This window comes from Cheilinus undulatus, linkage group 21 (genome assembly GCF_018320785.1).
Source record: "Cheilinus undulatus linkage group 21, ASM1832078v1, whole genome shotgun sequence".
Lineage (NCBI taxonomy): Eukaryota > Metazoa > Chordata > Actinopteri > Labriformes > Labridae > Cheilinus > Cheilinus undulatus.
The window spans coordinates 3,736,317-3,942,029 of record NC_054885.1 but is presented as its reverse complement, the minus strand read 5'-3'; the positions used below and the strand labels follow the sequence as shown (position 1 = coordinate 3,942,029).

General features: G+C 39.4%; 5 protein-coding genes across 8 annotated transcripts; all 5 read left to right on the top strand.

The window, feature by feature from the left end:
* The first annotated feature begins 45,692 nt into the window (after positions 1 to 45,692).
* On the top strand, positions 45,693 to 57,523 carry LOC121529049 (prostaglandin E2 receptor EP1 subtype-like). Its single transcript, XM_041816715.1, has 3 exons — positions 45,693 to 45,973; positions 52,494 to 53,377; positions 56,542 to 57,523. The coding sequence occupies exons 2-3, from the start codon at positions 52,550 to 52,552 to the stop codon at positions 56,815 to 56,817; spliced, it is 1,104 nt and encodes a 367-aa protein (XP_041672649.1). The 5' UTR covers positions 45,693 to 45,973; positions 52,494 to 52,549; the 3' UTR covers positions 56,818 to 57,523.
* A 2,101-nt stretch (positions 57,524 to 59,624) lies between these two features.
* Positions 59,625 to 92,820, top strand: LOC121529210 (interleukin enhancer-binding factor 3 homolog). Of its 4 annotated transcripts, none has more exons than XM_041816967.1 (18): positions 59,625 to 59,722; positions 63,444 to 63,530; positions 67,701 to 67,912; positions 68,014 to 68,188; positions 69,897 to 70,041; positions 72,476 to 72,567; positions 75,943 to 76,038; positions 79,729 to 79,840; positions 79,951 to 80,048; positions 80,132 to 80,243; positions 80,355 to 80,468; positions 82,923 to 83,128; positions 83,250 to 83,423; positions 83,507 to 83,788; positions 83,900 to 84,032; positions 84,645 to 84,692; positions 91,712 to 92,122; positions 92,206 to 92,820. In XM_041816967.1, the coding sequence occupies exons 2-18, from the start codon at positions 63,528 to 63,530 to the stop codon at positions 92,343 to 92,345; spliced, it is 2,553 nt and encodes an 850-aa protein (XP_041672901.1). In that variant the 5' UTR covers positions 59,625 to 59,722; positions 63,444 to 63,527; the 3' UTR covers positions 92,346 to 92,820. The 4 variants fall into 4 exon arrangements, with proteins under 4 accessions (XP_041672901.1, XP_041672900.1, XP_041672903.1 ...); XM_041816966.1 differs by having other exon boundaries at positions 63,444 to 63,536; XM_041816969.1 differs by lacking the exons at positions 91,712 to 92,122; positions 92,206 to 92,820 and adding an exon at positions 87,943 to 88,007 and having other exon boundaries at positions 63,444 to 63,536.
* A 29,059-nt stretch (positions 92,821 to 121,879) lies between these two features.
* On the top strand, positions 121,880 to 155,751 carry LOC121529586 (retinoic acid receptor alpha-B-like). The gene is made up of 10 exons (XM_041817525.1): positions 121,880 to 122,389; positions 125,990 to 126,220; positions 149,036 to 149,190; positions 149,569 to 149,710; positions 151,837 to 151,997; positions 152,078 to 152,254; positions 152,790 to 152,994; positions 153,091 to 153,158; positions 153,330 to 153,420; positions 154,149 to 155,751. The coding sequence occupies exons 2-10, from the start codon at positions 126,019 to 126,021 to the stop codon at positions 154,421 to 154,423; spliced, it is 1,476 nt and encodes a 491-aa protein (XP_041673459.1). The 5' UTR covers positions 121,880 to 122,389; positions 125,990 to 126,018; the 3' UTR covers positions 154,424 to 155,751.
* A 6,031-nt stretch (positions 155,752 to 161,782) lies between these two features.
* Positions 161,783 to 172,432, top strand: LOC121529533 (synaptic vesicular amine transporter-like). The gene is made up of 14 exons (XM_041817464.1): positions 161,783 to 161,786; positions 163,447 to 163,548; positions 165,932 to 166,175; positions 166,424 to 166,482; positions 166,756 to 166,839; positions 166,949 to 167,041; positions 167,430 to 167,519; positions 168,014 to 168,109; positions 168,216 to 168,297; positions 170,956 to 171,007; positions 171,141 to 171,204; positions 171,289 to 171,408; positions 171,493 to 171,626; positions 172,379 to 172,432. The coding sequence occupies exons 1-14, from the start codon at positions 161,783 to 161,785 to the stop codon at positions 172,430 to 172,432; spliced, it is 1,278 nt and encodes a 425-aa protein (XP_041673398.1).
* A 16,093-nt stretch (positions 172,433 to 188,525) lies between these two features.
* LOC121529532 (ornithine decarboxylase-like) lies at positions 188,526 to 200,503 on the top strand (the record flags this gene model as incomplete). Its single annotated transcript, XM_041817463.1, has 9 exons — positions 188,526 to 188,535; positions 194,073 to 194,155; positions 194,227 to 194,400; positions 196,782 to 196,954; positions 197,723 to 197,939; positions 198,250 to 198,333; positions 199,555 to 199,717; positions 199,974 to 200,092; positions 200,243 to 200,503. Coding segments are annotated over 9 exons (1,284 nt in total), but the record flags the coding sequence as incomplete, so codon positions are not given.
* Positions 200,504 to 205,713: the final 5,210 nt, after the last annotated feature.

The following is a 205,713-nucleotide window of genomic DNA, read 5'->3' as shown; positions in this document are numbered from 1 at the left end:
AGACAAGATGATAAATACGTCTTTTTTTTTTTTAAACATGTAGATAATTTAAATCACTAATAAAGAACAAACAGAACAGGAAACAGTGTCCCTGACCGCCTTAGAGAGCTCAGTCTTATATTTCACTGTCAGTAGTCCGTCAAATTAGAAACAGGAAGTTGTCCTGTAAACTGAGGATGTTTACAACCTTCAGTTTGAGTAAATAATTATATAACAGCAGCTGTGGTCAGAGAGATGCCCTTATTATCTCTGAAGAGTTTGGGTGCTTTATTTAGTCTGTCTGAAACCACAACAGTGATGGAGGGATGGTCACACCAGCAAGGACTGTGCTCACACTGTATTCAAATACACTGTAATGTACTTTAATATGGAGTTAGCCCCCTTTATGCAGCCATAACAGCCTCCGCTCTTCTTCATCAAGTTCTGATATTACTGGCACTTTAGCAGCATCCACGCTCATCTCTTCCACTATAATTACACTGGTCTCTTCTAACTACTTGCTTACGTCACGACTCCGCCGTGCCTGAAAGTACTGCCCCTCAACACTGATTGGTCCTGTCACTTTCTAACCGGGCCCAAACGGTTCAGACGGGAGCTTTGCAAGACGGATTCACCAGTGAGAAACACGGAAATGGGCGAATCCATCTGCTTTGCACAGTTATGATCTTGCAGTGCACAAAAAATATAAAGTAAAGCCAAAAAAGTCAAGCCTTGTGTTTATTGGGGACTTTAAAAATGTTATCTGATCATCAATTCAATTCTGCAGACAGGGCAGTACACTGATGTTGGCCCAGAAGGCCTGGCTCACAACCGTTCCACCTCATCCCAAAGGTGCTTCATAGGTATGAGGTCACGGCTCTGTTCGGGCCAGCCAAGTTCTTCCACACCAAACTCATCAAATCTTCATAGCCCTTTGTGCTCTGGGGCAGTCGTATTGGAATAGAAAGCTAGAAGCATAGCATTGTCCAGAATGTCTTGGTATGCTGAAGCATTGAGATAGACCTTCACTGGAGATCAGCGGCCTAGCCCAGACCCTGAAAAACAGCCCCATACCATTATCCCTCCACCAGAGTTCACAGTTGGCACAATGCATGACAGAACATGTTTCTACTGCAGGATGTACGGTGGCGTGGGGGTTAGCGCTGTTCCTGGTTTGCTTCCCGGTTAGGGCCTTTCTGTGTGGAGTTTGCCTGGTCTTCCCGTGCACGCATGGGTTCTCTCCAGGTACTCTGGCTTCCTCCCACCACCAAAGACACGCTCATTAGGATAATTGGTGACTCTAAATTGCCCGTAGGTGTGAGTGTGAGAGCGCCTGGTTGTCTGTCTCTACATGTGAGCCCCGCGATTGACTGGCGGCCAGTCCAGGGTGTACCCCACCTTACGCCCAATGACAGCTGGGATAGGCTCCACCCCCCGCGACCTCCAACGGGATAAGCAGTGTAGAAAATGGATGTTGCTTTTCTGCTTTACTGACTCCATCAAACGCTTGGTGTTTGACTCTGTGATGTGAGGCTTGTTTGCAGCTGCTCAGCCATGGAAACTCATTCATGAAGCTCTCGCTGCACAGTTTTAGTGTTGGCATTGATCCAAGTGGAGCTTCAGAACTCTTCAGCTATGGAATCAGCAGAGGGTTTTTTATGCACCATGCACCTTAGCAGTCGTTGACCTCCATTTTACTAACTTCCTGTTATGCTCTGGAGACAACCCTGAGTGCAAAGACTGACTAAAGAGTAAGCAATTATGTTTGCGGTGTGCCTCACATCCTCACCGTGCAGACAGAGTATGTGGAAATAATGGGTTAATTTAGTCTGCTTGGCCTCCCTGCCCTGTTGTTGCCTCAAAATTAAGGAGCCATTTCAATAAAACCAGTATCTCATAAGGGTTAGCTACTAAATAGAAGATAGGAGAATCTTTATATAAATAATTAATAAAAAGGAGGGAGAAAAGCTGTTAAGAGGTGCCATAGGTCAGGTGCTGATTCCCCTTTAGGATAGTTAGCGATGCAAAAATCAATCGTGATCTCCTGAGAGGTGATGGTCCACTCTGAACCATGACTGCTTTTTAACACACAAATTCTCCATAAAAGCATCCCTAAACGTTTCCCTGCAAGGCTTTTATGTGAACTCTAGATGGGAGGTAAATAGAGGAAGAGAGCAGGAGATAATTCAGTCTGAGTAAATAAACACACACACACCAAATATGGTCGGACTTCCTGCTGCAACAAAAGAAGAGGAGAGAAAAGCTCTGCTGGCTCGGTTTCTGGATAAATGGACGACTTTCAGCTCATTTCCACTGAAACACAAGTGTGTTTTCGACTCCCTGGATGCTTTGGGTTGTTTATATTAAAGCTTGAATGTTCACTCTAAAGTTAGTCCAGAGTTTCATCTGATAAACCAAAAATCAAACAAATGTTCTGCGGTTTGGTTTGAAACACGAATGTGATAAAACTGTCTGCGTTCCTCTCCACTCACTCAGAGTCTTTTACTGCGTTTTCATTTTCACACATAAACTCTGATTTTTTTTTTTAACGTCATCATCGGCGGGATTGAGAGCGTTTGTTTAAAGTAAGGCCAAATGTCTGCTGCCTGGATCTGGTTATGGAGGTTTCTCTGAGCCAAAAACAGAAAGAAGGCCCAGGTGTGAGGAGAGTTAGGTCGACAGATTCAGATAGACGTCACGATTGTGACACGACAGTTAGAGCAAAAAGAGGAGAAAGTGGAGAGAAATGTGGAGGAGCAGACGGACCAGCCATCAGTACATGACTGTGAAACTTATTTATGGGTACACGTCTAGAATAGTTGTGTTTTTACAACCCTGCTGCTGGCTAGGTGTTACAGTTCAAAGAGTGACCGTGCTAATTGATGACTCAGCCCAATCTGCTAGCCAGTGTCTCCACGTCAAAGACTGATTGTTTCCAACGAATCCAAGTTTTCATTAAAGCCAAGGGCTACATTTAAACATTTTAGAGTCTGCGGTTAGTCTAACTGCATGTTTTTGGTCTGAGGGAGGAAGTTGTACCAGGAGAGAACAGGGAAACTCCACAGAGAACCTGTGAGGCAACAGCAGCACCACTTAGCAGACTCTTAAAATATTAATATTAAAAAAACGGAAATAAGAAAATAGAAAAAAATAGAAATTTGTATTCAATTATGTCATTGTGTTTTATTTACTGAACTTTTATTTAACCACAGTGAGAGAGACAATGAGCCACCATACATACAAGCAGAATCGTAGTCTAGAAAACACGAGATAAGCTAATACTAGTCAAAACTGAACCAAAATCCTCCAACAGAGGCGTCTGCATCCTCTTACAGCATCCAGTGAGACCAAACATGATGTTTTAGTCTGTTTTTAAGTCATTACAAGAAATGATTTAATAAGAAAAACAAAAATTACAGTTACAAAATAAAGAGTCAAATAAAATGGAAAAAAACCTACAAAGAAGAATAACCAATCATTAAGTAAATAGCATTAATATATATGAAATAAAACAGTTATAAAAATAAAATGTTAGAATACATTTGAAGAAAAAATAAATTTAACAATAGTAAAAAAAACTGACAGTAAAATATCTGAAAAGAAATTAATTTATTACATTTTAAGATCAGTCAAATAATGTACGGCAATGTATAAAAATAAAAGAAAAGGAATATCTCAAATACAGTTCGAATAAATATTGATTTAAAAAATGATGGTTAAAATAAATAAATAATAGGCATCTTAATATCTTATTAAATAAATAGCATAAATATATAATAATAAAAACAACACAATAAAATTTTTAAAATAAGTTAAAAGAAAAAAATGAAGTGAACAAATCATTAAAAATGTATGCTATCTGCATGCAAAAAATGTCATTAAAAAGTAAATTTATCAGATTATAAAATAAATCAAATAAACAAAGTATGTCAATGTGTAAAAATAAAAGACAAGGAAAAAGATCATATGCACTTCAAATAAATATTCATAAAAAATGATGGTTGAAATACATGAAGATAAAAAATAATACATTAATAAATAGATTTATCAGATTAGAAATTAATCAAATAAAGTATGTCAATGTTTAAAAATAGAAAATTGGGAAAAATCAAATTCACTTCAACAGATAAAAACTAATGAGTAAGGAAAAAGTTAGGCCTCTTAATATAAAAAATATATAATCAATATTTTCTTATTACATTGAAATGTAATACATCCATAAAACAGAAAATTAATACGAAAATCAATTAAAAATGTCATGGCTGTTTGCATATCTGTTGTACTAATTAAGGTCCATAATTAGTGCATTAATTTTTTTATTGCATTTAATCCCATTCTTCACGGTCTGCTTTTTAATCCATTACAAGTTCCTTTTCCAAGGTTGTTCTTTTTCTTTCAAAATAAAGCAGGTCTGTATCTAAAGAGGAAGTCAGTTCCCCTCAGTTTTAGACAGTAGAAAATTAAACGCAGAATAGAAGAACCTCAAAATGGACCCAAGAGGGAGATTATCTGTGATAAATTAGTGAAATTCTGGAAGTAATCAAATTAAAAATGTTAATAACATGACAGCTCCTTTAAAAGGGAAAATTAATGAATAAGTGACTAAATCAACAATAAAAATCAAACCTAAACTGAGTAACTATAAATTCAGAAGTCTAAAAACACAATTAAACACAATGAAAGATAAACAGATGAATAAATGAAACACACTGACATAATCAGACAAACATGCTGACGCTCAGTGAAAGTTTTATGACTTTCAGCTCGTCTAGTCTCGCTCTGATCATGTGACTGACTTCTGTCAGCGTTAAATTCCTCTGTTTATTGTCGTTGTGATCATCATTAACTCTCTCCTCCACGCTGACATCACGTCTGCCTGGTTCATGTTTTCTGATCAGACTTTATTTAGAAAAAGAGTCATCTTCCACATGTTTGTGTTTGCTTAAAGCGTGACTCAGACTTCCAGCGTGTCTTTACTCCTGCTTCCCGCTCAGATACGCAGAGATCAGACCGGTTTAGGAGGAGATGTTTCACTCCTGACACCTATTATGTAGACGAGGAAACAGCGGAGACTCTTTAATGAGAATGATGTTTCACTGACAAACAGGCCGACCTGGAGAAAGGCGAACACCTCTGAGTAACAAGACATGAAAGAAAAACTGGAAAAAAAAAAGGAAACAAGACAAAATGTGGACAAAGACCAAAAACAGACCAACTACATGAGCAGTGACTCATGCATGGGGCGATGGGTTTGCTGAGCAGGATGGGGCATGGGTCTGGAGCAGGCCTGGAGGACCAAGGTTGATGTGGCGAAATGCCAAACCGGCATATGCTCTGATACCTGCCCTGATGTTGGAGTGGGACAGACTGAATTATATCATGCAAAAGAGATGATGTGTGCAAAACCCCGAGGAGAATCATTCTAGACCAGGGGTCATCAAGTACATCTGCACAAGGGCCGGATTTGGTCTCAACAGAAACTCTGGGGGCCGGACTTTCAAGTACACAAAAATTAAATCAATATTTTGGTCTGGCTAACAAAACTCAGGACATTTTTAGGCATTACCAGTGAGATCTATCTCTATTATCTATCATGCAGCAGGCCACAAGGAGACAGGCCTGACAACAGAACTAGCTGGGCCCCTGAAAACGCCAGAGAAGGGGCCCTCCACAACTGTGATTTAATACCAGTATTAGCTCATTTTAACCCCTTTTTGCCTCTTTAGCCCAATTTTAGCCATTCTATAAACTTTTTAACCACTTTTCCTGCCTTTTTTAATACACTTTGTGCCACTCTCATTGATTTTTGCCACTTTTTCATCGCATTTTTTAACAATAGTTGCAACTTTTAACCAATTTTTGCCAGTTTTCACCCATTTTTTGCTACTCTTTAACTCCCTTTTGCAACTTTCCTGCCAGTTATTTCCCTTGTGTGCCATTCTTGAACCCCGTTTCACTTCAGCCAGGCTATTTTGCTGTTTTTTTGCCACTTTTAACCAATTTTTGATAGTTTTTGCCCCTTTTTGCTTCCTTAACCAAATTTATGCCAGTCTTTAACCCATTTCAACCACTTTTCCCACATACTTTATCCCCTTTGAGCCACTCTTTTATCCATTTTTGCCACTTTTCTTATATCTTTGCCACTTTTTAATCCATTTTCATTGTTTTATTTAACTATTTTTGTAATTTGTAACCCATTTATGACACTTTATGCCCATTTTTCCCTCTTTAACCAATTTTTGCCACATTTGAACCTCTTTTCACTAGTTTATCCAGTCATTTTTGCAGCACTTCTGTCAACCTCAACCCTAATTTAAATATCTACTAATTATGACAGTAAATGTTAGTAAAAACAGATCAAATGTTAAGACTTTCCTCAAACTATTTCAATATTCATTGTTTGTGGGATGGATTTAACAGCTGCAGACATTTAAAGCCAAAGGATAATCTGAAAACCACAGCATCTTTTCTGAATTGAATGATCCTTCAGGGGCCAGACAGGAAGCTTTGGGGGGCCTGATATGGCCCCCCGGCCACCAGTTGATGATCAACGTACTAGAGAAACGAGGGCGCTTCTCCTGCAAACTGCTTGCATCAATCGCCCAAAACAGACAAGAATTTGGTCGATGTGCATCTTTCAGCAAGAAATCCCCCCAGAAATAAGTTTACTGGAGCAGATGGTTAATATTACTACCAAAGAAACACACTGGAGCATGCTTGAGAGGTTCCAGTAAAAATCAACAAATGTAGATTTTTACATTTCAGCCTCCTGCTCTCCTCGTCTGCCTCTTCACTTCCTCCTTTCAGAGGAAACGTCTGTCAGCGAGGGTTTTTGAGGGTTGCTGGGAAAAACAGATTACACAATCTAATGGCTCCAATGTAATGGATCCTTTCTGAGCCGTGATTACAGAAAAAAACGGAAGCGTCTCAAAAAATACACTTATCAAAGCTGTGATTGTCAGAGTTTATTTTAGGGAGGCTTATCTATTTATTTATTTAGAAGCTAAAAATTTCACATCAGGCTGGTGTTGTGGTTATAATCAGGAGAACATGCTAGAAGGGAAATGACCCATTAATCCTGAATGACCAACATCCACTAAAGAGGGTCACCATGGGAATAACAGTCAGGGTGATGATGCAGGCGGTGAGTCACAGCTGACACTAACACAAGAGAATGACTTCTAAGACATAAGAGGCGATATTCTCATCAGAGCTGGAGTTCAAAATAATCATTTACAAGAAATTTCTCCAAGAATAAACTCCAATCTATTAGTAAGAGCATCCACGTCAAATGTAGAATAAATATCAACTCACACATGGAGAGTTTTCATAGCTAAAACAACCATAATCCAATCTGGCAAACGGCTTCCTCTGTGAGGGTGAATTAGTGTTTTGTGTTTAAATAGACATCAACAAATGTTGGTGTGGTAAAAGAGAGGGAGGACCAGTGATGGCTGGTCAGAGGGGGAAGCTAGAACGCCATCACTCATCAGTCTTTCTAGAAAGATCAAGACAGATCTTAACTTCACCAAGGCTTACAATCACAACGCTTAAGGGTTAAACCACCGCCTTAATTATACTTTATGTTTACACCAATCGTTCGTCAATATTGAGCTAGCGCTAGGCTCAAGCTGCTAGCTGCTAGCTAGGCCGAGCAACCAGAGCAGTTGGCAGCAATAAAGATGCACTGTTTGAGTTGTAGCGTTAATTTCACATTTAAGTTGACAACAAAGAAGGTGGATAGTCCAGGACACTTTTGGGAGAAAGAACAGAAAATTTCCATCAAGAAAAACACCAAAAGGACGACAAAGAAGACCTCAGTCTCAGCTACAACCCCTGGCTAGCTTAAAAGCTACAAACAGTGGGGGCGCAGGTGGCCGAGTGGTTAAGGCGCGCCCTATGTACGCGGACGGACCGGGTTGGAATCCGGCCCGAGGCCCTTTACTGCATGTCTCTCCCCCGCTCTCATCCCTGTTTCCAACTCTATCCACTACCCTCCTCCATCAAATAAAGGCACAAAAATGCCCAAAATAAACCTTTAAAAAAAATGAGAAAAACAACTGGAGTGTGACTACGGTGTCCTGTATGAACGCTAAGCTCCATTTTGTTTGTAACTACTTTAAAAGCATCGTCACACACAGACAGTGGTGCTGCTGCTGGAAACGGACACACACTTTTTAGACATTTATTATAATCATGGACTCATACACAGCGCCGTCTTCAAAAGCGGTGTCGTGCCATTTTCAAATACCTCAGGAGACGGTATTACCGTAGGACTCACTCATGGCAAAAGCTTTTGAAAAGAAAACCATGGAATCATGTTTAAATGAATGGTAACTCAACCCCAAAAAGGCAAATCAATCTGTTGTTTACACACTATTTTGTGTGTTTTTGTCCTGATGTTGACTATATCTGTTGGTTTCTGTTTTTATTTTTCCAACCAAGGGATCTTTTCAACAAAAAGGCATTCTATGAGGTGAAAACGGTACAGAGGGATTAACACTCTGTGCATTTAACAGGCTGGATTTTTATCTGTTTACATTAGAATTTGGCTCCATACATCACTCTAGAGGCTTCCTGTCCTCTTATGACATTGTGAACATTCCTGCACTAAATGTACGGCTCATTTACATCTTAAATAAACTTAATCTGTAGAACATTTACGGTCTTTGAGTTTCCTGACAGAGGAATCCTTGCTTTACTCTTCCATCGCTACGTTCACTGTAAAAAATAAATATTTGAAGTGTTTAATCCAGGGGTGTCAAACTCAATCACAGCAGGGGCCGGATTCTGGATTTAGGTCTAAGCTGAGGGCCAAACAGGGTCAACATTTAACCATAAACTATCAATGTCATTTTCACCAGTAATAAAATATGAAAAAAACTCAGCACTGATGATAAATCATTTGGAAATTCAAAAAAGTAAAAACTACAAGTTCAAAGGCTCAAATCTGTGATAAAATTCAAATTTATTTGTTAGAAAAAAATCAGAACATGATATTAAATGTAGAAAAATGTTTTTAAAGAGCAAATATAAGAGGAGAAAGTTGAAATCATAAGTTTGAAAGTTCAAAATATGAGATCAAATGTGAAATCATGAGTTTAAAAGTCAAAATATGACTTAAATATTAAATTGTTAGTCCGATGTTTCCAAATATTGGATTAAAAAGCCAAAAATCAGGAGTTAAAAATGTCAAAATATGAGCTTGAATTCAAAATGATGACTTTAAAGGTTAAAAATATGACTTAAATTCAAAATTAGGAGTCTAAAAGGTGAAAATAAGATATAAAAACTAAAGATTATTCATTCAAAATGTCAAAATATGAGAAATCATGTTTTAAAAAGTCAGAATATGGATTGAAAAGCCAAAGTAAGGAGTTGAAAAGGTCAAAATATGACTTAAAATTTAAAATTGGGACTCTGAAAGATAAAAATGTGATATATAAAGTCCAAATTATGAGTTGAAAAGGTCAAAGTATGAAATGAAAAGTCAAATCATAAGTTTGAGTCGTAATCGAGATGCAAAATTTAAAGTATAAATAAAACACAAATTATTCAGATTTTTATGTCTTAACAAAGATATTTTAAATAAAAAAGTTGAAGTTACATTATCATAGTGGAGGAAATCTGCAGACCTCATACTGGTGGGCCAGTTGGAATACAAATATGTGTGATCTTGATCCACATATAGTTGTTCCATCACCTGGATTTGGCCCCTGGGCCTTGAGTTTGGCACCTGCGGTTTAATCTAATATTGGAGCAGAACGTCTGCAGGCTGCTGCATGCTCAGCATTACTATGGTTGTTCTATTGCTATGAAAGCTAATGCTATTTTGCATTTTCTTTATGCAGCTGTTATTAAACTGGACACTGTCTGCCTTTGTAAAATCCCAACAATCCCACCAAACATTGCACTACATTCTGTTTTCTCTCCATAAGGAATGGCTTTCATTTTCCTGCAAATATTCACAAACATTGGCTGTAATGCCTTTAGCTCCTGCAGCAAACTACTACAACAATCTCTGTTTTTAGACCTTCATCTGGACAGTTTGAGGCCCCTCATTACTCGCCATTATCCTGTCACTCCTGATCCAAATCTCCCCCCAAAACTACAGCAGCGTGATGACAAGATACCCTCAGAAAAAAAACAGGAAATATGTGTCGCCAAGATCCAGTAATCAGCTTCCACAGTCCAGACAACACCGGGAGTCTGCTGTGTGACATGTGGAGGCCTTGGCCCTTCACTTCAGGACAGTTTTTATATCCCAAGAGCCTTTATTGTACAGTGAGGATCCACAGCTGTGTGGGCTAGCGTGAAGCCGCAGCCTGACCACAAAAGGAGAAATACAGCTGGGACTGACAGGGTCAGACCGTAAATTAAAGAGAGCGAGAGAGGAGATTAACACGGCAGGATGAAGTCAGGCCTCAGTGATTAATGGATCTGTGATCGGTGAAGGAGTGATGTCTGCTTTCTTTAGAACATCCACTCTTCCCCGAAACTCCGAAATAGATCAGACTTTTATTTACTTGAAGCAAATCCACAGTCATTAACACGCTGGTTAATATTAGAACTATTTAAGGGCTGCTTTCTTTAGTTTTGATTATTATGAGTATGTGTATAGAGACGGAAAACATCTCTGCACACCCTACTGCTGTCCAAAATGATGCTGCACAGCAATCTAAAGCCCACGCTGCAAACTCCTGAGTCCTCCACACCAGTGTGCAACGCTAGCATTGGTATGCATGCTTGGATGAGGAACCAGAGAGTGAAATGAAAGCCTTAACCTTCCAAAAACAAACAAATGCTAAAAAGATAAACCAGTCCAAGCATCGATGTTAAAGATCCAAATGCATCTGTCCAGAGTCCTGGATTTGTTATTATGACACATCGATGGCCTGATTTTAACACTGTAAACTTGATCACTAACGCTCTGCAGCCTAATAGCTCATGTAACATCTGCAGAATGTCAAAACTCCATTTCCAAAAAGGTTGGGACGCTGTGTGAAATGTAAATAAAACCAGACGTTGATATATTTCTATTAAATTTTAGTAACAATAAGACATAAACAACATGACAGATATTAAAACTAGACATGTCAACATTTAATGAAAAATATGAGCTGATTTTGAATTTGATGGCAGAAACACATCCCAAAAGTAGGGACAGGGCAACAAAAGGCTGGAAAAGTAAATGGTACTAATGAAAAACAGCTGGGAATAAGATCCTGCCCCAGGTGGAGGAGTTCAAGTATCTCGGGGTCTTGTTCACGAGTGAGGGAAGAATGGAGCGGGAGATCAACAGGCGGATCGGGGAGGCGTCTGCAGTGATGCGGTCACTGCATCGGCCTGTTGTGGTGAAGAAAGAGCTGAGTTGAAAGGCGAAGCTCTAGATTTACGGGTTGATCTACATTCCTACCCTCACCTATGGTCACGAGCTGTGGGTAGTGATTGAAAGAACGAGATCACGGATACAGGCAGCCAAAATGAGTTTCCTCCGCAGGTGTCTGGGCTCTCCCTTAGAGATAGGGTGAGAAGCTCGGCCATCCGGGAGGGACTTGAGTTGAGAGGAGCCAGATGAGGTGGCTCAGGCATCTGGTCCGGATGCCTCCTGGACACCTCCCTGGTGAGGTGTTCTGTGCAGGTCTCACTGGGTGGAGGCCCCAGGGAAAACCCAGGACACACTAGAAAGACTATGTCTCTTGGTTGGCCTGGGAACGCCTTGGGATCTTCCGGGAAGAGCTGGACGAAGTGGCTGGGGAGAGGGAAGTCTGGGCTTCCCTGCTTAGGCTGCTGCCACCACAACCCAACCTCGGATAGGCATAAGAAGATGGATGGATGGAGCTGAAGGACAATTTTGCAACTAATTTGGTTAATTGGCAACAGTTCAGTAACATGACTGGGTGTAAAAGGAGCATTTTAGAGATGCAGAGTCTCTCAGAAGTAAGGATGAGCGGACGTTCACCAATCTGTGGAAAGCTGTGGGGCAATTTCAGGAAAATGTTCATCTATGTAAAATTATGAAGACTTTGAGTATCCCACCATCTACAGTCCATAATATCTTTGGAAGATTCAGAGAATCTGGAGAAATCTCTGTGAGCAAGGGTAAGGCTGAAGGGGCCCTCAGTGGTCAGTGCATTTAAAACAGGCATTATTCTGGATTCAACTTACTGGTATTGGCCTCATTTTTTCAAATATACTTTGTTTTTTTAGATATTGTGCAGATTTGTCATGTAGGATTCATGATAGAGTGGCTGATGCCAACCATGTTTGCATGCTTGGTAATGTAGCATTTTAATCTGCCACTCCTGTTTGGTGTTGGGGTTTAATGCTAGATTCTGGTTTTTCTTATTATTAAGATGTCAAACATTATTACAATTATTGTACTGGACAGAAGAGAGGAGTCCATTAAAGTTTCTTCCACGGTTCCAGCAAGTTAAAAGTCTTGTGGCGTCAAGATTAGGAGGACAGCAAGGCTTGCATCGTCTTTATAAGGTGAGAGAAGAGTTGTGTGTCCTTCTTAGGATACCAGTGCACTTTCTGCAGCACTTCTGATGTCTAAGGAAGGAGGAAAACTCTTTGTACTCGACCGTCCGACGGCTGCCTGTGCCAGACTTTAGGTGAAGCTGGGAGCATGAAGTACACACTGGTCTGCTGCTTGAGTAGTGGTAGAGAGGCCTGGCTTTATTACCTGTGGACCCCCTGCAGAGTCTCCTTCTATCAGAGAGCAGAGTGACATGCTGCAAAGCATGCTGGGAGGCTGCAACACTGCAATGTAGTCCAAGTCTTTGTTGCATGATATCAACCACAGGGCTGATTCCCAACATTGGTGAGTGAAATCTTGTGATGTTTATGTTAATATGTAACTTTCAGGACCCCGCTGCAAACCCAGTATCATAAATAAGACACAACAAATGAACAGGAGGTGGTGGACCTCTGAATTTTTATACGTGCATGGAAGATTTCATTGCATCTTGGTCTTAAAGCACCAAAAACAAAGTCTAAACAGGGTGCTCTGTATTTTCATGCAGGATTACCTGCAGCCTGATCTAACTTTGTTGTTATTTTGTGGTTCAGATTTCTTCTCCTGCAGTCTTCTTCTGTCATAAATTGATTGATTAAGGGTGTCTGGCTTCAGGCGGTTTTAATATCAACACGCCGAGCTATGTGTGTTTGCTTTTGTTTTGGTTCAGCTCTTGTATTCTAAGCTACAATCATTTAATTTTCAGGAGCCATGGGAAGCAGATAGGGTATAAAAAAAAACATTCACCACCAGAAGCAGCTATAAAGAACAACAAACACTGATATGGCTCCGATCCTCCCAGCTCACGTCTTTTTTTCCTCTCTCTCTGCAGCACAATAACTCAGAGCTGATGGAGGAGGCCTGCTCTCTGATATGTTCACTGATAAACAAAGGGAAGGGCAGGGCTGTCACTCACCACGTCTTTTTGTTTTGGCTGCTGTGGAGCTTGGTGACGGATGATAGCTCCACAACCTCAGGGTGAGGAGGACGGCGGGGTCAGACGTGTGAGTTTGAGCATTTCTGACAGGGTAATGAAGATGGAGCACAGGGACGAACGAAGCAAACTTTGATCATAAGCATATGCATCCAACAAGCTTGCAAACATAACAGCGTGAAGCATAAACAAGTAGAATCCTGCAGCAGCTTGCAGGAATCTTTAGATTCCTCATGCCTGCTTTTGTTTGTTTTGTTTCATCCAATCCAAATAAGAAATATTTACATTGAGAAGCTAAACTTTTTGATCCATGAGTACTACGGTGCTAACTTAGTACCTCTGTGTGCCACAAAGCTTCAAGGACCTGGAGCAGTTTGAAAGGAAATCTGTGCGATAGCCAGCAAAGCTCTCAGCAGGTAAGTATAAATTTGCACACAAGCCAAGCAGAAACAAACAGCTGATCTTATCTGTGGATGTGATGTAGTTATTTTCCAAAACACAGTTAAAGATTTACAGTCTAATCTTATCGTGAGTCTGAGTGTTTGTCTCTGTCATCACTCATTCCATGCTTCTTCATACGTCAGATTAAACTTTACTGTAAGGCTCAGAAACGTGACACATCACGACTGACACATCCACTGCCTGCAGCTGACGACGACTTTGTCTGCAGCAGGACGCTGACCCGGAACAACGAGGACTCAGACTGTGAGGATCTAAGCTGAAGGCGACCCGAGACTCTGACTTAGAGTTCAACAGATGCTGAAACCAAAACAGACTGTCTCTGAGCATCCATGTGACATCAGCAATAAAGAGTTGATTTTAGACATCAGAGAGAGCTACAGGCCACTGAATATTTCAGGATAAAACATCATCTTAATCGTTGTAAATGTGCCACATTTAGATGCAAAAACATCTTCTGTAGCTGCCTGAACACAGCTCGAATTGAGGATTCAGGATTTCAGGTCCCTCCTGAGATGGATTTCAAATGAGGCCCAGGCCAGCCTGGATGTCCCCTGGATCCACTCCTGTAGATTAAATCAGTGGTTTGGGATCCAAAAGTGGGTCACGGAGCAGTTTTCAGTGGTGTCTGGAAAAAAAATAGTGGCAAAAGTCCTGAAATCCTTATTGGACATGCATGGATACCTTTTATTCTACCCTGTTTTCTATGAAATTGGGTAAATGTAAATGTTTCCTAAATATTTCAACTAATTTATCTCCTCTTCTTGTAATAAATGGCTATTTTCCCCATGATAATGACGAAATTTCACAAGTTTATTAGAAAACTGGCAACAATTGACACATAATGACAGGGAAAGAGGGTATAAAATTTGTCAGTTTTGTCTCTTCTTTTTTATATTAGGTGTTTTGGTCCATTCATGCTCCAAACTGCAACATATTAAATTAAATAGACATGCGATGCTGAAAATATTTTGGAAACTTGGGTCGTGATCTGTTGTAAGACAGACTGGACCAGTTGAGAATCACTGGACTAAATAACCCGAGCTGACAGATAGAAGGTCGTCGGGTACATTTATGCAAGGGCATGGGGGCTGGATTTTCCAAATTAAAGTCAGAAACATCTGCTTTAATTTATCTTTTTTTCTCAGACATTTCTGACAGTCTTACTATTAGGGCTACATTTATGACATGACAGCATGAAAACAAAGCTGCTTTTTGCATTGCAATCACTTTGTGTAGAAAGCATGATCTATTAACTTTCTTTCAGTTTTTGTTTTATGTCAATAGGCCGAGTAAAACAGGAAATATGATCAGTTTCATTAGATATAAAATTAATGTTACACACGTGGGACAGTGGACCATGCTGCGCAGGACTGGCACTGTAAATTAAACTTTAAAAAATTTAGTTTTCATTTTATAAAGCTGAGGTCGTCTCAAGAAAGAGAAAGATTATACCAAACATGAACATGGTTTACATTTTCTGAGTGGTTTAATTTGTCAAAAGAAAATTAACCAAATGGCAAAATTATGTTATGCAGCTATCTATGGAGTTTACTCCTCGGTAGCAACTACGTCACGTGTTTTGTTGCTCTGCACTGTAAAACGCAACATCCATTTTACTCATAAACATTGAGTTGAAATTATTCAGTTCTTTGTAATCTGTTCTAAATACTCATTATAAACAAGTTACTTGTACTTCTTGGCCATAAAATCTAAAGGGCTCAATTTACTTTAGTTTACTTGGTTTAAACAAATTATGTAAAAAGGGGGTAAAATGGAGTTGTGTTAACTTAAAAATCCAAAACAGTGATTTCAACTCTATTTTTATGAGCTGATAGAACTCATTTTAGTTTTAAGTGAACAGTTCTCAAACAATTTAAGTATTTTTTGTTATAACTCATATTATTTGAGTTTTCCCAGAATGCCTTTGGGCACTAAACCTTTATGCACTCTGTTTGCTGCAGCTGTCTTGGCCAGGACACTTTTGAAAAAGAGATTTTTTACTCCTGGTTAAATGAAGGTGAAATAAGGTAAATAAATAAAATGCACCACGAGTGAAGTTGCTGTCTCAATTAAAGACGTCCCGCCCATAGGGGGCAATAATATTGTCAGTGAATGTCAGATAGCACTCAGCGTTAGTGGAATATCCCCTGCTGGTTCAATGGGCCACCAACAGCCACTGTTGCAAATGGTGGCATAAGATAGTCCACCTTAGGTGAAATGAAAAACTTTAACAGAGAGTACTATCTGATGTTCTAAGGTCATCAGTTACCAAAGATATTTTGAGTTCTATGAACTTATCGATATTTACTGTGCACTAAAAATATGAAGTATTGCAAACTCAAAGTAGATGATTTAGCCTAAGTCCTGCAAACTTAAATTAACATTTGAATCTCAGTTTTGAGAACTTAAAATAATCGATTTTAAACTAGTAGTGAGCACTTAAATAGTTCGTGTAGAAAAAGTACTGCACACTAAAAACAAACACGTTTTTTTAACTCACAAAGTCAAGTGTAGTTTATTTGTTATTTTTGAGGCAACGAGTTTCCATATGTTTTTTAAGTAAGCTCAACTAATTTTGTCTTACAGTGTGATTAAAGTAAAGATGTGACAGACAGAACGTTCATCCAATCACCCTCTGAGTTTTTTTTAAAAAGGCTCTGCCCTTTCCCAAACACCATCTATGAGTGGTTACCAATCTGCTCCATCATTCAAATAGCTGCAAAACTTGGTCAAAATTGGTCAAAAATGGGCAACAAGGGAAAAAAACATGCAAAACATGGCAAAAAAAGTTGCACCATTGTCAAAAAGTAAAAAAAGGGGGTGTAAAGCAGTCAAGAGTATTGAAAACCAGCATAAAGTTGTGAAAGTTTTTGCTGAAAAGTGGGAAGAATGAGTTAAAAGTGTCAACAAGTGGTGAAGAAGTGGCAGATAAGGGCTAAGGGTGCCAAAAATGGACAAAAAGAGGCAAAGATGTAAGCTGACATGCCAGATGGATGTGTTTCACACATCCATCTGATAAACCTTTCATAGATGGTGTTTGGGAAAGGGCAAAACCAGTAAACTCCATAGAAAATTGCATAATGCCAACCATGGCACTGTAGACATGTCAGTACACGACTTTTGTTGTTTTTGAACAGATAACAACTCACTGCTGTTCTTTGTTCTTCTTTTAATGAAGAAATGTCGTCAAGTTCTGATAGAACTGTACCAAAAGTACTGCCCCCATGTCGCTGATTGGCCCTGACACTTTCTAACCGGGCCCAAACGGTTCAGATGGAGCTTTGAAAGATGGATTCACCAGTGAGAAACACGGAAACAGGCGTATCCGTCTGCTTTGCAAGGTTAGCTGGTTGGTGGATAAAACTCATGCTGAGGCTGAAGATGTGCAAAACATCATTTCCATCATGATAAGCTTTCAGTGCTTTTCTTTCCATCAATCTGCTTTGAAAGGTTAGTGAAGATGGGTTACATGTGGGAAGAAAAGGGCAAACAGCTGGAAAAAATGGTTAAAAACGGGAAACAAGTGGGCAAAACAGGTCAAAAAGTCACAAACAAGGTAAAAAGTGAAAAAAAGGTTAGAAGTCATCAATAAGTGAAGAAAAATTGGCAAAACTGAGCAGCAAGTACCTAAAAGTGGCAAAGAGTGCGTTAGTTTTGGCAAAAAGTGGGAGAAAAATGTTTTAAAATAGAAAAATGTGCTAAGAGCAGCAAACAAGGGTTAAAAGCAGCAAAAAAGGCTCCATATAAAGAAGCGAAAAAGGGATAAAAATGTCAAAAATGGGCAGAAAAATTTCATATCAGAACTCAACAGCTTCACACACTTTTCAACTGGATGCTGGCACTAATGCTACTGATCCAACACAAATACTGTGACATTATCAATCAGCAGCAAAAAGATGACTTAGGACATGCAGAGAGAAACTAGCCACCATGTTAGGTTGTATTTTATGGTAAAGATTAGGGTTTTTAAGAGCTGTCAATCCCTGAAAAAGTAAAAATGTGCCACCTAAAAATCTTATGACATGTCACAGAAAGAGCAGGCCTTGTTCGTTTTTCTTTATTATGTGCATGTGCAGGAAACGTAAAGAGCCTGAGGTGTAAAGTTGGCAGCTTTAATCCAGAATGGTTGGGTAAATTTAGATCTAGCATGTCAGCTTACAGACATGTGACACGTAAGCACCTCTTTTTTGACTTACAGGTTTGTCGGGTTGAGGATTTTAATTTAGGCTTGAAGATAAAAAAGCAAATGTTAACAAAGGCACGCATTAAAACAATACTGGCAATGAAACAACAAAACAAAAAGTTGAAAGAGAACCACCAGTCCGTCCTCATTCTTAGATGTAGACACTAGGGCTGTATGAAACATCGTTTTCCACTGCTAATGTGCAGTAAGGCACAATGAAGGATGTGAAGGTCAGTCTGTGTTGGATAAAACCCAAAGGCGTGGGTTTTCTTGTTTCCTGGACTGAGTTAAAGTAAAATTCTGTTTGTTTTCACCATCAGCAGTCAGAGAACTGAGCTCTGTACGTGCAGAGTCTTAGCGTTCCTCATTCAGGCTACAGGTGACACTGCTGCCGTCACAGATACACCAGCATGATGCTCGAGGCAGACAGTCGTGCAAAGAGGCTCAGAGTGTATTTCCGTGTACTCTAGTACTGGTCAATGCTGTAGTCTGTTAACAGAACATATGTGCTGTAGATTATTTACATGACCGTTACAGCTGATGAACACAGCCAGCATCATTTAACTAGAAGTTACTGCATGCAGCACATAGAATCAGAGTGGTTTGAACTGTAATGAATTTTACTGCAGAGTTGTGAATGGATGGTAAGAGACTGGCTGTTGGTGGAGTGAGCAGGCAGATAGAGGAAGGCAGGTTGATGATATAGACCTGAGCACAGAAAGGGCTGTATTAGAATCAAGAATACAAAATACTGCAAACATCAGTCGTAAAGGCATTAGCTGTCTCCCAAAGTGATTGAAACAACAGCAGTGATTCATGGATGGAGGACCAGGCGTGATTTACTGCTGATCTTGGTGAGATGATGTGCAGATTTGAGGCGATGGAGTAAATCAGCACCAACCAGGATGGAGCCAAAGAGAGTCGCCAACGAGGTCCAGGGTGTCTGTAACCACGACAGTCAGACTCCCTGTCAGAGATCTGTCATGTCCCTGGTCTAGGAGAACCATTGGCACAGCATGATGCATGGCCCCATTTCCTTTCACTCCCAAGAAAGCCAGCAGAAGAGTTTACTTCAGAAATAAAAACATTAGTTATTGTGGTTTTAAGTGTAATACCATTTTTCCCTCCCATGTTTGCCCCTTTTTGCCTTGCTTGGCCCATTTTTGCCACATCATCTTATTTATGTCTCTTTTAACCCATTTTTTGTTCCCATTTTTGCCACTTTTAACCATTTTAGTCACTTTTTAACCACTTTTCACCATTTTTTCATGCCCATGATTGCTTTCTTAGCCCATTTTGCCACTGTTAACCACTTTATATCTCTTTCATGCCTGTTTTCACCATTTTTTTTGGCCACTCTTTATTTTCTTAGGCCATTTTTGTCACTGTCAACCATTCTTTGTCTCTTTTATGCATATTTTTGCCCAATTTTGCCACTTTCTAACCCATTTTGCAACTTTTAAATTTTTTTTCCAATCATTTTGCCCCTTTTGCTGTTCTGAGGCCATTTTTTGCTGCTATCCCTTTTTTTGGTCTCTCTTTACCCATTTTTGTCACTTTTTAACCGCTTTTCATCATTTCTGTCCTGCCATGTTTGTCCCTTTTTGCATTGCTTAGCCCATTTTTGCCACTGTTAATCAGTTTTTGCCATTTTTAACCACTTTTCACCAGTTCTCCAACTATTTTTGCCCCTTTTTGCTTTCTTAGGACATTTTGCCACTGTTAAGTGTTTTTTCTCTTTTATGCATATTTTTGCCAATTTTTGCGACTTTCTAACCCATTTTTGCCACTTTTTAGCCACTTTTCACCAGTTTTCCCCATTCATTTTTACACCTTTTTGCTTCTCTTTCCTTTTGCCATTGTTGCTGCTATCCGTTTCTCCACTTTTTAACTGCTTTTCACCTTTTTGTTCTTTTTTTTGCCAAACATGTTTACCCCTTTTTGGTTTTCTCAGGCCACTTCTGCAGGTATCCCTTTTAGCCTCTTTTTACCCATTTTTGCCACTTTTTAAACACTTCTTTTTCCTGCTCATGTTTTGTTCTTTTCGCCTCCATTTTTGCCACTGTTATCCCATTTTCACCACTTTTTACCCATTTTTCCCACTTTTTAACCACTTTTCACATTTTTTCCAACCATTTTCCCCCTTTTGCTTTTCTTAGGCCATTTTTGCTGCTTTCCCTTTTTTTGTCCCTCTTCACCAATTTTTGTCACTTTTTAACCACTTATCATTTTTATCCTGCCCATATTTGTCCCTTTTTGCCTTGCTAAGTCCATTTTTGCCAGTTTTAAATTTATTTTTTAGCCATTTTAGTGAATACTGGCACTTTTTAACCATTTTTCACCGTTATTCCCACCCACTTTTGCTCCTTTTTGCCTTTTAGAGCCTGTTTTTTGCTGTTTTGCTCCAATGTTTGCCACTCTGTAACCCAGTGTATATCTTTTTTGTGCCTCTTCTAGCATCTGAAACTCTTGGCATGGCATTATAAGTGACCACACACACCAGTTATTGTGGTTTTAAGAGTTAATGTGAAGATGTTTTTTGTTCTATTTTTAAAACAGTCTTAACTACTACAATCAAAACAACCCTTTTCTTAGCCATTTTTCCCACCCATGTTCAACCACTTTACCTTCCTTAACCCATTCTTTGCCACTTTTATCCCATTCTCGACTCTTTTAACCCATTTTTTAACAGCTTTTCACCATTTTTCTGTCAATTTTGCCCCTTCTTGCCTTTTCTCAGCTGATGTTTCCTGCTATCCCATTTTTGTTCCTTTTATCCAATTATTGCCACTTTTTGCATATTTTTGCCACTGTTATCCCATTTTCTACTCCTTTTTAACCACCTTTTACCCATTTCTAACTGCTTTGCACCATTTTTTTTCCTGCCAATTTTTGCTGCTATTCCATTTTTGTCCCTTTATCCCATTTCTGCCAGCTTTGGCACATTTTTGCTACTTTTTGTCAGCTTTTCACATTTTTTTTTCACCATTTTTTTCACCCATTTTTGCCTCTTCTTGCCTTTCTTAGCCCACTTTTGCTGTTATCCCATTTTTGTTACTTTTAACCTATACTTTGACCCTTTTTTTCAGCCTTTTTACTCACCTTTTTTGCAATTCGGAAATGTATTCATGTGATGGATTTACATCCAAAATATCAGTGTTAAAAACACACTTTAAAACATTTCTGACCCACGAATGGCTGCTGAACTAAAAAAAAAAAAAAAAAAAAAAAAAGAAAACCTGTACGGTTCTGGTGAATTGTGTACTGACCCATTTCTATTCTTTCCTTTGACCCTGATGTTGATGAGCATATGAGACAACTTTGTCTAACATTTAAAAACTAAGGATGTGCATTTTCATGAAAATTCTGGGCTTAATTTGTCACTTTGAAGGCACCCTTGGGCCCTCCGGTTGTGAAAGGCTGGGTTAACTAATGTTCATATTGCCTCTCATAACTGCCTTTTACTCCATAGATGCTGCAACAGCACACCCAGCCCTCGTGGCTTTCTCCAAGTATGCATACACCGCCCTGCAGTGATTTATTTAAGTCCTGTACTTCTGTAAATAAAGCTTCAATAACCAGACATGTGAAAGTGTTCCTTATTGTCTGCTGATCCATTGTATTAGAATACTCAAACTCTCCTCACAGAGAGGCCATTATATTTGGAGGCTAGAAGGAAACGACAGCAGGTGATTGTACGAGAGCTTTAGAACTGGGAATGATTACAAATCAAAAAATTTGACACTTCAAGGAAACAACCAAGGACTGATAATATCTTTGAATGGAGTTATTGTTCAGGATTGTTTCTGAAGGAAGGATTTTTCTCACCACTGGGGAATGCAGCTATTTATTCTCTTCACTTTATGAAGCCGCCATGAGTGTGCTGTGTAAGAGAAGTGGCGCATTAGATTCTGAATTACATCAGCTGATATATGAAGTGCAGCTTATAGATGCTCTGACCACAAGCCTGTTTGTGGTTTTGTCAATGCCTTCAGTGCGGGAAGTCATAAACGGCGGTTCCAGCATTGTGGTTGACTCAAGAATGAGTATGAGGATTTATTAATGGTGAGACTGAATCTGTCAGTTTAACTTTCCTTTATGTCAGTGTTAGAAAACAATCCACAAGATGTTCAAATCATTCAGAGCCAAATGTTGCATAAGGCTGCAGATAGTACAAACTTCCCCATTCTTTAAGGTTCTGTTAAACTCTGATCGCTTGTACGGATGTTAATGAGGTAAATATGAAGAAAGACAGAGCTGTGCACGCAGACGACACACGTGCAACAGAAGGGAAAGCTGGTACACTGTGAGCCGGTGCAGACTTACACAACAGTCACGCAGCAAACACACACCCGGTCTGAGACAGCCGTCAGGTTAACAGAGGCACAATCTTTATAGATCTAAATTACAGGGATTGACCTATAAATCCTAACATGGTTATACCCCTTAACCACCTTCAAGTGTGTTTACCCCGGTTTGGGCATCTCTGTGGGTTTCTGTACTTTTTCCGAGGAGGTAACGAGAGATGAAATGCAAATGTGAACCAGTGTCTTTGAGGATGTGATGAACAGATAGAGGACTATTTCAGCCTGACGTTCTGCTCTGCAGCATCTGGTCTCAATCAGCCGGCCGCAGGCAGGAGAGGCTGCTACACTCGGACTGGCACGCCGTGAATGAGACCTTTATGAGAGATGTGGACCCAGAGCAGCCGGTCCAGCCCTCCCTGTGACATTTAAATGAGTTTTTGGCCATGAGCTTGTCATGCTGCTACACATTTAGGGAGGTGAGGGAAAGTGACTTACAAAACAGCCTTTAAGGACCTAAAAACCTGCAGCTTCTGCTGCTAAAGGCCCGTGGAAGTTACTTAACATCAGTAAGCAGCAGAGGTTTCTGAAGTTTGATATGAAACTAAGCATAAAAACGTATGCAGATCAACACCAAACCAGTGGTGGTTGATTACACCAAAGGACAGGGTTTTAGTTTTCTACTGTTTTCTTAAATGCTTAAATTCTTTTCTTTGATAAATGAAAGTAAATTTTGGTTTGAGATGCTTTAACCTCCAACAAATATCCGATCAAAGTTGAACATTTCATCACATAAAAATATGCTGTGAATTTTGGAAATAATTTAATCTATATTGTTTTAAATTTATAAACAAAGTCCGACAGTTACCTTCAGGAAATAACTACATGACAAACTCTACAGACTAAGAAACATTTCATAAATTAAACAGAGAAAGAGGTCAGAGGTCAAATCTGGGATTAAATTATGTACAGATCTGTTTTAGAAGATTAAACAAACGGTGGCTCTATTTTGTTCTGTTAGTTTTAGCTGAAGCTAACATAGCTATGCTAACAAAGGTGAATCTAGCTAAGTTAGCTTTAGAAATATAGCTAAAGCTAACATAGCCATGCTAACTATGTACTGAACATTGCACAGAGGTGAATGTAGCTAAGTTAGCTTGAGCAACATAGCTAAAGCTTACAAGGCTATGTAGATAACCTACTGTTGCAGCTGACATAGCTGCTATGTGAATTGTTTAGCTATGTAGCCAGGGTATCTATAGCTAAGTTAGCTTCAGCAACATAAGCTTTTGCAAAAATAGCTTAAGCTAACTTAGCTATGCAAATAAAATAGATGTGAAGCTTACGCAGCTGCTTTTCAAACATATCTTTAGCTACATTAGCTAAGCAGCTTACCTATCTAGAGATAAGTTAAATTAAGTAATGTAGCTAAAGCTAATGTAGCAATGTAGATTATGTACCCTTGAATTTAACAGAGCTGCCTTGTGAATTTATCCACATTATCTACATAGCTAGGTTATCTACAGCTAAGTTAGCTTTAGTAAGGCGTCCTTAAGCAAAAGTTGCTAAAGCTAACTTAGCTATGCAAATATAATAGATATGTAGCTTATGTAGCTGCTTTGTAAACTTAGCCCTTAGCTATGTTAGCTATGTAGCTAAGCTATCTATAGCTAATTTAACTTAAGCAATGTAGCTGTGTAGTTTATGTACCTATGCCATTTACATAGCTGTGTTGTGAGCTTAGCTTTAGCTATGTTAGCTATGTAGCTAGGCCATCATAGCTAAGTTAGCTGTAGAAATGTGAGCTTCAGCAAAAGTAGCTTAAGCTAACTTAGTTACGCAAATAACATAGGTGTGTAGCTGACACAGCTTCTTTTTAAACTATCTTTATCAATGTTAGCTATGTAGCTAAGCTATCTAGAGCTAAGCTGAAATTAGCAATGTAGCAATATAGATAATGTACCCATGGAGTTGACAGAGCTGCCTTGTGAATTCAGCTACATTAGCTTCATAGCTAGGTTATCTGTAGCCAAGTTAGATTTGGCAAGGTGAGCTTAAACAAAAGTAGCTAAAAGTAACCTAGCTACACAACTATAATAGATATGTAGCTTATGTAGCTGCTTTGTGAACTTAGCCCTTAGCTATGTGTTCTACATATCTAAGTTATCTATAGCTAATTTAACTTAAGCAGTGTAGCTAAAGCTAATGTAGCTGTGTAGTTTATGTATCTATGCAGTTTACGTAGCTGCTTTGTGAGCTTAGCTTTAGCTATGTAGCTAGGCTATCATAGCTTGAGCTGGATATCCACTGTGTGATTTTCCTCCGATTCAGTTACGAATTTTGAGTCACATGACACGCTGAAGTCCGGACGACTTTCAAGTCATCATTCTTTATGCTGTATACAGGAGGGTACGGCGGCCAACCACGGCCTGACTATGACCTGATGACCTGCTGTTTTGGACGTACGACTCCAGAAACTTCACAGTGAGAGCGGAAACAACTTTTAGGGTATTCTTTTGTTTGTAAACTGTCAGACAAAATCCTAAATTACCATGAAAACAGCTGGAATGACTTCCTGATAACCCCCCCCCCATGATAAAGGAAACACACGAGCAGGAAATATTCCTACCCACAGACCTGCGGCTGACATGGATGGTGACGATTGTGTGCGTGGGACAGAGAGAGGTGGCGGGAGAGAGTGAGCAAGCGAGAGAGATAGAGAGTGGGGGAGAGCGAATTCAATTGGAAACACTTCGTCCTCAGTGTGTGAGACTTTTTAAAAAGTTAACTCCGTGGATTTCTGTCACAGTCCGTCTTGACTTCAGGTAGCTTACACAGCTGCTTTGTGAGGTTACCTTATGCCACGTTAGCTACATAGCTAGTACATTTTCTATGTAGCTTGTGCAGCTAACAGAGTTATGTAAGCTATGATGGCTAGCTTAGAGTGTTTTTTTTTTATAGAGGATGATGTTTTTTTTTCCTGTAATCAGACTGTTTGCTCACCATTATTAAATGTTTGGTCATCAGATTTATCAGGTCAGGGTTTATACTTTCTTTAAAGATTTTTTTGGCATTGTTGCCTTTATTCAGACAGGACAGCTGAGAGACAGGAAATATGAGGAGGGATAGACATGCACCAAACACAGCCTGTGCTTTGAGGACGATAGCCTGAGCTTACAGTCGTCTGCTCTACCCACCGAGCTACAAGTTTTTGGCTGCAAACATTTTGGTATCCTGTTACCTCAACCCTTACCCTAACCGTAAACAGATGTTTAATCTGATTTCATTCTAAAGTTTTAGCATGTATTTCCGTTCTGATGAAAACTCTGCAGCCAGACTGTTTTGTACACATGATCCAAAGTTTAAAACAAAACATGCACCTATGCTGACATAGGAGAAGATTTCTATTAATCCCACCACCACATAAACCACCACAGCTCTTCCTCCTTACCCTCCTTTCACTGCCTTGTCATTGTTTACCTCATAGAGGCGTATAATTACCAGGCTGTAATTCCAGTTATTTACTTCCTTCATACCTTTTTTTTTTCAGGCAAACGTGGGTCAACATTCAGCCTGTGCTGTCATGTATTTATTTAAATGATAAAGGATTCTCTCTCTTTGACTAATTGACGCTCTGCTCTATTTTAACAAAACTGTCCCGGTGAATCATCGTGTCTGTGTGTGTGTGTGTGTGTGTGTGTGTGTTCATGTTTTCTAAAATGAAGCAGAAAGGTGATTTTCCTGCACCCTGCGCGGACAGGCGTCTCTCTCGTTCAGAGAGCTCCAGCACTAAGTGCTCATTCATCATTTTAAGTGGACACAGTGGACGATAATGAGCATGTAAAAGGACATGTTTGTGCTATTATCAGCCTGGGGGGTGTAAATGTAATGCATGCAGCTGACTGGATGTTTTACTTGTAAAGGAGGGGCAGCAAACATGTAACGTGGAATGAATGGCACAGTGTAAACCAGATAATTAAAAATAATCGCCTTCATTAGCTTGATTTACGGTGAGGTGTTGACAAAGACTCTTATTTTGGAGGAATGAGCTGTCCTTTGGTGTGGCTGCTCTTTATTTGGAAAATATTTTGTTATTTCGCTGCATATTTTTCAACCATGTTCCTCCTGACTTCCAGGCAGCAATTGTGGTGTTAAAATTGACTTCAAAATCTTCTCCACAAGTTAAAGCTTACTGAAGGAAGAGAAACCAAAGACGATCTGGGGGTCCAACTCCAGTATTTCTGAGCAAACACTTTCAGGACAAAGGCTGGCACAATCTAAGGTTCATGTGATTCTGGGGTCTCTGGAAACTTCCATTAAAGAGAGAAATAGTGCAAAGGTAACACACAGGATGCATTTAAAGGAATGAGCTCAGCTGATGCTGCAGAGCATGCGTGTGCTGTAAAGGGAGTCTGTAAATCTGCTGAATTAGTGTAATGATGCAAAGAAGAGGCCGTTCTCTTTCTGCAGTTTCCCAGCAGTCCTGCTGTTTGGTCAAAACAACCTCTGTAAGAGTTCCTTCAAGAACAAGAACGGCCGTTCTGTCCACCAGATCTCCTGTTAAACGAGGAGAGTCCGAGCGGCAGCGCTGGGGGGGGGTTTACTGTACGGGGCGGGCTCAGCGAGCATCGATCAAACATGAAAGAACAGACTGAACTCAAAGCCGACTTCCAGCAACAGAGCTCAGAGCAAAATGCTTCAAAAACAACCTGGAAAAACAGGCTCTAAGGTCAGTCCGCTCTGGGAGGAATGAAGCAAAAACCTTTAAGGATGCGGACAAGGTCTCATAGTTTTACTTCATAAATGCGTAATATGCAGCCAAAGGTAACAAAACATGACAGGGATGCAACTAAAGATGTAAAGTCTGCAGTCGTCTACCAGTGATACTCAACGTGTGGCTCTTCTATGTCTGACTTTTTTAATATTATTCCCCAGAAAACCTTAAAAAAAGGGAAACTTTGACCTTAGCAATGATCAATTGCAAGTCACATTAATCAGTTTGTTTTCCACACTGTTACAGTAGGCTTCAATTGTCAACCTTTAATTTCTGTCTGTATATTTCCATTGCCCTTTTTTGCATTTTTTTGCTCCATTTTTCAATTTTTTGCCACTTTCAATGAATTTTTACTGCTTTAAGCCCACTTTTGACACGCCTTTGTGCAACTTTTAGCCCATTTTGTCACTATTATCCAGTTTTTGCTGCTTTCCTCCCGGTTTTTGACTCTTTTATCCTGCTTTTTGCTTTTTTGCCACTTTTCACAAATTTAAGCTGCCTTTTGCCATTAAATGCCACATTTTTCCCCTTTTTTTGCTGCTTTTTACCCATTCTACCACCTTTTGCTGCCCTTTGTCCATTTTAGTCAATTTTTGCTCTGTTTTTGTTTTTGCCACTTTTTGCCACCTGTACACCGCTTTCCACATCATTAAGCAAATGACATTTTTCCCTTATTTTCCAAAATATTTATGCAGATGACAGAGTATTTTTCAAGTCATCAGCCATTACAGCATAATTCAACAGACTTCATAATGATAACCGTTATTTTTAACCCACTATCAGATAGTGAAATGTGCTTAAAATGGGAAAAATTGGGTGTTAATAGTGCACTGATTCTTGGGAATTTGGATAAAACAGGTTTTAATTTTGAAAATAAAAAGTAAGTCAAATTACAAAATCTGCAGGTATATCATTAAAGATGAAGGTCTTGGCTGTTCAGCAATGAATCAGCGCAACCTCCTGATTTTGTATTTTTTTTTATAAAATAGGCGTTTTTCCGGTTATTACTTTGTTTTTGTCAACACCGTCAGACACACTAAAAAGGAAATTATTTTTTATTCATTTGGTCTAATATGTGTTTAGAGTTTTTAAATCATTATCTGGTATTCTTAGTACACATATATGCTGTTAAATGTTGAATATTCACTTTTTTTCAATTCTAATACTGTTTCACGTGTACTCCTTTAAAAGATCTAACATCATACGTTTACTTTTAGTCTAAATAGAAAAAGTAATGCTTTTTTATTTAACAAACATATTGTAGTATTAAAAGACACTATTATTTTAATAACTCAACAGCACAGAAGAAACATATTGTAAGCATATTCATTTAAAACAAATAAAACTCCCTCTGACGGTGGTGACAGTGGCCTCATTACAACATACAATTCTGAAATGTATACCACTCAAGTCAATGGCTTCTTGCTGAACAACTTTATTTAACTATTTGTTCCAAAAAATAACAATCCTGAGCACTGTAGTAAACAATTTTCAAGGAATATCAGTTACAATTAAGCAATATCATTATTGAAAGTACCCGTCCCCATATAATCAAATATCAAATCATCATAGTAAAAAATAAAGTCATTACCAGTAGGAATAAAAACTCACAGTTTTTAGTTTTTAATACATATTATAATTTACTCATTCATTTGGTAAAGATATTATTCAATTCAATTACTACTTTTTGTTTTTGTTATCAAGTTGAACTGATTATCTCCTCTCCGAGGAAAACTGGTTTTGTAGGCAATGGGCCAGCATATAATCATTAAATTAATAAAAAATAAAAATCAACTTCTAAAAGAACCTTACATATGTGCAAAGGATCCCCTGATTATAACCTTGATTCTTTTTGTTTATGAAAATGTTTTTAATTTCTCACAGAATTAGCACTTTTCTTAGTGGGACATGTTTTATCCAAATTCCCAAGAATCAGTGAGTGGGTAAAAGAGGTTATATATGGCAATAACAGGTCAACAGAGACAACATTAGGCTTAAGTGTTAAGAGTTGTTTTATAAGTGACAAAAACAGGCAGAAAAAAGTGGTGGAAAGGGTTTTAAATGGACAAAAACAGGTGTTAAATGGCAAAAAAAAATGTTAAAATTGGGGGGAGAAATGATGGAGAGGGGTTACAATTTGGTGCAAAGTGGCAACAGTGGAATGCAAACATTCCAGGTTTTTTTAGGGCATTTGTAGACCCAATCACAGTGTCTCACGACCCCCAAGGGGGTCCTGACCCCAAGGTTGAGAACCTCTGCCTTAAGAGAGGGCCATCATCTCACGGATTTATTTTACATGCAGAAATTTAAGGAATGATGAGGCGACATCTGTGAGTCTACAGGTGGATGCTGGGGTGGAGGAGGGTTGAAAGTGAAAGTGCAGTGCTGAATCAGATTGTGTGGATGGTTGCCAGGTGGTCTGATTATGATGCATGATGTATTACAGGCTTAGCTCCAAAATTTCACTTTGATAATAAATTCTGTCCTTCAGTGTTGATTTGAGAAATGCCAAGGCTCTAATGAGCACAGATAACATCTGAGGAACATGAATGTCTGAACGAAAGCAGAAATCAGTGCAAGATTTGTAATATTTAAGTCTGGGTAAAATGCCAATGTCAGTCTCCTCAGAGCCAAGCTTCCTCTGATGAACTGTTTGTTTTAGTAAAAATGCCTCTATTAAGGTCAGAGCTTTCTGATGTGTCACGGTTGCCTTTAGAAGTATTGAGATATGGTGGACAAAAACGCTCCAGATCAGACTTAAAAGTGAGCTGAAGACAAACAAGATGTAGTAGATAAGGACAAACAAGACTGTGAGAAACTCAGAGCCCTCTGAACTCACTAGCACCATTTATATTTGAATTTAACGCGCTGACTTTGCCTTGGACTTGAGAATATCAGAGAAGTGTTAAATTGACAGCATTTTCTCTTTAAAACTCAACATAAAGGTCACAGTCATTAAACCACCTTACCCAATAAGACGACGTTTCCAGGCCCTCCTTTCTCCGTCAGTTTGGAGTTTATGTTTGACTGGTGCTGAACATCCAGAGGCCGGCTAGAGACCGCACCTGTCAGTGGAAAAACACAGAGCAGAAAAAACCTTATAATTGAAGAGAGCAGAAAATTTGGACTTCACACTTGAATGAAAGTGTTCCCATGGTTTCTGAAAGGTCTTTTAGCTGTTATGGGAAGTCTGAGGAGAAACGCCAAACTCTAGTAGAGATGGAGACGATAATAAAGACAAACGACTTTGTATTGCATGGTTTGTAATCTCATTTATTCATTTTATGTAACATAAAAACTCCTTTCCACACAAGGAAAAGAATGTTTGTTGACCACTTTTACTTAAAAAGGACCATTCTCCACTACATGTCAAATGTTTCTTTATCTTATTTAAGTCAAAAATCATTTTTGTTGCTTTTTTGAAAGGGTTCTCCACTTTTCTCAGTGTTTGGATGAATGGGTGGAAAAGGCTGAGAAGCAGATAAAAAGTGGCAAAATTGGTAAAATGTGTCCAAAATGAGAAGAATAGCAGCAACAACAGGTGGCTAAAATAGAATCAGGCCTTAAAAAGCAGTGAAAACATGTTTAAGAGGTGAAAAAGGTTGAAAAATAACAAAAAATGGAAGAAAAATCATGAAAAGTGGAAACAGAACTGGATTCAGAGAAGCAAAAATAGATGAAAATAAAAAATACATTATTAAAGGAAAATAGGGGCCAAACTTGGGCAAAAAAATTGTGAAGAGTAGATAAAAATGGTAAAAAATAATGAGATGTGTCAAAATAGGCAAAAGTGAAAATAATGGATCACAGAAACAAAACAGGGCAAAAAAGAAAATCTGCATTAAAAACAGCATAAGTAGATTAAAAGTGAAAAAAGGCAAAAAGTGTCAAAATTTGGCAGGAAAAAATGGTGAAAAGTGGTTTAACAGCAGCCAAAAATGGGTAAAATGTTGTAAAAATGGATTCATAAGAGCAAATATTGATAAAAATGGAAAAGTAAAGAAAGGAAGAAAAAGTTTAAAAAGAATGTGTGCATAAATGGTGAAAAGTTGTTAAAAAGTGGCAAAAAAAGGTAGGTTGTGTCAAAACTAGGCAACAAGTGGCGGCAATGGGTTACAGAGGTAGAAATGGGCAAAAAGTGACAAAAATGGGCAAAAAAGTAAATAAGTGTTAAAAAAAAACAGCAAGAATTGGTTAATTTAAAAAAGGGGAAAAACTTGAAGTTGCAAAAATTGATGCAAAAAAAGCAAAAAAATGGGCTAAAATTGAAAAATAGGTTAAAGAAGGTAGACAGGGTCAAAATGGATGAAAAAAAATTGTGAAAAGCAGGTATAAAGTGGCAAAAATTGCTAAAATGTGGCAAAAATGGATTTGAATAAGAAAAAAAAATGGAAAAAATATGTTAGAAAAGAGGAAAGGTTCAAAAAACTTGGTGAAAAGCGAGTAAAATTGGTAAAATGTGTAAAACCAGCCAAAAAAAGGGCGGCAATGGGTTACAGAGGTAGAAATGGGCAAAAAAAGGTGGGATTAGGTAGATAGGTGTTAAAAATCAACAAGATGGTTAAGTGGAAAAAAGGGCAAAAACTTGGTGAAAAGTGGTTACCCACTGGCAAATGTGGGAAAATAACACAAAAGTGGCAAAAAATAATAAAATGTGCCAAAATGGGTGACTAAGAAACTAAATAGGCATTTAAAAGCACAAAGAATAGGATAAAAATGAAAAAAGGAGTAAAAACTGGCAGAAAAAAGTGGTGAAAAGTGGTTACACAGTTACAAAAATTGATTTAAAGAAGCAAAAAAATGGGTTAAAATTGAAAAATAGGTAAGAAGGTAGAAGAAAGAAATATAGAATAGTTCAAAATGGGTTAAAATTCATGAAAAGTGGGCATAAAGGGTCAAAAATGGGTAAATTGTGCAAAAATGGATCAAATTAAGCAAAAATGGATTAAAAAATGATTAAAACAGGTTAGAAAGGAGGAGAGGTTAAAAGAATGTGGTGAAAAGTAGGTAAAAAAATGGCAAAAATTGGTCAAATATGTCCACAATGGGTAAAAACTTGCAACAAAAAGTGTAAACAGTGGCAAAAAAGAATTCAAAGAAGCAAAAAAAATTGGTTAAAATTGAAAAGTAGGTTAAAGAAGGTAGACATGGTCAAAATGGATGAAAAAATTGTAAAAAGCGGTAAAAAAGTGGCAAAAATGGGTAGAATGTGGCAAAAACTGATTCAATTAAGGAAAAAATGATAATAATTGATAAAAATAGGTTAGAAAGAAAGAAATGTTAAAAGAATATGGTGAAAAGTGGGTAAAAACTGGCAAAAAAAAAAGGGTTAAATTGGAGCCAAAAATCAGGAAGAATACGGGAAACGTAGGAAAAATAAAGAAGTAAAATTGGGATAAAAAAAAAAGAGAAAATTGTTGAAGAAAAGCAAAAAAGGCTCCAGAATGAACATAAAAATGGTGAAACACGGTCAAAAGGGCAAAAGAGTTAAATGTTGGGAAAGAGGGAAAATATGGGTAAAATGTGGAAGAAATGAGGGTATTTTCTGAAAAAAGGGGGGTTAAAGAGTGTCACGAATATGAACTTTGAACAGCAGAACCCAACAACAGCCGGTCAGAATTTGTGTGGGTGAGTTAATGACATGACAATAAAGTTAAAGTTGAAGCAGGTGTGGAGGGTAATGCTATAAAATCAGTGCAACGAAGAAAACTCCACACAGGACTCGACGTCACACCAGAACTCTAGATAGAAAACCACAGCTGATGCAGCAGACCACAGATCTTAGATAGAGCTTGGCAGCAGAAGATGTTTACATGGTATTTTAGGATGAAGGTGAGAGCATTCAGTATTAGCTGTCTGACCTCCATTCATACCAGAGGAAACACTGATGTGAAAAACAGCAGCACTGTGGACCAGTCAGCACAGTTTAGGGCAAGGACAAGTCTGAGCATGATGACTGGCAGCCTGGAGCAGAGACTGAGGACAGGAGGCGAGTCGGGTCTAAAATAGCTCAGACAGAACATGTGTCAGAGTATTTTAGAGGAGGAAGCGAAGCTGTGGGACAGTCTGGTGTTGTCGTTTTCTCAGAGAGTGAAAATCCAGATGATTTTAGACTCGCGTACTGTCTGTGAGCTGAGGCAGCTTTACAGGAGGAAATATTCGTACGCCACTCTGTATACGTGACCTCAGTGTGTCGCAGCAGGACATTTTAGCGTCATTGTCCACCAGGCTGGATGATGAATCTCCCCCACAGGTTTACAGTTACATAACCACTCATTTCACATCAGCAGCCTCCTAAATGAACGCCACTTTAGACGCAACAGCAGAAAGCTGAGGCTGCAAACAGACAGACGTAGGCATTAAAAGGAGTCACGCATCGAGGTCCTCTGATACTGACCTACTGAGTGCCTTTCAGTCTGAATCCAGCCTGTTTTTTACATTTATATTCACTAATGGAATCCTCATTTGATTTATACTGAAACTGAATGATAAGTGGTCTGCGCTCTAGTGCTGCAGCTATTTCACACATCAGCGAGCCAAGGAAACGTCCCTTATTATCCACACTTGGTGAAAGACAGGAATGATAATTTGAGCGGCTCAGTGACTGTTGTTCATCTGAGCAGTGAGGATTACAGACGCACAGACAGGCAGACATGATGGACAGGAAGTAGATTAGGAAGTAGCCATATGAATGTGTTTGATGTTCAGTTCTTTGACTACAGACTAAATGCCATGAAATATCACACCATGACAGTAGTATTAAAACATGTCTGAAGTGCTTAAAGTAATCTTGATTATACAAAATATCTACTGTAAAATAACACACTTTACCCCCATAACCTCCCGAGACCCCAGCTTTTCTTTAAAATGCAATTTTAGTTTCACTCTCTCATTTAGGATGAGTAGGACCAGAAAAGTTAAAACAGCAGCCTTGTATTGAACAGGAATTTTCCATATAAATTCCACACAAATTCCCTAAAATTTTAAAGAAATTATTACAAAAATTTGAAACGATTCTTAGAGAACAAAACGGAGCATCAGACAAGATACCAAACACTGACATCACCAAAACACTCCATCCCTACTGTGGAGCATAGTGGTGGCAGCATCATGCTGTGGGGATGCTTCTTAGCAGCCAACCTTGGAAGCGTACAGAGAAAGCTACACAGAACTGGTTTCCAGACAACAAGGGGAATGTCAAGGATTGGCCGAGTCAAAGCCTAGGTATGGGAGCATATGCTGGTTCGACACTTTGCCGTGTCAACCTTGGTCCTGTACTGCTCTGGCCTCCTTAAGTCATCCTCCACGCCCATGCCCCATCTCTCCAGGTATCCTCCAGGCTGCCCCCTCCTGCATCTGGACCAGTCTTCTGAGCTGGATGAGGCCTGGGAAAGCACACCAGGTGTCGGTAAAAGGGCAGCTGCCATTCCTGCCACCAATCAATATCCAGGCCTCACAAGAGTCTAAGACCAGACGGACCAAGTACCAAAAGACTCCGGCTTTCATCCGCATGCGTGGATACCGGGAACGCCACACTGTCTTGCCCAGCGAACGCATCCCTCCATGTGTGAACCCAAGTCTGTAGTTAAGCTTAGGCTTGCATTTAGTGGATCGATGGATTATGCAGCCAAGGAAGGTGAGATGCTCGACAACTTCCACGCTTCACAGATTCGATGGCAGCATCCCTTATCCTTGTGTCAAAATGATCCCTACTACCTTATGTCAAGCAGCAGAAGTTGAGTGTCGACGTGTGAATACAAAAGGCCAAGTTTAAGGTGAACTAAATGTACAAAAGTAGTTAATAACACATGCCTTTTATTATCTGCAAGACAGGCCTCTAGTGTTTATATCCACATCTGCAGAAACTACTAAGCAAATGCTGTTTGTGTGGCTGAATGCACAAAAAAAAAATGTGTGGACTTAGCCATATTTTGCACACGCTTTCTCGCTGTTTTGAGGATTTATAGCAGTTCAATTTAAAATGTCTTATGTGCAACAATATTTTGGTGAGTTTGGCTGTCACACTCTGCTCGTTAAGATGACTCTTAAATCGTCATGGTGCAACCACAGACAAAAACCTAAGGTCTAACTAAGCTAGTCTAGATGTAGGGTTCGTGTGGATTTACACCATAGCTTAAGACATAACTTAAACACATCTGAAGCAACAGACGCCTGGAGTTTTTGAGGTTATACCCTCAGAACTCTTATGAAATTCCTCCCACAGTGAGAACTCCTCTTACTTCACCTCCTTTCATAACAGAAGTCAGGCTGTGCTGTTAGATGATGCTCTGATGTTCACAATCGGCCTCTTTGTTCTCCACACGCTGCAGCTGTGCATCGACATTTGACCCACAGCGAGGCGAAGATTCAAACATGTACAGTATGTCCTTATTTAAGAAAACAGCTGGTTTTATACTGTGGGTTAAAGGCTTTACATTGCCTTCTCTTGCCTGCATGAACTCGCACTTACAGTATGTAAACGGGCCAAAGACAGTCTCTGAATGCCTGTGAAAGCAGGTGCAGCTGCAGCAGTAATAGCTTAATGCATCCTGTTCATTCTGCTGTGCTGTTAAACCTGCAGCCAGGATAAAACTTCGACCGCAGTTGGTTAAATGTAAGACCTGAATGTTTGAGAATACAGCAGTGTTCTGCTGAGTGGACGGATTGTTTGCATTTGGAGTTTGGAGGAAAATCTTCTCTGCAAAGGAGCAAATGAAATGTTATGACTACAATCACTGTTCCCTGACGGAGAATGAAAAAGAGAGACACATATCAAACAACCCCAGTTCCAAAAAAGTTGGGGCGCTGTGTAAAATATAAATAAAAATAGAAGTCAGTGACTGTCAAATCTCATAAACCCAGATTTCATTCACAATAGAACATAAACAATGACTCAGAAGTTTGAAAATTCATTTCATGAAAAATATCAGCTCATTTTGAATTTGATAACAGCAACACATCTCAAAAAAGTAGGGACGGGGTAACAAAAGGCTGGAAAGGTAAGAGGCACTCGTTAAAGATTAGCTCCAGGAGCATTTTGAACCTAATTAGGTTAATTGGCAATGGCTCAGCAACATGACTGGGCATCAAACAAGCCTTTTATGGGTCGTTTCCACCAAGCGGTCCGGCTCAGTTTGGTGAAGACCGGCATGTATTTTCTTGCGTTTCCATAGAGCAAAAGTTGGAAAGGGTCCCAAAAAACTGACCTACGCTGTCCCATTTTTTGGCACCCTATCCGTCCCAAAAAGGTGGAGCTACACACACAACAATAGGAGGTTGTACTGACATCACATCAGTGTGCGACACAGCTGCTCGGTTCCGGGCTGCAAAACATGGAAGTCTCTGTGAATACAGGAGAAAAACAGACTAATGTCTGCATTAATCAGGGATATTTGGACTCAACAGAGATCCAAACTGTTTGCTGGTCCGTGGATGTTGATTTCTGGACACAAATCAAGTTTCCTGATGTTTATCTGGACCTTATTTTAAGAACACAAAGCAGAGCCTGAAGGCTCACATTAGCCTGGTCTATACACAATGGATGTGAAACTAAACTGTTGAAGTTTTGTGGATACGAAGCCTTAGATCAGTTCATACTGTAACTAGTTATTAATCTACTTCTTTCTTTAGGAAACCTGTGAAAACATCACTCTGTGGTTGTTGAACGTCCTCTGTAAACTTCGGGCTGCAGACTATTTTAAAACGAGATCAGTGCACCCTGGATTTCTGACTTAATCTAGTTTGATCTTAACAACAGCTGAACTTTTCCTTTATTTTTAATGTGGCGAATTCTCAGTACAGTACACCTCTAAACCTTCATATTTTGTCGTATAAACTGTTCTAGACTAGATATATTCAAATATTAATGTACAGTTACGACCCTAAACGTTTCTGTACACGTATTCGATCAGCTGAGGAGCTGTACTGACAACTGTTAACATAGTTACTTTGTAGTTACTTTTTTTCAAAAGCACTTTGGGCTGAAATAAAGCTGCTCAATGCGTTTTCCTTACTGATTTCTGTCACTTATCCTTTCTGTAACTCTATGGCTGGACCAGCAGACTCATGCTGCATGTGATGTCATATGCATAGCCTTTACAGCCCGCCCACCGAGTGAGGGCAACACAAACTATTCCAAACTATAAGTGTGGAAACGCAAACTATTTAGGGGTTTAGTGTACCAAACCGTACTGAATGAAACTGGACCCCCTGATGGACACAAGGCTTTAGAGAGCAGAGTTTCTCAGAAGTAAAGATGGGTAGAGCTTTACCAATAACTGTGTCTAAAAATTGTGAAACAATTTCAGAAAAATGTTCCGTAATTTTAAATTATAAATCTTTGAATACCCCACTATCTACAGTCCATAATATCACGAAAAGATTCAGAGAATCTGAGGAAATCTCTGTAAGCAGAGGACAACACTGAAGGTCAATATTGAATGCTGCAGATCTTGGGGCCCTTAAGGACCACTATGTTAAAAACAGGCATGGTTCTGAACTGGAAATCACTGCAATAGTTTGGGAACACTTCCAGAAATCATTGTCTGTCAACAAAGTTGGCCAATCCATCCAGAAATGACACTTAAAGCTTGATCATAGAAAGAAGAAGTCAGAAATGCCACCATGTTCTCTGGGCCATAGCTCATTTAAAAATGGACTGAGGCAAAATGGAAAACTGTTCTGTGGTCAGATGAATCAGAATTTTAAATTCTTTTTTAGGTGGTCGGGCATATGATCAGTATGCCTCCCGGACGCTCTCTTTGGAGGTTTTCCAGGCATGCCCAGCTGGGAGGAGACCTCGGGGTAGACCCAGAATGCACTGGAGGAATTATATATCCTGTCTGGTCTGGGAAGGCCTCAGCATCCCCCAGCAGGAGACAGATGTCTAGGTTGACTTGCTGAATCTGCTACCACCGTGAGCCCCGGATAAGCAGGAGATCGATAGATGGATTTTTAGAAACCATGGATGCCGTGTCCTGTGGACTAAAGAGGAGAGGTAGCATCCAGCTCGTTATCCTGGCTGTTCTAAAGCCTGCATCTCTGATGGTCTGGGATTGCATTAGTGTATTTTACACTAACATGATGAGTTTTTGTATTCCTGTATGGATTTTCTGCACAACTAAAGCTGTATTGATTTAAATGACCAGTCTAACTTGAACTATGGTTTTAATGTCAGAATCTACTCTTTCTAAAGTGTAAAATGATAAATGTGCATGTGCACATATTACATGGTGCATACGTGCACATACACATAATGCTTTGCAGGATGCATGTGGCTGTAAGTTCCCATGCTCCTAGCTTGTACAGTAGGGAGGAAGCTGCGGTTTACTGGTCACTTGTTGATGCAGCAACAAATATCCCATGTGTTTGAATTAACTCCCAGGGTGCCTGAGCGGGACATGCCATCTGCTGGAGAGATTCCTCTGAGGAATGCAGCTTCATAGACAAATGTAGCTGCAGCTGATCCGTAGATCTGTGTTTTACTTAAGGCCCATAAAATTGTGTTTTTGTGGTTTCTATACGTGCAGAATTCAGATTCGTCAAAGCAATAAACGATGGGATGAAAGCAATAAATCATGAACCGTTCTCTGCACAGGGAACGTTGCGTACCTCAAGGATGAATTTTTGGTCCTTTTTTTGTTTTCTGTTTTCCACCACTGGGTCAAAACATCAACGTCATTATGCTGTTATGCAGATGATACACTGTTTTACTTAGGGGAGCTGTGGATTAGTGGTAAAGTTAGTCAATTTTTCAACCAGGTTTGTGGTTTAAAGGAGGGATAGATGTATTAGATAGGTAGGTAGGTAAAGACTTCATACCTGGAGGTACTTATGGACAGGTGAGGGAATTAGGACAGCTGAAAACAATTTGGGTGAGCGCGAAATTGACAGTTTTCAGGAACTAGATGCATTTTCTAACGTAAAACAGCTCATTCTGATAAGTTAAGAGTTGTCTGTGTTTTAGATTATCCTTTAAAGAAAGGGGTTTATATATACAGACCAAATAAGGCAAACTAGAAGAGTCCGTATCTACTAAAAGGCTTTCAGTGAAGTGAATTCTTGGGGCAAAAACACATTTATCTTGCACACTGAGCTCATGTTTTGTCTGATTAAAAGGTTTCCAAGAATCCTCTGGTAGGTCTCTCGAGCTTATTAGGGTGAGCTCAAGCAGAAAAGAAGGTGAATTTTCCTGAAAGTGGCCTGCTGCATGCACACGTCCACTTGCCCCAACTTCCAACAAAAACTTTCATCAACACAATCAGGATCAGCGCCGTTCTGCACATTCCTGTGTATCGAGGAAGTCCAAAGCATCGCTGCGGATGAGGCGGTGCAGCTGCTCTTCGGTGGTTGAACCCAGTTTTGTTGTTTTCCAGTCAAGTTCAATATAAAACAATGTGTGACAGCTGTTTTGGCGTGCGCGCTCCTGTTTTTATGGTGTTCTCTGCAGTGCAAATTAAACTGTCAGTCCCAGCAGCTAAATAGGACCCATGTGGAGCTAAGATGCAGCAAAAACTGGAAATCTCCGAAGAAAGGATGTTTTTCTCCTCAGAGGCAGTCAGAGAAGAGGCTGAGCTGGTGATGGTTTCACAGCAGACTCACACAGACATTTAAATCTTTGTTTCAGATTTTAGAGGCCTTTCATCCAAACATTTTTCACCTTTTACTCCACTTCAAACACGTCGGTTTTATACTGTTAGGTCTACCGTCTAAAAATATTTGGCCTGGTTTTAAAATCAGCCTGACTGTTTTTATTTTAATGTGTTTGTTCAGAGACTTGCTAGACTCCAGGAAGAATAGCGGCTGCTATGCATAGTCTAAGATAAAACCTCTATTCCAAAAAAGTTGGGGCACTGTGTAAATAAAAACAGAAATCAATGATCGTCAAATCTCATAAACCCATATTTCATTCACAACAGGACATAAAAAACATATCAGATATGGAAACTACAACGTATTACAGAAATGACCTCATTTTGGATTTGATGGCAGCAACACATCTCAAAAAAGCTGGAACAGGGCCATGTTTCCCATTTTGTAGCATCCCTTCTTCTTTAGCAACAGTCTGAAAACGTCTGGGAAGTGACAGGACCAGTTGTTGGAGTTTTGGGAGAGGAATGTTGTCCCATTCTTGTCTAGGCACCGATGCAACCCCAGCTTTTGAGCTGTGCACTGACAAGAAGCTGGATGATCCCTCTCTTCTTTGGCCTACAAGACATGACATCCTGAAAGAATTTCAAATGTTCATTCATCTGACCACAGAACAGTTTTCCATTTTGCCTCAGTCCATTTTAAATGAACTTTGGCTCAGAAAAGACAGTGTTGTTTCTGGATCCTGCTCTCAAATGGCTCTTTTTTTGCATAATAGTAGGGACAGGGTGATGTTTACCATTGTGTAGCATCCTGTCTTCTTTTAACGACAGTCTGTAAACATCTGGGAAGTGAGGAGACCAGTTGATGGTGTTTTGGGAGAGAAGTGTTGTCCCATTCTTGCCTGATGAAGGATTCAAGCTGCTCAACAGTCCTGGATCTTCTTTGCTGGATTTTTCCTTTTTCTGTTGACAAAAAAACAACTCTTTAATGTCAATATGAAAATAGATTTATACAAATAAATGTCAAATAAATAAAAATCTGTACTGTAAAATGAAGGACTGCATAAATATTCACCCTCTTGAAGTCAGTATTTAGAAGTCAGCTTTGGCTGCAATCACAGCTCTGAGTCTGTGTGGATAGGTTTCAATCAGGCTTGCACATCTGCAATTTTCCTCCATTCATCTTTGCTAAACTGCTCAAGCTCTGTCAGGCTGCACAGGGATGAGGTGTGAACAGCTCTTTTCAAGTCCAGCCTGAAAATTCTCTACTGGACTGACAAGGGGAGCAAGCTGATAGAAAGCAGCCCCGACAGCTGAGGTCATATCCCTGGAAAAATTATGGCATCCTCCTTCCTTATAGCTTACCTGAAACCCAGGTTAAATGTTTATAAGAAAAAAGAAAGATGTAATAATTTCTAAACAGGATATTTCTATCAGACAAAATGTTTCACTTTGAACACATTTTTTTCCCAGTGTTCATTGCCTTTCAAAACAAAACCTCTATTTCGTATTCCACAATTGAATGCTTGCAACACCCAAAAACCAGCGACAGCTCAGTTCACACTGCTGCAAACTCTCACTGCTATTTCTCCAACACTCTTGTTGGGCCGTGGATCTTTGCTCTGGTTTGAGTTTAACAGTGCTTTTGCTATTTCATGAGGCCAAGATGTTTTTGAGAGGACAGGATTATTTTATAAAACAGAGGTGGAAAACCTTCGTTTTCATTAAAACCAACCTTTGAGTAGACTCGGCCTGGAGCCTGCAATTTATGGCGAGTGTAAAATAACAACAGTGACAAAGACGACTGCTGGAAAAATCAACAGCAGCATGAAGTAATTTTACGGTATGCCGATGTTGGACAAATTAAACCGTCCCCTCCGGGGGAAAATAAAGTTGGAGTTAAAAAAAAGTCATGATACATTTCTGAGGAATGCGACACAGCTGACTGCTAACAGTCTCTATAACGCTCTGCTCCTCAACACAATCACATGACTTTTCTAGGATTAAGGTTTAATATTTAAGCTGTAACCTCTGCCAGTGTTGAAACTATCTCGACTGGTGCAGCACCATAAATATTTGAACGTATACGTAGTGCAACCCCAGTGTAGATTTCATCGTCTGACTCTGATGCTTTAATAGTTTTTGTGTCCAACTTGTGATTTTACTGTGCCAGAAAACAGGGATTTTGTTCATTTTAAGGGGTGTTGTGCTTTTCCTCACTTGGACCAGACCTGTTGTATTGAATCATGTTTCATGGTCTGCCCAGCCTCTAGGGGATTAGTAAAATCTTTGTAGTCACAGATGCAGCTACAGGCTGTACCAGAGATGTTTGTAGTGATGGCTGCAGGTATCGGCATCGACGTGGCAAGGAAAGGAGCGAACAATTAACAGAAGAAGGGTCTACCTAGCAGCAACACTGGGTATTTAATAAATGGCTTTAAAACAGCTCGGCTAGTTTATGCCTTTAATTTCGAAAAGATCAATGTGGTGTTGATCCAGACTGCCAATATACTGGCCGCTGCGATATGGAGTCATTTCAGCTACGTCAACTCTCATAACAGCAACTTCAAAGAGGCTCATTCCTGCAGCCTGAGACCATGGACGGCCGTTTAAGCATTTAATGGGCTAGTTATTACTGAGAAGTATCTGTAGTTCAATTTTGTCCAGTCAAAATAAGCAAGTCAGAAACATTTTAGGCCTTTTTAGGACTCTGAAGAGTCAACTATGACTAAATAAAATGTTTTGTGACATATATGTCATGAATGAGAGCAGTCAGATGCCACTTTCTGCTTGTTAAAGCCTTGAAACACAACGCCTGATGGTTAGTATTACAGGGACGATGACAATCGATTGGTCACTACTTTATGCAATGCATTGTGGGATCTAATGAGCGTACAATAAAGGGTATAATGATGCTTGCTCAGAATTTAAACATCACTACAAAATGGCATATTAACTCCGTCTGACCATTACACCAACAGGGACTGTAATGACATTGCACTCAAATGCATGTACTTTAATATGGAGTTGCCCCCCCTTTTGCCACTTTAACAGCCTCCATTCTCATTGGAAGGCTTTCCATAAGATTTGGGAGTTTTTCTGTGGGAATTTGTGTCCATTCATTCTGTAGAGCATCTATGAGGTCAGGCACTGATTGCCTGACTCGCAATCTCTGTTCCAGTTCATCCCAAAGGTGCTGGTGAGTGTTAAGGTCAGGGCTCTGTGCAGGCCTCATCAAACCAGGTCTTTATACCAGTGTTAATTTTGCCGAATACAACTATGACTAAAAATGTTCGTCGACAACCTTTTAATCCATGACAAAAACTAGACTAAAACTAACAAATATAGATCTGTGATGACTAAAACTGACAAAAACTGAGTCTAGTTTTCATCAAGATGACTAAAACTAAAACTAGACTAAAATGTAATTCAAAATCTGTGATATTTCTCCACTGTGGGTAAATCTGTCAAAAAACAATGCATCTGTATCTATTCTGCCTCTCAGCTGTAGAAAGCAGGGACCCCAGGTTTGGCAGGGTGCAGAGAACACACTACCATGATTTGGTACCAGATTTAGGAAAGAAAATAAATGCTTGGACTAAAAGTAAAGACTAAAACTAAACTAAAATCTTTTGAGTTTCGTTGACTATAACTAGACTAAAACTAAAAAGGCTAGAAATGACTGAAATGTAACTAAAACTAAAATGCATTTCATTTAAAGACTAAAACTAAGATTAAAATTAAAAATAGCTGCCAAAATTAACACTGCTTTATAGTCCTTCTTCGTGCACTGGGGCACAGTCATGTTGGGCTTTCCCCAAACTGTTGCCACACAGTTAGAGGCACAACATTTTCCAAAATGTCTGCTTGCTGAGCATTAAGACTGGCCTTCAATGGAGATAAGGGGTCTAGCCCAGACCCTGACAAACAGCTTTATACCATTATCCCTCCTCCACCAAACTTCACAGTTGGCACAACTCCACTCCATCTGAGGCTTACCTGCTAACCTGGCCATGGAAACCCATTCAAGAAGCTCCTGCTGCAGTTTTAGTGTTTACATTAATGCCAGTGGAGGTTCAGAACTTTTCAGCTATGGAATCAGCAACTTTTATGCACCTCAGCAGTCATTAGCCATGTTTCCATTACAGTGTTTCGCAAAATAAAAGCGATATTTCATAAATTTTGACTATGACTGCGCTTCGAATGTGTTTCCATTGAAGGGAGTTTTGGGCACGAGCCTTGCTATTCTAGTAAAATCTCATCTCCTGAGACTCAGCTGCAAGAAAGCTTGGCGTTCAAAACCTGTCGTATGTTGGTACGGTTATCTTTTGCGGTTGCCTTGGTCATTTTGAACAAAAGACAAAGGCAACGGATGATCGTTCAGAGGCAAAGTCTTCATGTATGGTGAAAGCCACGTATAAGGGTATAAGTATATTAAGAAAAGTCTCGTCTCTTCTTCTGTCCACACGTACTGCGCCATGTTGTCTTGGAGTGAGTTGGTCATGTGACACCGTACGTAACGTCTTGTGACATGTAAATGTGGAAAAAGTGTTTCTATTGCACTTTGCGATATATTTCTGTGTGGAAACATCTGAAAAACCTCCTCATGAGAGCGTAAAAACTTTTTTGCGATATTTGAGAGGTTTCTTGAAATCCAGGTGTTTCCATTACCAGTTTTTTGTTGCGCTATTTAGATTTAGCGCATTTCTAAGGGTAATGAAAATGCAGCTAATGACTCCCTAACCCAGGGGCATCCAAACTACGGCCCAGGGGCCAAATGCAGCCCGCAATCCAATTTTAATTGGCCCACATAGAAATAAAATGAAATACAGCCCATATTGAAACATGAAACTTGTGCCTGACTTTATTGTACTTTGTAGTTTCAGCAGAAGGCACTACCTTTCCAATTCTATAAACAAACATTTTGACTAGACAAATTTATTTTTTGGAGACTAAATTGAGACAAAACTGTAAATTATAAACACTAGACCCCACCAGGGTCTCCTGACATCTGATTGGCCTCCCCAAAACCCTTAAAATGATTTGCTATTTACCTTTAACTTGCCATTTAGGTATACTCAATCAGTAAACATATTTTAACCTACATTAGATTGATTTATACTAACTTTAATATGCTCAAGGTGAGGTCTATGAAAGTGGCCCCTCTTTCCAAATGTATTTATGTATGTGGACCCCAGTGGAAAAAGTCTGGACACCCCGCCCTACCCTAATCCTTGCTGTTTTTCCTAAACTCTTACATTTTCCAATAATATCACTAATAGTTGACTGTGGAATATCCAGCAGGGATGAAACTCCACCAGCCCTCTTATTGCAGAGGTTGAATCCATCCCAGTACCCCACTTCAAGTCACTGAGCTCTTCAGAACAACCCGTTTAGGATCACTAATGTTTGCTAATGGAGACGGCATGGCTAGGTGATGATTTTATACACCTGTGGGTCTGTTCCTAACTACTCAATTCACTGATTAACAGATGTTGCCAAATACCTTTGTCCTATATAAGAAGTCAAATGCCAGCGTCATGTTTAACCTTTGCTTGCAACATTTCTACAAATCACTAAACTTCAGAAAACACCACAGCACTTCTTCTTGTCCCTACACTGTTTATTCAGAGTTTGGCAATTGCATATCTCTTAGAGGCTGATAACTGCTGGGTAGTAGTTCCTGGTACCACTGAGAGTAGTGAGAAGTGCAGCTATGACTATCTAAAATGCAATTTTCCTGTTCGGGTAAAATGTTTAAATTCATCCATATAAGGTCGCAGGAAAAACAAGATTAGGATGTTTTCCTTGCTCCAAATATAAGCACCTCTTTCTCCTAATTGGCAGAGGAGGAGGACTCAGCCGGGCGTTAAATATCCATCCCCTCAGTGGGATTTCCTCAGGGAGTCTCTGCTGCAGAAAAAGGCTGACACTGAGACACCCAGAGGTTTAGTGAGCTCGGTGCAGCCCGGCCGTATAAAAGCAACCGAGCACGCTCAGACTGAGAGAGGACGCGCTTGTGCAATGTTACAGAAGAGCAGTTTGTTCTGAAGAGGAAGAGTTTCAACATAAATTCATGAAGAGGAAATACTGCAAGGGAAGACGAGGTTATACTCCAAAAAACAGAAGATTTTAACAGGATTATTACACTTCAAACTGCTTCAGTGATGAGTTACTGTGAGAATCAGAGTGATCCGGATCATCTCCATAGATTTATTATTTCAAAGGTGAGTGGGAATTTATGTGAGCGCATGGGGATGCCTTAAATCTGTGTTTTCTCCTATTTTTTATCATGTTTCAATTTTTATTTTACTGTTTTGTTATAAATATAGTCAGAAAATGTGCATGAAATTAAAAATTTGGCACTTTTAGCATTAAAACATGTATTATTTAATGCAAAAAAGGGAAAAAACTACTGCAACCTTGATTATAATTAATGCTTTGCTGATATTATTATGTGCATTATTCATTCTTAGCATTATTACTCGTCTAAAAAAAAGCTTCAAAAAGTGAAATATTTGCTTGAATTTACAACGAGGAAATGTACTCTGCAGTCAAACTATAACAGCTACCCTAAATTAAGTTGTCATTCATTTTGCACTTACTAATATTTATTGTTCCTAAATAATCCGCCCTCGTCTCTCAGAGCAGGCTAAAACTTTCCACGTTCCTCTTTTCTCTCAACACTTAAACACAGAGTCACTGTCGTGCTTTTCAATCATCTAGTTCTAAATGAACACAGTAACGTGGACGTCTAACACCCTGAATAGCTGCATGCCTTCTGTTTAAACTGCATGTTGTTGTTGGTTTAAAGCAGGGACAGTTTCAACATGCTGCTGCTGCATAACCGTCTCTTTAGAGCAGGAATGTGTGGAGAGAAGAAACTGTCCAAACTTGTTCAGACAGCGAGTATGTGAGGAGAAAGTGAGACTGTGTAATGAGGAAAAAGATGGGGCAATGTTGAACTAGGTAAGAAGGCTATTTGAAGACAGGGAGGGGATTCATTTGTATTAGTCATGACTTTTTAGAGCTTTTTACTTCATTTACAGCATAGTTTACTAATTGGTCAAAGAGTAACAAAAAGCCAGAGAACAGCTTTTTTCAGCTAAAATTATTTATATATGGGTATTTATTGATGTTTTTGATCAGTCAGGGTCCAAATTATTAGAGTTCTACTTTATATGTAAAGAATATAAATAGTTATTGCCCTGTACAGACTGAAACACCCGTCACTGTAACTGTTTTTTTTCTACTGGCTGATCTGGAGGCAGGTGATGTATCTGGTTCCTGCTTCATCGCCAGACCTCAACAATTTTTATCCACAATATTGTTAACTTTAGTAGCAGGCAGCAGTGGGCCCAACCAATCAGAGATGTTGCCGTGACACTCCAGCATCATAAGGAGTGTAGTTCTTTTACCAAAAGTAGCCAATAAATCTTATTTTTCTTTTAATTTAGGTTGATAACATCTGAACTTTGGTCATTTACAATACATGGTTTAAAGCCCGACTTAAGGCTAGATTCCTCCCTGACCCTCACCCCCTAAATCAGTGGTTCCCAACCTTTTTCAATGAGCCCCTTCTTCACATATCTGGGAGCTGTGCCCTGCTGCCAAGATCCATACAGAAAAAAGGGCTAATTGCTGTCTGAAATACCCAATAATTGGAATTGTTTTCATCATTTACGCAAAAAAAAAAGCCAAAGCACAAGTGGCTTTACCAAAAAAATTTTTTTATAAACCATTCATGTGTTTTCTCATGATTTTAGCTCGTTTGAATGACCCCAATTTTAACATCTTCAGAGCAGACAGGCCTCCCCAAACCTAAAATCCCTGGCACCCCCAAAGGGAGGTTGGGAACCAAGGTCCTAAATGACCAGAGGGGCGTAGCCAGATTCACTGCTTTTATTTCCATCCATTTTCTATACCACTTATCCCGCTGGGGGGGCTGGAGCCTATCCCTGCTGTCACTGGGCGAGAGGCAGGGTACACCCTGGACTGGTCGCCAGCCAATTGCAGGACTGACACATAGAGCCAGACAACCAGGCGTCCAATTTAGAGTCACCAGTTAACCTAATGAGCATGTTTTTGGTGGTGGGAGGAAGCTGGAGTACCCGGAGAAAACCCACACATGCACGGGGAGAACATGCAAACTCCGCACAGAAAGGCGAACCAGGGACCTTCTTGCTGTGACAACAACAGCGCTAACCCCTGCGCCACTGTGCATCTTTTATTATCTATGAAATATTATTTCATTTCATCTTTATTTCAGCAGGTATAATCCCGTCAAAGAGAGTCCTGACTAGGGCTGAACAATTTGGGGAAACAATCTAATTGCTATTTCTGTCTCCGATATTGCAATTTAATATGCAATTATTTCTGAAGTTCCTAATCTTATGTATTTAAAACAATAATAATAATAATAATAATAATAATAATTCTATATCAAAATAATGAACACAATATTTGGCAGATTTAACTAAGGCTGAACATTTTTAAAAAATAACTAATCAAGATTATTTTGACTCATTGCAAATTCAACATTGTTGACTGATGCTCCTGTATGTGTCTCATTTTTAATAAAACAAACATACAAAAACAAGGGAACATTTTTGCAAATTATTCTAGAAACATGGCACTTGGATGTTTGCATGATGTGTAGAGTATAACACCTCTGCTGCTAAAAATGTACCAAACTGGTTTTCTAAAGTACTTTTCAGGTTAAAGAAATATTGCACCTTCTGATGTTTCGATTAATTTTCAAGCTCTAGTCTAGACCTAGGTCCAGACAGCAGGGCATCAGTGCCCAGCAGATAACCCTGCATACACTGGTCAAATGTACCTTTATTATGACTGCATAACTCCCAAATCAATAACCCGACACGCCAGATAGACTGTTTCATATGTATTGCATGGATATACTTCACATTCATCTGGAAAACCTCCCAAACAAAGTGTTTGGGAAGGGCAGGACTTACAATAGGCGGACTCACGCAGCTTTTGAAGCCAATCTGCAACAGCTTCCATATCAAAATAGCTGTCTCAACGGAGCTTTGGATCAACCGAACGGCAAGCAAGAGCCCGCCAACTGAGCCCGACTTCCTGTCCGCTAGCTTGCTAGCATTCTGGTTGACAAATAGGTAGCTTCTGTCTGTCAAGCTATCTGTCAATCAAATGCACCAATCTGTGCACAGTGAGGTTTAATCTAAATATAATCTAAATGATTGTGGTACAAAAAATTCAACCTCCGTACAGTGAGAGCACATAAAGACATTAGCTAGTGAGTGTTGTGTACGTGAACTCCAGCGTTCCTGCAGCCGGCCTCAAGTGGACATTTTCTGTATTGCAATTTTTTGCACTTTTGCATTGGCTTCATTTTTCGGGACCGGGGGTTGTTGCTTGGGAAGTAGGTATGCACCACTCTGGTTGCAACCTGAGCTTGACAGGCAGGCTAGTTGAACATTCCACCTAGTAGGTGGATAAAACTCATGCTGAGGCCGATCAGGACTCGGGAGAAGTGCGAAAACATCCTCTCTGCCTGGAATGCCTTCCTGTGTGGTTCTTTGCTCCTCTGTCAGTAAAAGCTGTAGCTACATCCAAGCTAAACGCTCCACTGTCATATATTCTGGCTCACAGTACAACTAAACCCCACCTGTAGCTATAGCAAACTCATGCAGAAGCAGATCAGGAGGAAAGTAAACACATCTTTTCCACTGAAAGCTTTCAGTGCTGTTCTTCGCTCTTGTTTTAACAAAGAAATGTGGTCCAGTTCTGATAAAACTGCCACTCTACTATCGCTCAGTGGTTCCCAAACTTTGTCTGCTGGGCCTCCCTTTGCTAGATGAAAATATTCTCAAGACCCCCACTCTTTTAACAGCATATCAGCATTAAAACAAAAGTCTTATGGATGAACCCAAAGGCTGGATATAGAGATCGCCTCACAAAATTTGCCATGCTTTTGTAGCAACGCAAAAGAACAGCAAGACTGGTTTGGTCAGCTTTTAGACTGGGCACAATCATTTCAGATTGCAGCTTTGCAAGATGGATTTACCTGATAACAAACATGGAATCTGGACAATCCAGCCACTATATTTGAGGACAGGAGCATGAGGGTTTTTGTTGTGCCTTGATAAAGGCACCATAACCCTCATTCTGATTCTGATGATTAACCTTTTCTTCAGTGTATCTCGTAGTTTCAGTTACATTAAAAAAAAGCTGCCTCATTGTTATGTAACTGAGCCATTGCATTGTTTTTATGACAAACAGCCACAAGCATCACTTCTCCCATAAAGAAGCTCTAATTGAGCTACTAGGATTTTATTTGACTGCATTTCAGTCTGGGTGTGGTGGATTTATTGTGGCTCAAATCCCTCTCTCCCTTTAGAGCAGCGGTCTAAGTCTCGGGTCACTCAATGCCAGAACAAGTTAGGACAGAAAGTAGCTGCAATATTCAAGGTTTGTTGTTATTGGAGTTAAAGCGGCTCACTCCCATTTCCACTGCATACTTGTGCATATTTAGGAGAGATATTTCTCCACAGATAGAGCAGCTTTTATCAGGGTTTGGGATTAAAACAGTCCTTCAGCTTGCTTTTGGGGATATTGCCGTTTATAAACACCAAGAAGAGGGTCCAAAAAGAATATTGTTGTGATAAAAATATGAATCTTTTTCAGGATTTTAACAACTGTTCCGGTTCAGTCCTGTTTTGGAGCTGTTTAAGGCTACAGGAGGTTCAGGAGAAGATATCACAGAAAACAAACATGAAGCTTTAATGTCATTAAACTAGTGTTCAAGACGACTATCGATACAGATGCAGAAGGGCAGAGGTTAGTAGAAATCCCCCTGAGGATTGTTGATGATAAAATATTGTAACTGACACTAAAACAAGCTGTATAATCCAGGGATGCACAACATAACTTGAATAATAATGGCATCTTGAAAAAATAGAGATTTTTGCCAATATTGGCTGTAAATATTGGCCTTTAATCAGCTTTTAATATCTGCATATATCTCTATTGCCAGTCAATATCAGCCTAAATCTGCTGCAAGCATTGGCTTATATATGCTCAAATAAATCAACCCATATCATCCTACAACAGCTGTAAACACAGCTTACATTGTTGGTAAGACTAAGCCTATATCACCTGTAAATATAGGCCTTTATTGGCTGTCTATAATGGTGTATGTTAGCTGTAAATATCAGCCTATTTTAGATGTAAATATCAGCCAAAATCCGCCAAAATATCAGCCTGTATCTGCTGTAAATATCAGCTTAAATCTGCTGTAAGTATTGGCTTATAAATGCTGTAAAATATCAACCCATGTCAATTAAAATTATCAACCTACAACAGCTGTATACACAGCCTACATTGTAAGTAAGACTAAGCCTATATCAGCTGTAAATATAAGCCAATTTTAGATGTAAATATCAGCCAAAATCCACCAAATACCAGCCTGTATCTGCTGTAAATATAAGCCTAAATATGCTGTACGTATTTGCTTATATATGCTGTAAAATATCAACCCATATCAGCTGTAAATATCAACCTATCTAACTTGTAAATATCAGCCTACAAAAGCTGTAAACACAGCCTCCATTGGTTCTAGGAATAAGCCTATATCAGCCTTAAATATTGGTCTGTATTGGCCGTCAATAACAGTCTATCTTAGCTGTAAATATTGACCTGTTTTAGCTGTTAATATCTGCATGTTTAGATGTAAATATCTGCCCAAGTCTGTTTAAGTATCAGCCTGTATCTGCTGTAAACATTAGCCTAAATCTGCTGTAAGTATATCAGTCTACATTAGCTGTGAATACAGCCTACATTACCTGGAAAAATAAGCCTTTATTATCTGTAAATATTGGCCTATACAACTAGTAAATATCAGCGAACATCAGCTGTAAAAATCGGTCTATCAGCTGTTTATATAGGATATATTAACTATAATCATTGGCCTACTTTCTCAATAAATATTGGTCCATCTCAGTTTTTAATATTAGCCCACATCCAATGTAAATATCGGCCTATATAAGCTGTAAATTATCAACCCATTTCAGCTGTATTTAGCAGCCCATAATGCCTGTAAATATCAGCCTACATCAGCTGTAAATAATGGTAGCTACTAGCCTATATCTGCTGTGAATATCTGAAATAAATATCAGCCTTTATCAGCTTTAAATACAAACTATATCATCAGTAAATACTGGCTTATGTCAGCTGTAAATATCTGCTGAGGTTGGCGATCAATATTTGCCTATAAAAGCCATAAATCTTTGCCTCAATCAACTGTAGCTATTTGCCTTTTTTGGCTGAAAATATCAGTGTATATATCAGCGGTAAATTTCAACTATATCATTGGTAAAAAATGGCCCATCGCTGTTGTAAATAAAAGAAACTTGTATGTAATTTCCATGTAGATTCTTTCTAATATTTAGAGTTTTGATATTTTATAAATCTCTCTGCAAACCGGCTTCCATTCTGCTTCATTTGGTTCTTATTTAAAAGTCCATTATTGCTACCCTTTCAGTCTTTAGCATTGTATTTTTGTCCCTTATTTTAATACTCAGTCTCTTATTTTACAGGTACTGAACTGAACTCATTCATTAGTTTCTGAATAATTCATACTTTGCTGTATTTCCCTGCCTTCTTGACCATCATATTGCCCTTTCACACTACAGTCCCAGAGATGTTTTTGCTCTTTCTTTAAAAAGAAAATTAAGATTCCCTAATCAGTCTTCTATCTCCTCTCAGTATCTCCCTGAGCAGAGGACCCAGATCATGCCCAGAGCCCCGCGGTGACGCTGGCCATGCAGCACAACTTCTCAGGCATGCTGCAGGAGCCTGAGGTGAAGGCCATGCAGCATAATGCCACCCGTTCACCCAGCAACCCCACATCTGCCGGCCTCACCATGACGCTGGGTATCCTGTTCAATGTGGTGGCCCTCATCATCCTCGCCAAGGCCTACAATCGTTTCCGCCGGAGGTCTAAGGCAACGTTCCTGCTCTTTGCTAGCTCACTGGTGGCCACAGACCTGGCGGGACACGTGATCCCTGGAGCCCTTGTACTGAGCAGATACTCATCACCAGGCACTGGGTCCACAGCTGATTCTAGCTCCAGTTTTCAAGCTGAAACTGCAGACCCGGACGCTTCTTGTCTGTTTCTAGGAGGCTGCATGGTGTTCTTCGGCCTGTGCCCGCTCTTTCTTGGGTGTGCCATGGCTGCAGAGCGCTGCCTGGGGGTCACAAAGCCTCTGCTGCACGCCAGGCTGGTGACCACAGCACGGACCAAAATTGCTCTGGCCCTAATCTGGCTTTTGGCTTTATGTGTGGCACTTCTGCCCTATTTCAGCCTGGGAGCCTACACGTACCAGCACCCAGGGACTTGGTGCTTCATTAGGGTGATGGAGGGCACCAGACTGACTGACCTGGCCTTTGTGGGGCTGTTCTCTGGACTCGCTCTGAGCTCTCTGGCCTCGGCCTTTGTGTGCAACACCATCAGTGGGATCACGTTAGTCAGGGCGCGGCTAAAAAGGTTCTGCTCCCAGCGCCGCTCGGCGCGCTCCCATGACACAGAGATGGTGGTGCAGCTGGTCGGCATCATGGTCACTTCTTGTATCTGCTGGAGCCCTCTGCTGGTGAGTGTGGGGAAAAACACTTTAAATGTATATTACAGTTCAAGAAGTCATGTTTTAAATGACTATATATCTACATCTGAATATCTGACAGCTGATTTCTCACATGTAGGTTCTATGTTGCAGGGAAACAAACTTTTCATAGTGCTTGTAGTTTTAACTCTATTTCAACATTAAATAATTACTAGTAATAACCATTCATTTAAACACATCACCTGAGTTTTTAGAGAGAAAACCACAAAAATATTGGCATGACATTTCTTCAAATAAGACACATTTTATGCATGTTCTGCAGCTTTTATGATAATTACAGCAAATATGATCATAATAATAATAATAATAATAATTATAATAATAATAATAATAATAATATCTTGAATTTATATAGCGCCTTTCAAGAAATCCATGGATGCTTTACAGGAACACATAGACATGGACAAACTATGTGAGGGGTAGGATGAGTGTAAGGGGTGGTTTAGTGAAGACTGTAGGCTGTGGTGAACAGGTGGTGCTTGAGCATTTTTTGAAAATGTCCAGAGATGGTATGATATTTATGAAATATCACTTCCAATTTTCATCCACAAAGTCTCAAGTTCTATTAATGTATGACTGATCAAATGTAGTCTCTAATAGTGTTGGCAACTAATCAAGTTTCAGTTTCACTCAGTTTTGGCTTCTCACGATTATGAAAACAAGATAGCACATTATTTTGTCCATAGTTTCTGCTATATAGTAAATGTTTTAGTGTTTTTTGCAATATTCTTGCCATGAAAGTAATTTTGTTGTTTATTCATGGCTATGATGTGTCGTTATTTTACATTTTAATGTTTCTTCAGTAATACATATTAATTTATGGCTTGTTTTTCAAAGAGTTAAAAGTCTTAGAGTAAGATACAGTGTTAATTTTGACAGCTATTTTTCATTTCTGTTTTAGTTAAGTCTTTAAATCAGTGATACTCAACGTGTGGCTCTTTTGTGATTATTTGTGGCTCTTTTATGTCCTAATTTTAAATATTATTCATAAAAAGGAGAAACATTTTGCCATTTTCACCATTTTTTGCAATTTTTCACCCATTTAAGCTATCTTTAGCCATTAAACACCCCCTCTTTCCAATCTTTTTGGCCATTTTGTAACTTCTTTTTTGGACTTTTCCCCCATTTTTTCCCACTTTTCTCCCATTTTTGCCCTTTTTCACCTTTTTTTTTTTTGCCACTTCTTGCCCATTTAAGCCATTTTTTGCCATTTAATACCCCCTTTCTTCCTATTTTTTTGCCCATTCTTGCTACTTATTTTTGACACGTTTTCTCAATTTTTCCACCTTTTTTTTTTGCCATTTTTGCCCCATTTTTAACCATTTTTTGCCACTTTTCATCCAAATAAGCTACTTTGGCCATTAAACACCCCTTTATTCCTATTTTTGGCCATTTCGCAACTTCTTTTTAACACTTTTTCCCCATTTTTGCCCCTTTTTTAAAAAATATTTTTACAACTTTTTGTCCAAATAAGCTAAATGCCATTAAATACCACTTGTTTCCTTTTTCCTACATTTTTGCCTCTTCTTCTTGCCACTTTTATTCCATTTTTGCCCTTTTTTAAACATTTTTTGTCACATTTTGCCCATGTACACTACCTTTTGCCATTACATATCAGTTGTTTCCTATTTTTTGCCCACTTTGTCAATCTTGACTGCTTTTTGCCCATTTTAGTCACTTTTCACTCATTTTTTGCCATGTTTTACTCATTTTTTTGGTCATTTCTCAACCAGTTTTGCTACTTTCTGACCGTTTTTTTACTTTTTCCTCCCCATTTTCACCCCTTTTTGCTGCATTTTGACCATTTTTGCCACCTGTCTCTTTAATCCATATTTGCCACTTTTCACCACCTAGTTGTGGCTCTTGCAAAAGTATTTTTCAACAGTTTGGCTCTTTGGTTGAGCAGGGTTGAGTAACCCTGCTTTAATATATTCATTAGTTAAAGTAACATTTTTAGTATCTCTGCCTTTTAGAGCTGTCTCTTTTAAACAAAGTTATTAATATTTCAGCTACAGAGGTTGCACTAAATCTGTTCAGTAAAATGTTAAAAGTTACACTAAAGGGGAAAAACTTTCTGTAATCATATGTCTTGGCTTTATTTTCTTACACTAGAATGTGACATTTAAACAAGAGACTGGACTATTTTATTCCAGCCAGTTTAATATCAAGGCCTAAAGTAAATCTATTTGTCTCATGCATTTGCACTGACATTTAAAATTACTCAATCTTGAAATTTTACATGTTTGGTACCTTAGGATCTCGACTAGAATATTTAAATAAAGATTTTAATAACATTAAGGCTGCACAACATCAGCTGCACTTTTTCACCATCATCTTGGAATTGGCTAAATCTTAAACTCTGTAAGGTTAAACTGAAACAGATTTTTCCATCGTTAGAGCTAAAATAAAGTTATAATGGCGTTATAACCAAACGTTATGTTTGTATTAAAGTGTTAGTGTACCAGTAGTTTACTTCCTCATAATGATTTTATAAAGAAAATGCTTTTGAACTCGTTTAAAGCCATTTTTGTAGTAATAAACCCTCAAATAAGTAACCTAGGGCAAAAAAAAAAAACATAAACTGAATATTCTTAAGCGACGGTTAGCTACGCCGTGTATAATAAAATTAAGCTAGCACAGCAAACCAAGATTGTGGAGAGCAAAAATTAGTTAAAACCAAATATTAGCATAACAAAAACATTTTTAAACGCTTAGAATTAAATTAAGGCATTATTTCAAACATATAATATCAAGAAATTTCACGTATACATTGAGAAATTACTTTACAAATATGTTTTAACGGTGTTCCTCGAGTCATCTTACCGTACTTCCGGGTCTGAGGTCCAGCAGAGGGCGCTCACGTGACACAACATACCTGTTAGGAACACACTGTACTCAAAACAGTAAATAATGAGTAATTAGGACAAATAAAGGCCAGTAGATTCATTAATTATGAAACTACTTTTCATTTATATAAAAGACCAATAAAGGTTGCAGTTTGATTGATTTTGTCACAACTTTTGTTTGTTTGTTTGCTTAATTGAATGTGATTTCAATCTTTTTTAAAGTATTTTTTCCCCAGATATTTGAATATATATAAATTTAACACACGCTTCTGTGTATTTTCATTTGAGGTATTTGGACTGATGTCTGCGACCCGCTCCTACAGCGGCTCCCTTGGCAGTGACATAGACACTTACAGGAGGATGATGGTGACGGGGGTCAGGATGGCCACCTGCAACCAGATCCTGGACCCATGGGTTTACATCCTGCTGAGACGAGCCATCCTCAGGAAGATCTACCGCATCACCAAGAAGCAGGCCAGTCTGAAGGGGAGCATGTTCCGCTCCAGACGCTGGGATATGGGCTCCTTTCAGAGCTCGGATAAAAAGAGTGTCAGTAAGATTTAAATGGACTCAAAGAGGGAGGGAGGAGACGTGTAAGCTCTCACTGTCGAAGGGATGCTCTTCAGAGTTCTGCAGGATCATTACTGATGGATAACAGTAAAAATGTTGTATGAAGTATAAATATTAGGGGTTGAAATATTCCTGAGCAGCTATTATAATTATGACTATTGGGTTGTTGTATGTTATACAGTACAAGCGGTAAAGAGTCAAATTTACTGTAAACAGCAACAGGTGTTTATCAGAAATAACATGGCTCATATTAGGCCATGTATGCACGGCAATCTGCCCTCTATGAGAGCAAATGTAAATACAATCTGACCAATCGCATGACTATGTGACTGTTTAAAAGTGAGCTCTGTGTCAAGTCTTGAAGCAAACATCTCAACCCATAAGATTCGTCCCTTAAAATGACATTTGTTCTGTTCTTTTACATTATAAAGGAGTCAAAGACTTGTACTCACAGATGAGAGCTGTGATTTTACCTCAGCTTTAAGATGTGAAAACACCATTATGAGTGTGTCTATTGTACAGTACTGTGACATTAATGTGAATATGTGTCTTAACTGTGTGGTTGTGAATGTATCTGCGGTATTTTCCCTGAGTTTAAGGGGACTGAAGTGAAGCTATGTGCTCAAAAAAGCTAAATGAATGTGATATTGTTAAGGAGGAATGTAAGAGCTAAAAATAAATGGCTATTTGTTCTCTTTCATTTTTTTTTTGTGTGTGCAATATTATTTCTATTTTTACAGTTTTCCCAAAGCATAATATATATGAAGACACGTGTTGTACAACCCCTTTTCCAAAAAAGTTGGGGTGCTGTGTTGTCCCATTCTTGTCTAGGCTCCAACTTTTTTTAAATTATAGTTGTAGTTGTCCTAATTACAATGGAGCTGTTAAAACAGAGAAAGGACAGGTACAAAATACAAAAATAAACTCAACAAAAATATCTTTAACTAACCTTAAGAAACACTGGTGAAATGAGCTTCTAATCCGCTCACCTTCCCTCTTTAGCTCTTGAAACAGAAGCAGGGAGTCATCAGTTAGCACGGTCACTCAAATAACCGTGACACGGTTGATTCAACAGCCATAACTAGTCTCAGGGTTCATCAAGTCCATCTGCACAAGGGCCAGATTTAGTCTCAACAGAAACTCTGGGGGACGGACTTTCAAATACACAAAAATTAAATGAACATTTTGGTCTTATTGAAATATTATTGCAGTAATATTTGTATTTTTCTTTAAACTACAGGACATGTATAGTCATTACCAGTGAGATCTATCCCTGTTATCTAGAATGCAGCAGGCCTGACAACAGGATTGACCGGACCCCTGAAAATCTCAGAGAATGGGCCCTCCCTTATTGTCATTTAGCACAAATATTAACCAATTTTGACACTTTTAACCCCTTTTTGATACTTTTTACCTCTTTAACCCAATATTTGCATGAGTTTAACCCCTTTTAAACTACTTTTCCTGCATGTTTTATCATCTGTGTGCCCCTCTTATCGAACTTTTCTTATATTTTTTGCCACTTTTTAATCCCTTTTATTACATTTTCTTCAACAATTTTTGCATCTTTAAAAGCATTTTTTCCTACTTTTAACCCATTGTTGATACCTTTTGCCCCTTTTTGCCTCATTAACCCAATTTTTGAAAGATTTTAACCCCTTTTAAACCACTTTTTCTGCATGTTTCATCCCCTCCATGCTGCTCCATTTTTCCCACTTTTTAACCCCTTTTCTTTACTTTCTTGCACTGTTTTTTGTCATTGGTAATCAGTATTTTATATTTTTAGCCCCTTTTTGCCTCATTAACCCAAATTTTGCATGATTTAACCCCTTTTAAACCACTTTTCCTGCATGTTTTTATCCCCTTTGTGCCACTCTTTCTCCATTTTTGCCACTTTTCTTCTATTTTTTGCCACTTTTTAGCCCCTTTATTACAATTTCTTCAACAATTTTTGCAACTTTAAAGGCATTTTCCCCCTTTAACCCATTGTTGATACCTTTTGCCCCTTTTTTGCCTCATTAACCGAATTTTTGAAAGATTTTAACCCCCTTTAAACCATTTTCTCTGCATGTTTCATCCCCCTCAAGCCACTCATTATCTATTTTTGCCACTTTTCTTCAATTTTTGCCATTTTTTAACCTTTTCGTTACATTCTCGCACTATTTTTTATCATTTGTAGCCAATTTTTGATACCTTTTGCCCCTTTTTTCATTCTTTACCATTTTGACACATTTTAACCTCTTTTCACAACTTTTTTCTGCCAGTTTTTGCAACACTTCTGCCAACCTTAGCCATTTTTAAAATATGGACTGATTTTGACAGTAAATTTTTGTATAAACAGATCAAATGGTTAGTCATGAAACTATTTCAATGTTAATTGTTTGTGGGATGGATTTAACAGCTGCAGACGTTTAAAAAAGGATACTCTTAAAATCTTTTTTGAATGTTGTGATCTTTCGGGGGCCGGACAGGAAGTTTTGGGGGTCCTGATATGGCCCCCGGGCCGCCAGTTGATGATCAGTGCTCTACACTAAGCCAAAAATGTGTATTTTTTGCTTTAGGTTTATTTTTTTTCGTGATTCTGAGAGAAGAACGGTGTAATATGATATCACACCTGTGCCGTGACCCCGTTTAAACGGCATTAACGGTTCAAAGCGAGCATTAAATCAAACCGCCAGATGCTGAGGGCAGACAATCGACTTCAAAGGCAGTATCATTTACCACGCCCCATACCTAACCACGCCCCTTCCATCTGAATGGCTACAAGTGGAGTCATACGCAACTTCCACCCAATGACCTCCCTCTCCTTGTCATGACGTAGGCATTCCCATTCGCACTCCTGCTGCCGAGACCGGGGAGCTAGCGTGCGGCACCGTCCTTTAGTAGCATTGACACCACGGTAAGTGAGGAAAAAAAAGGAATTTCAGCCCTAAAATGTACTGAAATTGATAGACTTGAGTGATTACTGCTAAAAAATACTAATAAAGATGGCTGGCGTGAGCTGCTGTGGTTATTTAACAGCGTTTAATGACTAATCAATTCGGCTTTGTTCGAATGAGCTAACCTGCTAACCGTGGCTGAGCAGTCAATGGGGTCTCGGTCAGTCTCCTCGACCATTTTGGTGTCTGATAAGCAACAGACCAAACTCTGACAACCTTTATCGCGATTCATACGCTTTCATTCTGGTACTGTATCGATTAACATGTTAAATAGGCGGTTATTTTCTGTGTATCTGTCGGGTAACATGTCAGCACGACACCGTGTGAGACGATGGCTGATGTGTTTCATTGTGGGGGATGTTAGCTAACTGTTGTCGCCATCCAGGCTGTGGACTGGATTAAAATGGCGTCTGTTTTAAATTCCCCTGATGGAGCTGGAGGGTCTGGGTCTAAAAACTGTCTGGCTACCTATTCACAGCATACTCGTACCTGTTAAATGACAGTGTTATAGCATTTTCGCTTTAACAGGTGTACAGGCTGTTCTATTGTTAGAGCGGCGCAGGTTTGCGTGATGCCTTCAGGGACTTGTTGATTAAAACTCAAAATAATTGGAGAAATAATTATTGTTTACCTCTTTAATCTGCAACTGAAGATCACATCATCTTAATAAGTCTGAGAATTAGGTCAAAGGTGATGGGCAGGACTGTTTCAGTTCTGTGGGTGTGCTTAAATAAATCAATATATTGACTGATTCTTTTTAACCTTTTGCAGGAAGTTACAGCCACAATCACAGCTTTAACACAAGACTTTAAAATACTCAGGGTTACACAACTGGGACATGAAGAAAATACCGGAATATGTTTTTAAAATAGACTAAAATTTACAGATGATGAATAAAGTAGATATAAGAAATGATATAAAGACTGTTAAAGTGCACAGTTTCTGCTTTGCAACCGCAGGGGTTGCATGCTTTGCATTTTTTGTCTGATATACAAATTTATTTTGGCTGATGCCAAACATCTATACTGGTATTTATATGTAGTTCAGACTAAGCCTGATCAATTAGTCTAAATTTAGATTGAATTGCAATAGTCCCTCTGCAAATTGAGCATGCAATGCACCTTTAACCTGAAATGAGATGTTATGCTCTACACATCAAGCAAACATCAAATATATTTCTTGTAGAATCATATACTGAAATCCTGATTTCCTTGTTTTTGCATGTCTTCTTAATCTTAAAAATGATTGACTAAGAAAAAGTATTAGTTTCTTCAATACAACAACTCATATTGCATTTTCCACATGACTCTGTATAACCACAATAAGATACAGTTTCAACATCATCCAGACCTAAAATGTCAGTCCTTAAGACACACAATTTAAAGTAGAAAGATTAACAAATATACAAAGTTCAGTCATTAGAACACAGTTTAAAATGTAAGAAATAATGATGAATAACGAATAAGACTTCAGCTGAATTGGGTCTGTTGGTCCAGCCTCAAACTCTCCAAACTTGTTTTTTCATTCAGCCAATATTTACAGCTGATATAGGCACATTTTCAAATCTGCCCATACGATACCATGTCAATAACATTATGCCTCCCTATAAATAAGTTATAAATCATATCCTATCTGCTTATTTTACCTGAACAATGGTACCCTCGTCCCCTCATCTTAGTCATTCACACAATATCATGGGAGACGCACCACAAACAAAAACTCATCCTACCAAAGAGTACCTACGCTTTCAGAAAGCTACATGTATTCTGTAACAAAGGAGCTTGAGTGAGGAATGAATCCATTAAAACTGCCAGGCAGAGCATCCTTTCAGCTCGGCTGATGGGCGGGCGCCTACACATGGTCTTAAAGTACTGAATGTCGCCTACTTGTTTGTGCCATTTAGATAGTGTCAAATCTTATGCAATATGTTTAACACCTGTATCACACAACATTAGGCCACTGGCTGATAATCAGCCCTGATTTTCACAGTCGTCCCATCTCTAACAGTCTAAATATCCCCTCTAAGGCTGCAGATAACACTGCTTTTCAGTTTTAGTTGATCTTTAGTATTTATTTTCTAAGGAATTACCTAAATGTTACCATTAGTAAGAGGGATGGATTGTAAAAAAAAAGGTCAAAAGTGGCAGCCATTTCCTCAAAGTTGATCAACCCCTCCTAGTCAGTCTATTTTACGGCTAGTGGATTAAAAAACCTTTGCAGTAATTGCTTGTGTTTCTTCTATCTCTTTGTAAAGCACTTTGTGACCTTGCTGTTCTTGAAAGGGGCTATATAAATAAACTTATTATTATTATTATAAGTGTGCAGGACTTTGCCTCCAATTTTGTTAACAAAAACAATAAAATCCAGAGTAGTTGGATGCAGAGATCTTCAATTTTGTTGCAGATTTATCCAAGCATGACAACCCTTTAGTGAATGATGTGCTTTACCAGCCCTGTAGTTTCTAATAGGTATGCTCAGATGGAATGGTTTAATGCCTGTATTGGCCATTTTGACAAACACTAGCCATCAGTAAATGATTTAGGCATGGACAGATCAGTTGCCAGCATTTATCTGTGTCATACCATATTGAAGTTTACTACTGAGCAGAAGATGTGACCTGTTGGACAAAACTCTGATCTGTTTTCATGGCCAAAGGTTTGAGGAAGTTTAAATTTCAAAACACCGGTTATAGCATGTCATGCTAGATGTGTATTTTAGGAAATCTAAAAGTAAGACACAAAGATGGCAAGAAAGTCAATACAACGAGGAAAATAGTTTGGAAAAGTCACTTATCTGTAAGCAAAGGATGCATCAAATTGTAGGAAATACAGTTTCCCATAGGTAGCATTCACAGACTTGGTATATATTCTCTATGCTTGGTAGATGACCATTTATTCATCTAGCTTAGTAAAAGCAACTTTCTCTTGCTTTAACCAGACAGACGTAGCTTATGATGCAGGTTTTGCTACTCTTATAGGTGACATTTCTAGGTTCCTTTGATAAACTGTGGGTTGCATATTTGTACAGTTAGATATATGTGTGCTACATCCTTTTCTTTGCACCATGTAATTTTCCTCTTTTTTGTACTTTTTTAAATCACATGATGCCCGTGCTTTGACCTCTTTTCAAATCAATCATTTCTTGTTGTGTGCTCCAACTTGCCCGCTCACTAAGCCATAGAAAAGAAGCTTTTAAGGGGTATAGCTATGCCCCGTGGACATGTAAATGTCTGTTTTTTGCAGGCATGAAAAGCTCATTTGATTTCAGTCAGATTTATCACCAGACATGACTTATCTGCCTCTGAGAGGACGGTTTAGTTTAGCCCCTGAGAACATCACTGGGCCAACAATATGCGATTATAACTGCAGTAGGGAGGGGATAACAGCCGGATTCTGGTATGAGTTTTTATTATTTGCTGTTATAATGTACAATGAATTTTAGACATTTTGCAGAAGATGGGGTCCCAACCAGAGCCCTGGTTTGGATCATGGTATCATAATCAGTAAAAATGAACATCACCTTTCCTATAGGTGATGATGTCTTTGTTTCACTTCTTCAGTGAGATTTCTCCCTAATGGACACGTGCATGCCCTCCATCCATTTTTGCTGCACTTCTCTGCACAGTGACGGTTGAATTCTTGCATGGTAATTTTTGGTGTTTGCATGTTTTTCTTGCCGTAGTGACGGACTGCTACATTGTCATCGGCTGTAGAGAGGACCGTTGCCATCACTGGATACAGACGACTCCGTTTTTTTAGATCAACAATGGTAATGGTAATGAATCTTGTTCCTGTTCTCGGATTTCTTCCAAGGTTTGACTCCCTTTAATGATTTTGTATCACCGATGATGGACAGACATGCAGGGCTCAGGGAGTACTGGTCTGCTGTTAACTGGGCAAATAAATGTGTCACGTCTAATTTAAGTCACAGGACGTGTGCCAGCGTTTCAGTCTGCCCGGGGCTTTAAGGGCACATGCTGCAGCTTCCACATCAACGCTCTCCTCTAAATAAATTAGCCCTGGCTGCCTGTGTGTGCTCTCTGCTTGTGTAATCACTGGTGTTGGAAGCTTGGCCTGGACACGAGACCTACTTCTTTAATTTTGTAATTAATCAAAGGGAAGCACATGGCAGAGAAGTAGGCCTTTTAAACTGTAGTAAGGCTTTTTCCAGGTTGGCAACAACTCATCCCACAAAACAAGATTAGTCAAGTGAGCTGAAGTGATTTTCTGAATAAATACCTGGGACATTTTTTGATCTGTAAAATGGACTGGAGCTGAAAGAGCTGCTTGATTTTATTCATTCAGCTTTCCCAGGTAATACAGGATCTGCTTCTTTAATAGGAATGAACAGACATGCACCAGCCAAGTGTGCATGTTCTCTCTAGCATAATCATAATGCCCATTTCTAAAGTCATTCTTGGGGCATACGCCTTTGTGGCGAATATAAGGAGATAGCCATCCCTATATTCTTAATATGCCGCTTTGGTTTGCTCCCATTCATTTTGCTTTAATTGATTATTTTAGTCCTCTTTATTTGGAACAGTTATAAGCTTTTGCAGCACTTTGGTCAGCTGAATGTACTACATAAACTTTGATCGGACTTTTCTGTCAGCACAACTATTGAGGACATGATAAAATAGTTAGAAATGAATTGAAGGTTGAGAGGGAAGGCCGGCAGCGACATACCAGATCGCACCTGCTCAGTATTAAAAGTCTGCATGTCTGCTTGTGTGCAATGATCAAAGTGTTATGTTTAGTTTACCATGAGCTTTTAATCATATCTGAATAACACAAACCCAGATCTTATCCTTTCTCCCTATTACCCCTGTGGGGTGCAGAGCTTACCTGAGACGAAGATGTCCTCAGGGAAAATAATGTTTAATTCTGCAGAAATAACTAAGAAGTAGAGCTGAAACAAAACTGGTGTATCAAGCTGCTTTGTTTTTCTTTCTTGGAACTCTTTGTCAATCAGTGTCTTTCACTGTTTGATAGAATTCCAGTGAAGCAGGTGGTTGGCATTAAATAATTTCCATGCAAGACTTCCTCTGAGTCTTGTGAAAATTTACAGCTGTATCAACACTTAAAGCTAAACTAAACACTTGCCCACTTTCCAACAAATATAATAATAACTGTGTGTATTCATGCAATCTCGTGTGTGGTTGGTTGGCATGTGCAGCTTTGTTTTTCTAACCTTCTAACACTTTCCTGTTAAATTTTTGATTACTCCACATCATCTGATTTACGTAAATGTGCAAATGCATTAATATGTGAATTAAATGAGGAACAAATGTTAATTTGTGTCATTTTTATGCCTTTACCCTCCATATAGAGAGTGGTAGTGAGCTTACCTGTGATAAAATGTGCTCCATATATTCAATTTGTATTATTTTTTGCAACATATTCACTGTAATTTCTTGGTCAGTAACATCCTGCAGTGGGCCTGAAGCATCTTTATCATCTCAGTTAAGTTCAGCAGTAGACTGCAGGTTAAACTGCTACTTCACTACGACTGACTTAACCAGTATGAGTCTGAAATAAGATTTTTCTCTGGATTGATTTCATTGACAGGAGATACAGTTTGCTGAAATAGCATCATGATACAAATTAGAGAAATAAACATACAAGCTTTAAGATGAATAATCCCATGATAGATTAATAAAAGCGGGAGATGGTTTGTTAGCATGGCTAACTGTCTGCTAGGCATGCAAAATATTGTCAGTATAATACTGGTACTGGCAAATAAAAGATGTAAATGTTCATCTCTATCAGTGGATAGAGACATCTCTGTACAAATGAACAACTGATATGTCATCTCTACACATTAACCTACATTGGCTGTATGTATGCATGTAGGCAGCCCATGTCTGCTGTAAATATCAGCTCAAATCAACTGTAAATATCACCCATATAAACTGAAAGTATGGGTCTGTATCAACTGCAAATGTCAGCTTAAATCAACAGTAAATATGGGCCTATATTGCCTGTAAACAGCAGCCTATTTCAACTCAAAATATGGACCTGAATCAGCTGTAAATGTCAGCTTAAATCTGATCTCAATATCAGCCTGTATCAACTGAGAAAAAATCAGCTGTTATTAGCTGTAAATACATACCTAAATCGTCTGTAAATAGCAGCCTATATTGCCTGTAAATAGCAGCCTATATATCGGCTATATAAGCATATATCAGCTGTAGATATTGACAGGAATTAGCTGTAAATGTCAGCTTAAATCTGATCTCAATATCAGCCTGTATCAACTGAGAAAAAATCAGCTGTTATTAGCTGTAAATACATACTTAAATCGTCTGTAAATAGCAGCCTATATATCGGCTTGACTTCGAAGTACATATAAGCATATATCAGCTGTAGATATTGACAGGAATTAGCTGTAAATGTCAGCTTAAATCTGATCTCAATATCAGCCAGAATAAGCTGTAAAAAAAGGCCTTTATTGCCTGTAAATAGCAGCCTGAATCAACTTAAAATATGGGCTTGAATCAGCGGTAAATATCAGCTTAAACTGTTTTTAACACCAGCCTAGAGCTGGGCAATTAAGCAAAAAATATTCTAAACCGACATTTAGAGCCTATAACTGATGAAAACCTGCCATACCAATTATTTCAGTTTTCTTCCCCTTTAATATCTCTCTCTACTAATGCACCACCCCCTTAAAAACAAACTACTAGCTGTGTAGTCACATGATAGGCAGCAAGATAGTTTCATTTCAGCTGTGTTTTTTGATTTCAGTTGGGGATGGAATAATCGTTCATTAATCGTAATCGAGTTAAAAAGCCCAGTTAATCGTGATTTTGATTTTTGCCATAATCGCCCAGCCCTACGTCAGCCTGTATAAACTGAAAATATCAGCCTATATCAGCTATACACATGACAGAATTAGCTGTCAATATCAGCGTGTATCAACTTAAAATATAAGCCTGAATCTGCTGTAAATATCATCCATAATTAGCTCTAAATACTGGCCTGAATCTGCTTTGAATATTGGCTTGGTTTAGCTGTAATATCGGCTTGACTCAGATGTAACTATAGCCTATATCAGCTGTTAATATTGACAGGAATCAGCTGGAAATGTTGGCCTATACTACCTGTAATTATCAGCCTATTTTGACTTGTAACATTGGTCTATATTGGCTCTAAATATTGACCTGAAACATCTGTAAATATCCATCCATGTAGGCCTTTATTGCATGCAAATATCGGCTTACATTGGCTGCTAATATCGACTTAAATCATCTCTTAATATGTATTGTATTAAAAGTCTAAATCGAGACCAACAGACCTATGTTAGCCTAACCCTTTTCTTTGTACGTCTTATTTCATAACCTTTAAAGTGTGTTTTAAGGACTGATATTTTAAGTATGTCGATATCAGCTAAAATAAGTTTGTAGATATTGGCCTATCTTCAAAAATGCATTGTCATGCATCCCTACTGTCCACCTCTTTTCTACTCTCTGCGTAGAGATTTTCTCCTACATGCACCAGAAACTGCCAAAACATGACTGGTTAATAAAGCTCAGACTACAGACCATGAAAAGTAGACTTCCATGGTGACCACCCAAACCTTCGTGCTCATAATCTACTTTCGTAGAATGTCTAATAAAACCTGAGACAAACTTTCAGAAATGCCGTGTGAAAATTATTAATTCAGTATTTTTTAATTAGACCATGAAAAGTTTACTATTTTTATGTCTTTTGCCAAAAATAAATCAACCGTTTGCTTGGCACATTTATAGAATGATTAACAAGCCTACATTTTTTTCATGCACCAAGGTGTGGCGGCGTCACTTTATATGCTGTAATTTGCTGCTGGTGGGAAAAAAATCAAAGTCAACTTCACTAAATCAAGTTTCTTGTCCTGTCCAATCACAGACCTCTGGGTCTGTTCTCCCAAAGTAACATTTTTGTGTCCTTCCTCCTGTAGCGCCACCGCAGCATGCGTGTCTTCATGAACGATGACCGCCATGTCATGGCAAAACACTCAATCATCTACCCGACCCAGGAGGAGCTGGAGAGCGTGCAGAACATGGTGTCTCACACAGAGCGCGCCCTCAAGGCTGTCTCTGATTGGCTGGATAAGCAGGAGAAGGGGACTACCAAGTCTGACTCTGACAGCGCAGACACAGATAAGGAAAGGTGAGGAGGAGTGAGAGAGTAGAAGGAATCTATTAAACCCAGCTCTTTGCTCTCTTCTAATCCGTCTTCTTCTTCATCCCCTGGCTGAATCTGCTGGACAGCGACCCCAAAGATCAGGCCACGCGTTCTCTGCGAGGCGTGATGAGGGTCGGTCTGGTGGCCAAAGGGCTGCTCCTGAAAGGAGACCTGGACCTGGAGCTGGTGCTCCTCTGTAAGGAAAAACCAACTATCAATCTGCTGAAGAAAGTGTCAGAAAACCTGGTGACACAGCTCAAGGTGAGAAGACGATAGTTCAGATAGTTCAAATTTTCTAGGGGTGTAAATCACCAGTTTCATCACGATATGATACAATATCGATTCTCAGAACAATGATTTGATATTTGCCGATATCACAAAATCTGCCACGATTCGATTCGATTAGGTTTAGAGGCCTGCGATTGATATCAGACAATTTTGTGAACCCATTTACCACAATATGTTACTTTTCACATAAAGGAAAAAAACACAATATTGATACTCTCTCTGCTGCTAGCCATTACCTGCTATCCACTCCTGGCGGTGTTGTGACTCATGGATGGGCGGAAACTGTCATAACCAAGCACGTGGGGGGACTTTCAAATTAAAAGCGCATGGTAAAAATGGCGATTAATATCGATGTTTATACTTTCAATCGATTTGACTAAATCATTGCTCAAACAATCGATATATCGATCCAGATCGATGAATCCTTACACCCCTATTATTTTCCCAAATATGAGCCCCAGTTCTCTGTGTGCCATCTTTTGTTGTTTTTAATGAAAACCGTCTGCAGACAGAGTTTACTTACTGGGCGTTTAATATCAGCTGTAGAACAAAAGCTGTAGCTGTTTAAATGTAATGAATAATCAGAGTTATCGTTAAGCTGCTGTTTTTTTAGGCCTAGTTTAACCTAAACAGAGTGTTGAAGCCATTTTATAGCATCTTTTGTCATTTTGTGTTTTTCTTTTTGATTATTTTGACCGTGTTAATGCTAACAACATGCATTTTGGAGGGTTTTTCAATGCAGTTTTGAAATTTTAATATCAAATATCTTTGGTTTTGTATCTGTGCATCCCTAATAAAAATCTAAGTTGTTGCTCATTCTGAATATATTCAAGGCTGTGAAGATCCCCCTCTAGGAAACCAAATTTGTGTGTAGTCTGCAAGTTATTTAGTAAATGGTAAATAGACTTGAGCTTGTATTTACACCACAGGTCACACCTAACCAGTCACACACGTACCCTCACTGATGGCAGAGGTTGCTGTGGAGAAGTGGCCATTAGGCTTGGGCGGTATCCACTTTTTAACACCGTCATACCCTCCCCAAATTTTACAGGGGTGTACGGTATTACCGCCAGCACCCCCCTGTCTTAATGACGGTAAATGGGTGCCCTGCAGTTCTCCACCCAAATGCTGCTCAGCAGGGCCTTTTTTTTAATGCCAGTTTCTGGTCCTTCTGCAACCTTTCCTGCTTGTTTTGGTACGGGAAACCACAGCAGCTAACACAGCATTTTAGAGCCGATAAATATTGATAAGCAGAGGAGGCCTCAGAGGAGGTTGAAAGTACGACTGCTGAATCAGTTGAAGCTCAGGATAAGGGAACAGTTTTTGCAGATGAGATTCATGTCTGATGTGTTTGGATACCGATGTAAGCTTGACCAGTTGTCATCTGCAGCCATTCATTTTTCACCAGAGTACACCTGATATGCCTGAAGGCATTACCCAGAGACTGGCAGTCATTAGTGCTACCCAGGGCTTGTGGGTTGCTGTACCTTGAAGCATAGTTACAATTTTGCATCCAGAGGATAATTCTGGATGGTTTCAGGGCTACACAGGCCTAAGATGTACCCTGCAGTAAAGATTCAAAGGAGAAGCATAGATGGACTTTAGCCGCTTTAAATCAGTAGCGTAAAGAGGGATTTTTTTTTCGTATTTATTGAATGTGTCTTAATACCTCTAATTACAGTCGACAGAAGAAAAATATGTGGTGACTCAGCACATCCGTGAGGCCAGTATCGTCATAAAGAACACAAAAGAGCCCCCCCTCACCCTCACCATCCACCTGACGTCCCCTGTGGTCCGAGAGGAGATGGAGAAAGCTGCATCCGGAGGTAAGCTGGCACGCCTGGGCCTCAGGGCCTCTAAAACGCCCTCCTCCAGCAGGGAGGACACCAGGTTAGACAGATATTGTTTATTGGGCCTTCAATGGAGCTAGGGGACAAGAATGCACTGTCACATAATGAAACTGCGCTATGCTTATAGCTCTATAGACTCTCTCGTAGTTCCATGTAATGTAACTGTACATTTTTGATGGCCCAATATACAGTATAGGGCAGGTAGCTCACTGACTGCAGAAGACATGGCTTTCTCTTGGTCACCAAAGAAATGAAGGCTTACTGAGAATTAACAAAACATTTAAAAAAAGAGAGACCACTTTGTTTGCATGTGTTTTATCATTGATGATGAACGGTTTGCATTGCAGCAAAAATGAGAAGCAAAACACTCGGTGAAAGCATCCTTGATTGTTCGACCCACATTGGGCTTCTGAATGTCTGTGATGTTCCTCAGCAGGGCGGCTCGGGGTCACAGATAAAGACAATAAAGACGCAGATTCTGCATGAAAGTCCAAAAAAAACCCTCCAAATCCAGCTGCTGATACACTATTCATAATGAAATATGTGTATCTTAAAGCTTAAGTATGCAGAGAAACATCTGCAGTAGTTGACATGTTTGGAACATGTTTTTAAGATGTGATTATCTAAGCTTTAGCAGGATGTTGACCTTATCTGTAGCCCCGAGCTCCCGGTGACGCCCGGTTTGGGTCTTTTGATTTAAAAGCCATCAGTTTTGCTGCAGTGTGGACCTGTTTGATACCCACTTTTTGTGCATCTGATAATTTCTGCCTGTGGTTCCAATTCTGATTGTCTCTGTCAAGCCTTCTAGTTTGTCAATTTTTAGGGACGCTGGACCTTTGACCAACTGGCCGCTCTCTGTCTCGGAAGGGGCAAAGTGCAGTGTACCCAGTATAGGGGCAAAGGGGAGGGGCTCTACCTCCTGTAAACGCCAGAAAAGAAAAGCACCCTTAAAGCAACCATGAAGAGAAAACCTCCAATTGTATACAAATAATTATCCCCAAGTAAACACTAAATAAATGAATGTAATAGCTTTTATTTTCACACTCCTACCTCCGGCTGGGTTCTCTATAGGGCTGCACGATATCAGGAAAAATGACTAAAACAGAAAGCTGCTGGTTTTTATGCAATTATGTAATTGCAGACATGCACATGCAGTTGCAATTAGATTATTAGTGCAATTTTATGCTGTAAATGTGCAGCACAGTAACTTCATGCTCTGTCATGAAGCTGTGTTAAACTGCATCATCGCTAAAATTACACACTTTTTAAAATGAGCACCCTGAGACAGAACACCTGCATTAATAGAACCAGTTAATAACCACAGGTGTGATACCTGATACTCTAACTGTAATTTCAGACTTTGTCAAGCCAGAAAATTCAAAAAGGCTTGGGTAAAGCGAGCCTGCCCCCTTCAGGTACGAACAATATGAAAGCATTCAAATAGGCCCAGTTGCCCTGCGCTGTGTAAGGCAAGACACTCGCCTGAATCAGCCCAACCAGACCAGAGCACTGTTGTCTCTTGTACATACATCATCACGTTGTAATTCAACCCCTGCTGGGTTTTGTTTACAAGAGATGCAGTCTCAGAATCAGCACAGCAGGAAATGGAGAACACAAATGAAGGCTGGCTCACTTTCAGCTTATTTAGAGCCGTTTTAGTCAGATACAGCCCTCTGACAAGCCTCTAACACTTCTGGATTTCTCGATTATTCGGTGTTTGAGATGGCACGTGCATGAGCTGATGAAGTCCACCTCTCCTCATTGCACAGTAAACTCATAGTTGTCAAACAAACAGGGCTTTTGGGTTGAACATGCTTGGGCACAGTAAAGATTTCCTAGGGTGACAGTGGCCTTAAAAGTTAACTTTCTGCATGCAACTCAATGCTCTTACATACGGCCACCTGTTGATAACAAACACCAGTGTGCATGCAAAGTTTTCAGATAGTTTTTTGCACAAAATCTGCATGCACAGCATTCATTTCAGTGAAGATCTGCACTAACATCATATCAGACAGACTTATCCTATAGTCATAGAAAGAAACTAAGTCTTGTTTTGCATTAAGCAACAAAAAAAAACTCAAACATATTTTTCAGGTCATGCTTAGAAATAGTAATGAATAAAGATAAAGCTATATAACTGACATTGTCCAGCTTCAGTGCATCTACGAAATATCCCAAAGGTTCGATGTCATATCGTGCAGCCTTATTTCTGAGTCTAACTCTATGCCCACATCACAAACCCTTCTGAGCTGGGAGGTAGAGAGTGTTTGGTGGTTCTTCAGTGGAGGGGCCCCCTCCCCTTCCCCCTCCTGCCTGTGATTTGGGAAAGCTGCTGTTGTTCCCCCTGGCCGGCTGACAGAACTCCCCTTGGTCAAACTGTACCTTGTCTTCTTATTCCACCTGCCAATAGAATCGCTTTCAGTCATCGATCCCCCGGATGTTCTGGACAGGCAGAAATGCCTAACTGCCTTGGCATCTCTCCGCCACGCTAAGTGGTTCCAGGTTTGGATCTTGTCTTTATTTGTCTCTAAAACAGAAGTAGTGTTGAGTTTGGTTTTTATGCTGTTTGTTCTTTTGTCTTTTCTTTGAACGTTAAGTGTGTTTTTTCTTTATTTCTCTTTGAGGTGTACTTCCTGTAGTAAAACTCGATGATCTCAATGTTTGTTTCTTAGGAAACCTTTGTCATTACTCTGTTGTAGAGTTGCTTTGCTCACTTTAACATGTTGTACCGCTACGTGCCTTCTTTAAATTCGTTCAGTGCTGCTTTTTGGAGTTCTGTAGTCTCCTCTCACAGCAAACAAATCTGGTATTAATACTCCATGCATACAGGTGCAATATTTCTCCAGTGCCAGTGTTGGTGTGTGTGAGTTATTGTTGTTATTTTTATGTATGTGCAAGCTACGTGTAGCGCTCTTTTCGCTGACACATTCTGTTAATGACCTGGGCAGTCAGCTAAAATATTTTTTCTGTGTTCATATTTTTTCTAATCATGATCTATAAATTCAGATTTTGGGTGAGTTAGAAATATATCCTGAATTTTTAATGACTGATCACACTCACGGGTAGTGATTAGACAGCAAAATCAACAGCATGCTGCAGAATCAGTCTTTTTCTTTGCTCTTTTAAAAGCAAAGACTCACAGTGACTGGTATGTTTGACAGGAGGCAGAATTAAAAAAAGGGAAGAAACACTACTTACCCATGCAAAGGTCAAGATCAGAAAAACTGAAGTAGCAATTTGTCCAAAAGTGCTTTATAGGAGCTTTAAATTTCATGCAACTCAGTTGGTCCAATTGCCAAATAAAAAGGTTATAACATTAAAGCCAGGTCTAGCAGACAAGTTTTTGCCTGAAGCAGAACTTCTGTTAACATTACCTGGATTTTTTGCAGAGCTCAGTATACGTAAGGGGTTTCACAATGCAAAATCTAATAATGTTCTTATTGAGGAGTTTCTCAACCACCAAAAATTACAAAACAAACTCCTGCATAGTCTAAATTTCAATTAGAATTATAATGGGTTCTGTTTTATGCGCTTTCTAAGTGCAATCTACTGCCAAAAGAGTTTGAAAATGTTTATTTTTAGTCACCTGTAAATATGAATGGACAATTTTTGCTTCTTTTTCCCTGTAGCAGCTTTGGGTTAAAAGACTGGCCAGCTGTAGTTAAATTTTAAATAATATCTGTAATTTTTTATACTATTGATCATCAAAAATATAAGTTTAGTTGGACATATTTGATCTTAGCTTGTTCATTTTAGGTCTCCCTCTGTGTTTATTTACCTAAAAGGTTAAATTAATTCACTAAAAACCCAAAGTCGACTTCCCCATGACAGTCAGTACATCTACATGCAGATAGAAAAGTCAAATTACTGCGTAACTGGACTTGAACTTGACTTTTTAAAAGCATATAAACATTTTTGTCCCAATGAAATCACAAGTTGAATTTCTAGCACTTCTAGATAACGTTGGAAATGAGTCAACCCTCAAATTCCACATAGTCTGTGATCCACACGTGAAGTAAACTCAGTAGTATATCACTCCCTTTCTAGTCATCTTTGCCATTGAATAGTATGTGCTCTGCTCTGCTCTGCTCTGTGTGGCACGTGCCAGTAGTTATTCCACTCTGCTCTGCAAAATATTCCTGCTTGTCCATTTTCTACAGACATCTGCTAGGAAAAAAGCATCGATCCACATAGAACAGGAATGAGAATGCGGGAATTGTCATCTGGTAAATTATAACATGCAACAAAAAGCACAGACTGTTGACTGAGAAACTAGTCATTATATCAACATTACATCCAATCCTGTGCCACAAGCCACATGTCATCAGTCGGTCACAACAGTAATATGATGCCTTGGATTAAGAAAAGGTCATTCTTTGCTTGGAAAACTTAAACCTTCACCCCTGGTAGACTCAAAAACTCTCTTAAATATCTAAGTGAACAGCAAATCAGCTTCAGATAGGCAAGATAACCTGTTGTTTACATGGCATTTTGTTGCTAATCTGGCATGAACTCCTAGATCTCTCATGATCTTGTGTTCTCTCCTCTCCTGCTGCTAAGGGCTGCACTCCTCATGAATGCATGCATCCAGACGGCAAGGATGCTTGCCATCAGTCGGAGAAAAAACACAGAAGTAGTATGTGGAATTTGAAGGCTACTCTTGCATGTATGCACCTCTATTAGACCCAAACTGGACAAAGTGTTGTGTGCATGCTCCACAGTTTCCCATTAAGCAAAGCAAAGCAGAGGTTGTGTTATCTGCCTCTGGATATCCCCACAAAATAAATGGATGTCGTACTCTGCATTTGTACTAGAAGTAAATCAGAGCTTCCACCTACCTTTAAGAGGTGTGCATTCTCTTGCCACTAAACCCAGTCTCCTGCTCAGCCTGTATACTGGGACAAGGGCAGAAGTCCAGTTAAATTTCCTAAATGAGCTTAAACTGAAACTTGACTTTACTGGGCATGTAAACGTACTGACTGACCCATGAAGGTGCAAACAAAGCTGCACCCTTTACTCCTTAAAGTTTCCTCTTTCTTTTTCTCCTGACACCCCCTCTCCTCACCCCTACCTTAAACGTTTCTCAAAGCCGAGTCAGCATTCATCTGGCCTTTTTATAAAATTTAAGACAAAACAGACTGTTGATATCTTTACTGTGATCGGCTGTTTGAGCTTTTCCTATTAATAAAATGTCCCGTTTATCAACTTTGATTATATTTCTGTCCCATGTAAAGATGGTTGGATAGCTTCGGCCAGCTCTGATTTTTTTAGAAAAAGGAAATCTGCTTTGTCTCCATGTTGAGAACTCATGATAGCTACACATCATCTTTGGCTTTCACAACTTAACAACCACCGCTCCATCTCTGCAGCTTTTATAGCAAACAGTATGTCGCCTCAGCTCCTCCTGCTCTCTGGCTGCTTCTGTGTGCCTCAAATCAACAGGAATATTGCACCTCGAGTAGTTAGCTTTGGCTGTCACTGATCAAATTTTAATACACACCTTTAAAAAATAGATCACTTGGTTCCCGTGCTCAGCAGGTGTTAATTCAGAAGTGACTTTTTTAACACTTTTAATACTGAGTGAATTCACCGTCCTACAAGCCTGTTTTTAATCTGAATCAGGTTCAGTAAAGATTTGCAGCCATAAATGTCAGTTATGAAGTAGAATCTGCTCTAAAGTGATCAAACATTATTCTATCATTGAATATTTCCATAATGACAAAGCTAAGCTGTTTTAGTCTGTGTGGCTTCATTTTAATTTCCTGTTCTGTATTTGGATGTTGTTGTTGCTGTATGTTTCAGTCTTCCTCTTTGACTTAAGGCCGCTCTCCTCCTCCTACCTCCCCCTTCCTCCCCCCTCCCTGCTTGTGTCCACAGGCCAGAGCTAACGGACTGCGCTCCTGCGTCATCGTCATCCGGATCCTGAGGGACTTGTGTGCACGGGTCCCGACGTGGGCGCCGCTTCGTGGCTGGGTGAGTTAAAAACCTTTTTTAGATTAAAAGTCCTTATGAAGCTATGTTGGAAGTCAGTAACTAATAGATAGTAGGGATGGGTCAGGATAATTTGAACACTTGATTTATTGAAGAAAAAAAAATCATGCAACTTTTTGTCTGATCCTGTTGTGATGCCGTACCACGGCTGGATGTTCAAACTAAAGACGCATGACAACACAAGTCATGCTGCCATATTTGTTGTAAAAGCCTGTCATTTCTCACCACTGCAACTGTGGGAGGCAAAGTATTGCCCCGTAGCAGTGACTCAAATATCACTCAGTTTAGAGAGGTTTTTTTTTTTTAAAGGTATTGCATCATAAATGTGTCTCGACAAGAAGCAGTATTACATATTCTAGTCAGTAGTTCCTGCATGAGGGTGACTGAGCTCTAATTCCCCTTTTAAAGATGCTGCATACATGTTACTTTTTATTAAACTCATGGCATGGCAGCACACTTTCATGGTACATATAAACACAAAAATGTTTTACTATCTCTGTCTTGTAATATCTTAATTACCTGCTGAAAATAACTAATTTTATTAGATAAATTAAGCTCCCACAGCCTTGAGTTTCTCGTGTGTGGGCTCATATAGCACCACACTTCCTGCTTTTCTGTGCAAAAAATAACAAAAAAGACACTTCCAAAAACTTGCAGCATGGTTTTATCTAATGAAATAATCAACTTAAATCAAGTATTTGTTGGAGCTCATTGCTTTTAAAAACAGCAAGTTCCCCATTTCTTATTTATGTGCAAGCATATCCAAAAAACAGTCCACTGTGATTTGACAAACTGAGCTGAGGTTGCTCGGCTGACACTGCTGCAGCTCCCTGCAACACTGTAAAACGGTCTTGTTGCATCGTGAATCTTTGGTCTGAACTGGACTCAAGTATTGATTCTACTGGCTTAGAACCAGGGATGCAGGATCATGGATTTTTGCCGATATTTAAAAAAAAAATTCAGCTGATACAGATATTTAAATGTAGTTCAGACTTAAAACACACATCAGACTTCAGCTCATGGTCTATTGGTCCAGACTAACTCCACTAACTTACTTCTTTGTACAACCAATATTTAAAGCTGATATAGGCAGATTTTAAAGCCAAATTATTATTCCTTTTAAATTGGCAGAACTTATCATACCTACATCACATCTGTAATATCGTGCATCCTTACTTGGAACCTCACCAGAGGTTTTAAGTCAGGTACAATCCTTATTTAAAGCAACCCTCCAGAACAAAAGTCAAAGTCTAAGTAAACCCTCAGGTCTAACTCTGCCCACTTTAGACTTTTTAAAAATGCACAAAAATGGGCAGTTTGGTACCAAGAGAAGGGAGGAGAAAAGAGCAAAGTGGTGGGAGTGACAGTGATGTTCCCTTGCCAGAAAATGGCACAGACAGAGTCCCGCAGAGCGATCTTTTAAGGTGGAGGATTTTCCCCTCCAGAGTGCCCTGAAGCAGGCGGTGGAGTGGGCAGTGTTTGAGCTGTTTGCTACAGCACCGGCGTTACTAAAGCTGGAGCTCTCAGAGCCGAGGCAGTGCAGGAGAGGATGGGAGTGGTCTCTGAATGGTGAAGTTGGTTAGAGGCAGTACGGTTCAACCTTTTATATAGAGTTTGTGATGTAGAAACCCACCATCACATAAGCCCCACCTTTTCAGTAAAGATTTTTCAAAGCAGATGTCCATTTGAGCTAATTAAAAGCCATAAAATGCAGATTTTTATCAGTTTGGGTAAAATGTCAGAAATAACACCAGCATTAGTGTGTTTTACCATTGTTCAGTGTACAGCTGAAAAAATGTTAGTGTTCACTGCCTCTGAAAATAGTGTTGTCAGGATACCTGCAATTTTGAGTAAAATCAAACTGTATTGATGCCTTTTTGAGCCTACAGCAACAAAACTTTAAAGATCTTCTACATTTTGCTCAAAAATTTGTGTTTTCATTTCTCATGAACTGCAGAAAACTCCTGCACTCTGTTTGAATTGCACAAGAATATTGCATGGGAACATTTCTGAGAAATGATGCTAATTTATTTGCACATTCTTGACTGTGTGCAGGAGTTTGCCCATAATTTAAAATTGGCACATCTGATCGATAAATACGACTAGGGATTAGGGATGGGAAATTAATCGAAAATTACATTAAATTGCGTTATGGCCTGCTGCAATTTTTAAATTGCAAAAAGTTATATATTTCTTTGACCTGATATTTGCAGAAAAATACCAGTTTTAAACTCTTTTTTTTTTGCAGCAGAGATGTTATGCATGGCGTGATATATTATGCAATCATTCAGGTGCCATTTTCTTCTTTTAGATAAGTCTACAAAAATCCTACCTTCTCCACTTTTTTCTTATTAAACATCAAAATGACAAAATCCCTTTAGTGCAGAAATTCATATCTGTTTTTCAATACAAGTCAAAATCATCAGATTGAGATACTTTTAAAGAATTGTTCAGCCCTTGTTTAGGAATAAAAGAAATTAGAGGAATAATCGCATATCCAATCCCAATTAGATTATTTTCCAAAATTGTTCAGCCCTACTAGGTATGCCGATATTATTGGCAAATCGGTATCAGCAGATAAAATTTCTGCTTACATTCAAAGCTGATAAATCAGCAGTATTAGCTATCAAAATCAGACACCAACATGGTACTGGTACACATATGGTACATATCTGATATGTACCAGACCGCATTACAACACAAATATCATTACTTTCTGCAATACCCTGCCACCCCAAATGAAAGACAAGAAATTGTTGTGGATTGTTTTTGATTTATGTGCGAAGTTGCACTATTTTTCTTTTCTTATTCCATGCATCTTTCTTCAAGTCCTTTGATACCCAGACAGCTTCTACTCCCCCACCAACTTTCAACACACTTTTTCTCTTAAAACTCTCAATTCAGGCACCGTATAAAAACTAGTGATTTAGCAGTGTACCACAAAAACCAACTGATGCCCAGCCCTGGTGGTAACATGTAAATAATACTGGAGCTCTGAATATCTTCATAAAACAACAACCAGACTGTCAAAGCCCCCTCTTTGCATAGGAGACACTTGTTCTTTTCCATTTGATTGTAGGTGTGTATTTATCGGTATCGGCTTAGATGGGTTTGAAAATGTTGGCATATCGGATATTAGCAAAAATCAAAATTGTGCATCCTTAAAAAAGAGTCGATTTCCAAGTTTTTTGTATTTTCTTACTCTCAGTCATTAGAGTAACTAAACCCTAGGGTTCTGGCTGAAGTGTAGTTAGTTTTCACCCGTAGAGGGCAGTCACTGTGCATATTTTTAGCACAAAATGTAGAATATAAATACCTAGATACTTAGATATGGGTCGGAATTGATCAACAACACTTTTATAATCTTCAGAAGAAGTTCTGCAGATAAAAACTGTTCTGATTTTTCTTTAATCGAAGTCGAGGAGCACATGTACCTGTGAGGCTTTGCTTTTTAATCCAGTCACTAAAAAAGTTTGAAGTTTTTCAGGTTAATTCGCCTCCTCTTCCTGTGATATGACCGTTGTACATGTGCTCATTGTGTTAGGAGTTCTTTCGTATATTTAGCTCTAAATCTGTCTAATGCAATGACCTAAAATCTCTGCCTGTTGGTGGCTGAGATTAAAAATAGCCCTCTCAAAACAAACTTCCCTCCCTCCCTCTTTCTCTCTGCAGCCACTGGAGCTGATCTGTGAGAAAGCCATCGGCACGGGGAACCGGCCCATGGGGGCAGGAGAAGCTCTCCGGAGAGTTTTAGAGTGCCTGGCGTCAGGAATCCTCATGCCAGGTATGTGAGTGGGATCTCTTCTCCTGGAGGCATAAAGGCAGATTAAAAAGGCCTCTCTTTGTTTATGGGTATTAAAGGTAATCTAAAGCTGCTGTTGGCATGTGTTGCAGAGGGTGCAGGAGTCTCTGATCCATGTGAGAAGGAGCCCACAGACGCCATCGGTCACTTGGACCAGCAGCAGAGAGAAGACATCACAGCGAGTGCACAGGTGGGTGCAGAGAGGGCTGTGTGAGAGGGACGACTAAAAATAAAAGCAGCATGTGATTCACATTGTGTTTGTGTTGTTTTCAGCATGCCTTAAGGCTGTCGGCGTTCGGACAGCTTCACAAAGTGCTCGGGATGGATCCCCTCCCATCAAAGATGCCCAAAAAACCTCGCAGTGAGACTCCTATTGATTACACAGGTAAAGCAGGCCGGCTTATTTTTAAATCCATGTCAACCCAACGAGGACGTTTGGTTCCATTTAGACTTGATAGCAGAGAGAAAATGCACATTTTGTGTTACTTTGTTTCAGTTCAAATCCCACCAAGTACAGCATACGCTCCTCCGATGAAGAGGCCCATCGAGGAAGAGGAGGGAACCGATGACAAGAGTCCAAACAAGAAAAAGAAAAAGCTGCAGAAAAAATGTAAGTAGTCTTTTTAAGTTGATAAGAAAGGAACATTTTCTCCCCAGAAGGCAAGCATTTCAATCAAGTGTTATAAAAATTCAAAGATCACTTCATTGGGTACACCTTTCAGCTTTCTGTTGGTTCAGATCCAGTTGCTGCTTCTTTCCTCACTGACTTGACTGCTAGTTTTAGGGCCTTTCCTCAAACTCCCATCCTCCTCAGGAGCTTGGACACTGAGGTGGCTATAAACCCCCTAAAGCTGACCTCAGAAAGAGGGGCCTTCATCTGCCAGCCCTGTGTTTCAGCCTCTGTTGCTAGATCTGCATATTTGAGCCTCTTCCGCTCTCCATCAACAGCAGCCTCCCGTGGCATGGTTAGAGAGGTCCGGCCTGAAGTTACTAATTATCTCTGGCAGGAAGATGAGCCTTCGGCCAAGTCGACTTGCATTTTCCAGCCCCAGGCAGCGTCCAGGATTGCGCCATTCTTGCAGGTGGTTTGCCAGGAAGTTGACCAGCTTTCACAAATGGCATGGCGTTATAGGAACTCTGCAATGGTGGTATCCTGCGTCCTGAGGTGACCACCAGTTGTTGTAGGGCCTTGTTGTTAGAAATAACAGCTTTATTATCATTGCACTGGTAAGACAATACAACAGAAACTCATTGGCAGCAGATAAAAATGCTCATGGCATGTGTGTTTTATATATCAGTAGTTAAAGGTAGTGATCAGAAGGCAGTCACAATATTGCACTAATTATGGCACTGTTGTGACTATCCAGGTCTCAGGTGTAGCAGTCTTGGGAGGGACTGATTGTTTAGCTGGTATGAATCTGTTGTAAAGTTGCTGGGGATTGGCAGAGGTGACATAATGGGTCTTCTCCAACCCACTGGTGTAAGATTTTGGGTCTTGGAATATCATTGTAGGCAGCCCTGATGAGGAACATGAGTTAGCTTTCTCCTGTCTCCCACAGGTCCCTCAAAGTGAGTTTGAGGTGCTCCAGGTTCTCTGTTTGGGCTGTGAGACCGCCTTTGCATGTCTCGCTGCCTCCTCTTGCCACTGGACTTCATGGATGTGGTCATCTGCCATGTTTGATGACATTTGCTAAAACAGGCTTAATGAACACATGCTCATTAGCCTGTTCTTGATTAAAGCTGCAGTTTTCCACATTGAGAGTTGTATTTTTCCTGCCAGAGAACCACAACAATGGACCAGTTTCCAGCCGCACTGTAGCATGAAATCCAGTGACAGACAACATGCAAACCCCAGAAATGTGTAGCCAAAATACGGTAATGGCCTCCTGGTGGTTTAGTGTAAGTGACTGGGACTGAGCTCTTTGCTGAAGGCAAACAGTTATGTATATTTTTAAAGGAAAATTAAAAAGAATTTTAAAAAATATGGGAATTGGGCCCAAATGTCTTTTATTCTACTTTTTGTGAAGTCCAGCTCCTTCACCATCTTCCTAGAAAAAAGCTGGCCCTTGTACAAATGTGCCAAATAACCCCAGGTATAAACAGACCACTCCAGTAATACTGGGCTTCAAAATCAAAATATAAATATATATTTAAAAAATGTTTTATTAGTAATTGCAAAATATCCAAATAAAATCAACTGATGACGTAAAAACAAAATCATAGTATAAAAATAAAATAAAATTACATTAAAATAAATAAATAATATAAATAGAATAAGGGTAAGAACATAAGAGGAAAAAGGAAATGGATAATAATGATGTTATTAAGAATTAAATTACATTACATTACAGAAGTACATGAAACACGTAGTCATGATGACACATTGATTAAAAAAACATGTATACCATTAAAAAATTAAAGAACTGCACTTATTAAAGTTAAACAAATTCTAATGGTAAAATACAGTAGTTAAAGATGACAAATCTAGAACAAATCATAAGAAATATAAAGTTAAATACATGCATGCGTACAAGACCAATATGCGTATATGATACACATATATAAGTATGTAAATATATAGGTGATGTCTTTTGCAATCAATGTTAAAGTTGCATTTGTCCATTTATAAGAAAAATAAAATTATAGTAAATAAAGAAACTAAACAGAACACATCCCACCCACCCCATTTCCCAGTATAGCTCTATATTTCCTTTAAAATAAAAATTAATATTCAAACTTTTACCATCACAGCAGTGTTATTTGATTGAACAATGAAAATAGACAGGGTCTATTGGCCACCTTGTTTTCTAGGGGAACATAAAACAGATTCTGCAAAAAATGCCACTCTGTTTTTAGTCCTTACCCTTAGTGCTGAATTGAGTTAAAACAGTTGAATTAAAGAGTTTTCTTCAGTCACGCTAAACATCATTACTGCGTTTCACGAACAGTTACCAAGTTGATCAAGAGAAACATTTCCTTAAAAATATTTTATTATTCAGCTTTCATGTTTAGCCTCTAAGGATGTAAAGCCCCTGACTTAATGCGGCTCATGTCGTCCCTCCAGCTCCAGAGGAGAAGGCTGAACCTCCACAGGCCATGAACGCTCTGATGAGGCTCAACCAGCTGAAGCCCGGCCTCCAGTACAAACTGGTTTCTCAGACCGGACCAGTTCACGTTCCAGTCTTCACCATGTCTGTAGAAGTGGACGGGAAGGCTTTTTATGCTTCTGGTCCATCAAAACGCACTGCCAAGCTGCATGTAGCCGTCAAGGTGAGCACAGTGACTTCTTTTTGATATTAAACTTTTGATGATTTCCATCGTTTCTTTCTAGTATTTCAGTTTTGGTGTTCCTCACAATGTTTAGACAACCAATCCATGTGCGTACTTGCAGGTCTTGCAGGACATGGGTCTGCCAACGGGAGTGGAACTGAAGACGGCTGAGCCGGTGAAATCAGAGGAGGCGGTTGTAGCTGCCACGGTGGAGGAAATGAGGCCGGTAGCAACACCTGTTGACACGACCACTGCCGCCACAGGAACAGCCAACACAGACAGCACTAACGCTGAGGTACAGAGACGCCCGCCGTGTGCATGGAGGAAGTTATTTTAGTTTGGTTTTTATTTTTACTGACGATCACCGTTTCCTCTCAGACTGCCCGCCAACAAGGACCAATCCTGACCAAACACGGCAAAAACCCGGTGATGGAGCTGAACGAGAAACGCCGCGGCCTGAAGTACGAGCTTATCTCAGAGACGGGCGGCAGCCACGACAAACGCTTCGTCATGGAGGTGGAGATCGACGGTCAGAAGTTCCAGGGGACCGGGTCCAATAAGAAGGTGGCGAAGGCATACGCTGCTCTGGCGGCTTTGGAGCGACTGTTTCCTGAAGGCTCTGTAGCCGAGGTGGCTAAGAAGAAGAAAGGTCCACCCATGGTAAGAAAACCAAGATAAACAAAAGTTGTTTTGGCATTGTAGAGTCTGGTTCAGTTACCTGAGGAGAGGAAGGAAAGCACAGAAATTATAACTCTTACATTTCTCTTTTAGCATCCTCCAGGCTTCGGCATGATGGGAGCGCCTGGAGTTGGAGATGCAGCTCCACCACGGGGTAGAGGGAGAGGCGGCCGAGGTCGAGGAAGAGGTCGAGGCTTCAATAACGGAGGAGGATACGGCCAAGGAGGTAAAAGAACTTTAAATGCAGAATATACTGTAGGTCACAACAGTTGCAGTCTGTTTGGGGGTCTCAGACAGAGGTTTGCTGAATGCAGTGAATATCATCACACAGGAAAAGTCAGAAATATGCCGTTTCTGTGCAACTGTGTAGCTCTTTTAATGCCATCATTGCAAGCAATAATACAGTTGTCTGGCTCTCAGCCTTCAGTGATAGTTGTGAGGTACAGACCCACAGCCCATGGCTCGCTCTGCTCTCTTCCTCTACTGCACAGGCTTTATTTACTGAACGGTACACCCACGCTTTCTCTACATGCAGATTAATTACCACATGAAAACAAAGATGGTTAGAGTTAGCAGTCGAATCCAGCAATCTGGTTTTGCATCGCTGCATCACTGTGAGCAGTGTGCTGCCTGCAGAAAACAGTGAATCAAATCAAAAGGTGTCATGCATTGTGATGACGGTGGCTGCAGCAGTGGACATTGCAGGGGGTTTTAGGTCGCAGACATCTCTTTAGATGAAGAAAAAAAGGAGTTAAAGGTGCATGTTGTTCTCTGATTTTTACAGTAAATGCTGCAGAAGGTGTCTGATCACCTCATTAACCCTGTGTTTTCCTCTCAGGTGGATTTGGGACGTATGGATATGGAAACAGTCCTAACTCTGGATACAGTGAGTTGAAATGTCCTTCTTTATAACTGCTTTAACTGGATGTTTGCTCTTTATCTGGGACACTCATAGACTTAATTAAGTGCTCTGCTGTTAATCAGAGTAGATTCTGTCATATTCTCTGTCAGGATGGTGCAGGACTGTGACAGAACCTACACAGGATTCTAGTGGGACTGGGCAATACAGCAAGCTTATGAGACCTGTCATTATATTTTTAAATAAGATGTAGGGTAAGGCAATATTAATATCAAATAAAAAGAGAGTTTACAGTAAGAGCTAATAATATGATACCAGAGCAACCCAGACACCCAACGCTGGATCTTGATCATTAATGGTTAACAAAATTGTGGGCAAACTCCTGCACACTGGACCCCTAAGTCCAGGCTCTAAGGTTATTTCTCTACATAACTGTGCCGCACTGTCAGGCATAGTAAAGTCCATCTGAAGAGGTGGGCTAGGACACGATTCATGCAGACTTCACAGGAACATGTCGGCCTCCTAGCTGAACAGTAGATTAGGAATGGGCGGTAAAATAGCCACGGTATTGCTTTAAATATTGTCATTAAGACGGTGCTTTGTGATGACTGATTATAATAGATTCCTCAAGAATATGTGTCCCTGTCACCAGCAGCACCACTATGTGTGAGGATGCTTTAAAAGATGTGACAGAACTCCTGTTAGTTTGGCGAACACTGAAGGCGGGCATATATACCATTGCATTTATACTCGTGTGTCATGGCCTGGCGTGGCTCTGGTCCTCTCTCAGGTCAAAGTGATCAGGTTTATTAATATCCACAGGTGTTGCATCCTTTTACAAGCTTCCCGTATAAAATGAACAACCCAAAAAAATACTTAGGGCCAATTTTTGTCCGTTTAAAAGCATACTGAACTTTTTGTACCATTCCCAGATCCTTTATGGTAATAGCTTCTTTCTTAGATCACCTTGAGGGATGATGGAGGAAAAAGAGCTTCATTTTATCCTCTGTCCCAATGTTGCTCATTTTACTTTACTTTGAAAACAATGCTTCAACCATCCTGCTCACATCGCCTCATAAACATCGTTGTTTCCTTTTTGAAGGAAGCCCGGGTAGAGGTGCACACCCTGCTCGCTGTTAATGTGTGTGCACGCCGGCAAGCGCTTAATTATTGTGATTTTTAAACACCTGCTAGTAATACCCTATACCTAGAAACACATGCGGTTAAACAGTTAAATTTCTTTATCAAATTAGCCGGCACGAGACTAACGAGTTGGTTAAACTAATTGCCTGTCATGTTTTATAAACAAAGGAACAGTGGGTATGGCAGTTTTTTAAGTAGTAAATGGAGAATAACTTGGTATGTAGACTGTTGAGGGTTAAGCTCACATATAACTACTCAACTGAATTGAAAAGAGGCCCCATATCAAAGCACGATATTAACCTGCAAAGAGGAAAAAAGGCTAGCTGCTAATGTTAGCCACACTGTAGAGATACCAGGCTAACATCACGCCCACTAACACAATGGCCGTGTGAGGAATTTGGCTGTTTTCTAAAGATTTTCTCCTTTAAGACGAGTCGGTTAAACAAAATTTAACTGAGCGTTTCGCCGAATGGGGAAATAGAGGCTTAGGAAACATCCCTATATATACCCGGGTTAAATTGGGGGAGGGTATGACACTATTAAAAGTGAATACCGTCAAATCCTTAAGTAGATATTAAGGTAGAAAAAGGTTTTGTTTTTTTTTTGGCATCTTGTAAATTAAAAAAAACCCATCCTCCTTTGTCCACACAGAGCATAAACAAATGCTGCAGATTCCACCACCTACTGTAGTTCCTGACTGTGTGGTGCTGGGGCATCAAACAGTGTAAGGAATCTAAACGCAGACCGGGAGGGGGGGGAGCAGTTGCGAAACTTAAGATTTAAGAACATTTCGACAACCTCAATATTCAATAATTTGCCCGTGTTTTCTACAGTTTTACTGTGTGTGGGAGTTTATCCGCAATTTTCATTTATCAAAAACAAAATGTGCCCAATATTTGGTGTCTTAAGACTCGTTTTCTTGTTGGCATTGTATAACGCTGCACAATTTAGTGATAATGTACAATTACACTGGAAAATATTTAAATTGAAAATGTTTTACTGTTAAAATACAAAAATAGTATTGTGAGTCCACTTGCTTGGTTATCAATGAAACTGCAGGGGAGATGGGACATTATGATAATAATAATGATAATAATAACAATAATGATAATGATAAAAGAATAATAAAATAATAGTAATAATAATAATGATTAAAAAATAATAATGATAAAAGTAATAATATTAATGATGATGATGATAAAATAATAAATATAATAATATAAATAAGAAAATAATAATAATGATAAAAAAAAATATTAATGATGATAAAAATAATGATATTAATGATGGTGGCTGTTAAAATAATAAAATAGTAATAATAATTAAAATAATATAAATAATTAAAAAAGTAATAATGATAATAATAATGATTTAAAAATAATAATAATGATAAGAGATAATAAAATAATATTGATGATAATGATGACAGTTAAAATAATAAATTATAATTAAAATAATATTATTATTAATAATAAAGAAAATAAAAAGATGAACAATGATAACAATAATGATGTGTGGATCATTACAATGATAATGAAGATAAAAAAATGTTTTGTATTGTAAGGGTTAACGGCGTTCTGCAGGCATTTTTGCAAACCTTTCAGGTAATACGTTAAACAAAAATAACTGCAGTTTTTTTATGTTATTGCACAGCCTGACATTAGGACTGCGATTAGATCAATCTTGCACCTCTCCCATGGTATTTAAGGTAACTAAGTAGTTAGATATTTACTTGAATCATATTAAAGTTTAAATTATGTAAATAAAATATGAAATTTGTATGAGAAAAAAATAACACCAAGCTGTGATATTTGGCCCGCCCAGCCCTTGCCTGTAGGCAGTGAGGTGAAACTGCTCACTCCAAAGGGTCCCTCCATCTGATTTTACATTTCTCTGCTTTAAGCGACAGGATTGAATCTGTTTGCCAACCTTCCCTCTTATGAGAAGACGTTTTCTTCCCTCTGGCAGCCTGTTTCGAGGACTGACCTACCTGAGCGTGACAGGAGCAGAGAAATCTAAAACTTTTTAAAGAAATTTGACCAAATGAATTTTTTACTGCCTCCTTCAGGGCAGGAAAAAAATCAGCATCTAATTTTGATATTTTTTTCTTTCTCTGCCCTGTCTCACTCTTTAGGTGACTTTGTCTCAGACTGCTATGGCTACCACGAGTTTGCGACATAGATCCTCCCCCCAGTCTTAGAAAAAAATCATAAGCAGACGTGTAGAGAGGATAAAAACGGACAAAATAGTAGTGATCCAGCAGCATCGTGATCTCCCTTCAACACCGAGTCTGCAGCCCCCAGGAACAAAAAGTCTCCACCCCCCTCCGCCCTGCGAGATGATCTGCCTCTGCATGCTCGTAGCCGTAAATCACCTCCTGTTGGACGATCCTGACCTCCTGGACTCCCCTAAACTTCAGGGCTGATTGTGTTAGAAGTGTTGATCAGAGTGCAGGGCTTTGTTTGTTTATGTAGGTCATGATAAAGAGAACAACACACTGCCTTTGGGATTCTAACCAACATCCTGCTGTCTCCATCTCTCTCTATACTGTTTACCTGGATGAAAAACTGTTTTTATTCCATTTTTATGCCTTTTGTATTATTTTAAATTCAACCAGATTTTAAGTTAGCGTTCAAACATGCCCACTGTGTCTGTCCGATCAGATGTTTGAGTGTCATCAGCTAAACTGTAGTCGCGAGGTGAGCGAGGCTGTTGGCAGTGAGTTTGCACGCACAGACGGCTGAAAAAGGATGTATGTTTTTAGACTGAAGACTTCTTGCTTTAGCTTTTTTTATTATGTCTTTTTTTTAATAAATGTGACATCACCATTCATAACTGTGTTCACCAGGGTCTCACTTCCTTTCTAGGATTTAAAAAAACAGCACATTAGCAACCAAAATGTGGTTCATTGACTCTCAGCTTGAAGGGAGAAAAAAAGACTAAGCTGTGCTGGCAAAAGCAATCATAGCGCTAACAGCCACAGTAGCACTACAGGATAATTTTCTTCCTCTTGCTTGGATCAGTTCTCTCAAACTTTGTAGGAAGCAAGGTTATAATAGTTTTCCCTTTTTTTTTTAAATTTCGGTTTAGTTTTAGTTTTTATTGCTGCTTTTCAGTTCAGTTTAGTTTTTATTTTGCAAAATTGCTTCGTTTTAGTTTAGTTTTTATTAGTTTTAGTGTTAGTTTTAGTTTTGTCGGCAATCAGGGATACCAGCCAGGAGCAACACCCAAAAGGTCTCATCACTTTTCACTGTAATTAATCAATTTTAATGTTGGTATACAGTTCAAGACCTAAAATTACCATTGTGTGAAGGTGAGGCCAATTAAATCAGGCAGTTTTACTCTCTCCAAGCTTGGGTGTCGATGTTAGTCAGTATGCTAGTATCGAAGACTAAAACTAAGGAGATTTTATACCTAATTCTATTTGGTTTTAGGTAGTTTTGTAAGCGCACCGTACAGTTTTAGTTTTCGTTTTATTTTTAAAGTTTAGTTTTTATTTAGTTTCAGCTAACTAAAATGATTTTTACATTTTAGTTTCAGTTAGTGAGTTAGTTAACTATAAATGAGTTCAACCATATGAATCCACTGTTAATTTGTGGTGAAATGGGTAGAATTAAAGTTAATTAGCTCACCTGAGGAGTGGGCATACTATTATATTATGATGCCTTCAAGGTCAGCTCAGTAAAAATGACAACTAGAAAAGCACTCAGAGAGCGCAGACCTCCGCCATTAGCCCTATCTCCCAATCGTAAAGAATCCTTTAAAAAATTCCTGGATCAAGACGGTGATCCGGATCACTCCCTAAATCTAATCAGTTTTTCCTTATGCCATTTCTGATATTTCCTGAAAATTTCTTCAAAATCCATCCACAACGTTTTGAGTTATGTTGCTAACAAACAAACAAACAAACCCTGCCGATCACATAACCTTCTTAGCAGAGGTAATGAGGTGAATGTAAGTGAAATGTCAATGTTCAGATTTGCCATCAAGAAACAAGAAAACTCAGTTTTTAACAAACTAAAATAAGAACATTAATGATTTTGTTTGCATCAACATGACCTTTTTAACTAGAGATGTACAGTATTTGACAGGATTTTTGACATGCCACTGTTTATGAATTGATTGTAGCCAGTACAGGTATTTAAATGTAGTTCAGGCAAAAATTCAGCTCTTAAAACACAACTTAAGTTAGAGATGACATAACAAATTTCAGTCCTTGAAAGAGGCGTTATAAGGAATAGGGCTGGGCAATTAATGGAAAATTAGATTAAATGACAATATGGCCTGCTGTACTTTTCAAATCGTAGAAGGTGCAATATTTCTTTGACCTGAAATTTGTGTTAAAATACCAGTTTTAAACTTAATTGCAGCAGAGATGGTATGCATGACAGCATGACACATAGAATTATTCCAGTGCTGTTTTTTTAAGAATAGTCTAAAAAAAAAATCCTACCTTCATTTTTGTATTTTCTCTCTTGTTAAATACAAGAATGACAAAAACCCTTCAATGCAATAATTCATATCCAATTTACAAGAAAGGTCAAAATCATCAGAATTAGATATTTTCAAAGAACTGTTCAACGCTTGTTAAGGAATAAAATAAAATTAAGAAATACTTGGATATCAAATCACAATATTCGGGAAAAAAATTGCAGTTAGATTATTTTCCAAAGTCGTCGAGCTCTGATAAGGATGATGAATAAAGAAAAAGACTTCAGCTGATGTAGATTTGTTAAACCAGCCCTTAAACTCCACTAATTTATTTTTCGTGTTAAAAAACACAATGACTTTCCAGATCACTTCAGAAAGAGTCCATAGTAGAGACGGCAGTCAGAACTGACTCCAAACGAGTCTTCATTAGGACATTTGTTGGAGTTGAAGCGCGTAGATATCCCTGTTAAAAAATAGATTTTTATTACATCAGAGTGCCACAGATTTTCAGTTCTGCCATCTTTATTATGGACTCTTTTGGAAAGTTATCTGCCAAGTCATTGTTCCCTTTTTTAACATTATATACTTGCCCTCTTATCCTGAAGAGCACCTGATCCTGGTTAAAAGATTTAAGCTTGAAAGTGGAAAAAATATTAATGTATATGATTCTTTAGCACTTCTTCTGCAGGCACCCATTTTGGTCCCAAGGGTCCTAAGTGTGAGTTTTTGATATAGACCTGTACTAATAACTTCCCCCAAAATATTCCACTCCGAAGTTCATAGATTATATTTTGTTTTTCTAGGTAAAATCGGGGAAACCATTATGGCAACAATGGCATGAAAATGTTAAAAGAAAAATTAAAAAATCAACAACATTATGGGCTTTATGAGGGCGGAATTCTGATTAGAGATTTAAGCTTTGAATTTGGAAAAAATATATAAATTTATGATTTTTAGAGCATTTTTTTCTGGAGTTTTCCTGGGGGGACCCGAAAAATTAAGCTAATATCTGCTGATGTTGTGCATCCCTACTCTCTTTAACACAAGCTCTTTTGGTCATATACCGCCTCAGTAAAAATGTATTGTAGTTTTATAAAAAAAATAAAAAAGGATTAATAGTAGTATTAATAAAGGCTGTACAGATTCTCATTCTCGTTTACAAGACATGGATCTCAAGATTGATCATCAACAATTATCTTTTATTTTTACATCCTTATCTGATATTTATAGAGGAATAAATCTAGTAGTCCCAATGCAGATTGGACCTTTAACTTTCATACTTGTTGAAATATATTCCTGGTGGTGTTTTAAATGTCACAGCTTTCTCAAAGTCACAGTTATGTCCCTCTAAAAGCAGCAGATTTTAAAATAACTATTTGTATAAAACTTTTAAAAAGTGCCTTGCCTTTAAGCTAAAATGTTTGCATTAAATTAAATGCATGCTGAGAATGTAACGTGCGGTTATTTCCTAGATTACTACAACAACGGCGGCACAAACGGAGGAGCGGGGGCGTCCAGCAGCCCCTCAGGGGGCCCCCCAGTCGGCCCGGCTCCAGGATCAGCCCCAGGCTCGTACGGCTCGTATTACCAGAACGACGGCTCCTACACTGCCACGCCCGCTGCCAAAAACGCCAAAAAGAAACCCCCCATGCACAAGGGGGGGAAGGCACCATTCCAAGGACCAATGGGGGGAAATGCTGGATCTGCAGGGGGGTACCAGTCCAGCAGCCCCCAGAACCAGGGCTCCTATAACCAATACGGCCAAGGCTACGGGCAGGGGAAGAAGGGGTTCAACCAGAACCAGGGGGGGACGGGAGGATACTCGTACAGCACAGCCTACCCCAGCCAGGTGACAGGGGGCTCTGGAGAATACAGCTATGAAGGTGAGAGCTTCTTAAGGGTTCAGACGTCTAAAACTTGGACCATGAGTCACGCTTTTCCTATAACTCTACCTTTTCTCTCTTAGGCTTCAACAACCAGTCGAGTTACGGCTCCCAGGGCGGCGGAAGCGGAGGAAACCAGGGCTTTGGAAACAACCACTCTCAGTACCACAACCAGTCGGGCTACAGCCGAGGAGACGGCAACATGAACTACCAGTACAGATAGACTGACTGTATGCAAGCTGTCCCCGTTAGCGTTAGCGTCTCCTCTCCAAAGATGGCGGCCTGACTGTGCTCTCTGCCTTCTCCATGTTGGTGATTTTCAGTTTAACCGTGGGCACAAAGTGAGACGTGCGAGCGTCGGAGCTGACTCTAGTCGTCCGTTTCAGTGCTTCGTCTCGTGTTTTTAGGTTTCTTCTTATTTTTGTTTTAATTCTGCTTCTCGTCGGCATCCTCGTCACTGAATATGAACGCTCCGTTTCCTTTTTTCTTACTAAGCGTCGTGTGGTGACAGACTTGATTTCTCATGTGGATTTAGTCCCAGCTCGTAGTTTTGAACTACAGAGGTTGTTGTATTTTTTGTATCTATTCAATAGACCCGAGTAGTTTGTTCTTTTCTGCTCTGCCTGTAATTTTGGCTTCTTTTGTAACCGTGTTATAGTTATTTTAATAAATGGTTTTTGAGATTACTGGAAAATTAAGCCACGGTCTTGTGTTTGATCCAGGTTTCTGCTCTGTGGAGCTCAGGGTCTCCTCTTTATATTTACCAAACTTTTGATAAATGATCTCTAGTTTAAGAGCAGGTCGAATCAGATAATTAGTTCAAGTTTAGAGGACGATCTGGTCTAATATAGTAAAGCGGAATTTCATGTCAAGAATTACCTTATTTTTCTATCATTAACTAAAGATTTCTCTCCACCTGACAACCCTATAAACGTTCACATTCCTGCTTCTAACTCGCCTTTAGATTAATGATATTTTTATCATCAATAAATGCCATTAGTTTGAAGGAATCAAGTTCTCCAGATAGTCTCGTTTTAAAGGAAAAAAATACAAATACAGTAACTTATACAACTATGACAACCTTAAAAAACACAAGTCCTCAAACATTTGTCTTTATAGTTTTATTATAATCCTTTATGGATTTTGAGGATTTAAGTTATTTTTAGTAGAATAAAAAAGGAAAATTACATTTTTGAAGACCTGAAATGATGCACTAGATTGTGGACTTAATAAATAACTCTATAAAGACTTGAAGTTATGGAGCTCTTAGTGTTGCAAAACTGTTTGCAAATACGCAAGTAGATCCACAAATGCATACACAGGTCAGTACACAGCTGTGCAAATACGTGCAAAGATTTTAAATTGAATACATAGATGTGCAAATGTGTACATAGATTTGCAAACGCGTAGACAGCTGTTCAAATGTGCGCAAATATTTGCAAATGCGTACAAAGATGTTCAATGCCTATATCCTCCTGAGACCTGAGCTTTTATTTATAATGCATTTTTAGTTTCACCCATTTCTGATTTATCAGTCAGATCATCTGACTAGTATTAAGTCTTGTCTTTGAACAGGATGGTTTTTACCAAAAAATTATGTCCGCAAATAAGGGCAACAGGCTTACCTTACAGTGTAACATACACAAAATATAGATTTTTAAAATTGTGTTTACATTTTGAGTGTGTTTTGGCCAGTTAATAGGAGGTTTTTCAGTAAGAAATGGTATCAGTCATTCAGAGACATACGGTAAAGTCCTGTTTCTGATAATGGACCTGATACCTGGCAGGTATAAACTAAATTTTGACTAAAAGTTCTGGAGAGCCTGGAAAAAAATCCCTTTAAAATACTGAGGGATTCCCAAAATATAAAAAATATCCCCTAAATTACAAAAAAATCTGTAAAATTTAAAAACTCTTTCAGAATTCCCCCAAATCTCCTCAAATGTTCCCCAAATGTTTCATTTAGCTTTTCTAAAAAGGCCTAAAGATTTTCATAAAGTTTTCACCTAAAATCCCAAGAAATTCCTGAAAAAAATCTAGAAAATTGCCCAAAAATTTCTAATCAAATTAACAGAAATTTAAAAAATAAATTCCACCCACATTTCCAAGGAAAAATCCCAAACATGTTCCCTCCAAAATCCAAGTGAATTCCCTAAAGGTTTCATAAAAATTCAGGAAAATTCCAAAGAATATCCCCTCCACACATTTCCAATCAAATCCCCCAAATCCTAGGAATAAATTCCTTAAATTCCCATAAAAAGTACCCAAAATTAATTCTCCAGATATTCCAAGCAAATAGCTTTAAACTTTTATGAAAATTCTGGACCAATACCTCTAAAGTTTGAATAGCAGAAATTGTTACCGTGTTGTAGGAAAGTCAAAATGCAATGATGTTCTCTATTGTGCACACAGGATCTCAGGAGGATATAGATCTGTAAATGTGCAGATAGATTTGCAAATGCATACATAGATCTGTACTTAGATCTGTAAAGGTGTGCAAAGATTTGCAAATATGTAAAAAAGATTTGCAAATATTACAGAGATCCACAAATATGTACACAGATCTGCACATGTGTAAGCCACTGTGTAACTTTAGTAATCATAACTAAGAAGGCTTCTGTAATTTTGCTTCAAGTCGTATCAACACCCATAAATCATTAGAACTGAAGAGAGCCTCACAGTTACACATTGGTTTACATAGGATTTGCTCATATTTGTACAGCTGTGTACACTTTAGCGGATCTACTTCCATATTTGCACATAGTTTTGCAACACGATAGCTCTAAAACAAGCGGATTAAATCAGTTTTTTCTAACTTCATTTGCAAGAAATCCAGCTTTTTCCTGAATTTTTTTATTTTTGTATAAGTTAAACTCTCAAACTGTTTGACTTAGAAACTTTTGCTTATTATTTATTACATTCAACTATTTATTGGAGCCTGAATACAGCTAATCAGTACAAGAATGCACAGAGATGCTCATAAAACAGTTATCTTTGAATTCCCTGAAGAAAAAGACAAAGCTCAGAATGAAATGTGTTTGGGTTTCCTTCACCGTCAGTCACCAGCAGAGGGCCCAATTGCACTTTCAAGAATGTAACATCATCCAGGAGATGAAAACTCTAAACATCATCTCCACAACAATGCACACGGTGATCTACCACAGAGAAATAAACTAATACTGACTTTGTTAAATTCATCAACATGAGCCTGTAGATACGGATCTGCTTTAATGTCTGAGATTTACAGGCGTGGAGGCTGTTTCATCTGAATGTGAGCTCTTTTTTTATTTACAGTTTCTAGTGCCACACACAAGGGATGATGCTTGAGAGGTGTAGCTTTAGGAAAATCTAGAAATCATATAACAAAGAAGCAACGATCAAACCCAACCCTCATTAACCATCAGACTGATAAAACTTTATTGACTCCACAACTGAACATGTTTCTCAGTGACAGACTCTCACCGTCAGACTTTAGTTCTCCTCATTAATCTAACAAACAGAAAATAAACGACCATTAAAGGAAATATTCAGATATTTAGACTGATGCTGTATGTTTGATGGTGAATCAGAAAACAAATCACAGATAACATTTAAAAGTGTCAGTTTATCTATCGTCTCTTTTACGTTCAGTTAAAACTCCACTGTGCTGCAGCATCCAATCAGTGAGTGATATCCAATAAGTGGGCGTGTCTTTCTGTAAAAAGAGGTCCAGGAAGCTTTCTCTTGCGTGTCTTCACTTATCGGTCCTTAGTCCTTGATCCACAGACCAGGTTAAGAACTTCTGATGGTCTTCAAGATGACGGGTCAGAAACTACACCGATCAGTTAAGAGACTTGGATGCACTGACGTGTCTTGTGAAGCCAGTCTTCGAGGAGTCACCAGATTATCAAGCTTTATTTTAAGATTTTGTTGTTGGAGAACAGGGAAGCAGGGACAGAGTGCAAGATGAGGATGTTGGAGAACAGGGAAGCAGGGACAGAGTGCAAGATGAGGATGTTGGAGAACAGGAAAGCAGGGACAGAGTGCAAGATGAGGATGTTGGAGAACAGGGAAGCAGGGACAGAGTAAGAAAAAGGTAGGATTAAGGAGAAGAAGAACAGAGAGCAAGATGAGGATGTTGGATTAGAGGAAAGCAGGGACAGAGTGCAAGATGAGGATGTTGGAGAACAGGAAAGCAGGGACAGAGTGCAAGATGAGGATGTTGGAGAACAGGAAAGCAGGGACAGAGTGCAAGATGAGGATGTTGGAGAACAGGAAAGCAGGGACAGAGTGCAAGATGAGGATGTTGGAGAACAGGAAAGCAGGGATAGAGTGCAAGATGAGGATGTTGGAGAACAGGGAAGCAGGGACAGAGTGCAAGATGAGGATGTTGGATTAGAGGAAAGCAGGGACAGAGTGCAAGATGAGGATGTTGGAGAACAGGGAAGCAGGGACAGAGTAAGAAAAAGGTAGGATTAAGGAGAAGAAGAAAGCAGGGACAGTGCAAGAAGAGGGTAGGATGATGGACGAAAAGAAAGCAGGGACAGAGCAAGATGAGGATGTTGTAGAAGAGGAAAGCAGAGACAGAGAGCAAGAAAATGTTACAGTGATGGAGGAGAAGAAAGCAGGGACAGAGAGCAGGTTTAGGAAGATAAAGGAGAAGAAATCAGTAACTAAGCAAAGGGACAAACTGAGGCTAAGCCCAAGATTTGAACTGGTCAAACTGCTCACAGGATGGAGTATTTCCTGCCCACCTTGACCTTTTAGGGAGATTTTTCTCAGAAGATGGCAGGGAAAGTCAAGATTAAAGTGGGTGATATTTTGTTTTCACACATCTGAAATGTTCAGGGGTTGAGTGCATGTGTGAAAACCTGCAGATTAAAAAATGGAAGAGTAGAAGGTGTCGAACATGTGCTGTTTCTCTGCATTGCTGTACATCTGTCGCAGTGACATCACCTTCATCTTTTTATCTAATCTCAATAAAGATGGCTCTTCGGGGTATTAGCGCTGTATTCATGGGGACTGGACTTCCTAGTTGTTCCCCTGAGACCATCCATCTCGTCCTGATACGGGCGTGAGTGTGAAAGCGGCAGGCGATCCGTCATTCGTGCTATTAGTTCATGGTTATCATCCACGGTGGCCAAGGCCATTAGCCCAGAGACATTAGCAGCAGCCATCAGCAGAGCCATTAGCCGCTGTGGCTGCTAAAAGGCTACTGTCCCTCACAAAGACTCATTAAGGAGAGGAGAGGCGCTCCTGAATGAAGACGGAGGGAATACGTGGAGAGAGCAATAAAGGAGGAAGTGAACACCTAGATCATGTTAATTGTTGAGCGTGTCATTTCTCTGCACTCTCCATCTGCAGTTAGTGTACCATGAGCACACATAAAGAAGCTGCAGTCATTTCACATTCTCCTGCATGGAGCTCAGACGCATGGAAAGACTGTTAATATTTAACCAAGGCCTCTGTTCCTCAGACACACGCCTCATACCTGGGCTTCCTTATCAGAAGACAAAGCTTCTATCACAAAACAACCCACTGAAAATAACTGTGTAGTTTAGTGTATCTACCCCTCCACAGACCATGATTCTAAAAAAGTTGGGATGACAATAGAAGAAAACAGTGATTTAAAAATCTTTCTCAACCTTTATCTAACTGAAAACAGCACATGGACAAGATGTTTAATGTTCAAACTGTTATTTTCTTATGCACATTCCGAATTTAAGGCTTCCAATGTATTCCAAAAAAGCTGGGACAGAGCATGTTTTCCACTTTGGTACACCCTTCTCTGAAGGTTAAAGGCACTCGTTGTTGAAGTATTCACAGGAGCAGACATACAACTCCAATTCCAAAAAAGCTGGGGCGCTGTGTAAAATGTGAACAAATAGAATGCAAATCTCATAAACTCATATTTTAATCACAATAGAACAAAAACTCTGCAAAAGTCTGAGAAGTGAGGAGACCAGTTGCTGGAGATTTGAGAGAGGAATGTTGTCCCATTCCTGTCAGATGTAGGATTCCAGCTGCCTATATTAGCTGTTGATGTTGGACTATGTCTGCTGTAATTATCAGCCTGTTTTGTCTGAAAATGCTAATCCAAATCTGCTATAAATATTGTCTTATATAGGCTGTAACTCTCAATCAGTATTTACTGTAAATATAAGCCAATACATACTATAAATACCAGTCTATATTGGCTTTGAATACTTACATATTTTGGCTAAATATATGATCTAATATTGGCTGTAGAAATCAACCTAAATAGATTGTAAATAAAGTTTTATTTTGGCTATAAATATCAGTCTGTTTCAGTTGTAAACATCACCCTACATTGCCTGTGAATAGCGGCCATATATGCTTTAAATATATGCCTGAAAAGGTTGTGTAAATATCAGCCTTTTTAGGGCTTTACAGCTGACATAGACCAGTATTTACAGCTGATATAGGCCAGTATTTACACCTGATATAGGCCAGTATTTACACCTGATATAAGCCAATATTTACACCTGATATAGGCCAATATAAACAGCTGATATAGGCCAGTATTTACAGCTGATATAGGCCAGTATTTACAGCTGATATAGGCCAGTATTTACAGCTGATATAGGCCAGTATTTACAGCTGATATAGGCCAATATAAATAGCTGATATAGGCCAACAATTACACCTGATATAAGCCAATATTTACACCTGGTATAAACCAATATTTACAGCTGATATAGGCCAGTATTTACAGCTGATATAGGCCAGTATTTACAGCTGATATAGGCCAATATTTACAGCTGATATAGGCCAGTATTTACAGCTGATATAGGCCAATATAAACAGCTGATATAGGCCAACAATTACACCTGATATAAGCCAATATTTACTGCTGATATAAGCCAATATTTACAGCTGATATAAGCCAATATTTACAGCTTATATAGGCCAATATTTACTGCTGATATAAGCCAATATTTACAGCTGATATAAGCCAATATTTACTGCTTATATAAGCCAATATTTACTGCTGATATAGGCCAACAATTACAGCTGATATAAGCCAATATTTACAGCTTATATAGGCCAATATTTACTGCTGATATAAGCCAATATTTACAGCTGATATAAGCCAATATTTACTGCTGATACAAGCCAATATTTACAGCTGATATAAGCCAATATTTACTGCAGATATAAGCCAATATTTACTGCTGATATAAGCCAATATTTACTGCTGATATAAGCCAATATTTACTGCTGATATAAGCCAATATTTACTGCTGATATAAGCCAATATTTACACCTGATATAAGCCAATATTTACTGCTGATATAGGCCAATATTGACTGCTGATGTAAGCCAATATTTACAGCTGATATAAGCCAATATTTACAGCTGATATAAGCCAATATTTACAGCTGATATAAGCCAATATTTACTGCTGATATAAGCCAATATTTACTGCTGATATAAGCCAATATTTACTGCTGATATAAGCCAATATTTACTGCTGATATAAGCCAATATTTACACCTGATATAAGCCAATATTTACTGCTGATATAGGCCAATATTGACTGCTGATGTAAGCCAATATTTACAGCTGATATAAGCCAATATTTACTGCTTATATAAGCCAATATTTACTGCTGATATAAGCCAATATTTACTGCTGATATAAGCCAATATTTACTGCTTATATAAGCCAATATTTACTGCTGATATAAGCCAATATTTACTGCTGATATAAGCCAATATTTACTGCTGATATAAGCCAATATAAACACCTGATATAAGCCAATATTCACTGCTGATATAGGCCAATATTTACAGCTGATTATGGCAGATATCTACACCTGATACAGGACAATAATTTTTATACATCCAATTACAGTGAGTTGCATCATCATACCAACGTGCAGTCACAGGACCCTGAGTAAATCTGACACCCAGTTTGATTTGAGTTTCATTCTTCTGGTTAACTAAACAAGAGCAAACTGACTTACATAAGCTGTAGATTATAAAAATGAGACCTTTTGATTCCCTTACACTTCAAATGGGATTTTTTTCTTGCTAAGTTGAATGATTTCACTGTACTGACCAAAGAGAGGAAGAAGAGAAGCTTTAGTGTTCGAGAGAGGAGAAGAGAGGGATGAAGAGGAGAAAACATGAGGGAGGTGAGTTTACCCTCTGACCCAACGTTCCTTTCTAGTCCAGAAACTCAGGGGCCCCGACAGACGCTTACGGCCTCACATGGACGCACATGAATGTACGCTACGCACACACGGTCAGGAGCTGATCCGTCATGTTTCTGTGTGGGTGCCTAATTTCATTAGCAGAGAGATCAGGGCGCTACAGCGTTAGCTCTCATCTCTGCCCCCATGTACGGCTCCTTCTCCTGACACACACAGAGGCAGAAACAGAGACATGCACTGATGTGGAGAGGTTTGTTTGGGAGCGAGGATCAGGTGCTTCACTATGTAGGTCAGAGGGAGAATAAAAGGAGAGAGAGGCCGAGTCTCAGTTTCCTCAATAATTCATCAATCCTGTTTCTTTCTCTGCCAAACACATGTAGGGCTGGGCGACGAGGGCTGAAATCATACCTCAATATCTCTGAGACGAATCGTGGTAGATGACATGCAACTCCAATTCCAAAAAAGCTGGGGCGCTGTGTAAAATGTGAACAAATAGAATGCAAATCTCATAAACTCATATTTTAATTACAATAGAACAAAAACTCTGCAAAAGTCTGAGAAGTGAGGGGACCAGTTGCTGGAGATTTGAGAGAGGAATGTTGTCCCATTCCTGTCAGATGTAGGATTCCAGCTGCTCAACAGCCCTGGGTCTTCTTTGCTGCTCCAAATGTTTTCTATTGGTTAGACGGACATTAGGTGTGGAAACAAACCATATCAGCTTTTAAAAGCCCTAAATATAAAAAAATAAAATGATAATTCCCATTAAAAACACATTTGAGAATTGGATTATCTTGCGGTCTGTAAGCACGTTTAAACATCTGAGCTTTAGGAGTTCCTTTAAAACATCCAAAAACCATCATAAACAATATCAATACCAATGAAATGGTCTTACCTTAAATCTTGTTTGTAAATGTACTGATATATCTTTAATTCTAACCCAGCCCTGACAAACACCTGTGTAGATGCTGGGATGAACGGAGGAGCTGTGAGGCATCAGGCGAACTGATATGAGCTGAAGGAGAGATAGACAGTCGATCATGAACAATATTATTCCTCCTGCTGGAGCCCTTAGCTCTGATTATCACCTCCAGGAGCTTTTAGCAATCTGCTGTCATCGTTGTGTGAGAAATTTGCAATTACGTGATCACGTTTAGGGAAACTTTTCTGAGAGTAGAGGAGCACGTGAGATCGGCAACAGAGCAGCTTCTGAGGAACGAGGAACCTGCTGAAGAAGAGTTGGATGTCCTCACTTTAAAAACGTAATTATTTATCATTCAGTAAAATACAATATGGAGTTGTTATTGCTGCAAAACTATTTGCAATATGCAAGTAGAGACAAATGTGACACAGATCTGCAAATGTGTGCAAAGATGTGCAAATCTGTTAAAAGAGCACAGTTTCCTATGTGAGGGTGCAAACTGAGCAGATCTGCAAATGTGTGAACCAGTGTGTAACTGTGAGGCTCTCTTCAGTTCTAACTGATGATTTATGTCTACTTTCAAGACTTCAAGGCAAAATTACTGAAGCACGTCTTAGTTATTATAACACAAGTCTACAAATACAATTTGATTTACACATTTGCAGTTCTGTGCACATATTTGTGGATCTTTGTAAAGTTTGCAAATCTTTTCACATATTTGCAAATCTTTGCACATTTGCAGATCTGTGCACATATTTGTGGATCTTTGTAATGTTTGCAAATCTTTGCACACGATGGCGAATCTTTGCATGCATTTGCACATCTGTGTACGCATTTGTAAATCTATCTACACATCTGCAGATCTGTGTTCAGATCTGTGTGCACATTTGTGGATCTACTTTTGTATTTGCACATAATTTTGCAAAAATAATCATTCCTTCCAGTTACTGCTATCAGGCAGATGGTACAAAGTTCCCCTGGCCCGGAAAAATATCTACAAAATAAACTTCATTCCCTCTGCAATAACCACTCTGAACAATATGAAATGAGTTTATCAGTTCACACAATGCTTGTTTGTTTTATCATCATCTATCTGTCTAGCTAGCTATCTAGCTAGCTATCTAGCTATCATCTATCTAATAGCTCCATAGTACAAAACATTACACTTTGATAATTATGATTTGACACAACACCATACAATAAAAAAATACAATATTTCACAATATAATGTGATCTGATAGCATATAGACTAGTTGCAATTAATTAAGGCCCACCAGTTTCACAGTTGATCAGGATTAATCTCCTGCTTTCTTTGGTTGATCCACATCAGAGCCTCCCTGCAGCCACATTGATGTAAAATCAGTCCACTGCTGCTCCTTAATGTCTCAATTCACTTTTCAGTCCAAAACAAAGTTAAAATCATGCCATAATATTTAATCTACCAATAGGTTCTTTGCAGATGATGCCATGCAGCAGTGAACTCTCCTTGGGGGGGGGGGGGGGGGCAGGAGGAGATTGACAGTTAAACTCAAGTAAAAGTACAGTTACTATAGATAAAATCTACTGAAGTAGAAGTGAAAGCAACAGAGTAGCTACTTATATATACAGTATATAATATATATTATATCATATAATCTTTCCTTGGTGTGCAATAACAACAAGAGAACATGAATCTCTGACCAGTTTGGTTTTTCTAAGGTGTGGCTTTACCTGAAGTAAAGTGCAACAGCTGTTTTGTGATGAACTGGGATTATTCTCTTGCTATTTAATAAAGACCGTCGTGTTTTCTAAAAGTCAAATTTCTGCCCACTTTCTCATAGTTAGCGGAAAGCTTGGACCTACTTGCTTTTGTAGGTTTTTTTTTTTTTTTTTTTTTTGTTATATTCATTTTTGGGACATTTTATGCCTTTATTTATGGAGGATGAGAGTGGAAAGAGTCAGAAACAGGGATGAGAGACATACAGAAAAGGAGCCACAGGCCACACTTGATCCTGGGCTACCCCAGCTTAAACACTGGGCCACCTGCACCCCTTCATTTTGGCTTTTAGTTTTTTTTTAATGCAGTATTTGAAGGGTTTTTAAAACTTAGTGAAGTACAGTTCTCCCCCTAAATATACTAATGTAAAAGTATTGATTAAAAAGTACACAAAACAGTACTAGCACACAAAAAAGCTCCTCAACAGCAGTAATTTGAGTAAATGTAATGAGTTACTTTCTACCCTGGCACACAACGCTCCTTTGTGGTCCGCTTCCACAAAGTGGTCCAGTTTGGTTCAGTCCCATTCTGTCCCGGTTTAAACTCTGATCTGACCCGTGTGTTCTCAGCTGATGTCTGTCCAGTCTCTCTCTTATTGTGACGGGAAATCTGACTCAGCTCAGAGAAGCTGGTTTCCCTTCATTCAGCTTCAGTTTGGCTTTTAAAATGTGGATTACATGACGGCAAAGAAAAACTGGCACTCAAAGAGGAGCTAGCTAAATTAAAGAGCTGTTTCGTTGCACCGGCTCCCTTCATCTGGATTGACAACACCAGATGCTAAGAGGCCTGCAGGACTGTTTGTGATATTGGTCACTTCCACGCCAGGTAAATCTATAAAGCTGTGGTAAAAATCACTTTTTTGGTAAAGAGCAAGGATCTCACTCAATGTATGTAGGAGTTTTCTGATGATAAATGCAGCGTACATGTCTATTTAGAGCTGTAAAGTACTAACTTTCACCTGTTTTCTTTCATTCTTAATGGCTGCCCCCCACTTCCTGATCCCCAATAGACATTTGAGGTCACGTGAATGCAAAGAACCAACAGAAGCAGACTTGTGTCCAATCAATGACCCCCAGTTTAAGACTAAAAACTCAAAATGACACAAAAACAGTGTGTTGAAGTTATAGCATGCAATAAAAGGATGTTAATGTTTGGCAGCCCTGGTTGGATTACTGTAGCGTATTTGGCCTTCATTATTTCAAAAGGGGAGATATTTATTCATTGATATGAAAAAGACTTAAACCTGGACCTCTGGCCATGAGGGGGCTTCTTTAGGACCCTTGAATCCCCCTGACTACAGGCCTCTTACTTACATGATCTAACTGATAGCCTGCTGGCTGCAGGATAAAAACCTCATCACCATGGCTAATTCACTCGCTCATGGATTTCCTGAATATGCACAAAACTCCAGGAGTGTGGTGCATGTGTGAAAGGAGCTATTGTCAGTGAAGGGAGGCAAACAGCAGAAGGGTCTCTGCAGCAATACAACAACTTCCAAACATGCATTTGAGCTTTAAAACTGCTGCTGTTATTCTCATGAAGAGTCTTGGAGGAAGAGGAGGTAGGAAACGAGGAAGGAAGGAGGCACAGGAAGTGAAGGGAGTGAGCAGAGAGATGGGGATGGAGGAGGAGTGGGCGGCTGGAGCCTGAAGCAGATGGGGAATAAAAACAATGGGGGAGCTGTGACATGACGGGATTCCCCTACATTCCCCTGTTTGTCTGAGAGCACGAGGGCGGCACAGAGCACGCCGTCATGTCTAACCGACGTTCTCACCAGAGACAGCGAGTGTTTCTGAGGCAGGAAATAAAAAACATTAGATGTACCTTTAAAGATTCTCGATGTTTGCTGGATTGGGAGCACGTAGCTGCTGATGAGATGAGCACAGTTAGGAACACGTTGTGTAACTAGTTGCGCAGTGCAGAGCTGCACGACCTTACACAACAGACCCAAATAGTTCCCCTGATACACACATGCGCTCATGCACACGCACACAGGCATGTTTTGGTGCACAGTAATGGGGTCAAAGAGAGCCGGCTCACAGCTCTCTCTCTCATTTTGTGTGTTTGCCTTCAGGCCTGATGCTGTCCCTCTCTCTCTCTCTCTCTCTCGTTCTCTCTCTGCAGCCTCAGGTGTCTCTCTTCCCTCACACATGTGCTGCAATCCTGAAAATTCACTGACATTACCCGGGCGTCGAGGATGCATGTGAGAACGCCATCCCAGGACGTAGAACACTTTCTAATCTGACATTAACTTTGGTCTTAATCTGTGGCACAGTGGGTCGACATGTGAAGGCAGCGTGTAACTGCCGATGATAAGAATGAAAGGGGCTGAATCAACCAACAAGCCACGTTGAGATACGTTTAAGGGACAAATAATTAAATAGTTGCAAAATAAAAGCAAAAATTTGTAAAGACAAAAGGGTTAAAAGTGGAAAAAACTGGCTGTGCAGCAGCACACCCCGACCCCTACGCTGGGGCGAAGCCCGGGTAATGTACGTCACCCCCGGCAGAGGTTTCGCCCCACCGTAGAGGTCTCCAGCTGAACGCCCCAGCGTAGAGGTTTGTTGAGGGCTGCAGCCAGATGCCTCTCAAAATGGGCAGTTAAAACGGTGAAAAGCAGTTAAAAAGTGGAAGAAAAACATTTTAACAGGCAAGAAGATGACTAAAAGTGACAAAAATGGGAGGTAAAAATGGTGCAAGGCATTTAAAAAGTGGCAAAATTTTGTAAAAAGGGGGCAAAATGGGAAGCTTAAGTTTTGGAAAGGATTAATAGTAGTCAAATTTGGTCGCAAAAATACACAGAAACTGAGGAAAAGGGCAAAATATTGCAAAAATGGGTATAAAGTGGCAAAAAAATTGATTGAAAGGGGCAAAAAGGGGTGGTAAAACTGGTGATAGCAGCTCAAAAGTGGCAAAAAGGCAAAAAAGGGCAGCTTAAGTAGTGTTAAAAGTAGCAAAATGTGGCTGAAGGGGCAAAAATTAGTTTCAATAGGGAAAAAGATGCCTAAAAGTGACAAAAAGTTCATGGTGAAAAGCAGTCAAAAAGTAGTAATCACTGGTAAAAAGTGGAAAAAATGTGTTGAATGTGAAGCAAAATAGGTGGAAACAGTGATGAAAAGGCAAAACATGGCAGAAATGTTGAAAAGTGGTTAGAAAGTGGCAGGAATTATAAATTTCAACATCAGAACCCAATAATAGCCTGGCACACTCTCAGCTCCAAAATAAAGTAACTGTTAGCCAGGATGCTAGCACCCATTCTCTGGGTTTATCAGGGGCCAGTCTTTGGGTTTATCAGGGGCCAGGCTCTGGGTTTATCAGGGGCCATTCTCTGGGTTTATCAGGGGCCATTCTCTGGGTTTATCAGGGGCCATTCTCTGGGTTTATCAGGGGCCATTCTCTGGGTTTATCAGGGGCCATTCTTTGGGTTTATCAGGGGCCATTCTCTGGGTTTATCAGGGGCCATTCTTTGGGTTTATCAGGGGCCATTCTCTGGGTTTATCAGGGGCCATTCTCTGAGTTTATCAGGGGCCATTCTCTGGGTTTATCAGGGGCCATTCTCTGGGTTTATCAGAGTCCATTCTCTGGGTTTATCAGGGGCCATTCTCTGGGTTTATCAGGGGCCATTCTCTGGGTTTGTCAGGGGCCATTCTCTGGGTTTATCAGGGGCCATTCTCTGGGTTTATCAGGGGCCATTCTCTGGGTTTATCAGGGTCCAATCTTTGGGTTTATCAGGGGCCATTCTCTGAGTTTATCAGGGGCCATTCTCTGGGTTTATCAGGGGCCATTCTCTGAGTTTATCAGGGGCCATTCTTTGGGTTTATCAGGGGCCATTCTCTGGGTTTATCAGGGGCCATTCTCTGAGTTTATCAGGGGCCATTCTCTGAGTTTATCAGGGGCCATTCTTTGGGTTTATCAGGGGCCATTCTCTGGGTTTGTCAGGGGCCATTCTTTGGGTTTATCAGGGGCCATTCTCTGAGTTTATCAGGGGCCATTCTCTGAGTTTATCAGGGGCCATTCTCTGGGTTTATCAGGGGCCATTCTCTGAGTTTATCAGGGGCCATTCTCTGAGTTTATCAGGGGCCATTCTCTGGGTTTATCAGGGGCCATTCTCAGGGTTTATCAGGGGTCATTCTCTGGGTTTATCAGGGGCCATTCTCTGGGTATATCAGGGGCCATTCTCTGGGTTTAACAGGGGCCATTCTCTGGGTTTATCAGGGGCCATTCTCAGGGTTTATCAGGGGTCATTCTCTGGGTATATCAGGGGCCATTCTCTGGGTTTAACAGGGGCCATTCTCTGGGTATATCAGGGGCCATTCTCTGAGTTTATCAGGGGCCATTCTCTGGGTTTAACAGGGGCCATTCTCTGGGTATATCAGGGGCCATTCTCTGGGTTTATCAGGGGCCATTCTCTGAGTTTATCAGGGGCCATTCTCTGGGTTTAACAGGGGCCATTCTCTGGGTATATCAGGGGCCATTCTCTGAGTTTATCAGGGGCCATTCTCTGGGTTTAACAGGGGCCATTCTCTGGGTTTATCAGGGGCCATTCTCTGAGTTTATCAGGGGCCATTCTCTGGGTTTAACAGGGGCCATTCTCTGGGTTTATCAGGGGACAGTTTGATGAACTATCAATGGTATTGAACTGATTTGATTCTTTGATAACTGTGAATGTGACCTGCAGTGTAGAAAGTGCTCTACTGTTTATGTGGGTGACCTTTGCGGTCGCTGACGGGTTGAATTGCTGGTGTGGCTGTCCACAGAGTTGAAGCTAAAGAAGGTATTTTTCTTAACTGACCCTCCGTTTAGGAAACAGGATGAAAATGGTCCTGGATAACGATGTGGGTATCGCCACAGCACACCTTTTAACCTTGTTAAAGGAGCCAAATTAAGGTCACAATTTCAGCACAATGCGCTGAAAATATGTGGCCCTGGGCAAAAGTATGTCAGACTGGAAGTTGCCTGCAATGGTTGCCATTAGAGGCGGCTCTCTGATTGGTTGGTTAAGGTTAGGTTGGGGATGTGTGCCAATCCCCCCCATTATTCCACCTCTTTCTCCTTAAATGTTGCTGATTGGTTCAAACATTCTCTCAGCAGGAACAAGAGAATCTGTGAAGCTTTGTAAGATACCTCCACCTAATTACAGAAACGGCATCTGGCCAATCCCTCAGCTTTAAGGTTACCTAAACGTACCTTCAGTCTGAGATCAGCTCTAGAGCAGACACAAATAACAAGCCCTTTTATAAGAGTGTCCTTTTCATAATGTGCTCCCTCCCTGAGCCAATCAGTCGCCCACACACACACACACACACACACACACACACACAGCCAAGCAGGATTCCTGAATGACTGTAGATAGTTGTGTGCTTCCTCGAATATTCGTCATGTTTAATTAGTAAATTCAGCTTGATCTGTTATGCTGCTCTTCTCACGCAACGGGCACCCCCCTCCCCTCCTCCCCCACCCCGCCACCACCACACTCACAGAGTGGAAATAAAAAGGATGAGCTTGTTTCTCTGTGTACTTCTAAGACCATGTGCACATATTTGTATGTGTGGACAGAAACACAGCCTGTGTTCATAATCCTGAAAATGTGATGATGCAGGGGCTTTTTTATCTTGTTGTTTTTCAGAATAAACCATAACCACCTTCTAGGGCTGTCACTATATCAGATACCATAGTACTAGCTAGCTCTGCAACAAAGAAATGCAACCTAACCAACAGGAAATCTGAAGACGAACCATCAACAAGGCCTTGGATAAAGGAGCCGGCATCTTACTGGATTCCTGAGAAGACTCTGTCAGGAGAAAACCTGAAACCTTAAGTAACATTTGGGGCCCTTCCTCAAGATTTTACTCCCCTTTCTGAGACAAACACATGAAGAATGAAAGAAGTGAAGGCCTCACTGACAACAGAGTGACTCTAGCTAAGTCAGATGTAAAATAAAGGAGGAGCTGGGGTGGAGGAGGGTTGCCAAAAGCAGCCTGCAGAGGGAGCAGAAAAGCATAGCCTGGCTGGAGCAGTGGCATGAGCGCAGTTAGCCAATAGCACGCTCAGAGCGAATCAGCTGACCGTCAGCTGATTAAGGCTTTTGGTAGATCAGCTGATCTCGATTGCATGGCGGTGCCCAGCTCTGTAGCCTGTCTGAGCTGATGTGATTGCTCAATTTTAAGAAAAATATTAGCTCAGTTTGAACTTGATGGCAGCAACACCTCTCAGAAAAGTTGGGACAGGCAACAAAAGGCTGGAAAAGTACTATGTATTGCATTTTGCAACTAATTCGGTTAACCTGCAACAAATCAGTAGCATGACTGGTTATATAAGGAGCATTTTTAAAAAACAGAGGTTTACAAAGTTGTTTGACAATAAGAGAAATCTCAAAACATAAGAACACAACAAGAGAGACAAAAACCCAACAGCAGAGGAACCGATGAGAAAGAGCAAAGGGGTGGTAGAGATGGTAAAGCAGTTTAATAGCGGCAAAATACGGGCAAAATGGACAGCTGAAGAAGTTAAAAGGGTGAAAAGTAGCAACAATTGGCTAAAGAGAAAAAAACTGGTTTAATGTGACAAAAATGTTGACAGGAACAAGAAGGGTTTGTAAAAATGGTGAAAAGCAGTTTTAAAAAGAGTACTTTCACAGGCAAAAAGATATCTAAAACTGGCAAAAATGGATTTAATGTGGAAAAATGTGGTAAAATAGGCGTAAGAAGTCATGAAACAGGTCAATCATTGCATAAATGGGTTTAAAGTGACAAAAAATGGTTTAAAGTAGCAAAAGAACAGGCAAATGGACAGCTAAAGTAGTTAAAAGTAGCAACAATTGGCTAAAGAGACATAACTGAATAAATGTGATAAAAATTGATTGAAAGGGGGAAAAAAGGGGCAAAAATAGGTGGTAAAATGGTGATAGCAGCTCAAAAGTGGCAAAAAAAAGAACAAAATGGGCAGCTAAAGTAGTTAAAAGTTTTAAAATTAGCAAAAAGAGGCAAAAAATGGATTCAATATGAAAAAATACTTGGTTGAAAGAAGCAAAAGGGTGGCAAAAATGATGATTAGCAGTTAAAAAGTTACAAAAGGGATTTTAACAGGCAAAAGATGGCTAAAAATGGGTGATAAGAATGGTAAAAAGCAGTTAAAAAGTGGCAAAAAATGGGCAGCATAAGAAGTGGAAAGAGTTCAAAGTAGTCAAAATTGGCTGAAAGTGGCAAAAAAAGGTTTAATGTGGTAAAAATGTTGTAAAAATGGGCAGAAGCAGTCATAACAAAGGTAAATCATTGCAAAAATAGGTTTAACGTGACAAAAATGGTTAAAATTGGCAAGAGGGTAACAAAAATCAGCCAGCATTGTAACTCCAACATCATAATCATCTCAGTGGACACATATAGAGCCCAAAACATGATAATTTTAAATACATCCTAAAAATTCAGATATGTAATATTCCAGAATAAAAGTAAAGGTCAAGAATAAAAACCCAGAACAATCCAGGGAACACAACAACATAAGAGGCAGAGTCTCTCAGAAGTAAGGATGGGTAGATGTCCATCAATCTGTGAAAAACTGCGTCTTAAAAGGTCTCCCGATTTAAAATTACAAAGAGTTTGATTCAAAGAATATGAAGAAATCTCTGTCGTCTGTCAGCACAGTCGGCCGTGCCACCCATGAATACAGCTATATGTGAACAGAATCCAGGAACACTAGCTAACCCTAACCGTCTTCTTGGGCCGAAGCTCATTTAAAATGGACTGAGGAAACATGGAAAACTGTTCTGTGGTCAGATGAATCCAAATTTGAAATTCTTGCCATGTCCTGTGGACTAAAGAGGAGAGGGAGCATCCAGCTTGTTCTCCTGGCTCAGGTCTAAAGCCTGCATCTCTGATGGTATGGGGTTGCATTAGTGCCTATGGCGTGGGCAGCTCTAACATCTGAAAGGAACTATCAATACAAGACAATGCTAAACCACATACCACATCTGTCACAACAGCCTGGCTTCACAGGAGAAGAGTCCACGCAACAAAAGATACCGGTAATCTGTTGTTGCTTGATTTGAAACATGTTTTTTTTTTTTAAAGATTTATTTTTGGCCTTTTTTAGATAGGACAGTGGACAGAGTCGGAAACAGGGAGAGACATGCAGGAAATAGTGCCACGGGCCGGACTCGAACCCGGGTCGCCCGCGCACACGGCGTGCGCCCCAACCACTCGACCACCGGCGCGCCTGAAACATGTTTTTTTGTGATATTTAAGCTATAGGTTGGCCCATTTAACTTAACTGTTCGGAGAGTAATGTCAGTGTCGGTAGCCGTGCTAAGACCTTAGCGAACTTTTTGCAGGAGGAGGAAAATATCAGCCAGGAGGCTAGAGGTAACGCTGCTGATCCAAAGTTCAAAGTTCAGTTTTGCATATGAGAATTTGGACTGATTCTCCAAGAAAAAAATATAATGAGAATAAAAAGCAGAATTTTCACCTCAAAACTGTCAGAAATGTCTTTTTAAAAATGCAGTATGGTCAACTTTTGATCCTTTAATCGTGTTTTCTAAGTGTGTTTATCTCTGGTGTATGCACGTCATCTTTTTAAAGGCACTCTCAGATTCAATACCTTTAATAACTTTATCGTTCTTCATCTTTGTGAAAATAAAGTCATACATAAAACGATGCTGACTGAATAGTTCCTGATGCAGTTTCTATATTTCTCTGATAACATCATAAAATATTCAAAGCTGCGTTTTTATAAACTCAGCCATGTACGCTGCACTTTTTACATCTGGGGTTTGCTCCTCACTGACCCGTAAATAACGACAACAAAGGGATATCCACCGGCAGGCCAGAGCACACAACACGAACACAGAGGGAGCAGCAGCATCGCAGACCGTATAGAAATAAGGCAGAGAGCCGTACACACAAATCCAGAGCAACCCGGTCATGACATGCAGAAAAACACGCAAAGCTGCACATCCACACATGACACAGAGTTGTCTCTTTGCATGTAGAAACACACAAACCACACACAGAGAAACCCACACCTACTTAGTGGCTGTGACTCACATGTCACACGCGATGCCATGAACTGTGTGCCCCCCCGCTGTGTGCAGCATTATACAGTGTTAGTGGAGCACGTCCTTCACAATAAAACCACTCATGTGCACTGATTTAAAAAAACTCGGAGGCGACACAGCGACATGCGGAGGCTGTAAATACGGCAGAGTTAAAGGCACAGAGCTGGTGGTCCGAGCAGTGGTCTTTGGGTGTGACCCTGGAAGGATTAGGGACGTTCTGGAGTGACTAACTCCAAAACCATGACACTGGAGTTTAAATGTAGTCTACTGGACTCGTCTAAAGGAGAGAAAACAGGAAGAAAACAGTTAAAAATGAACATCATTATGTCAGCCTGTGATCCTACTGCAGGTTCGTGTCTGCACACTCGTCCTATTTCCACATTAGTGAAGTTTTAGATGCATTTTTAGGCTTTTTTATACCTTTTTTTACAGATGATGACAGAGTTGGCACAGAGCTGAAAGACTAGGGAATGACGATGGGAAAGGAACCACGACTTCATCTGAGAATGATAGTTTGATAGGTTTTTATGCACATTTTCAATTTGCAGCTCTAATAACTGGACTGAAATGCTGCAAATTAAAAAAAGAAAAAAATGTAAATATTGCAAAAAGTTTTTTCTTGTAAAGGTGGAAAAGTTGGCCATGAGTTATGACCCAGATCTCTAAAAAAATACAATCCCTGTCACTCCAGAAACATCTAAAGGAGCCAGCTGAGACGGATCAGAAATCTAACGCCTCCTGGTTTCTCCCTTTGGAGGTCTTCCAGGCACATCCATGTGAAAGGAGACCCCGGGGTAGACCCAGAATTTGCTGGAGGGACTTTATGTCCATATGTCCCTGGAGAGAGAGAGAGGGAGAAGTAGACTGTCAGCCTGATGTGCACAGTGACCGTGGAACCAGGTTAGGCCAAGGCTCTAGACTCCCTCTGGGCTAGGCCAGGCTCAGGAGGGGGCAAAGATGTCCTGTTAGACATAGCAGCTATAGCTGTACCCTTCCCTCTCCTACTTAAGAACATCTTCCCTCAGTGCAGAACCACCGCACAAATTCTGAGGCTATTCACCCTGCAAAAGTCGCGTCTAACCCCACCTAACCCATGAAAGTAAACTTTTAATAAACATTATATCACTGTTTTCTTTCCATGTGTATTTTATGAGAGAGAAAAGCTGTTAAAAAGTGTCTCTGCGAGCCTGTTAGCACAGCGTTCAATTACAGACTTCATCTGATTATCTGCTCTAGTACAGCTCAGTTTAGCAAAGAAGTGAATGAAGATGTGCAGACTGTAGTCTCTGTTAACAGACCGAAGAGCTTCAAAAAGCTCTGTGCATTTAGTACACTGTGACATCTGCACGTCTGCTCCTCATCCTCACTGCTCTGATTACCATAAACAATGAAAAAACCTGAATGCAAGAGCCAACTTACTAAAAATGTCTGTTTTAAATCAGTTTTGGGCCGATTTAAATACAGTTAAAGGGACAGGCCAGACTAGGCTTGGATAGAATGTGCATAAGCTAAGCTAAGCTAAGCTAAGCTAAGATAAGATAAGCTAAGCTAAGGGCACAATCTAAGCTTTACATAGGTCAACTACCTTCAGCCCAAAACACACCAATGGTGGACTGTTGCATCATATGATGCTCCTCAATTCCTGTCCCTAGCACACACTCACAGCAGTGTGTCATCGGTCAAACTCCCCACTAGCCACTGCATGGCCGGGTGCTTGATACCACAGCTGAAAGCTCGCTCTGGGCTTGCCTCCCAGCTTAACCCTGGTAAGTGGAAAAACGAGCGTTACTGCTGCACCAGCAGTCAACGCCTCCCACTTAGACTACACATCAGTGAAAAGATGACCCTAAATTTCTTCTTCTGTGGTCTCAAACAGAGCTGCTATTACAGCAGCTGAGATGGATAAAACTGCTGTTCTTTCAGGAATACTTTCTGGTGATGATTCTTTGGATTTGTGTCGGGTGGTGCAGGAGTGTTTTGGGCCTTTGCTGGCCCAGAACCCAGTCCAAAGTCATGGAGAAGGATGACTGACTGGCTTTAGAGTTAGAAACTTAATTATACCAGGCTGAAAGCAAGCATAACTTTGCTGTCAACTATCCATCCATCCTATTGCACTTATCCGGGGCCGGGTTGTGGGGGTAGCAGGCTTAGCAAGTCCACCCAGACGTCCCTTTACCAAGCGACACTATCCAACTCCTTCTGGGGGATCCCAAGACCCCAAGATACTTGAACTCCTTCACTTGGGGCAAAGACTCACTCCCCGCCTGGAGGAAGCAATCCACTGATTTTCAGCAGAGAACCACGGCCTCGGATTTGGAGGTGCTGACTCTCATACCAACCACTACTAAAAGACATACGTACACCTTAAGGAATGCAGTTATTGGCTCTACAGCATTCCACATCAATTCTCAGTCTGGAGGCTGCCGTTACCGTTGCAAAGTCAATGGATTGTCCAGATTCCATGTCTGTCATCGGGCAGATCCATCTTGGAAAACTTCAGGCTCATGCGCTTCCTGATCAGAGAACACCCGGCCAATCAGCATCATCTGAGGAGAAAGAGAAGGAAGCTAGACGTGGTTTAGCTGAAGCCGCTGCAAACCTGTAAACAATGGCAGCCGGTGAAGCGATTAGCATGGATGCAACAATTCACTCCGCACAGGCCAACTGCGTCATCCATTTTGCTGCTCTGATTGGCTTCTAATGAATGTGATTGAAAGAAGCTTTGTTAAATACCCTTTGAATTTTATTTTGAAAGCTTCTGCCCTTTCCAGACACCATTTAAGGGTTGTTGCCCAGATGGATGTCTGAGGTTAGGGGGCCTTATCATTAATGGGAATATTCATGATGGAAAGAAGCCTGGAGAGAGGAGGTATGATTATCTGTTAAAATGGCAAAAACTGCATGAAAATAATCAATTTAATTGTATATTTTTCTCTGTATTTTTAGTCCAGATTTTTGTACAAACTGTCAGAGAGAAATAAAAATATGAGAGCTGATTTGAAAGGAGGTGAGGGGAAACTTGTGAGGAAAGCGGTGATAGGAAGAGGAGAGGAGCAGAGATCAAAGTGGGATCCTGCTGATGGAGACGCTGATAGTAACTGTCTCTCCTCCATTATTTATCAGACAGCTGTGCTCTAAGTAGGTTACACTTTTCAGAGCCAGGGAGGGAGACCGGGATGAGGGGAGACAGACAGACAGGCTGGAACTGAGGTAGAAATGAGAGGAATAAAGGCGAGGAGAATGAGGATTGATAGACGCGCTGACAGCGACAGGATGAAGGGATGAGAGAGGCAGACAGGTATGAGGGGAACAGAAAGGTGTAAAAATAGAGATGGGAGTCAAACAGACGGTGCTTAGGAGAAGCCAAACAAACATCATTCAACATGGTTGTCATGCTGTTTGCCTGGGGTGGAAATGAAAACATATATATGTTTAAATATAAATGCATAAGCACACACATGAAGCAGCATTTATGGTTGACATCACAGCAGTGATCACGCAAAGATGGAGGAGGCTGAATATTCATGAATACTGTATGTATGTCATGGAAAGATGGGATGTTTAGAGGAAAGCTTGAGGATGTGGGAGAGTTAAGATGGACAGGCTGTTAAAGACTAAATCACATCTCAAATCAAATGTTTCCCTCATAAATCCGGGGCAGATGGCATCTAGTATCAGCAGCAGGAGTAGTGATGTACAGTATGTGGATGCTTAAGCATATTCAAGCATGGAGGACTGAAAACTCGTGCTGCTTGTGCCTCTAGCACTTCTAACATTAGCCATGCTCGGTAAACCAATCTGACTTTATATACCTGCAGACTCTGATCCGGCTCAGCCTGTAAAATCAAAACAGCAAGATATGGGAGCCCATCATATGTCGATGGAAAGCATCTTCACCTTGACTTATCTTTCTGCGTCGATCTACGCCGTAACAAACGACATACCGTGCATAATTGAGCTACTTATGTAAATTCTTTGCACCCTGTGTCTGAGTTTGTGCCCAGATTTTATGCCATGAAGATCGCAAAACATAGAAAGACACCCCAAATTGTTGTGCACCATGAACTCTAGCCACTGTATGCCATGAACCTCCTGAGACCTGAGCTTTTGTTTGAAATGCATTTTTTGTTTCTCTCACTTTTTTGGGGATAATCCGGACCCAACATTAAAGAAGCAGCCTTTTCTTTGAACAGGAATGAATTTGGATCAAAAACGAAGTTCCATGTTAATAAAAATTTCCTAAAATTTCAAAGAAATTGCCCAGAATTTCTGTGAAAAAGTCTTAAATAGGGCTGTCAAAATTAATGCGTTAATGCGGATTAATCCATCATCATCATCTTAATGCAATTAACCCATCTACAGTGCAGATTGACTCAAAATCCCTGAAATGTCTCTGGCAACGCATTTCAGGCAGTTTGTCCAAGTAGGGTTACCGTTGAGCATGCTGCCGCGCATGCGCAAATGGGCCGTCAATCCGGTAGTGACCAACCAACTCGATATGGAAGATGCTAAACGGCACGTCGGCCCTCTCGATGGGAAATCTGAGTACAAAAAAAACCCCAAGATGGAACAGTCGAGCGGCATAAAGTATTTTGCACATTCAGCAGGGAGGAGTTTTCTTTTCACTGGAGCACTTCCAGCTTAAATACCATATTAATGCGAAGCATACGTTCGTCGGGGATTCTGCTACGCTTTGGCTAACGCGTCGTCAGGCTTGCAAAATGAAACACGATTAATATAAATTAAAAATGAATGTTATTTAATCATGATTAATCGAAATTAATCCACAGCAATCCGGTGATTAATCTGATTAAAAATTTTAATCGTTTGACAGCACTAGTCTTAAACATGTATATTTTTATTTTCTCATAAAAAGTCCCTTCAAATAATCCCCAAATGTTTCAATGAAACTTTATCATTAAAGCCTAATTTTAATTTTAAAAAAATCTAAATAAATTCTTTTTACATTCCTGAAAATTAAAAAAAAATCCCCAAAATGTACAAATAAATTCCATAAGATTACATGGAAAATTACGGCAAATTCCTCCAAACATGCCAACGAATTCCCTGAAAATCCCATTAAGTTCTAGAAATATCCCAATCAAATTCCCAAAATTAAAAAAAAAAATTCCCAAGTTTCTATGAGCACACCTAAAAATTCTTTTTCCCCTAGGAACTGAAATAAAAAATCCCCCAAATTACAAAACATTTCCCAAATTAACACAAAAATGACTTAAAATGAAAATAAATAAAAATATTTCCATGCAAATACTCATCGCAAAAACACTACCCATGAAACTCTGGAAAATACACAAACATCCCAAAAAATTTTTTCCATGAAAATACTTTTAAAAAATCTGATAGCAAATCCTCCCAGTATTTATAGTTAATGAAGTTCAACTTGAAGGGACAGTGCAAACAATTTTCTAAAAAATTCCAGAAGTAGAAATTTGACCCTTTAGTAGGGCAGCCAGAATCTAACACCCTCATATGTGCATGCAGGGTCTTAGTTAAAATAGGACATAAAGAGGTGTCACTATAGCAGGATTTCAGTCTCCTGACAAACACCTACAACACACTGGCTTGTCATACACTATATTGCCAAAAGTATTCACTCACCTGCCTTGACTCACATATAAACTTAAGTGACATCCCATTCTTAATCCATAGGGTTTAATATGACGTCGGTCCACCCTTTGCAGCTTTAACAGCTTCAGCTCTTCTGGGAAGGCTTTCCACAAGGTTTAGGAGTGTGTTTATGGGAATTTTTGACCATTCTTCCAGAAGCACATTTGTGAAGTCACACACTGATGTTGGCTGAGAAGGTCTGGCTCTCAGTCTCCGCTCTAATTCATCCCAAAGGTGTTCTATGGGGTTGAGGTCAGGACTCTGTGCAGGCCAGTCAAGTTCATCCACACCAAACTCTCTCATCCATGTCTTTATGGACCTTGCTTTGTGCACTGGTGCACAGTCATGTTGGAACAGGAAGGGGCCATCCCCAAACTGTTCCCACAAAGTTGGGAGCATGGAATTGTCCAAAATCTCTTGGTATGCTGAAGCATTCAGAGTTCCTTTGACTGGAACTAAGGGGCCAAGCCCAACTCCTGAAAAACAACCCCACACCATAATCCCCCCTCCACCAAACTTTACACTTGGCACAATGCAGTCAGACAAGTACCGTTCTCCTGGCAACCACCAAACCCAGACTCGTCCATCAAATCACCAGAAGCCCGATTCATTACTCCAGAGGAGGCGTCTCCACTGCTCTAGAGTCCAGCGGCGGCGTGCTTTACACCACTGCATCCGATGCTTTGCATTGCACTTGGTGATGCATGGCTTGCATGCAGCTGCTTGGCCATGGAAACCCATTCCATGAAGCTCCCTACCACTGTTCTTGAGCTAATCTGAAGGCCACATGAAGTCTGGAGGTCTGTAGCCATTGACTCTGCAGAAAGTTGGCGACCTCTGTGCACTATGCACCTCAGCATCCTCTGACCCTACTCAGTCATTTTACGTGGCCTACCACTTTGTGGCTGAGTTGCTGTTGTTTCCAATGGCTTCCACTTTGTTCTAATACCACTGACAGTTGACTGTGGAATATTTAGGAGCCAGGAAATTTCACCACTGGACTTGTTGCACAGGTGGCATCCTATCACAGTACCACGCTGGGATTCACTGAGCTCCTGAGAGCGTGCCATTCTTTCACAAATGTTTGTAGAAACAGTCTGCATGCCTAGGTGCTTGATTTTATACACCTGTGGACATGGAAGTGATTGGAACACCTGATTTCAATTATTTGGATGGGTGAGTGAATACTTTTGGCAATATAGTGTATCAGCCAATAATCTAATTATTCATAACTCTCATCTTTCTAAAAACCAAAACAGAGAGTTATAAAAATTCACCCCCAAAAAGACATGCACTATTCAGACTATAATCAACGGTTGAAGTGTTGTAAACATGTTTATTTCTGCTTTAAAAATGGACATTTTAACCATGGGTGTGTATGTGACATGTGCTACTTCTGCAGACACCCTCTAGTGGTCAGTTAGTGAACTGTGTCTTTTTAATCTTGGCTTCACTTTTCAGCCACTTGGTTAAAGAAAGCCATCTACAAACCAGTGGCTGACCTCCCTGGATGCATTCATTATTTATACATGGAAATGACTAATTTTTATGCAGAGAAACTAAAAAAATAAATAAAAGCCACCCGTACCAAAGTCTTAATAAAAAATAAGTCATTTCTAAAAATAAATGTGCCTCTCGTAAATTGGGACATCTGGCACAGGCGATCTTTTATTTAGATGTGGGTAAAGAGCATTCGATTTGCATCTCATCTTTAAAGACTGGGACGGTGGAAATACAGTACATGTAAAGGTCTGCATGTTAATCTTTTACATCCAGTATATCCCCTCATCCTAACCTCCATTTTCAGCTCCCCTTGCTCTTTGTCCCCCTCCCCAAACCCATTCCCACCTCTCTCCACCTCTGTGGTTTTCTCCATAGATTTAATGTCCCGTATCGATTAACAGGCAGCAATGAATGTGATGTGTTTCCCCTTTCTGCGCTCATATTTTAAACAGGAGCTAATCAATACAGGGAGGCCACACAGCAAGGACACGGGCTCACTTAGAGGAAGACGTTTCGACTGCGGTAAGAGTCAGGACGGAGGGAGGAGTAGCTCATATGCATACACCACTGGTGTGTCATTGGGGATGTCCTCCTGGTACGCTTTGCTCTCCTATGTATAATAATGTTAGATCACAATATGGATACCATGATCGTCTTCCTTATTCTTCAATCCCAAGTACAATTCATCAATATTCTTATTTTATAAATACAGTGTTTTAAGAATTTCTTGCAGATCTGAGTCATGGTGTCTGTAATTCAGGACTCTTCTCAGTGTGACATGAACGAGAACATGGACAGAAGACAAACAGTCAAAGATGTTTACTGAAGGATAAAAGAAGAACACAGTGAGATAGATTGGTAGGGTCCACGCACAATCACAGCTACTGTAACCTTGCATAGCAGATGGATACGTCCTTCCTTGTTTCTCACTGGTGAATCCATCTTGTTAAGCTCCATCTGAACCGTTTGGGCCCGGTTAGAAAGTGACAGGACCAATCAGCGACGAGGGGCAGTACTTTCAGGCTCAGCAGAGTCGTGACGTAAACAAGCAGCAGCAACAGGCTGGTGCGATTATGGAGGAAGAGATTAGCGTGGACGCCGCTAGAGCGCCAGTTTTATCAGAACTTGACGACATTTCTTTGTTAAAAGAAGAACAAAGAACAGCAGTGAGTTGTTTTCTTTTCAAAAACGACAAAAGTCGAGTACTGACATGTCTATAGTCGCCATGTTTCGCATTATTCCTCTGTAGCTGTAAACGCACAGCTCAATAGTGGCTACGTCACGTGTTTTGTTGCTCTTAATGACCCGTAGAGATGTGACAGACAGAACGTTCAGCCAATCACACTCTGAGTTTTTTTCAAATCCTCCACCTTTTCTCAGACGTTTCCTATTGAAGCTTTCCCAGATGGATGTGTGGAACAAATCCATCTGGCGTGTCAGGTTAGTTTTTATATGTTTATATTTATAAAAAAAAAAAAAAAAAACAAAACAAAGCAGCAACGCTTCAGGGCAACCACTAACATTTTTTCCAGAGGGTGATTTCTTTCTTCAGTTAGTGAAATATTTGATCTTTGTGATATACCCCTTAATTTAAACAAAAATAGATATTTTTGTCACATGAATATTTTCACAGTTTACCCTCAGGGCCACTTTAAAAATCTCTCACAGAGGAAGATTTTTACCTCATTACGTGAAATGTTTCTGTATTCACTGATAAATTATTTTTCAATTTTTGCATAAACAATAAAAATATGTTTATACAGTTTATAGTTTCATTTAATCACAGAGCCCTTTAATAAACATGGGGGGAAAATAAAAATGATGATGGAATTTATTTATTTATTTATTTATTTATTTTTTTGGATATGATGATGGGGATTTTTTTTCCTTTTTTTTTTTTTTTGAGTTTGCAAGATCTCGCAATCGTCATCTTCTTAATTTTTTTCCTGCCATTTTATATTGCATCAGCCTCGTCGTTAAACAGGAATTTCTTGGAAATTTTCCTTTCCAAAACCCAAGCAAATTCAAAAAAATAAAAACACATACTTTAAAATAATCCCATGAAAAGTACCCAAATATTTCTTTAAATAGTCCTCAAATCTTTCAGTGAAACTTCCTCATAAAGCCTTAAAATTCCAATTAAAAATTCCATAAAAATTCACGAAAAAATTTCAAGCAAATTCTTCAAATATAAAAGCAAATCCCCCACTTAAATGTCTTGGCAAATTCTAGAAATGTGAGAAAACATTCTCTAAAATTCCCTGAAAAGATGGAAGTTTGGAAAAAAAAGGGTTTTTTTTTTGTTCTTGGTGTTATTTTCATCAGCTGTAGTTTTTTTTTTTCTGCATTTCATTTTTGCATTTTTATACAGGTTTTTGGCGTCAGATTAGTCGTTTGTTTTGCAGTGAAATAGTAGAGTTGACCCTCGGGGCCACCGTAGTGATGAACATTTTAATGTAGACGTATCTCCTAATGAGAATACCCACAATTCTCCTGTTTCATTATGACTACATTGTGATTTTTTAAGGGGTAATACCTGGAAATACCGTGGGAACGTCTGTCAGTACGACAAAAACCACATTCTGACATCTTAACGTCAGCCTGCTTCTCCTTTTGGAGATAAAAACCAGTCAGCCTCGGTGAAAAGAAGTCAGAGAGCTCTTTGGAGGCACGCGCAGGGCAGGTAGGTGGAGCTCGTGCGCAGCTGGTGTCACTCATCAAACCGGGGAGAGAGAGAGAGAGAGAGAGAGAGGCCGTCGGGTACAGATCAGAGGTTACCACAGGACACTGCTGCTCCACTGCTGGACTCAACAACAAGAAACAAGCCGCGTTCAGACCCCGACTAACCCGGGATATCTCCACATCCACCAGCCTTACCCGCGGATATCCACCTCCTCTGGACCAAATCCATCTGTGACAGCGTCTGTCAGCGGTTTTATTTCTGCCCTTTTGTCGTCTCTGTGATCCGGAGCGCGTTCCTCTCCGCGGACTGGACCCTACTACTCCACTACATTCATTCCAGCATGCGTGGATTTAAGGACGAGCAGTACCAGCTGTGACGCCACGCAGGAGATAGTTCGCTTCCTTGCAGCTCGGATTAAACAGCGATATCACAATTACATAATGGTATTTTAAGTTGGTGCTAAAATGCAGCGAGGAACTGCTTCCATGTGCGACGAAGGGCTCGAATAAAGCAGAGAGTCGGACGTCAAGGTCGCTAAACTCTTAACAACACAAGTCTGTGGTGGACAAAGGTAATTCAGTGTTTTTCTTCGTGTTTGTGTTGACACCAAAAAACGAGGAGAGCAACTTTTAGAGCAGGCCAGTTCAGTTAATCGAACACTTGTAGCACTAGAGCTGCCAGATCGGTACCGCATTCGATTAATCGCCTTATCTGCAACACAAAGAGAGGGAGTTAAAATGCAATAAACTGATGGGCCATAAATGGCTCTCATAGTGCAAAATCACTTCTTTATGTCTATGCTGATTTAAAGTAAGAGTGCTGCAATGCCTCCAGCTCAGCACACCAGTGAATGAAGAAAAGCTTTGGACCATGTGATTGGTTGCAACATTGATTAGTCGGTTTAAAGGCAGAGAAACGCACGAATAAGACAAAAAATGCTGCAGGAATCTGCTAATATGAGCTGCAAAGAGCTCTTTCACTCACATTTCTACATTTGTTTTTATGTTTATGAGAATTGCAACTTCTTTAGATAACCGAAACAGAAAAATCGGTTGCAACAATCATTAAGTTGTCTTACTGTAACAAACCTAGAAAAAGCTAATTGAACATTTGTAGTATTCAAACTAAAAATCAGTTGCAGTATTTTATCAGTTACCTTGATCTTGCATACTGCATGCAGTCAGTTGGAAGTATAGCTGAGTCGTCAAATCGGTTGCAAGTTTTAAGATGTCCTTACATGCTAAACAGTCGTAGGAAATCAAACAAAAAATCAGTTGTATTATTCAATTAGTCTTAACATAATAAACCACATAAAGCTAAGAACATTTATTGTATTCTCACTGAAAAATCAGTTGCAACATCTGAGTAGCCCTCTTAAGGTGACAAGACATGCAAAGTTTATTAGTTTATCTTAGCACTGGAAGTGAAAAATCGGTTGCAACAATTTGTTTGCTGCCTCAAACAACCACACGAAATAAATGGAAAACACCAGTAATCAAACTGAAAAATCAGTTGCAACATTTAAAAACAGTACTTCACGTAAAGTCTATTTGATCTATTGCTGAGCTGTAAAATCAGTTGCAACATTTAATTAGCTGTCTTTACTTCGCAAACCACACAAAGTTGATGGAACAATTGCAGGATATGAAAGTAAAATCAGTTGCAATATTTAATTGTCATAACGTCTAAATAAAAAAAAAATAAAGGTCATAGAAATTATTTGTACTGAAAAATCAGTTGCAACATTCGTAATTTTCTTTAAGTAAAAAACATGCAAAGTTGATCAAACAGTCCAGTTTGGAAGCAAAAAATCAGTTGCAACACTTTTTAGCCATCTCAACATAATTAAAAGTTGGTTGCAACATTCATTTAGCTGTACTAACATAAAATACACATGAAGCTAATTGAATACTTTATTCATTCAAAACAAAAATCTGTTGCAACATTTTATTAATTGTCTTAACCTTGCCTACTGCCTACAAAATCAAGTGGATCAATTTTTGAGCTGTGAAATTAATTGCAACATTTAATTATCCTTCTTCACATGGCAAACCACTCAGTTAATCAAACTGTTGTAGAATTCAAACAAAAGATCAGTTGCAATATTCAATAAGCTTCTAAAAAGTATAGTTATCAAACTAAAAAAATCGGTTGCAACATGTTAGTCTTCTTAAAGCAAAAAGAAACGTGCAAACTTTATCAGACAGTGCTTGCATTGTAAGTGAATGATTGGTTGCACTTTGCAACCAAAGCTGCTTTCAAGCCTGAAGCCTTCAAGCTGAAAATGGGTTGCAACATTCCATTAGTTATAAAATACTTGCAGCATTCCAGCAGCCAGATTGGTTGCAACATTTGATAAGTTGTCTCAACCCGAAGAACTACACATAGAGCTAATCAAACATGTGTAGCATGAACAGGTTGCAACATTTGAACTGTCATCATAATCTCACAAAGTTGATCAAAAGCCTGTAGCAACCAAGAAGCAATTTTGGTTGCATTGTTTGATAAGTTGTTTAGATGTTTTGAACCACAGAAAGGTTCACTTTTAGCATTCAAAAAAAAAAAACGTGCAACATTCGATTAGCTGTCTTGATCGATGAAACCTAGCAAAACTAATGAAACACTAGTATTTGAGCTTTATATACCGCTTGCAAAATTCAGTCAGTCGTCATGGTGAGAATAACCACTAAAAGTTAATTTAACACTTGTTGCATTCTAATGGAAAAAAGTTGCAACATTTAAGTAGTGATCTAAGCGTGGCATATCATTCAAAGTTAACCGAACACTTGTACCATTTAAACTGAAAAATCAGTTGCAACATGCAGTCATCTTGATGCAATGATCCACACAAAGCAAATCAAACAGTTGTTGTTTTTCAATGGAAACACCTGTGGCAACATTTCTTTAGTTTCAACATCCAATTAATTGCCTTTACGTGATGAAAACAGTGAGGTTAATGTTACAGTTGTGGCATTATAGTGAAGAATCAGTTGCAACCTTGGATTATTTGTCATAATGTGACAAACCACAGGACTTGCAGTGTTCTAATTGAAAAAAAAACAGTTGCAACATCCAATTAATGGCCTTAAGGTGATGACAGTGAAGTTAATCTAACAGTTACAGCATTCCAGTGAAGAATCGGTTGCAACATTGGATGATATGTCTTCTCCCAACAAACTACACAGTTATTTGAACACTTTTGCATCTGAACTGACTAAACAGTTGCAGCTCATCGTAGCCCGACAAACCAAATTAAGTTAATGTAAGACCTGTAGTATTCAAAATGAAAAATCAGTTGCAACATTGATTTAGCTGACTTATCAAACTACATAAAGCTAATGGAGCATTTGCAGCATTGGAGCTTAAACATCAGGTGCAGTATTAGTCGTCTTTTTGAGATTTACCAAACATAGGTGATTTAAGACTGGCAGCACTTGAAGTGAAAAATCAGTTGCAATATCCAATTAATGGCCTGAAGGTGATGAAAACAGTGAGGGTAATCTAACAGTTGTTGCATTCTAGTGAAGAATCCATTGCAACCTTGGATTATTTGTCCTAATCTCAGAAAAAACAAGTTACAGCATTTCAACGGAAAAATCAGTTGCAACATTCAATTAATGGCCTTAACGTGATAAAAAAAACAGGGAAGTTGCAACATTGGGTGTTTTGTCTTAATGTGACAAACTACACAAAGTTATTTGAACACCTTTGCATCTGAACTGACTAAACAGTCGCAGCATTTAATTTGCCATCGTAGCGGGACAAACCAAATGATTTGTAGCATTCAAATGGGAAAGTCAGTTGCAACACTCATTTAGCGGGCTTAACAAACTACACGAAGCTAACTGAGCATTTGCAGCCGCAGTTTTAGTCGTCTCACTGGGATGTACCGTACATAGATGATTTAAGACTTGCAGCACTTGAAGTGAAAAATCGGTTGCAACGTCTGATTAGTCGCCTCAATGTGACGAAACCTGATTAAAACAGAAAGACAGTGGACTGCCTGTACTGGTCAGAGGGCTGAGAGGTCACCAGGAGCCGTCATCTCTCCTCCTCCTCCTCCTCCTCCCATCAGTCTGTTATGAAGATGTGAACTCTTCCCTCCCTCCTCTTTCTCTCCTCACCCTCCGTCACGCTTTGATCTTTTTTTCCTCTCTGTTTTACCACAAAGAGATCAAACGCCTCTCCCTCCTCTCGGGGATGTACGAAAGCGTGGATGTGGTGGGTTTCAGCCCCAGCCCCAGCAGCCCCAGTCCCGGCGGCTCTTTCCTGAGCATGGACTACTACCACAGACCCCCAGGGCTCGGCTCAGAGAAGGGACTCCTGCCCGGGGCAGGAGGACTCCAGCGACCGTTCGGAGGGTCCCTCGTCACCGGTAGACACTGGAGTGGATCGAGCCACTGTGAGTACTGATGTTGAAACGTTGACAAAACAACTACGGGGAAGAGTACAATTAGTGAGTGTGGATAATTTAATTTGTTGAAAAATGACGGGGAGCTGGAGGGTGAACCAGTTGCTCTTTCTTTTGATATTTGTTGTCAGCTTAGGGGGGCTCATGCAACCCCCTTCTTCAAGTATGAGGAGCTCCACAGCCCTTCTTTAAGCCTCTTATTAACAAGACAAGTAATTAATGTTGTATAGCGCTTTAAGTGGCTTTTAATTTGACCCCAACGAGCCTTCTTAGGATGTTTCCTTCCCTTTTTTTTCAGGACTTCAGAGAGCCCTTCTTTACCGTTGGTGTCTAATCCATCAAAACCAGAGCTCTGGTTGTCATACATTATTCTGGCATTAACACAGTGGAAATCTTTGGGAATTTTCAAACAATATTTATACCTTTTTTTGTTCCCACAGCACTAAAAATAAAAGTTCTAGCCCTCGATATTGGGTGATATCTTAGCAAAAAATGCAGACGAACTCCTGTACATGGCTTGAATTGCACAAATGTGTTGAAACGGAACATTGCACAATGTTAGTCCAATTAAGAGAGTTCTCTCTCTCTCATTAGCTGTCCCCCTATAAGCGAGGATCATGACAACACCAGATTAGTACATTTTAATCAGATTAAGGTAAAATAAAAGGATACTGGTACCTCAAAGTTAGATACTGGTCAAAGTTAGGCACTCAATACTGGGTAATTTCTTATTTTAAATTTAAGAACTGCATTATTTAGTCTGTAAGCTTTCTAAAAATGTGACTAAAGATCTGTTTTTTAAGTTGCAGTACTCGTTAATACTTGATAGATCAAAATAATCAAGAAATTATCATTTTAAAGATACAATAAGAAGAATTTTGGCCCTTAAAATGACTCTACTCTTCTATTTTCTATAGCTATGGTTTTAGTTTGGTACTTGCATTACTCCATATATTTATTAAAGCTTTTGAAGACAGAAAAATTCTAATCATAATAGTTGTTATGGTGGGTATATAGTGACTGCAGCTGCCACAGCAGAGCCTCAGTGACAGACACGACATGTTTACTGTTGTTGTGAAAAAGCTTCATGTTATGCTTCCAGTATTACACATGTGTAATCAGTTCCTGCTGTTCTGTTGCTGTATCTATTTCATGATTTATGCTGCTCAGCCAAGATGATCCATGCTTTAATTTCACTCACAGCAGCTGTGTGTTAGATCTGTAGTTTTTTCAGGGCATCTGTAGTAGTTGTGGGCAGCGTGACAGCACCACTTACAGGCTTGGCATATGTACTACAATGTTTTCAGTGGTTCTGTGCTTACGCGGATATTTCCTGAAACGATCCCGTGCTTACGAAAGCTTTTTCAAAATGAAATGGAAATATATCATATTTGTCTCCGTGTGGCCAGGGCGTAATTTTTACAACTGGCTCCACTGATAGTGAAGAATTGTGGATTAGCATGAGAATAGCTGACTGCAGAGATCAGGATTTGTAGTTTACTCCTTGGCAGTGGCACCCACCCGCATCCACTCGCACCTGTAGAGCTCTGAACTGAGTCCTGTTTTCCATGCTTAATGTTGGGATCCATCCGGACCCAACTCCACTCGACCCATGATTGAATACAATGTTGTCAATGTCATCATTCAACCACTGGATTTGTTTAAATGCTTTACTTTTGGCTGATGCACTATCAGTGTCTTAACAGAAAGGGTGCAGTTTTAATTTTGGTAGCTATTTTTAATTTTAATCCTGGTTTTAGTCACATTTTAGTCATTTCTAGCCTTTTACATTTTAGTCTAGTTTTAGTCCATAAAAAGTTCTCACATTTTAGTCTTTACTTTTAGTCCAAGCTTTTATTTTCTTGCCTAAATCTGGTACCATGTCATGATAGTGTGTTCTATGCACTCTGCCAGATTTGGGCCGCTTGCTTTTTACAGCTGAGAGGCTGCATGGATACAGATGCATTGTTTTTTGATAGATTTACCCACAGTAGAGAAATATCATGGATTCTGACTAAAACTACATTACATTTTAGTCTGGTTTAAGTCATCTTGACGAAAACTAAACTTGTTTTGTCAGTTTTAGTCATCACAGATCTATTTTTGTTAGTCTTAGTCTTGTTTTTGTCATGAAAAAAAGGCTGTCGATGAACATTTTTAGTCATAGTTTTAACACAGCCTTTTTCCTTCAATTTTCTGTGCTTAATGTTGGGATCCACCCAGACCCGTGAACAACAGAGCGTGACCTGACCCAGCTCCACTCGACCCGTGATTAAATACAATGCAGTCTATACGTACAGCCACTGGCTTTGTTTAAATGCTTTATTTTTTAGCTGCTGCACTAACAATGTCTTAAAAACAAGGGTGTTAGGCTACTAGGCGTTATCTGGCATCAACCCGGTGCATACCTTTAGTGGCGCCTACTATGTCGCTGCTACTCTGATTGGCCCATAATAAAAGTGACAGTTGGAACATTTTAGACCATATAAACTCTGATTTGTTTACGAGGTCAAGCATGACAGAAATGCTGACACAGTGGAAATGATGGAAAATAATCTGTATTGGTTTTCAATCGGCGCATCTCAAATATTTGTGCATCCTGGAAAATTCTTTCTCATTTAATTGCAGCAGCTTTCAGGAAAAGCTCTTACAGAAAAAGCCCTATTTTTAAGCTAAGGGACTTTTTTGACAGTACTGAATATTAAAATATTAGATACTGTGTAATTTAAGGCATGTGGTTATGTAAAGTTTAGAATTATCAAACATTCTGACATCATGGTTGACTTTTTGGAAGGTTAAAAGATGCATAAAACTGCAATAAAATCTATGAATATGTGTTCACTTCAGCTTGTGAGTGTCACGCCATCATAATCTGGAATGCATCACTTCTGCATATCCTTTTCTTCTATTATGACCTAAATTCTGCATTCAGGCTAATTTATGCAGCAATATAAAGAAATCATTCCTGATAGTTATTAGAATTCAAGCTACAGCAGTCATTCATGATGTTTATTTTCTCTATTGATAATTATTGACTAGTTTGGTCTATGGAAAGGGAAAAAAATCAATATGTGCAATTTGTTGGACAATCTGCCCCAAAAACCCAAACAGGATCGATTCACTGAGCCACGGGACAAAGAGGAGCAGAGAGCCTTTACATTAGAGAGGTTCAATGTTGATAAAAACAGCCTGGGAATGATTGTAATGTAAAAAGTGATTATTAAAGTGGTCGTCGACGAGTGTCTCTGTAAATCTGACATTATTAATCCCTCACATTTATCTCCTGCTGTATTAAATCCCGTGTAGTTTTGGTTGATCAGCGGGGAACTCTTGAATGCTGCTGAGGTCAGGACGGGGCAGATTAGGTGAATGAGTACAGGCAGCTGTTGACCCACTGAGGCCTTTTAGTCACATAATACACAACGTAACACACCAACAGCCTCACAGGGAGGGACTTTAATTCCCCTAATAACTCTGCTTCAAATATGGGCCCATTACACAACTGTAAGTCCAGATCGAGCCGCCTGATTGGATGAAAGAGTTCAATGAGCACTGATGTAAAGCACAACGGTCTTAACTACGGGCATTTACAATCCAGCAGATGGTGTTTGTTTTGTCTACATGCAGGTGATAGATGAGGTCGAAGGTCTGTCTGTGTCACAACACCAAAATAATAAACTTTGATTTGACTCCAGGGAAAACTAAACCGCTTTGGTTCCACAGCAGACAAAATCGGAAATCCTAGACACCAAGGATTGGGAGATTATTCGCTTCAAGTGATCATAGAAAGCAGACAAACTCCTACACAGTACCTACAAAAACACTGGCAGCATCTGCAGTGATACCATGTGTTTAAAAATGATCAAAGCTTCATTTTTTTTACTGGTTTATGGTATCAAAAGGACAGAAACTTCATGATCTTCAGTCAGATTTTCAGCCAAAAGAAAGAGCTCTGTCTAGATGCACATATACATTATATGGACAAAAGTATTTGTCCGCCTGACCATTGCACCAACAGGGACTGTAATGATATTCAAATATTCACATGGATGCACTTTAATATGGGGTTGTCCCCCTTTTGCAGCTAGAGCAGCCTCCTCTCTTCTTGGAAGGCTTTCCACAAGATTCTTTCTGTGTGAATGTGTGTCCATTCATTCTGTAGAGCAGTGATTCTCAACCTTGGGGTCAGGACCCCATTTGGGGTCACGAGACACTGAGATGGGGTCACCAGATGCCTTAAAAAAAGAATTAAAAAAAACATTACACTGTTGCGATTTTACACCAATTTTAGCAAATTTTAATCACTTCATCAAAATTTGCCAATTTAAGCACATTTTTGCCACTTGAAACCCATTTGTGTCAATTTTATACCCTTTCCACCACTTTTTTCTGCCTGTTTTTTTCACTTCTAAACCAATTCTTGCCATTTTCTGCCTGTTGTTGCCTCATTATTGCCACTATTAACCACTTTTTACACCGCTTTTTGCCCAATACACCACAGTTATCCCATTTTTGCCAGTTTATATCAATTTTTCATCCCAGTCAACCTAATTTCCCCCAATTTGTTGCACTTTAAAGCCATTTCAGCCTCTTTTTTATCCCCTTTTATCACTTTCTGTGCCAGTTTTTGTCAATTTAATCCATTCTTGTGTATTTTTTTTCCACTTTTAACCCATTCATGTTCTTTAAAAATCCAATTTCAATACTTTTTCTACCATTTTTGCCATTATTAACTACTCTGAGCAATTTTTCATCCCTTTTAAAAATGATTTTAACAGAAGTTCTTTTCATTTTAAGAAGGCTATTTACAACACATATGAATAGATAGAGATATTTGTTTGGTCATTATTTAGGTCAAATATAAAATATAGTTTTCACAGCTTAACTTCACAATGGGTCATGAATTTCCTGACCTCCATGGGCCCCCAGTTTGGCTGGGTCCCAGAAACCTCCCCCCTTATCCCTCTTTATGGATGGCCTTGTCTACACATGACTATTCATGAATGTTCGTGGCTGTGTTCAACCAACTTAAGGTAAAGTGGAGGTCCCCGGTCACTAGCACCTTTATTTTTGGAAGCATTTATGAGGTCAGGCACTGATGTTGGACCAGAAGGCCTGGCTCATAATCTCCGTTTCAGTTCATCCTAAAGGTGCTTGATAGGGTTAAGGTCAGGGCTCTGTGTGCTCTTTGTGCACTATTCGTGTTGGAATAGAAAAGGGCCTTCCCAAAACTGTGCCACAAGCACATCATAGCATTGTCCAAAATGTCTTGGTTTTGCTGAAGAATTAAGATTGGCCCTCCTAGCCCAAACCCTGAAAAACAGCCCCATACTGTTATCCCTCCTCTGCCAAACTTCACAGTCAAACAGGTAACGTTCTCCTGGCATACTCCAAAGCCAGAATCACCCATCTGACTGACTGGTCGCTCCACAGAACATGTTTCCACTGCTCCAGAGTCCAGCTATGGACTCAGCAGACTTTTATGCACCTTAGCGGTCGTTAACTCTGCTCTGTGATTTTAAGTTGTCTTCTGCTTCATGGCTGAGTTGCTGTTGTTCCTAAACTCTTCCACTTTCAGCTGCTCGGCCGTGGAAACGTGGTCTTCTGCTTCGTCTCCTTGCAAAGGCGGCATCCATCGCAGTACCATGCTTGAAGTCTCTGAGCTCTTCAGAACGACCCGTTTAGGATCACAAATGTTTGCTAATGTAGACTGCATGGCTAGGTAAAAATTGAATACACCTGTGGGTCTAATTGAAACACCTGATTTCAACAGGTGTGACTGAAGTGTTGACGCTGGGTGCCAAGAACCCCGGGTACTGGGTGTTGATCTGAGCCTGGCCTAAGCCTGGCTGAGCCTGGATAAGATATGCATTGCTGATCCTGCAGTGATATTATTAAACCACATCTCAGGAGGGCCTTTTCATCAGGTCAATGAGGGGCCGAGTGATTTCTGAGAGAGTCCATCAAACTCCTACACAAAGTTTAAACAGCTCTAATAAATCTGTCAAGTGTAATTGTGCAACTTAGAAAGTGTGCAGGAGTCTGTTTACAACTTTCGAAACAAATGAAATGACCCAATACTGGGAACAGAGGATTTCTACTTTTGTTGCCATCGTAACAAAACAGATAAAAACATGGTGTGATTTTCACTGGAACACTATCAAAGTTTAAAATATTGATACGGGAATAATGCTAGAATGGTGCCAATCCCAGCATGCACTGGGTGAGAGGCGTCTGCGTTGGTTTCCCCTCTATCACGAGACGAGCACACAAACAAACAGAGGATTGCTTCACTGTGAGATGATGTTACCACACGCTGCAGAGTCAGCCTCACAGTCCGACCAGGCGTGATGTCACTGTGACATCACCCTTGCACGACTGGGTGCAAGTCATAAAGAGAGAGAGAGAGAGAGAAGGAGAGGGAGGGCAGAGCAAGGGGAAAACAGAGGGAGAGAAAGACAAACAGAGGCGAGAGGAAGTGATCGTAAATTCAAGCTGTAAAGACAGGACTGCTCCCAGTGAGTGTGTGTGTTAGGGCTGGGCAATATGTGGAGATTCTAAGATACATGCAGTGGTGTACGGGCTCCTGCAGACTCTTCATTTATACCCCACATACATTTGTTTTTAGTGATAAACCAACAAACCTAAAAAGGCAATAAAAAGTAGGATACTGGCCAATTAGAGATGGAGGATGTGGGTCATGCCTTCACCTTTCTAGGGGAGAATGTGCAGTATATTACTGAAGGATGTAACAGAGGAGGTTTGAAAGTAAGTGTACCATATGGAGACTAGAGATTGAGTAGTTGCACCTATGTATATATCAATGTATTCATAAATAAGATAAAGGGTTAAACAAAATCTTATATCGATATGCAAATATTTATTGTCCTGGAGTCCCCAACACACTGGCCATAGGATTGATTCCCAGTCCTGGTGCATGTCTCCTGCTTTCCCTCCCCATATTTCCAGTCTCTCTTCAGCTGTCCTGTTAAAGTAATAATAATAACAATAATTATAATAATCACAATAATAGGGCCATTAGCCCTGTCTCCCAATAGTAGAGAACACTTTAAAAAATTCCTGGATCCAGACAGTGATCCAGATCACTCTCAAAATCTAATCAGTTCTTCCTAATACCATTTCTGACATTTCCTGAAAATTTCATCAATATCCATCCATAACTTTTTGAGTTATGTTGCTAACAAACTAACAAACCAACTAACAAACCCTACCGATCACATAACCTCCTTGGCGGAGGTAATAACAGTAGTAATAAGAATAATAATAACAACAACAAAAATAATAATAACAATAACAACAACAACAAAAAATAATAACAATAATAATAATTATAATTTTAACTAGAATGGCCGTCTGAGGTGGCAGACCTACATCTAAGCAGCGACACCGAGGAATTCACGCTCCAATCGATTAGTATGGTGTTCAAAATTCAAAGTGCGAGAAAAACTGAACAGGAGCGCAGATCATCACCAAAAACTAACCGATTCTTCCCTGTCGCTATCCCAATATTCCCTGAAAGTTTGGTGAAGATCCGACTTTCCGTTCTCAAGTTATCTTGTACACATACAAACAAACAAAGAAACAAGCAAAGATACGGAACCCTTTACATAACCCCCTGCCGATTTCATCAGCGTGGGTAATAATAATAACAACAACTTTATTTGTATAGCACAGTGGTACTCAACCTTACTCTACCAAAGAGCCACATTGTCTTAAAAATACTGAGAGGGACCCAACTGCAGTCAAGAGAGCCGACATTGGCGTCGCTATACATCCGGTCCATGCTGGAAGTCCCAATCGGAAGCTTCTTCTTCATGTTGGACTCAGCTACCAGTGTTTGTCAGTCTTTTTCACACCTAAGCCTAATCCTTGGTGCTGGATCTCAAATATATCACCTTCCCCACTGCCTTACCCTGAACCTAACCACTCATACGGACATACGGACTTCCGGTTGAGACTTCCAGTATGGATTGGATGTATGTTGGCCATCTTGTCTGCATCAAGGTACTCTTGAAAATACTTAAGCCAGAGCCACAATCCAAACCGGGGATGTAAGGTAGATCATGAGTTAATCCATAGTTGAAATGAAATAAAACAGTGAACTGGTGGATAATTGTTTGATTTAATGGGATGCAATAGGCTACATAAAATGTCCATATTGTGTCAGAAGAAACAATCACTGATAATGAGCATATATTTTTTTTAATCGCTGTCGTTTGACCAAAAACTTGTACCTCAATTTTTCACGATTTTAATTTGTTCAGTACTATTGGTCATCTTTTACATTTGTCTGTAGGGTTTAACCAATTTTAACACAATATGGGAGATATGAGTCTTTAGCCCAGTACCAGCATTTTGAAAGTTCCACCCGGCCAAAAGATTTTTTAAGATATGAGAATGTGTTGAGTTTAAACTATGAGATGCTTTTCAAAGAGCTGATGAATTATGGTTGGCTATTTGGGTATTTGTATCTCACATTGGGACATTTACTGTAATTCTGTGGCTTTATTAAAAAAGATGAGATGCTTTTTAATATTTTTCCACTCATTATTAATTCTTTAGCTAAAGGGGGAGGGGCCTCATGTTGGTCTTTGCCCTGGGCCTCCAAATGACTAAAACCGGCCCTGCAGCTGCAGCTCTCCCAGAAACATCCTTCCACCCAGGCCTCATTTTGTAGCTTTGGTTCCATGTTTCTGTTCTCTTGACAGTATTTATTATCATTAGTAAGGTAAAGATCAAATTAAACACCCACCTTTGGGCTAGTGTCATTAGATATTCCGCTATCTCAACATGTGATCCGTGTGTGTTGGACTCGTCGATGATGACGCATATCTGCATAATCACCATAAAATACAAGTGTGCTAGAGCATCAGCAGGAAGAGATTGGAGAAAGAAGTTCAAACGAGGGCAAAGGAAGCTTCAATTTGAACGGCAGACAGCACACCACAATGAATGACCTTACAGAAGAGCCGCAACACCGGCGGACTTCCTCTCCCCTCTGCTCTTCCACACGCTTCTCTGTCGAGCGCACCTGATGGCAACAATGATATGGTTTGAAAAAATAAAAGTTTTCATTTAAATTTCATAGTTTAGGGTTAGGGTTTGTGTGGGTAACAGATTTATCAATGTGACTTACAATGAATCTTTACTGATGACAGCGTTTACCTTCATAAAAGTTCTTATGAGGGTTTTTTTTTTCAAGTAAGCCTTAAACAGGTCACTAAAGAGCCGCGGGTTGAGTATCACTGGTATAGCACCTTTAAAAGCAGAGGTTTATAAAGTGCTTTAATAATAGAATCAAAAATAAGACAAAGCATCTTAACGCAAGCATTAGAAAACAACAAGAAAGACAAAATCCCAACAACAAAAACTGAGCCAGCATTGTGACTCCAACACCATAACTCAGGGGGACACAATGTAAAAACAAGAAAGGCATTTTAAAAACCCTGAAGAAAATAAAAACCTAGAGAAAAATAAAAACCCAGAATAACCTCGACGAGGCCAGGCAACACAGGAACACAACAAAATGTAAAATAAAAAAAAAATAAATATAATATATAATATAATATAAAAATAAATATCAGGAAGGGATGGAATAGAATAGAAATCAGAACAATAAGAATAGATTAGTGAGTATTAGATCAGATTACAACAATGAAAAAGGTAGAGAGTATTAGGAAATAAAATAGTTAAAAAATTATAGTAATAAAAATAAGAAAAATGATCAGTCAAAGCAGGAGAGACTGAAAGCAATGACTCGAACTAAACTGGACTAAAAAAATTTCAAATAAAACTAGTGCTATCTTGTTCAATAACATTATTGCATAAAATATAGCAGCTATATTAGTATTTAGTTATGCTTAAAATATTTATTAAAATGTCTGCAGAAAGGACTTTGAGTTAACAATAGTGCCATCATGCACTTTTTTTGAAGTACCTTTATTTATTAATTTTTTAAAGGAAAACTTTTAGTTTAATTTTTTTTAACAACAGTACTGTAAAACTTGTTTTGTGTTTTTGCTTCTTAATATGTTTGTTTTTGTAAGTTGAGAAATACACACTTTTTTAATGCACAAATGAACAAGGATGGAAAAAGGAAAATATACAGAATAAAAAGAATTACAACACATGCAGCATAAAGAAATGTGCAGAAGCCAAAGAAACCCACACAGGCTTGTAAAGAGATAATAATGAACATTTATATGGTACAAATTATAACAATACAATTAATCAGAAAAAATGCTAAAACAAGATATCAAGAACAATATGCTGACAGGAGAAAACACAGAAGCAAACGTTTTCTCCTATTTTCCTTAATAACCAAGCAAGAAGTGCAATATTGTCAAGTATAATCACAACTGCACATTATTGCCAAATCATGCAATTCCATGCACAATATTGATTTTTTGCTGATATTAGATATGCCAATAGTAACAGATTAATTTTAGCCAATACCAATATTTAAATATGCTTTATTTAATAAAAAATTGTGTCCTTTGAACACAATTTAAGGTTTGAGGATGAACAAAGAAAAACACTTTTTTCTTAAAAAACTCTTTAAAGGTTAAAGAACAAGGATGAATAAAGAAAAAGATCTCAACTGACACAGGTCTGTTGGTTGAGCCTAAAACTATTAATTAAATGCCTAAGGAAACGCAATCTGGTCATGAAGTCAGTGTTAATTTGTGATTATTCTGCATAATATTGCTGTTGCGATTACAATATAAAACATAAATAATAATTTAAGTCTACCTGCTTGGTATCAAGGAAAACTGCTGGCAGGACTTTTGTTCTGCTTTGGTATCAAACAGGTTTAATATTGATGGATTTTTTACTAGACTCCTATCAAAGTTTATAATTCTGTTACTATGACAACCACAGAGAAATAGATACTGACATATACCCACTGTGTATCACTGTTTAGCTCGAAAATGTCCAGATCTGATTTCTGTCCCGTCTTGCCCAGCCCTACTTGTCTGTGAGTGGAATGAGGAGCCTGACGGGTTAAAGGCCAAAGGTTTTACTCCCAGCCTCCTCTCCCTCAGTGACATGAACACAGCGGCTGAGGGATAGAGCTTCACTGTGAGTGGGTGTTGGGTGTGATCCAGAGCAATGACTCACTGACAATTGGGGAGTGACCTACATCCCTCCCTCTCTTTATTTCTTCTTCTATCTGCCTCTTTCTTTCCTGTGTCAGCTGCCCAGTCATCATTTCCCCGTACTGAATGACCTCTGCTCACACAGTCACAGTTAGTCTGGGAATGTGCGTGTGTACTGACTAAGTTTGACCTGAGTGTGACTGTGTGAAGAGGAGGAGGTGGACGGCAGTGTGTCACTGTTAGTATCTGTGAGATGGCTTTGTGTCTGTGGGTTCACATGGCCATCGGATAAATATTGAAGGAGTGGCAGTGGAAAGCTGCTTATTAATTCATTCGTTTTAGAAAGTCTTCAGGCGGCTTGTTTTTGTCTGGATTTACTCCCAGCAGGTTTAATATTTTTTCCCCTCTATGATGGACTCTGTAGTTGATAAATGAAACCAATGTGGAAGTACAAAGGGCTGCAGTTCCTCTCATGTCCACGTGGGGCTGGGCAGTTAATCGCAAATTAGATTAAATTGCAATATGGCGTGCCGCAATTTTAAAATCGCAGACAGTGCAATATTTAACCTGAAACATGTCAAAATACCAGTTTGATACAATCTTTTTTTTCTTTTTTATGCTTTATACCAGTGTTACTCAACCCTGCTCAACCACAGAGCCAGTTTGTTGAAAAATACCTTTGAAAGAGCCACAATCTAAGAGGTGAAAAGTGGCAAAAACAGCTTGAAGTAGCAATAACAATAAGTTAAAGGTGCCAAAAATGGTCAAAAAGCAACAAAAATGGGTGAAAAGGGGCAAAAATGGGTAGTAAGAGTGGAAAAAAGGTCAAAAAGTAGCAAAAATGGGTGAGAAGTGACAAAAATGAGTTACAGTTGGCATAAAATGGTACAAAAGGTGCAAAAGCATGAAAAAAATTCAGTGAAAAGTGACTAGAATAGGCAAAAACTAGGAAAAAAGTGCTTACATGGGTGAAAATGCAGAGAACAAAACAGTGAACAAGGGCAAAAAAATGGGATAAAAGTGGCAAAAAGTAGGTAAAAAGTTGCAAAAAAGTGTCAAAATGGGCCAAAAAAGTAGGGTAAATGGTATCAAATGGCAAAAGATGGCCCTAATAGGCAAAAATTGGATAAAAGTGGCAAAAATGGGCAAAAAAGTAGGAAAAACTGTGGTATTCAATGGCAAAAGGTAGCTTAAATGGGCGAAAAGTAAAGAAATGGGTGAAAAAGTACAAAAAAGTTTCCCTTTTTTAAGGTTTTGTGGGAGAATAATATTTAAAATTAAGACACGAAAGAGCCACGTGTTGAGTATCACTGATTCATACATTGTTAAAACCTTCAAGTATCTTTTTTATTTCATTTTATTTTCTACAAAAATCTTACTTTTCTTGATCATGCATTTATTTTTCTTCATCAAAATGAGAAGAATATGAGAAATGATCGTTCCCTTCAATAAAGCAATTGATATCAAATTTGCTTTAGCAGCCAAAATCAAAAATCAAAATCAAAATTTAGCCCTAGTTTAAACTTATCTAATATTGTGCTTGTTATAGAATAATTTCTTGCTTATGTTTGTTAAACAACAGAAGAACTGAGGAACCTAAATAATCGCATTTCAAATCGCAATTGCAATATTGCAGGAAAAAATTGCAATTCAATTATTTTTGCAAATTGTTTAGCCTCATGTTCACTAGAGGCAGAAGCAGCAGAAGTCCCATCCGCCCCAATGTTAAAAACACAATTTTTACATCAGAAATAAACATGTTTGCAGCCTAGTTCAAGAAACGACTTTGGCCAGAATAATTTGAGTATTTAGAGGGTTATACTGTGTGAGGGGTGAATTTATTATGAATCGTCTGTTTTGGTTTTAAAAGTATACAAGGAAGACCCGCCTCAGCTCCACTCTTTCATCTGTTTTCAGATTGATCTAAGGGGGTCCAAACTTTTTCCACTGGTGGCCACATATAGAAATATATAACAATGGTGGGCCACTTTCTTATGCCACACCTTGAGGGTAAGAACGGTAATAAGTATTCATAGTGATTGAGTGTGCTCACATGGCTAGATAGCCAACCAATTTAAAGATTTTTGGGGAGGCCAATCACATTTCAGGGGGCGCTGGCTACCACCTGGAACACTGTTGGTGCTGCTATTTACTGTGGTAATCAATTAGGGTATTATAAATCAAGATATTGGTTTTATTTTGGTTGCCAACGTGTTTACCATTTACGGTGTCGTCTTAGTTTGGCCACAAATAAAAAACAACATTAAATTCTTTTTGTCAAAATGTTTGTTTGCAGAATTAGCATGGTAGCACCGCCTTGTGCTGAAACGAAGAAGTAGAGTACAGTCAAGCAAAAGCTTCATGTTCTAATGTGGGCCATATTTCACTTTATTTTAAAAATTTGCCGTGGGCCAGACAAAAGTGACCTATGGGCACAGCAGAGTGAGGAGTGGATATCAGCTTCATCCTCTTAGCTGTTGACAGCTATCGTTGCCACTAGATTCTCTGAAGGTTCAGGACATCGTGAATCTGTGCAGAAACAATCAACAGGTGTGCAAGAGGCATTTCAAAATAAAAGTCTAGCTTAACCCTCTGGTATCCCCACAAATTGATGCCTCATTTTCCTCCTAGTGTGCAAAAAATGCACAGGGGGGTTATTACTGTAAATAAAAAAAGTTATATTAGTTTATTTTCAATTGTTTAATTTTCTTCCTTGTTTCATCAACTTGTGCCATTAACAGAAATACCAAATACTTAATAACTGTCACATCTTTTAACCCTTTAATTGCCATGTTTGTAATGTAAACAAATTTTTTTGATAGAAAAAAACCAAAAATGGATTTTTTCAAGATACTACACTAAAAGTGAATAACTTATTTATGGATGATTGCAGCCTGGCATATGTCATTGATTAGTAGCAACATTGATTAAAATGCATTATTATTATTTTTGTGAGGTCAGTTATTCTAAAATACTCAAGTTTTTCACCCTTCTGCGCAAAAAAATGCACACCTTCAAATCATGTTATGAATGTCATACATTTCAAAATTGTTTCACTGTTATTGAATTATTTTTTTCTCATTTAAGGCAAAAATGAACAAAAAATACAATACATGATTTTTTTAATTGTGAAAGAGGACAAAGTAAAAAAAAAAAAAAATCAATTAAGTGTGCATTTTTGGCACAAGGGGTACCAGAGGGGTAAAGGTGATACTGTAAATTGATGTTTTCACTTTCTGTCAATCTGATTGGGTCCCCCACAGTTTGGACGGTTTTCAAATGGGTGTCAACACTCGAGGTATTTTCATGGTGCGTTTCCAGTTTGATGTATCCCCGTCTGTTGATTTACAGTGGGTTTCGCTACACAGCTCCACATACACACCGTTAGTAATCAACACAAAAATTAACTTGTCAGCTAATCTAATTCTTAATATTTTTAATCAGTTCAGGCCCACAATCCTAATCAGATACCCCATCTAAACTTAAACAGCCGCTCTACATGAGTAGCCACTGTAGCTCCAGTTAATGGCTACCATGCTAGCACAATGCTCTTTAGCTTGATGTAAACAACAGTGAGCTGATAGCACTGATAGCATCTCGCAAATGGCAACGCTAGCACAGCTAACATTAGCCACAATCCACAAACCCCTTTCATGTTGTTTACCAACCTCTGCAACACTGTGTTAAATAAAAGACTTTGATTTAGACAGTTTTTGGTTGTTTGTCTCCAGATTTTGTCCACTTTTCTTTACAGTCAACAATTTTGCTTTATTAATGATTGGTTTATCGAGATCTTAACTTAGTCATGTTATCTTGGGATTTCAACACCTGTTTTGCCGTGATAAAAAAATTAAAACATTCTAGTTGTTTTCCGGAGATTATTTACCTGTTATAATAGGAAAACTAAGTTTCTTGCAGAATGCAGTGATGAGACTGCAAATGCAAATGTAACAAACCTCTGTGTGAACTGTGCAGCCTTTCAGTTCTCTCTAACCACCTTTACTTCCCTGTCACCAATCACTCTTTAGCAATCAAAACAATAAAGCCCACCTTAGGTCAACATCAAAACTCAAAGCATGTAATTTAAGAGCGACAGGGCTTTTTGCAGTAATAGCAGCTCTTTATTTAGAGAACTAAAGGGCAGATCTGCAATTTTCACCACCACTTAAACACTTACTGTAACCTCCTGCCTTCTTAGCACCTCATGCTCTTTAACACTGTCATTTTATTCCTGGTTTGTTTTGCAGTGGTAGTTTGCTGGTTTGGCCCTAGAAACACTTCCAGAGTTGCGACTGTTTGTAGCACAAACACTCGACATTTTCAGTATAAATGACACATCAATAGCCATGTACAGAGACTCTTGTCCTCATCTAATCCCCATCTCTCTGTTCCCTATTTCTGACTCAATCCACTGTCCTGTCTTTCAAATAACGGCATAAAAAAAACTGAAAATAAAACTTGAAAAAGAGTTTCTCCAAACATGACAACTTGCATTACTTTAAATCTGCTGTGAAGTCAGCTGTTTTAGGTTGCAGAAAAATCCTGTGGAATCCTGTAGGCCTTAACAGTTTGTCTTCAGACATCAGCTTTAAAAGCTTTGTCTTGTAAAAACAGAATTGTTGAGCCTTCTGTTCTAGGAAAGGCCAGTCTTTAAGGTGAAATATTGTCCCCCAGACCAGGAGTTTTATGTTTAAATCCAGGACGTCCTCCAGAGACGGTACCTTGGAACATCGCTCTACATCAGGTTTTAAAAAACAGCTTAACCCCACACAACCTAGTGTCCAGCTAAAGTGGCCCGAGGACAGACAGGCTGCTGTAAGCGTGAATTGAATCAGAGTCAAACAAGGTTTTATTGACACAGCTTTTATTTAGTTTGTGTTGTAAAGAAGCACAATGAAATGCAGCTAAAGCTGTATTTCTATTTCTTTTTTAATGATGTTAAAGCTAAACTTCCTCTTCACCTTAGAGAAACTTGTAGGGCAGATTCTGACAGTGATAACGGAGGAAGTGGGGGGAGATTAGGTACTGATAAAACCCAGGCCATCACGGAGAGATGGAGACTAGTGTGAACGACCACAATTTCTACAGAAGCAGAGAATGACACCAGGTCATCCTGCAGATATTTAGTTAGAATAGCCAAGCAAACACCTCCACAGTTATAAAATGAAATCCATACAAAACTCCCATACACACCTCATGGTAAAGTGCCCATTTTAGCATAAATAAGTAACTAGAAAAGCACTTGGAGAGCACAGACCTTCGCCAGAGCACCGACCTCTGCCAGAACTCTGCATTCTTGCTACAATTCGCTGTCTTTCTCTCTGTTATGCTCCAACTCATCTCCTTGACCAGGTGTGCGTCTTTCAAACTCTATAAACTCCAAAACTTTGACTAGAAACAAACCCAAAATGCTGTTGGGATTGAAGTTACTCATGTCTGCCATCTCCTGGTGTAAAGTGGTAACAGCACAGACCTCCACCATTAGCCCTATCTCCCAATAGTACAGAATCCTTTTAAAAAATCCAGACGGTGATCCGGATCACTCCTAAAATCTAATCAGTTCTTCCTTATGCCATTTCTGACATTTCTTGAAAATTTCATAAAAATCCGTCCATAACTTTTTCTAGTTATGTTGCTAACAAAATAACAAATGAACAAACCCACCCTATCATGTAACCTCCTTGGCGGAGGTAATAAATAAGAGGCGAAATGGAATTATAAAGCTGGGACTTTAGGTTCCATTTTTTTTTAACCAATGAAGCAAACCCTTGTTGAACTGTGGCCCCAAACCAAGTGCAAACTGAACCCTGACCTCTGTAAATCATTACACCCCTAGTGGCTAGTGAAGAGATTACCGTGAATGTAGTTATAGTGGCAGTTTGATCAGAACTGGACATTTCTTTATATTCTTTCTTTGAACATGGATTGTCTGAGGTGCTGCAGCTCCACATAGTGGTCAATGCCTCTGTCCTAGGCTCTTTTTGCCCTCCATTTCTCCTCACTGGTCACATGACTGAAAGCCAGTATACCTCATAGAGCAGTGTTTCCCAACCATTTTTCCTTGGAGCCCCCTGACTTGTACCTAAGAAAAGCAGGACCCAAGAGAGAGGAAAAAGTGACACACTGCCTCCAAATTCAACATAGATTATGATAATTTCACTGATAAAACCCTTAAAAAAGGCATATGCGTGCTTTTCTTATCAAAGACCTTTTTATAAACTGCTGTATTAGGGTTTTAGTCAATATTTGCAAATCTAAGCCTCAGAGCAGACAAAGCCTCGTACCCCCCCTAAGATCTTTGGCGCCCCCTAGGGGGTCCAAGACCCCAAGTTGGGAACCAATGTCATAGGCATATAACAACCAGGTGGAATTTTTTTGAAAAAACTAAGCTTGCCGTTATTTCATGCAGGACACAGAATTCTGCGCCTAGCCATGATCAGCTGATCCCAATCATCACTTCCAAGCTCCCACAGCCAATCAAAGCTCTTTTTCTCAACACAGCTGTCCGTTTAAATATGACATCCTTCTCACTCATTTGTGCCTGCATTAATGCTGATGCACCGCACTGCTGCTGGCAAAGCTTAACCTCCTCCACCCCAGCATCCTCCTTTATAGCATGAAGTTTAACCTCATCCACCCCAGCCTTCTCCTTTATAGCATAACGCTTAACCTCCTCCACCCCAGCCTCCTCCTTTATAGCATAAAACTTAGCCTCCTCCACCCCAGCCTCTTCCTTTATAGCATAAAACTTAACCTCCTCCACCCCAGCCTCTTCCTTTATAGCACAGAACTTGTTGCGTTCAGATTCATGCTACTATGGATTAATTGCTTTCAGACTAATTTCATTGTCTTCAATATGCATTGCCATAAAATTTATGCTTCTATATGGAGGTTTCTAGCTCCTGGAAAGTCAAAGCATGCTGCTTGACTAACCCAGGAAGCATCTTAAGCATCTCCGCCAAGTAAAACTGGATGTCCATTTTGCAATAAAATGGTTAGCCTAAATGTTTGATGAGTGTTCCAGAATGAAATGCATTTAGTGATCCATAAGAATCGCAGACTATATCTACTAATTGGGCTGACACCTTCCAGTTCGTTAGTTGATTGCTTGCTCTCATCTGACCAAAAAAGTAAAGCTTGTTCTGTTATTTTTTTCATTTTCCTTTAGATTACCAAGAGGATACAATGAGGACCTGTCACTGACTAGAGTGATCTTGACAAATTGAAATTGACTTGTAGGACACAGTGAGTGCAGAGAGGGTCACATATGGCCCCTGGACTGCCAGTTGCCCACCCCTGAGAGGTTGCAAGACAGCTTGGTACATCCTTCACTACATACAGTATATGTCTTAGTATCTTAAAATGAACAGTTGCGTCTCATCTGATGGATTCGTCTATTATGAGTGAAGACACACAAACTAAAATATCACCACTCATCCCCATATTTCTCTGGACATCCTCATACGGCCGGTTATTAGACATCCCCTCTCTCTTCATCTCTCTCTGTGTAAACAGCCCAGCAGCAGAGGGGAGCTGAGTCTCCTCCAAACAGGAATGTCTGGTATGGCCTCTAACGCCGGGGGAGGGGAGCCATGAGTGAGTGTGTGTATTGGTGTGGAAGTGTTAGGTTAGAGGTGAGAGAGGGCACAGAAGAGCAGACAAGCTGTGGACGGTCTGGGAGTTTTAATGTGAACGGTCAGGATGTTAAAATGTGTCCGACTCAGGTGGGAGAACAAAAATAAAACACGGTGACAAAATGAGATGTGACACTGGATTATAGAGAGATAGAAGTGTTCAGTCCCTGTTAAGATCCTGACTGGGGTCTGATTCTCCCACTGGTCATATTAAATGAAGGACATGACAGAAAATTAGACAGAACTGAGGTTTCTGTTTCAAATGTTTACCCAATGAAGATTATTTCACTGACTTCTTGAAAACAGTGTTACAGACTATATGGAACATGGACTACAAAACATGGGCGTAGTCACAGTGATGTCATCCATTAGTTGCTGGAGCGTTGTTTTGAAGCCCAACGATGGTGGCTGCCATGTTGGAAGTGTTGACTCTTTCAGTCAATAATTGCTTACTTTGCTGTTACAAGGCGTGATACTTGCACCATGGTGACGTTTTGCCTTAAATACAAATGTCGCAGGGGTGTCAAAGGTTGGCTGCAGTTTCGGAGGTAGTAACGGACGGGCTCAGCAGGCAGCACAGCTCAGTGTTTGTAAATGTGGAGCTCCTACTGTACCCTGCTCTATCATGCTCCTGCAGAAACTCTGTTAGTCTGCAGACAAGTATGCAATATGAAGGAAAGACCAGCCCTACTCTGACTCTAATTTGCTGGTTATTGTCTTAATTGTTTGGTTAAGAATATCGGGGTAAGCCAATCAGAGGCAGAGTGAGGAGGGTCATATTTAAAGCAAGTGATGTGAACATGGCAGCACTACGTCCTATCCGCTTGCTTCTCTCATCTTAATATCATGACGATCCTTATTACCTAAAGTTTAGCTGCAGAAGTTGGTTGTTGATGTGAAAATGCAAAAGAGATATTTACACATGAACTAAATATTCAAGAGCAGGCAGTGGAGTATACCCACTTCTGTAGGAACCGTGACACCGCTGCAGAAATGCATTGGTAAATCCTGCAGCAGTGGTTAGAAGTGGTCAAAGGGGAAATACACAAACTTAGATGCTGACTTGACAGGACTTTTTTTTTTTTTAATTCAACTAAAATCAAGGTTGATATTTGGAATCATAAGATAAACATGGCAATTAATTTGGAAGTCAACAGTGTGTATTAAGGGTTCATTAAAGCAAGTTTTTTGGATCTCCAACTCTGCTGGAAAGCCAGAAAGTATTTGTGCTCAGAGATCTTAGGGAGTATTGGAATAAAGATGAATGAATGATGGATCAACCATGATTATAAGAATTAATCGCGTAACAGCCAAAATATGTTATTGGCTTACGATCATATGTTTATGCTGATAAGATTGTTTCTACACACCAAACAAATGTGTGATAAAGAGAGGAAGGAAAATCATACTGACCTCTTGGATTACTATTTTTCCTGGAATTTATTATGTGTTGCAATTGCCACAATTATGCAGTCTTTGTGCATTTTGTTTAACTTTAACACTTCGTTTAGTCAGATGACATTTTAACTTATGTGTCAAAATGGGTGAAAAGCAGCAAAAAATGGCAAAAGCAGCTAAAGTAAGCTAAAGTTGCAAAAAAAAAGATGTTGCAGAAATGGGCAAAAAAGCAAATCTGGGCAAAATGTGACTGAAAAAATGGTGAAAATATGCAAAAACCAGAAAAAGTAGGTTTAAAGTGACAGAAATGTGTGGGGAAAAAGTGGTGAAAGTGGTTAAAAATAACCACAAATGAATAATTCCAACATCAGAGCCAAATAAAAGCATGTGAGGAGACAGATGAACTAAAGAAAAAAAATCTTTAAGTGTATCAGTAGTTACCGCACGCATGAGTTTAATGACATTAATAAAAGGTAAATTAGCATTAAACAGCGGATGGGCACCAGGATTGTACAATGTTGGTTTTAGCTTGTTTAGATGTTTAACTGGACTATTTTCTTTGTCCCAGTATACTGTAGGGCTGGGCAATTTATCAAAAATGAGATTAAATCACAATATGGCGTATCGCAATTTTCAAATTGCAAAAGGTGCAATATTTCTTGGACCTGCAATTTGTTTCAAAATACCAGTTTTAAACTTTTTTTGCAGCAGATGTTATGCATGACATATCATGTAATCATTCAGGTGCCATTTTTTTAGAAAAGTCTACAAGCAAATCCTACTTTCTTCATTTTTGTGTTTTCTTATTAAATATAAGAATGACAAAAACCCTTCAATGCAATAATTAATATCTAATTTGCAATACGAGTCAAAATCATCAGAATTAGACACTTTTAAAGAATTGTTCAGCCCCTGTCTAAGAATAAAAGAAAGTTAGGGAATAGCCGCATATCAAATTGCAATTGCAATATTGGGGAGAAAAAACGCAATTGGATTATTTTCCAAAATCATTCAGCCCTAGTATGCTGACACTGGGGGAGTATGCAGTTCAATCAGGAGAGACTTATACAAGTTTAACAATGATTTATTTTACAAGTTAGGCAATGTTTGAAACTGTAAAACATTGCAAATAGACTCATTGTAATGTCTTTATGAACTTGAAGGGGTAGTGAGGCTGACAGCAGGATAGGATACCCCCCTATGGGGTCTAGACACTGGTAGTGGTGGTGGAAAGAGTGGGATAAGAGACTTCTGAGGAGCTTGATCCAGAGACTGATGAGATGCTGGACGTAACGATGAAGGGATGCAGGACGCATGGAGGAGCAGAACTGGACACTGATGAGATGTAATGGAGGTGACTTGGGTGGAGGACAGATTTAAAAATATGACAGCTGCAGAGCGATTGGATTGAGAGAGAGGTCGTGGCTGAAAGGGATTGGCTCAGGGCTTAAGTGAGTAGACGCCCATACCAGCTGATTACCAGAGCAGGAAACGGTGCAGGAAAAGAGAGACACGTGAGTGAGTGATTACTAATGAATGAAAGGATGAATGTCTCTGTGGTTTACACTGCTGACTTGAGCACAGGAGGTCAGGGGTGCAATTCCTGGTCAGGACTCCATCAGTATCCAGTGTGGGCTCTTCAGCAAGGTCCTTAATGCATGAACACCTGTGCCCTGTTCCCATTCTGTAATCTTGCAAAGCTCAAACCTGAAACGATGATGCCCAGTCTGAGAAAGGATGGGCGTATCAGCGTCGTTTGAGGATACATGCATGGTTTATTTAGAGCAACCGTAAGTCCGTAAACAATGGTGGCTTTTCTTAGTGGGAGTGATGTTTTTGCATTTTTCCTGACCTGCTTCAGCAAGACTTTAATTCACTAACTGGCTCCACTGATGGTGAAGAATCATGGCTTGATAGAATGGTTGCTTGTCAAGCTCAGATTATGTAGTTTACTCCTCTACAGAAGCATGTGCACACCGACTATATCATATGTTTTATAGCATTGATTAACCTGCAGGGATTTTATCACAGAACCTTTGACCAACTACTCTCCAAGTTTTTTTTTTAAAGGATTAGCCCCTCCCACCATGCTGCTAGGTGGTGATATGACCCTTTGACCTTGCTACTTTGGGACTTTCTGCACTTTGACCCTGCTAAGAAGTTAGCCAGCCACTAATGTACACCTCAGAGGGCAGCAGACTGTTGTACAGCTCTTTATATTTCACCCATGGTCTATACTTTTGGTGCAAATGAAATGCACACTATCCCTCTGGGTTACATTTGCAGCCGTAACACCAGCATTCACAAGCATTAACATCAGCCCATTCAGTTCTTCTGTTGTAAATGAGATGTTGTTGTGGAATATGCTGTTTAACTGTCATAAAATGATTTGCAGGCATCTCACAGGCACATTGTAAGTTTTCCTAAGCTTGCCCCAAATCCCCTCAAAGCCCCTTTAGCTGTCCAGGATTGCACAGGTTGTGACACGACACGCAAAAGGTCCATAAACAGAAATTTTTAATACCAAAATCTGGTCATACATGCCTATGAAATCAGGACAAAGGCCTGTAAAAGGTTCAATAAAATCCTTTTTAAAATGTGTCTCTCCAGTCTCTGTTTGGATGTAAATCCCTCTGATGTTGTTTTCTCTGCAGCTATAGAGACAGAGAGCACCAGCTCAGGAGAAGACCTGCTTGTCCCCAGCCCCCCCTCACCTCCACCTCCACCCCGAGTGTACAAACCGTGCTTCGTATGTCAGGACAAATCCTCAGGATACCACTATGGAGTCAGCGCCTGTGAGGGCTGCAAGGTAGGAGGCTAAATTTACCCCAAAACAACACAAACACCGACGCTAAGCGGGCCAGAGTTAGAAAACCTGAATGAAAAATAGCTGCAGAGAGCGTGTGAGCTTATTGAGCGTTTGCATAATGTGTCAGCCAAGAGGTCATAACCTTTACACCTCCCCCAGGATCAGTAAGCCTCTTTACTTCATTTAATCCTGCACACACACATACGTATACACACAGAGAGATTCTGTGCATGCAGTTAGTGTATAGTCCTATATCTGAGTTTAGGCCTGGACAAAGAACCAGATAAACTCTCCTCAGCGGTCTGATTACAAAACACCTGCACGTTTCCTTCTCTCCCACTTCTTCTACGTTTTTAATGGTCTGTATTTGTGTGTCAGGGTTTCTTTAGGAGAAGCATCCAGAAGAACATGGTCTACACATGCCACAGAGACAAAGTCTGCGTCATAAACAAGGTGACAAGGAACCGCTGTCAGTCCTGTCGGCTGCAGAAATGCCTGGATGTCGGCATGTCCAAAGAGTGTGAGTAAAGTTTATCAGATGTGTGTCCACTCAGAGGTCAGGACTGTTTCATTAGTCCTGTTTTAAACTTTAAAATATCTTTTTTAATGTACAGACATCCAAAATAACAGAGAAAGTAGTGAATTTTACTCAGCAGGACAAACAAAACAGCTAAAAATCTGTTCTAACAGTTTTAATTCCTGATATCTGCCTCCCTCTAGTGGCTGTACTAAGTAATTACAATCTAGTAAGCCTAGCTTGTCATAAGCACAATCTTTCATTACTACATTATCAGCTGTTTTAAGGAGATACTGGAGACATATATCTTCTCCTGCACACTCTCTTTGCAGCATATATACATGCACTTTATACGCAAGGAATAAATAAATAAGGATAGAGGGTAATTGTTGCTTTTTGGGTAAAAAAAAATCTAGTGTATAAAAGCTTCTGGCCAGTGAATCTTAATATTAGGTAGATATTAAGGTTCACAACATAAAAGCTTCTCCTGAAAGAAGCAGTATGTTTCAGGGTTGTGATTCTTGCAGATCTTCTCTAAAATTGCCACATTATCTAACCTGAAGAGCTGACCCAGGAATAAGGCTCTGTAGTGCAACATTTAGATATATCTTGGAAATTAGAATATCATCTTAAAGTTCAGTTTAGTTTTCCTGTGATTTAATTCAAAAAGTGAAACTTTTAAATTCTAGATTCACGACATACTAAGTGAAATATGTCAAGATATTTTGTAGAACTGTATTATCTAAAATATTAGAATATTCTGCAAAAGTCCAGTTTGCAAAGCTTTCCTGAGCCTTAATTCTCTCACTCTGGATCAGTACACACAACTTGTGTGTCAGAGGATCAAGAGCAACCACACAAACGGATCCAGGAGATGGGCTTGCACCCTGTGTCAAACCACTCCTGAACCACATACATTGTCAGCGTGTCACCTGGGCTAAGGAGAAAAAGAACAGGCTCTATGCACGCATCACTTTCGCATTTGACATTAGGCTGCTCCTAAACTTCTGGTCGGGAGATTGAAAGCAGAAGAGAACGGCGTATGATGACAGCTTTGTTGTGGTTTACCTGCTGTTTGCAGGAGTTACCCAAGCTGACTGCCAATGTCTAATTTAGCTGAAGATGTACAAATTACGGCACACAGCAATAATATCCAGAAGTGCTATTGACCCATCTCTGAAACATCATTGTAGCACGTTTGGATGCCAACAATCGAAAAATAAATAAATAAATAATCAAAATATAGGAAGGTTTACCTTTGGAGAACGATGACGGTTGGGATGTTTTGGTTTTTAGCAGGTATTTTTGGGTGGAACTTTTCAGGCCGCAGAATTCTCCACCAGAAATACGTCACACCCTGTTGTGCATAGAGCCTACAGGACCGTTACTTAGTGGTCTGTAGTCCTGTTTTCAGTTGAAAGTGAATTAAGGATTTGATTTGTATATCAAGGTCCCAGAGTCTGGAGGAAGCTCTGAGAGACCCAGAATCCTTCAGTGCTTGAAGTCCAGTGTTTCCAGTCTCCACAGTCAGTGAAGGTTTGGGGTATCATGTCTGCTGCTGTTGGTCCACTGGTCTTTATCAGGTCCAGATCAACACTGTAAGCTGTCTACCAGGAGATTTTAGCTCCCTTCATGCTTCTATCTGCTGAGAAGCTTTATGGAGATACCGATCTCCTTTCCACCTGCACACAGTGAATCCAGAACTACCAGAAACTGGTTTACTGAACCTGGTATTACTGTGTTTGACTGGCCTGAACCCCATAGAGGATCTCTGGAAGATGAGAGACACCAGACTCAAAATCCAGATGAGCTGAAGGCTGCTATCAGAGCAACCTGGGCTTCATAACACCCCAGCAGTGCCACGGACTGATCGGCACCATGGCATGTCATACAGATGCAGGAATTTGTGCAAAAGAAAACAATTCATTGAGTGAATAAATTAGCAGAATTATCCAGGTCATCATTTCTGTATTATAAATTTTTTTTGGACTGATGTTTTGTGATTTTCTAATATTTAGAGATAGTGGAATTTCATGATATTCTCATTTTAATGTGTTGCACCTGTATGTGTAGAAAACACCCTCCTTGTCTTTGATAAAAGATTTGAAATGATAACTCTGCCTTTTCAGTGGTGAGAAACGACAGAACAAAGAAGAAGAAGGAAGAGAAGAGGCAGGGCGAGGCAGAGATCTACGTCCTGTCTGCGGACACAGAGGAGATGATTGAACGAGTCCGAAGAGCTCATCAGGACACGTTTCCCTCCCTGTGTCAGCTGGGAAAATACACAACGGTACACACAGACACTGATGTTTCATCACCAAGTAACAAATGCCTCTCAGTCTTCTTGAATCACTCTCTTTCTGTCCTCAGAGTAACAGCTCGGAGCACCGCGTCCCTCTGGATGTGAGTCTGTGGGACAAGTTCAGCGAGCTGTCCACTAAGTGCATCATAAAAACGGTGGAGTTTGCCAAGCAGCTGCCCGGTTTCACCACGTTAACCATCGCTGATCAGATCACGCTGCTCAAAGCGGCCTGTCTCGACATTCTGGTTAGTTTATCTCTATAGAAATGCAATCAAACTGAGGGTTGTTTAGACAGAGCAGCATGAGGGCTGGCCACTGATCAGAGGTTCATCTGTGGTTATTCTTATGGTCTGCAAATATTTGTCTCTGGAGGATACAAGGGCAAGATAAACAGCAGTATGTCTGGGTTTAGAAAGTTCCTGGAGGGGCAGGCTGGGTAAATTTCACAGCCTTATCTAGAAGTCTGTCTGGAAAAACATCATTGCTGCTTCCAGATATGTAAAGGCTGCACAGTGTCAGATTTGATGAGTCTGGTCATGTTTACCTCTGAGAAATGCTGCAGATGATTCTGTTAGCATCCCTGTATCTAGTTGGGTTGCCTGGTGTAACAGGCCCTTAATCAATGCTCTGCATTTTACTCATGGCAGCTTTGAGCTCATTATATGAGTGAAGAGCTGGAGTTTTGCCCTTGGTCTGAACACACCTTTTTGTGCATAAAGCTTGCTTCCATTTTTTCACCAACACAGTTTTATCTCCAGTCATCCATGTTTTTATGTTTAGATTCTCAGGATTTGCACTCGCTACACTCCAGATCAGGACACTATGACCTTCTCTGATGGCCTGACTCTGAACCGCACTCAGATGCACAACGCTGGGTTCGGACCTCTCACGGATCTCGTGTTCTCATTCGCCAACCAGCTGCTTCCTCTGGAGATGGACGACGCTGAGACAGGGTTACTCAGCGCCATCTGTCTGCTCTGTGGAGGTACTGCAACTTGATTTCTCAGATGAATGAATGAAGATTACTTAAGGAAACGCTTTGTTTTCTTTTGGGTACATAAATGTTGTGTTTCCTTTACAGACCGACAGGATCTGGAGGAGTCGGACAAGGTTGAATTTCTTCAGGAGCCGATTGTTGAAGCCTTAAAGGTCTGACATCTTCATTTTAGTCATAAACATGCACATCTGTACTTTATATTTCTATTTCTTATACTGTCTGACTTATGCAACCTATCTGCAGTGTACTGTTGTTTTTAGTCTCTTGCACAGAGAAAGCAAAATATGCCCTATTTTAATGTTTCTTCTTCATGTTTTGTGCAGATCTATGTGAGGAGGAGGAGGCCAGAGAAACCCTGCATGTTCCCAAAGATACTGATGAAGATCACTGACCTCAGGAGCATCAGTGTGAAGGGTGAGGCACACAGACACACCAGAGGCCTTCTGCACAAACACAGTTGTATGTGATTGGCTGCTCCAACAGCAGCAGCCTCGACAGTCAGGCTTACACCCAGAAGGTCTATGGGTTCTCATGGAGCACTTTCAGGAATTCAGTCAGTGGAGGGTTGCTTGGAGCCTGTTTTGACTTCCAGAAGAAACTGATGAGCAGAGATGTCCTCTGGAGGTTTCTGGAGCTCCATGGGATCCCATCTTTGCCCTATATTCTGGTCCAGAGAGTTGATTCTGGGGTGAAGTAAGGCAGGTGTAGCTCTTAGCCCCTCTTCAGGACCTGTATGGACTGGATCATGGGGCGGGTAACAGAGCAGTGAACCGTAGAGTGTCATTTGCTAATGATGCTGTGATCCTTATGGAGACTGTAGATGCCCTTGTGGAGGCTCTTAACTTTCTAAGTGAAGGGGCTGAAGCGTTGGAAATGCATTTTTCCTGGGCCAAAACAAAGATCCAGGGATTTGGGGACACCATGGATGCTGCTATTAAATCTGTGGATTTCCAGTTTATACAATCATGGCTTTGGTTGTTGGTGAATAAACCTTGCTTTAGGCTTACAAGCTCTTTGACAGAGTGTGATTATTTATCCTCTGAGATTATTTTTATTCTGGTGCAAAGAGTACATGGGAGAAAATTCATGAAATAATGACCTGTTTTCTTATCCTGACCCTCCACTCTCTCTTGTCCTCACAGGAGCAGAGCGAGTGATCACACTGAAGATGGAGATCCCCGGCTCCATGCCGCCGCTCATCCAGGAGATGCTGGAGAACTCCGAGGGCTTGGAGGGGCACGGAGCTGCAGGAGGGAAAGGAGGGAAAGAAGGGGGAGGAAAGAGTCGAGGAGGAGACGGAGAAGAGGATGAAACAGATCTCAGGATTAGTGATCCACCTTTATCACCAAAATCAGTCCCCTCACCGAGCCTGAGCCCCGGTTCCTGCTCCCCTTCATCTGCCTCTGACTCCACCTGAAGCTCCAACATCTGCATGTTTTCTACTCACAGTGCCACCCTGTGGTCCTGCAAGGAAACTGCAGACATTGTAGAGAGAAAAACTGCACCAATAAGAGACAATATGACTTTATTTACACAAGGATGAATGAAGCAAATAACCATGCTGTGAGACTGACTACTGCTCAGACATCATGGTGTTAAACTTTTAAGGAAACAACACAAGATCACGTTTTTAATGCCCAAGAGCCTCATTATGTGCGGCATGTGTGGATCTAAAGATGTTTATGTTGGAACTCCAGACAATGACACAGCAGGAGATTTGTCCTTTACTACTGAAGATACTCTAGTTTTGGAGAGGTGGAGCGTGCACGAGGAGAGGAGGGTGGATTGTTTCTGCTTTAATATCTTTGCATCTAAAAGCCGCAATACAAACTCAAGAAAGGAACTAAAAGAAAGGAAAGCAGTAAAACTCTATGCAATGTGAGCAGCAGCAGATAATGGCCCTGGATAATTCACCTACTGTGTTAAAAACTCAGCTCGTCTGGACAATAAGTGGACTTCTTATAGGGACTGGCACATTAATTTCTGTTAAACAGATAAAGAGAACTTGTTCATAACATGCAGCATCACCGGGTCATTTTTAAGAGTGCATGTGTGAAATGGGTGCAGGATGCTTCAGTGAGAAGGATTCCTCTTAAAGCAAGCATTTCTTTCTGCATAAAAGTCCATGTACAGAATGCAGAGTCATTACGTGTAAATTATTGTAAATATAAAGGAGGTTGTGAGAGGTTTCAGACTCAGACGGGCTGATAACAGAAGATATTTTCCTAATGTGTATATTCTATATTTCACCAGTTCAACTGTGAAGATCTCTGGTTTCTTCTTTGGTCTCTAGCTCGAGGTAAATGTATGTCCACGTGTTCCTATGCACCTTCATCTTTACGAAAAGGCTGTATTTGGTTTGTTTTAGATGCAACTTCAACAAACTGTGAAACCTTTTCTTTAAAGTGATAAAATGTTAGCCTGTTGGTGAACACTTTCAACCAAAGCAAGATAAAAACACTTTCTCCACCCGGTGATGTCCACATGTAGATTATGTCACGGTTCTATCTATGGAGATGTTAGATGCTGCCAAAATGTGTCTCAAAATGTTCAAACTGACTTCAGTTTTTATAGGAAGCACCGTTTAATGTCAAAGTGTGTTTACACGATCACTGCCTCACTACAGCGTTCTCTGTCAGGTACCAATCATTCTCACTGTTGTCCTTTTTAATGTACAGAGGGTTAAACCCCATAAAAATAAAACACAGGGAGTTTAATAAAGAAGTATGATTCTGTCTATACTCATGCATGTGTGATTTTGGTGTTACATGATTTACTTTAAAAATGTGGAATTTAGATTTGTGTTTTGAGTTGCCACAGGATGACGGGGGGTCCAACCTTTCTCCACTGAGGGCCACATACAGAAATACATAAGGACGTCGGGGCCACTTTAATATCCACAAGACAAGGTAAATGACATTGTTTAAGTCAGAAGCAGAATAAAGGAGGAGCTGGGGTGGAGGAGAGTTGCAAGAGCAGCTCACATACAGCACAGCAGAGCTTGGCCAGGCAAGAGCAGTTTAAATAAGGCAGCATGAGTGTGATCAGCCAATAGCGTGCTAAGACCAAACCAGCTGGCTGTCAGCTGATGAGGGCTTGCGCTACATAAGCTGATCAGGGCAGAGCTTGACTCTGTGGCCTGCCTGAATTAACGCTAAACAACGGATGTAATGGCTGACAAGGCAAATAGACAATCATTTCCAGATTTCTGGGGGTCTTGTTTAGCCTCTGGCTCCGCTCCTGGAATATTACTGGTACTGCTATTTACTGCTGAAACTCGTCAGGAAAAAGATATTATTTAATTGCCAATATTTTTGCCATGTACAGAAAAGTACTAGGCCATATTTCTTTTGATTTCTAGAATTTGCTGCAGGCTGATCAAATTTGGACCACTGGCTGCATTTGGCCCCCGGGCCATAGTTTGGACACCCCTGGCCCAAGACACTGGATAGACTGTTTCCTCTATCTATTGCATGGATATATTTAACATACTTCTAGGTAACCTCCCATAGAAATGTTTGGGAAGGACAGGACTTTAAAAAAAAAAAAAAAAAGAACTTGAATGTGACTGAACAAACTTTGTGATCTAATATTAACCCTTTAAAGCCTATTGTATCATATTTGATACACACTTTTCTGAGACCTTTATCTCATCAACATGATCAATAGAAAAAAACCTTTTGAATACCATCTAATAAATGATAAAAATGTCTTCCAGCAGATTATTGGTCTCCAAAAATGCCTAATGTATCAAATGTGATCCAAAAAATCAGAATTATCTTTATGGCAATTTTATTTATTTATTTATTTATTTTTTATTTCAATATAAGTACATGAATATATAAGTTCCAATTAGAATTTTCTGGCTATTATTTGAGTTATCGGGCCTTAGGGGGTTAATATTGCCAAGACAAAGTAATTTCTTGTTAATAAATATATAAAAGGCCTAAGATGAGAAAAAAATACACTTGAAATAAGCTAAAAAGAACAAAACTTTCAAATAAAAAATATAATGTACACACTGCAAAAAATGGTTCAAAATGTCTAAAAATAAATGTTAAAATAAATAGCAAACTTCATATAATGCATGAATATTTTTAAACAAATGTGAATGAATTAAATGATATAAAACATTTCTTTGTACATTAAGATTAGGTTACACAGGTCCCAAACTTTATTATGTGCCCACCCTCCACACGCACACACACACACACACACACCATTTATATCAACATGTAATAAACTGTAAATGTATGACAAACACACCAACATTCACAACTTCTGCACACAAATCCCTCTTTTTTTCCTTTTCTTTTTTTTTTTAGAATTTACAACAACATAAAATTCTCACTCTTTAAGGATGTACGCTGAAAATACAAACTTAACAAACATCTTCAAAATTTACAAGTCTTCATCATTTCAGGGACTGCTGTGGGCTTTTTTGGTGCTACAGATCTCTTAAGTCTTGGTTGCAATAGTGAAACTGACAATCTCAGGCCATTTTCAGTGTCCAGCTTTAATTTTCTTTTATTAATTTATTATTTATTTATTTAGTTTCTTGTCTTAATTGCAGCAACAGTAAAAAAAAAAACAACTATCTCATACAGGAAGGTGATGCAAAAGGAAAAGAATGTGGCAGCTCTAAATGGCATTGTTGAATCTGAGGTGACATCAATGAACTGCTCCTATTCTGCAGTGCTGAAGTCATCAACTTGTGTTGCTTAGCCTTGCCATGCTGTGCCCCCCCTATCATGACCTTGCACCCCCCTGGAGGGGCCCACGGCCCACTTCGGGAACTACTGGGTTACAAGAAACTACACCTAAAAAAATTCTGTATGCATATCCTCCTTATTCCTACTACAGCTATGATTGTGGGTACAACTTTTGGTGAAGTAATAGTAATAGAGAAAACATGGCTATCTATGGTAGCAGTGTTTTAAAAGGAATAAATGCTCAGTTTAGTAAGGCCCACCAGAGCTACAGAGGAAGTGGGCAGACACTGTTGAGCTTTATTGTGCTTGTCAAGCTATTTTTTGTTCCTAGCTTTAGATCAACCAGTGGTTAATTCTACTGTTCTGCAGTGCCATCCTCCAACAGCAGCATCATTAACCTGCGTTAGTGTCAATTTGTTTTTCAGAGAAATGGCAGAGACGATCAATCCATCTTTGTTTGCACAGCAGCAGTTAAAAACCAATGTTATCTCCAGACAAATGGAAAAAGAGGGCAGGTCTAGACCGTACTCTCTGATGTGGCCTATTGTTCAATCATTAACAAAGTCACTAGGCGGCGTCTGTATCGGATGACAGTGATAATCTGGCATCTTTGGATGCAACGTGGCCTCAATACTATCTGTGCTCTTCAACATATGTCTAAGGCAGGCACGCATTGTATAAATGCATAAATGTAGAAGGATGTCAACTCACAGTGTTGGATATTGTCACTTTAAAAACTAACCTGTTAGATTACTGTGTTACCTACTGAGAGAAGTAATGCATTAGAGTACTTTTGTTTAACCAACTATTAAAACCTTTACACCACTATTTCCACTTGATGGTTATTGAACCGGCACATAGCCAACGACACGTCTGCTTTTCAAAGTGCTCTACTGTCATTCAACAGCCTAATGTATAATCTGTAACTGCAGCCTGATACCATCCTGATTAGATGTTAAACTTTTGCTTCTCTTAGTATAATGCCATCCACTGGGCCATGTCACAAGTTCAATAAGACACTGCACACATGTACTGACAGAGCAGTGTTTACTTTCCACTTTGTCACTTAGTGCTAACAGGAAGGAAAGAATCAGAAATGGTGCCAATGCTTCCTGGATGCTTCCTGGGGCTTCTTTTTTCTTTCTTTATTTAATGAGGTCAGAAAAGAGAAAATTACTGGGAGATTTTCTCCCAATAACAGATTACTTTTGTGAAAAAGTTAACCAATGACAGAGTACTGGAACTGTAAAACTAGCCCTTAGCGTGACATCGCAGCACATTACCCCAACACTGCAACTCAAAATGTACAAGTGAACTGTTTATAAAGCACTACTGCTTACGAATTATGCGCTCACACTTCATGGGTTGAACCTGTCGAACTTTTCAAATTTTACCTGGAAACTCTGATGGACTGAATTTGAAGTCAACAGAAAGAAACTGAAGTTGTTGGTTACTAGCAAGCAGAAAGATGGTTGTTACAACACTGACAAAGCAGAAAGGTGCTGCTTGGGATCCTGTCTACTAAGAGCATTTTCATGATTGTTTCATACCACACCCAAGCATGACTGCCCTCCCCATAAGTTGCATGTATTCCCAAGAACACTAACATTGTGTATGTACATTTTTCAATACCGCAGGTGACAGTTTGGATAAAGTTGGTTTGCACATCTGCCAAGAAGAAAAAAGAAGAAGCAACTATGGTACCCAATTTGTACCATCAGCTGGGTGATATTAGTTCATGCTCTGAGTCGACATCTGTTTAAGTCACATGGAAAGGCCTGTGCTGCACAGATACAAGGGTTTTTAAAGAGACAGGAGATGTTTAGAATTAAATTTTTAACTTATTTCACCAACATGTACACTGCACACGAGCATGGCTGCATTCACATCTACAGACAATACCAAAGTACATGTGAGTCATGCTTACTGCACTGGGATCAAAATTTCAGACTTGCCAGGAATTCATTCAACTGTGCAAGAGTTTTAGATCAGGCTGTGATAGGCTCTCATTCTGTCCATCAGTTTCACCCTCACTGGTAAACAAGACTCTGCTATACAGTAGGGATGCGCGCGGTTAATCAGTAAATCGGTTAAAATCATTCATCAAATTAGCCAGCGTGGGTTTTACTAGTCGGTTAAACTAATTACCTATCATTAGTGGGGATGCTCAAGGATTTGCGTTGGCCATTTTGTTTATTATTATTCTTCCGTGCCAGCTATCTCCTCCTTCATTCTTTGTCGTATTAACACCATTTATACGACTCAGGGTGCAAAAGTGTCAGCTGGGACCATACGTCATAATCTGAATGAGATGAAGCGCTATGGCAGGGGACCGAGGAGAACCCCACTGCTGACAAAGAGACATAAAAAAGCCAGACTGGAGTTTGCAAAAATGTACCTGAGTAAGCCTCAATCCTTCTGGGAGAACATTTTGTAAACAGATGAGACTAAGGTAGAGCTTTTTGGAAAAGCAGGTCATTCTACTGTTTACAGAAAACAGAATGAGGCCTACAAAGAAAAGAACACAGTACCTACAGTCAAACGTGGTGGAGGTTCAAGGATGTTTTGGGGTTGTTTTGCTGCCTCTGGCACTGGGTGCCTTGACTTTGTGCAAAGAATCATGAAATCTGAGACTATCAAAAAATTTTGGGCTGCAATGTAGGGCCTAGTGTCAGAAAGCTGGGTCTGCGTCAGAGGTCATGGGTGTTCCAGCAGGACAATGACCCCAAACATACCTCAAAAGCACCAAGAAATGGTTGGAGACAAAGCGAAGAGTTCTGAAGTGGCCAGCAATGAGTTTGGATCTAAATCCCATTGAACACCTATGAAGAGATCGTAAAACTGCTGTTGCAAGAAGCAGCCTTCAAATCTGAGAGACCTGGAGCAGTTTGCAAAAGAAGAGTGGTCCAAAATTCCAGTTGAGCGGTGTAAGAAACTTAGTGATGATTATAGGAAGAGGTTGGTTTCAGTTATTTTTTTCCAAGGGTGTGCAGCCAAATATTAATTTGAGGGTGCCATTAATTTTGTCTGGCCCATTTTTTGAGTTTTGTGTAAAATTATGTAAATTTTGTCTTTTTTCTTCTGATTTTTTGTCTTGTTCCAATGCACATAAAGGCAATAAATACACGTATACCAAAAACATTTGTAATTGCAACAATTTCTGGGAGAAATGGTGTATTTTCTGGAAAAATTCCAGGGGTGCCAATATTTTCGTCCATGACTGTATAACTACTCACCTGAAGAGTAAAAAGGCCAAATATCAAAACATAATATTAATCTGCAAAGAGGAACAAAGGTGGGCAGCACCAGCTTTTAATGCTAGCCACGCTGTAGAGAGTATATCAGGCTAACATTACACCCACTGACACAATGACCCTGTTGGGAATTTGACTGTTTTCCAGGGGTTTTCTCCTCTTTAGACTAGTCGGTTAAATGAAATGTAAATGAACGTTAAGCCAAATAGGGAAATAGAGGTTTAGGAACATCCTTAATATAAAGAACCATGGCCTCAGACTTGGCTACCCTTCACTACCCTTCACAAAAAAAGAGATGAAATCCTCAGACACCCAAACCAGGAACCTTCTTCCCCCAAGCTTTGCCTTAACATCCACAAAAATCAAACACATGTACAAACAAAATAAACCCCAATTCTAACGCATAAAATGTAACCCTTGTAAATATATAATCATACACACACAACAAATACACAGAAAACATATCTGTACTGAATTGCTTCATGCTTGCCATAATTTGCATTTATTGTATAGGGAAATGTATCCAGTAGCCTCCTGTCTGTTACATCTGATAACTCCTGAGATGCAAATATTTTCTCACAGCTAAGGTACTACCTTGCGTGTCCTAGTTCTTGCCTTTTAAGCATGCTAAAACTGTTGAATTAATGCTGTAAAGTCAATGTTGTTCTAATAACCACATACCAGGATAAGGAGAAGCATGAATCATAAACCTTGCAGCATTTCTCTGTTTGCTGGCAGACTAAACTCACTTGACAGCTGAAGGAGCTTATCACATCACAGCTGAACGACGGCTCACTACTAAATGCAAATATGGGTAAGTCTGAGCTTTAATACTACCTTTAAAACTCCCTCTTTAAGTCATTTTCTGAGCTTTTTGTCTTAAGAGTGAGTAAGAAAGTACATATTTCATATAAAGATGTCAATATTCTGATGGAGTTGGAGTAAGAAAACATTTCAAAATGTATAATTCATCAAATACAGAAATATTCAAAGGTATCTGAGCTATTACACTACAGTTATTATGTTTTAATTCCATTATAGGTTTATCTTTTTTGACTACGTCACAAATTTGTGTGATGAAAATCAAAATAGTAACAATCCAGCTTTACTTTTTATCTATTAGGTTTTTCTTGCCTTCAAAATTCAGTAGTGGCCACCACTGCCTCATTTCCTAGTCCTTTACCAGACTCAGACATGTTTTAATGAAGAGTTCCATCTTACAGTGGTTGCACTGGTTGAGTTTCGCATCTCTATTATTATTAGAATACCCAAAGTTGCTTGTAAGTGTTTGTGACTGAGGATGGCACGTCCTCTGCCTCATTTATAAAACCCTGAACATCAGAGAGAGTTTGGCACATTTTACAGACTAATAACTGCTCGGTTAAAAAGCTCTGCAGTGAGTACTATTTAAATCAAATGTAGCTATTCTTTAATTCTTGTTTTCCTCCCTTTTGTATCACAAAATGAATCTTTAAGCATAGTAACTATATTTAGTACACAGGGATGTGTAGTTACAGTCATTTACAGTGCTTAACAAATGTATTAGACCACCTGTCATATTTGTCTCAGAGACCATCCAGCATCATGAAGTGCTATAATGCAGACTCTTTCATTTTCAGTGAGCTCTCCATGTTTTACCATTTTGAACAGGAATGAGGAATTTCAAACTGAATTCACCTTTTTATACCCAAATTTGAGCCGGCTCACTGGGCTTCTCTGAGAAGTCAGAAATGAATCAAGCATAACATTCAACCACTAAAACTCATTTTTCTCTTCAGGAATGCAAGTTAATAACTATAATTTAACATATTAATCAAGAAATAATAATAGAAAGCGGGGAGAGACATACAGGAAGTAGTGCCTTGGGCCGGATTCGAACCCAGGTCACCTGCGTACATGGTGCACGCCTTAACCACTCAACTACCGGCGCGCAAATGCATAAATCACTTCTAATTAAGGTCCAGGAGAGCATTAATTTTAACCATGATTAATCAAATGCTTTATTACAGTGATAAATTTATTACAGAAATATCAAAGATTTTGAATGTGTGATGAAAACTAAACTTAGTTTTTGTCACTTTTAGTCATCAAATATCTATTTTTGTTATTCTTAGTCTAGTTTTTGTCATGGAAAAAAAGGCTGTCAATAAACATTTTTAGTCATAGTTTTAGTCAACAAAATTGACACTGCTGAAAAGAGACACATCATTACAGAAGGACAGTGTACAGTAACTTCAGCCAACTGAAGTTATTTACAGTGTGATCTTTCTCATCCTTTTATTAACTACTGAGCATGTTCAGTACTGTTTCCAGCGTATCTGGTCCAGACTTTTAAGTATTTCAAAGGCCCATCTAGGGACGTGCATTATTAGCTCTTGCTATAAAGGCTGTGGTGCTTTGCAACTTTTCATGGGTCAAGTAAATGAAAGAATAAATACGAGGCTAAATCTCCTGGATGTGTGTTTTCTAAGCAGGGGTGCTGAGCTGGCTGAGGCAGGAGAACCAGCTGAAGATGATGGTCCTGGTTATTGTTTTTATTGCCGTGTTCCTGGATCACATGCTGCTGTCTGTGGTCGGTACGTTCACACAAAAATCCTTCTACAAAACACTGAACACTGAGGTAGGATGCAGAGTTTCAGGTACTACAGCTCTCATATTTAAATGGTATTCTTCAACTCTGTTTCCACGGTATGCCAGACTAGCTCCAGGATTTACAGCACAAATTACATCTGATCAAATTAATTCTAATAAAAGATGGAAGCTTTGGTTACTGAGAGAGCCACATAGTTTTATTCTCACTTCCAGAAGGACAAATTACAACAAATTCTGAGATATTCTCAATAAAACATTTTAAATACTTTTGATTTAAAAAGGAACTAATACATAGCTGTCATCATGGAAATGCAAATAGTAATACTTAAATTATTCAGCTTGGCACAGAATTTAAACCAGTGCAGTGTTTTGTAAGGTACAATGAAAATAAATGTTTATGAGTATTTTAGTTTTACTCGCATTTAGGTTATTACAGAAATACACTTAATGATGCATACAACTTTTATAAAGCTGTTAAGGCCAATTATATCTAATGTTGCTGACATATACCAGAAATTAAAGATAATTACAGAAATGTGTCTATTTTTCATGTTTTCATTGCAGATTGTGTTGTTGTCCTCATTTTTACAATTTCAGTATATTTGAAATTAACTTAAGAGCCACACTGAGTGAAGGGGAGGGTTGTAGTTTCCCACCACTGCTTTAACTCTTAATGGATTACCTTTTTCTAACAGCTTCACCTCAACAGGAAACTGCTACTATGTTCTTTGCCTATTTGCATGACCCAGTAAAGTTAAATTAACAAACTTCATCGACTCAGAAATTCATTTGCATAAAACACCTGCTCAAAAAAAGCATGGAGGACTGCAAAGAGAATGGAAATACAGCTTATAGGAGATGGAACACATGTGCATGTGTGATGACTGCATATAGTGCAGCTGCATGAAATTTGGAGCACAAAAATGGGTTTTAAAAAATCAAACAGAAACTGCAAAAAAGTCCACTATTCTAGTTACAGACCTCCCAGCTGAAAGGGGATGTACTGCTACCTACTATAGCAGTGTCAGGCATCCTCCTGTGAGCATATTGATTTTCCATGTTGGACAGTAGTCCAGTTAAATATCCTAATCATAGCTGGACTTAACTGCGCTTGTAAACATACTGACTGATAGCTACAGAGCCACAAAGAGGACACAGGAAGTAAACACAGGTAATTAGAAACCATCACAGAGCACCGGAAAGTTCTAGTCTCATAGGATGAGCTTTCGCCATCTTTGGGAGCTGGAGGTAGAGCTTAGGTCAGGCACAACAATTGCAGCCTAAGCCCATGCACATGAGCCTGAGTCAAATTCAAACCTGACATTTTTAATAAGCTGGCTGCTATCAGTGTTTCCCCTAGGATGGAGTTGTAGCAGCGGAGCTGAAGCGCTTGTGTCAGACTGTAGGAGGAATTGGACACGCATGTTGCATGTACAGGTGGGAGGGAGAGATGACACACACTCCACAGGCAGGTGTTAATGGCCAGGAAATCAGCAGAAATGGTCAGGTAGGATGTTAGCTGTCCGACGCAGGACTCTATCGCTATGTCCTGTCCGTTCAATTCAGCGCTGTGTGTACGAGGAAAATGACAACTTTTTTTAACGTCTTGCTGAGCTCCATGTGTGCGTGTGCCGAGGGCGCGTTCTCCCGCTTACTTCTGTGTAAACGCCTTTGCACCGCGAGTGTCTGAAGCTGTCACCTCCTGCTTTCTTTTGCGAAGAGAAGACTTGCCTTACTTGAAGTCTGATTGGCTCTATGATTTAGCTGACCAATCCAACCGACAAATGCAACACGTATTAGTCAATCAGTGGCTGATAAGGACGTGAGGGACGAAATACGGAACAAGTGGCGTGCCATATTGACTCAATACAGGACACTGCATTTAAATGCAGCAGCGGCGGTCAGATTCCAGCAGCAGCAGAGCGTTCTGCATGAACTAATGCTGAGCTTTAAATTAATCGTTTAGAGTGTAGTGTAGTTTTTATTTAAAGCACTGCATAATTCAAACAGGGCTGGACAGCACGTCTTGAGTTGTAATTTGTGCTATGGGTCTGCATCAAGGGAAGGTGTTCTCATCTTGATGCAAAAAAATAGAAACTTAAAAATCCAGGGTAGAATTTAATAATGGTGTTATGTCTGACAGGAAGTCCTGATCCTGGCCTGACTTGGCTGTGAGCCTGTGGTGGCTTCTGGTGTCAACCAGAAACTTTTGTTGTCTTATCAGTCCGTATCCTTTAAGAGTCTCCATATGATACTGTAATATCTGAAATTAGAGTTTCATGCTCTTCTGTGCATTCTTTATTAAAATGTCTCTGTTAATCAGATTTTAACCATAATATTAAAGTGTTTACTTTGCTCTGTTGACAGTGCCGATCGTTCCCAGTTACCTGTATGGATCTGAAATCCTCTCATCAGAGAATGACTCAGGTTCAATAATCGGTGCCCACAGAAACAGCTCAGCTGTTTTTATGCCACATAACTCCCATGATTCAAACTGCTCTGAAGCTGGCACTGAGCTGGGAACAGTCAACATTAAAGTAGGACTGTTGTTGGCTTCAAAATCCACCGTACAGCTCATCATGAACCCATTTGTTGGTCCGCTTACTGACAGGTAACATTTATTAAGACCTTTCTGAATATGATAATGAGATCAGATGTACATATTTTACATATTCTTAAATTTTTATACATCTAATTTAATTCTACTTAACTTTCCTGCCAGCTGGAGTACTATTATGTTTCCCCCTTATTGATTATCTCTGTTTATATTATGTTCTTAAAATACTGCTAAAAATGAAAATGTGAAGCTGATCAGTGATGTCACTTCTGATTCTGATTTGAGCCTCGTGTGCTGCATAGGTTTGGATATCACCTCCCAATGTGTGCTGGCTTCTGCATCATTTTTGTGGCAACCACCTGTGAGTACCACATTTGACTTCTTAGAGAAAATCACTCTAGATAAAAAAACAAAATTCATCACACATTTCAAAGCAATTATGTGGTGACACTGCAGAGGGAAGCAGCTAAATAACTGAATAAAATAAAAATGAAGAATAGTCCAGGGTAAAAGCTTCAAAATGAGATAAAAAGACTTACAACGACAGCATAAAGGCTGTAGTCACATATCTGTGATTCTAGCAGCTACGCTGACATTCAATTATTAATCAAAAACTTTGTCTTTGTCTCTTCAGTGTTTGCATTTTCATCAGGCTACTTCCTACTGCTGCTGGCCCGATCGGTGCAGGGTGTGGGTGGGTCCTGTCTGTCTGTGGCCGGTGAGATTTGTAGTCCAAAACTTACAAAACAGTTTACTGTATGTTTTTGTTAAATCCATAACTAAAAGCTTTAATTCCTCTCGATGCTATCGATGTTGTCTGTTTCCAGGAATGGCGATGTTAGCTGATATGTACAAAGATGAAGAGGAGAGAGGGTGGGCCATGGGAATATCTTTCACTGGTTTGGCTTTAGGACTCATAGGTGTGTATTGATTCACAGTGTCAGAATACAGAGTTAAATACAGCTCATTAACATTTAAAGCCACAGACACAGAAACAGCTCGTTCTGAGCAGGGCTGAAACACAGAGGTTTTAAGACATGCAAACATCCATTACTAGAGTTTTTTTGCAGCATCAAAGTTCACAGGCCTGTTTCGGGGACCTCTGAGACCGATTTAAACTTTTCTTAAAGGGGTAAAATATGTGACCTTTAAACTGACAACCATGTCTCCCACATGATGACAATGTTTTCTTCCTGAGAACAAAGAAAGTGTTCTGATAATATGATCTGTAAATGTGCTATCATGAGTCTATTTTTCAGAGTTGAATTTTAAACAGTGACATACCGCTTCCCTTTCCTCCTCCTGAAGCCGGCGCCCCTTTTGGCAGTCTGATGTATCAGTTTGTGGGGAAGATGAGTCCGTTCCTGGTCCTGGCCATCATCGCGATGTTGGGTGGAGGTGATCTGAAATGTCCAACAAAAGTCAAAAAGGTTCATTCATCTTTGACGAGCTAAGCATAAACAGTGGCAGATTAACGCTGCCTTGTTTTGTTTGATCCTACACAGGTTTACATTCAGTCACCTTCAAACCATCACAAGTACAAACAGAGGTAATTTATCATTGTCTCATGGTTAAATCATTATAATATGAAAAAAACACCATCAAACAGCCTCCTTTAGTATCAAACAATACTTCATTGTAAGATCAGTGCATGAGCATCACTTAAATCAACATTAAAGACTAAAAGTCAGCTGTTCACTCTCTAAAAACCTATTTTGACTCTACAGAAGGAAAAGGGGACTTCACTGCTGACTCTGCTGAAGGATCCTTACATCCTGATCGCTGCTGGTTCTCTGAATTACATCTTTTACACATGAATAAAAATCCTCTCAGTTTAAGGATTTGAGCTGATTGTAGAAATACTGATGGTGTTTTGTGTTGACTCTTTCTAGGAGCCATCTATTTCACTACATTGATCATTGCTGTGATAGAATCAGCCCTTCCTCTCTGGATGATGAAGACCATGTGTGCTAGCAAGTGGCAGCTAGGTATTAAAATTAAAATGCATGTTGAACAAATCTATATTTTTCCTAAATATCCCATTGAAACGGCAAACTGTATTTCCACTGCTGCCTCTACTGTCCTCGTGTTCAGGTATCGTCTTTTTGCCGGACAGCGTCTCCTACCTCATAGCATCAAATATCTTTGGACACCTGTCACAGAAACACAACAAAAGGTGAGTTTGTGAAGTCAGAAACACAGACATTGTTTAAAGTTTAAGCAGAAGAAACAATCAGAAACAGTGAGATGCTATCATTGGGTTGAATTGGTGTTAAAGTTATTAATTCGTGCTATTTTTAACCAAGTTAAACAGTTTTCTACCCATTTTTGCCACTTCTTTTGACTGCTTTTTTTGCCACTTCTTATTACTACTTTTGACCCATTTTTGCAACTTTTTACCACATTTAACCCATTTTTACTACCTTTTTGCCACTTTTCGCACAATTTTGCTAATGTTTGGATATTTTTTTCCCATCACTTTAAACCCCTTTTTACCCCCTTGTAGTAACTTTAGCCCTTTTTGCTACTTTTTGCCCACTTTTGCCCTTTTGTCTTATCACTTTTATCCCATTTTTACCACCTTTTTACAGGTTAATCCTTTTAGGCCAATTATATCCCATTTTTGCCACTATTTTGCCGCTTTCAACAAGTTTTGGCCAATTGCAACCCATTGGTTGGCCACTTTTTACCAATTTTCGCCCATTTCTTACTTTGTTTAGCCACTTTTTGCCCAATTTTGCCATGTTTTTCATCACCTTTAATCCATTTTTGCCCACTTTTGCCATCTCCATGATAGGGATGGGCGATATGGACTAAAAAATTTATCACGATATTTTGCTGTATTTATTGCAATAACGATATAAATCACGATAAAAAAATAGCACCATTCAACACAACCTTTTTTTACTAGGAAAATGTATCAAATTGGCTGCTTAACTACAACAGCTAAATATAAATATAGATATATTTATATATCTATATTCATATAAATAGATATCTATTAATGTAGGGATATTTTAGTAAAAAAAAAAAACTATGTTGCTTCTACATTTAAGAGATTCAAAGAGAAATTTAGGTGAAAATAGTACAAATAATGTTCCAACTTGGCAGATTATTAAAAATTTAAGTGTCAGCATTAAAAATTGACCCTAAACTAGAAGTATTTACAGCACTATTTTACCTCCATATGGCCATTCCAGGATATGGTCTTTTTTGTCCAGTTTGCCTCTGTCTTTAGTGTTTAAATGTAAAATACAGTCTGATATCCTCTTTTAAGTCTGGAGGTTCCTTCAGTGGAGCAGAGCTGCCAGGCTCCACCATGTTTGCTTTTACAGAGATAAGTCACTTAACTCAAGTCCAAGTTAAAACTTGTTGTTAAATTAATAAAAATAACAATAAGTAAACTTGATAAATTATTTTTAACTAAGTTTGATTAAGCCCATGATGTATAATAACACTGAAGCTTATAATGTGGTAGTAGTAGTTATAATCACATTTTCAGATATAGTACAGTTTGGTGCTTTAATGTTTATCTGTCCCTCCATCATACACTTCTGTTGCTCTGTCTGTCTGTGAGGTGTGTACTAAAGACACCTATGCACCTAACAAAATAAACATGCATCATGTTATCTATTATATCATGTACATTCTGTGTTGTAAATGTTATATATTGCCAACCTTATAGGAAATCTAAGAGATGCGAGTTTATTACTCACATCTTTCTAAATATTAGACTAAGCGCTCCGTTATTTCCTTGTATAAACTGTGGGACCGTGCATAATTTCCGCAGCTTTAAAACGGAGGAATAGGGGATCGTAAAATAAAGCACACTGTGCAAATTACCGTTGTCTGCTCCACGTCTGATTTCCTCTAACAAAACCATTAACAGATAATAGAGGTAGCTCCTCGTTTAACAAGCTCATCCTCCGTTTCATCTCCGCCTTCGGCCGTGTTTGTTATGTTTCTGCACATGAGTTACGAGTGCGGCGCAGTCGATGACGTATGTGTGCGCGACTATCGCAGACACATACATCATCAACCATAGTTTATCGTTATTATCGTTAAAGGCCGTTTTCTCATTGTGGAAAGTTTTTTTTCGCGGTATATCGCAAATGATAGGATATCGCCCATTCCTACTCCATGATCCCCCAGTTGTCTGGGCCCCAGAAAGCCCCCCCCCTTTATTTACCCTTATAGGCCAAAATAAGTCTATTTTGTATTGATAGGAATATGGTGTGCCTTGAGATTTTGGCTTAACCTTAGGTGTGCCTTAGGCGACAAAAAGGTCTGAAAACCACTGCACTAGGCTATACTGCAATTGGATTAACTGCCCAGCCCTCACTCAGAGCCACCCAGGTATATTTACATAGCATAAATGTATATGTTATCCCTACATGGGTACATGAGACTTCCACTGGTACATCATTACAGTAAATCACTGATTGAGGTGTAATGTCTCATATCAAAAACGAAGCTTATGTTATTGTTTTGACATTTTCTTGCTATTTCTTTATATTATCTCTGTGGACTTGAAGATAATGGTTGTGATACAATACCTCATCAGCAATAAGCCTTCTGCTTACCTGCTATAATAGGGAATATCAAGTGAAAGATTTCAGAAGGCAGTCAGTGCTGAGTGTCTCTGTACAACGTACTGCTGATAAATATGACTGTAAGAGCAGAAACAATGCTGTTCTGTGGGACACACTAGTCTTTAAAGCTTTTATCACCTATACTGTCATTCATAATTCAGTTGAAGTGTTTATTAAATGAAGTATTTCCCTGACTAAATCCAAAGTTTTGTGCTTAAACAATGTATTTTCTCTTATCACAGCTGGCTGTTTGCTTGCATAGGAATGATCATGGCAGGAATTACAACTATTTCAGTGAGTCTATTAATACTTCATGGAGAATAATCAGTAAATAAAGAAAAACTTTGTTTTAACATTATATACCAGCTTTACGCAGACTGTTCAAGCTATATTTATGACAGTGTTCATGTCAATGTTTGTATTTTAGTTTGGATTTTCCAAGAACTTCTATCATTTGCTGGTTCAGAATGCGTTTATCGGCTTCTCTGTTGGTAAGTCACCCAGAATAGTTTGTGTAAATGTAAAATAAAATGAAATTAAATTGGATGAAACTTGAATGATCTTGTTTCTTCCAGGGGTAGTGGACTCCTCCATCATGCCTCTCATGGGGAACTTGGTAGACCTGAGGTATCAGCCAGTTTATGGCACTGTTTATGCCATAGCTGACGTTGCTATATGCCTTGGATTCTGTGTTGGCGAGTATCTTTTTGTTGGATCACAGCAGTGCTTCAGTTTCCTTAGAGGTTTTAAGTTGACTCTCTTTCCTCGTCTGTCCAAAGGTCCTGCTGTCACAGGTCCCATAGTGGCATCGTTTGGCTTCCCCTGGCTCATGACCATAGTTGGAACAGTGGACATAGTCTTTGCTCCGCTCTGCATCCTCCTGCTTAGACCAACGACATCAGAGGAACTTCTGGTGAGAGCTAGAGAGAAACTTAAAGACCATTCTGTGTGATTAGTTATGTTACAGAAGCTTTATTTGTGTTAACAGATGCACAGCTTTATTAGCATGCTTTAATACCTGCAGATCACTCATTGAGTTTTTTCTTCTGTTCTAGTCAATATCCAAAGGGAAGTCAGGAAACTCAGCCTGAAGATTTTGGATCACAGAATGAAAACATTTAGTACTGTGAGCCCTATCATGATCGTGAAAACCAAACAGGCTCCTCTGTTTTTACAAGACTGTGTGTTGAAAGTGATAAGATTAACTAACATGACTTTACGAGTCAACAGAATTTTTGTTGACTTTAACCATGGCTGACTGAAGCACACCATACCGTGACTTGGTCTTAAATGTAGAGTCCCCGGGACCCACAGGTGGTGGTCTTAGTGGGAAATTTAACAAGCCCTCCAATAAAGTTTTTGTTCCTCAGAAAATAACAGAATGCTGGCGTGAATGCTGCTAAAGCACCAGTTTTAACAGAACTTTTTATCAGAACTATTTATCAGATTTTGGCGACATTTCTTCATTTAAAGAACAACAAAGAACAGCAGTGAGTTGTTTTCTTTTCAAAAATCGTGTACTGACATGTCTACAGTCCCCATGGTTCACGTTATACAGGTCTCTATGGAGTTTACTCCTTGGTAGCGGCTACAACGTCACATGTTTTGTTGCTCTGATTGATGGAACGTTCATCCAATCACCCTCTGAGTTGTTTTTTTTCAAAGGCTCTGCCCTTTCTCAAACACCATCTGTGGAAGGTTAACCAGATGGAGGTGTGAAACAAATCCATTATAAAAGCTATCATTTTTCTTTACACAGTTCAAAGCACAGTGTAAGTTTTTTAGTGCTAAATGCTTTATTTTTTTCAATCCTAGAGTACTTTTATGGTCAAATTTGTCATGAAAATGTCTATATTTTTGTAAAACTATACTCAATTTAAACAATAAATATTTAGTACCAATTTTGTTTGTTTCATTGTGAGTTGATCTACTATAATGATACACAGTATTTTACTTTTTCTTCTCTTTACTATGCAGAAGGTAGTATTTTATGACACTCCTGTATGTCAGCGCCCCTAAAACTTACTTAAATCAATGTAAAGGGGCTGAATTTTAAATGATAAATAAATGCATTACTCTGATGGTGCTATTTTTGAAGCCTACAAGTGTGATTGATTAGCTGTTGTTGTTTCTTTGCATCTCTGGAAGGTGGTAGCTTAAATAGTTAAAAATGTAGGATAGGCTTTTATGAGCAGTTTGTTCTGCCTGTGCCTTTTCAGTCATTACTCAACACATGACTACTGATTTTGTTTGAAATGTCTGTACTGTGTGTGGTTTTTTTTTTTTTTTGGAGTTCTGTGATGATTGACTAAACTAAACTAAACTAAACTAAACTAAACACCCGATATGAGAGAGTACAGACAGACAAAAAGCAGAGGGACAGAAGCACATAAGCAAAATAAAACTGGGACATTAATCATGAGGCCTTGTGCAACTTAGGTTTTATAGAAGTTAAAGAACTCCACAGTAGTCTGGAGTCGACATCGTCATCATCAGTTCTAATGCATAATGTTGTATTGTAGAGCACACAGGAGGTAAAACAGCTGCCATGAACACAGCAGGGATGATCGCTGTGCTGTGTGTGTGAGCTGAAGTTGCGCATATAGGGCCCTATGATTTCTGCGTTAACAGAATCGCGGAATTGGCCACGGAAATTGAAAGAATTTGACTGAAATGCTATGTCTTTTTTAGAAACAGGAACGTATATCTGAGGAACATGTTCCCGGGGGAACACTAAAGCGGGGCACAACTTATCCCTCACTCACAAACGCTCATCCCGCCCCCTCCTAATCAATAACAGCATGTCAAAGCGGCTGCACAAAACACCGGCAAACATCATGTAGCTCCATACGGGACAGTACCATGGGACTTAATGTCACACTTACAAGAAAACTCATCCATGCTACGAGTTATTTTACCTCACCACACCACCTGAGCGGTGTGCCTCACCTCATGCGAGGCACACCGCTCACCCCTCGGAGGCTCAAAATCAAGTGGGACGGACTCGAGATTTTATGAAGTCCTGCAGTCTAATGATGTTAAATCAACTTAACAGTTAGCTTAATAATTCCTCCTGCAGATACTGTAGTTCCCTTTGGTTGTTAAACGAGCCAACACGTGTCTGGATTACCGTAGCGGTCTGACATGAGGCAGAGGGACAGACAGCGAGGATGGAGAGATGAGGAGAGAACGCTTTCAGTCAGGAGTAGAACAATGCAGCATCAAACTGCATGAACTGTTACATATTGAGAGAGTAAAGTAAACTTCAGTAACAGGTTTACTTGTAACTATTTAACTTTGATGTGACCTTCGTATTAAGTCACTATCACTCTGTGTTTGAGGGAACAGAAGGATTTCTTCATTTACATCATAAACATCAGTTAGGATGTGATTATACATGTGAATGTGTCTTGAAATGTTGGAAATATCTGGCTGTTACACTGGTTACAATTATTTTATATCAGGGTTATCCAAACTGTGGCTCCTGGGCCAACTGTGGCTCTTTTTCAATAAATTTAAGGTTATTTCTATTTAATTAGTGAACATTTCATTCCTTTAGAACAAGACACTCTTTTTTATGGTTAAATTAGTGGAAAGGTTACAAAACAGAATTCCAAAAAATTAAAATGGGAAAAATGGAATTTCGAATAAAATAAAACGGAATTTGGCAAAAAATAAAACGGATTTCATAGGGCCCTACACATACACTGGAGGAGACTTAAAAGTTTTAAGGATAAACACTGGGCTTTCTCTGCATTTCTCCCTCCACTTAATGCTGTAGGATCGGGGCATGCAAGCGTGCTGCCCCCATATATGCACGCACTTCCACGGTCTCGGTCACGCCTGTGGGCTGGTTAGCGTGGAACGTTTATGTAATTAATATTCCGATAATATCCTATTCTTAAATGATGAAAACTCTGCGTAAGCCCACGGTTGCAAAGACTCAGCGTCAATCAGATGTATCAAATATAGATCAATATTGATAATTAGCAGATTTAAAACATGACCAAAACCTGTTGCACCTAAAAACCCTGTTTAAAGAGGCAGAGAAGGAGGGAGGAGGTCAGGTAAACGATGTGAAGCAACAGATAAACTATACAGTGAGTGACTGTGGGTATTTGTTAGATCTTTTATACTTCCTCCAGCTGCAGGAAACTTCTCAGCGTCACTGATTCTATCTATCAAAGAGTTATATCTAAAAAAAGGGATAAACTCAGTGTCAATCCCTGTAGAATGAGAACTTATCCCAGAAAGTAAATCCCACATTAACAAATAAATAACATAAAAGAAAAGTAACAGATAATCTAATATCAAACTTAAAAAAAACAATTGCAGTATAAAATAGGGAGTAAAAGTAAAATTAAACTGCAGGGTGTGACACACAATTTTCTGGTGGAAAATAGTCTCAGCTAAAATCAGAGATGATCATGTAGGTCACTTGAGCTTGAACATGACCAGTTTTTAAGTTTGGGACCAGTGTTTTTTTTATCAGTCAGTGTTTATTATGGACCTAAAATCGAAAACCCATAACATAAAGGGTAAAAAAGCTTTTTGATTTTAATAAAAGTTTTTTAAGGACAAAAACGGTTTTCATCCAAAATCTTAACCAGGAGGTCAGACCAGGAAACAGCAGAAAACAGAACTGATCTATCAGATTGGAATCAGTGTGTCTCTGGTTTAAGTGGCTCCAAGAGCATGACATGGTTTAAAGAAAAAAAACATTTTTTAATAGATTTAGCCTCTTAAAATGTACTAGCTCGATGTATTTAACTTTAAAATGAACCATTTTTCTCCCAGGGAAGCATGCCCCCCAGACCCTCCTAGAAAGGGGACAGAGCGCATGATCGAACTGGAACCACCTCTGCCTCTATTTGAGCCAGGAAAACCCTGCTAAATTCCACCAGATACATGTTCAGTCCATCTCCGCTCCATCATGTCAACAGAGCAGAGAGGTTTTAGTTTTAGTCAATTGAAAGTTCTTCCACTGGCACCACTGCAGTATTAGGCTGCTGCATATATGAAAAAAAAACACCTAACCCAAAAAAAATTCTAACAAAAGCTTTCTCAGCTGTTTTTTTGTAGTATTAGGTATTCTTAATAACATACTTTACCTAAGTTTGACCACTAGAAAGGTGTAATTTTCAAGATGGGCAGGAAGTCCTTAAAATTGCTTGATGCAGGAGCCCTTAAAATATCTGAACTCTTTTATTATTTGACCTAGCCAAACTTGGTGACCAACCCCATGTTTTCCGGGTCTATGAATCCATTGGACTTGTCTAAATTGCACTGACATGATTAAATACTTATGGAATACATGATTTTGTGAGATTACTGTAAGGTTTTATCTTTGTTTGGGGTGAACCAGAGGTGTAAACAATTTAGCCACATCATGTAACTCCTACTCAGTACGTGTTTTTGGACACACACCGTTTTTGTTTTGTTTTTTGCTAAAACACAGACTTGACTTTCAATGTAAAAGTTATTGCACCAAAAATTAACTTTAATTGGAGTTGTTTAACTTTTGATCTTAACCCTTTACCTACTGAGCCAGCACCGGCGCTGTGTTTTATATGTCCAGAGTATTATTAACGTAACTCTGTCAAAGTTTGTCCGATCAGAAAATTCCAACAGTGTTGGAAAGCTGAGAATTGAGGGCATGCACACATACATGGTTCATTACAGTACTCGCAACCATGACGTGGGCATTCATAGCAAAACACCAGAAGTATCGTGAGACCGCTACGCAGATTCTCAACACTGTAACTCCTCAAAAGTTTGCTCAATCTAAAAAATTCCAACGCTGACAGAGAGCTGAGAATCTGTGCTTTCTGGCAATATATGATGTGTGGTATGTATATTACGGCAATGTCAAACAGCACCGCGAAAACTGCAGCTTTGGCAGAAGACGAGTGAGAAAAGAGAGGGAAGGAAGAGAGTAAAAGGAGAGCAAGCGAGAGTTTTTTTTTGGTTTCAAAAAATAGCGTTAGATAGTGGCATTTGTGTGTGTCTGTCATGTGCAAAAATGTTACTTGAGAATGTTGAGAATGCATTTTTCCATGCATTATAGTTATCTTTTGTACTGTTTTGCACACCCAGAGTCCTAGACTCAAAAAATGACTGGTGATTGTTCTAAACATGTATAGGTTTACATTTCAAATGTCAAATCAAAACTTCATGAGCAATAACAACATTTCTTCTCATAAAAGCCATGAAAAACAAATCAGTTTTTGTGTTTTCTTCTTTTAAACTGCTGACAATTCCATATAATGTGCAATAATCATTAACCAGATGTTGGAAAGTCAAGTTCAAGTACTCCTGGGAAAAGGGAGCAAAGCTCTCAGACATTTCCTGACTATTTTACAGCCATAATAACAAAATATATCCAAATCGACATTTTTAGACTCAGTGGGTAAAGGGTTAAACAACTCTGAATTAGCCCGAACAGAGGCCTGTGTGTGAACTTCTAAAATGGTCACTTATTTCAATTTGAATAAGGTGATACATATGTAATGCATCCTCTATAGATGTTTTGCGTATAAAGGTAGTATTATACTAAACCCAACAAAACTAAATTCACAATTTTCAGCATTATCAGCATTTGAACTTGCTTGCCTCATTGAAATGTTGTTGGCAGCACAGTGTTTACCATTTTGCTCAAACAAACTTCATCCTTGACTACTTACAGACAGCATTCCAGAAACTTGTGAATGGTGAATCAACCATCCAGTCCTGTGCAAATGTGTCAAGCCTGCATCAAGCAAGAAATGTTATAGAGCAGTGTTTCCCAACCATTTTTCCTTGGAGACCCCCTACACGCTCCTCAGAAAAGCAGAGTCCCCCTAGGACCCCAGAGAGAGAAAAAAAAAGTGACACGCTGCTGCCAAAAATCAACATAGATTTGAATTGTTCCACTGATAAAACCCTAAAAAAAAGTCCACGCATACTTTTCTTAACAAAAGACCTTTGTATAAACTACTTTATAACTGCTTTATCATGGTTTTAGTCAATATTTGCAAACCGTAGCCTCAGAGCAGACAAAGCCTCGCGCCCCCCTAAGATCTCTGGCGCCCCCCCTGGGGGGTCCCGGACCCCAGGTTGGGAACCAAGGTCATAGAGGACCATGGGACCAAGGCAATGGCAGTGTTGTTTGGTGGAGAGAGTACAGATTCACTTGTTTCTTTGCACAACAACCTTTTCAGCAAGAAAATCGTTACTGCCAAATCATTTGTTACCCCAGAATGTCTTCCTCTAACTGAGTCCTCAACCAAACACCACTGCCAAAGAGTTTACTTCCAGATCATGGTGTGGATTGGAAAGGAAGGTGACATGAACACAGTGGATTGGGGATGGAAACTGGTGGACAACTGGTTCCTGCCAGTTATGACCAGTAAGACTGCTGACCCAGAAAGCCTCCTGCAGATGATCCACTGTAACTGCACAACTGCCTGCCGAACACAACAGTGTGGTTGCAGGGCATATGGACTACCATGCATGCCTGCCTGTGGACCATGTCAAGTTGGGAATTGTGAGAATCACAATAATCAACCTCTATGGGAGGAAGAGTGTGACGACTAATGTTAAATCTAGTGAGGGTCACAGTGCAAAATAGTATAAAAAAATAAACCAGAATAAGAGGAAACAACTGAAGAAAATAGAAAAAGATACGTATAACTAAGAAAAGTATTTAAAAAATATATTAAAAAAACAAAAGGCAAAAAAAGCATTATAAAAAATATACAAAAAAACACAACCCAACAAAATAAAAGAGGTTAGCGGTACTGAGCCTTCACGTGGCAGCCATGTTTTGACTAACTTTACACCGCTTTCCACATTAATACAAGAGTACCTTGATACAGAAAAGATGGCCGACATACATCCAATCCTTACAGGAAGTCTCAACCAGAAGTCTGTACGTCTAAGGTTAGGCTTAGGCATTAAAACCCAAGTGGTTAGGTTCAGCGTAAGGCAGTCGGGAAGGTGATATATTTGAGATCCAGCACCAAGGGTTAGGCTTAGGCACTGGCAGCTGAGCCTACAAAAAGAAGAAACTTCTGCTTGGGACTTCCGGCATGGATTGGATGTACAGCGACGTCCAGGTTGGCCATCTTGACTGCAGTTGGGTCCCTCTCCATTATTAAGCAAATGACATTTTTCTCTGATTTTCCTAAATATTAATGCAAATGACAGAATATTTTTTGAGTCGTCAGCAGTTAGAGCATAATTCAAATGTTTTGGAACAAACTTCATAGTGATAACCATTTTTAAAAAATTAAAAACCTCAAAATGCACTGTTCCACATTATTAAAACAAGGTTTTAAAAGATTTTATAGGTTGTAAAGAACTGAAAATGGTCATGTGTTGGAATTGCAGCATTAGGAGGTCATATTTACTGAAATCAAAGCTATTTCAATCAAAAACATCTTAACAGGCCAAGTTCCATGTTAACATAGGAGCCCTTTTTTTGATATCACCTTCACTATTCCTGCATCCATTGAACTTGTGAGTTTTTGGAGAGTTTCTGCTTGAATGTCTTTGTAGGATGTCAGAATATCCTCCCAGAGCTGCTGTTCTGATGTGAACTTCCTCCCACCCTCATAGATCTTTAGCTTGAGGATGCTCCAAAGGTTCTCAACAGGGTTGAGGTCAGGAGGTTGATGGGACTCCAGAGGCACCAGCAGCTTCAAATACCTGTTTGCTGCTTTGTAATGGCATTTTAGCAGCTGCTCTCTTAATCTGATGAATTTGTCTGTCAGAAACCTTCCTCATTATGCCTTTATCTGCATGAACCCGTCTGTGCTCTGCATCAGCCACAAATTTCTTCATAGTAAGATGATCATGCTTAATTTTTCATGAAATATCTAATGTTTTCATTCCTTGTCCAAGGCATTACACTATTTGACACTTTTCGGCAGCAGAGATCCTCTTTCTTTCCCATATTGCTGAAACCTGTGGCCTGCTCAATAATATGGTACATGGGGAAAAGTGCATTTTGAGGTTTTATTTTGAAAAAAATAATGGTTATCATTTTGAAGTTTGTTCTAAAACTTTTGAATTATGCTCTAACGGCTGATGACTTGAAAAATATTCTGTCATTTGCATTAGTATTTAGGAATGAGAGAAAAATGTCATTTGCATAATAAAGTTCTTGTATTGTATTGTATTGTATTGTAATAATGTTGAAAGCGGTGTACAGTACCACACAGTTCTAATTAATTTATTCTTTATCGGGATCAAAAGAATTGTTTTGAACCACAAAACCACCAACACTCGGCAAAACGATATGAGAAAGGTGAAATATGCAATTACTTAGGGAAAACTGTACCTATTTTTCGCTTAAATATGCTTCTAACCGCTTGCTTTAATATATAATGCTACTTGTAATCACTTATCTATCATGCAAATATGCTAATTAGAATATTACATGGCCAAAACATGTATCAGGCACCAGTATTCCTGGTCTAGGAGGAATACAAAGGAGTAATGGTCATTTTAAGGACTTGATGGCAGCCATCTTGAAAATTACACCTTTCTAGTGGTCAAACTTTGGTAAACTTTTAGTATGTTTTGTAAACCACAGTGTTGTAAACCACTGAGAAACCTTTTGTTAGAATTTTTGGGGTCAAACCATATATGCAGCCACCTATATGTCTCTGCCCTGTCAGAGCTCCGGCAGCCAGTGGGCATCAAATCAGCACGGAGCAGATACGCTGGGCAGGAAGTCTCATTGGCTGTTTGACTCCCGCAGATACAGTACTACTGCCAACAACATTTCTGTCCACACTTGAGGACACAGCTCTCTGTTAACATGCTACTCTGCTTTAGGACAGCCTTAATGTTTGTTTTAGTTTTCTGTTCACATAAAATTCATGAAGTGTTGATAAAAGATTTAAACATAATAGTTCCAATCAAACATTCACTCAGTACCTTTCAAAACAAATGTGTCATGGTTTTAATTTTTACAGGGTGTATGAGTTTGTACAGAGTACTAAAATAACAGGTTTGAATTGTCACTGACGTTAAATTTTGTCACAGTTATGTGCACTTAATACCTATAAAGCCTTATGCAAATATTACTTAAGCAACGAAAGCTGTTGCAACTATTTCGTTGGAAATTCACTAACTCCTATCACGTCAAAGCCTCCTAAAAACACATTATCCTGGGAGCGCAGATGGTCAAGTGGTTTAAGGCGCTACCCATGTAGGCGGGCGGCCCGGGTTCAAATCCGGCCTGTGGCCCTTGACCACGTGTCTCTCCCTACTCACTTCCCTGTTTCTAAGTTATCCACTGTCCTTCCTCTATCAAATAAAGGCATGAAAAGGCCCAAAAATAAATCTTTAAAAAGAAAAAAAAAAATACACTATCCTTTTTAAAAAGAAGGCCTCTGCAGAATGGGAAAGTTTTGGGTAAAATAACTACCAAAAAGCACACACATGCCTAACGGGACTGGTGAATGCATTAAGTAATCTAACATAAACAACTCTGGCTTCTCCATGTCTACAGTGTTTATCCCTTACTACAGGGGTGTCCAAACTATGGCCCGAGGGCCAAATGTGGCCCGCGGTCCATTTTTGATTGGCCACAGCAAATTCTAGAGATAAAATGAAATATGGCCCACAGTAAAACATGAAGCTTGTGCTTAACTGTATTGTACTTCTTTTTTTTCCGCACATGGCGGTGCTACCATGTCAAATCTGTGAACAAACATTTTAACAAGAAGATATCTTGATTAACAACGTCCTGATGGATTATCACAGCAAATAGCAGCACCAATAACTTTTTAGGGGCAGAGCCAGTGTTAGCCAGGGCCCCATGAAATCTGACTGGCTCCCCAAAATCCAAAAAACTCAAAAAAAAAAAAAAACTCAATCGCTTAGCATGTATTAACTTACATTGGATTAGTCTTAGTAACTTTAAAATCCTCATGGCGAGGAATATGAAAGTGGCCCCACCATCCTAATATATTTCTGTATGTGGCCCTCTGTGAAAAAAGTTTGGACACCCCTGCTTTACTAAGAGCAGATAAAGCCGACTGCAATGTACGCATACAACCAACAGGGGTGGCAATACGATATTATCATGATACTTAGGTCATGATTAACCTGACACGCCAGATGGATGTGTATCACACATCCATCTGAGAACGCTTCAATAGGAACCGTTTGAGAAAAGGCAGAGGCTTTGAAAAGTGTGATTGGATGAACATTCTGTCTGTCACATCTCTGTGGGTCAATCAGAGCAACACAACACGTGACGTAGGTAAGTACTCGACTTTTGTCGTTTTTGGAAAGAAAACAACTCACTGCTGTTCTTTGTTCTTCTTTTAACTGAGAAATGTTGTCAAGTTCTGTTAAAACTTACGCTAACCAAGCTCTTCCGCCATATGTGCATCAGCCTCTTGCTGCTGCTTGTTTAGGTCACGACTCTGCCGTGCCTGAAAGTACTGCCCCTTGTCACTGATTGGTCCTGTCACTTTCTAACCGGGCCCAAACGGTTCAGATGGGAGCTTTGCAAGATGGATTCGCCAGTGAGAAACAAGGAAATGGGCGTATCCATCTGCTTTGCAAGGTTAGGTCATGATCTGATATTATTGTGTTTTTAAACATTTTGGAATACAGAGTATTGTGACACTATTGCGATCGCTATCTATACCATTTTTTAAACTGTTGAGCTGATTTAGCATTAGCTGCGCCCTCACAGCTATCATTATCTCTGGGTGGTGCTGAGTGAGACGAGCCCTCATGTTTGTTGTATTTCCGGAGTATTTTATTTTCATGCAGCTCTCCTTGCAAACCCCGTGTCATTTTCATCTGGTCTGTGCCCTGCTTGCATTCTTAATGTCCTCTCCCTGGTGCCGCCATATTTGTTGGACTAACTTTTGCCTGCTCTATGAACAATACCTCTGTCCCAGCATCATCAACTGGACAGAAAAAAGCATTTTATTTTTTCCAGTATCACAAACTTCAGTTTATATTAGGAAGAAAGTTTGAAACGCTTTGAAAAGCTAACAGATTTACCTCTTAGTATCTGGATGTCAAAAATGGACGTTAACCATTTTAGTGCAAGGTATAAACAAGGCCAAACCTCTTTATCTTTCACAACCAAAGGATCTTTACCACAAAAGAAGCTAGAAGACAGTCCTCACACATTAAACACACTCTTTTTATCAATTACACAAAGAGAGCACCAAAGGGCAGATGTGGCCACGCTCTTCCTTCATGTTGTTTGTTTTTTGGATTATTACTCAATAAACAGAAAGACTGTGTACTCAACTGCTTACACTGTGGTTTATCTGTTTACAATTCATAGCACCACATGCCGTAAGGGTCCCATCCCCAAGGCTTTTCTCTTATTTGTTTAAGACAGGTCGACGGTGTGTGAACAGCTGAACCGGGCTTTGTGCAATGAAACACCACTGCAGACGTTCCTCAGGGATCACATGTGGGTCTCCTTTTTCTTAAATCAGCAGGATTAGCTGCTTCCTCAATCAGACAGGTGGCACTCATCCTCATCTTTAGTGCGTTCCAATCAGTATGAAGGTATTCACATCATACAACAGTGAAAAACATTCAGAGAAGTCACTGCTGTTCTACTGAGACCAGATTTGGAAAGATGGGCAAAGAAAATCAAAATGTATGAAGTTTAACATCATAAAGAGAACAGGAATCAAGTTTCTAGAAGGATCACAGAGACAGCCCTATGATTTAAAACTCCTGGCATGAAACATCAAACACAGTAGGAAAAGAAAAAGGATGGTGTACTTCCTCATCTATCACTCACACTGACCACACAGGAATATTGTACCCTCCCTTGTCCCACCTCTCTTGATTGAGTGGCTGTGACCATCTCCTTCCTTGTGTTTAAGCAACAGGAGTAAACACTACAGCTCGTCTTCGTGGCTCTGCTTATTGTAAACAATAATTATTCCTCCATTACTTCCATTAAAACATGCTACAGATGTGGTTTTTGAAGCCCCCCCACCGTGTTGAGGATGAAGCCATCGCTAGTATAAATGTGACTGTTTTCTTACTTTTAACCATCAGACTAGTCTGAGTTTTAACTCAGCTGACAGGGAAATGAGCCAAAAAGAACATCCATCCCTACTTTAGACCATGTTAACACACATATGACTAACAGGTCTGGTGTGTGCAGAGGTTTGTTTGTATTTGTAGTTTTTTATTTGCAGCCAAGAGTCATTTGCACATGAATAGTGATGGTAAATAGAGGTTTATTGACTCTGACAAATGCTGAATAAAAGTGCAATGGATGCTTAGGATGGGAGAGAGACACATGTTCAAGTACTATAAAAGACTCATCAGTGACTTACAATTTAAACAGGATTAGACATGACATGTCCATCCTGGTTCATCCTTGTTCATTAAAGTGTTTTAAGGTGTGAAGTTTGTTTCTTTTGTAATCCTTCAGCTTCAAAATGTGTTTAAGGAGTCAAGTTTTAGGTATTTGTAAATATAATTAAATATCAGTATCAGCTAAAAGGAATCTGTAAAAATCTGCATAATGGTTAGCAAAAATTCAAAATTAACACACCTTCTAACTTTTATATGTATTTAAAAAGGATATTTTGTCCAACATGTTCATCTCTTAGCCCACTAACACAATGCATTTCAAGGATTTATACCCATTGTGCACATTTTGGATACCAAGTAGCAGTCCTTTTTGCTCACAATGATGATGTGTGAATACGCCTCGATACATACTGGAAACAGTCTGAGATGTGATAGCTCAGACTGCATACAGAGTAATGAAAATGTGGTTCTTTTAAAGAATTGGTCTCAGCTCAGTAATAAAAGCTGATCCTTCATATCCCAAACAGCTCTTTATTTGGTAGTATTTTTTCTTTTTAAGTCTTTAAAACATCAACAAAATTGGGAAAAAAGAAGGAAACTGTCTTTCAAATGGGAGCTAGCTCACATTGTTGACAAACGGGTCCAGTTCTGGCCTTTGCACGACTTTTTTTTGTCAAAAAATTTCCCACTTAAATGTGACTTTGCTACACGATGGTTAGAGCTGAGCTCATGATAGATTAATGTCTAAATAACATTTACTTTGCACTCCGAGATCCAGTCACAGTTGAAACAACAGGATAGTCACATCACCAATAGAGGCATTGTGCATATTTTGTTTACATAGCGACTATTTAAATCTCCACCTTTGACAAAGGCTCAACCATGAACAATGTTAATCTACATTTATTAGCCTTGTGTCAGCATAGGTTATAAATCATGATCATTTTATTGATGCTGCTAGAACAAACGGTGTAATGCATAATTGATGAGTAAATGAATAAGGACTTTGAGCTTGTTCTGTGCGTTCAAGACTTTTCCTCCTGAAATTTTACCAGGCTATATGGTATTACCATATACTGTAGAAAGAATTGCACAAACCCTGTGTGACGTCAGCCATCTGCTTACAATAGGCGGACTCAAACGGCTCTTGAAGCCAATTCGCGGAGGCTTCCACATTGAAATCGCAGTTTCAACCGAACATTGGATCAACCTAACAGCCCACCCACGAAGCCAGTTTATTTCTAGTGTAAAAACCGTCTGTTTAACATGTGTCCAGATGGGACTTTCGGTGTTCCTGCAGCCAGCCTCAAGACACTCGTTGTATGGCAACTTTTTGCAATTGGGATTGGCTTCATTTTTCAGGACCAGAAGTTGCCGCTTGGGTATTACGGCCAAATGTCCAAAACAAAATAAAAGATAACTTGCTAGAGTGCACGTGCTAGCAGAGCAAGAATGCGCACTTCTACAGCGTTTTATTTTATCTCTTATCAACACGCTGTAGCTCCAAAAAACAACCTGGGAATGTTCAGTAATGTTTAGTGTACTCTGAAACTAGGGGTGTGCAGGGTTTCTTCCTGGCTCATATTGAGGCAGTGGTGGTACCATTCTGATCCTGTGTACCCTGACCTTTCAAGGGGGTCCAGGGGCATGCTAACCTTGCAAAGCAGATGGATACACCCATTTCCTTGTTTCTCACTGGCGAATCCATCTTGCAAAGCTCCCGTCTGAACTGTTTGGGCCCGGTTAGAAAGTGACAGGACCAATCGGCGACGAGGGGCTGTACTTCCAGGCACAGCAGAGTCGTGACGTAAACAAGCAGCAAGGGGGGGAACAATTATGGCGAACAATTAGTGAATTGTTTTCTTTTCAAAAACGACAAAAGTCGAATACTTACATGTCTATAGTCGCCATGTTTCACATTATTCCCCGTAGATGCACACGGGAAGCTCAATAGCTGCTACGTCACGTGTTTTGTTGCTCTTAATGACCCGTAGAGATGTGACAGACAGAACGTTCATCCAATCACACTCAGAGTTTTTTCAAAGCCTCTGCCTTTTCTCAAATGTTTCCTATTGAAGCTTTCCCAGATGGATGTGTGAAACAAATCCATCTGTTGTGCCAGGCTAGGGGCGTGCTCCCCTGGGAGAAAATTTTGTTCATTTAAAAGGTAATTACATTAATTTAGTAAAATTTGAGAGTGGAATTAAGAGGCTAAATCTACTGAAAATGTTTTTTTCTTTTCATAAGTTTGTGCATTAATTTTGAACGGTTTCCTGGTCTGACCTGATAAAGGTTTTAATGATAAAAGTGTTGTGCCTAAAAAGCTGTTATTGACATCAAAAAGCTTTTTTAGTCTTTCTTCAATGAATTTTTAATTTTATGTCCATAACAACTGACTAATTGTCCACTTAAAGAGGCGACCATAAATCGTTGCCTCTTGTTTTCCTCTTGAGTCTAGCCATTGTGTTTTCCCATTCAGGCTTTTGATGCCTTTGAATCCCATGCAGCAACGTTTTCAGCGAGCCTGGAACTCGTGTGTGTTTTTGGGGACTTTAATGATTAAATCCACACTAGTAAACCCAATATTGAACAACTTTTTATCCATTTTAATCCATTTACGATCATTTATTACCGCTAGCTCAAATGCTGACCACCATATTGTTTCTCTCTGAATGTCCGTCAGCCAATAGCAGGCTGTTCCGTAACCCTAACTGTATACATTTAGTACATATCTGTAAACAGCAATTGTTAATCTGCGAGTTGTACGTTTTATATTGTATTTGGAAAAGTGCACTAAAGTTCTTATTTAAATAAAAAGAGAGAGAGAAAGAGAGAACCTGTGATGCAGCGCCCTGTATTATTATTTTAATATTTAGCAGCAAAACTCAATAATCAGCAGGAAAACAGCTTTAGGGCACAGAGATGCTGTACGTTTACAATTCTAATAGTTGAGCCATGTTCTGAGTCAAATATAGGTCTAAATAATTTGTGAGTCTGAACAGTCATTTCAGATAGTTCAGACTGGTATCGGATCAGTATCGGTATCAGCCGATATCGTATTGGGAGGGACAAAATTGTATTGGAACAACCCTAGAAAAAACCCTGGGTGTAAGAAAATATTGATACACATATATAATGCGATATTTCGCGATACATGAAACAAGTTTTAAAAGAAGTTATTTTATTACAAATTAAAGTTAAGATCATCATAATTATGTAAGTCTGTAAGATCAGTTATGAATGTGTGTGATGTGTGTGGAGTGTTGTCGAGTGCAAACAAAACTCAACCAACTGGTGGAAGCCTGGGAGGGATAGAGGGGAGAGAGATGTTCGCGTGGAAGCTACTTAAATAAGCTGAGGCCTGATTAACACAGGTGTGCATAGTTAACTACTCAATCCACTGATAATCCTTGTGACTGCTGAACCAGGAAACCAAACCAACCAAACTCAGGGCAGGCCGTCACAACGGGCCAATCAAATCGACAAAACACGTGACATGGCTGCTAGCGAGGTACGCCCCTATCAAGGTGTAAGCTCCATATAGGACAGCGTAACGCGAAACATGGCGACTGTAGACATGTCAGTACACGACTTTGTCGTTTTGAAAAGAAAAAAACTCACTGCTGTTCTTTGTTCTTTTAACAAAGAAATGTCAAGTCCTGATAAAACTGGTGCTTTAGCAGCATCCATGCTAATGTATTCCGCCATAATTGAACCGGCCTCTTGTTGCTGCTTGCTTACATCACGACTCTGCCGCACCCAAAAGCACTGCCCCTCATCGTTGATCAGACAGGAGCTTTGCAAGATGGATTCACCAGTGAGAAACACGGAAACAGGCGTATCCATCTGCTTTACAAGTTTAACGCGTGTGGTTAGTACACCGCTTTAAAATTATTATGCAAGCTGGATTTTAGTGTCATAAACATTCAATTTTTAGTTTTTCAGTTAAACTCATTGATGGTTTTGTGTCTCAGGGCTCTTTGGATCACTGAAATCAATCTCAGACACCTGTGATCATTAGTTTGCCAGGTGAGCCCAATTAAAGGAAAACTACTTAAGAAGGATGTTCCACAACATTAAGCAGGCCACAGGTTTCAGCAATATGGGAAAGAAAAAGGATCTCTGCTGCTGAAAAGCCTCAATTAGTGTGATGCCTTGGACAAGGTGTGAAAACATTAAATATTTCATGAAAAATTTAGTGTGATCATCATACTGTGAAGAAATTTGTGGATAATTCAGAGCACAGACAGGTTCATGCAGATAAAGGCATAATGAGGAAGGTTTCTGACAGACAAATTCATCAGATTAAGAGAGCAGATGCTAAAATGCCATTACAAAGCAGCAAACAGGTATTTGAAGCTGCTGGTGCCTCTGGAGTCCCACCAACCTCAAAGTGTGGGATCCTCCAGAGGCTTGCAGTCGTATATAAACCTACTATTCAGCCCCCCCTAACCAATGCTCACAAGCAGAAACGGTTGCAGTGGGCCCAGAAATACATGAAGACTCATTTTCAAACAGTCTTGTTGACTGATGAGTGCCATGCAATCCTGGATGGTCCAGATGGAGGAGTAGTGGATGGTTGGTGGATGGCCACCATGTCCCAACAAGGCTGTGACGTCAGCAAGGAGGGGGCGGAGTCACGGGGAGAGAGCTGGTAGACCACTTTAGGGTCCCTGAAGGTGTGAAAATGACCTCGGCAAAGTATATAGAGTTTCTGACTGACCACTTTCTTCCATGGTACAAAAAGAAGAACCGTGCCTTCTGTAGCAAAATGATCTTCATGCATGACAATGCACCATCTCATGCTGCAAAGAATCCCACTGTGTCATTGGCTGCTATGCGCATAAAAAGGAGAGAAACTCATGGTATGGCCCCCATCCTCCCCTGACCTCAACCCTGTTGAGAACCTTTGGAGCATCCTCAAGCTAAAGATCTATGAGGGTGGGAGGAAGTTCACATCAAAACAGCAGCTCTGGGAGGATATTCTGACATCCTGCAAAGACATTCCAGCAGAAACTCTCCAAAAACTCACAAGTTCAATGGATGCAAGAATAGTGAAGGTGATATCAAAGAAGGGCTCCTACGTTAACATGGAACTTGGCCTGTTAAGATGTTTTTGATTGAAATAGCTTTGATTTCAATAAATATGACCTCCTAATGCTGCAAATTCAACAAATGACCATTTTCAGTTCTTTACAACCAATAAAATGTTTGAAACAGAATAATGTGGAACAGTGCATTTTGAGTTTTCTTTATTTTTGAAAAAATAATAGTTATCATTGGGAGGTTTGTTCAATAAAATTTTAATTATGCTCTTACAGTTGATGACTTAAAAATTATACTGTCATTTTCATCAACTATTTAGGAAAATCAGAGAAAAATGTCATTTGCATAATGATTTGGAATGCGGTGTATGTGTACTTTAAGAGGAATGTTAGTGTCAACATTTATTAGCCTAGTATCAGTGTAGGCTATAGATCATGATCATTTTACCATTGCTGTAAGAACAAATAGTGTAATTCACATTTTTTCCCCCTGTATTGTGAGAAATAACAGGATAGATTAGTGATGTAGAAGTAGGACATGGTGAGAGTGAGAGATGAAAAGCACTCTGAGATCTAGTTATAGTTGAAACAACAGGATAGTCACATCATCAATAGAGGCACTGTGCATACTTTGTTTACATTGTGATTATTTAAATCTCCAACTTCGACATTGGATCAACCATGAACAACGTAAATCTACATTTATTAGCCCTGTGTCAGCATAGGCTATATATCATGATCATTTTATCAATGCTGCTAGAACAAATGGTGTAGTGCGTAATTGTCTGAGTGAATGAATAAGGACTTTGAGCTTGTGCTGTGTGTTCAAGATTTTAAAATATAAGGTCGCCGGCTGCCTCCAGCAAATTTCGTGCCACCCCCCAGCACTAAAAGCTCTGACGTCATGAAAACATACTTTCTGGCGAGCATTGCTCGAAGTGGATGTCATTTTTAACTGCAATGGTGGTATTGTGCCAATGTGGCACCAGTAACAGTTCCCCGGGTGTTGCTGTTAAAGAGAAAGAAAGGACCTGCGAGTTTCCTAAATTAGAATATTTTGGACAACGATACGATATTTTCTGATATCAAAAAAATCTGCCACGACACGATTTTGATTTGATTTGATACAGGGGCCCAGGATCGATATCAGGTGATTTTATGCAAAAAATTCACAGTTACAGAAAAAGTGTCTCTGCAATTAAATTATAGATGTGTCTCTGTATTTAATAAAAATATCTCTTTAACAAAAACAACAAAGACCTGATTACCCCTGATTACCTTTAAATTAGGAACACAACTATGAACATTTGTGTTAAAACATGTTGATTTAAAACAGTCAACATTATCATTGCCAAACATTTAATGTCGTCATATCCTCAGATCACTCCAAAGCACCTATATGGACTTTTTATGCAACCCTTTATAATAATGACCAAAATGTTTGGCCTCTGTTCCCATTTTACATTTTTTTCTTAAACTTATTTACACACATGTGGACTTCAACATACATTTCTGCCCTATATCAGCCCTTCATACTTTACACAGGGGCCTGTTAATGTGGAAGATAGTTCAGTTTTGTAGTTTATTCTTCTTATGAGATTTAAATGAGGGTAAATATGCGGCATATGATGTTATAGTGAGATGTACCTGTAGATAGATGTTTTGACTTTCCAAATCTCATTGGATCATCAATCAACCGATCAATATATCGATAAACATCGATGAATCGTTACACCTCTAGAAGGCAGTGATTGTTATTTGTTCAGTATTCAATATAACTCCAATCAGAAGCTGCAGATACAGGAAACTTCAGTTTGTATTGATTTTATTTACAAAAAAAAAACATAAAAAACAGACAAATAAGGGATAAACAGTGTTTACCTTTGTAGAGTGTGAACTTAAGCCAGAAATTAATTCACGTTATTTAAGTAGCTCATTTAACACAACAGATAATAAAAATATAGTTTAATAACAGACATAAAAAGAACTATTTCAGCATAAATTAGGTAATAAGCTGAATAAGCAGACAGCTGATCCTTCCTATATCCACTCTCCTGAGCATGTCAGCATTAGACACATGGTCTTGCTAGTCATGCCATGTCTTGAAGTAGTAGTAGCTAAAAGATCTCAAATGCTGCTGAAATCTTTAGAAATTTAAGAACAGATAAGAAACAAATGTGTTACGCTGAAAAGGGCTGCAAAGCCATTTCTATGGCTTCAGGACTCCTGTCAAAATGAGGGTTAGCTGTACACACTTTTAGGTGGGCAATTTGTTAGCGTAGATGTTAGAGAACTAGACAACTGTTTCATAACAGTATAAAGATTATTTAGTGAGTAACAGAAAATAACAGCAGGCCTTGGGGAGACTAACATTCAATAAATATAGCTAGAACAAAAAGACTAGATAAAGACGTGCCACCTACAAATGTAGAAATGTAGAAATGTAGAAGTAAGACTGTGACGTCTTTTGTCTGTATGTCTTTGAATAACATTTACTTTGCACTCAGATTCAGTCACTGTAGAAACAACAGGTTAGTCTTATCATTAATAGAGGCATTAAGCACACTGTGTGTGCATTGTGATTATTTAAATCTCCACTTTTGAAACAAGAGCAGCCAGGATCAAATGTTAATCAAAATGTATTACCCTAATGTGAATGTTCCTGGCCCCTTGTTTGACATGTGGCCGCAAGTCTGATGATACGACTACAAAATCGATCATCAAACTGCGACCTAGGGTGTCCTGGTGCCAAGTGCACATATGGACACTCTTATGCTTGAACATGGTGTTCGTTATAGACATCTCATGACGAGCACAGAGGTCCAGCAACAGAACACCACTCGGGTTCAGATCAGGGGGACTGTTCCTCCCAATCACCCCCTTCCAGGTCTCACTGTCGTTGCCCACATGAGCATTGAGGTCTCCCAGCTGGATGATGGAGTCCCCGGAAGGAGCACTCTCCAGCACCCCCTCCAGCGACTCCAAAAAGGGTGGGTACTCTGAGCTGCTGTTCGGTACATATGCACAAACAACAGTCAGGACCCGTCCCCACACCCGGAGGCGGAGGGAGGCTACCCTCTCGTCCACCGGGGTAAACCTCAATGTACAGGCTGCCAGCCGGGGGGCAATCAGTATGCCCACACCTGCTTACGCCTCTCACCAGGTGCAACTCCAGAGTGGAAGCTGTGTGTCGAGGTGAGATCAACTATATCTAGCCAATACCGCTCAACCTCACGCACAAGCTCAGATTCCTTCCCCACCAGAGAGGTGACATTCCATGTCTGCAGAGCCAGCCTCTGCAGCCGAGGGTTGGACCGCCAAGGTCCCCGCCTTCGGCCGCCGCCCAGCTCACACCGCACCTGACCTCTATGGCCCCTCCTATGGGTGGTGAGTCCATGGGAGGGGGGACCCACGTTGCCTCTTTGGGCTGTGCCCAGCTGGGCCCTATGGGTGCCGGCCCAGCCACTAGGCGCTCACCATCGAGCCCCACTCCCAGGCCTGGCTCCAGGAGGGGGCCCCGGTGACCCACATCCGGGCAAGGGAGATCTGAGTCCTTCCTGCCGTTCTGCCATATACGGTCTATGAGCTGCGCTTCGTCTGGTCCCTCACCCAGGACCTGTTTGCCTTGGGAGACCCTACCAGGGGCGTGAAGCCCCCGACAACATAGCTCCCAGGATCATTGGGACACGCAAACCCCTCCATCACGTTAAGGTGGCAGCTCAGGGAGGGGCCTTAAGGGGTCTATTATTATTTAATATCCATAGATATGGTATTACTGCCAATTTCTAGAACTGGAGTCAACCGAGGTTGGTTTTCAGAGATGGTATGATACTGATACTAGCTTTAGGTAGTTCATAAGACCCATAAGATATCAAACCATTATGCAAATGCTTTAGCATTTAATGTGCTGAAGGGCAAGAGTTCTTGTTAACTTATGTTTGTCTAGATGTACAGCCATTACATAACAGTGGTAATCGAAAACTGAGAAAAAAATAAAGCAAAAGTGCGGTAGTTCTGATGACACAAGAAACAACACAGGGCAAGCAATGGGAAGAACAGGAAGTGATGAACTTTTTCAAAGTAGCTTGAGAAATGATTGATTACTTGTGACGTCTAGCTAAGCAGATGGTGTTGTGGGCGTGGCAAATAAAAATGGAGCAATAGAGGAGAACATGTGATGCAGCGGAGCTAAAGTAGCACACGTTTTAATCTGTTAATTTTTATCAGTGTTCAGTAAAATTTATTGGCCCGGATAATCATTTGACCCCTAATTAGTATATGATTTTTCTGGATCTAATAAATCTGGTTCCTGGTTCATCTGCTGAAGTCAAAATATAAATGAGTTCCCATAAGGTGTCAGTTTCTAAAAGGAAGTTCTTCTTCAGGAAAATACCAATCAGACTTGTTAAAAGTTAAGAGGTTTTCTCAGGCAGAAGGAAACAGATGATAACTAATGGTTATCAAACAGCTGGATGTGATAGATTTTAACACCTTACAGCACATTTGTTCATGTTCAGCAGCTGTCCCCCTCTGGCTGTCTGATCGCCTTGTACCTCCCTTGTTTGACTTAGGCTATTGAGTATGTAGATCTTTCTAAATAAAACAGAAATCAAAGAACTGGTTTTCTAAGTAAATATCTTTGTTGGTTTTGAAGTAGTAGGAGGAGAAAAGCTGAACTAACAAAATGAGCATGATGCTCTGACTGTTAGTTGGACTTGGTGAGTACTTCCTCCCTATACATCTGGCTTTGTTCCAAAGAAATGCTGCTGTGACACTGACTAATTAAAGATCCTTTACATTTTCAGGGCTGCAAAATATGGAGGAACATGTCAACCATGGTAGGAGGAAAAAATATTCTCATGCTATTTAATATAGTGCTTATCTGCCCTTGGATGGTTAAGTTTATCTGCTAAGAGTTAGTATTTTTGCAGGAAAGTTAATCATATTTTTGGTTGATCTTGCAGTGCTGGAAATGACAAATGGTTCCATGGGGCATGTTCTGTCCCCAGAGGAATGTGACATCAACATTTTGGAGGATGGAAGAACAATTGAGGAGTTCATAGACTTAAAAATCAAAGAGCTTGCTTCAGCGGTAGGTGTCATTAAATTAAAGGTTCATTCAGTGACAAGGTGTACAATAAAGGGTTAACTTTACTCTTTCAGGGAAATGAAGAGCCATTCTTCGTGAACAATCTGGACATTATGTTTAAGAGGCACCTCAAGTGGCTCACTAACCTCCCACGAGTCAAGCCTTTCTACGCGGTGAAGTGCAACAACACACCAGCTGTTGTACAGATGCTGCGCACTCTGGATACTGGGTTTGACTGTGCAAGCAAAGTAGGTACTAAATGAGTTTAACTACAACTATTTGTCATGGACAGCTTGTTGTTTAACATTCCTTCTGGAGCTGGGCAATACATGGTGTTTTTAAGATAAAGTGAAATATTTTCAAGCCGATAGTGTATGGCAGTATAATTTTTTTGCATTATGATTTAACATCTTGAGATGGGAATAAAGATGTCAGGCCTAATGCTGAGTTAAATGATAGTTTACAGCAAAAACCATCAACATTTAAATACTTCAATATTTACAACAAGATTATCTGTACTGTTTTTGCCAAACCGGGGACTAATATTTAATTTACCTAATACTATTTAAAGAGCATTTATATTATTGGTTTACTATATATTATTATTTATATTTAGGTATAATTCAAATGATACTGATACCTGTTTGCTCACATGGCAACAAAAAAGAGGTCCTAATTACCCAATATTGTGCAGTTTATTTTTTAATCCATTTAAAAGACTGAAGGCAGACTCCAGCACACTTTCTAAATTGAACAAATATGCTTAAAACTTTTGAAAAACATAAGTGGGACTGGCGAGAGTTTCCATAGCTCTTCGTCAGACCCAGATCGACTGTTTCATAAATCCACTGCATGCATGTATTTCACATTCATCAGGGAAACCTCCCATACAGTGTTTGGGAGGGGCAGGACTTGTCAGGAGGTGACTGGGTGAACGTTCTGTCTGTCACAATGATTACGGGCCAATCAGAGTGACAAGACAAAATGAGGTAGTAGACGTGTGCAGCTCTGGCAGAAGCCTTAGTTTGGCAGACAGGTGCTACCATGGATCTTTTTTATATTCTTTTTTAAATCATTATAATTCTTTTTAATTTAGTGATGAGAGCAGTACAAGATACAGGATGAGTAGAAACGCAAAACAACTACAATGTGGAAAGATGCTGCAGTAGTAAGTGCAAAAATTGAAAACAGTGGAAAGAGTACAAAACAGAAACAATGGGAAACTGACAATGCATTGAAATGACCAAAGTTAATGGTGTTGAATCGCTATGTCTGGGTTTGGGTGTGTGTGTGCAGGTGTGTTTGTGTGCATTTCTGTGCGTTAGGGGGGCAAAAAGAAGGAGAAGATGTAGGAGTGTAGGGGGTCAAATTTGAGACCGGATTTGGGGATATCATTCATCTATACTGGGATATAGAGGAGAGACCACCAATCTGCCTCCCTCCATTTTTTTCTCCTTCTTTGTTTCCTACATTGTAATTATTCTATTATCTAACACAGTGGTTCTCAACTGGTGGGTCGGGACCCAAAAGTGGGTTGCAAAGCAGTTTTCTGTGGGTCACAACTAGGTGTCTGAAAAGAAATGTTGTCAAAAGTCCTGAAGTCCTTATTGGACATGCATCAATACCTTTTTTTTACCCCATTTTACTGTGAAATTGGGTAAATTTAAATGTTTAATCAATATTTCAAATAAGTTATCTCCTCTTCTTGCAATAAATGGCAATGATAATGAAGTAATTTCACAAGTTCCCCATAAAATTGGCAAAAATTGACACATAATGACGGGGAAAGAGGGTTTAAGATTTTTCTGTTTTGGCCCCTTTCTTTTTGTATCAAGTGTTTTGGTCCAATCATGCTCCAAACTGCAACATACTCAAATTGTGAACTAACTGCTGTGCCGTGGAAAGAAGTTTTGTTTTTACAGTGACATCAAAAAATAACTAATGCAACACTCTGTCCCGTACCCAGACGATTGTATTCACATCTCATTCAAACAGTGCCGCAGTCCACTTGAATTGCTCCTGAGAACTGCACCCAGGCCCAGTTCATTTGCATTCATACTAACCAAAATGAACTAGACTTTGGGCTCAAGTGTACTGGTATACAGGACAAGGCCCCTTTAGTAAAAGCCACCTCAGTTTTAATAAAGAATGTGGTCCAGTTGTGATAAACTGCCACAACACTATACGATATTTTCAGAACTGGCACAATCGTTTCAAACCGTAGCTTTGCAAGATGGATTTGCCCGATGACATACATGGAATTTGGACAATCCATTTCCGTTGCAAGGTTACAATTTTCACCCACTTGTCCAAATGTCAACAATGTTGTTGAGCAATTTAAGCAGTGCACTCCCTCTTTTTGGTTAAAAATATGTGAAGATCAAAAGGTATTAGTGCTTTTTGATCATTTCCACTTTCTTAGTATCAACAGGTTTCAGTATTGTTTGATTTTTACTAGAATCATATTTGAGTTTATAACCATTGTACTGTGATATCTACTTGTCACCTGGATATATAACGTGTCTTTGGCCGTTCAGCTAAAAAATACTGAAATGTGATTTTTGGTCTATATCATCCAGCTCTTCCTTGTCTTCCTAGTTTTCTTAAGTGAAACATGTTTTTGAAACAGGGTGAGATTCAGCTGGCTCTGTCTCTTGGAGTGGCACCAGAAAAAATCATCTACGCTCACACAACCAAACCGATGTCGCACATCAAATACGCCTGCGCTCACGGAGTGAACATGATGACTTTTGATAGTGAGGATGAACTCCTCAAGATTTCTCTGTGCCACCCCAAAGCAAAGTAAGTCACCAGCATTTGGTATTTTTGCTTCAACATTTAGCATAAACTACAATTGTCTACACTTTTGTTGCACCACATCTTTTCAAGAGTTACAATTTCATTTATTTTCAAGATCCAGAGCGTGAAAAAACTACATCTATTTCATATTTTAAGTGTGCTAAAGAGGAATAAATCCATTCAGAATTCAGACAAACTCCTGCACACTGTCTAAATTGCTTAAAATACATTGGCCATGTTTTGGTGCTGAACTGTGTCCAATGTAGTTGAGCATCTACAGAAACAAATTACTAGGGATGTACTGACACCTTGGTTTAACATCAGTATCTGCCAATATAGGCCCTGTCGACAAACATCGACCATCTGCAAATAATGATTTTATGTGGAGGTATCTTGTTGTCTCTGATCAAATTAATGCTGCGATCTAGAACTTCTGACTAAGTTTACTGGACAGAAGGTCCCTGTTAGACATAGTCTAAGCTGCTTTCTAGTTATATGTGAGAATAATAGGGGCCTTATACCAAAAAAGTAATGCAAACATCATCTGTACAGCCATCGGCTAAACTGTTATTTCAAACAGCAGCATCAGCTAATTTTTTTTCTGTGCATCTCTAGAAATCCCCAAATATTGGGTGCCTTGAACTTCTATTCTTTGTTGATGTGGTGTTGAAACTGAAATTGTTGTCATTCATTTTTAACTGGTATCAAATCAATATTCATATCCTGGTATTGTGACTACCCTGGTGTAAACTCATGATCATCATTTTTCAGGCTGATACTCCGCATTGCAGTAGACGACTCCAAGGCTCTCTTAAGACTCAATTTGAAGTTTGGAGCCAAGATGGAGACGGTGGGAAAGCTGCTGGAACGTGCTGAAGAGCTGGACTTGGAGGTTATTGGGGTCAGCTTCCATGTTGGAAGCGGATGCACTGAATGTAAGGCGTTCAAGCAAGCCATAGCAGACGCTCGACAAGTCTTCGACATAGCGGTAAGTCATCGGCATATCATAGAATATTATAAAAAAAAAGCAGTATTTACATTTCTACTACAACAGCCTTTGATTCATTGAAGCTTGTTCAGACGACTTGCAGAGATGTCTTCAATTCTCTGACTTAAAAAAGTAGTGGAGGCCTTGAGATTAGAAAACAGATATGACGTTTTAAAAAAGCATGCATTTCTATGCATGCAGAGCATGACCTTCCCATGTTTGGTTATGATGACCAAACCAGAATTATACAGCTAATAGAAAACAAGTCCAGCACTGCATTGAGGCTCTCTAAAATTTTACTGTTTTCCAGAATTTGATGGGCTTCGAAATGCGTCTCCTGGATATTGGTGGAGGCTTCTCTGGGAGAGAGGACTTCCATGTCAAATTTGAAGAGGTAAAATAAAGATATACTCTGAGTGCTAGTTCAATGTGATGATGCATCCCAAGATATTGGTCAGATCAATAATTATCTTTCCAATATAACCAAAAGACTTAAAGATGTTATTGACTTTGTTTATCTGTTCTTGAATTTGTTTAGATGGCGCCATAATGTGTTGCTTTTTGAGATCTTTTAGCCTACTTCTCTTTGTCAGACAGGTTCTATTTAAGGGATTTCTGAATTCAACAGGTCTGGCAGTACTCAGGTCTGGGTGTGGATAGTGAATTTGAACTTAGCTTACCAAAAACTGTGATTATTCACAGTTAATTCATGATTTAACAAGAAGGCAATGACTTTGGGGCCATGTAGGTTCAGAGGCCTTTTTCCCCTTGACAAACATAATTTAAAACAGCATACTGTATGTACTTGTGTTATCTTCTTCTAACATTAACAGTTTTTTAATGATCTGAAACATTGAAGTGTGACAGATATGCAAATAATAAGAAATCAGGAAGGGGGAAAATACCTTTTCAAACACTGTCAGAAGCTGGGTTTCCATTACAGTTTTCACAAAATAAAAGCGATATTTCTTAAATTTCAATTAAGTACAATTAGGCTTTGAATGCATTTCCATTGAAGGGAGTTTTGGGCATAGGCCTTGCAATTCTTGTAAAATCTCATCTCGCGTGAATCCGCTGCAGGGAAGCTTGATGCTCAAAACCTGTTGCGTGTCGGTACGGTTTTGGTTACATCTACGGCGGTTGCCTTGATAATTTTGAACAAAGATGAAGGTAACGAATGATAGTTCAGAGGTAAAGTCCGTATGTACGGCAAAAGCCACATCTAAGAGTAGAAGAATGATGTTAAGAAAAGTCTCGTCTCTTCTTCTGTCTACATGTACCGTGCCATGTTGTCTCGGAGTGACTGGTCATGTTACACCGTACGTCACGTCCCTTGACTTGTAAATGCGGAAAAAGTGTTTCCATTGCACATTTGCAATATATTTCTGTATCAAAACGCTTGAAAAACCTCCTCATGAAAGCGTAAAAACTTTACAGCGATATTTTAGGTTTTTTTCAAAATTTAGGTGTTTCCATTACCAGTTTTTTATTGTGCTATTTCGATTTTGCGCATTTCCAAGTGTAATGGAAACCCAGCTAGAGTCAGAGAAATATCTGAAGTATTTAGTGAAATGGGATTCTAGCTACTTATACTTTTTTGTGTATTTATCTCTAGTTTACAGAAGTTATCAATGATGCCCTGGACAAATACTTTCCACCTGATTCTGGGGTGCAGATTATTGCTGAACCGGGGCGGTACTACGTGGAATCGGCCTTCACGTTGGCAGCCAACATCATGGCTAGAAGAGTGATCACAGATGATGTGAAAGAAGTTTACAGTAAAGTATAGACATGTCCCTGAAAGCCGTTTGACTGCTGCCTGTTCAATAATCTACCAACTGATTAATTTTAGCATTCACTTTAGTGGAAACAGTCTTACTCCTAAATTCCACACTATCTGTCTATGCAGTTTTTCTCTTTCAGGGTCAGTGTGTGCAAACTTTTCCGATGAACAATGCAAAAAACTACTAAAAGTTTTTTTATCTGTGTTTTTTTCTCTCCATTATTTTCATCATTCTGTATTCATTTTTCCAGACGGTGACAACAGCCCTGATAAAGTGATGATGTACTACCTTAATGATGGCGTGTATGGCTCCCTTAGCTGCCTCATCAACGACGCTGCCCACACTTCTGTTGAGCCGTACCTTCCCAGGGTAATACCAAAATTGTCTGGTGCTTAATCTAATAATTATTAGAGGCTAACTTTAACTGTTTGATCCAAAAAGATGTCAAATATGATTTAAACTGATGAATTTGTGATGAAAATCATAACTAGTATGACCTAACTTTTGTGTTCTGCACAGACTGTCGATAGCAGTGAGAAAACATACCCCACTGTGGTCTGGGGTCCAACCTGTGACTGCCTGGACAAAGTCACCGACAGCCTTTGGTACCCAGAGCTGAACATTGGGGACTGGCTTCTGGTCGACCACATGGGGGCGTACTCTGTTAGTTTAACCACTGACTTCAATGGCTTTGAACGAGCTAATATTTACTCTGTTATCAGTGCAGACATACTGCAAGCCCTAAACCTTTCCAACACCTACGACATTATCCACGCATGACCCAATAGCACTCCTGTTCAGGGGGAATGATCGTGATTTAATAATAGATCAGTTTATAATGATGGGTCTATGCTAAATCCTCTTTATATATTTAACTTGACTACATGTAAAATCCACTATTATATCATTTTCTTTCAATATAAATCCAAACTTAAGAGAGAAAAAGACTGACACAAAACCAAAAAGGAACCTAATAAAATTAAACAATACAGACACGTTTAAATACAACAGCAACAAAGACCTAGCAACCCAGTATTAGTCTAGGGAATTTCTAATTTCTATTACCAAAAATTGTTACAAAAGCCAAAATATAATTTTACCAAATGGAGACCAACATGGGGATTTTGTTTTGGTAATATAAAGTGAAGTCAATCTGATTCATACAGCAAGTTCAGCCTTATACAAACATGTGAAACAGACTGTATTTTCTCTTCTTTAAAGAAATAAATCTCTTTGTTTGTCTGAGTTTATGATTTTTTGAGAATTTAATGTGCCTAAACCTCACGTCACCAAATGTAGAGGAAGATATGAGTGAGACATAGCCTAATTTGATTAATGATATATTAAAATCATATTTTCCTCTGTTTTCACTGCTTTCTGCTCACGATTAAATGATTCCATCATATTAATAAAGTAAAAATCTACAACAACATTCTGACATTCTGTTGTCTATTTTCCGACTTGTTAGATCATTGTTATAAATGTATTTCACAGAAGCAGAGTTAACAGAACAGCTTCAGCAGAAAAATACAGAGCTTATCATCTACACCAGTGGTTTTCAAAGTGTGAGGCGGGCCTCCCCTGGGGGGCGCCACAGAGCTTCAGGGGAGGCGCGGAACCATAAACCTGAAAAAAGGGGATTTGTTTTGTGAACCTCTGCTGTGCATGGAGCTAAATGGATAGACTCATAGTTACTATAGGGACTATGCTATAGAGCAGGGGTTTTCAAAGTGTGAGAGTGAGCCTCCCCTAAGAAGAAATTATACATTCAGTGGACCCCCACCCACAAAAAGGATTCTAATTGAAACTGAAAAATAAACATTTCAAACATTTATGTCTAATTTTGGTTTGCAAATCCCCTAAACATCTGCCTTTCCCTGTTATTCAGTTATAATGCCATTAAATACCCTTTTTGATATTTTTTTGGCCATTTTACAACTTCTTTTTGCTTCTTTCTCCCCATTTTTTCCACTTTTATCCCATTTTTGCCCCTTTTCACCTTTTTGCCCATTTAAGCTACTTTTCATCATTAAATATCCCTTTTTTCCCCATTTTTTTTTGCTAATTTTTGTGACGTCTTTTTGCCACATTTTCCCTATTTTTGCCACTTGTATCTCATTTTTTGCCCCTTTTTGTTTTTTTACAATTTTTTGCCACTTTTCATCCATTTGAGCTGCCCATTGCCATTTAATACCACCTGTTTCCCTTTTTCACAATTCTTTCCTTTTTCACAATTTTTTTGCCACTTTTATCCAAATTGGTTTTTTTTATGTTACCATTTTTGCCACTTATGTCCATTTTAACCATCCTTTGCCATTACATACCACTTGTTTCCTCTTTTTTTGACCATTTTTGCCACTCTTGACACTTTTGCCCATTTAAGTCACTTTCCATCCACTCTTTTTGTCACTTCTCACCCATTTCCGCTTCTTTCTGACCATTTTTCCACTTTTCCTCCCCATTTTTGCCCCTTTTCACCCATTTTTTGCTGCTTTTTGACCATTTTGCCAACTTTAACCTATTTTGAGGTTTGCAAAGAAAAAACACCTTTTTGTTCTGGTTTATGGTTCCACGCCTCCCCTGAAGCTCTGTGGCGCCCCCCAGGGGAGGCCCGCCTCACACTATGAAAACCACTGCTATAGAGCAGTGTTACTCAACCCTCAACCAAGAGCAAAACTGTTGATAAATACCTTTGCAAAAGCTACAATCTAAGAAGTCAAAAGTGGCAAAAACAGCTTGAAGTAGCAATAAAAATAGGTTAAAGTTGGCAATATGGTCAAAAAGCAGCAAAAAATGGGTAAAAAGGGGTGAAAATAGGGAGGAAAATGGTCAGAAATTAGCAGAAATGGGTGAGAAGTGGCAAAAAATGAGTGGAAAGTGACTAAAATGGGCAAAAAGCAGTCAAGAGTGGCAAAAATGGGCAAAAAAAGAGAGGAAACAAGTGGTATGTAATGGCAAAGGATAGCTTAAATGGGAAAAAAGTGGCAAAAAAATTGTGAAAAAGGACAACATGGGAAAAAAATCAATCAATCAATCAATCAACTTTTGTTGTAGAGCCCTTTACAACACATAAAGTGACCAAAGTGCTTTCCAATAAAATCAAAACAGAAGGAATACTAAAACAATATAAAACCAATAAAAACTACAATAAAACAAACACAAGTAATGTGTCACGCCTGAATGTTAAAAGCCAGTTTGAAAAAATAGGTTTTAAGTCTGGATTTGAAAAGGCCAAAGTCGGTTATGGTTCTCATGTCCAGGGGTAGCTTATTCCAAAGTCAGGGACCCGCCACAGAGAAGGCCCGGTCTCCCCAGTGTTTATTTCTGGCTCTGGGCACTTCCAGCAAGAACTGGTTGGCTGAGCTTAAGGCCCTGTTTGACAAAAAGAAGAGGCAAAAATTGGGGGAAAAAAGGAAACAGATGGTATTTAATGGCAAAAGGTTGCTTAAATGGACAAAAAGATGCAAAAAAGGGTAAACAAAGGGCAAAAAATGGGATAAAAGTAGATAAAGTATAGCACAAAACTGTAGGACAATACTGAAGGAGAAGCAGAGGTCTATGTGAGACAATGCTATCTGGTGGAGGGTTGTTTTTCAATATCTCTCCCAACATAGGGCTCAATGTTGTGGCTATATAGGTTGTGATGGTTCTATCTATTTTGATATATAATGGGAGTACAAATTAAACTTTTTTTTTCTAATGAATTCACGTTGAATATACAGTGCTCAATAAATTTATTAGACCACCCCCCCAAGGTAAGGTTTATGCCACAGCTGCCCTAAATTAACAGCATTGGTAATTACCAAAATATTTATTATGTTTCTGCAATGGTTAATACACAATATGTAGAAGCTCTTTAACCCAAATATTTTTAATGCTAAAAAAGAATTATTATTGTTATCCATGAATTTTCAAATTTACTGATTTACAAAAAAAAAAAAACCTGAAAAATAGTAAAGCACATTAATATTTCTTAATTAATATGTCAAATTATAGTTATTTACTTGCATTCCTGAAGAGAAAAATGAGTTTTAGTGGTTGAATGTTATGCTTGATTCATTTCTGACTTCTCAGAGAAGCCCAGTGAGCCGGCTCAAATTTGGGTATAAAAAGGTGAATTCAGTCTGAAATCCCTCGTTCCTGTTCAAAATGGTAAAACGTGGAGAGCTCACTGAAAATGAAAGAGTCTGCATTAAAGCACTTCATGATGCTGGATGGACTCTGAGACAAATATTGTATAACTTTCCAGCAGTTAAAGTTGTTGTTCTGTTTACATTACCTTAAGTGGTAGGTGTATTTTATTTTATATATGTTTATCAAACCAGAACGAAGGTCATTATATTATCTCTCATTTACTTTGAGGTTTGTTTTGATTAGAGTTTCCCGATCTCCCAACTGTGTGTGAAGTAGACAGGGTTTGCTACAAAAGTAAATTTAATCCTTAGGTTTCATTTTCACTTTATTGTTCATCAGGACTGGTACGCCTTGTCGGTGAGTGACTATATGCTAGTATTGCTAGTGTCTCAAACAGGGATTAATGCCACATGAGCAATTGTAAACTTACCTTGGTTAATTCTGGGTTTTGTTTTGTGTTTACATTGCAGGTTTACAACCTAACTAAGGTCTAACTACTTTTGTAACCATCAAGCAAATGCGCGGGCGTTTGTTGTATGTGTGTGCAATAAACGTAAAAGGAGAGACCTGAGTTGTATCTGCCGTACTTGTTCTGATAACCCTTCCAGAGGGGAGTTTGTTAAGCTATAGCAGGTAGCTTAGTAAAAGTCTGGGCAAATACGATGGGTGCTCTAATAAATTAGGCACTGTGCTTATCATTTGACTTATACGTTTCTTATCATTTGACTTTTTTATTTATATTTTTCAATCTATGTAGATATTTCAATCCTGAATCAAACCCTCTGGCTATGACAGTGGTATAGTGAGGATAGATTTGACAACCCCGTCAGTGTATTCATTGGATTGGAGTCAAAGTCAATGCTATCATTCTGGTCAACAGTCTGAATTAATTTTGTCTAAATCATTTAAGAACATATGTGTATGTATACTAGTACATGCTCTGCTCCATAAAAAGACATTCACCAAAAAAAGGGAGCCTTTGCCTATATTTTAAATGCTAACATGAAGATAATGAAAAGGAAGGAAGGGAGGAAGTTGATCACATTATCAAAGAAATGTTTAATTTTTCTACTATTCAACATCATCATTTCAAAGATTATATAACATGATGTTGTATGGTGTTACACCATATTTAGTCCCATCCCCAGTGCAAGTAAACAAAACAATCAAACCACCAACCAAGATCCAAATTATCAGCAACAGAAAAGTATTATTATTATTATTATTAGATTTTTAAAAAAGCATTCGCTGTCAAAAAAAAAAACTTCGTAACTTCTGACTAGAATAATGTTAGCAAATATTACATTACTCCACAGGGCTCCAGCTAGCTTGTTAGCAACTGCCTTCTAGTTAAAATTAGGCAAGTAACACACCACATAATAAAAATGGCTTACTCTTAGAACATGTTTGTAACTTACAGTATTAATGCAGCTCATCCAAACTGTCCTCCTTATCGTCCTCATTCTCCTTCATCCAGGGTAGCCTGTCCCGATGTTAGCAGTTAGCTCCTCTTTACTGGACGTAGCCGTCCACGTAGTAACCTAGCTAGCTTCTTGGCAGAAAAACACAACAGGGTCCATGGTGAGCTGAAGAGCGAGTCTTTTTTTCTTCTTTGTTGGTTTCTAAATTATTTTTCTATATCTAAAGCCCAGCCTCTTCGAAAATTCAAAGACCACTAGTCTATTTTTCGAATGTTAGCCACAAATTGTTATAGAAATGGAGCAACTAACCGATAAACTTCGACAACGTCAACGGTCGTCTTCCTGCGTCACTGGCACTGCAACGTCACTACGTAAACGTGAAAATATTCCAAATATTTATGTTTTCAGGTCAAATCAGGTACAAATGTGCTTGTT

Excerpts from the sequence above, each read along its gene's own strand:
- LOC121529533 (XM_041817464.1), top strand. Across the intron at positions 163,549-165,931 it reads CATGCTGCTGTCTGTGGTCG|TGCCGATCGTTCCCAGTTAC; the intron begins GTACGTTCACAC and ends CTCTGTTGACAG. Across the intron at positions 171,008-171,140 it reads CAGGAATTACAACTATTTCA|TTTGGATTTTCCAAGAACTT; the intron begins GTGAGTCTATTA and ends TTTGTATTTTAG.
- LOC121529049 (XM_041816715.1), top strand. The coding sequence starts at position 52,550 with ATGCAGCACAACTTCTCAGGCATGCTGCAGGAGCCTGAGGTGAAGGCC. Across the intron at positions 53,378-56,541 it reads TCTGCTGGAGCCCTCTGCTG|GTATTTGGACTGATGTCTGC; the intron begins GTGAGTGTGGGG and ends TTTTCATTTGAG.
- LOC121529210 (XM_041816966.1), top strand. Across the intron at positions 83,789-83,899 it reads AGAAGAAAGGTCCACCCATG|CATCCTCCAGGCTTCGGCAT; the intron begins GTAAGAAAACCA and ends TTTCTCTTTTAG. Across the intron at positions 92,123-92,205 it reads TGGAGAATACAGCTATGAAG|GCTTCAACAACCAGTCGAGT; the intron begins GTGAGAGCTTCT and ends TTTCTCTCTTAG.
- LOC121529586 (XM_041817525.1), top strand. The coding sequence starts at position 126,019 with ATGTACGAAAGCGTGGATGTGGTGGGTTTCAGCCCCAGCCCCAGCAGC. Across the intron at positions 126,221-149,035 it reads CTGGAGTGGATCGAGCCACT|CTATAGAGACAGAGAGCACC; the intron begins GTGAGTACTGAT and ends TTTTCTCTGCAG. Across the intron at positions 152,255-152,789 it reads CGGCCTGTCTCGACATTCTG|ATTCTCAGGATTTGCACTCG; the intron begins GTTAGTTTATCT and ends TTTTATGTTTAG.